General features: G+C 41.3%; 1 protein-coding gene across 5 annotated transcripts; it reads left to right on the plus strand.

Annotated features, from left to right (window-relative positions):
- The first annotated feature begins 18452 nt into the window (after positions 1-18452).
- Positions 18453-237434, plus strand: LOC127574089 (neurocalcin-delta). Of its 5 annotated transcripts, none has more exons than XM_052022754.1 (7): positions 18473-18526; positions 21581-21615; positions 90789-90846; positions 148503-148578; positions 204908-205306; positions 220429-220534; positions 223953-237434. In XM_052022754.1, the coding sequence occupies exons 5-7, from the start codon at positions 204929-204931 to the stop codon at positions 224048-224050; spliced, it is 582 nt and encodes a 193-aa protein (XP_051878714.1). In that variant the 5' UTR covers positions 18473-18526; positions 21581-21615; positions 90789-90846; positions 148503-148578; positions 204908-204928; the 3' UTR covers positions 224051-237434. The 5 variants fall into 5 exon arrangements, with proteins under 5 accessions (XP_051878713.1, XP_051878714.1, XP_051878715.1 ...); XM_052022755.1 differs by having other exon boundaries at positions 18514-18526; positions 90789-90836; XM_052022753.1 differs by lacking the exon at positions 21581-21615 and having other exon boundaries at positions 18453-18526; positions 90789-90836.
- Positions 237435-238939: the final 1505 nt, after the last annotated feature.

The following is a 238939-nucleotide window of genomic DNA, read 5'->3' on the forward strand; positions in this document are numbered from 1 at the left end:
GAGGTTGTTGAGAGTGTGGGAAGAATAAAAGTTTTCTTTTCTCCAACTAGTATATAACAAACTCTTATTTTGGTTTACCAAGGGGACTGCCCTGCTAATCGGTGATAGGGTGGTCCTTCAAATAGGGGATTATTTTAGGCAGCTAACTAAAAGACAGGCCCAATGGAATTTCTCATTGTGCCCCAGACCTGCACGGGTTGGGCAGGGTTAGAACTGGTTTCACAAGTCAAACAGGGGCACAGGGCATTTTAGTTTCTACCCTAGAGCTGTGCATCAGAGTTTGCAGGTGACATGAAGTTATGGAGCACCATAGCTTCTGTGGATGGAGTAGGAAGTCACAATGTGAGGAAACTAAGGCAGACATGGGGACTGTGAGCTCATCCTGTCTGGATCCAAAGAAACAGAATTATTTTTCCTGCTGTGTTTGGGAGCTGTGGAAGAACTCATAAATCAGAACCATGTGGGGTTAACTTAATATTATAGTTACTAGATAGCCTTTGAGAATATTTATCCTTTTTTTAACTTAATGGCTCTGTGTATTGCGTTATCCTTCATTGTCCTTGAGAAGGTAGGGGTGAGCTGCCTTCTTGAACCATCATGGTCCTTATACTGAAGGTACCCCAGTGTTTATCTATGTATTCATTGTCTGGGATTTGGTTATTGCTGGCAAGATCATTATATACTGCCCATCCCTTGAGAAGATGGTGGTGAATTACTTCACTATGTTTTAGATGATGCACACTGCAGCTGGTGTGCAGTGGTGGTGGAGGGAATTAATGTTTTGGGTGCAAGTCAAGAGAGCTGCTTTCTTTACAAAAATAGTTTATTAAAACTTTATTTATACAGCATGGTAATAGGCCCTTCCGGCCCAATGAGTCCATGCCGCCCATTTAAACCCATGTTAACCTCCCTGTATGTCTTTGGAATGTGGGATGAAACCAGAGCACCCGGAGGAAACCCACACAGACACGGGGAGAACGTACAAACTCCTTTCAGACAGCGACAGGAATTGAACCCCGATCGCTGGTGCTGTAGTAGCATCACGCTAACCGCTACGCTATTGTGCCGCACCTGGGTGGTGTTCAGCTTCTTAAGTGTTGGTAGAGTTGCACTCATTCAGGTAAGTGGAGAGTATTGTCTTGTAGATAATTAAAAAGGTTGTGTTGACAGAAGGTGAGTCACTCACTGGAGGCTACATAGCCTCTCAGGTGAGTTTCTAGTCAATGGTAGCCCCCATGATGATGGGGGACTTGGTGCTGATAACACCAGTGAATGTCAGGATAGATGGTTGGACTCTCTCTTGTTGGAGATGGTCATTGATAAGATAAAATATCTTTATTAGTCACATGTACATTGAAACACACAGTGAAATGCATCTTTGCTTAGTGTTCTGGGGACAGCCCACAAGTGTCGCCACGCTTCCAGCGCCAACATAGCGTGCTCTCAACTTCCTAACCTGTACGTCTTTGGAGTGTGGGAGGAAACTGGAGCACACAGAGGAAACCCACGGAGACACGGGGAGAATGTACAAACTCCTTACAGACAGCGGCTGGAATTGAACCTGGGTTGCTGGCGCTGTAATAGCATTACGCTAACCGCTACACTACCATGACTGGCACTTTTGTGGTGTGATTGTTACTTGCCACTTGTCAGCCCATGCCTGAATCTCATGTAGGTCTTGCAGAAGATACAGAAGCTTGGGAACACGCACCACCAAGCTCAAGGACAGCTTCTATCCCACCATTAGAAGACTCTTGAACAGATAAACTCTTGATCTCTCTATCTACCTCTTCATGACCCTTGCATTTTATTTGTCTACCTGCACTGCATTTTTTCTTTAACTGTAATACTATATTCCACATTCTGTTTTTTTTTCTTTTTGTACTACCATGATATACTTGTGTATGAATGATCTGTCCCAATGGCATGAAAACAAAAGCTTTTCACTATATCTCAGTACATGTGGCAATAATAAACCAATTACCAATTACATGAAAGCATAGGCTGCTTCATTTGCTGAAAACTTGCTACTGAAAATTGTGCTATCATCAGCAAACATCCCCACTTCTGAACTTATGATGGAAGGAAGGTCATTTTTGAAACAGCTGAAAATGATTGGACCTAGAATGTTGCCCAGAGGAACCTCTACAGTGATGTCGAGAAGCTGGCATGATTGACCTCCAACAACTACAACCATCATCTTTTGTGTGAGTATGACTGTTGAAATGTTTTCTCCTTGATGCCCATTAACTTTAGTTTTACCAGGACTCATTGACACCACACTTGGTCAGATGCTGGTGTGACATCACCTCTGAAATCCAGCTCTTTGGGCCAAGGCTGTGGCAAGATCTGGAGCTGAGTCAACCTGATGAAACCCGAACTGGACATCGGTGAACATGTTGTTGGTATCTGCCATGTGATAGCCCTAGCAACAATACCCTCTAACACATCTTCTGATGACTGAGAGTAGTCTGATTGACAGTAATTAGCCAGATTGGCTTTGTCCTGCTTTTTGTGAGCAGTACACTTCTGGGTAATTTTCCACATTGTGCATGTATTATAATTGTACTGGAACAACTTGGTTGACAACATGGCTAGTTCTGGAAGACAGGCCTTTGCTACTACAGCTGAGACGTTGCCTGATGCCCTATCCTGAGCTGTGTACAGCATGCACATCTATTTCTTGTATCACGTTTAGTGAATCAAATTAGGTGAAGACTTGCTTCTGTGATGGTGAGGATCTGAGGAAGAAGCTGAGATGGATTGCTGGGGTTGGAGTTGTAGGATTTCTTTCTTTTCTTTTTCAACCTTTTTATTGAATTTCAAACTAATTCAAGTTAATATACATAGCATTGATAATTACACATATGGTGCAAAGAGATCGGGATAACAATAATAACAGGTAATTTATACTCACAAGGAGTAAAATATGTAATCTGGACCTCCCACTCTCTTGCTAAGTAAACATGATACAGAAAAAAAAAGAAATTGAAATTTGATTATATGAAAGGAAAACCCCAAATCAAAAAAATATATAATAATAATAATCAAAAGCAAACCAAAAACTTCAAAAAAAAACTGGACTGATATCTCTTCAGTTAAAAAAAACATTATTACGTCGTCAGCTCCGCTCCTCTATAGGATTGATTCCCAGTGATAATGAAGGAACAATGATGTATTCCCAGGTCAAGATAGCAAGTTACTTGAAGGAAAACCTCCAAGTGGTGGCTTTACAGTGACTGTGTCCTTAGTGGTAGAGGTTGTAGGTTTGGGAGATGTGGCCAGAATACATCAGGCAGATAGTGCAGTTAGTAGATGGTACACACTGTGCACTAATGGTGCAGGCAATGAATGTTTATGATGGTGAACGGTGTGCCATTCAGGTGGACTGCTTTGCCCTGAGTGCTGCTGAGTTTCTTGAGAGTTGTTGGAGCTGCACTAATCCAAGGAAACAAAAGTGTTCCATTACACTCCTGACTCACGCCTTGTAGCTGGAGGAAAGGCTTTACGGAGTCTCAGGCATTTTCACCAAGTGATTCACTGCGGCAGCGTCCATGGTGGGATGAATTGTGCATCTTGGTGCCTGAATTGATATTTTTCATGTATTGCTTCCTCATACTCTCATTCATTAGGAACAAGAGTCACGCAAAACCAAACTTGTAATCATTACCTTATAAAAGGAATTATCTCTGATAAATATTAACTTAAAGTCTCCATGTTTATGCCTTGGGTCAGAAAAGATAGGGAGACATCTCTGTGATACAAGCCAGCTATGTAACAGTTCTCCCTCATCTAATGATATGCTAAATCCTGTCAAAATTGATGCATGCTTCCATGTTACAGAATAAGAGCTGTTCTGCTAGATTCTGCCATTTGTCGCAGAACTAGGCCAGGCTTCATTTAACTCTGCAGAAAGTATCTGCATGATGAGCCAAACCGATTCATGCATGAGAGGTGGCCTGGAAATTCAAACACTTGGCAAAAGTTTTTTATGTGTTGTGCTGTTGAATGGAATTGCAAACTCTGCCCTTAAGCAGAATCGACACAACAAAGCATGTGTAGCACAGAATAATAAACTGGTTCATGGATTTCTCTGTGTGCTGTGCCTAAGCAATGGGGACCGTGGATCTTACAACAGTAACATCAAGTGACACACAATGCAAATTTGTTTCTGTTGGGGCATGTGACTGCAGGTCCAAGACTGGGATGCAGTGATGGCTTCTAGCGTTTAACAGTGGGAAGATGTCCAACGTCTGCATTACGTCAATGGTCACACCTTCCCTATGCCGTTATTGGGAAGTCCGCCATGGAAGTCAATTTGTCTCTGCACCAACAGCTGCCTCTGAGCTCTCTGGAGGAAAACAAAATGAGGGGAAGCTACAGTGTTCTGTAGCGACCAGGAGAGTTACTGTTGAGGGCTCTCACATGCACATCTTGAATCTTTAGTCTGAAAACACAAGTCAGGCAAATGGCACACTCTCCAGGCAGCCAAACCACCCTCTCCCCCACATTTCCATCCTAAACAAGTTCACCCAACAGATCTTCTCATGCATGCAATATTTCTTTCTTGAGGTATGTGGAATAATGCAAGATTAACACTGGACACATTGGTTGTGTTCTAATAGAACAGTGGAACAGGCTTGAAAACCTGAAAAGGTCTATTCTCTTTCCCATCATCCTGCAAAGGGAAACACATCTGTTGTTGGGGAGACTTAGTTGGGATGGACAATGATCTCCCATGGCTTGCAATTTACAGTGGTTCTACGTGCAGTGAGCTGCTGATCAACAGGCAGGAGATCACCGCTCCCTGATGCACACTTACAGCAGTGGGCTCCTGATCAGCGAGGTCCTGACAACACAGACTCTTCCTGCCGGAACAGGCAGGGCCTGACTCCACAACAGCTGTAACTGGAACTTCAGGTTCACTGGCTGTTTAAGCTGTCAAAGCACTTAAATGTTCCTGACATTGAAAATTACCACAAAACTACTCAAAATTATTCATACTGTTAACAATATAAAATTTTAAAAATAATTATGATAGGCAATAAAATTAAAACACTTAATTCATACAAGATGTTAAAACAATTAAATATTTAAATACATTTGAATTAATTATTAAATTCATTTAAATGAACTCAATTAATTCTGAAATGTAAATTAGTTGCATCTTACACACTCCCGTGCAGCTTTTACCCTCCATAGAATGGAAATGAACCTGTGCTGAACATAACCTGTTCAGTCAGAATGCAGATGGACAACAGAGGCAAGTTCAGGACTACCACGTTCACATGAGTGGCCTCAGAAAGCCATTCAGGTTATCAGTCTGCCCCTCTCCTCACAAGAAGTTGTGAACTGTAAGTATAACAAATACATATGGGGTCACTCTGTTTCAACATTTTGAATAACCAGCATAGACAAACAGTAACAAATGCTGCTCATTCTAATTATAGGAACTTAATGTTGACAGTGTTAATGCAATGACTGTAAAGTTAGGTATACTGACTCAGAGCATTGATCTTGTATTTTTAATTTTATTCTCCATGCTTCTGTGCAAACATTCCGACAGCTGCTGTAGTGATTCATAGTTACTTAAAGTTCAGGGAGATGAACTTCAATGTTAATTTTCAAGCAGTGATCAGTACAGGATTTGAGGGCAATGGTGAATTCAAGGGTAAAGCCATCCCAGTTTTCTCTTGGAACTTTTGTATTGAAATATTCTCCAGGTAAGTTGCATGGAAACAGAATGAAACCTGCAATGAACACATTTAGTTCAAGTAATGGCACATGACTGCGATGACTAAACATGCAGCCATGCCAAGAGGAGGAAAGCAGAAAATATTTGAGCAGACAACAGATCAGTCTAGTGGAAAAGCCTGGTCATACAACGTGCTTCTGCCAGTCTCTGCAACGCAAGTGTCTGGAAAGATCTACGTAGAATGTCCACATACATAGAAATGACCAATTCATCTACAGTATCAGTCTAGTCAAATGGTCACTGGCATGGTGACCCTCCCATCCAATTTCATTTACCAATTAAAGAAGAAAAGCCTAACTTGGGCTTTTCATCTGTAAATGGGGGCCAAGGTATACAGTCTATGTCCAACTATTAAAGCTGAGTTTGAGGTTTCTATACATTCATTGCTAATTGATGCAAGTTCAGTCCAAATTAAGTTTCTTATGATGGTTTACTGAACTCAGCATAAAGTGGAACATGGCAGTTTTGTAACTTCCTGGTGTAAGAACACTGGGTCTCAATATGAATCATCAGGTAAAAAGTGAGACAAGAAATCATGAGTGAAATTGCAGTTCACACATGAAGCAAAGTAATAATAATAATTAATGTAAAGATTTTATGTAGGCTTACCTAGCAGTTTTATTACAAGTACTTGGCGGGTACAGTTATCTGATATAATGCAGCAGATGCTGTAAAAGTAAATCACTATAGCACTAAATGGATAGCTGTTTATCAAACTGTAGATTGCATCAGTATCTGAGACTGCAGTAAACTCATTTTAAGAGTTGACTAGCTAATGACATTGGATACCTGATCTTTTGATAGTGGGAAATAATTCCAGAACTTTCATGACTTTGTTCTTGTGGATGGCATGGTCCAGTTCATTCACCTCCTCTCCTGGCATAGGGAAATAGCGCCTGGTTGCAGAGGTAACAAACCCTTTCAGAACAAAATTACCTGTTTCACTAATCATTTTGTTTAGTATTCACCTTACACTCAAGAGGCGACATTGTAGCTAGCTAGCCTACCTCTCACTTTCCTTGAACTCAGATGGTATTGCAAGTCTGCCTCCTATAAGTATTCTCATTCAATTAACCATAGAACCATAGAACCATACAGCACAATACAGGTCCTTCAGCCCACCATGTTGTGCCACCCTTCAAACCATGCCTAAGACTATCTAACCCCTTCCTCCCACATATCCCTCTATCTTAAATTCCTCCATATGCTTATCTAACAATCTCTTGAACTTGTCCAATGTATCAGCCTCCACCACCACCCCAGGCAGCACATTCCATGCACCAACCACTCTCTGGGTGAAAAACCTCCATCTGACATCTCCCTTGAACTTCCCACCCATTACCTTAAAGCCATGTCCTTTTGTTTTGAGCATTGGTGCCCTGAAAAAGAGGCGCTGGCTGTCTACTCTATCTATTCCTCTCAACATCTTGTATACCTCTATCATGTCTCCCCTCATCCTCCTTCTCTCCAATGAGAATGTTTTAAATTCCTCTGCCTTGAGTATCTTCTGCATTGTGAAGGTTTCCTCCTACACCAGCAAGGTACAAATGGCTACAGGTGAAGAGGTCTTCAACCATAAAGTCTAGAGAAAGAGAGTCTAACAAGAGCTATGCAAAGCCAACCCATTCATAGATCCTGGATGTGAAGGCAGCTCCATTCTATACAATTGGCCGATATGTGTGTACATATTCCTTCCAATCACAAGAGTCCTCAGCAATTATATAACGGATTTGCTTATCCAGACATGCCAAATTCTACCTTTTAATCTTCTAGTTTGTCAATTTTCCTTCTCCAGAACCAGGGAAAGTGTGCCCATTTCATATCCCACCAATGAGCTGCTCCTTAGCTCACTCTTAAAATCAACTATTTTATCTTGTGAAGGAATGTTCTGTTTAAATAAACATCTTCAGGGTTTTAATTGGTTTTGCTTCCCAGCTATTTTGCAGCATTCACTTTAACCAACAACTCTACATTCTGTATATTTTGTCTTGGGAATCTCCAACCTGACGGCATCAACATCGATTTCTCTAACTTCCAGTAACCCCTCCCCTCTGTTTTCCTTCCCTCCCCCCCTTTGTTTTCCCTCATTCCTGTGGCCCCCTCACCCCTTCTCTTCCCCTTCCCTACCCTCATGACCTGCCAATGACCTTCCTCTCCAGTCCTGATGAAGGGTCTCGGCCCGAAACATTGACTGTTCATTTCCCTCCATAGATGCTGCCTGACCTGCTGAGTTTCTCCAGCACTTTGTGTGCGTTGCTCTACATTCTGTCACCTCATGTAATGAAACATTGTGTTGAGGGTACAGTTTAGGCACTGGATACTTTCCCTGTATATTGGGTCTCAGTTCTGTTGACTGGTATTTTTTGCTCACAGGACGTCGACATTGCTTGCAAACCAGCAATTTTTGTGCACACCTAATGCCCAATTAACTGAGTAACTTGCTGGTCCATTTTACAGGGTAGCTATGAAGGAATAATGTTTCTCTAACTGCTTTTCCAGAGTTTCTAGTAGAGATGCACTGATATCCCAAAGTAACCAGGTGTCTTTCCAAAAATGTATCTGCTGCAAGCTAAGATTTCTTTGTTAGTCACATGTACATCGAAACACACAGTGAAATGTATCTTTGCATAGAATGCTCTGGGGGCAGCTTGCAAGTGTACAATATGATATTTTTACTTTTTTAAGCTGTGCTTTTTGGATAATCTTTCTTGTAAAAGTCCATCTCATTTGAAGCAGGAATCAAGGTTTTACTAATCTGGGTTTCCTTCCCCTCAGAGTTACTCAGTCATGTCACAGAATCACAGATTCTATTAAATATCTACCACCAAGTGTGATTGGTCCATAGACTATGCACAATGAAAGTTGTAGTCTTTATGCAAAATGCATAGCTGACATCGTAAAAAATATTGCCCACACAGAGTTTTATAATGTAAAGCGTGAATGATTTTTTATTAGGTTTTGGAGATATTATTTCAGCTATTACTGCTTAGAGCTGAAATACTTAAATCCTGTTTACACCCAGAAAGTTGAGTGTCCATATTCTTACATTGCTACTGGCATGGAACTCAGTTTTTTGCTTGTCTTCTTTGCTGTTTTTATTTTTCTTTCATCTGCATCATTACATTTCTTTCTTTTTCATCATTAATTACTGTTTTATTTCTAAATCTGAAATTTGCTCAGATTGTATGTTTGAGCAAAGTTGCCTTTATTAAAACCGTTCTTTGGCTAACTTGATTTAGTCCATCTGATATCAAGAATGGCTGAGAGCAGTAGATACCGCAAAGGCTGTGGGAGCAGGCAACATCTCAGCTGTAGTGCTGAAGACCGGTGCCTTTGACCTACTTGTTCCAATTACAGCTACAATATTAGCATGTCCTGGCAATGTGGGAAATTGCCCACAAAAAGCAAGGCAAATCCGATCTGGCTAATTGCTGCCCATCATTCTGCTCTCAATCATCAGGAAGATGATGGAAAGAACCGTCGACAGTACTGTCAAGCAGCTATTACTCACCAATAACCCATTCACTGATGCTTGGCTCTACCAGTCTGTTCACTCCAGATCCCATTACAGACTTGGTGCAATCACTGACCAGAGAGCTGAACTCAGGAGATGAGTGGCTACCCTTGACACCAAAGCAGCATTGGACTGACGTTGACATTAAGAACCTCCACTAAAACTGGTCAATTGAAACGAAGGGAAAAGTTCTCCAAAAGCTGAATGATATCTCGCAAAAAGGAAAGTAGTTGTGCTTATTGGTCAACCCAGCCCCAGGGTATCACTGTTGGGTTCCTCAAAGGGTGTCCTATCTCCAACCATCTTCAGTTGCTTCAATACTGACCTTCCTTCCATCATGAAGTAATTTAATTATTTCCCATATTTTCTTAAGACAAAGAAAGAAGCCAATCAGCCCATCCAGTCTGTGCTGGTTCTCAGGGCAGTCCTATTCTCCTCACACTATTTGGTTACAACCCATTCTCTCTCCTACCACTCACTTACACTAGGAGCAAATGTATAGTGCTCAATTAACCTACCACCATGTCTTTGGGATGTGGGAGGAAACGAGCATTCGCGGGAAACCCTTGGGGAGCAGCTATAGACTCCATGCAAACAATACTGGATGTCAGGATCGAACTTGGGTTCCTGGAGTTGTGTGGCAGTAGTATTACCTACCTCAACACTGTGCCACCCTCATCAGAGCACTCGGGGAAACCCATGAGGTCACATGGAGAAAGTGAAAATTCCATACAGACAGTATCAGAGGTCAGGAATGGAGATGTTTGCTGATGATTACACAATGTTTAATTCTATTAACAACTCCTCAGGAAATGAAGTAGTCCATGCCCGCATGTAGCAAGACCTAAATAATATTCAGGAATGAGCTGATAAAGTAACTAATATTGATACCACAAAAGTGCCAGGCAAAAACCATCTCTAACAAGAGAGAATCTAACTATCTATCCTGTAAGTCCAGCAGACTTACTATCACCAAGCTTCTTACAATCGACATGCCGCAGGAATCTCTGTTAATCAGAGAATTAACTGACCAGCTACAAAAACTGTGTGGCTACAAGAGCAGGTGAGAGGCTGAGTATCCTTTGGTGAGGGACTCACCTCCTTACACCCAAAACATTTCCACCATCTGGAAGGCACGATTTAGGAATCAGATGGAATATTCTCCACTTGCCTGGTTGAACGCAGATACAACAATACCCAGGAAATTCAATGCCATCCAGGACAAAGCAACCCACTTGTTTGGCATGCCATCAACCATCCTGGGAACTCACCCTCTACAAGAGTGGTGTCCACTTTGTGTGCCATCTACTAAATGAATTGTAGCAATTTGCAAGGCTTCTTTGACAGCACCTCCCAAACCCAAACCCTCTACTGCCCTAAATTTAAGGGCAACAGGTGCATTGGAACGCCATTATTTGCAGCTTCCCCTAAAAGACATTAACCATCCTGATTTGGAAAAATAACCTCCATTCCTTCATTGTCTCCAGGTCAAATTGCATTGTGGGAGTACCTTCACCACATGGACCAAGTAAGTATCTCTCCAGCCACTTAGGAATGGGGATTAAATCATGACCTTGCCAGTTACATCCAATTTTCACTAAAGAATAACACATTAATTATCCCCATTTTGAACTTTTGCAGCACTTTTTCATAGACATAACTCTCCTGGCCTGGAGTATTCAAGTAACAACTGTTATCATTGTGCAGTACAATGAAGGAAATTTCATTTTCTACAACCCTACAGTCAATGTAGAAAATTAAAATTGCCAAAAATAACTAGAAGTCACTGTGAAATAAATATTGCATTATTGACATTTTTGCATGAAGTTGTGCAGAATTTCTATGTTGCATTAAAATCTTAGACAATAGCTTATTTTTAAGTCACTTGTCTTTGATATTTCCTTGACCCTTCAAGATTTCTTCTTGCTCTGGCACTGTGTGTATCCAAAATATAGACAGATACTAAATATCAAAGCTGACTTTAATGCCATGTTTATCCAATTTGGCTCTTGGAATGACTGCAGCTTGTCACAGATAACACTGTGCTGATCTTCCTCCTGATAATGTTATAAATCCAGACTCTTTAAGACCAATAACGTAAGAAATGCACTTATGATGAGAAACATGTTGGATGGAAGGTCTGGCTCATGGATGGACAGGCCATTAAATATTTAGGTTCCATTGAAGTAAAGTAAATATAATAAACCAGTGAGTTTAACAATTAATTCTCTCCCAATGAAAGTAAAGATTCTGACTGTTTAAGTTGTCTTGGTGAATTATTCAGCGATACTCTGTTTTATGAAGCGAGCTACTGAGGGAGTATATGAACTTAATGACTCAAAGAAAGCTGGTTACAATTTGAAAGAAAAACAATTTGAAAGATTGCATATAAAAGTACTGTGAGGCTTGCTACGCTATCTTTAATTGCGAGCAAATAAAAGATAGCTTGGAGCCAAAGCATTATAACTTTGAGAAATTAAGCTGCTGCAGAATGAGGTTTGTCACCTTTGAGTGGAAGCCAAAAGCCATTGAACCATTACAACTCCAAAGGAAGGAGACTGCCAGTACGTGGGTGGAATTATCCTCTTAAAAAATAGGAATTAGCAAAAAACAAAAGAACTGCCAAAATTGACATTTAAAACCAATCTAACTTTGAAGTTTAAGAATGCCATGGTGAAATATGTAATGCTCGCTATCTCTGTCTACTTATGGGAGCACTTACAGACATGATTGCAAAAGGAATTTCTTAAAAATAAGTCACCATGGAGGGGAATTGGGAAAATGGTGGAATCTAAAACTAGGGTAGATCCAGAGGAAGCTACATCCTTCAGCTGTGGTGTTTGTTCATATACAAATGTGTGCACTAATTCTAAAATATATCTGCATAATCTATTTATGGTAACAAAGACACCCCAGGTCCTTGATTATAATGGCTGCTTTCCAAAGGCAGTGAGAAGTGTAGATGGTCATTTTCTTATCTCCCCTCTCCTGTTTGGCAGAAGATACAAGAACTTGAAAGCACAAACCACCAAGGACAACTTCCATCCTGCTGTTATCAGACTCTTGAACGAACCTTCATATGCTAAAGATGAACTCTTGATCTCCCAATCTACCTCTCTGGGGCCCTTGCACTTTCATCGTTTACCTGCACTGCACTTTCCCTGTGGCTGCAACACTATTCTGCATTCTGTTTTTCTTTTTAGATAGATAGATATTTATTTATTAGTCACATGTACATTGAAATACACAGTGAAATATGTCTTTTTACGTTACTGAGAATGTGTTGGGGGGCAGCCTGCAAGTGTCGCCACTCTTCCGGCACCAACATAGCATGGCCACAGCTCCTAACCAGTACGTCTTTGGAATGTGGGAGGAAATCTGAGCACCCGGAGGAAACCCACGCAGACACGGGGAGAACATACAAACTCCTTACAGACAGTGGCAGGAATTGAACCCGGGTCGCTGGCGCAGTAATAGCATCATGCTAACCGCTACTTACTACCTTGATGTACTTATGTATGGAATGATCTGACTGAATGGAACGCAAACAAAAGCTTTTCACTGTATCTCGGTACATGTGACAATAATAAACGAATACCAGTATTCCTTTTTCCTCCAATCATCATGCCCTCTTGAGAAATTGCCCGACATAATCATGGGCTGCCTTCTTCTTTGGCCGTCCCTTGGGGTGAGGATGACTTGCTTTCACAGCAATCCTGTGGGTTTTGAGGAGGCTGGTGGGGCCAATGTGGGATCCCCAGACTTGCCCACAGGTGGGCTAGGGAGAGATTGTCATGATATTTGGATTGTGTTAAGCCCCTTCCACTGCTTGTGCTTGGCATCAATGTGCCCCTGTAAGGGAAACTCAATGTCCCTACCCAGGATGCTTGTCCACCAGTTTGAGTGGTCATGGGTCAGTTGAATTGGCAAGGATGTTACATGTTTTCAAGGAAGCTTTGAGGATGTCCTTCATGCATTTTCTCCATCCTCCTGGAGCTCTCTTACCATGACAGAACTAAGAGGAGAGAACCTCCTTCAGGAATCTGGTGTCAAGCATACAAATGATATGGCCCACACACGGGAGATGGTTAAATGTGATGAGAGCCTCAATATTGGTCTGGGAGAGGGTGGTAGCATTGGTTTGTCTACTTTGCAAGTGAATTTGGAGGTTTAAATGTATGTAGCACAGAAGGACGCCATTTGGCCTCCAATGGCTACAAGGTTGTTTAACAGAACATCACTTGCTCCCATTCTGACTGTTCCTTCCCCATATCTCTGCAGTTTTTTCTCCTTGAAGCATTCATTCAATTCACTTTTGAAAGCCATAATTGAATCTTTGTCTTTCATATCCCACCCCAAATATTACTCCTCTCCCTCCTCCACTCCCCCTCGCCCCCGCCCCCCAGGTTAGGCAGTATGTTCCAAAATCCAACCATTTGCTGTATTAAAAGAAGTTTCTCTTTATATTGTCTTGCTTCTTTTGCCAATCACTTTAAATCTCTGTCTTTAGGTTATTCACCTGTCAGCCATTGGAAAGAGTTTCTCTTTATTTACCTTATCCCAATTCTTCCTGATTTTAAGTATATCTCTCAAATCTCCTCCCAGCCTTTTCTGGTCTTCCCAAGCTCCACACCTCCAGTCTATCAAATAACTGTAATCTCTCATCTCTGCACCCTTCTGGTAAATCACTGCTAGCCCCTCTCCAAAGTGTTCAAATCCTCCCTGAAGAATAAATATATTAAAGAATAAACCTATCATTATACATAGCTCCACTGGTGTCTGCCACCCCTCCTTACTTCACCCAAGTGACCATTTTCTTGCATGAACCTAGGAAATGGGTACTATTGAACACTAGAAGGCATCACTATTGAACCTGCTACTGTCCTCACACAACATGTACTTGTCAGCAGGAGTGATCAGCAGCAGGAACCCTAGCTTATTTCCCCTTACACCAAAAGGTTAACTCCAGTCGATCGACATTTCCTTCTGCAGGAAAGTCATACAGGTGCATTGGACTATCGATACACTTGATGTTGTTGATGTATTACTGATGCATGTGAATTTAGGCTGAAGACTGATTCTACAAGCCACCCTCTAAACATGATGCTAGCATTATGAAAGTACCACCAATTAGTGAATGAATTCTGTTTTGACGTGATAATTTGGTAATAACATCAGTAATTTGATGTCATGGTACCAGATGAAAATTATAGTTTTAATAGCAGATGCCTGTGAATAATCCAATTAAAGAATGGTCTAATTGAGGATAAAGGATCATGACATCAGTGTAAACCATTTGCCCATTCATCATGTCAGCAGTCCTTTTTAGGACTGTTTTAATATGTTCTAGGATATCATTTCTAATCATGTCTTTTTTAATAAAAATACTTAATGCATTTGTAAAAATTTCTGTTTATGTTCCTGGAATAAAGAATTTGCAAAGTGGCACAGCTAGTAGAGCTGCTGCCTCACAGCTCCAGTGACCCAGGTACAATTCTGACCTTGGGTGCTGACTGTGTGGAGTTTGCACGTCCTCCCTGTGACCATGTGGGTTTCTTCTGGGTGCTCTGATTTCCTCCCACGTTTCAAAGATGTGCAGATTGGTAATCGGCCACTGTAAGTTGCCCCTAGTGTGTGGGTGAGTGGTAGAATCTGGTGAGGAACTCATAGGAATACGGAGAGAATAAAATGAGATTAATGTAGGATTACCTTGCACCATATTGTCTACCTGCACTGCACTTTATCTGCAGCTGCAACACTATGTTCTGCATTCCATCTTCTATTTACTACCTCAATGTAACTATGGATGGCATGATCTGTCTGGAAGGCACGCAGAAAACAAAAGATTTTCATTGTATCTCAGTACATGTGACAATAATAAACCAATACCAGTAGTTGATAGATGGTCAGCATGGACTTGGAGGACCAAAGGGCCTGCTTCCATGCTGTATGACTCTATGAACGGCTTGACTGATAAGGGAACAGGTTGGGGGCTAAAGTCTCAGTGGGGTTTTGAAGAACAAGAGGTGAAACCCATAAGATTATGAGAAGTCTTTTCAAGACAGGTGTTCAGTGGATGTTTTCATGGGACCGTTTAGATCTGGGAGCATGGCTTCTGAAAAGTAAAAGATAAGGAGGTATTTCTTTGAATTCTCCACCCCAGAGCTGGAGGCTGAATCCTTGGTTGCACAGATTTTTGGTCTGTACAGACGTCAAAGGTTAAAGGGACCAGGCAGGAAAGTGGAATTGAGGCCAGAATCAGTGCAGCCAACTTCTTACTGAATGGTGGAGTCATATGACCTCCTCCTGTTCCTATTTCAAATGTTCTAAGCTTGTACCTAAACAACACTACTTGGAAAATATGTTCTATTGTTCCAGTTTGTATGCATTTAATTCTGGTTTTCTACTATCAGGTTAGACGGTAACTTTCACTGTATTGGTTCTGCCTCTTTTCTATGCGATGACATTCTCAGAAGAAATGGTGATAGGTTGATCAATGACTGCATGCACAGAATGCTGAATCTCCCTGTAGTCAGCATTTACCATGGATGTCTGATGGATCAATCAGCTTCCAAGGATCCCCTGTGAAGACTAATGGAACCTGTACAGAAGGACACCAATAAATCATGAGTCAAGGGCATTTCCTATCTGTGTGCCTGTAACTAAACTTGGGCTTTCCTGTAAAATAATAAAAGAACAGAACTTTAAGCAAATTAAAATAGTTTATGTGTGTGCACTTCTGCCACCTCACACATAGATAGTTATAAACCTGGAATAGTTAGGCAATATTTTCCGTCCTTTTCTTTTATCTCATTTTAATCGGATACCTTAAAATGTTCCTCCAGTTTAGTCTTGATCTCTCCTCCAAATTTCATTCAATTACTGGGACTGGAGGGCTTGAGTTATAAGTAGAGACTGGATAGGCTGGGACTATTTTCCCTGGAGTGTAGGATGCTGAAGGCTGACCTTATAGAGGCTTATAAAATCATGAGGGGCATAGATAGGGTGAATGGTCACAGTCTTTCTCCAAGGGTAGGGGAGTCTAAAACTCTGTTTTTCACTAATGTTCACCTGGGGTGGGTCAGAAGGCAGTCACTGACCTAGACCACGTGGTGATGCCATCCACACAGCTGAGGTGGATGAAGTGAATCCCCCACACTGGGGATGATGCAAAGCGAATCTCCTGATACGTTGAGTGTGGGTCTTCAGGCTCCTGTACCTCCTCCCCAATGGTAGTAACGCCAAGAGGGTATTTCCTGGGTGGTGAATGTCCTTAACGATGGATGCCACCTTCTTGAGGCACCGCCTCTTGAAGATATCCTCAGTGGCAGAGAGGGTTGTGCCTGTGATGGAGCTGGCTGAGTCTACAACCCTCTGCGGCCTCTTTCAATCCTGCACATTGGAGCCTCCATACCAGGTGGTGATGCAACCAGTCAGAATGCTCTCCACCGTACATCTGTAGAAATTTGCATGAGTCTTTGGTGACATACCAAATCTCCTCAAACTCCTAATGAAGTAGACCTGCTGGCGTGCCTTCTTTGTGATTGCATCAATGTGTTGGGCCCAAGATAGATCCTCTGAGATGCCGACATCAGTCATCAAGCAGTGTGCCCAATGGCAACTGAACGTCCTTGCTCCTGTGGACTCACTGCCCATTAGGACACCTCCTGCTGTCACACCAGAACCCTGTGCAGGCCCCGTTTGGGGTAGATGTACATGGTAGAGGGTGATTCAAATGTCTTGCCCTTCCACTGTGCCCGGCAAGGTGACCTGTTTAGTTCTATCATTGGGGCAGAACAATGCAATGAGGAAGGAGAGATATTATATTAAACAGTAAATGCGGGAAATATTCAGCAGGTCTAGCAGCATCTATAGCGGAAGAAATAGGGTTTGTATTTCAGGCCATCAGAACTCCATTTATCAGAACACATGATGAAAGGTCATCGACCTGAAACGTTAACTCTGCTTCTCTCTCCACAGATGCTGCCTGACCAGTTGAGTGTTTGCAGCATTCTCTGCTTTTATTTCAGATTTCCAGCACCTGCAGTATTTTGCTTTAGGAGAGGTACACAGTCATTGGAACCAGTATGAAGTTTGCTGCAAAGCTACTCGCCTCACTTCACCCATTAGTTTGCTACAATTTTACCTGCCTCCACCAAGCCAGGGCTCCAAACGGCCTTTATACCTTGTAGGAGATAGGCTGGAACATACCTAGGATAGTTGGTATTTGGTGCATTGAGGCTAACACAGCTGTACTGAGGTTTTCTCAACCATGACCAGGCTTTGCGGGTACAATAACAACATTTAAAAGACATTTGAACAGGTACATAGGATAGGAAACATTTAGAGGGATTCGGGTCAAACACTGGCAAAGGGGACTAGCATAGATGGGCATCTTGGTCGGCATGGATGAGTTGGGCCGAAGGGCCTGGTTCTGTGCTGTATTATTCTATGACTCTCCATTACATAGGCCAAGACTCACTCTGGTGGAGTGAGTAAATATGAGCGAGAGATTTGGGAGAGATCATGGGTGCAATGAGAAAGCTTTCCCTAAAAGCCTCACAAAACACGTTATTCCATATTCAAGCACACTTGTGCAGCTTGGGGGGGGGGGGAGGAGGTGAGGACTCGGGGGAAATTCTCTCCCTGAGGCTCTTATCCTGAATGCCAACTCTCCCCCACTGAAGACACACAAAAGACTACAGATGCTGGAATCTGGAGCAACGAACAATCCGCTGGAGGAACTCAGCGAGTCGAGCAGCATCTGGGGGGGGGGGGGGGGGAAGGAATTGTCGACGTTTGGCATCGTGCGGGGAAACGTCGACAATTTCTAATTCCCCCCCCCCCCCCCCCCCCAGATGCTGCTCGTCCCGCTGAGTTCCTCCAGCAGATTGTCTCCCCCACCACAACTGGCCCTCACCTTAAGCCTTGCCTTGGCACTGGAAGCTGCCTGGGTTTGTAAGCACTCCTGCCACGTTTGTCACTGGGTTACTGAGCCGCTGGGAGCGGTGACATGATATTTAATGTTTTAGACTTATCTGCGCTAAAATATTTTCTCAAACGTCTCCACTCACGCCTCCATTGGCCACACATGCAGCTCCCAGGGTGACGTCAGGCAGTCTTTTCGCTATTTCCATTGAGCTGAATGCACGGTTGGGGAAAGTAGAGATCGGAGGGGCTGGGCTGGGCTGGGGGAGACGGGCTTCGAAGAGGACCGGTTCGCAGACTGCATTCAGCGGGAGGGTCGAGGTGCCTGGGTGAGTTGCTGCATCAGGTTGGAATATTGAATAAGGCGTGGGGATGGATTGCTTCCCCCCACCCCTCTCCGTATTAAGCGCATTGGGCGCAGTAAGTCCAAGCAGTTAAGGACGGGGTGTGCAAACCACATGCAACGTGTGGAGTGATCTCACCGACCCACGGGCAGTCATGGGGAGCACGGGGTTGGGTTTGCACTGGCGCGTTTTATTTCTTTCCTCCTCTATTCTACACTTGCTCCCTCTTGTAGCAACAGAATCAGCCCTCGGGGGTCCAGGGCATCCTTGAAGCGCCGTGGCTGACGGTGCCCGTTAGTTCTCTTGAGTTTGACCATCTGGTCGTTTCAACGGCGGGTGTAAAATAAAAAAGGGGGGATGGGGGAACCACCCGGGAACTCAAATCGTTGCAAGTCAACGTGCGCCGAGTCCTGCCCTTGGACTTGCTGGGGAAGCCCTGGATGTTTGTGCAGCCGCTGCCTCGCATCTTGTTGTGTGGAGGGGTTTGTTTGCAAATTCCAGGGCGGGTTTCTCTGTCTCCCGCCCTCTTGATATTTACCAGGCTGCACACAGCACAGTGGAGGGAATCACAGCGCTGTAGAACAGTCTGGGGAGTCCATCTATTTAACAATTGAACCCAAGCTTTCATGTATCAGTCTAACGTCAGATGTGTTACCGTATGCAAGTCTAAGGAGGGAGATTTCGCCTCATTACTCCAGTCTGTTAATTTATAATTTGGCTGGCAGATTTTTTGCTACACAGTTAAATGCCACTTCTTGTGCAACAGCCGTTCCTAAAATGCCCCGCGCACCTCCACACCCATAGATTACGATATCGTCCTCCTGGAATCAATGGAGAACAAACCCGTTCCTGCGATGTTAGAATGTACCCGTTTTCAGCAAATATTTCATTACCTACCACTGCCCACCGCGCCCAAAGCAATGTGACTTTTCCGAGCCTCTGTGCACCCGGTGTTACCGGGAACAGCTTCAGGTTAGAAATATAAAATGAAAGAGAAGCGCTGGGAATATACAGTATGCAGTAAGTGTTTGGCAGAGGATGTACAGATGGCTGTTCCGGGGGCCGCCAGCATAAACAATTATTTGCAGGAGTGGTAGCTAATTGTGTTTAAAGGTTTGGCGGTATAAAATCTGCTAATGTACAGGCCACACTGCAGTTATGAAGTTCTGATGAAGGCTCCCAATACAATTGTTAACCTGCCTTTTCTCCTTCGGCTGCCGATTGCCTTGTTGCAAGTTTGCCCATTCTGCATTTATCTGGGAACTCACCAGTGCTTGATTCTCTGGCACAGAATTCATTGAGGACTGGTTGCTTTCATAGTGTGAGAAAGCACATGTTGCATATTCCTTACAAATAATAGTAAAGTGATTGCTTATTTCTGACAGTGGGGTACATTGTTAAATTGTGAATGTTGCATAATAAACACAGTTTGTCTTTATGTTGTTGGCCAGAGAGAGAGAATAATAATATTGAATATGTCACTGTCAGTGTTTCCTTCCTGTTTCAGTCTCTTGTACCTGCCTTATTCCCCTGTGCTGATGGTGTAGAAATAGCCTGTGGTCATAATTGAAATGATGTTGTGGAGAATATTAGTGGATACCAATCACTTGCTTTTACATAAGAACACAAGAAAATAAGAGCAGGAATAGGCCATGGCCCCTTGAGCCTGCCGCACCATTCAATGTTATCATGGCTGATCTGCCTCAAGCTTCAGTTCCCCAATTCCTCAATTCCTCAATCTTTCAAACATGTATTAACTTCCTTGTTACCCCAGTGATCTAGCCTCCACAACTCTGCGGTAGGGAATTCCTGAGATTCCCCATCCTCTGCAAGAAGTTCCTACGCACCTCAGTTTTAAATGACTGCCCCTTAACCTTGTTAGAATTTGAAATTCTCTCAGCAGTGGAAATACCATCATGCCCCCTCAGGATCTTGTCTATTTCAGTAAGATCACCCTCATTCTTCTAAACACCAAAGAATGTTGATCAAAGTTTCTTCCCTCCAAACAATGAACTGCCAATGATTCACACAAATTTGAGTTAAAATGGATACAACACACAATGTTTCACAGTTTACCATCTCATCTTATGAGGACTGTAAAGTTGGGTTTGAATACACGCAACCATACTTGTACATGAAATGCAGATTTATTCTGTTTTAATCTGCCCAAGATTACTTGTATTTGCATTAATGGGGCTAAACTGGCCGCTTCTTTCCAGGAGCTGGCAGAGACACAAAGGATGAATGGTCTTATAATTAGATAAGTAGAGGCAGTCAGGTTAATTTGCTGTTCTGTCCAGCCAGTTCAACCTACTTGCTATATTTATAGCATCCCATCAAAAATTCTGGCTCTTGATCACAATTTGGCATGCAGCTGCATTTACTGAACTGATGTTTGAATGGATAGAGCTCACTCTTATGTGGAGTCTCTATAGACTGCTGAAGTACCATTATGATTTGCAGATGAATTAAAGATAACCTGGCAACAACATGTGTTATGTTGCATTTTTCAGTAAATATTAACTTGGGATTATAAATGCCAGGATGATTTAAATAATATAAAATCTGTAAAGTGTTAAAATTAATGACCAGTTCACCTTTTAAAGCTGGGTAGCAGATGGATTAAAATCTGCTGCAAAACAATGGCTGAAATTTAAGGGACATTTCTCCACCAGCAGAAAGTGGGAAGTTATGTCATGCAAAGGTCAGTGCTGGGATCATCATTATTTATGGAGCTCCATTACTAATTATTTCCCTCATGAACAAGTGGAGCGGGAGCTGGCTATTGCACTGGAATTTGTAGGTGATACACATTGGATGCTGTGGTTGGGATGTGGGAAATATTTTGTAAGGCTAAATGAAAATGTAGGAAAACTGATAGTCTCCCATCTATGGAAGGATACACTTGCATTAGGGGATTGCAACAAAAATTGAATTTAGGTTTGCCAGACTGTGCTGATACTCTCTTGGGTTTAGGTGATGTAAGTGAAACATTCATAATTCTTAAGGAGCTTGACAGGTACTTGATGTTTCCTCTAGATTGGTTGTCAAGAATCAAGAGTCACAGTCTCAAGGTAAGGGATCGACCATTTAGGATGGAGATGAGAAGGAATTTCTTCACTCAGAGGGTACTGAATCTTTGGAATTCTGTCCCCAGATGGCTGAATGTATTCAAGATGGGGATTGATAACTATTTAGAAATGAAGGGAAATAAAAGACATGAGATTAATGCAGGAGGTTGGCTCTGAGAGAAAAGATCAGTATAACTTTATTGAATGGCAGAGCAGGCACAAGGTGCTCAATAACATACAGCTACTTCCAATGTTTCTGTGGGGGCTTGCAAAGTATGTGCAGAAAGTATTTACAAAGATGTTACCAGAACTGAGGAATGATTAAGCATGCTGGGGCTCCTGTTGTTGAAGATTCTTCAGCAGGTGGAGAACTACAGTGACCAGCTAATGACTTGACATCTCTTTTCTCATTGCCAAAACAAATGATTTTTGTTTAGACTCTCAACTTTTTTTTTGTCTGACTGCTGTGTGTGTGTGTGTGTGTGTGTGTGTGTGTGTGTGTGTGTGTGTGTGTGTGTGTGTGTGTGTGTGTGTGTGTGTGTGTGTGTGTAACTTGAACATGCACTGCTTTTGAAAACATGCAGCATTCAAATTAACTCCTGTCCCTCCTGTTCTCTCTCCGGAAAATCTGCTTAAATAAGATCCAACATGTGACAGGAGGCCATGAAATCCTGAGACGTTTCTACTGATCTCCTGTTGTAACTGTATCAAGAGATTATCAGAGCTCTTGATACAGTGGTGGAGATGGGAGGGGGAGGGGGAGAAAGGAAAATTCAACAGCCATTTTTGGTGTTATTTTGCATGTTCCACCTGTTGACCTCCACAGAATTTTGAAGCTGGAGACTTGCGATGATTCAGTTTCCTTCAGAATTATGCAGGGAATTGACGCAGCTGTTGCATGAAAATTATTGTTTAAGACAGGTTTCAAATACCCAATGGGCACAAACTGAAATTAGAAACCTAGAAGTGATAACATTTTTGCAAATGAGTTCAAGAGACATTTCTGGTCACAGAAGGAACAGTGCAATTGTAAGTTGTGTAAATGAAATTGTTTCTGGAAAAGAAAGGGCTTTTTGAAGCTAAAGGATGTCCTTCAGAACTCTTGCAGTTATGAGTGGCTGCCCACAGCTCTTTGTCTTCAGTTACATTGGCGTTATTCAGCTTGGTCACGGGAGAGCTGGTTTCTATGGGATTGAGTTATGGTAGTGTGGTAAAATTGAAGAAACTTAAGAAACTTGTTGCTGTTTGGGAGCTGTGTAACCATACCTGGGCTGCAAATGTTGGGAAGACACACTTAGCATCAAAAATTGGTAAATATTCCTTTTCATTGTTTAAAATAACATTTCCCAGCAATTGTCCTATGGAATAAAATAATTATTGAAGTACTAAAATGCTTCCTGTTAAGTTGGACAAGAGCAGAGATTCCAGGTTATAAATGGCATGCTCAGGACAGGTGCCAATATATTTGAACAGAGGCCACCCAACAGTTGGCACAGAACATGGGTTAAAAACACAAGGCCCATTTAATAAATGACCAATTGCTATAATGAGAAGATGGTTCCATGGGCGTGACAGTTATTGGCTGACTGAAAGATCCTCTTCCTCTCTTTTGATGATGAACTTTACAAGCCATTATGCTAAGAATACATTGATCTCCCTATAAGTGTGCCATTCACAATACAAGTGGTCCATTTAAATAAGAGCTATTGCCTACTCCCTCATTACCTTGGAGTCTTCTGAAAATAAGACCATGATATGCCAAGGCTGGCACAATTAAAACCATTAGACAGCAAGTAAAGATAATTGTTAAAACAAAGGGAAGCTCGAACTGACAGATTTTAAACCATGCTGCTTGCCTTTGGGGCACATTTATTGTGTTTGCATCAATATTCCCGTTTGATATTCTCCACCTGTTCTACCTCCAACCCTACCACAGTGGATATGCTAAACCATTTCTTCACGAGCCAATTAAAAATACACAAAGCAAAGCTTTCACTTTCCTGTTTAACAAATCCTAAACATTATGATTGTTCTTTAATTTGCAGTGTTTAAAGCTCATTGGTAATTTGCATTGCTGTCACAGACTGAATACTGTATTCATTCATGATCAGTACTGCAGCATTTAGTAATTGCAGTAGCTATAATTTAATCTCCCAGTTGCCAGTGAAATAACTTGGAACATGTTCCTGGAGCAACCTGTCAGATTTCTTCACTAATTAAAATATCAATAATTCCTAATTGCAGTGCTGCTCTGATTGTTCCTGTTGGTTCACAAGGGAACCTGCTGGGCAACCATAGTAAGCAAGGCTCTGACTTGCTTCCAGGCTGAAAGATTCTGTCACCTTATTTGTGGAAGTCACTTGCTTTTCAGTGTAAGCAGCTTCTATGGGAGCAGAGGCTGAGTCCTTTTCCATTCTGAGATCTCGCAACACAATGTGGTATGCTGATTGAAAGGATGCTGCATTTTCTTTGCTTCTATGCGCTTCCAAGTATTGTTTGGTCAAGGTATGATGAGAGAGCAGTTCATACTTGGAGACATAGAGCACAAAAGCAGAGAAATTATGTTCATCCTTTATAATGCACTGGTTTGGCCACATCTGAAGTATTTCATGCAATTCTGGTCACCGCACCTCAGGTAAAATGTGAAGATCCTCAAGAGAGTATAGAAGAGGTTTACCAAAATTATTCCAGAGTGAGGGATACTCTCTCAATAGAGAAGCCGGGGTCGTTGTCAGATCTTAAGTATATAACTATATTCCTGTTAGCTGCCATCAACATGTCGCCTCTCTCTGGTGCCATCTTGATTTCAATTTTCAATCTTGATTTATGTTTTTCTTGTGAATCTTGTGTCACTGTGTGCTTGTGATGCTGCTGCAAGGACATTTTTCATTGCAATGTGCACACATGTACTTGTGCATATGACAATAAACTCAACTATGACTTTGACTTTATCCCTGGAACAAAGATGGTTGAGAAGAGATTTAATGAAAGTGAATAAGATCATGATTGGTTCAGACAGGGTAAATGGAAGGGAACTACTCCCATCAGCAGATGATCCAGGGATCAAAAGGGAACAGATATAAAATATTGCCAAATATACAAGGGAAATGTGAGGGGAAAAAAACAGACTTATACAGAGAATAATGATTCAGAACTTGCTACCAGTTGAAATGGGAGAGACAGGATCAGTCAGGGCTCTCAAGCATAAGGAAATAATTCACAGGCACTCGGGGGTGGGGGGAAGCAAGGGAATGGGACTGATGATTGCTCTACTGGAAGCCAATGTAGATTCGATGGGCTGAAAGACCTCCTTCTGTGCTGTAATAATTATGAGTATTATTATTGCCCATCACAAAACCTGGCCCTGAGGCCAATTATGTATCAAACTGAACATCAGTTCCACTTTCTTGGAGCTGCTTGCAATCATTGCAGCTGGAGTTAAATTGCTATAGTGTATAGGTAACATAGCAATAATGGACTGAAGTATTATGTTGAGTGGAAAATCATGTTGTAAATGTTAAAACTTTAAATAATTTATTTTTCTGAGTGCAGATTTTTTGAGTTGTTGGGAATGGCTGGTGGATTTTGTACCAAGCTATCTCTGACCCTAATGCACACTCATTTAAAATGTTTGCAGTAATTTCTGCAGGCCGTGGAATCGTTCTTTTGATGAGGGGATGGGGTCAAAGATAAAGGAGCACAAGCATAAAGCCTTCAACCCAGTTTCTTGGCTCTTGGGCTGGGCGAAATAAGATTGAAACATCATTGCATTATATTGTAGTGGGTAGGAAAACCATTTGGCTATTATGCTGCTTCCTGACTGCCTCATTCAATTGCACTTATTCCTTGCTGAGGTGTTGATGACAGAGAAATAGGCTGAATAACACACCTAGCTAAAAGTACCCTCTCACTTCTGTTGAAAAAGCCTGACATTGGTTGGCTGAAGAGCTGAAATTTCAGCCTCAAATCTCAGGTCAAAATAAATTAACTGGAATCTACTTTGGCCAAAAAACTGTGAAATTCTTTGGCAGCCAGCAAATCTCATGCCTGAGGGAAGTGAATAAAATCTTGGACCCAGTGAAGTTATTGGGTTTGACTGCGAGAGAGGTCTGTAGCTCAGTATTTAACCTATTCCTCTTAACCCATGATATTGGTAACATTCTTATAGTGAAGGTTCTCCTGCTTTTATGTAAGTGTGCAATAAAATGCATAGAACAAGTTGTTTTCACATAGATTTGATTTAAATTAATTAGATGTCACACATCGTCTATGTTTTGTTAATGGGGTCAGTGAGTAAGCATGTGCATTCAGGTGTAGAGACTGGGCAATGTCATTTCTAATTTACAGCATAACAAAGGAGCCTCCAGTATTTAAACATCACTTTTAGTCTACACCTCCCATATGTTTGCAAGAATTATCATAGCCATAATGGACTACCCATTTGAATATAAACATTTATTATTAAATGCCCATTGTTCAATTAAAAGCAACAATTTTCCTTGATCCTTGTAGACAGATGATTTTTTTTAGTTTGCATTGATTGACAATGGCACATTATGTTAATTGTTCCCTGCCATAGTAAATCTGAGTTTATCATTTAACACTGATTTGCTAGGATTCCTAAGAATGATTTAGGAATAAAACAAGAATCTTATCCCAGTTCAGCCTTGGCCAGGATCCCAGAGTTTTACACTCCATTCATTGCTTCTCCCAATAGTTCTCCCTCCATGTCCTTTGCTCTACTGTCTTCCCCAGGCATCGGTACCTTCTGGCTCTCTCTCTTCTCCACTGCGAAGAATCTTATCTTTCCTGCTAGTCACTTAGTACCAATCCAGCAATTTTAGATGTTTGGAAGGAAAGAAGCAAATATGTAAGAAACTATTGCCTAGTCATGAGTGTGCAGATACTGTGAAGTAGGGGTAGGGATCAGGAAATGCATTGAGTTATCATTATAGTCTGGAATTGGTTAGTCCACAAGCCTATATGCATAACTACAATTAAACTCCATTAGTCTAGCATGTCCCGGTTTTTGGTAGTGTCTGACTGACAGACTTTCTGGACTCTTGGACGTTATTCCTATTAAGACCCCAACACACTTCAATGCATTTTTTTAAACATTACACAATATTATATGTTTTCCAGTGAACCTGTTAAGTTTTAAGAGAGCATGGAAAATAGGGTGAGCAAGATGTCACTGGAGCGAGGTTACTCGTTGCAAGTTGCTCTCGGTAGATCCACTCGTTACTTCTAGTATGATTGTTCTCTTTTAAATCTTAATTCTGTGTCTCTACACTTCATTCTGTATTCTTTTACCTTTTACTACCTCAATGCATTATGTAATGAATTGATCTGTATGAACGGTATGCAAGGCAAGTTTTTCACTGTACCTCGGCATAAGTGACAATAATAAACCAATTCCAATTCAAGGGGCAGCGGAAAGTGGAACTGGGTTAGTTTCAAGGGAACACAGGAAATAGCCCTGGTGAGTTTTGGAGTGCAGAAAGTGGGACCCCAGTGAGTTTAAAGGAAGCACCAGGAACAGAACCAGGTGTGTTTAAAGAGTGTGTGGGAAATATTACCTAGTGAGTAAGACAATGAACCATTGGGATTTACAAATACAGGCCGTCCCTGGGTTACGAATGCCTGACTTGCAGACATCTGTACATGAATGAGCTCCCATAATATTAAATTCAAAAGTCTGACGTACATTCATACATTTGTTCCTATGAATGGCAGAACTAGTTTCCACTTACTCTGCACTTTTAGTAATTGTTCTTTGTTATCAGTCTTGTGTGTTTGATGCCATCCATTACAATATGGTGGTGGTATGGTTACCATATTGAATGATTTTTGTGTATTTTCCAACTCGTGAACAAAATTGACTTAAGGACGTCTGTAAAAATGGAACCCGTTCATTACATGGGGCCAGCCTGTGATCAGGCAGTGGACTATTAGAGTTTTACTCTACTCAGTTTGGAATGATAGCTTTGGTAAAAATTTACCTTGGGTTTTCTTACTCACATGTTGTTGATACTGGTAAACCCACACTTATTCCATTTTTTCACCAACCACCCCCCTCAAACTTCTCCCTTTGTTGCTCTAAAAAGTTGGTGCCTGGATTACCTTGTTGAAACCATGTAGTGCATGTAGTTGTTTTACTCCAGTCATGTTAAATAAAGAATCTTGGGATATTGACTCAGTGACGTGGTCCATGTCTGCAGGTCTGAGGATCTGTGTGAAGATTACCTATGACTTGAAGAGGAACATCTCTTAAATCTCTTGATACATTTTGAAGTAATTGTTAAGCTGTGTAGTGCACTAACCTACAGTAGTTAGTGCACAAGTGGGTTACTACTGAGTACATTGGAGGTTGCTGCTGAGTTTTGATGATGACCACTTTCCTCTTGCTGTGCCCATCCTTACACACATTGAGTATTCTCTAAACTGAGCCATGTAAATAGTGAAGAGATTCAGAGCCTGAGAGGTGAACCATCCTCTCTTCTGCATTTGTGGCAATGGTTGAGCCTCTGGGCAGTGATGATCTCATCAACGCAGGGATGTTACTGATGCTGCCATTGATAAGATATCTTTATTAGTCACATGTACATCGAAACACACACTGAAATACATCTTTTGCGTAGGGTGTTCTGGGGGCAGCCTGCAAGTGTTGCCAACATAGTATGCCCACAACTTCCTAACCCGTACATCTTTGGAAAGCAGGAGGAAACCGGAACACCCGGAGGAAACCCATGCAGACATGGGGAGAATGTACAAACTCCTTAAAGACAGTAGCCAGAATTGAACCCGGGTCGCTGGTGCTGTAAAGCGTTACGCTAACCGCTACACTACCGTGCCTGCCATACGCTAGAGTGCCTGTTGGTCAGGGGTGGAGGGAATGGTTAGTAGGTGGGATTTCCAGTGCTGTGATATGAATGATGCTTGGACCTAATTGGCCTAGGTCTGGACATTGTCCTGTTCCTGCACTGTGAGTGCTTCACCTTCAGAGGGTTTTAGTGGAATTTTCAAAGCTGAAATAAAAAAAATGATGTACAGAGGGATCTTGGGGTCAAAGTCCATAGCTCCCTGAAAGTGGCTGCACAGGTTGACAGGGTGGTAAAGAAGGCATATGGCATGCTTGCCTTTATTAGTCAAGACTTTGAGTTCAAGAGTCAGGAAGTTATGTTGCAGCTTTGTAAGACTATAGTTAGGCTGCATCTGGAGTGTCGCATTCAGTTCTGGTCGCCCCATTATAGGAAGGATGTGGAGGCTTTGGAGAGGGTGCAGAAGAGGTTTACCAGGATGCTGCCTGGACTAGAGGGCAGGTGCTATAAGGAGAGGTTGAACAAACTGGGGCTGTTTTCTCTGTAATGGCTGAGGGGAGATCTGATAGAAGTTTATAAAATTATGAGAGGCATAGGTTGGGTGGATAGTCTGAGTCTTTTTCCCAGGGTCAAAATGTCAAATACTGGAGGGCATAGGTTTAAGGAGAGAGGGGGAAAGTTCAAAGGAAATGTGCGAGGCAAGTTTTTTTTACATAGACAGTGGTGGGTGCCTGGAATGTGCTGCTGGGGATGGTGGTGGAGGCAGATACGATAGAGCATTTAAGAGGCTCTTAGAAACAGGAATATGCAGAGAATGAAGGGGTATGGACTATGTGCAGGCAGAAGAGATTAGGTGTCATTTGCTTAATTGGTTCCATATCATGGGCCAAAGAGCCTGTTCCTGTGCTGTACTGTTCTATGTTCAAAAGGAATCTCCAAGATCTTGACCTTCTGACAAAAGGAAAGTCAGTGATGGAACAGCTGGAGAAGGTTGGGCTGAAAAAAGCTTCCTTTCAAAAGATTTCCATTAATGTCCCTTGTAGCTAAATCCTTAAAAAGAGATTAGACTCTTAACGAGACACTGAGCATTTGAAAGGTGTGATCTTTGACCCAGACTCATTCACCACAGAGAACTGTGGTTCAGTGTTTTTAATACACATTTTAATACAGAAATAATGAATTGACTACTAACGACTATGTGAATAATTTAACCAGTTTCTTAATGAGTACATCTCACAATATATTTTAACTTATTAAAGCTATGCATTAAACATGCAACTATAACACTAACCATTTGACACCAATTCCATGGCAGAAGTATATTTGCTACCAGTGAACTTGTTGAGAATTGTGTAACCACAGGATTTTGTTGAAATTCAGAGAATAATGAATGTCAATCAGCTTCTTTAGAACAATTTATGGCCATAGTTATGCTGCATTATATTAAAAAAAAGTTCCAATAATCCATTGGTTCAGCATCAGGTTCGCCAGGGCCCTGTTTCTGTGCTCCCTTGAAACTTACTGGGTTCACTAGAAAGTTTATTATACTTGTATGTAGCATCTAAAAAAAGAATTAAAAGTGTGTTGGATTATTAATTGGAATAACCTCCAACAGTCTGGTAAATCTTCCAGTCTGGCACCAGCAAAGTCCTGAGTGTGCTGAATTAATGGAATTTTACTCAATTCTGGAATGTGAAGCTATAGACTGAAGTTCAACTGGCAATTGTTTGGAGGTTTGCACAGAGCTCCAGTAGCTATTACTTGTAATTTTCTGACTGCATGGTTAAAAGTTTTAGATTATTATTATTAATATTGTAATAAAAAGCTTATAAATTACTCAAGGTTCAAAAGAACTGGCACAAGGCCCAATTAGTATTTGGTGACCTCCTCCAGACAGTTTATAACTGTTTTGCTTTAGTGCTCACCAGGGTCTTTTGCATTAATCAGCACTCACAACCACCTTGCATTGATGTGAGTGTGGCAGTATAGCTTTAACCTGGGATCCATAACAGCCTTGGTGATTTACAGTCAAGGATGCTGAAATGTTAGAGGTGGAAGTAGCACTGCAGATAGTTACTTTGATGCACTACCTAATGCACAAGAGGCTTCCTCCTCCACTCACAAATTAAGGAAATTGAGCACAGTCTGCCACATGTCAGACCAGTTAATTGAAACTGCTAGTTACAGGTCTTCATTGAAATCAAGGGTGCTTCTTCATATAAAAGGGCCAGAAGTGAGAAATATTTAAAGTGGGAGGGGCTAAGTTCAAAGAAGATGTGTGGGGAAAGTCTTTTACACGGAGAGTGGTGGGTGCCTGGAATGCGCTGCCACGGGTGGTGGTGGAGGCAAATACAATAAAGACATTTAAGAGGCTCCTAGATAGGTACATGAATATGCAGAGAATGGAAGGATATGGACATCGTGTAGGCAGCAAGGACTAGTTTAGTAAGGCGCTTAATTGCTAGTTTAATTAGTTTGGCACAACATTGTGGGCCGAAGGGCCTGTTCCTGTGCTGTACTGTTCTATGTTCTAAAAATAGGAAATGACAACAGCAGTGGGCAAAGTCTAGCTGGGATGCAGAAAGGATATTTTAAACACCTTGAGGTTGTGATTAAATTTGCATTGGATTTCTGCAAAATATTAAGATTTCCACAAGAGTTGGGTTCCTGTCATAACTGGCACATGAGCCACAGTGCTTGTACTCTCTGATCTTCTGCCAGTGGGGAGCAGAGAGAATTTCTGTGGAAGCAATTAACATTTTGTTTAGCAATTCCACACGTATGATTATCATGCAAGCAACTAGATTGAAAGCTTGGCAATTTAGGTTCACTGAAAGGAAGCTCCATAGAATTACCCTCTAGCTGAAAAAGTAGATTAGCTGCAGTATGTAGGGCTGTATCCAGAATGGCTGAAGTTAGTAAGTAGTTGCACTTCACTAGGGCATTAGTTGCAATTTCAGTCAGATTTTATCTCTTGCCAGCAATTTGCGCTTTTGTCTAAAATGGTTGCCTCAGTGGTGCCCTCCATTTCAGCAGAATTCTGTGTTCTGTACACAGAACATTTTGCCACCTTTTAGAAAAATAAGCTCGTGTAAAACACAACGTTTGTCTTCTGAGTTCCTGATAGGTATTTCTGTCCAGAGAGGGCAGCTGGAGGGATATCCCAGTGGTGGCAATAATGGGAGCAATGGGGAAGTGGGTCTCAGAGGGACAATCAACTAGACTGTCTTGCTTTTCGGGGGGATTGAAGGAGATTGTAATTGACGATCATGATCTCCGTTCTTGAGGTCAGGTGATTTTTTTTTCTCTCACTGTCTGCACCAATGGGAGAAATAGACACTTGATCTTGTAGAACAACTTTCTGAGGCCTGGAGTTTGCACTTTGGGTCTTTTCCTTTTTCAGTGAATCTGGGTGTTCCTTCTACATTACCTAATTTTATCTCTTTTTAAACTTTAAGCTGCATTAGAGTTGAATTATCATGGCATTATATGCAAAATATCCTCCTAATGGACTATTTTGGAAATGTGGTTTAATTTGCAAACTAATACACTATGTGGCACTGTGCAGTCACTGCCTCTTTCTACCTCTCACTGTCTATCCAGATGAAAAAAATGGAAGTGGTGGGGGAGGGGTAGGAACAATTATTTGGCCTCATTTACACTGCAAAAACTCAGATAGGATGCAGTGAAGCACACAATTTAGCTGAGTTCAGTCTTCATTCATTCTTTCTCCTCTTGCAGTCATTACTTTTGCCTTACTTGCTGGAGAAATATTTGATGGGGTCAGTGTTGGTATACCCTGTGCGTGGTTAGTGAAAGTGTGCGCAGACAGCTTGGGCAGCTGGTCAGTGAGATGATCCAGTAGGATTTTCCCATCATTACTAGGCCTGAAAGAAACTCGTACTCTGTTAAACTATACATGGTGGTTTCCATGCTACAGTGGTAATGATACTCATTGCACTTTGGTAATAAATATAAGTGGACACTTGATGCTCCTGTTAATTGCAGCAACTGACAAAAGCTTGTTTATCCATATGGCTGGAACTTCTTGGGCTTTGATTCTTGGTTCAGTTCAGGGATGATTTTTTTTTTCAGTTTTTAATGGTGTTCAGCAAAATAGGGCAATTTTTGTTTCAAATTAATGTCACTTGAGGTGTATTTATTTTTGAACTCTGTAAAATGCACCCAGATCAAAATATTTGAAAATGATTTCAGAGTTCAGGCTTAATCTTAATCATTGTTTCTTTGCTGTGATCCTGAACACCATTGTTTTTTTTTGCCCTGATTCCAACTACATTTCACTCTTCTGACTTTCACCACTACCAGGCCACTGTGGAGCACATCCGTAAACACATGGGATTGGTCAGTAGCCTACATGAGCATTTTGAAAGCCATGTGCAACATTCTTAAAGCAAAAGAACAAAAAAGTGAACTCTGCATTGTTGATACCACTGGAGAGGAATATACACGATTACATTGGTGAGATATACATGATTGCATTGGTGGGATATACACTATTTTCCAATTAGGTCTTATGGGGGCTGTTTTTTTTTCGTTGTTTACTTGGAAACCAAAGATGGAGTTGTAGTATAGTGACCTTGTACCCATGGCAGGTTATGGCCACACATTGCGTCAGCTGCAGAAGAGTGGAAGATTACACTCAATGTTCTGAAAGTTGAGTGGGGAATGTTATTGGCCTTTTCCTAATGGCCTTTGCCACTTGAGTTTGGTTTCTACTCTTTTTGAGAATGTGGGGTACTCTTATTAATTAAGCTGAATTTTCAAACTCTCTTAATTGTCTCATCAATCATTGTTTTCCATCAATGTGTGAATTGTTGCAAAATGTGCTGTGGGCTGTGCAATGGAAAACCTATCTGCATCGAAGGTTGGTTTACTTTTGTAAAGGGAGTGGCTTTGCACCCAGTAACTTTTATTGGCAGTTGTGGGTCAGTAACTTTAACATTTTGCTGTGCTGGGACTCCCTGCAAACATCCAAAAAAAATCCACACTATCTAACCAAAGGAAGGAAGAGTAATCACTGCAGGAAATGTTTACTTTTATCAGTAAACATATAGTGACAGAAATAGCCTTATTGTAAATTTAACAAATTAAAAAAATCTGATGTCCTTGGCAAAGTCCTTAATTGTGTGTGTGTGTGTGTGTGTGTGTGTGTGTGTGTGTGTGTTATATATGGTTTCGCTACACTTCCAACTCCTACCAGCCTGGTGTAACTTTAATCTGACCAGTTTGGTGGGAAATTGTTTGGGTCATGCCAAAGGTTAATAGTGCATCTGATTGACAAAAATGAAGAATAAGTTTGGCTTATGAAAGATAAAAATGCATTAGATCCATTTCGTAGTTTCCCGCAGTCAGATTAGCTTATGGTGTCAGCTGTGCTTTAATTAGTAGTTCTCCTGCTTGAGGTAGATGATATTGAGTTCAGATCCTATTCCAGAGATGTAAGCACAAAAACCAAGCCAGACACTTTAATAAAATACTGATGGGTGCATTTGGAGGTCCCAATTTTCAAATGAGAAATTAATCTGAGGCCCCACTGATGAAAGCTAATTCCTTGGTACTATTTTAACAAGGAACAAGGAGAATTATTCCTGGTTTCTTGCCCAAAATACAAATGTCAGTCATCGTCACTAAAATCAGGTTATCTCTGTTATCACTGTGATGTCTGTGGGAGCTTGCTGTATGCAATTTGGCTGTGGCATTCCCTGCATTACATAAAAGACTATACTTCTGAAGAACTGCGTTGGCTGCAAAACACTTTGTTAGGTCCTGCAATCTACTCTATGGTCTGCTGTCTGACCATTTAGAAATCTGATCATCTGGATCATCAGGTGATGTTTCCTGTGTTCCCTTGAAATTCACCGGAGCCCAGGTTCCTGTGCTCCCTTCAAAAAGTGAATTAAAAGTGTGTGTTGGGGGGGGCAGGGGGTGTAAATGTGAATAACATCCAATAGTTTGGAAGATTGACTTGTCCGGTACCATCAAAGTCCTGATTGTGCCAGGGGCAGGCACAGTAGTGTAGCAGTTAGTTTAACGTTATTACAGCGCCACGACCCGGGTTCAATTCCGGCTGCCGTCTGTAAGGAGCTAATACGTTCGCCCCGTGTCTGCAAGGGTTTCCTCCGGGCACTCTGGTTTCCTCCCACCTTCCAAAGACGTACGGGTTAGGAAGTTGTGGGTGTGCTATGTTGGCGCTGGAAGCATGCTGACATTTGCGGGCTGCCTGCAGAACACTCTATGCAAAAGATGCATTTCACTGTGTTTTGATGTACATGTGACTAATAGATATCTTATCTTACCTTATCAGAATTTTATTATGAATATGCATTTTTCTTTCCTTTCTCTGAATATATAACCACCAGATTGGAGTTGCCAGTGTGTGGGGTGTTTCTGCTGCTATTGCTTTTGGCTTGCACTTTTGCTGTTTGCTAGATGACATAAGATGACATGTGACATTGTCATAATAAACCATACAGATCATTTCATCACATCAGTACATCGAGGTAGTGTTACAGTTACAGAGAAAATGCAGTGCAGGCAGACAATAAGGTGTAAGGCTATGACGAGGTAGATTTTAAGGTCAAGTGTCCATCTTATAATACAAGAGGTCCGTTCAATAGTCATAACAGCGGGATAGAAGCTGTCCTTGTGCCTGGTAGTATGTGCCTGGCTTTTGTATCTTCTGCCTGATGGGAGGGAGGAGAAGAAAGAATGTCTGGGGTGGGAGGGGTCTTTGATTAGGTTGGCTGCTTTACCGAGGCAGCAAGAAGTGTAGACGGAGTCCATGGAGGGAAAGCTGCTTTCCATGATGTGCTGAGCTGTGACCACAACTCTCTGCAGTTTCTTGTGGTCCCGGGCAGAGCAGTCGCCATACCAAGCCGTGATGCATCCGGATAGGATGCTTTCAAGATGCTTCCACCATAAAGATGGTGAAAAGAAATATGTTGGTGGAAAACGCCTTTTAATTAAGTTGATGATCTCTTTGTTATAGGTAAAGCAGATGGAAATTCATCTTTAGTTTTTTTTTGAGATCAGTCCCTAGTAAACCCAACAGAGACTTCCAGAAAATCATCTTCTTATGGTAGAGAATTCCAAACTCTAACCACTCTCTTGGTGAAGGAGTGGTGAGGTGCACTTGGAATTCTCGACTGCCAGGAGAATTCCAAGTGCAAACTGGAGGAACAACATCTCATTTTCCGTCTTGGAACCTTGCAGCCTAATGACATGAATATTGAATTCTCCCACTTTAGATAATCCACCCCCCCCCCCCAACCATGCTTCTTCTCTTCTTCCCTTTCTTAACCCCCTTTTCTCTCGCGCTCTCGCTCTCTCCTTGGACTCATACCCCGGTGGATTTGCTCTCCCCTCCCCCCCCCCCCCCCCCTGCCTATCACCATCTCTTACCTGCATCTACCTATCATCACCCTTTGCCCACCCTGCCTCCCCGCTCTTGTCCACCTATACACTGCTCTGCTTTTCCCTCCTGTATATTGGGCTTCCCCTTTTCCTATCTTCAGTCCTGAAGAAGGGTCCTGACCCAAAACGTTGACCGCCTGCTTTTCTCCACAGATGCTGCCTGGCCTGCTGAGTTCCTCCAGCATCATCATGTTTTTCATCTAGATTCCAGCATCTGCAGTCCTTTGTTTCTCTTGAGGTGACTGATATGGATACATTTAAGGGGAAGCTAGATTAAAGCATGAGGGAGAAGGGAAGCGAGGGATATTTTGATAGGGTTAGATGAAGAAGGGTTTATGTGAAGCACAGAAACACTGGCTATAGCTTGTTTCATGCAATTCCCCAATGCTATTTGCATATTGTTAATTGAACAGAAGCAGGCTCCCAAAGGGGCGCACACATGTTGTGGTAATTGCACAGCAGGGTCTTCTGTGCTGCTGAATTTTATGTGCACAGAATATTATCAGAAGCAGGAGTGTTTGATTTCCCAAAGAGGTAATGGCAACAAGTGGAGCTAAGGGCAGCACTAGTGAGTGGTGAGTTGGGAAGGAATAACAATTTGAAATTTGGTGAGGGGAAGGAGCTGCAAGAACATCAATGGTCAGACAGGATGAAGAGGAAAATATCAGCATGAACTAAGCAGTGGGGGAGGAGAAAATGCCTTTGAACCATGGTAGGTTCATAGACTGTCTAGTGTTATTTGTGACCAAGGAAAAATAATGTTTTAAAGTAGTTAACATTAAGAATGGAGAGTGCCAATATACAGTATCTGCGCAAGAGACATAAGACCATAAGACGTAGGAGCAGAATTAGGCCATTCAGCCCAGTGGATCTGCTCCACCATTCGATCATGGCTGATTTATTTTTCCCTCTGAACCCCATTCTCCTGCCTTCTCCCCATAACCTTTTACGCCCTTAGTAATCAAGAACCTATCGACCTCCCCTTTAAATATACCCAATGACTTGGCCTCCACAGCCGTCTGTGGCAATCAATTCCACAGATTCACCACCCTCTGGCTAAACGAAATTCCTCCTCATCTCTGTTCTAAAGGGACGTCCTTCTATTCTGAGGCTGTGCCCTCTGGTCCTTGACTCTCCCACTACTGGAAACATCTTCTCCACGTCCACTCTATCCAGGCCTTTCAGTGTTCGGTAGGTTTCAATGAGATCCCCCCTCATCCTTCTAAACTTCAGCAAGTACAGTTCCAGAGCCATCAAATGCTCCTCATACGTTAACCCTTTCATGCCTGGGATCATTCTTGTCAACCTCTCCTGGACCCTCTCCAACACCAGCACATCTTTCCTTTGATACAGGGCCCAAAACTGCTCACAATACTTCAAATGTGGTCTGACCAACACCTTATTAAAGCCTCAGCATTACATCCTTGCTTTTATATTTCTAGTCCTCTTGAAGTGGATGCTAACATTGCATTTGCCTTCCTTACTACTGACTCAACCTGCAAATTAACCTTTAGGGAATCCTGCACTAGGGCTCCCAAGTCCCTATGCACCTCCGATTTCTGAATTTGCTCCATGTTTAGAAAATAGTCTACACCTTTATTCCTTCTACCAAAGTGCATGACTGTACACTTCCCTGTGCTGTATTCCACCTGCCACTTCTTTGCCCATTCTCCCAACCTGTTTGAGCCCTCCTGCAGACTCCCTGCTTCCTCAACACTTCCTGCCCCTCCACCTATCTTTGTATCACCAGCAAACTTGGCCACAAAGCCATCAATTCTGTCATCTTGATCATTAAGAAATAACGTGAAAAGTAGCAGACCCAACACTGACCCCTGTGGAACACCACTAGTCACCAGCAGCCAACCAGAAAAGGCCCCCTTTATTCCTACTCTTTGCCTTCTGCAAGTCAGCCAATCTTATATCCATGCTAGTACCTTTCCTGTAATACCATGGGCTCCTATCATGTTTAGCAGCCTCCTGTGCGGCACCTTGTCAAAGGCTTTCTGAAAATCCAAGTAAATAACATCCACTGACTCTTCTTTGTTTATCCTGTCTGTTACTTCCTCAAAGAATTCCAACAGATTTGTCAGGCAAGATCTCCCCTTTAGGAAACCATGCTGACTTCAGCCTATTTTATCATGTGCTTCCAAGTACCCGGAAACTTCATCCTTAATAATGGACTCTAACATCTTACCAACCACTGAAGTCAGGCTAACTGGCCTATAATTTCCTGCCTTTGGCCTCCTTAAAGAGTGGAGTGACATTGGCAACTTTCCAGTTCTCCGGAACCATTCCTGAATCCAGTGATTCTTGAAAGATCACTACTAAAGCCTCCACAATCTCTTCAGCTACCTCTTTCAGAACACTAGGGTGTAGTTCATCTGGTCCATGTGACTTGCCTACCTTCAGACTTTTCAGCTTCCCAAGCACCTTCTCCTTAGTAATAGCAACTACACTCACTTCTGTCCCCTGACTCTCTTGAATTTCTGGCATATTGCTGGCATCTTCCACAGTGAAGACTGATGCAAAATACTTCTTCAGTTCATCCAGCATTCCTTTGTTCCCCATTACTACTACTGCAGCATCATTTTCTAGCGGTTTGATGTCCACTCTTGCCTCTCTTTTATATATCTGAAAAAACTTTTGGTATCCTCGTTTATATTATTGGCTAGCTTACCTTCATATTTCATTTTTTTTCCTCCCCTTATTGCTTTTTTTTAAGTTGTCTTCTGTTAATTTTTAAAAGCTTTCCAATCTTCCCACTAAACTTTGCAATATCGTATGCCCTCTCTTTTGTTTTTATGCTGTCTTTGACTTCCCTTATCAGCCACGGTTGCCTCATCCTCCCTTTAGAATGCTTCTATTTTGGGATGAACTGATCCTGCATCTTCTGAATTACTTACAGAAACTCCTGCCATTGTTGCTCTACCGTCATCCCTGCTACGGTCTCCTTGCAATCAACTTTGGCCAGCTCCTCTCTCATGCCTCTGTAGTTACCTTTAGTCAGCTGTAATACCGATACATCCGATTTTAACTTCTCCCTCTCAAACTGCAGGGTGAATTCTATCATATTATGATCACTGCCTCTTAAGGGTTCCTTTACCTTAAGCTCCCTAATCAAATCTGGTTCATTGCAGAACACCAAATCCAGAATTGCCTTCTCGACCACAAGATGCTCTAAAAAGCCATCCCGCAGGCATTCTGGGATCTAGTAACAACTTAATTTTCCCAATGTTCCTGCATATTGAAATCCCCCATGGCCACTGTAACATTGCCCTTCTTTTCTACCTCATGTTGTAATTTGTACCCCACATCCTGGCTACTATTCAGAGGCCTGTATATAACTCCCATCAGGGTCTTTTTGCCCTTGCAATTTCTTAACTTTTCCCACAAGGATTCTACAGCTTCTGATCCTATGTCACTTCCTGCTAAGGATTTGAACAGGAACAGGCCCTTTAGCTCACTATATCTGTACTGACCATGATGCTAATTTAAACTGCACATCTGCCTGCACATGGTCTATATCCCTCCATTCCCTGCCTGTTCATGTGCCTTCTAAATGTCTCTTAAACTTTGCTATCGTATCTGCTTCCACCACCTCCCCTGGAATTGGTTTGGTTTATTATTATTGTCACATGTACCAAGATGTGGTGAAAAACTTAGTTTTGCAAGCCATGTTTACAGATCATTTCAAAACATAAGTACATTGAGGTAATACAAGGGAAAAGCAATAACAGAAATCAGAATATAGTGCTACATTTACAGTTACAGAGAAAGTGCAGGTAGACAATAAGGTGCAAGGGCCATGACGAGGTAGATTGTGAGGTCAAGAATTCATCTTTAACAAACAAGGGGTCTGTTCAAGAGAGATCAGAGAGATTGAAGCTGTCCTTGAGCCTATTGGTATGGCAGCACCTTCCAGGCCCCTACCATTCTCTTGTGTAGAATGAAAACTTGCCTCGTAAATCTCCTTTAAACTTTCCCCCTCTCACCTTAAACCTGTGCCCTCTAGTATTTGACATTACCACCCTGGAAAAAAGACCCTGACTATCTTCTGACTATTTTACCTGTCTATGCCTCTCATAATTTTATATACTTCTATCTGGTTGCCCCTCATCTTCTGACTCTCCAGAGAAAATATTCCAAGTTTGCAGTTTCTCTCAACAACTGAGGCGAAGTCGCTGAAATTAGTATATCAGGAGTATAGCACTGTGAATCAAGGTCTTGTCCTGAGAGAGAAGTTCTCTGTTAACATACAAAATAGCTTTGACACTAGTTTCAAAATGTGTTTGGGGACAGACCAGGAATGGGAGAGGACTGAGATGTAAAGAAAGTTACATCTGTGTTTGGGCACTGCTCCTAATGAGTGGAGAAAAAAAAGTTAAATCAATGAATGAATTACTTCCTGATAATATCATTGTATTTTCTTCAAAAAAAAGAAACATTATGTAATCAGTCAGATCAGTGGGAATTATGTTTGGCTGATTGTGCATAATTTGGAATTACTCTGAGAATTGGTCCTTAAGGCCTTTATTCGCTGAAACATTGTTGATCTGTCTAGAGATTAGCCTCAAAGACTGGAATTTGGCTTCCGATTGACAGCCTCCCAATCAGCCGATCAAACTCCCAACACCTCTGCTTTAGGGAGGTCAGAAATCTTGCATTAAATTTGAACAAAAACAGAAAATGCTGGAAAAACTCAGCAGGTTAGGGTGCATCATGTTTCTCTTCTCACAGATGCAGCCTGACCTGCTGAGTATTTCCAGCATTTTATGTTTTTGTTTTAGATGTCCAGCATCTGCAGTTTTTTTGATTTGTATTAAACATGTTCAGTGTATTTACTTCTGTCAGTGAAATCCTTTTCAAAATTTTTTCTTTCCTCCTTGGGTATCCCCATGGCATGCAGCTATAGAAAAGAAAATGGAAGATTTTATAAAGACCTTCACTTTCACTGCAGTGCGAGACTGAAACCACAACTTTCTCCCCACATTAAGCTTCACTCTCTCACCTATTCCCTCGAGTTTAACTAGGTCATGGAAATTCTCAAACACAATGGCCCCTTTGACTCCAGGAGAGCTCCTTCCTCCCAATGCAATAAGGAAGGCACACAAATTTTAAGGATGTTTGAAAACAAAGCTTTACTTTTGAATTTGATGTTCAAAACGAAACTCAGCCCAGGTATTTGACCTGTGTCTTTGTGTTTTCTGGTTCCCAGTCTGCTGTGATTCCTGAGTGGAACTAATTGTCTTTTGTGGCCCACATTTATAAAAGATATGACATTGGTCATATTTTGATTTTAAATTACCAGTGTTACACAAATGCTTTGACCAATGTTATAGCTTTTATGTAACATGCTTCAAGACCTGTTTTCAATCATTTGACCCATTGTAGTGCTGGGTCCAAGTCTGTTCTTTTGTAGCCTTAAACTTCAAACCTTTCTCTACCCTTCTTCAGGAATTAAATCCTCTCAAAGCCTAAGCAACTAATTTGATTACCTGTGGTTGAGGATGCTTTGATGCTTCTTTGTAGTTTTTCTAAACTCCTTGCTGTCATCACTTTGGAACACTACTTGAGACTTTGTCTTCGATTCCTATTTCATCTCGTATTCCCAAGCCCATAAAACCAGTGGGAAAGAGGGATACAACTAATGAAAGCTGGAAGGCCTACCAGGTCAGAGATGTATCTCGCTTTCCACACAGGTCAAATATCTGGGCTGAGGTTTGTTTTGAACATCAAATTCAACTTAACTTTGTTTTCAAAAATGCTTAACATTTGTGTGCCATCCATATTGCAGTGGGAAGAGGGAGCTCTCCTGGGGTCGAAGGGGCCATTGTGTTTGAGAATTTCCGTAACCTGGTTAAACATGAGGGAATAGGTGAGAAAGTGAAGCTTAATGTGGGGAGAAAGTTGTGGTTTCAGTCTCGCACTGCAGTGAAAGTGAAGGTCTTTGTAAAAACTTCCATTTTCTTTTCTATTGGCTTTCTTGAATTGGGCTACGAATGCTCTTTCCCCCCCCCCCCTTTCCCCTGCAGTTCTACCAACTCAGCCACCTACTCTCGTATTTGTCATACGACACAGAGGCCATTTGGCCCATTGACTCTATGCCAGCCACTCAGTCTTAGATTCCTGCTTATTTCCCTGTAACCTATTCTGCTTCCCATGCCTATCAATTTTGCCCTGATTCTCCTGCACTAGAGGCATTTAATAACAGCTGATTAGCCTGCCAACCAGCACGTCTTTGGGATGTGGGAGGAAAGCCACGCGGTCACAAGGAGAATTGCAAACTCCACACTGAGAGAGCCAGAGGTCAAGATTGAACCCGGGTTGCTGGAACTGTGAGGCAGCAGCACTACCTGGTGCGCCACTCTCCTTGAGATGACTTCATGCTAGAATAGTGAGTATAAGAATAAAGGCTTGGAAGGAAATGCTGTTTATAGTATTTCACTCTGTCTCAATAGTACAACATTTTGTTTATACCACATTCCTGTTTCATCCACTTTTAAGGTAAAGTATTCTTTAGCTATAAAAGTTATATATGTGCTGCAGGACAACTTTCTGTACTTTGTAAGCCCATTGTTAATTGTTGCCTGGTCTGCTGGTTCTCTGTGGCTCCATGACAATGTCTCCTGAGAGCCGTATGCTGAAGCTTTCAGCCATTGTTAAATTAATTAAATGCACATGCACATATGACAGAAATATTCTGGAGTATGTCCCCTTCAGGAACTTCATCTTGCAAAAGTTATAATCCAGCAGCTTCAGGCAATGCACTTTAATGTTGGAATATTTATTTAACTTGGGCAGTGAGTCCTAAAATAGAGAACGCCCATCTATTTATAGAATTAAAATCCTTTATTTAATAGCCTGAATCCATAAACAGTCACAGCTGTCCCATTTTAAATTGTGTTGTATTGCATAGCTCTAAGCGGCTTAAATAACAAATGACCCCATGTTACGTGCTCTGCCAGCCCCACACTATAATAGGCAGAAAGTGGACGGGAAGGTATGGGTACCTTTCTGTCCACTTTCTGCAAACAACACTTGCGGTGAAATCTGCAAAGAGGAAATGATAAGAAAAAGCTTAATCTGCAAAAGGAGGAACAAGGCTAAATAACTAATAAAAGATGAAGTATGTTTGTCAAGGATCAGGAGCAAGACACTAAAGTGAATTGGTAGTTAGACTATAAGATCAAAGAGAAAGTGTATAAAGTGTATGATTAGAGAGAGAGAAGGGGGGCAAATGCGAGCAGAGGAAGAGACCTGGAGTCAACTGGACACAGCGGGAGAAGAGACTGTTCCACAGTCACCCAGAGGGTGAGCCTCTGAGGTTTCAGAGACCAGGCTGAGACTTCCATTTTTGTTACATGTTGCTTCTTTGTTCTGAATGCAACTAACTTAAGAAATCCTGTTATAGTCATAACTGATAAATCTGTACTCACAGTAGTCTGTTGTACATGACATCTGTGCATGAGGGGTTGGCCCCGTACATGGAGAAGGACTCCACCCCCTCACCGCCCACACCCAGCCATGTGAGATAATTCCTCTCCTCATTAGAGGGCATTTGGGATGTGGGACCTACTAGCCCCAGTTGAGTAGAAGAGGAACAGAGGAACCCAAGTGGTTTTGGAAGGGGAGAGTTGGGAAGTGGGTGCTGATATCTGGATGGGTGCCCCGGTAATCCCCCTATCAGCAGGCAGATGCCAGAATTCACAGTGCCACAGGTCGGACAGACACCATAAAAGGACCTCCATGACTCATGTACCCAAAGTTCCTCACAAGCAAAGTGCCTTTCTGATGACTATACAAGTTCCCTTTGTTATTTTTAACTCCTCCCACCAATTGTGGAATCATGGCCTGTGGCTTTTTAGACCAGTAATCTCAATTAACCACAATGATTTGCACAAATATAAAGTTGCAGTGGCTGATTTTGGTGCCATTTTTAAAAGAAAATATTTGTTTTGGGAATCTGGATATTACTGGCAATAACAACATTGATTGCCCTTCTCTAATTACCCTTGAGGCGGTGGTGATGAGTTGCCCCTTGAACTGTGGCAGTCTTTCTGGTCAAGGTCCTGCCACAATGCTGCTGGGCAGGGTGTGCCATGATTTAGACCCAGTAACAATGAAAGACTGGTGGTATATTTCCAAGTCAAAATGGTTTGCATCTTGAAGGGAAACTGCGGTGGGGGTGTTACCATGCACTTGCTACCCTTGTCCTTCTTTGTAGTGGAGATTTGGAGCTGCTGTCAAAGTAGTTTGGGTGAACAGCCGCTGTGCATGCTGTAGATGGTGCACACTGTGCACCAGCGGTGGACGGAAGGACTAGTTGGGGTGCTGAGTGGGATACCAATGACTGCTTTGTCCTGGAAGGTGTTGAGCTTCTTGAGGGCTGTTGGAGCTGCCCTCATCCAGGCAAGTGGAGAGTATTTCATCACTCTTCTGATTTGTGACTTGTAGATGGTGGAAAGGCTTTGGGATGTTAGGAGGTGAGTCATTTGCCACACAATACCCAGCCTTAGGACTGTTCTTGTACTGTAGCAGGTGGAACTTCTGGTCAACAAAGACCCCCAGGATGACACATGACTCAGTGATCATTGAATGTGCTGGGTAGGTTAGATTCCTTGTTGGATATGTTCCTTCTATGGTGCAAACGTTGCTTGCCATTTACCGGCCTGTGCCTGAATGTTGTCTAGGTTTGGCTACATGGTTGACCCCCGGCCAACGAGGCATGGGTTGCAACATTTGCCAAGGTGTTGTGAATGGAATCAGTGAACATCCTCACATCTGACGTATTGATGGAAAGAATTTCATTGATGATGTAGCTTTAGATAGTTGGGCCTAGGATACTGGCCTGTGGAGTTTCTGCAGTGATGTTCTGGGGTTGGGATCATTGATTTCCAATAACAAGAACCGTCATCCTTTGTGCAAGGTGTGACTTCAACCACTGGAGTGTTTTCCCCCAGATGCCCATTGATTTCAGTTTTCCCAGGGTCCCTTGATGCCACACTTATTCAAGTGCTGCCTTGACTCTCCCTCTGCCACCTCACCTCTGAAATTCATCTCTTTAGTCTACGTTATGTTTGAATCAAGGTTGTGATGAGGTCTGGAGCCTAGTGATGCTGGTGAGACCCAAACTGGGAATCAGTGAGCAGGTTATTGTGATGAGGTGCTGCTTAACAGCACTGTTGATGACGCCATCCATCACTTTACTGCTGATGATTGAGAGTTGATTGATTGGGTAGGAATTAGTCAGATAGGATTTTTCTTGCTTTGTGTGAACTGACCTTGGACCTCAGCCTCCCTCACTGTTACAATGCAAGCCTAAGAAATGCATTTTATCTTTCAAAGAGCATGTTGCAGCTTTGAGTTCAACCATTTCAGGTAGTGGTTCTATCGTTCCTATTTGCACTTCCTCTGAACCTTTTTCTTGTCCTATTACCTCTCCCTTTTGCCTTGTGTCTTCGTCCCCTCTATCATTCAAAGTCAAGTTTATTGTCGTATGCACAGGTGCAATGCAAAACTTACTTGCAGCAGCATCACAAGCACATAGCATCATATAAGTAGCATTCACAAGAAAAACATAATTGGATATATGCCAGTGTTGCAACTGGACTGGAACAGCTTCACAGGAGGTGTGGCTAATTCTGGAGCACAAGTCTTCAGTAGCTGTACTGGAACGGTTGGCTAGAGGCTTAGCTAGTTCTAGGATCTTGTCTGGTCCCATAATCTTTGGTGTGTCTCGTGGTCTCAACCATTTCTTGTTATGGGTAAATCGAATTGGCGGGAGATTGGCTTCTGTGGGGATCTCAAGACAAAGCCAAGATGGATGATCCACTTGGCATTTCTGTTGGAACATGGTTGTGAATACTTCAGCACTCAATGATGCAGCAGCTAAGGGAAGACACCAGGGGTAATGAAGGGGTGGTTTCCTTGCTCATGTGTGGCCTGACTGCATGGTGTCTGGAGTCAAATCTGAGCAGGAGGACATTACCCTGTGTGCCTCTGTGTGGTCTGTCCAGCCAATATGAAGAGGGGATGAGAGGAGAGAATGAAAGGAGGGGTGGTGATAGGGATGCAGGCAGGAGAGATTTGAATCAGGAGTCAGCAGCTTTAACTTTCTGGGCATTAACATATCGGATGACCTGTTCTGGGCCCAGCACATAAATTCAATCATAAAGAAAGTGTGGCAGCATCTTTACTTTCTTAGGAGGTTAAGGAACACTCGAACAAACTTCTACAGATGTACTGTTGAAAGTATCCTGACTGGTCTGGTATGGTGATTCAAACGCACGGGAATGTAAGAAGCTGGAGAGAGTAGTGGGCTCTGCCCAATACATCACGAACACATTCCTCCCCACCATTGGTAGTATCTACAGGAGGCGCTGCCTCAAGAAGGCAACAGCTATCAGCAAAGATCCCCACCATCTGGGCCATGCCATCTTCTCGCAGCTACCATCTGGCAGGTGGTACTGATGAAGGGTCTCCACCCAAAACATCGACTGTTTATTTCCCTCCATAGATGCTGCCTGAGTTCCTCCAGCATTTTGTGTGTATTGGTACAGAAGCCTGAAGTCCCATATTTCCCTTCAACCATTCAGTTCTTGAACCAACCGGCAAAACCCTAATCACTACAGTTTACCAACACTATGACCACTGAATACTTTGCACTAAAACAGACTTTGTTTTTTCTTGTTCTAATTGTATTCTTTCTTGTAAAAAAATGTGTATAATTTATGTTTTTCTTGTGAATGCTTCTTATATGATGCTATGTGCTTGTGATGCTGCTGCAAGTAAGTTTTGCATTGCACCTGTGCATATGACAATAAACTTTGAATGATAGAAGGGATGAAGACACAAGGCAAAAGGGAGAGGTAATAGGACAAGAAAAAGGTTCAGAGGAAGTGCAAATAGGAACGATAGAACCACTACCTGAAATGGTTGAACTCAAAGCTGCAACATGCTCTTTGAAAGATAAAATGCATTTCTTGAGCTTGCATTGTAACAGTGAGGGAGGCTGAGGTCCAAGGTCAGGAGGAATGGACAATTAAAGCGATAGGTAACAGGATCTGCCTTGCAGACTGAACAAGGGTGTTTTGTAAAGCTGTCTCCCATTCTGGATTTCATTTCTCCAATATAGTGGAGGAAACATCAGAAGTACTGAATTCGTAGGAGAAGTTGGAAGAGGAACACATGAGTCATTGCTTTATCCAGAAGGAGTGTTTGGGTCCCTGGATGGTGGGAAGGGAAGAGGTAAAGCACTTGAAAGGATTGTGAGAAGGAGCATGTGTGATGGTGGAGGTGGAAGAGTGAATCAGAGTATTGAGGAGGGAAGAGTTCCTTTGGAGTTCTGAGGGTAGATGCGAGGGAAGGTGTCTGGCAGAGGCATCATTTGAAGGTGGCAGAAATTACTGAGGATGATCTGATGTGCTTGGAAGCTGGTGGAGAGGGAAGTACATAAAATATAGTGGATGCAAGTGCAAGTCAGAGGCTGGGTATCCTAGGACAAGTGCCTCCTCCCCCAGCTTCCCACAGTAGTCCCACCCTGAAAAGGCACATTGGGAATGTGATAGAATCCTTGCATTTGTCTGGATGAATACAACTCCAAACACAGGAAAGTTTGTCACTCATTTTCTCTATAAAAATCAAAGGCAAACCTAGTAATTTCTTTTTTAAAAAAAAACCCTTTTGGGCCTTTTTAGCATGGGTGCTGCAGCTGTTTCTGCTAGAATTTTGAAATGTGAACTTTGCCTCTTTTGGTTTGCTATTCCTAATTGTTCCACTCCTTGAGTGTGGCTGTTCAGGCTGCCTGGGGAACAGAAGCCGCACTGTCAGCCTATGTTGTTTGTTGCTCCTGATAATATGCCACTGCACAGTAAAATCTGCATCAAGTGTTTTGGGTATGATGAACATGATTGGGTGAGAGGGTTGGGTTGGGGGTGGAAGTGGGGGAGGAGAGTGAGAGGTAGAGTTGTTTATGTTTTTTTGGTAAGGAGTCAATGCATAGTTCATTCGGTGATCCAGAGTGGATGTAATTTTCTTAACATGTTGCATGGTTCATTCCCCTGGCTTTTTGGATTAAAAGCCCATTTTGAATGGGTACAATCAATCTCCACATTCAGTGAAGTGGCGGTTTGAGATACCCTTTCCAGTGTTGGATGTTTCCAGTAGTAAAACACTGCAGTTTTTCAGTATTTTGCCCTTTTTATTTGCCCCTTTGAAATTTCTGAGAATAGCCCATTATCGCCTTGTGCCTGTGTGTGGAAACCCTTTCAACAGGAGAGAAAGAGGAGGGCACTTTAAACATGAGCTCTTTTAGTTGTTGCTGGACCTCAAGGGACCACGTGGCATTTAGGAGCAAGCTGCAGATTCGTGTGGGAGATGACAAGTGAAGATAAAGTTCAGAGGGAATTCACTTTTGGATGCTTTCCAGATGCAGTTTTTTGAGTTGAACAGGAATAGGGTAACAGCAGATATGGCAGAGAAATCTGTAGGCTTCTGATCGTCAGTGCTATTACCTACTAACAACCCAAGGTTGCCTCTATGTTATCTGGACTAACAGAGAACTTCATATGTGTGAATGATGACTATTCTGCACTAACACCAACTTCCTTATCCATGCTCCATGTAGAAAACCCATGGTACACAATGAAGAGATTTGCACCTTGGGGATTAGGTTATCATTATATAATCTCATTCCCTTGTGTATGAACAAGTAGATGAAATTACAGTTGAACATACACTTATGTGTTCCTCTGAGCACCCATGTCTCATAGACAGAGCTCATAGAGATGACCATAGCATGTAGCAAATGTAACTTCACCTTCAGCATGGTATTGCTGCTTGTCTTGATTTGCACTACCATTGATGTTTGGCTGGTGAAACTGGCAGTGCTTCACAAGATGTTAGAGAACCGAACTGAGCCATTTGAAATGTCCTGCTGAAGGATATGGCTGTGTGTCATGTGTGTTAAGCACCAGATCAGGGAGTTTGTCAAACACCAAATCATTTAACATATTGGAAGCTACAAGCCATTGTTAGAAGTTGTACAGCAAAGGAAGTTGCATTGGTTTGGATAGAATCATAAGGGCCCCGGGCATCTTTGTCGGCATTATGATGAAGGGCACTATGGAGCGAATGGGGGAAAAAGAGGTAGACTCAACAAGAGTTGAGGATTGTGTCAAGGACTGAATGGCGCTGCAACTGACACAAAGCCGGCCAAGCACTGGGCTGAATGGAGGAGGGTTGTTGAAGCATCAAAGTTACCCCAACCAGTTGCAGCAGCCCCGGGGCTGAATTAACATCTCATTCTTTACAATCTCAACAAGTTCAAGCCCCAGCTTCCCAAGTCATAATTTCATAAAGTACAAGTTTGTTCTTATGGCAGTGGATTCTAATTTTGGTGGATGAATACAAGGATCTGGGCATCTGACACTGGACACAGAGTGTATTAGGGCACTAGCAGCTTTTCCTTTTCCAGTTGTGGGCTACCTACCTTTTCAAAGGATGGGGCAGTGCAGATTTAACACAGCATGATTTACAGTTTGAAATATAGACATATTCTGGACTCACTGATCTTGGAAATGTGGACAGGTCAGGTAGTGCCGTTTGTGATTTTAAAAAGCCACACTTGGAATGATAGCTTACCTCATAGGGTCAATAGAAAGATACAGCATGGAAATGGCCCTTCAGCCCATGGAGTCCATGCTGCCTGACAACCATCCATTTACATTAATCCTACATTAATTCCATTTTTTAAAATTCTCCCCACATTCTCATCAACTATCCTCCCAAACTCTAACACTCACCTACAGACCAGGGGCAATTTACAGCAGCTAATTAATCTACCAACCTGCATGTCCATGAGATGTGTGAACACCTGGAGGAAACCCGTGCAGTTACAGGGAAAACGTGCAAACACCACACAGTCAACAGCCGAGGTCAGGATTGAACCTGAGTCTATGGCTATGTGATGAACCAGGTTTCACTAGCTGCACCACTTTGTTACCCCTTGTGCTCTGGCTGTATTTCCAACCTCTTCTATTTTTGTAAGTCCTGCTATGATAACATCCAATGCTGCAATTTTTTTTTGGCAGTGTGTTCTTTCTCAAAGGCATCCACATATTCCAGCCTCTGAAGGAAATTTTGTCAATGTAAACATGCAATTTATTCTAAATGCCTATGCGTATAAAATTCAGGAAGCGAATCTAACTTTTGTTACGGATTGAATTCTGTTTAATTGCTTCCAGTGAAACTGAAGAATAATCTCTAGAAGTCATTTACCAAACAATGGCAACTATGTGGCTCTTGTACTAGAGCTATTTGGAAATATGGTCTGTTTATTCCATCTGTGGTGCGTGTACCATCAACAAGAAAGCATAAGGCTTTTCATCATTCACTAGTCAAACTCCGCTTTGGAACTCGTGTGCACCTGCAGGGCTTTTCCTCTTGCGTTGTACTTGTGTTGCACTTGTCAAATGCAGTTTTGATTTGCAACACTGGGTGCCGTGGACTGTGCATAGAAACATTTGGAAATAACACCGTTGGTAGAGGGGATTTTCATGGTTGTGGTTAGGCATAATATCCTGAGCAGCTTAAAGCAGGTTATTACAGCACCATGGAGAGTGAACACAATATCAATTGATCTCCATTTTAATTCCAACTGTGCAGCCTTCATTCCTCATGGAGAAATCTCTCTCTGTGTTGGCACAAGAATCTAATTTCCTGCAGCTTGCAGAATAGATTGACAGACCTGTATCCACTGCAGCTTAATAAATGAGATCAGTTTTTATTCCGTTCAAAGGAATTGGCGGCATGGTAGATTCCCTCAGTGGCTGTGAATGAGATGCGCTAGAGATTGCAAATGACCTCTCAGTATTGCTCTGTGCACTCCATCCAAACTTTTCCTGCTTGAGATCTGGTAGATCTTGCACCGCAGCTTGGTCAGAGTGACTGTCCATTCCCCTTGCCTCTTCCAGCTCATGGACCTCAACCTCCAGCAATTGCTTTCCTTTTTAATGGGAATTAAACCTTCTCCCAGTCATTGTCAATATTTTACAACAGAAATAAAATAAGAATCCAGTATATTTTTATATCCCATTTACTGTAAATAGCATATTTAGTTCCTGGTTCCTATTTAACAATAAAGGAGATTGTTTTTATAAGAACCTTTTCTTCCACATTTGTTTTTAAGTTAAAAAAGACCCTCCACAGTGACAGCAGTGAGACGATAGAAAATGGGTGCAAAATTGGACTTTGAGGTGGGCGACAGTGAGTCAGTAGTTCACGGTAGGGAGTTGTTTCCATCTTCAAGAATATGGATCTGTGTTCGCTGTGAGCGACCAGCTGCTCTCTGACTTGTCCTGTCTCAAAAGCTAAAGCCAGGTATTTGACTCTCAGTTTGTCTGTCAGCAGTCATTAACCTGTGTTGAGATTGTAAAGTAGCCTTCTCAGACTTGACATTGCTGGGTTAACATAAAAGCTAAATATAACGAATGAAGCATAATCCTGCACATCCTCACCCACACTGTTGTCTGATCTTTTTAACTTGCTGTAGCATGAAACCTATAAAGAAACCAGGCTCCAGTGACCGGTCGAGAGGCTCTGCCCCCAGAGAGCACTGGTGACTTTTTGACAGATCACCACCATCAAAGGCTTATGAATGACTTCTAAATGTCTCTGATCAGAAACATCTCAAGATGGTTCAGGTGGATTTAAACAAGCATTAAGAAAAGTGAAATGTAGAAAAATAATGAAACACTTCTCAGTCAAGAAATTGGGTTGTGCTGCATATTGCAACCATCCCTGGTGTAAGACTGAGGGGCTGCAGGTGAAGTGCATCTAGTCCCTCAGCTCGGGACGTCTGTGCATTGTCCTGAACACAGTGCTTTCATTGACGGAGCAGGAGACCGCGTGCCTTGGCATTTGACCTCTGGTTTGCCTCCGACTTCTGTGTTGCAAATCTTAAGTTCAGAAGTAAGGAGTTAGCTTATCTCTGGCTAAAAGTGAATAGACTGTATTTGGGGAAATTCAGTTATTTTCAGTTATTTAAAAGTTTTTAAAAAGTGCATCAATTTTTAATGTTCATAATAAATTGCTACTAAATTGGTAATGACACTAATATCTAGCCCAAATCATCCATTGCTCTCCACGTTCTTATTAATCTAGGTTCCCCTTCAAATTCCTAACCCTGATTAATCCTGCCATGTGAAAATTAAAAGAACCTGCACATGCTGGAAATCTGAACTAAAGATAGGAAATGCACAGCAGGTCAGACAGCATCTGTGGAAAGAGAAACAGAGTTAATGTTTCAGGTTGAACACTCTTCATCAGAACTGTGACAGAGAGAAAACATGTTTTGAATTGCAGGAAGGATGAGGAGGGATGGATAGGACATAGGGAATATCTGTGATTGGGTTAGGACAAGGATGCTGTCAGGATAAGCTTGAAGGTTGCTAGGTTAATGAAGGAAATTAAAGAAAGAGACTACAAATAAAGGAACTTGTAAAAGCTGTGCCATGTAGGTTAGAGCATAGGAAATATCCAGCAGTTCAAGCAGTGTTAGTAGAGAGAAAACTGTGTTAATCATACATACGGATAACCTACAGCAGAACTGATACAAACAGAAAGCGAGTTACTTGAAGTTGTTGAGTTAGATATTGAGTCCAGAAGGCTACAACGGCGGACTCTGAGGTGTTGTTACTGAAACTTGCATTGGGCATTGTTAGCAGTGCTGATAGGTCAGAGTGGGACAGGAAAGGATATTTAAAGTGGCAGGCAACTAGAAGCTCACGGCTGCCCTTGCAGACTTGATGGGGCTCTGCAAAATGGTCACCCAATCTGCATTTGGTTTCTCTAGTGTAGATGAGGCCATGCTGTGAGCATAAATTCAGTACACTAGACTGGAAGTGCAAAGTGAATTGCTGCTTTATCTCTTTGGGATCCTGGATGGTGGAAAGGGCAGAGGTAAAAGGACAGGTATTGCATCTCTGGTGGTTGCATGGTAAAGTACTGTAGGAAGGGTTATTGTTGGTAGACATGCAAGGGCAGAGCAGTGAGTTGAGAAGGCAACAGCCCCTTCAGAATGCTGAAAGGGGAGGGGAAAGTATGGAATATTGTTGAAGGTGGTGAAAATTGCTAAGGATTATCTATTGAATGCTGATGCTGGTGGGATGGAAGGTGGGCTGGGGAACTCTGTTCTTGCTCTGTCAGGGAGGTGAGGGAGTGAGAACAGGTGCAGGAAGCAGATGAGATGTGTCAAGGGCTCTGTCAACTATGGTAGGGGGTAAAGCATTGTTAAGGAAGAAGAAAGACATCTGAGAGGCACCTTTTACACATGCTAACCCTGAAGGGTAGTCGGAGCACAACCTGACAAAGATTCTCATACAAAATCATCCAAAATCCCGACTCTCCTCGTATCCACTTTGGCAACTCACACATGCCAGTGGGAAGGGTGTAATGTTACCAAGGCTGGCAGCAGAATTTCTACCTTATTTTCTTTCAGTGCACAGGGATTTGAGATCTTATGTTTTCAAACAAGTTGTATCTGGCTCCTTGTTCAGCAGTCTAAATAGGTTTGTAAATTGGAAACTAATGGTCATCATATAGTAAACCTTTGGAATTCAATTTGTAAATTGAATTGGAAATGTTACGCATCATTTTAACAAAAATGATGTCATCCTGCTACATTAAAGCTGGCTTGCAGCAAGCACCTGCTGCTGGAGTGACTCAATTCCACAGGCACGACTGCCTTGGAATTTGACTTCACCCTTTCTGTGGTGCAGCAAAGCTGTGCTGAGCATCAGGCTGCAAAGAATTAGGAAACTGGCCACTGAGATGTTAGAAACAGTCCTAGTATGTTTTACCCTGGACATGAGCACTGAGGCAGAACTTATCTAGTTCCAAAAGGACTGGGCTTATTTGAATGCAACTTTCAACTGAGAAGGGATATCTGCCCTTAATGACACAACCCTCGGCTGCCTCACAATAGCAGCACAGATGCTATGGCTGCCATAGAGGAGATGGTGGCTTCAGGCTCCTCCCCTGCCACCAGCCACTGCCTGTGCAGCACATAGCAGACAATGAGGAAGTCTCTGCACGTGCTGGGTGTACAGTCTAGGGCACCATGGACTGATCCAGGCATTGGAATCTTATTTTTAAAGGATCGGTGGTATTTTCTGTTGTGATTCTAGTACACATGTGACTCTTGTGGCTTTGGTGCTTGGCTGCTGTGTGTGAACTGGTGTGAGGGCCCAGGGATGGAGAAGGAAGCCATTGTTCCCAGTGCTGAATATAGAAGATATCCGCTGTTCTGCCTCTCCGAGGATGAAGGTGTTGTGTGCATTTCCTGGAAACACGGTATTGACTACCTGGAAATTCTCCAGATGATTTCGAGCCACCTCCACACTGAGGGAATGCAAACCCTTCCTTTTTGAGGTCCAGGTTAATCATGGGAGTCCTCATGGGCAGTCAATGGCTGCCTGCACCTCTGGGACACCAGCAATGCCTAAGATACAGCCTGTTCCTCGCTGGAATCAGAGTGATGATATCATCCCTTCAGTGCTAGGGTGCAGCGATGATCAGCAATTGGAAGACAAGTCAGAGATCAAAGTTCCTATTTAGAAAATCAGTGGCCGAAATGGATGTTGCAGGGCACTGACATCATTAGATGCCTGAGTGACATGAATAACATCCAACGTACTATCATGAATTGTGCACGGAAGTATCCTGATGAGAGAAATTTGACTGTAAATGCCCACAAGCACAATCTAACACTCATAAAATAGGCTCTAATCATCTTATTTGTAGGTTAATTTATTTGCATGTTGTATTTAATGTTGAAATATTTCCCAAGCTGCACTGTATTATAAATCAAACAAAAACTGACATTGTGTTGCAATGGGAGATTTTAGAGCTTTTGGCCTATAGTTTGACCATAAATGTGACTTTCAAGAAATGTCTTGAAGCGAGAGAGAGAGAGAGAGAGAGAGAGCGGCAGTGGTGGTGGGGGGGGACGGGGTGGTTTGGAGATAATTTCTGAGCTTGGGATCTTGGCATCTGAAAGCTCTCAATAATGGAGGAATTAAAATCTGGGATGATTAAGAAACCAGAATTGGGGGTGCATAGATATCCTGAAGAGCTGTATTGCAAGAGGAGGTTATTAGAATTCAAGCGGGCAAAGGAATTGAAGAGAATTTTGAAAACTATGTGATGCTTAACCAGGGTTCTGCGTAGGTCAGCATGCAGAGGGCTGGAGGATGAATGGGACTCTGTGTGAGTTGGGACATAGGCAACAATGTTTTGGATGATCTCAGGCTGGCAAAATGTTGGCTCATCAGGAGTACATTGGAATGGCTAAGGCTGAAGGTAAAAGGCAAGGATGAGGGTTTCAACAGCAGAGGAGTTTGAGGCAGAGGTGCCAGTGTTAGTGTGATAAATGTAGGTGATCTTAGTGAAAGCCCTGATAAGAGGTCTGAGGTTGATCTCAGGTCAAGAATGATAGAATGGTTGCAGATGGTCATCCTTGGACTAGGATGGAATGAGTGACTTGGACCAAAGCCCATGGCTTCAGTCATTCCAACATCTAGTTGGTGGAGATTTCTTTCAACTAGTACACGATATTGGTCCAGCAGGGGCAGTGCCTTCAGGATGACATGCAGCCCGCAGTGGCGAGCATCAGCCACATTGCTCCGTGATGATTGCCTGTCTTTTACTGGGACCTTTGCAGAGTCTGGACGTGTGGTCGCCTCCAGTCAGACCACTCACCAACCAGCAGAAGGAGGCACTCTAGCTGCCAGGATGGCCAAACAAAGGGGGACACTGGGTAGTCGAGGAGTGAGCTGCACGCCACTGAAGCTTGTGGATGAAGCCTGTGGCTGTCCCACCACAATGGATGACGAGAGGGCTCGTGAGTATGGGATTGGTCAGAATTGCTCATTGGACCCAGGGCCCAAAAACTTCCTTGGGAACCGGTCTTGCATAATATCAGCCATCTCTTGGGAATGCCCTCTATGGTGTTCTACCCACTCTGAGGCATTTCCTGTATGGTTTACTCCGGCACACTCCCCACTTCCTCGACCTCATCAGCCGTCTGGACATACCCTGCCCTGGCGGTCCTTTCTACCATCCAGCAGCGAGGACGTCCCCAGTGGAAATCTCTCTAGGTGGGAGTCCTCCCCCTTTACATTGGGGAACTGGAGTGGAGAGCGTTGCACAAAGCAGTGCTGTGCAATAGGTGTTTAAGGTGGACTCCCAGGCTGCCTGCTGTTTCGGCAGTCTGGAGGTATCTGTGTTCTATGCGCTATACAGAGTGTGAGGTTGCAGTCCCTGTTTGAGTATTAGAAGGGACTGCTCCTTAAATTCTGGTTGCACTTCAGCCCCACTCTCCTGATAGGGAGTGGGGGTTAGTTGGTCAGAGAACCTGCTTGTTGGCCTGTTTCTGGACCTGCCCGAGGTGGCCATTCACAGGTGCAGGTAGCGGGCTTTCGAGGGTTTTGCCCAACCCAGTGGCCTGCCCCTCTCTTCTCTGGAGGGAGAACATGTGGTTCTCTGGAGGCCTCCTGGGATTGGTGGGCACCGCAGGGGCTGCAATGCATCCTGGACAATGATGGCCATGTTTTAATTTGATGTACTTTTGTAAGTACTGAGTTGAGAATGATGTAAGTATTGTAAAAATGTCATATATTGAAAAAGGAGTGATACCCAAAGGTCGATAAAGTGCCAGAGAGGCAGTAGGGAGAGATTAAGGTGTAACCTACTGCAATGGTCTGGGTGTAGGGGAATGAGGTGGTGGGGAGGTGTGGTGGAAAACTAATCAGGTGGTGTGGTCTTATTTAGGGAGTGAAGTATCATCCTCAGCTAGGTTTCCAACCAGATGACTCTTCCAGCCCAATTGTCAATAGATTCCAGCATCTGCCGAATCTCTTGTGTCTCCATTTGCTGCTCCACTGTGGTCTCTTCGAGGTATGCCTACCCTGAAGAAGTTTTTCTCCTCTCTTCGGGAGCTCTGTGAGGCCCTCTCTCTCTGCTCCCCCTCTGTGATCTCTGCCACTGTCCAGCTCTTCGACCATGTGCTCTCCCAGACTTGCAGCCTGTGCTCCTCCTTCTGGGTTCTGCCCTCTTCCTTTCCAGTCCTGATGAAGGGTCTCAACCCGAAACGTCGACTGTTTATTTCCCTCCATAGATGCTGCCTGACCTGCTGAGTTTCTCCAGCATTTTGTGTGTGTGTGTGTTGTTGCGGTTGCCTTCAGTAAGTTCATGGTGGTAAGGGTCTTGGTTACAAAGAGGCTTGTGTCAAATGGGCAACAGGAGGGAGATGTCGAGATGGCCAGTGATTCCTATTGCCCAGTGTCAGCATTGGGGGATGGTGGGGATAAGTTGACTGGGTTGGAAGTCAACATGATCAAAGGACAAGGTGGGGAGTATGCATGGAATGCATACTTGAGGCAGTGACACATGCCCAGATATGCCCTGTGGTGAATGCCAAGGGCAGACAGGTGGGGGGAGGCCCTGAGAGCAAGTCTAGCTTGAGATGGCAGCAGGAGAGTGAGAAGCTGGAGAAAGAATGGGGTAGGGGTTTTGGAAGCTGAAGTCCACCAGAGGAAACAAATGAGAGAGGGATAACGATGGAAAAGAGTGGGAGAGTAAAGAGGGAATTAACTGGCTATAGAAGTGCTGGGCCAGGACTGGCGTTCTGGCGAAAATGTACGTCCCAGTGGACCCTGTGTAAACAAATTGGCCTAATTAGGTGGAAGTGTTTAGGATGTGTTATGTCCTGGTAATAGTTGGGCAATGGAAAGGAGAAGGTAGGAGGGAGTCCAGACATTCAGAATAAGTGAGGCGCAGCTGAAAACTTTAACGTGTTTCATTCACAAAACATGCAGCACAAATCCCTGCAGACTGCCAAAGGAAAAGTATGCAACACAGGCACAAGGGTACTTCAGTGGCTATACATTTGCCAGAAATAACATTGGAAGAATGTTTTTAAAAATACTATGCATTAGTTCGTGATACTTGGCTGAAGATTTAGTCTTTAAAAATTACTGAGTCACTTTAAAGAAAACAGAAAGATATGTTATTTTGGACATTTGGATTATTATTTTAAGGCAGTTTAATCACCTATTTCAATAACTGCCACTGCAAAATACAATGAACATCTCCGTGAATGGGCTGCATTTGAGCTTTGTCCATGGAGGGGGGAAATAGATGCTGGTTGGTAGGTTATCCAGATCCTCACTTGGTTTTGGCAAGCATGGATAATGAAATCGTAGGAACTTACTTTGAAATTATGGACGGAAATTAGCAGGCGGGCATTCCTGATTTCCGGTTTTGCCTTTGCTGTGTGCCGAGAACTCTGTAATCTGTCTTCATAACCGATTTCCAGTCAAGTAGTTGCTGTACACTTCCAGCACCATGCTGTTGCAGGCGCTGGCTTGATGCTGCCTGTTGGCTATGAGACAGCCTTAAAGTGAGTTGCTCACTGGTTCCGCTTTGTGCTGGTCGCAGTATATCTGCAACTGTAGCTGAGACCAAAATAACATTTTTATTGAAAAAGTTCACCAGCTGGACTTATTTACATTTTAATGGTCAAAAGCACCCCTTACAATACTATTGATATTGTAGATGACCAGAGGGCACAGTGCTGTCTGTGCATTGAAATAGATAGGGAGAGACTGTATAACTCGAAGTATGCCCGCGTACTGCTGTGCAGGATCAGTATACAGGAAGAAGCTCCTAGATTCCCAAAATAAACAGTCTGGTCACCTTGGAGCCAGTAAGCTGAACTAGAGCTTTCCTGTGGCTGGTTAGGACCCAGCTGTTGCAGTTGGAAACTTCTCAGAAAACTAGACCATAATTGAATATTATTCTTTTAAATCCCAGGCCAGGAACCCCGTTTTACCTGATTTTCTGAATCTGCTGCAGGTCTCTAAACATGGGGAATTGCTTCCTGGATGTTGAGTCCTGGAATCTAACTCTAAGAAGGGCTGATATAAAAATGGCTGGAACCCAGTTTGTTTGTTGAACTTTCAGGTAATAGCATCATTCATCTGAGGTTCAGGAAGTGGGTGGAGCTAAGGCTGGGAGTGATGTCAGATCAGGAACTTGGCACGAACTTGCCATTCATCTAATCTTTATTTGTCTTCTGGAACCAAACTAAACTGATTTGGGATCAAAGTTTCCTCCAGCCTGTGACATAACTACATTATATTGCTTTTAAGTGATGCTAACGGCTCTTACCCAATTAGTTAGGCATATTGCCAATTCCAATTCAATAAAGGTAGGAAAATTACTTCTCTGGTTAATATCTCCTAACAATAGGCCTATTTGATGTATTGGGAACATGTCTCACAGTTGTTGAATTATATCCACCATGCAACCTGTTCTTCAAAGGGCAATCCGGCATCTTCATTATTGTATGGACTTCTGGTATTTTTAGACAGCATTGCTCCAATAAACTTTAACATTCTAGAAGTAGAAATAAATACAAAGAAGAATTGTGTGTATGATGCACATGGTGTACATAGGACCGCTCAAATTGTAGTACTATTAGATTACTTTTGAAGTGTATAAGTTATTTATGTAAACACAGCTAATAATTTGTAGAAAGCTAAGAGTCACCAATAGCAGTTACAATGAATGATTGATTAATCTGTTGAAATGGTGTTGTTTGAGGGAAGACTGTTGGCCAAGGCTCCCAATGGAACTCCCCTCTCTTACATAGAACAGTACAGTACATAGAACAGTACAGACCTTCCAGCCCACGATGTCTGTGCCAAACATGATGCCTGCAAACCGCACCAAGTGCTACACCTGTCCTACACCTCCTCCCTCACCACCATTCAGGTCCCAGACAATCCATCCAAGGGTGTCATTTATTGCATCCGGCACTCCCGGTGCGGCCTCCTGTACATCAGTGAGACCTGACTCAGATTGGGTGACCACCTTGTCAAGCAACTTCGCTCCGTCCGCCGCAACAGCCAGGACTTTGCGGTGGCCACCCACTTCAATTCCACATCCACTCTCACACTGACACGTCTATCCATGGCCTCCCTATTGCCACGTTGAGGCCAGACGCAGGATGGAGGAACAACACCTCAATTTTTGCCTTGGGAGTCTCCAACTTGATGGCTTCAACATTGATTTCTCTAACTTCCGGTAACCCCACCCCTTCTCTCTTCCCCCCCCCCCAACTCATTTGTCTTCCCTTATTCCTGTGGCTCCCTTCCCCTGCCTTGATGACCTGCCCATCTCCTCTCCTCCCCTCCTTCATCCTTTATTCTATGGTCCACTGCCCTCTCCTACTGGATTCCTCTTCTCATCCCTTTGCCTTTTCTACCTATCACCTCTCAGTTTATTACATCTCTCCCCCCCCCCTCCCCCCCCCACCCCCCCCTCCCCCCCCCACCCCCCCCCCCCCCCCCCCCCCCCCCCCCCCCCCCCCCCCCCTCACCTGGACTCTCCTATCACCTGACCTCACCTATTCCCTGCCTGCGTGTGCTCCTCCCCCTCTCCCCACCTTATTCTGGCTTTTGCCCTCTTCCTTTCCAGTCCTGATGAAGGGTCTCTGCCCAAAACGTCGACTGTTTATATCCCTCCATGGATGCTGCCTGACCTGCTGAGTTCCTCCAGCACTTTTTGTGTATTGCTCCAGATTCGAGAATCTGCAAAATTTCTTGTCTCCAAATTAAACTAATCCCCTTTGCCTGTGTATAATCCACATTTCCTGCATTCCCTTCATATTCATGTACCTATCTTAAAGCCTCTTAAACACCACTGTCATATCTGCTTCCACCACCAGCCCTGGCAGTGTATTCCAGGTACCCACCACTCTCTGTATAAAAAAGAGTGCTCTGCACATCTTTTAAATTTTCGCCCTCTCACCTTTAAAACTAAGCCTTCTAGTATTTAACATTTCTACCCTGGGAAAAAGATTCTGTCTACCCCATCTAGGCCTCTCATAATTTTATGAACTACTCCTGAATGAGTTGCTTCATTGATTCTTTTCCAGCCACCTTAATAACGATTAGATTTACATCTATCCTGAAAGACCACACCTCCGACACTGCAGCAATGTGTCAGTCCGCATAACATCCTGAAATTCTGACACGGAACTTGAAGCTGCATTCACCAAATCAGGTCAATAGAAAGCAGGATTAATAGAAAAAGAATGAGGTTAAATTGTAAATAAAGTGAGATCAAATAAGAAGAAAAAAGTCAGGCATTGGCTCTGTCAGATTTTTTCCAAGCACTTTCTTTACAATGATTGATTCCATGGCAATTGTCTTAGTTTCTTCCATGCTTTTCAGGCTTTCATTTGACGTATTTAATTCCTTGCCCAAGAAGTTAGTGATAGTGCCGATGGTGTTCAGTTCCAGGTTTAAGTATATGTGAGAGAGGATTCACCAGCTGCCCCTGATAGCTCACCTGAGACCAGAAGTATCCCAGTTGGAGAACTGGACGTATTTTGGTGAAAACGTTTTATCCTTCTCAAGGCGAGAGATGTTTAGGGAATACAACTTCTCTGAAAGTCAGCATCGAAGACTCTCGGGTCAGCTGCACTCTGGATTAGATGCAGAGTGAAACTGCATCCACTTCTGTCAAGTAAAATTCAGTCAACCGCATCAGCCCACCTCCTGACCTCTGAGCAAAGTCATGATGTGTGCTGATTTATGGCATGTTTGCCGCTGTTTGAGAGATTGTTTGAACCCATTTCACAAAGAATAATTGCAGGCAAGAAGGATTTTTTTTCTTCTTTGATCAGGAGTGAAAGCTGTTGCAGGCCCTGGAGGTCAAAGGACTGCATGTGAAGCCAACGTGCTAACGAATATTTAATTGATCTGCTGATTCTCTTCATGGAACATGTCAACTAAAGTCAATGGACATACTTAGTCTGTACAGAATTGATTACATTGAAGCAAGTAACAACAGTCTTGAAGCAACTTATTTTCTGATTCACTAGTTAATATTTTCTGGATTAATTTTTCTAACAGCACACCTTCATTTTTAAGTTTTTATTTCTCTATCACCACCACAGAGTCATAGCACAGAAACGGGCCCTTTTGGCCCACCTCATCCATGCCGACTGTGATACCTGTCCACGCTAATCCCATTTGCTTGCATTGGGCCCATATCCCTCTACGCCTTTCCCATCTACCAGTCCAAATACCTTCTAAACATTGTTAAAGATTACTTTTAATTACTTCCGCTGTTGCTCCTCCATACCTCATGATCTTCTGCCAAAGGCTGAGCTCCGTGGCCAACTTGAGAAACGCCCATAAGACAGAAGATGGTTGGAGCTCTGACGCAGCAACAGAGTTGAGTAACATACCAAGAAGCTTGGCGTACCATTGGCGACTGGGGGAACTGTGCCTATAGCCATGCAGTCTGGGGAAACCGGCTGAGGCCAGGTGCAGTCATGTGGAGAATTGCAAGAGGTCTCAGGCTGAGATCCATGGGTGAGCCAGGAAGCGGGCAACATCTGGCTTGAACCCTTTGGCCGCTGTTCACAGGTTTGTTGCTTGCTCTGTCGGCTCTTCTCCTACTGATGGACTTTGGGTATCCTTTTATTTATCAAGGTGTTGCCCATCTTAGTTGCTGCATTGCATCCTAGTGCTTGATACAACGTTGCTCCAAATGCTTGTTGATGCACCAATAGTGTGAGTGGATAGAAATCCAGCAGAAGGAAAATAAAATAAAAGATGAATATAATGGATTCTCTGATTACTTTGCAGTGCCCCCGGTAATGCTGAATCAGGCTAGAATCAGTAGGAAACTCAGCTGGAGTTGAACATGGCAGATTGTACAGCCAGATGGATAAGCTGTCATTGTACTTGAATAGCTGCATTGCCTAGGTAAAATTTTGTAGCACTTTTTCCACAGAAAATTAAATGTGTTGCATGTGGAAGGAGTGGTGTGCATGTGTGTATACGTGTACAAATCCATGTAGGAACGAAAGTCCTGAGGCATTTACATTTTTCACAGACTTTGGACATCAGAAAGCTCTTTCCTGCCAATTAAGTACTTTATTTTTTGAAGTGCAGTCACACTTCTAAGAAAACATGTCAAGCTCCCACAAATGGAAATTAAATAAATGCTGAGTCTAATGTTGGTTCAGAGATAAGTATTGGCTTGGACAATGGCAGAACCCTCTTGTTCATCTTTCATGAGTGCAATAGGATCTTTTGCATCTATGTGGGAAGAGACAGGATCTTGGTGTAAAGTCGTGTTTGAAAGACAACACCTCTGACAGAAATCCTTCAGTCTGAATTTTGTGCTCATGTCTCTAGAGTGGAACGTGAACAAACAATGTTTAGACTCCTAAAGCAGGACTGCTTCCAGAGAGCTAAGGTTAACATAATGAGGAAGGAATTCCTTTGTGAGCCAGATGTATGTAATTGCAAACCATGTTCATTGTATGAGAAGTGCATTTATGCTATAAATGTTGCTCTCGTCAGTTTATGGAGATATTTGATTTCCTAGTGTAACAGCATTTCATGAGTAAGGTCAGAACAAAGTGAATATTTTATTCCCACTTTTGCATGTTAGTACTGAAATCCTACTGCAGCCCTGACAGATTACATTAAATATTTGTTCTGAAAGTCAAAGAAACTGCAGTTGCTGGAAATCTGAAATAAAGACAGAAAATGCTGAAAATACTCATCAGGTCAGATCTGTGGGGGGCAAAAAAGCGTTAACGTTGCAGGTTGAAGACCTTTCACCAATTCTGACAAAGGGTCGTTGATCGGAAACGCTAACTCTGTTTCTCGTTGCACTGACGCTGCCTGTCCTGCTGATTATTTCTAACATTTTCTGCTTTAACTTTTGTTCTGAAGACTGGTCGTGTTTTGATGTAGCATCTTGTATGTGCTTCCATTTCTTCTCTGTTAAAGGCATATATAGCTATATTTCAGAGTGCGACAGGTGGTCATGTCTAATAATATTGAGCCCTTTCACAATTTTATCAGATTTCATTAACTACTGTATTTTTTTCTGGATTTGCGCATAGCCTGTCGTACTGAATATGGACCATAATCTAAGATGGCACTTCAGTAGAGTACATGAATTCCATTCAGTTCATTGGATGAGACATTAAGTAAAGATTCTATCTAGTGACATAAAAGGTTTCATCACAATCTTCAAAGAAGAGCAAAAATTTCCTTCAGTGTCTATATCAGTTTGAGGAAAATATAAATTAGCTGTCCATTAATGTCATTTGCTCTTTGTAGGATCATGTTGTATGCAAAAAAAAATAGCTGCTATTTTTATCTGTATTACAACACAGGCTAAACTTAAATTAAATTGCTAGCTAGAAATAGGCACAGCAGGATTAGCTGTTTAAAGGTAAATGCTGGTAACTATCATTCTCACCTGACATTCACAAATTGGAAAAATATTTGTATGGCTAATATTCGGAATTCATCAATATATGCACTCCAGTAAGACCAGAGATTACTCATACTCTTCAGTTTTTTTTAACAATGTAGCGCTGCTGCCAAATGAACACAGTGAATTATAGCAGGCTGATTTAGTAGATTTATGCATTTTAATATTTTTACTTCTAAACCTTTTAGTGGCATACTTTCATTGATGAATCATTTGTTCCTGCACCCTTAAACTTGTACGGTCTTGAAAATTTAAATCAATAAAAATCAAAAGAAATGCCAACAATTCTTTTTATGTTGAAATTATTAAAAAATAGAAATTGAACTCTGATCAGCCTTTCCAACTTCCCTTAATCTCTGAGTTTGCTTCAGTTGCCTATGATTTCTGTTTCACCATTTTAGCATTGCTCCTTACTCTACTGTGTATAAAACATAGCACCCAGTAGCAAAAAACAAACTGCTGGAGGAACTCAGTGGGTCAGGCATCATCTGTGGAGGGAAATGGACCGTCAACGTTTCGGGTTGAGACCTTTCATCTGGACTGAAAGATATAGCCAGTATAAAGAGGTGAGGGGAAGGGATGAAGCAAGAGCTGGCAAGCAATAGGTGGATCCAGCTGAGGAGAGGTGATTGGCAGATGAAGGAGGGAGGAGTGGGAATAGTGACAGAGGCTGAGAGGTGATAGGTGGAGGCAACAAAAGGCTGCAGATGATGGAATCTGCTAGGGAAGGAAGGTGGAGCGTGGAAGGGAGGTGGGGTGGGTAGATGGGACCAGTAGGGGGAGGGGACCCAGTGGGGGGAGCGTGTGGGTGATGGGCAGATAGATTGGGTGGAGAGTGCAAAGAAACAGGATGGGAGTGGGTATAAGAGGAACAGGGTAGATCGAGGGAGAGAGAAAAAAGACAGGGGGGATCAGGTTACCTGAAACTAGAGAATTTAATGTTCATGCTGTTAGTTTGTAGACTAGGCAAGCAGAATATGAGGTGCTGTTCCTCTGGTTTGTGTTTAGCCTCACCCTGGTAGCAGAGGAGGTCGCAGATAGACAGGTCAGTGTGGGAATGGGGAGGGGAATTAAAATGACTAACAACCAGGAGGTCCAGATGGCCATGGTGGACGGAGTGCAGGCACTCAGCAAAGCGGTTGCCTCATCTGCGTTGGGTCTCACCGATGTAGGAGAGGCCACGTCGAGAACATTGAATGCAATGAACAAGGTTGGAGGAGATGCATGTGAATATCTGCCTTGCCTGGAAGGGTGGTGAGGGTGGAGGTGTAGGGACAGTGTTACACCTCCTATGGTTGTGGGGATGGTGCCCAGGGAGGGGAGGGATGAGTGTAACAAGGAGTCATGGAGAGAGTGATTCTTGCAGAAAGCAGGAAAGAGTGGAGGAGAAGATGTGGCTGGTGGTGGGGTCATGTTGTAGCTGGTGGAGGATTTAAAGAATGATGTGCTGGATGCATGGGCTGGTAAGGACCAAGGGAACTCTATCCCTGTTCTGTCTGGGGGGAGATGGGGTAGGAGCAGAAATAGAAGAGATGTGGGTGAAGGCTTCATCAACCACAGTGGGGTAGGAAGCCACGTATTCTGAAAAAGGAGGACCTCTGAGAAACTGAGGAAGGAATGGCATCCTAACAAGAGATGGTGGGAGGAGGTGTAGTCTAGGTGGCTGTGGGAGTTGGTAGGTGTGTAGGAAATGTCGGTGGATAATTTGTCACCTGAGATAGAGACAGAGGAATCGCCATGGACACAGACATCTCCACATCCATGGACCTAGTGGCAGACTGGCAAAAGGGAAGGAGCACTCAAACATTCAGGAGTATTTCCTTATGGGATACTCCATTGTTTTGTGCATGATCCAAAGAAAAATTTGAAACTAAAACGTTTAATAGTTTTACATAAACGTTGCACAATGCCATCATGATTCTGCAGTAAGTGGAGAAAACTCTACCTACAAAGCAAGTTCCAGTTACAATCACTGAGCTGAGTTTTGGGCTCATGTGATAAGTAGTGGTGAATGTTTGAGTCCTGTGGAGGTAAGTGTTTGAATGGAGCAAGTGATGGATTCAGTGTTCAGATTGGAAATGAGCAAAATTTGATAAACCTTGGGGAATGTACATACCTGAGGAACAGTACGTACATAATGATTGTGGAATGAAGGAGAAAAGGCCAGAATTGCAGATAAAAAATAAAATGGCCAGAGCTTGAAGCAAAGGGTAACACGGGCTCAAATTCAAAATGGGGGAGTTGGTGAATGCAAACTTGTAACCAAGTGAACTTATGCTGACTCCAATACTCTGAACAAATGACCAACTGAAGCACAAGATGATGCACCTTTGCTCTGTCTGCTGGAACAGCAGGGATCTCCCGGTGGCCATCCATCTTAATTCTACTTCCCATTCCCACAATGATACGTCTGTCCACAGCCTCCTCTACTGCCAAGTTGAGGCTAAACGCAGATTAGAGGAACAACACCTCATATTCCGTCTTGGTAGTCTCCAACCTGACGGCATCAACATCGATTTCTCTAACTTCTGGTAACCACTCTCCCCTGTTTCTCCCCCCCTCCCACCCCTTTGGTTTTCCCTTATCCATCTGGCCTCTCTACCTTTTCTCTTTCCCCTACCCCACCCTCACAACCTGCCCTTCACCCACACCTTCCTCCCTCTGGTTCCCCACCTCCTTCCCTTTATCTCACGGTCTACTGTCATTTCCTATCAGATTCCAACTTGTTCAGCCCTTTGCCTCTTCCACCTATCACCTCCCAGCTTCTCACATCATTCTGACTCCCCCCACCTGGAATCTCCTATTATCCCCAAGCTCGTACTCCTCCCCCTACCCTTTTATTCTGGCTTCTGCACTCTTTCTTTCCAGTCCTGATGAAGGGTCTTGGCCTGAAACGTCGACTGTTTATTTCCCTCCATGGATGCTGCCTCACCTGCTGAGTTCCTCCAGCATTTTGTGTGTGTTGCTTCAGATTTACAGCATCTGCAGTCTCTCTTGTGTGTCACCAACTGAAGGCCCGTTGGCTTATAACATCAAGAATACTGAAATCATAAAAGCTATTCTGAGGAAAAGTTGAAAAAATTTGCTCCTTGAAAACAAGAATCCAATCAGAAACAACCAGAAAGATCAGGTTTAATAAATTTATTCATATCTTTTCCCCTCAGGATTTCACTGCAAACATCCATAGAGGCATAGTCTGTAATTTCATTCCCTGTGACAGTGTTTCGTACTGTAGGAATGCTTTGACAAGATTCCACACTAAAGACTTATAATGGAACTGAAATAAATATGAATTCCTAAGGCAGCAGAAAAAAGAGTCAAAGAGAATTGTGAAAGATCCATAGTTGCTTGCCCTAAACTCAAAATAAGAAACAGCTGTGCATGGTACACTGCCTCTGAGATTTAGATCAATAGAACTGAATCAAACTACTATAGGTGCTCATTTATCCAGAATGAAGGAGGTACTTCTTTTCTTAGTTGGGCAGGCACACGGCAAGTTCCCTTTGATAATTTGATATTGTGTGCAATTCTGGTCACCCCATTACAGGAAGGATGTGGAGGCTTTGGAAAGGATGCAGAAGAGATTTAAAAGGATGCTGGCTGGCTTAGAGGGTATGAGCTATAACGATAGGTTGGACAAACTTGGGTGGTTTTCTCTGGAGCATTGGAGGCTGAGGGGAGACCTGATGGAAGTTTATAAAATTATGAGAGGCATAGATAGGGTAGACGGTCAGAATCTTTTTCCCAGGGTAGGAATGTCAAACACCAGAGGACGTGCATTTAAGGTGGGGGGGGGGGGGAAGCTTAAAGGAGATGTGCAAGGCAAATCTTTTGCACAAAGAGTGGTAGGTGCCTGGAATGGGCTGCCAGGGGTAGTGGTGGAAGCAGATACGATAGTGGTGTTTAAGAGGCTGTTAGATAGACATGAATATGCAGGGAATGGAGGGATGTGGATCATGTGCAGGCAGAAGAGATTTAGTTTAATTCTGCATCGTGTTCAGTGCAGACATTGTGGGCCAAAGGGCCTGTTCCTGTGCTGTACTGTTCTATGTTCCATAAAGAATTTGCATCCCCCTCACATTGTTCACACATCTGAAATGACCTGCAGCCTCCCTTAATTATCATTTTAGAAGTGTAGTGATAGTTGTAGGCACATTGGGTGACTTGGGCACAGCAGGAACCCCGTTCAGCAATGAAATAAATAGTTAATAAATTCTGCATGATGTTGGTTAAAAGATTGACCATTGCTCTTGGTACCATGGTTTGTATTACTTTTGCAAGACTCTTCAGATAGCTGATACTGGCTGGCCTGCAATCACTAAACTACTCTCCACAGTACAAATGGGTTTTGTGGATCAATGAGTGGGCACTCACTGCCACCATCATTGGTTCCTAACCCTAGCCGATATCTTCTCCACCTCTCTGTCTCCACTAGAAACTCCGCTCTAGCTCATGGAAGAATACTGTTCATATCTTCTATTTGGATCTCAGCCTTCTTGGCAGGATTCTCTGCTCTGTCCTGAACAGCCACGTCCCTTTAGAGCCCAGCAGACAATATATCATGGTGGCACACCAGTTCTCTGCCACTTCAGTGGGTATTTTCCACCCTGACCCGTCTGTCAAAGTCCTGGCCCATTTGGCCTGTCTCTGATGAAATTTTTCTGCCCCTTCATTTTGCACCATCTCTGGGGCATTCCAGGCTTGAGCTTGGCTACCCAACCCCAACCCAGCGGGAGTCGTCTACATGTGTTGGTACCAAGTTGGACTGAGCGTATGTTCTGTTGAAACATCTGGGCTTTGGTTCAGGCTGGGCTGGGGTCATGGTGAGCCGTGCTAACGTGGTTCAGGGCTTCAGCCAGGTCAGGATGAGTTCTTTAGTAGTACTGCATGCTGATCAATAATGTTTTATTCTCAATCAAATCAATAACATATTTGAGATTTGTTATATTTATGGCAATAGGCAGGTATGGCAAAACTTTGGATTGGCATGACCTTGGTCAAGATTTTAGTCTTAAAACTGGAGTGGACGTTTACTCCAGACTGTGTTTATTGACCAATTTTGTCCCTGTCTATTGGGATGAGTAGATCCTGCAACTTATGATGGACAACAGTGGTGTGCCTTGATGCTGAACAGAAGCCCCACATGCCCCTGTTCAGGCAGTGGAATGACAGCTTGTGATGTTTCAGGCCCCAGAAAACTGCTCACAATGAGTGGATCTTGCTGATCAACCTATTGTGTCTTTACAGCTTTAACAGCAGCACAGGGCAGAGGATGATCACAAAGATAAATACAACGGATACTCATCAGTTTCCAGAACAGCACAGTGCTCCAGGAAATATTCCATCGTCCCATTTATTAAAGCAGATCACTGTAATGGATTTGCTCCAATATATAAACACACCTGCTGTAAAATCAAATACTCTTACTGTGTAAATGCAGTGCCAGGGCAGATCACATTGTTTGCGATTTTAATTGGGACAATGCCAAGTGCCTCAAGCACACTATAGGGGTCTGGTAATTTGCTGGGGCCCAGATATCTGAAGCACTAGAATTTCTTCCAGGAAGGATTGATTTAAAGTGGCACTCTACACCCCAGTTTTGTGTCGCCTCCTCACCCTGCCACCCACCAAGTCTGGGTGAGGAGAAGAACTAATATTCAGAAACAATAAAAAAAGAAAATTCTCTCCTTTGATAAAAGCCTCTCCTCTTCCTCTTCTTTACCTGGTTAGACCTGTGTGACTCTCGACCCATAGCAATATGGTTTACCCTTCTCTGCCCTCTGAACTGTGCTGAATAGTTGCACCAAACTGAAGTAAGGAGCACAGCAAGGTGGTTCAACTCCACCCCCAATCCTTCTTGGGTCGATGGAAAATGGATTGTGAACGGCTTGATGGTGGCAACCGTATACTATGACTCAGTTTAACACATTTTTCAAAAAGGCAGTGTTGTATTACCTCAGTGCTACCACACTGGAGTGTCCACTGAGATTTTAATCCTCAGGTAAAAGGTATTGCTGGTATGTACATCATTTTGACCTGTCAGTGTTTACTTCATTTATTTGACCACTTAGCTTTAGGCACAGACTGCTGTTTCACTGTAATTAGGTTAAAGAATCTGAATTTAATCTTGGCTAATGGAACTCTGCCCAGATTGAAAGTCATCTGAAATGTTGTTGCAGTTTTTTGATAGGATATTAGTGTCATCTCTCATTAAATGGATTGCTGCTTCTCCTGCTTTAATACATCAGAACTTGGGACTTTTATTCTTTCAGGAGAAAAGGAAAATAACTATTTTTAAACAGGCAGTGAGTCATACAGGGAAGGTTTCAGGTTGCTATGGAAGAGTGCGCTAGTCTCTCGCTTACCTTTATCTTGTGATAGTGTTAGCTGTGGCTGAGTGGCCAGAATATTTTGTCAGAAGGCTGTGAGTTCAAGTCCTGGGAACTTGAGCAGTGGACACTCCAGTGTCTAGCACTATGGTAATACAATGCTGTCTTTTCATGATGTGTTAAACTGAGGCTCCAGCTGACTTCTGTGGTTCACGTTGACTTCAAAGTCCTGGCTGGTCATGGATTTAGAGATGTGGCATTGAAGCAGGCCTTTCAGCCCACTGAGTTCATACTGACCATCGACAACCCATTTACCTTAATCCTACCTGAACCCATTTTATTCTCTCCACATTCCCATCAATTCTTCCCAGATTACTCCAGTCATCTACACACTAGGAGCAATTTACAGTGGCTAGTTAACCCACCAACCATGCACGGGAGGAAACCAGAGCACCGAGAGGAAGACCCACGCGGTCACAAGGAGAACGTGCAAGATCCACAGAGCCAACACCCAAGATCAGAATTGAACTCTGGTTGCTGGAGCTGTGAGGCAGCAGCTCACTAGCTGCACCACCCATAATGGTATTTGTTCCTCCAGATTATCTGGTCTTTATCACAATGTTGATTGTGGGCATTCCTGAGCATAAAGTTGGTACATGGAACGTGCATGGATGGCTTTCCATCTAAAGCAATTTGAAATGTCCTGTGGTGTTGAAAGGTGTCATTTAAATGTAAGTCTTTTATTGTACTGGTCTGTGATCCCGAGAGCTGGTAGCTTTCTAGTCCTCTAATTGTTTCCTTCACTTTAGCACCCAGTTCCAGCTTCACCTCTCTTCACTGGGTGCAGCCTGCTGATCTGTGCTCTTTCACAAGTAGAGTCAGGGAGCTGATGCCTGGTGGGTGCATGAGAATAGCTGGGAATGACCCTTTCCATGGGGAGAAGTGCTGTTTCCCAATAGCATTCCGGGAGCAAGCTGTGTTGATAACTGTGCACATTACACATGGCTGGGTTTATTTTCCTTTAGTGGCTGCTGTCTGGGAAAAGTATATGGATATACACCTCCAGCCCACCTCACTCCCTGGTTTCTGACATACCAATCAGTCTCTCAGCATTTACCAAAGACCTATAGTTTTTTTTAAATGTTTCAATTAAATCACCACTTGTACTATTTTAAAACACCAGGAAATATAAGCCCCTTCTCCTCTCCATGTAGAACACCCAGGAATCGATCTATTAAATCTTTGCTGTATGCTTTCCAAGGCAAGTATATCCTTCATTTGAGATAAGGAGACCAATATTATACATTCTACTCCAATTGCAATCTAATCAACCCCCTTTGGAATGGATGCAAATCGTAACATGTGCTCCAATTCCTTTACAATAAAGACAAGGTATCAGGGTAGCATTTTCCAAGCTGTCCTTCCTGTTAACTCACTGTGATTTGTGAACAAATTTGTATTCATTCACTTCTGAATCCCAACATGGTTTTTTTTTCCCCACTTGTCCTACAGACATGGATATTTTTGCTCTACTGCTAATTATACTCCTTCGACAACTGTGGCTCTTGCCTCTGAGTTATGTTGTGGGTTTGAGTCCCTCTCCAACTCATTTAAGTACAAAAATCTAGTCTGACATTCCAGTGCAGCATTGAAGGTGTGCTGCTCTGCTGGAGGTTTAGATGAAATGTTAAAATGAGGCCCAATCTGTTCTCTCAGGAGGACATAAATGATTACATTGCATATAGCAAAGAAGAGCAAGAGTGTAAGGCCTGATATGCTGGCTGATACTGATTCCTTAATCAATTTTTCTAGGAAACAGATTATTGAGTCATTAACTGACAACTGTGAACACACTACAGAAACTCTTCATTGAAATGCCTAGGGATGTCCTGAGAGGATGTGTTTTTATAAAGATGTCTTTTTATTTTCTTACTAGTAAATGGAAGTGGAATTGCATCCTGCTCATCATTTTCTGATGGTGTAAAGCATGAGGAGGTTTTATGAAGGAGCTTGTGCTTTTGACCAAATGTAACAGTTTATGAAGCTCATTTAGTTCCTTCAGAAAACCATTGCAGAATTAACTTGCCAGTGGTTAGGGATGTAACCAAGGTCCAACTGCATTTTACCGTGTGTTTCGCCATGGCTTAGAAAGTCTACAGAGAATTTTGGTGCATGATCAAAATGCATACAAAACGAAGTTCCTTGCTTTATTTGGTAGGCAGCTTTCTCTAGACAGTTTCACAGAAAATGTTACTGAAGATTCAGCCGTCAATGATACTGCTTCACGTGCTGGATTGCATGAAGAGTGGCACGGTAGTGTAGCGGTTAGCGTAACACTATTACAGTGCCAGCGACCTGGGTTCAATTCTGGCCACTGTCTGTAAGGAGTTTGTATGTTCTCCCGGTGTCTGTTTGGGTTTCCTCTGGGTGCTCTGGTTTCCTCCCACATTCCAAAGACATACAGGTTAGGAAGTTGTGGGCATGCTGTGTTGGCACCAGAAGAGTGGCAACACTTGCGGGCTGCCCCTAGAATATTCTCAGTAACACAAAAACGCACATTTCACTGTGTGTTTCAATGTACATGTGACTAATAAATAAATATCTAAAAATTGGTGATGAGAACAAACACAGTGAAGCATATTTCTGCAAATTGTGTGTCCTGTTTAAAATAAAGACCTGCATTTATGTACATCCTTCAACAATGCCAGGACATCACAGATATATATATATATATATCTCTCTGAAAAATCAAGGAATTAAGGGTTGTGGGGAACTGGCACAGGAGAGGAATTGAAGTGTCATTGATCAGCCATGATCATATTGAATGGAGGGGTGGGCTTCAGGAGCTGAGTGACTTACTCCTGCTTCTATTTTCTTGTGTTCTGAGAAACTTTTTTAATATAGGATAGAAATAGTCCACCACCACAAACCTTCCCCCCCCCCCCCCCCCAATGCTCGCTTTCCATATCTTTGGGGAAGAACAGCTCTTAATGAAGACTGATATGAGTGATAAAATTCACCACCCCTTCCAGTGCATCAGCACACTGAGAAACAGAGGAAAAGTGTGTTGGAAGACCAAGAGCAACTTCTGCCTGCTTTGGAGAGACAGCCCACCTACAGTAGATACTGCAAAGCATTCGAATAGTTCCACCATTGCTAAATCCTCCAAATCTAATGGCAGGGTTGGCAAACGATGTCAGCGTCCTCGCCCAGGCCAATATCCCCACCGTCAATGCTCTGACCACACTCAACCAGCTCTGGTGGGTGAGCCACATCATCCCCATGCCTAACAACAGACTCTCGAAACAAGCTCTCAACTCCAAGCCCGAGCATGGATAGAGATTTCCCAGCAGGATTGGGAAATCGGTTCACTGACTTCCTCAAAGTCTCCTTGAAGAGCTGTCACAATCTCAATGATTCCATGGGAATCCCTGACTGAGAACCAGTCAGAATGGAGAAGGAGCATCCCAGGCACTTAGAGACAAAGCACAGATGGCGAAAGAGGTGACAACATCCCAAGCATCACAGCCGCCCATCTTAGCAACCATCTGCCTTACCTATGGAAGAGTTTGTGGATCCTATGTGGGACCTTCAGCCATCTCCAAACCTCCAGAATTGAAGTGGAAGCAATCTATGCTTGGCCCTGAGGGACTACTGAAGAGGTAGGAAATGCAGCAACCCATTTGGGGGCATAACAAATTCCCACAGATATAATGATAACAAAACAACATTTTCTTTATGTTAACTGAGGGATAAAGTAGTGCTATGGGCTCTTTGAATTCCATACCAGAGGGCAGAGAAATTGGTTTTAATGTCTTTTCCAAAGACAACATCTCCACTGCTGCAGCATACCCTCAGTACTGCACTGCACTATCAGCCTGGATTTTAGAGTTCTGAAGACCTTTGAGGCCACAATCTTCTGACCCAGAGATGGTACAACCACAGTTGACATGCATCTTGATCCAATTGGTTCTGTTCCTTAATCCCCTTTTGCTTGAACATTGAACTCAGTTTTTATTCCATTGTCTGTAAAGAGAGATGTGCAAGCATTAGAGCTTCCTTGTGTTTCCAGATTGAGATGGGAGTTTCTCCATTGCATTCTGTTTTAGTTGATTTACATACAAAATATTTTTTTAAAACTTCATTTACTTACAAAATACTCTGATGTTAAATATGAATGCTTAATGTTGCATAATTACTTTGCCTACTGTTTGAATAAGTTAGTGCTTTTGTTAAATACAGAGAAAGTAATTTTTATGCAAAGTTACATGGCATGATTGGTTGGTTTATGCAGTGGGGGTAATTTAATCATTCAGTGTGGTGACAGGGAACATTGTGATTGGAACAAATTTGGAAATGGACCGTCCAGAATAATCTGGATGTAGAGTTGTAAAATCAAACTTGTCTTACAAATTTTGTAGCTTAGAAATAAATGTTGCAACTAATAAAGATTAAACATAATATAGGCATAAACTCAGTGTAATAAACTAGCATCTACATATGGTAAACTTGCTTTACTTCTACCCATAGGAGAAAAGAAAGAATGAATAAATTTGTACTTTAATGGTTTTAATGATCTTAGCATGTTTTTGGCGGTTGGCAGTTTTGTCTTCTGTCAGAAATGTGTGCTTGATGATATTACTACTGGTGAGTATTTTCCAATAAAAGCAGTAAATAATTGTCAACCGTGATCTAAGAATTTATTGCACTGGTGGTGAAAATAGAAAGTGCTCAAAGAATCCAGCAGGTTGCATGGCAACTGTGGAGAGACAAACATTTAGTATTGTAGCCCTTTTGCTGAGGGCTCTTTTTGCCCCTTCTCCCCCTTCCGGTGGCTAGTCCTCAATCTCCCAGTCATCCTGGATTCTCACGGGAATAGCTAGTAATGCACCAGGATCAGAGAGCAACTGGTATGAGCAATCAGCACTTGATATACCCTATCAGTAGGATTTTGCAACTTTCTATAGAGAGGCACAACAGATGTAGAGTGTTAACTTCAGTTTAAAGAAGTTAATCATCAAACTAAATTGTGAATGATCCTTTGAATAGTACTGGTGAGGAGTGTCTTCTCTGCACAGCTTTGTGAGATCGAGGCCGGGATTAGGTGGAGGAAAGTAGCATTGCAGGTAGACAGGGTGGTGAAGAAGACGTTTGGCACACTGGCCTTCATCAGTCAGGGCACTGAGTACAGAAATTGGGATGTTATGTTGCAGTTGTACAAGACGTCGGTGAGGTTGCATTTGCAATATTGTGTTCAGTTTTAGTCACCCTGCTGTAGGAAAGATGCCATTAATCTGGAAAGAGTGCAGAGGAGATTTGTGAGGATGTTGTTGAGACTTGAGAGATTGAGTTATAGAGAGGCTGAGCAGGTTGGGACTTCATTCATTGGAGCATAGGAGAATGAGGGGTGATCTTGTAGAGGTGTCTAAAATCACGAGGGGCATAGATACAGTCAATGTGCACAGCCTTTTTCCCAGGGTTGGGGAATCAAGAACTAGAGGGCATAGGTTTAAGGTGAGAAGAGAGAGGTTTAATAGGAACCTGAGGGGCAACTTTTTCACCCAGAGGGTGGTCAGTCTATGGAATGAGCTCCCAGAGGAAGTGGTTAAGGCAGGTAGATTAACAACATTTAAAAGGTATTTGGACAGATACACAGATAGGAAAGGCTTAGAGGGATATTGGCCAAACGTGGGTAAATAGGACTAGCTTAGATGGGAATCTTGGTCGGCATGGACCAGTTGGGCCGAAGGGCTTGTTTCTGTACTCTATGACTCACTGAGCTTCAAAATGGTGTCAGTAGCATAACATCAGCATCACCAACTGATTGATCATAATCTGTCCATTCTTCCAAACAGACAATATGTATTTATTGTGCACTGATGCAGCTACCAGTATGGCCTTCGATTTGATTCACCCCACAAAATTGTGTGCACGTTGCAGATTCTATTTTGGAGCTGTGGGAAGAATGTTTAGTGCCGTAAAAAAACATTGGCTCTGCAGTAACCAATTTTCCCACCATTATCCAGTCATTTTGGTTTTCTTTCTCTCTGCAATTGGCTGCTGGATTTCCTATTGCAATGCTGAGAAAGTATTTCATTGATTATAATGTGCTTCTGGATATCCTGAGGTGGTGAAAGTCACTATACCAATGCAGATTAGTTCTTGAGCTCCAAAGTAGCCATTTAGTTAAAAGTTAATAACTGGGAATGAAGTGAATCCATTTATATATTTTATCCATGCAATGTCAATGATTAGTCTGAGGAACAGGCATTAATGTGTTTAAATGCGAAGGCTGTTTTTTTTTTACAAGTTACTCTAGCCAGTTGGTGGTACTCATTCCCTGATTTATAATGCAGCTGGATGTCTGGCACCTGCAGTTGGTAATTTATAATATTGAGAAATGATTTTATTTGTTGGTCCTTCTTTACAATAAAACCATTTCACTGTCTTTATTGGAGAGCAGTGCTGACCCTCATCTAACCTGACCTAATTAATAAACAGTAGACCAGTGATCCCAATGTAGAGCCAAGATGCTGCTTTACAACAGACCCATTTGGGCAACTCTTTGATTTAACGTGATTTAATATGTGCTCCATTTCACTGAGCACCTTTGAGCATTATTTTGATATCTGCACCCATCCTCAGCTGCATTCTTTCTCCAGTTAGCCCATATTATGACATCATGAAGTGTCTCAATGGCTTTGAAGTGCTTTGGATATCCTGAGGTTGTGAATATAAATCAGAGTTTTTTTTACTTTCTTTCATTTTCCCTCCATCTCAGCTGAATGGTGAAATGGGGACTGATGTACAAGAGATTCCCAGCTAGAGTTTAGTAGATTGAGAGGGAGTCTCACTGAAACTTATAAAATCCTGATGGGGCTTGATGCAAGAAAACTTTTGCTGATGGTGGGAAAATTCACAACCAGGGGTCACAGCCTAAAGATACAAGGTAGGCTATTTAGGACTAAAAATGAAGAGAAATTTCTTAACCCAAAGTGTGGTAAACCTGTGAAGTTTTCTACCACAGAAGGCAGTTGAAGCCAAATCATTGATGATATTCTAGATATACTGCTAACTGTCAAAGTCATACGGCAGAGCACTCAGACAAGTACCAAATCTTTTTTATTTGAGAAGGGCCCTGCCCATCAGACCCTTTGTGCATAGCTGGAGTCCCGCTCCCACTGCATGCTGTCCTCGGTGGCTGTGTGGCAGATGAGATGGTCGTCCACCTCCTCGTGGACTGTGCGTTTGCCAAAAAGGTTTGGAAAGGGATGCGCAGATCTTCATCGAGGTTCATCCTGAGCAGATGCATAATGCTGGACTCCGTGATTTGTGGCTGTTCCCAGGGTTACATACTGAGACAAACATCGACCGCCGCTGGAAGATGGTCAACTCAGTGAAAGACTCACTGTGGTGTATCTGAAACTTGTTGGTCGTCCAGTGTAAGGAGATGTCCCCAATGGAATACTACAGACAGGTGTATCCCAAGGTGCAGGAGTACGTGCTGATGGACACACAGGGAGCTAGGTGCAGCCAGTACAAAAGCTCTGTGGGTAAAGGCTGTAGTTATTGGATCCTCCTGCCACTGGAAGCTGAAGATTGTGCTCTATACAATAACCCCTCAAACATATTTCTGTTGGAATATTTGGGATTTAAGAATTGACATATTGCAAATACTGTAAGCAAATTTAATGATATGCTTGGTGCAATGAATTAAGAAAATATAATATTCTGTATTGTGTATCTATATATTTTATGAATCAAGTATATTTTTGGGAAAAAATGTGAGGGCTGGTTGGCAGACGACCTTTGCTTTATGGACGTTCAGTGTAAAGCCCATTTATTGGTGTGCTACAGTGATCAAGTTAATAGTGACTTAGAGCCTGGCCTCCAAATGTGCGCAGGTGTTGTCTGTACATTGTGTCTCAGTGAAGTTTAGGGGATGTTGGTTCTAGAGTGGTGGTGATGTAAGTTGAATAGTTCATGAAAATAAAGAAAAAAACTGCAGATGTGGCAAATCTGAAAAGTAGAAGGAAAAGCAAAACCATTTCCTGGGTTTAATGGTTCTGGTAGATTGGTTCCACTCCATCAGGAAGCTTGCTGGAATCACTGCAATGAGAAAGATTAAGAGAAATGTTGGGATGATGCCACAAGCTTGCTTGTTGCCTGTCTGGACTAAGATTGGGCCTGTTTGTAGACCCTTTGGTTAAGATCACAGCCTGCAAGCCATCATGAAACAAACATAACAACTTTTTTGGTGCAGGTAGATGAGAGATCAGGGACCTTCACACTTTTTATGGTGCAAACTTCCTACATCTGAGAAATGGCAAAAAAATATTCTATATATTGTTACACAGTTAGATGGATAGATTTAACTACAGGTTGAAACTCTCTAGTTCAGCATTCTGTGGTCCAGAACTCCTGTGGTTTGGCATGTTTTGAATGCATAGTACAGATCTTTACTAATTAACTAATTCTAACTCCGATCTAAAATTAACAAAAATCTGTACTCAATTAATCTACCAGAGCAACTTCTGCGATATCAGCCAACAGCATTTCTGACTTCAGGTTGTGGACAATTCTCAGAACCCTTGCGTGACCTGGAGAGTGTCTTAACTTAAAAAGAACAGTTCTTCTGTTCAGAGGAGATTGATTGGGGCAATCTCAGTTGTCTGGATTTGCTATGGTCGGCACCAATCAGGTCCCAAGGGTGCCAGACTATAAAGAGTTTCAACCTGTACTGAAAAGTCCAAAATATTTTCTTTTTGACTCCTGCTTCATTCTCCATGGGAAGGTTATTTTAAGTCCACCAAATATTGCACTTATTACTGTTATATCTTTGTCATGTTATCCATTGTAGCCTTAGCCAAGATTGCCATTAAAAAAAAGTTGTATTAAGTAGCTGTCAAAACAAAAATGCTATATATTCAGCTCAGTACTATTTGCGATTAATCACACTTCCATCTATCTACCTGTAGGAAGTGTAATCTTCTAATCAGTTTCCCATCTCAACCTCATTCAGTAGAGAATAACATGGAAGGTGATCGCTTGATTAATCTGTATACGAGTTTTTAAGCATTCGCACAAGCTTCTCCTATGAGGTGGTTTGCATTTATATAGTGCTGAACACATTCCCTGCAGGACATCCCAAAGCACTTAACAGCAAATGGAATACTTCTGGAATATAGTAGTTCTTGATGAGATAATTTGAGCACAGCAAGATCCCACAAAATCAATATGATAATAAGATACTGTAATATTAAATAAGAAGTACTGTATGTATTGGCCACGGCATTGAGGGACAAATCACCTGTTAATCTTTGAAATAGGGCAAATGGAGCTTTTATGCTCACCTGAACATAGACTGGACCCGGGTTTAATGCATCATTCAAACAGTAATGTGGCACTTCTGTCAGTGTCAGCCTAAATATTTCTGCTCATTCTTGTTCTGAGTCTTGAATCCACCCGTTATTTGTTGTTAGACAGGAATGTAACTAACTGAGGGGCAGCTGACACCTTACTTGTGCCTGGAGATTGAATATCTTTAAAGAAAGTGGATCTATAACTTGAGCAGGCAACTTCATAAAATGGAAATATATGGGATAACGGAGCAGGAGCAGCTCCAGCTGCAGTTTCCTCACATCTAATTAAGGACATTGGAGAGGAATAATTTGACTCGCTCTGTTTACAAAGCTATGATTCATAGATAGTTCAGATAATGTGTGTGTTCCATCTGGAGTGGACTTGGGTAGCTTCACAGGAGCCCATGTAAAATGATCCGACCAGACTGCGACTCCCACAATGCACAGTGAAAGTAGGGAGATTCATCACATTCAAAACAGGACAGATCTCTTGTCTTGTGTTTATTGTTACTGTCGCCACTGTATCCTGGTGCTATGTTTAATATTTCTAGTTACAGAGCTTATAATTTTGAAAAGCCAAATTCTGTACTTTAATGGTGGCTAAATTTGCCATTTGGCCTTTCTATCATGTCTGAACTTGAAAGTAATATATTTGAAAGGAAGTCTTCTTCTCACAGCATTGGGCTAATAACAAGTTCAAAAGAACTATAATTTTGAAAACCTTCATAGTATTTAGAGTAAAGGTTTGTTCATGATTGTTTCCACAAAAGATGGGTACATGTGCCATAGTTTTGTATGAAAGTATTTTGGTGCTTCCAACAGCACCAAAGTGGACTTGATGCTATTGCGGCATCGGTAAGAGTTGGAGAGCTCACTCTGCACAGGCTGAGGTAAGAAGCATGCTCATTTGAGTCCAGTGTTGGAGAGTGCCAGATATCCCAGGACCCCTGCTCATTAGCCCATGTCTTCCACCTTCCCCGTCAGTGAGTACTAATGCCTTCAGGGAGTGAAGTAAATTGACGCAAGCACTAAGAATTTCCCTGCACCTTGTGGCAGGCATACCTCATAGAATCATAGGATTGTACAGCTCAGAAATGGGGCCCTTGTGGTCCACCTTGTCCATGCTGACCATGATGCCCATCTACACCTGCAAAGGCCTGCATCCCTCTAAGCCTTTCCTATCTAAGTGCCTGTCCAAGTGCCTTTTTATGACCTCTCACATCCACAGACATTTGCATTTAATTGACCCTGAGATCCTTAGGATTGCAGACTCAGGCTAACAATAACATCCATTTATGTAGCATCCAGGGAAGTCTGAAGAATTTCCAGACATCCCTGTGTGAGCAACATCTCACGGTGCAGGACCTCACAAACTTGTAAACACTGAAAATAATATCTGAAGCTCTGAATTTGTCTCCCTCCTTAAAAGGTGCTGATCTCTGCATTCCCTCATCTAAGGTTCTATCATATGCTGAAAATGTTAGAGCCAAGAGATAATAGGCAAGAAATTCCACTTGGCTCGCTGTGCTGTATATATGCAAGAATGTTGGCTCTTGATTGTGTGTGCCTCCGCACGTTCGATTCCATTGAACTCAATGCATTTTCCATTTTAAACATCTTTTTCAGACAAAGACCTAGAATCTTCTGCATAAAGTATAACCAAGTTCATGGCACATCAACGTCAGTGGAAAGAAAGACATGCAACTCTGCAAGTTGTAAACTGCTGTGAACTGCAGAGGGACTTAATTCTCATAAACATTGCAGTTTAACTTCACTTCCCAGTCAAAGTCAAGGAATTTCACAATTTGCATTACAACTGGTAATTAAATTCAGTGCTGAAATTTAAAGGCTTACAGGGATATGGGCCAAACAGGACTAGGCAAATGGGACTAGTTCAATTAGACAACTTGGTCGGCATGGATGAGTTGGTCTGAAGGGCCTGTTTCCGTGCTGTACAGCTCTGTGACTCTGACTGTTATTTCATGGGGTGAGGACCCTGTAATATGGTTGTTTATGGTTCTGAAAACCTCTGGGGACCACAGATCACCACAAAAACATGTGATGAAACTGTGCCATCTCATTCTTCCAGGTAGTCAATTGTTCCCAGAGATTTTTTTCTTGCCTTCTCCTCTCTCTCTCTCTCTCTCTCTCTCTCTCTCTCTCTCTCTCTCTCTCTCTCTCTCTCTCTCTCTCTCTCTCTCTCTCTCTCTCTCTCTTAATCCATATTTTCTCTCCCTCTCTATCTATTTCATCTTTGATTCGTCCTATTTCTTTTCCTATTATTCACTCTGTTGCCCTCTCAGCTTCTCGGGCTAAGGGGGCAGATCATCGATCCCTTCATTCAACCAGGTCACAGTCATGCTTTTGACCATGTTCTCCTGTTAGCATCTCGCTGTTGGAGTAAAATTAATTGGACTAAAGCATGAGAATAAATCCAACTCACACTATGAAGTGTCTGCTCGAAGAAATTCAGGCCCATTGTTTCCCAAGAGGTGCTAGTTCACAGCTGGAAGTGCAAAGTGTGGATGGCTATGCTACAAGTTCACAATAGCATACATTTCAAAACTTGCCTTCCACTTTGAAGGTGGTTGCCTTGTAGCAAGCAGTTACAAGCAGATCATTGGTTAACAGTAAAGTTCTTCAAAGATATGTTAGAATCATAGAGTCATAGAGCTATGCAGCTTGGAAACAGGCCCTTTGGCTCAACTTGTCCGTGCCAACCAAGTCCTCCATCTGAGCTAGTCCCATTTGCTTGCATTTGGGCCATGTCCCTCCAAACCTAACCTATCCATGTGACTATCCAAATGCCTTTTAAATGTTGTAATTGTACCTACCTCTACTACTTGCTCTGGCAGCTTGTTCCATATACCCACCATCATCTGTGTGAAAAAGTTGCCCCTCAGGTCCCTTTCTAAATCTTTTCCCTCTGTGCCCTCTAGTTTTGGATTCTCCTACCCTGGGGAAAAGAATTTGGCTACTCACCTTGTGTTGATAAGATGAACTTTTGCAAATAATCCTTTTGATTTCTCTGGATGTTTTTTTAATTGTTCATGGGATGTGAACTCTACTGGCATTTATTGTCCATCCCTAATTAAGGAGGCAGTTGAGGGTCAACCACATCAGCATGTTTGAAGTAACATATCAACCAAACCAAATAAGGATCTCTAATTCCTCCACTGAAGAACATTAGTGAATCGGATGGTTTTTTTTAACAACAATGTGATAGTTTCACGGTTACCATCACTGAAAATAAGTTTTTATTTTAGTTCAGATTTATTTTACTTGGTTGAGTTTAAATTCCCCAGTTGCCATGATGGGATTTGGATATTTGCCCCTAAAATAATGATACAGAATGCCATTACACTATCATCTCAAGGCCAACACTGGTATTAAAAGCCCATTGTTTGTTGGCCTAAGGAATTAAGATCTCAGTAATGAAGTGAGGCAGATTCTGTGAGGGGCTTGCTGGGCAAGTTCAGGAGGAAGTCCCATGCAGGTGTGGGATTGGATTCACATATAAACTGGACCAAGTAAGCCTGCCGGATCTTCACAAAGAGAGTAGTAAAACCAGGTATGACTCTTATAACAAATCCAGAGTTTCATGGAAGTGTTGTAACAAATACTTCCCTTTTTATTTGTTGTGTTTTAGAATAGATTCCAAATTCTCTTGCCCATGCAGTGGGATTAATACAAAAGCAAAAACAGTTGGAAACCTGGAATAAAACAAGGAAATGCTGGAAATTTTCAGTAGGTCAGGCAGCATTAGTGTAGAGAGCAAAAGTTAATATTTTAGACCAATTATCTTTCATCAGGACTAGAGGAAAGCCAGTTTAAAGATGGGGGATGGGGGGTGGAAGGTAGTATTGAAACTCTTGTTCTCTGGACAATTCACAAGCATTTGAATTGCTGGTACTCCCTCAATTTTTTTTCTCTACGTTAAGCAGTTGTGATTATTACTTGATTTCATATAATATATTCCACAATTACATGAAAAAGATTGGAATGGTTCAAAATTCATTAACTACTGTCATAGTTGCAGAATTAGTAGATGATTAACAGACTGCTAGTTAAACTAATCTGTGTTGTAGTACCTGTTAGCACTTGCAACATAATAGTGAATACACCTAATTTTGGTGTAATGTGGGGGGAAAAAAAACACTCTGTAGTGTAGTACTTCATTTGTTTGGGTAGTTTTGCGTCTGCTCTTTATGAGACAAGTTGAATGAACTGGTGAGCAAAGGGCCTTTATAACTCACAGATTACAGACCCAGGGGAGGTTGTGTGCACCTAAGTTCACTGACAGGAACCTGGAGCCTTTATTGAAGATCACCCACTGGAGAGAGGCCCTGTGTGCCCAAAGGGGCATGGAGGCTGTTCAAGGCAGTAGAGGTTACTCAGGAGAACGGTGCTAGACGTGAAATTCCCATGTTTGCATTGTTTTTGAGCACCCGCATTTTGGGGAAGTTTGTAATACAGGAAGGTGCTTGCTCTGCCAAAGGAAAAGTAGGTGAGGTCTTCCCTCAGTAATGTCCCTAATAGAGCAGTGAGCAGTAACCTCGGGATGTGACTTAGATCAATGGGAGCAAGCTGGAATGATCCTGAGGCGAGGAAGCTGAGAGTGGCTTGACCTTGCTTTCACCTGCAACCACATTCTGTATTCAAAACTTACTTCCAATGGGGATTTATCAATACCTAACACTGGATTTGCTGGATGATGTGGGAAGGGAATGCAGGCATCAGAAGGACTAATGGCAGCCACATAGAGGTGGCATAGAAGGGTTCATCATTCAATATCTTAGAGGCTAGGGCACGAACTCTGGTATTGAAATGGGCATTTAATCAAATTAGTGTCAGGGTGGGTAGTTGTCAGGCAAACAGGTTGATGGGGAATGATATCAATCATTACACGCCAAGATGATTGATTGTATCAAGTGCTTTCAAGGTATTCCGTGTACAGTACCACATGAACAGCTTGTATTAATTCTTCTTTCCAAAAACTTTTTCACGGCAATGAAAAATTGCCCATACTTTCCAGGGTTAAGGGAGAAAGTCAAAAAGTGTGATGATCCCCTCTCACACACACTCTCCCGAGACCAACCAGAAATTTATGGTCACTGAATCAGGCGAATCGTGTTCTTATTTTGTGGGGTTCCAGGATGATCACTGGTACACATGGACTCCATTTCACAATTCCTTCCATTTAAATTTAGGACCATAGTTTGATGGTGATTGAATATATTCCATTTTTATTTTTTGGACTAACAAGTCATTTTGCAGGACTCTCACCAGAATTTTGGAGATTCCAGCCTAGAAATTCATTGACACAGCACTGTGCAGCTGAAAACACATTCAACCCAGAGTAAATAAAAAATAGTGCCTCTTCATGTCCAGTGGGAAATTTGACCCTTAATTTTATGGCAGGATAGAACTAAAATCTGGGTCTGGCATGAAATCCATCCCAGCGCAATAATATCAGCAATAGTACAATGCACAATTTCTGGTGATTTTTCACTCTCGCTGTTCTGAACAACAATTTAATCATGGACAAATAGTTTTCACCAGCAATGTTTTCCTGAAACAATAACTTTTAAAAGGCCAAGATTTCAACCTGCATTCTTTGCAGGACTTTTTCAGACATTCTGTAGCCACTGATTACTCTACAAACTATTCACATCTATTCACTAAACCTTGTTTTCATCTTCAACCATGTTCTGTGTTCAAAGCTTACTTCCAGTGGGGGTTTATCTACAGCTAACACTCCACTTGTAAGATGATATGGAAATGAAATGTGGGTATCATGATACAATAGGGACCAAGTAGAAGGAGGTATTAGAAGGGCTTTTTCATCGATGAACTTGTCCACCAAGGGTTTGCATGGATCCATATTAATAGCTAGATGTCACTGTGGAACAAAGGCCAGTCAGGCAATCCTTCAACAAGAAGTTCCTCATTGTGACCATCTGCAGCTTCAGATACAGCCTCATGGTCTGCACTGCTCTTGCAGTCTAGGCCAAGGTTAGTCACTCTCAGCTTCTTAGTCTCATGTTGCTCCTAAACTAAGTCACATCTCACAGTTTGCTGCTCCCTGCTACATTAGCAAGTTCACTGATGCTCCGTAGTTAAGTAGAGAAGCCTTCATCTATTTTTCTATCAGCCCATAGGGACAGGTAGAATGGGCACTGGAATCTTCCCACAGTGCAGGCTTTCCCAAAGTGCAGGAGCTCAAAGATTCTGCAAACATTGGAGTGCCTGGCTACTGGCATAGACAGCCTCGTGCCTCAGGGCACACAGAACCCTGCCTTTACTTGGTCAAAAATAAAGCAGGGTTGGAATAGGAGCTAATTGCATGAAGTACCACCATTTGTGGCTCCCATTGGAACATTAATAGAGGGGGAGGGAGCCAGGTCAGATGCTGTTTTAGGACTTCTCTACCCTGACATCAATATCAATGACATATCTGGAGGAATCAGAGGTCCATTGTCAGCTAAGAAGTCTGGAAAGCAAGGGAGTGGGACAATATGTGGGCAGATGCCAAAGGTTGTGTACAGATGGCAGTCCATTCCAAGAGCCAGCAGGCAGCTTTGCATAGGTTCTCACCAATGAGGGAGCAGTAATGGGTGAATTCGGAGACTCACCAGCCTACTTTTAACTAAAAGTCAAGAGATTTAGGAGGAGGGGACTCAGGGGAAATTGCAATGGTGCCAAACAGAAGAATGAATAAAGACCAAACCTGTTCTTTCTGGGATTTCAAAAGTAATTCAGCCAGTTGGCCCAACCAGTCTGTACCAGTGTTTATGCTCCACTTGAACCTTCTCTCACCCTTCCTCATTCATCCCTATCAGCTTATTCCTTTATTCCTCTCTCCCTCATAATGCTTCTCACCCCTCCCCTGAAATGGACCTTGGTTACTTCTCATCTCCCTACATGATTTCTCGCTGACGACCTTATATTGAAGATCCTTTAGTTTGGCTTTTCTCTGCATTACTTGTGTCCTTGCCATTAAAACTATTCATAACTTTAAAATAGCTGGTTGAGTAATACCTCTGTCTTCTCTCTTCAAGAGAAAAGACCCAGTCTATTCATCCCTTCCTGATGTGTGCAACCCTGGCATTTCTGGAATCATCCTGGTGTCCTTCATTTAAACCCCTCCAGTGCATCTATACCCCGAAGTGTGATATGATGACCAGACGGCATATATTACCCCAAAATGTGACCTAAAGAAAGATTCAAGTTGAGCATAGCTTCCAAACTTTTAATTTTATCCCTCCAAAAATAAACCCTTATAATGATTTGATTTTTGAAGATCTCATTAACCTGCATTATTAGTTTTAGTAACCTGTGTATTTGTACTCCCAGATATCATTATTCCTTAACCCCATTAAGATTCTGTTTTATCAAGTAAGGCCGAATCTTCTTGCATCTCTTACCGAAATGTAATCATTCACACTTCTTTATTTTAAACTTCATTACTCAATGATAACCCCTTTTTGCAAGTTTTCTTGGGAAACAAAGGATTTCTGTCATTACAAGCACATTTTCCATAGGTGATATTGATGAGGAGATTATTAATTTTTAAGCAAGGACTTCCAAGAAAGATAATGAAGTCCAAATCATCCATCAGTAGAGTTGAATGAATCTCTTCTATTCGTTTAATAGCAACCCTCTCCAGAAAAGAATGTATAGAGCATTAGTCTATGACATACCAATTACCATGAAGACTTTGCTTGAATGAAGCAGATCATCTGCAACCTTTCTTTAAAAAGATGACCGTTAAGTCTGACATCCTTTTTAAAAATATTTGAAGTGAAGGATATGGATGTTCTGGAGAAAGAAGCTTGGAAGAAATCTGATTACTTGAATTTGAACACTGTGTTAATGACCTCTGCTGTATTTGCCCTGTCTGCAGTGATACTGCTCTGTCCTTGACAGCTTAAAGTGGAATGATTTATTCTGAATGAATGTGACTGTTACAAACTGGGATTTTGTGCAAGTAATTAAGAACACATTTAATTCATGACTTGTATGCGTAGTGAGTAAGCAGCAATTAAGGAGCAGACAAGTTAGCGTTTCAGTTAAAACCTCTCTGATAATGTGCTATTGTTTTCTCTTTATAAATGGTGATTGACATTGACATTTCCAACATTTTCTATTTTTAAGAGATGGGCTTGAAAATGAATCAAGTCAGTAAGTAGTATGTATGCCCTATCCATTGCCACTGTCCTCCCTGACATGAGTGCATGTACAGGACTATGAAGGGTTAAGAGTACATGCCTGCACAGAAACTTCCAATTACTTTATGGATAAGTAGCAGTGTTCCATTTGAGTGCAGTCTTTGGAATTAGCAACAGCTGCACCACGGCAGCAGAGAAATAACAGATGACAGAATACGGGGGATGAAGGATAATTCTTTCCAATGAATTCATTGGAACAGAACCCACTATTTAGCTTTTAAGAAAACAGCAGCATCTGCATTGCATTAGCCTCTAGGAACTCAGCAAGAGGGCATGACCCTTTGATGCATCAAGCCTACTGGCGTTTCGTCAAGGAGGGTAACTCTATCTGTTTAATCCCAAATTCTCACCCACACTTCATATTCTCTTAATACCCTTACTTCTTAACAAAGCCTGTACCTTTTTTAAGTGCTTCGGTTGACTCTGCATCCTTGGCCTACTGCTGCAGTGCATTCCACGTTCTCAAAACTATTGGTATGAAGGAATAGTTTCTGGATTTGTTTTTCATTGCAGCTGTTTGAATTTTCTGTCCCTCTCAGTTCTTCTACCAGAGAGAGGTGTCATTCCCCATCCAACCTGACAGTTATTTTTATTATTTATTGGTGTTGGTTTACTATTGTCACATGTACCGAGATACAGTGAAGAGCTTTTGTTCTGCAATGCCGTTCAGACAGTTCATGCCATACGCAAGTACATCGAGGTAATAAAAAGAAAACAGATTGCAGAATATAGTGTTGCAGTTACAGAGAAGGTGCATTGAGGTAGACAAATTAGGGCCACGACAAGGTAGATTGGGAATTCAAGAGTTTATCTTTTGGCATATGGGAGGTCTGTTCAAGAGTCTGATAATGGTGGGATTGAAGCTGTCCTTGAGTCTAGTGGTTTGTTCTCTCAGGCTTTTGTATCTTCTGCCCGATGGGAGAGGGGAGAACAGAGAATGACTAGGGTGGGAGTGGACGTTGGTTATGTTGGCTGCTTTCCTGATGCAGCGGGAACCTTAAAGCGGATTCTCCTCTTTCTTGCAACTGGGGAACAGTGTCCCTAGGTCCCAGACTCTATATTTCACTGCTCCATTCCTTTTGTTACCCATATGAGGACCCCATGCTGGTGGGAAGCTAGGACATTGATTGATACTATGAACAGTCCTGGAACAAACCCATTGTTTCAGAGATTCTCCAGACTTTTAAGGAGTAGGCTAATGTTTTAGCTTAGTCCTCAGGAGGACCTGAAGCCTGTTGTTCTCCAGCACATAATGGACACTGTGTTGCACTTTATCGATATGATTTTATGAGTGGACTGTAGTACAGCTGCAATATTTCTGTCCACTAACTTGCAAGATTGAATAAGATCATTCAGAGGTGAACTCCCTGACGCTAGTGGAGGCTGGATTTGGTGGCCTGTAATTTTAAAATTTCTCTCTGTACTGCACCCCTTACATTGGCCAGAAAACAGCTCATCAAATCTTTGAACTAAAATCTTTACAGCACCAAGTTTGTCTCCACATTCAGCAATTTTGTAGTCCAGCCTGCACCTTTCTATCATTGTAAGGTACTGTATCCCACTGCTGGCCTTGTCACATCATCAGAAGATCCAATATAGAGTCATAGACTGATACTGCACGGAAGTGGCCCCTTCAGCCCAACAAGTTCATGTCGACTATTAACCACCCATTTATAGTAATCTCATTTATATCCTCCGCACATTCTCTTCATCAGCCCCAGATTCTACACACTAGGGGCAATTTACACACTACACACTACACACTAGGGGCAATTTACACAACCTACCAACCTGCATGTCATTGGGACGCGGGAGGAAACTTATGTGGTCAGAGGGAGAACGTGCAAACTCTATACAGACACGACTAAACCTGGGTCTCTTGCTGTAGCTGTAATGGGAGTGGATCGGGATTGTAAAGCTGTGTGTTTCCTGGCATAGCACTCCTCTGGTTCTGGTCTCTTGATTATCCCCCAATTCAATCACTTCATCATCACTGACTGTAAGGTGAGCTGTCAAGATGCTTAGTGGAATTTCACCCTGCTAGCCCTCTCTGTCTCGCTACCACTTTTTCCTCTTAAGAAATTCTGTAAAACATTCCTCTTTGGCTAATCTTTTGGATGCCTAGTTTGAATTTTAACACCCCCATAAAGCAGCTGGGATGTTTTTCTACTTGGGAGGTGCAGTCAAAATTCAAGTTGTTGTGGGTATTCTTGAGACGTTACCGAATGTATTGGTAAATCCTACAATTGCTGCTTTGCTGAAGATGGCAAATGTAATCCGTATGAATTATAATAATGGACTTGCATACTTGTACAGCTGCACAATACTGATACAATTGTCAAAGAAACCTACTAATTTTAAGCACACCACCTTAAAGACTAAGGAGTACACAAACTTGTACACAATTGGCATCATTGTTTGAATTTACCTTTCCAATGGAAAGCATTATCTGCAGGAAGAGCATAACGGAACATCAGATCCATGTGGTGCTCTGTCTCTCAACTATTAAATATAGAAACTCATGCAACAAGCTCAGCCAAATTTCAGACATATTGTGGACGGTCAGAGGTGTTGTTTCATTTGTATACTTGCCAGACTCAGAATGTTGTTGTTTTTGCCTCTTAGAGTGAAGAGAAACCCCAGGCTCCAGCTCTGAAGAAGAAATAAGTAAAGGTAAGTCCAGGTAGGAAAAACTAAAATTAAATAATAATTCATTGGTGAGTGTCTGAAAGGCTGTGTCTGTGCTTCTTGAACATAAGGGTAATAGTCTACAACCATATTTCTCCTGCAGTTTCATGTGACAGGAGTGAATGTTGGGAATTTGGTTGTGTCAATGTACATTTGGAGGTTCCATCTTTCTTATGAAACCTTAAACTGTGATCCAGTCTGCCCTCTCTGGGTGATGTAGGGGACCATTCTATTTGAAGAAAAGCGAGGAAGTTTGCACAGTGTTCAGGTCAAAATATTTCTCTTGAATATGTCATCAACATCCGTTCACTTGGCAAATGACTAATGTTCATGCCAAAGCAGCGTATTTGTAAACCTGCATATTCTGATGAGGGTCCTCTCCCAAGACACAGATTTGCCTGTTCCCTCTACCAACCTGGCCAGTGTTTTCTTGGATTTTCTATTTTAGTTTCAAATTTCAAGGATTTGTAGTTTTTGCAAACTTTCCTCTCAATCATAAAACATATAGTACATAAAAGGCAACAAAGATGCAATTTTTTTTTCATTTCTTCCATGGTACAATACAGCGTCGAACTTACTTTGGCTCCCTGTTAGTGACCTGAGGTAAACTCACCAGTAGAATTATTGTTCTGTTTCCTTTGATGCTGATACCATTCATAGAGAACCCTTTTGATGATTGTTAGGCACTCTTTGCCAGATTCAAAGGACATTGTCTTTCAATTGAGATATGTTGGAAAGCCATGTTATAAAGCAAATATGCTCTTTGTTTAAATGATTTTGATATTTAAAACCATTTAATTTTCAATAGGAACTTGTTAAGGTTTTTCTGAAATACACTGTTGTACCTCAATGATTCTCATCCACTTAGTTTACCTGTATTCCACACTGAATGTATATGGAATCAGTTGGCTATTTCTGATGTGAATCTAGGCTATTAAACCTTTGAGTGTGATTACTAGTATTTAGAAATTCAAATTGATAATTTAATACAGATGAAAATACATTAGAGCCATGGGGTACATGATGTTTTTGTATCATTGATGCAATTAGATCTCTTGTTGATCTCAGGATACCGTGGGGCAGAAATTGGTCTTTGGTTACTTACACTAAGTCTGCCTATGAAATCATATGGCCCAGGAGGCTATTCGGTCCATGGTGGCCATGCGGACTGAAAAACAGCCATTGAGACTAACCCACTTTCCAGTACCTGGTACATAGGTTACGACACATTAAGATGCACCAAAGTGCTCAGCCACAGACTTCAAAGGAACTGAATCTGAAAATAGGGTACAAAGAATGAATGCCACTGTATTGTGCCTTTACCACAAATGACTAACAGCAAAAGTCTATCTCCATGTATTTTACAAACCTGAGCCTTAAAATTACAGATGGCCACATTAAAGTACAAATAATTGAACAGTTTAGGTCAAATTATTCTGTCTGATATTATACCAGATTCTTTATTTTTCCTGGCCAACCTTTTTCACCTGAGTGACACCTCTTCAATGATGCTTTTTGGGATCCAGTTGTATGGAAAATGGCAGATCAACTTCCTAAGTAAGCTGCTAATTATAAATGCAGTTCTTCCTTTGAAGTATTTAAATGGTGAGATGCCTTCTTTAAAGTATTCGAAATAGAAAATCATTGACTTACGGAGCTTTATTAGTGTCAGCTACGTGTTCCTTAATCATTGCTACCACATGGAGTGAGCTTTACAAGATAATGAGGGCTGATTTTACATGTATGCCCCCCTGTTACTGGGCTGGATTTTGCTGTAAAAGTAAAATTTTTTGCCTTTTGGAAAAGCTGTGATGTTTGGTTGTTGACATGGGTGCCAACTCTGGTTAAGCTGTGGAACTTTAACAACAAATCTCAGTGATGTCTGATGATACTGAGCATCCATTGCGCACCTTCCTTCCTGGATCTAAGGCCCATCCCCACCCTGGCTGATGTCTCTTTCCCATGCAACACCCATCCTTTTACCTCTTCCCTTTCCACCATGTAGGGACCCAAACAGTTCTAGCTGAAACATCAATTCACTTGCAATCTAGTGTACTGCATTTGATATTCACAATGGTGTCTCCTCTGCACTGGAAAAAACAAAACGCAGATATGTGGTCACTTTGCAAAGCACCTGGGTTCAGTCTGCAGGAGGGTCTCTGAGCTTCCTGTTGTCTGCCACTTTAATTCTGCATCCCAGTCCCATCTGACCTTTCTGTCTTGCACTATAACAACAAAGCCCAATGCAACTTGACGAACAGCACATTGTCTGGGCACATTGCAACCTTTCAGACTCAATATCGATTTCTCCAACTTTGGGTAAGTCAGTCACCTTTTCTGTCTGTAACAAAGCTGCCTGTTTCTGCCTGTCATCAATCTGTGATTTTTGGATCAGTTTTCCCCTCTCTATCAGTATATCCTGGCCTCCTGAGAACGTCCCACTGCCTTGCTAATATCAGCACATAACACAGACGAAGAAACATAATGTGCTTCTAACCTCCACATTAACCCAGTTGGTCTCACTCTATCAGAGACATTCTCTTTGTTCTACCCATCCCTTTCCCACCTTCTCTGCTACTGAAAACTAACTTGTTTTTTTTTCTTTCCCAGTTCTTACAAAGAGTCTTTGACCCAAAACACTGTTTCTCTTCCTGCAGATGATGTCTGACCCACTGAGTATTTCCAACATTTTCTGTTTTTATGCTGGACATACTCAGCTGGGTCATTGGTTGCAGTGTGTATCATGTACAAATTGTACTGTAGTTACTCACCCAGGCTACTTCAACAGCACCTCCTAAACCTGTGATTTCAACCGTCAAGAAGGATGAGGGCAGAAGGTGCACAGGAGCACCATCTCCTGCATGTTTGCCTCCATGCATATGGTAGTTTATTGCGATCCTTCATCATTGCTGAGTCTAAATCCTGGAACTCCCTTCCTAACAACACTGTGGAGGTACCTTCACCAGAAGGACTGCAGCAATTCAAGAAGGCAGCTCAGCACCACATTCTCAAGAGCGATTAGTGATGGGCGATAAATGCCAGCCTTGTCAATGATGCCCAAATCTCAAAAATGAATAAAAAAAAATTCTGACTGAGCTGAACCTGATCTAGGAATGGTTGAAGTTGATATTGATAACAAAGTTGATATTGATAACAAAGTTGGAAAATTGTTCTTTCTCCAGGATCAACATAAAAGTCTTTCTCTTAAAATTAGAACTTAAAAGACTGACAAATATGAAAACAAATATTTGCCTAAATAAGAAAAGCACATCAGCTATTGTGCAATGTGCAGTAAACTAAAGAATCACATGGAGTTCACGAGCAAGTTCTATCTGCCCCACACAATTATGGATCTTGAGCAATATTTCTATTCCCTTGTTGCTGTGCCTAACTTTTTTCTAACTGACAAAGTGAAAAACATTTGTTTTATAATCAGCTTCTCTCTGTCTCGTTTCCACATAATGTTCTTGCATCAGCAGCTGTCACTGATCCACAAACAAGGACGTGTTTAATGAAAATAAAAGTATGTGGAATAAACTGCCCTTTCCTTGTGAGACCCTTTGATTGTTGCCCTGATGGTGTAGTTTGAGCTCAAGTTACACTGCACCAGCAATTTTCTTCAACCTTGGTTGAATGACAGCAGAGAGGTAATGCATTTCCAACTGCATTACTGAAAAAAAATCATGCAATAAACACTAAATGTCCATAAAATATGTAAAGCATCAATAGTACCGAAAATGTGAGTTTGAGGTAAATGATCTGATTCAGGATGAGGATGTTATAAAATGCAGATAGAATGTTCTCCATTTACACAAAATAATTGTTGTGCAGCTTAGTAACTATCTGCTGGGATTGCTATGGTTGGTGCGGTATATTAAAGAATCTGCTTTTCTGGTGTAGTTGGGGTAAAGGTGAAAATCCATTGACTCAAAGTTTAATAAAGGAGAAGCAAAAGTTGACTGTATTGTTTGGACACATCAAAACAGAGAAGAAAAAAATCATGCCCTGATATTGCTCCATGTGCTGCAGAAAATTGTTCAAGTTTTTTTTTGATACCTTGACCGGTTTACCATAGAACAATGATAATATTACGGAGATCATAATCCAAAGACATGAATCCAAAGACAAGAAGGGATTAGTTTAGTTAGGCCTTTAATTACTAGTTTAATTAGTTCGGTATAACACCGTGGGCCAAAGGGCCTGTTCCTGTGCTGTACTGTTCTCTGTTCTATGATGAATATTGACCCTTTGATCACCATCACTAAAAGCAAATTATCTGGAGAATATTGCCTGTTGTTTCTGGGACCTTTATGTATGCATTACAACAACAACTGTATATTGTTGGGTCCACTACTTTTCACGTTGTAGTTAATGATCCGGATGACTGAATTGATGGCTTTGGGGCCAAGTTTGAGGATGATGCAAAGATAGGTGGAGGGGCAGATAGTGTTGAGGAAGCAGGGAGTCTGCAGAAGGACTTGGACAGGTTGGGAGAATGGGTAAAGAAGTGGCAGATGGAATACAGTGTAGGGAAGTGTACGGTCATGCACTTTGATGGAAGGAATAAAGGCATAGACTATTTTCTAAATGGGGAGTGAATTCAGAAATCAGAGGTGCGAAAGGACTTGGGAGTCCTACTACAGGATTCCCTAAAGGTTAACTTGCAGGTTGAATCAGTTGTAAGGAAAGTAAATGTAATGTTAGCATTATCTCGAGAGGACTAGAATATAGAAGCAAGGATGTAATGCTGAGATTTTATAAAGCAGTTGTCAGACTACATTTGGAGTATTGTGAGCAGTTTTGGGCCCCATATCTAAGGAAGGATGTGCTGGCATTGGAGAGGGTCCAGAGGAAGTTTACAAGAATGATCCTGGGAATGAAAGGGTTAACATATGAGGAGCATTTCATGGCTCTGGGCCTGTACTTGCTGAAGTTTAGTATGAGGGGGGGATCTCATTGAAATCAACCGAATATTGAAAGGCCTGGATAGAGTGGATGTGGAGAGGATGTTTCCAGTGGTGGGAGAGTCTAGGACCAGAGGGCACAGCCTCAGAATAGAAGGACATCCCTTTAGAACAGAGATGAGGAGGAATTTCTTTAGCCAGAGGGTGGTGAATTGGTGGAATTCATTGTCACAGACAGCTGTGGATGCCAAATCATTGGGTATATTTAAAGTGGATGTTGATAGGTTCTTGATTAGTAAAGGTGTGAAAGGTTATGGGGAGAAGGCAGGAAGATGGTGTTGAGAGGGAAAAATAAATCAGCCATGATTGGTGCAGCAGACTCGATGGGCTGAATGGTCTAATTCTGTTCCTATGCCTTATGCTCTTAGGGTCTTATCTCAAGAAGTACTTCATCTGCAGTAGGGGGATTTGGCAAATCCTGAGTTTCTGAAACATGCTGTATAATTGGAATTGGTTTATTATTGTCACATGAACTGAGGTACAGTGTAAAACTTGTCTTGGAAACTGTTCATACAGATCAATTCATTATGCAGTGCATCGAGGTACTACAAGGTAAAACAATAACAAAATGCAGAATAAAGTGTAACAGCTACAGAGAAAGTGCAGTGCAGTAGACAATAAGGTGCAATGTCATAATGAGGTAGATTGTGAGGTCAAGATTCCATCTTATCGTACTAGGGAACCGTTCAATAGTCTTATAACAGCAGGATAGAAGCTATTCTTGAGCTTGGTGGTACATACTTTCAGGCTTTTGTATCTTCTGCCCAATGGGAGAGGAAAGAAGAGAGAATATCTGGGGTGGGTGGGATCTTTGATTATGTTGGCTGCTTTACCGAGGCAGTGAGAAGTGTAGACGGAGTCCATGGAGGGGAGGCTGGTTTCTGTGATGTGTTGATTGCAAGCCATTTTATGTGGAAAGAAACTAAACACAGATTTTTGACACTTTCCATCTGTTGTGATATAAAGACTGTGTTGAAGAGCAGAGTGCCCTTTCTCTGTGTATTTTGTGGAGTGGTCTGGAGCAACTCACATGATGAGAGTTTACATGAGTTGCCTACTGACAGAGCTGTGCACTCTGAAAAGATAGATAGATAGATATCTTCATTAGTCACATGTATATCGAAACTCACAGCATCTTTTGTGTTGAGTATTCAGGGGGCAGCCCGCAAGTGTCGCCATGCTTCTGGTGCCAACGTAGTATGCCCACAACTTCCTAACCCGTACGTCTTTGGAATGTGGAAGGAAGCTGGAGCACCCGGAGGAAACCCACACAGACATGGGGAGAACATACAAACTCCTTACAGATAGTGGCCGGAATTGAACCCAAGTCACTGGCGCTGTAAAGCGTTACGCTGACCACTACACTACTGAGAACATCCTGAGTTGGTGCCCTGTCGTGTAATTAATTCTCGGAAACCCATGAGTCAGTCTTCAGTGCTCCTGGATAATTATGGAAATGAGCATTGGAACATCTACTACTATCTGCCAAATAGGATGGCGATTAGGAAGGTTTAAGCATTTCAAGATAGTCTCCCGTGCTTCACAACTGACGCCTGATGCATACAATATTTCCCTAGGTCATGCTTTGTATCACAAGTCAGCGTCAAGATATCCACTCATTTCTGCCAATATTTCCTCACATGACTGGGTACAATTGGAGGAAACTACAGACAATTGAGGTATAGGGAAGGAAATCAGTGGATTTGAAAACAGCAATGAGTATGTTAAAACTGAGGTGTGTTTCGGTGGAAACTGATGTAGATCAGCAAATGTGGGTGAGAGGTGATCAGGACTTGGTGTAAATTAGGGCATGGACAACAGAGATTTGGGATGAAGTGACAAAGGTGGGTGAAAACTGGGGTGGTTGTCTAGAAGCACAATGGAATAGCCAAGCCTAGAATAACAGAGATGAGTGTCTTAGCAGAAGATGGGATAAGACCAGGGCAGAGTTGGATGAGTTGGCAATGGGTAAGTAGATGCATCACCAAAGCTCTGCTTCAGCCTCAGAGTTGCAAGAGAGAGGGGTAGAGTTGTGGCAGGTACCAAAAATAGTGGCCTTGGTTCTTCCTCATGTTTAATTGGAGGATATTTCTCCTTTTACATTGCTGGGCAAGCAGTGTGACAGTGGAGTGCTGCTGAGACAGAGCTGGAAGTTGTCACCATATATGTGGCAAGTGGCACTATATTCTCAAGAGGTGTTGCAAAGCGTCAGCTAGTGGTGAGAATTAGGAGTGGGCTAAAAATTAAAAGCAGTGAAGACATGAAATTTGCTGGAAAATCTGGCAGGATGGCCAGCCAAGGCATTGCCAATCTGACCAAAAGACGCCCACAGAAGCTAATTGTCCCTTGTTATAAACAAACTCTTGGTTATATACCATTTATGTCTCTGCAGCAGCACTGGGACTAGTCAGTGACAGGTTGCCTCAGAGAGAGCTGGTGCATTGGTTCACCAGGAGTTGACGGTGACTCAGTAACCGTTGACTGACTGAACGTGGGTTCACCCGGGCCTGTGGATGTTTGCAATTCTTTCTGCAAACTACTTAAAGAGAGCGATCCCTTTGTGTTTCTGACTGTTTGCAGACAGTCTCCTGTGGAGAGGAAGTGAAAATGAGACAAAACTGTTTGTGAGAGTTTCTGAGAAATGTTACCATATTGACATGACTCCACCTCCTCCTTGTAATGGTGCTTTCAGCACCTGAAACTTTAACTATTTTTAGGCCAGAAGTAGATAGATTCTCAATAAGGGACTGAAAAGTTACCACTGATAGATGGGAATGTGGAACTAAAGCCACAATTAGATCAGCCATGATTTCATTAAATGGTAGAGTAGGCTTTGGGACCAAGGGTGGCGTTTTGAGGGATGGAAGCTCATCTTTAGTGCTACTTCTTGGCATTGCCCTCATAGCTGTACCTTGTTCCAAACAGAGCTGACCTCAGTATTAGGCAGCACTTGACTATCACAGTAAGTGGATATGCAAGCACAATCTGGTTTTTCTTGAAGCAGATGTCCCAGTTTTGCATGAGGCTCATTGATGAACTGGACCCTCAGAATCCTGTGTTGGCTGCCAGGTAGATTGCCAGGTCTGTCAATCATTTGGGGATGGTTCCTTCCATTCAGTACTGTCAAAAATGTGGCCTATTTATTGTGCTGGTATTTTTGAGACAGCATCTCTATTGTTAGATAGACATTCACGTATCTTACTGATGCTCAAAGACAGCTTCTATTTCAGTGTTATAAGACTGTTGAATGGTCCCTTTGTACGATAAGATGGACTCTTGATCTCACACTCTACCTCATCATGGCCTTGCACCTTATTGTCTGTCTGCACTGCACTTTAACTGTAACACTTTATTCTGCATTCTGTTATTGCTTTCCTCTTGTACTCAATGTATTAATATGATGAAATGATCTGTGTGGATAGCATGCAAAACAAAGTTTTTCACTGTACCTTGGTACGTGACAATAATAAATCAATAATAAACAATGATGTCCCTGCTGTTACAACTTCCTTTGGGTATAGGTTTAAGGTGAGAGGGGAGAGATTTAATAGGAACCCGAGGGGCAACTTTTTTTTACCCAGAGGGTGGTCAGTATATGGAATGAGCTGCCAGAGGAAGTGGTTGAGGTAAGTATATTAACAACATTTAAAGGGTACTTGGACAGGTACATGGATAGGAAAGGTTTAGAGGGATATGGCTAAATGCAGGCAAATGGGACTAACTTAGATGGTAATCTTGGTCAGCATGGACCAGTTGGGCCAAGGGGCCCATTTCTGTGCTGTATGACTCTAAATGTGGTGGAGTCTAAACAATGTATTCGCATTGGAATCATGCAGAAATCATCATGAATTGATTTCTTGGCCATATTGTCACTTCCTGAACCTGCCAAAAACAAATGGGTAATACTTAACAACACACAAAACACTGGAGGAACTCAGCAGTCCAGATTAAGGTTCTCGACCCGAAATGTTGACTGTCCATTTCCCTCCATGGATGTTGCCTGATCTGCTGAGTTCCTCCAGTGTTTTGTGTGTTGCTCCAGATTCCAGCATCTGCAGTCTCTTGTGTTTCCATTGTGGCGACTCACTGTCCGAGCAGGCGAACTGGCTTGACGGTCAGGGTGCGCGTTGTCGGAGTGGCGAGGCCCAAGATGGCGCTGGGCCTTTGTCTTCCCCGAGCGACGGGGGAGAACCCGCGCGTGTGAAAAGACTTCAATGACGTAGCGCGTATGTCATTTCCTCTCTCAGAAGGCGGGAACCGTTTCACTTAAAAGGCCCGCGCACGGTGGGAAATAAATCAGTCTCATTCTACAACTCTCAGACTCGTGTCTTTATTTTCGCATCGCGGTAGCAGCTGCTACACCATAGTACTTACTCTTGAGTTTCCAGTTGTACCTCAGAGGATAAAGCATTGTGGCCAGGTATCATTTAATTCTGTTTCCTCCAGGTTTATCCCTTGATGCCATATTTTCATTGACTTGGCTTTTGATACTCAAATTGTTCAGTTTTAGTGGTTTACATAACTAACCTTTTTCTGCATGGAGGAGCCCTGCACTGGATAAAGGGGAGACCTGTTTGTATTCATAATAAACTAAACTGTGCCATCTGGAGTATGACAGATGCATGGCACACAGTGACCACAAAATTCTGCAACTGTAGCCCATATTTTAGACCACAAAAGTGCTGAGTTAGTTCCAATTTGACATTTGCTGTGCCCTTGACTATTTTGCTGTTGCAAGTCATGTTTGATATTATTTTGGGGAGAACATTAACATGTATGCAGTTGACTCATGCTGTCAATGAATAACACATCCAATTGTGAGACCAGTGAATTTGAGGCAAAGTTCCTGTTCACATGCGTTCCCACACCTTCCCTTTGTTGCTGATCATCACAGCACCTGCTGCTGGCCACTGTAAAAATAGGTCAGCACAAAATAAACACGGCAACTGCAATTTGTAAATGAAATCATATCATAGCAACATCAACTAAGCCACCGCTGTGCACACCCTTAGTGCCTGTCTTCCTTGTGCCACTGACTCTTCTAGTCTTCCTGCCCAGTGTTGTCTCAATGGCCCTAGAAGGCCCAGGTATAGACTAGAGCATTTCTGCTTGGATGGTGCCACTCCTAACAGTGCTTTGGGTTAAGCCAGTTTTCAACTGTACAGTGCCATTTTTATCAGAGTCACACAACAGTACTTCCACAGGTTCTACTCTGTGCTGTCATTCTTTGCATGTTCCCTGGTTATCCCCTGTTGTCCGAAACCTGCCATCATCTACCAATGTCCTTGAAGAGGAACAGATTAACTCAATATGATGCTGGCTAATTGGATGCCCAATTTAGGTGCTGCGCTGAAGAACAGCATTTAGTGCTGAATGTATGCAGCCTTCAGGTAAGTGAGTGGCAGTCCAAAGTTGGCACACAACCTGCAGGAAGCAATGGTTGCAGATTAATCTTGCATTGCAATCCCTGTGTCCATTTTAGCGGTTTTAGAATATATTCCCCAATGGTTTAATATTATGGGCATCCCATGAGTGCTTAGAACCAGTCCCTGCATTAATGGAGATTTTAGAAATAATACACAGATGTTTAGTTTGTTTTCTATTATGTTGCTTTACTGCTGTTTTATTGGGTGTGCATCCTCCCAGATCTGGATCCTCTGAGACACTGGGGCTAAAATTGGTCTTCATGGAAGTGCAAAATAGCTATTAGCAAATTGGCAGCCTATTTTACACCTTATCTCAGTTTTTTATTATCGTTTACTTCATTGGATATAAAAGTCAGACTTTGTGTAAAACTCCCACTAATTGGTACTTTAATGATGTTTTTGAAATATGCCTGTATAATTTATGTTCAGAATTACAAGCACTTAAAACTAAAATTTATACTGCTATAAATCATATCCTTCTGGTCTTCAGAAACTTGTAGACTCTCCATTGACTGTAGTATTTTTATTTGACAGTCTGTATGAATGGAGTGGCTGAGATTTGTTGGAGGAGGAAGTTGCTGTGCGATCAAATGATTGTTGATGCATGAATAAAGGGTGTAAATAAAGGGAGGGATAAGTGAGCATAATAAACCCCCTTTGTGATCAAAAGCAACTTTAAGGGAAGAAGTAATTCTCATTGATTGCAAGGAAAGATTGTGGCTAGTTTCACCTTTGTGGAACAGGTCACTCCAAACATGGCAGGGTCTCAGCCTGTGGCAAATCCAATGAAAGTTTAAACCTCAACAGGGGAGGAAGTCTCCTGCCACAGAAAACTTTGGTACAATAAAGTTCTTTGCAAAAACCTAAATGAAATTATCTAGCTTATTTGAGTTACCACATTAAAGGTCGCATCAACTGCTTTAAACATGGTTAATCTTATTGTGGCATGGTTAATGGGAACCAAAGTGTTCTCCAAGAACTTTAACATTTCGCTTTAGGAATAATTATTGGGGCAGATCTTCCTCTGTCCTGAGATCATTGGCCACCTGCCTCTGGGCCACAGCATTGTCTACCATAACTCCAGGTACAATCTTCTGCTGGGATCCTCGCTCAAATTCCTTTAAAATTAAGGCAAAGACATCAGGCAATAATTGTCTCACATTTACAGTACTCTTTTCATCACCCTGTCAGGTTGTGATATGGAAAAATATTGCCTTCTAATAATATGCCTATAATAGGCAATGATACAGTGCTGATGTGTATATCCTGCATATGCTGCAAGCATTCCAAAGTTTTTAATTTAGTTGCATTGTTTCCAAAATATGTAATTTGAAGAACCCCTCTCTGTCATGCCTGAAACTTCTAGACCCTGAATATTGAGCTGCCAGTCCTGATCTTCCCTTAATCACATTTCTGTGATTGCAACGATATCATAATCCCATGCACTGATCCACCCTTTCATCTCTTGCAGCTTACTTATGAGGCTCCTTGCATTAAAGTAAATGCATTTAAGCCTACCGGCCCTCTCATGCTTCCCTTCTTGTCTGTGCTCTTCTCACTGAACTTGCCTGTTCTATTACCTGAAGCACGGGTTACACCTGAGCTGGAGGAGAACTGATATCCTTGCAGGGAGTTTGCTAGTGCTACTCAGGTGGGTTTAAACTTCTGGGGTGGGGGGGGGGGGGTGGGTGGAGTGGGACCCAGAATGACTGCAGCAGGTGGGGAGGTTGGTGCAAGGTACAGAGGGATGCAGGACTATTGTGGTCAACTTGGATTAGCACAGATAGACATCATGGTTGATGTGGATGGGTTGGGCAGAAGGGCCTGTTCCTGTGCTGTACAGTTCTTTGACTCTAAGCTCATTTTAAATGAAGCAGAAAATTAAGTGATGTGAATTATATATATTTAAGACAAAGCTATTTCCTTAATACATTTCTCCCTTTATTTATGGATTTATGGAAAGATCCTTTAACATTTTCCTCAAATTCTCTGTTTTTCAGCAATGAACATTAATGGTGTGTGTGTGATTCTGTTCTCCTTGATTGGTGGTCTTGTGTAAGGTAGAGTGAATTCCTTCAGAGAGAGAATAACAACACTGAGCTACTAACACAGCAAACCCTCTCAAGCCAGCAAGGGAGAATGTGGCTGCTAAGTAGGTCTCTTGATTAAATTCCACCAGTAAACATTTTTCCAGCAAATTGAAATCTGTGAACAGAAGGGTTGTACAGTGATTTTCAAATTCCCGTCTCACATAATAAGCATATAGTATTTATTGTAACACTTCAGTACATGCATCTGCTTAAAAGTGTAGTGCTGCAAGGGGTTGAGGAGGGTTGGTCAGGGGAACGGAAGTGGGGAGGGGGTAAGAGAAAAAGGAATTAACGGATATGATTCCCAGTCTTCTACATTGTATTGTGAAGACCTAGTTGTTCCAGACGTCTTCAATGATGGTCATTTTGAGGACAATTTCCTCTGCATACTCCGAAAGGTGTGTTTCCACATGGAATGACCTCATCTGAATCACATCAGAAATCAAAGGATCATTCAGGCCAGGACTTGCCTGCCAACTTTGGGGATTTACAAAATGTGAAAGTGTTACCATGTTTCACTCTTTTTTTTAAAAAAGTTAATTTTTCAATTGCCTAATATTGAGAAATGTAATATCATGAAAGATCTTTAATCAACAAATAAATTGTTGCACTAGTCCAGTTGCGGTTCCATTTTCTACTTGTTGATAATAGGAGACCACTATATAGAGCTTACTTGTAAAACAGATCCAGTTACAAAAAGTTGCTATGCCCATCTTAGCTCATTCTATGTTTCTCCTTTCACCTTGCTCCTGTCCCAAAATATCCCTCTTTTCAACTCATTTCCAGGTTCTTAATCCCACTATTTTACCCTCTGTCAATTTCCCTTGGCAGTTGATAGCACGAAAGTGGGGTAGGCCTTGAGTCTACAGTGCATGGGAGGCTCTAAGGAGGCGCCACACTGGCCATGAGTGTGAAGGAGTTGGAATGACTATGCAATTTGTTTTATAATATCTCTTGGTCAAGCTCTAACTAGGGTTCTCCAGCTTCACGTTGCCTGCTTGGAATGGGCTTTGGAAACATAGCTGACTTAAGACTTGGGACACCACTGCTCCCTGCTTTTCCTACTTCCTCTGCCACTGACAGAGACAGGCTAATATAGGTTTTTACCAGCCACCAGCCCCTGATGATGATCCTGACCACCAAAACATTATTCAATGATGCTTTATTCAGGAAATTCAAATCATTTTTCACAATAGCAAAATTTGGAAAAGAGCTTCCTTACATTAATCCTAAATTCTTCTTTTCCCAATTTCACCATGTCTCCTACTGTTCTTTGTCATGGTTTAATTAATGAAGGATTCAGGATCTATCTTTTCTCCTTAGTTCACTATTCTCTGTATCTTTGGAAGATCATCCCTCAGTAGGCCCCTCAGCCTTTGAACTGGATTACATCATTAAGGCATGATCTACATGTGACCAACAATGGATTAGAAACATCAACTGGAATTCAGTTGATGCAACAAAGTAATCTCACACTCTGCCTTGTTTGTCACTAATATGCTTTGTTTACACATGACGACAGTAATGTGATAACCACATTTCCTACAACCTTTGTTTGGTAAGTTTTATCCCACTCATGGAGCACAAGCTCCCACCCCCTGGTTTTAATTTGAGTTACCCTACCTACCAGAGCTCATGACCTCCTTACTGAAAGTTCAATTACCCTCAAGGTAGTTCACACAATGCTTCCAAGAAAATAATTTTTGGCAGCTAAACAAATGTGGAAGTTCTAATAGGCATTCTGCTGATTAAGGTTGATCCTTGCCATTTCATTTCAGAGGTGTGTGTGTGCCAGTAACAATACACTTGATCTGGGTGTTTTTTTATATCATTGCATTTTCAAATGTTGGGATGGATTTACTTTGAACATTCTCCATTTCTAGGAACATGACTGCAATTAGCCAGATGAAACTATTGAACCCTCCTGGTCTTTAACTTTTCAGTTTTTCTAAATTCTGGTTAAAGAAGAATGGCAAGATGGCCACAAACCTAAGAAAAGTCATGAAAATGGTTGTGTGCTTCCTGTTCCATTTCACTTTCCTTTTGTAATGTGAAACTGCAAAGTAGAGTTGCAGATTTTAAAATCTCACTGTTAAAAGAGAGAGAAAGCCAGGAAAGAAGGGCTGACAGCCAGCTGTCAGCTATCGACTATGTGGTGAACAGTTAGCCAGTAACCACAAAATAAGAATGACAATTTTTAGTACTTGATACCTTGCTTTGGCCCTGTGGACCTTACTTATTTTCAGCACTTTTGTACCGTCGGGGACTCCCTCCTCTTTGGTCCCTCAGCACTAAAACCGAGCAAGGGTGAGATCGGAGAGCTGTTGATAGCCATGATGAGGAAAATTATTTTGAAAAGAGTGACAAAATTGAACAGGGCAACCAAGTATTTCTTAGCCTTGCATTAAATAATGGAATCAATTCACTGGAATAAACAAACATTATAATCTTTGTTTACTGCTGTGCTCCTGTTCCAAGCCTAAAGAAAACGGGCAGTCTGAAGTTGATGTCACTGCGGAGAGGTGCTTTCTTCATTGCTGTGCACAGCCAAATTCAGACTGTTTTCAGTCATCTTTTTTAGGGTGGGAAACTGCTTAAGTATGCAAATCAGGGGATTTAGGAATTGGTGTCAGTTGTGTAACACTGGTTGAATATCTCAGCCACAATGGAGTACTGGCTGCAAAAGTTCTGTGCAATTAGGGGCTCTTAAAGCAAACACATGCGCACTCAGACAATGAGCAAAGAACTTTCAGTCTTTAATTTCCCAAATCCACAAACCAAATCTCTAGACTCAAAACAGAAAATACTCAGCCAACTAGGTGGCATCTGTAGAGAGAGAAAACAGAGCTAATGTTTCAGATCAATAACCTTTCTGGTCTCCAGCCAAGCCACACTCCCCACAGATTTGTCAGCGAGCTCAATGATGAACTGACTGATTCCCTCCACCCCATCTCACCAATCACTACCAATTCCCTCTCCTCTGCAATGCTCCCAATAACTAGCAAATCAGATTGGGCTCCCACAGCTTTCTGCTGCAATTAAATAAGTTTCAGTCTGAAAATGGTTTGGTTGGGGCAGCATCCGCACCATAAGATCCTCTTGCTCATTCGGGAGGGAAGGGGTGAGGGGTGCGAGTGGGAGTTAAAGTGAGCATATACCTGTTCAGTTAAGGTTGAAATGACCTCCAGCAGTAGTCAGGAAATAAATTTTATGTTTGACCAGCTTATTGATTATTTTGATAGTTCTGCTTTGATTATCTGTGTTCAGGAGGAGCTCATTGCTGTGAGTGAATATATAGAGGTTATAATTGTTAAATATATTAACTGCCGTCTGCTGCTTGCAGCCTGTTAGAGTTCATTAATGTTCTCAGCTCTTTTCAAGCTGTTGAAAGAAATTCATTCTCAGTTGTACGCATGTGTTAAACATACAATATAGGACTTGTTGTGCATTGTGCTCCTCTTCTGAAGTTCAATTCCATTTGTATCTGTAAGCTTTGATGCTTTATCCCAGTGGACCTCAGACAGGGTTTGTGGAGGAGTATAATTTATTTCCTTTTTATCTTTCATAAAGCAAAAAGCTGAATATTTCTAGCGTTTCTGTTTTATGTTATGATTCATTTGTTTACTCCATTTTAAGGCCTTGTAAGTTTGGCCCATACCCAGTTATTCCATGTACATTTTCCCTCCACACTCAACATTTTGCCTTGTTTCATTAGCCATGTATCTGTGACCATAAAGAGCATCACACTACCCACTCTAAACACCACCCTTCCCAACTTCAAGTCAGTTGACTTAAGCTCTTCCTTTATTTAAGTGATGTTGGGAGGGACATGTTAAAGTTAAAATTTGTTAAGCACATGAAAACAACCTCCATTTTATAGCCACTTTCAGAGTAGCAAAAGGGTCCCAAGGTACTTCACGAGCATTTAAAGATGAGAATTGAGGCCAAGGACATAATAGGGCAGATCCCCAAGAACATGGTCAAATGTTTTAAATGACATCTTAAAGGGAAGAAGAGGTGAAGAAGCAGAGGTTTAATGAGAACACACTATGCAAAGCCATTATTAAAAGGTATCTGGCTTCTTGGATTGGATAATGTTGGATCAACATTGGATAATGTTGAAACATTTTAACCCAATATTTTATGATATATAACTGCCCTACATAACAAAGAATGACTGAACTGTTTGTAAGTTAATATTGAAACTTTGATTGTCATAATCATTCCTCAAAATCAGGAAAACAAGAAACTGCAGATGCTGGAAATCTGAAATAAAAATGCTAGAAATAAACAACTGGTCAGGCATTGGCCTGAAATATTAACTCTGTTTCTCTCTCCATTTTCTTGTTTTTGCTTCAAAACATTATAGTGACCATGTCAACTTCCACTCATTAGAAGTGACCACAATCTAAAATGTGAGGTATTTTGGTACTTCTCACTCAATTTCCTCATGTTACATTGCCATTTCGTAATTTAAATGAAGAGTTAATACACTGAAGCCATCCACAAATTCCTAACCATGGACAGAAAACTGAAAATTCAGACTTGATATTCTGTTAGAAAAACTGGATGAAAGAACTGATGGCATTGTGGCCAGGTTTGCAGACAGACCAAAATAGGTGGAGAGACAGGTAATGTCGCAGAGGCAGGGAATCTGCAGAAGAATTTGGACAGGTTGGAAGAAGTGGGAGATGGAATACAGTGTAGGGAAGTGTATGGTCATGCACTTTAGTAGAAGGAGCAAAGGTGTAGACTATTTTCTAAACTGGGAGTGAATTCAGAAATCAGAGATGCAAAGGGACTTGGGAGTCCTAGTGCAGGATTCCCTAACGGTTAACTTGTAGGTTGAGTCAGTGGTAAAGAAGGCAAATACAATGTTAGCATTGATTTCAAGAGGACTAGAACATAAAAGCAAGGGTGTACTGCTGAGGCTTTATAAGGCGTTGGTCAGACCACATTTGGAATATTGTGAGCAATTTTGGGCCCCGTATCCAGGGAAAGATGTGCTGGCACTGGAGAGGGTCCAGAAGAGGTTCACAAGAATGATCCCAGGAATGAAAAGCTTGACGTATGAGGAGCGTTTGATGTCTCTGGGCCTGTAATCAATGGAGTTCAGAAGGATGAGGAGGAATCTCATTGACACCTACTGAATACTGAAAGACCTGGATAGAGTGGATATGGAGAGGATGTTTCCATTAGTAGGAGAGTCTAGGATCCGAGGGCACAGCCTCAGAATAAAGGGACATCCCTTTGAAACTGAGATGAGGAGGAGTTTCTTCAGCCAGAGGGTGGTGAATCTGTGGAATTTGTTGCCGGAGAGGGCTGTGGAGGCCAGGTCATTGGGTGTATCTAAGGCAGAGGTTGGTAGGTTCTTGGTTGGTAAGGGGGTTAAGGGCTACAGGGAGAAGGCGGGAGAATGGAGTTAAAAAAAATCAGCCATGAATGAATGGCAGAGCAGACTCAATGGGCCGAAAGGGTTAATTTTGCTCCTATATCTTACGGTGTTATGGTCTAAATACTAAGTGTGATTCCTACAATTGTTTAACATTGTCCAAATGTTAAACATTGCCGATGGAGTCAGGAAATTTCTTTTTTCAGTGAGCGCCAGCCTGGGCAAATAGATTCTCACTTGGATAAATGAGTCTATCTGCAGATCTCTGGACTTCAGAAGGGGCTGAGAATGGGTCACATAGCATTGTGTGAAATGGATACTCAAGTGGGCCGTAAATCTGATTACGCCCATCTCACATTCCTACTTAAATTCAAAGTAATACCCATTGAACCCTTTTTCATAACCTTGGGGAAGATATGGCAGAAGAATGCAAGTAACCAGCCTGGGCAGTTGCACTTGTCCACTTCCACAGTGTGCCTACACTGTACACTGAAATCTGCTTCACCAGAAGTGTAGGGCTGTGTTGTAGATTTAGTTCTGCAGTACAATTAAGCTATCTGTCTCAGTGGGCTTCCTGAATATTTTTTTCAAGAAGCACCAATCCCTGCTGTGCAAAAGATGCAGATGTGCTGATCTGTATCGTTAGTCCATGGACACGTCTGCTGAGACCAGGCACGGAGGCCTGGTAATTACAATAGTGGATGTGACTGACTTTAAATTGTATCCAATAAAACTGGTAATTTCTTATGACAAAAGCCACTGGATTGTTGTAATAATTCCAGTCCTACACAACATGGTTGGCTCTTGATACCCTTAGGGAACTGTGGTTAATCGATAAATGTCATCTCGCCAGTGTGACGCATCTCCCAAAAATACTTAAATTATTTTAAGGAAGCTCTCAAGATAATTAGGTAACTGAGGAGCATGGATGAGAAACAGAAGATAAGATAAGATTTCTTTATTAGTCACATATACTTCAAAACAGTGAAATGCACCTCTGCGTAGAGTGTTCTGGGGGCAGCCCGCAGGTGTTGCCATGCTTCCAGCGCCAACATAGCATGCCCATAACTTCCGAACCTGTACGTCTTTGGAATGTGGGAGGAAACCAGAGCACCCGGAGGAAACCCACGCAATCACGAGGAGAACGTACAAACTCCTTACAGGCAGTGGCTGGAATTGAAACTGGGTTGCTGGCGCTGTAATAGCATTATGCTAACCGCTACGCTACCGTGTACAGGTTTCATCTGTGAGGATTGAAGAGGAACTTTGTCTTAAAACAAAAATTGTTGAAGTCCTCATTTAAATCCCTTCTCAGAACATATGATGGATATTTAATTTAATATGGATGCATACAGGATCCCCACACAAATTGAAATAAAATTAAGATGCCACAATCTTATAGATAATCATATTGGAAAAGCTTCACTTTTTATTCAAGATTTAATATTCAAAACTTCATTTTTTAACTTCCCTTTTGTGCTAATGCATGGTCTCGACCTGAGATGTCGACCATCCCTTTGCCTTCATAGACACTGCCTGACCCTCTGAGTTCCTCCGGCAGTTTGTCTTTTGCTTTACTTTTTATTACAGTGTGCTTGTAGGCAAGGATGAGCAAAAGACAGAAAAATGTGTGGCTGCCAAATACCCAGTATATTTCAAGGCTAAGAATGGGTCAGCCAGTTTCCACTCTGTAAGGGTGTTATAATAATGAGGCCATTCATTGGCCCTACTGCTGCCTGTCATTGTGGGCACAATACCAGACGTTGAAACAGGACAAGCTGCCTGTTTCTTCAGACATCACCGCAGGCTTAGAAATGATACTTGGTGCCAAAAGCAGACCTCAGTTTTGGGTGTGGAAATCTTGGAATTGCCAAGTGGATTGAGAAACACCACTTCTCCAAGCTAATGAAGAGCAGCGCCAAGAATTTACAGCTGCTGCTGGACTTGCTAAGTGCTTCCAGCATTGCTTTTCTTCATTTCTGCTTCTGATCTCCAGCATTTGGAGTCTTTACCCCCACTTGAACTGCTAGAGAATAGAAATGGAAAGGCCATTGTCTCATTGCTCCTACCATTTCAAGTAAATGAAATTGAGGATTAAGGAAATGACAATGGTAGAGGATCTCGAATCTGAATTCTTTGGGATTAAGTATGGATATTATTACATCAAAAATAGTCATCTTTAGCAGTGATGTCTTTCTTTACCAGATGTAATTTTTAAATGTTATTTGTATGTATTAATACACTTACAGTATAAATATATACTGGTTAAAAAAATCATTTATTGTATCTACCCAAGTACATGAGATCCAGTTGTACCTGTATGTTCATGATCCCGAAACTCACTGTCTTTTCCGGTGTGGATCCTGCATGTGTTGTATGTTTTTGGCCTATGGGAAACTGGACTGGAGATCTACTGTTCAGGCAGCTCTTTGTTGAGAAGTACTTTCAATGCAATTACACAAAGTCCAGAGGTCTTTCCACAGCTTTTCCTTTCAATGAGTGTGTATTCATGATATCAGGATAGTCTGTAGCTGAAACATTTGAAAAATTTGCAAAGCTGTTTATCAGAATACTTTTTTGTGCCTTGGTTACCCATTGATTGTTGAGCCTTCTGTTTTGTCTGTATCATGTGTTAAAGGTTTCATGAGTGCAGTCACAAGTCGGAATCTGGGTCACAAAGCGTGGTGAAATGTGCAAGGTGTTGATGTCACCTGCTGATTTTTGTTTTCCAATGGAAGTCAAGCTCTGGTTTAGGAAAGAACTGTGAGTGCTAAAATAGAAAATGCTGGAAAAAAAACGGCAGGTTATCAGTTCTGAAGTTGCTGAGATGTAGATGAGCAACTTTGCTCTGTCCGTCGCAACAGCCAGGACCTCCAGGTGGCCACCCACTTCAATTCCACATCCCACTCCCATAATGACATGTCTATCCATGGCCTCCGCTGCTGCCATGCTGAGGCCAGACACAGGTTGGAGGAACCTGCTGATGGCCTCAACGTCGATTTCTCTAACTTCCAGTAACTCCACCCCTTATTTTTCTTTTTCTTCCCTCCCCACTCCTTTGTCTTCCCTTATTCCTATGGCTCCCTTCCCCCACCTTGATGATCTGCCCATCTCCTCTCTTCCTCTCCCCCATCCTTTATTCCATAGTCCACTGCCCTCTCCTACCGGATTCATTCCTTCTTCTTCAGCCCATTGCCTCTTCTACCTATCACCTCTCAGCTTATTACATCTCCTGCCTGCATGTGCTCCTCCCCCTCCCCCCACCACCTTATTCTGCCCTCTTCCTTTCCAGTCCTGATGAAGGGTCTTGGCCCAAAACATCATCAACTGTTTATTTCCCTCCATGGATACTGGCTGACCTGCTGGGTTCCTCCAGCATTTTTTGTGTATAGAACCATAGAACAATACAGCACAATACAGGCCCTTCAGCCCACCATGTGGTGCTGACTTTCAAACCACTCCTAAGACTATCTAACCCTTTCCTCCCACATATCTCTCTATCTTAAATTCCTCCATATGCTTATCTAACAATCTCTTGAACTTGACCAACGTATCAGCCTCCACTACCACCCCAGGCAGCGCATTCCATGCACCAACCACTCTCTGGGTGAAAAACCTCCCTCTGATGTCTCTCTTGAACTTTCCACCCATTACCTTAAAGCCATGCCCTCTTGTATTGAGCATTGGTGCCCTGGGAAAGAGGCGCTGGCTGTCCACTCTATTTTGTATTGCTGAGGTGTATCCTGGGGAAGACCTTAGATTATGCTAGAGTTCTAGTATCGTCTGATTACAATAATATCTTGGATACAGGGGCTTCAGAGCAAGGACCTTTAATATCATGTGGTACTTCTGTAGTATATATATGTTATGATTTTATGATGTTCTTTGACCACATGTGTTACTCAAATATTATACCTAAATATACCACAGTGCTGATGTACCGTTGAGGCAAAATGGATTTGGAGTGCTCAGTGTAACTTAGGACCTGATTAAATAGATTACTCACTTTGTAACAGTTTTGCTTGCCATTGTGTGCAGTACAAATCTAGTCTGGAGGCAAATTCCATGGGAATTGCATGCCAGAAATGGGCCTCTTGGCCAAAATGATCCATGTTGTCTGGTTTGTGGTCTACAGGAGTTCACATGGAATAATTAAATGGCTGCACTTTTCCTCACCTGGGCAGTGATAAAAATTCCATTTTTTAGAACTCATCTGTGCTATAGTTAAATTCAACTCCCGTTGCAAATCACAGATTCTGGCCCAAGTAAATTGACTTAAAAACTTATATGTGGGCCAAAACGATTCAGATTAAAATCTTGGTACATTACCTGCAAATGCAGCATTAAAATATCTAAGGTACAGTTAAAACACTTTGAACAACACTGTTTTAGTGCTGCTACTAACTTTAAGGCACAAATGTTTCCAGATGTTCCCAACCCAGTGCCCAATGTAGTACTTCTAGCAAACGCCAGGAAGCCTAATTTCTATAAGAGTTTTCTGAGGCACAGTGCATCTCCATTCACCATGAGTTAGTACAAATGGAATTGAAAATCAAAAGTACTGCAGATGCTGGAAATCTGAAATAAAAACAGAAAAAGCTGTAAACAATAGCAGGTCAGACTGCATCTGTGGAAAGGCAAATAGAGTTAACATTTCAGATTGAAGACCCTTCATCAAAACTTTTCCAGCTAACTTTTTTTTCCCCACAGATGTTGCCTGAGCTGCTGAGTGTTTCCAGCATTTTCTGTTTTATTTACTTCCAGAAGGAATTCCCTGTGATAACCCATCAGAGCAGATCACTGCCTCCCTAACTCTGCCCTCATCTCCACACCCTGGCAACTGCAGAACCTGTCAATATTCAGCCATTGATTTCAGCAGATACTTTTCTCTGGCAGGTTACAGACCATGCAATGAGATTGAAAATAAGAAATCCAAGTAAGAAAAAGTCACACAGCCATGTGACCCTGCTCCACCATCATGGCTGATTCTGTGTCTCAGATCCAATCTGCCATCCAGTCATCATAAAGTCTGATTCTCTTGGTGTCCATAAGTCCATCAATCTCAGCTGTGAATATACTCAACAGCCCATAAGGTTGACAATTCCTGAAATTTACAGCTCTCTGTAGAGAGACATTGCTTCACCTCTCAGCCCAAAATGGCTGATTCCAATTCTGATACCAGGCATCAAGTTCTAGACTCTCTAGTTGGAGGTGACAGCTTCTCTGCATTTACCTTGTCAGTGCCTCCAATCTTCTTGCAATGAAGACTTAAACACTCTTCTTCATTTACCAATATAGTTTCTCACAAGTTTAAAAAAAAACCTGGTTTCTATTCTACTCTATTCTGGTTTCTTATTATACTCCATCTGCCACCTTCTTGCCCACTTGCAGCCTCTTTGAGTCTTTCTAACTTAGTTTTGTATCATCAGTAAATTTGTCTACATTGAACTCTGACTTCTCATCCAATTTGTGATGAGCTAAAGACCCAGTACTGACCACCGTGGCACCTGTCAGGTAACAGTCTGCCAGTGTGAACCTGACTCACTTATTCCTCTGTTTTTCTGTCCTTCACTGAATTCATATTCCATGCTGATATGTTACAACTAATCTTGCTGTGATTTACAAGCCCTCTCCATACATACGAATGAACGTTTGGGACACTGGTGGGATGGATGGGAATGGATTTGCGAGGCTGCAGAGATCTTCTGCTGGGAGGGAATTGGGCATTGTCTTCTCTCTCCACCCTCCCTCCTCCCCCACCTGCCCCATGGGAAAAACAGAGGAATAGGTGGGTCAGTTTCACACTGGCAGACTGTTACCTGACGGGTGCCACGGTGTCAGTACTGGGTCCTTAGCTCATCACAAATTGGATGAGAAGTCAGAGATCAATGTAGGCAAACTTGCTGATGGAAAGACTCAAAAAGGCTGCAAGTGGGCAAGAAGGTGGTGGATGAAGTTTCATAACTTTGGTAAGCCGAATATTAAAAAAAACAGATTTATTTTAATTGTGAGAAACTAGTAAATGTTGGAATATGGAGAGATCTTGGTCTACTGGTTGTTGAGATTATAGAAAGTTAACATATTGGTAAATGAAGAAAAGAGTGTGCATGTCTTCATTGCAAGTTGCAGCTCAAAAGTAAGGAAGTCGTGCAGAGAATTTGCAGGTTTTGGTGAGACCTGTGTGCAGGTTTGGTCTCCATACTTCTGGAAGCCTGTACATCCCTTGGAGTCAGTGGGACACAGATTATTAGATTGATTCCTTGGATGAGGGGTAGGCACGGTAGTGTAGCGGTTAGCGTAACGCTATTACAGCGCCAGCGACCCGGTTTCAATTCCGGCACAGTCTGTAAGGAGTTTGTACATTCTCCCTGTGTCTGCGTGGGTTTCCTCCGGGTGCTCCGGCTTCCTCACACATTCCAAAGACGTATGGGTTAGGAAGTTGTGGGCATGCTATGTTGGCGTCGGAAGTGTGGTGACACCTGCGGGCTGCCCCCAGAACACTCTACGCAAACAGTGCATTTCACTGTGTGTTTCGATGTACATGTGACTAATTAAGAAATCTTATTTTACTACGAAAAGAGACTAAGTAAGATTGGCCCATAGAAGAATGAGAGGTGATCTGTTTCAGGAAGACAAGACTCCCGGAGGCATTGACAGGGTAAATGCCAAGAAACTCTCCTCTCCAACTAGAGAGTCTAGAACTTGAGTCCCAATATCAGAATCAGCCAATTTGGGCTGAGAGGTGAAGCAATGTCTCTATACAGAAGGCTATAAATTTCAGAGAAAGTCAACCTCATGGGCTGTTGAATATATTCACACCTGAGGTTGATAGATTTTTGGACACAGAGAGAATTAGACCTCATGAGGACTGGGTGGCAGATTGGATCTGAGACACATTATCAGCTGTGATGGTGGAGCGGGTTCATGTGGCTGTGTGGCCTTCTCTGACATGGATTTCTTATTTTTAATCTCACTGTATGATCTATAATTTGCCAGAGAAAATTATCTACGTGAAATCAGTGGGCTGAACAGGCAAAAACAGGCTCTACAGCCACCTGGGTATGGGATTGAAGGGTGGAGTTAGAGGGCAGTGATCTGCTCTGATGGTTTATCACTCAGAGGATGGAATCTAACAGTATCCTCTGAAAATCCATAAAGTTCTGATAACATTCAGTAAAAATCTATTGTGGTCTTTTGTACTAGCAGAACTGGTTTCACATAACTTCAGTTCTGTAATTTACAGTAGATGTTAAATTACTGGGAATTGAAGTAGTTAAGAGTTTGAACAACATTGGATGAAATTTGATGTAAAATCCAGAGCGTTGGCCCGTAAGCCACTGATTATTGAGATCCTATGGTCTGATAAATGAACAGCAAACTTACAAATACTTTCCTTCTCCCTCAGTTTTTCTCTGGGCAAATGAGGTCTGAAAGACAGATCATTTGCTTATTTTGGAAGCAATGTTTGTGGACACTGACAGTTTGTGAATTTCCTGTCGCATTTCCTAAATTATAATAGTGACTAGATTTCAAAGTACTTCACCAAATGTAATGTTCTGCAACACCCTGAAGGGGATGCAAAGGGTACTATAGAAATGCAAGTCATTCTTTATAATCATGCAAATATGGTGCTATGTCAGTAAAATGTACTTTTGTTTGACAACAAGAGAGAGTTCAGTGGAAGAACATGAACCATAAGGATCAGAAGTTGGGAAGAAATAAGCAACCTAAAATAATCAGTGAATAAGTAGTGTTAATACTGCAAAATATTTTATTCTGTTCTCTGGCAGCTAATAGCACATTTTCCTTTCTAACAATTCCAATCTAGACATATTTTTAAATAACAATTGATTTAAAACCATTCTGTTGCCTGTGAATAATTTTACGATATTTGTCATGCTGGCTAGAATGAATTCCCCTGCCTTCTGTACTGATGTCAGAACTGAGGCAGATGACCCAGGAACCTTTCATCTGTGGGCATCACCAAATCCAAATTGTACTCAGTCTTCCACAGTTTAAATTTTGGTGTCGTCCGTTGGACAGGAGCTACAGAAGAATTGGCAGCTTGAACTTAATACATGTCTTTTAGCAGTAGTGTTTATATTGATCCTAAAGGGCAAGCTCACATTAGTAAGAAATTGGCAAGGTTTTCATATTGTATTAATGAGTGCTTTATGCCATAACATTCACATCATAAAACTTGTGTTCATATTTCAAAGGATTATTGACATAAAATACATTTTTATCTGTTCCCTGTGACCTTGAAAAACCATGCTGAGCTCTTACATGGTCTTTCCATTGATTTCTATTTTGGTTTGCTATAGGTATCAAGGGATATGTGAATAAGGAGGGTAGCTGAGGTATGGATCAGCCATGATTTAATTAAATGGCAGCGTAGTCCTGAAGGGGTCTAAATGGTCTACTAAGAAAGCAAAGAATCTGTTTTGTAATGATGTTGGTTGACAGATAACTATTGGTCAGGCCATGGCTTTGAAATAGTGCAGTGGGATCTATTATTGAGAAGGCAGACAGATCCTTGATTTAAATTCAATAATGATCTGAAAAATAATGCCCCTTTAAATAAAGACATCTGTTGCCTGAGGTACTGTGGTTACTTCATAATTACCCTTGGTGCTTTTGGGATTGAGCGAAGAAACAACAAAGATTCCTGCTCCTGCTCACTGGAACATGTATAAATGACGGGCATTCGTGCTCAGCTATGATGTGCCTCAAAACTGACGTTTACTGTTTACATTCAACTTATCTATTGTGCGCTTCTGGAACCATACAAAGCTGGAATTAACAGGGACAAATTTGGAAGGATAGCACTCAATGTTTGTCCCAACAACAATATTTAAAGGGATTATCACCAGTTGACAGGTTGGTTGCTGTTTGATTTTTTTAATGGTCTTTGCTATACTTGTTCAAGGATTTCATGCTTTCTGGGTTTCATTAATATCTACAACAAGCAGTACAAAAAAGTACCGAAAGATGCATTTCCTTTCTTCAAGGCATGTGAATATATCGGCAGGCACTCCCCTCAGAGATGAGCAGAAATGATTGAAAGTCATTCAACCTGCTGGCAGAGGGTGGGAGAGTGCAGGAAGGAGAGCAGGGCTCTTAGTATTAGGCAGTGTCATCAGACTATGTTGTTCCAGTAGTTCTTCTATATGAAGCTCAGCAAGAAACAGTGTGTGAGGTATTTACACTTCAGTAAGCATGGTCTGAATGAAATTTGCTGCTTGATGCAGGCACAGTGGCCAGGGCCGTATTGTCAGTGGCAGTGATTCTGATGAACATTTCTGTCTCAGGCTTCCTTCAGACAAGAGATACTTGCAACATTGCATTAGAGAAGTCGCTACAAGGAGGACTGACAATATTTCGATCTCCCTTGTGACAGAACAGCAGAGAGAGCATGCAGAATTGCAACGGTTGCAAGCTCTCCTTGACTCAGTGTGACATTGATCGCAGCACATTGTAGTAAGGGCACGGGTTGGGAATTTTGGCAGATACTGTGATTGCTTGGGATTCCATGTGAATAATGCAAGGCAGTGTCCTTTCTGCAGTCATCATGTTGTTGTGTGGCAGTCCTCAGTTCTGCTTGTGTTTGAGAAACCACTGCAAATCAAAGGGTGGCTACTGGGTAATCAGGGCTATCTGCTGAAGATTTGGCTGACAAATTTGGTGTAGAAGCCACAAAGAATTGGGTCACTTGCATGAACATGATATGTGAGAGAGTAGATCATAGCATCTTAGAATAATGCATGGAACACTATGGAGAAACTGTAGGGTACTAGGCAGAGTAGCTTCCAGATACGTGGCAGTGTGCTGTATGTTGTATAACCTTGCCATTCTGGGGACACTCCCTCACCAGTAGCTATGTAGCTGCTATGAGGAGCAGGAGAAGGAAAACTTTGTACACCACAGAGGCATTCCTAATTCTCCAGAGCAATGCCTCAAAAATTCTGATAACCCATTAGAGGACAGTTTTCAGAACTGCTGTGACTCCCTGCCAAACCCCTTTGAAGACAGGGATCGACAGTCAAGATGGCAACAGTCTGAGTTTATATGACAGGTCACAGAGAAATACAGCACAGAAATGGGCCCTTCAGTCAACTGAGTCCACGCCAACCATCAACCACCCATTTACTCTAAACCAACATTCATCCTTTTTTTTCATTCTCCCCACATTCTCATCAATAACTCCAGATTCTACCACTCATTGTTAATTTACAGTCGCCAATTAACCTACCAACCCGCATGTCTTTGTTGATGTGGGAGGAATTCAGAGCACCTGGAGGAAACCTACATGGTCAGAAGAAGAATGTGCAAAGGCAACAGAGACAGCACCCGAGGTCAGGATTGAACTCCAGCCTCTGGTGCAGTGAGGCAGTGGGTCTACTGGCTGTGTCTTAGTGTCACCCACTGTAGAACCACTGCAGATTCCACTGCAGAACCAAGAGATAGGTAACTACTGCTTGTATGCAGTGGAGGAGGAAAAGTCGTCATCAGACCCATGGTCAATATGTTTGTTTCTACAAATGTTGCCATTATTTCCATGTTGGAAATGTTAGGACCCAAGTCCTTTGCCAAGTTGTTTCTGAATTCCATCGTGATTGCATATTTCTCTTGGGCCTCTCACGGTGCACAATTCATCAGGCTTATTGTAGTCTGGAAAGCAAGAGGCGCACACTTAGAGGAGCAGCTCCGTGGAGAAGAAAGTTGCTATGGCAGTATGATTTACAACATATATGCTTATAAATCAAGAGAATGTGGGTTGATGGAACAGTGGAAGCAGGTTTATGTACAAGAATATCTTGATCCACCATTGGCCATGCCCTTAGCTATGGCTGTTCCAATGATGGTGAGTGCCATCTTCTCCATGGAGTTAAAGAGCTACTCCTGCTCCACTAGCTGCTTCTGCTTGCAAAAGAGAGGAAAGAGTTTGGGTGAATGGTAAAGAGATGATAGAATGTGATAAGACTATTGAACGGTTCCCTTATATGATGTGATGGACTCTTGATCTCACAATCTACCTTGTTTGACCTTGCACCTTATTGTCTACCTGCAATACACTTCCTTGTAGCTGCGACACTTTACTCTGTATTCTGTTATTGTTTTTACCCTTTACTACCTCAATGCACTGTGTAATGAATTGATCTGTACGAATGGTACACTAGACAAGTTTTTTCACTGTACCTCGATACAAGTGACAATAATATACCAATACCAATGATTTAAAGTGTGGCAATGAGGGGCTAAGTGTGTGAGGGTGAAGTGAAGCTTATGAATGTTAGATATGAGACCTGATTGATGGAAATTAGTGGTTGGTAGGCAATGAAGATGTGGTTCATTGAGAAGGTACTGAAGCTAGCAGTTCCTTTGGTGGTCAATTAACAATGGCTCACTGACTTTTTCTGTGCACGTGAAGTCATTTAACATTTAACGTCACTGCATGCAGGCCCTCAGGATTTGACACTGACCATTGGGCGCCTTGCCTATTCGGTTCCCATTGTCTTCTTGGCGCATCCCTTCTGCTGCCATATGAGTGGAGTACATCTACATCTTATATTTACCCATCTTAGCAGGAGTTGCAGAATGCATGCCAGGACTGTGGCTGCCAGAATACATCCCCATAGAGAGTTATGGGCTAACTTTAAGTGACATTGTTGTGGCGGCATTCACTCAACACTGGAGTTTGAGCTTAATGCAAGCAGCTATCATGTACATTTAATAGGAGGAACCAAGTTAGTGTATTGAAAGGGAAAAGGTTAACACATTCCCAATGGACTTTTTGAAAGTGATTGAATTTTGGAAAGAAATCTGAGAAGTGAAAAGAAGCAAGTCAAGGCAATGCACAGGACATCGTTGATCCAAGAACAATGATGCTACACCTCTGTGGAGCCCGTCTTCTTTCTCCGTAAGTGTGCCATTTCAAATAAAGCTGCTTTGAATTCTTCCAGGTTCTTTGCAGCAATTCCCCTTTACAACAAAGGCTGAGAGGCTGGGTGGAACATAGGAGAGATAGTAGAGCAAAGTTCTCCAATTACATTTTGTTTAATCTTTGAACTCATGCAGAGCAGTCCTTACTAACGGTGTTAAGGCAACTGTATATGTTTAGCACTTACTTACTGCCGGTATTTCAACTCCCACAAACACCAAACCTGGCCAGAAAGAATCTGAGCCTGAGCATTATGACTGATATAGAATAAGACTTCACATTCCATTTAATATTTTTCTAAGCTGAATTTCTTCTTCTAAGTGCTTTTGCTTGTAAGCCAAATTCTTTGTATCTGTCACTGTAAAACACTTCTGTGCCAGACTCGTAAATCAACTTTCAGTCTTTTGGCCTAGCTTATCTTTCCAAGTACTTGGAGCAGTGCTTGGTTTTCACAAAGGCTCCCGTTCCTTTACAAAGCAGTAGCTTAACCTCAAGTGTCAGGTTTGTGGCACCTTTGACTGATCCAGAGAGTTCAATCAAATAGGACAAATCTAGATATCAAAGTCAAGGAGATATCAAAGTCAAAGTTGGGTTTAATGTCATATGAACATATATGCATAGGTGCAATGAAAATCTTACATGCAGCACACAGCATCAGATACACAACAATCACAAGAAAAATATAATTTAACATCATAAATTATACAAAATTATATATAAAAGAACACAATTAGAACAAAAAAAAGTCCGTTGTAGTGTAGTGTTGCTATACTGAGGTAGTGATTAGAGTTGCGCAGGTTGGTTCAAGAACCGAGTGGTTGAAGAGAAGTAGTTGTTCTTGAACCTGGTGGTGTGGGACTTCAGGCTTCTGTACCTCCTGCTTGATGGTAGCTGCGAAAAGATGGCATGGCCCAGTTGGTGGGGATCTTTGATGATAGATGTTGCCTTCTTGAGGCAGCGCCTCTTGCAGATACTACCGATGGTGGGGAGGGATGTGCCCGTGATGTATTGGGCAGAGTCCACTACTCTCTGCAGCTTCTTACGTTCCTGTGCATTCGGATTGCTGTACCAGGCCATGATGCAACCACTCAGGGCACTTTAAACAGTGCATCTATAGAAGTTTGTTAGCGTGTTTGGTGACATGTCAAACCTTCTTAACTTTCTTGTTGCTGATGTGCCTTCCTTGTGATTGTGTTTAATGTGCAGGGCCCAGGACAGGTCATCTGATATGTTAACACCCAGGAATTTAAAGCTGCTGACCCTCTCCACCATCGATCCCTCAATGTACACTGGCACATGTTCATCCTCCTTTCCCTTCCTGAGGTCAGCAATTAATTCTTCAGTTTTACTGACATTGAGCGAGAGGTTGTTATTGCGGCACCACTCAACCAGGTGTCCTATCTCGCTCCTGTATGCTGGCTCATCACCACCTGTGATTTGTTTCAAGTAGATTACCAACTACCTCTTGGTGTAGAGTCATGGTACAGGGTGTTGCTCCTCTCAGTCTAGAGATATTGGCAATAGTCTGGTAGTAGATAGATCTGCAGGATGCAGACAGTGGAAACCTCAGGATGAAGATAGTGGTATTCACACTGGTGACAGTGGGACCCTAGGGATGGACGTAGCAGGGTTCTTTGCTGTCATCTTACTGGTTGAACCATATTTGCCTGGTTTCACTATATCCAGAGAATTACTAGCAATGAATCTGATTACCAATACCATATAATTACCTTTTAATATCTCCCAGAAATTTATTGTCAGCCCCCTCCTAGTTCTCTGGTGTGGTCAGTACTTATTACTCATTTCTAACAGAACTCAAGAAGATGGTAGTAAGCACCTTATTGAACTGCTGCATTTCTTCCAGTGAAAATACACCCACAGAGCTGTTAGGTAGAGGGGTTCCTGGATTTGGATCCAGTGACAATAAAGAATCAGTGAACTGGCCCAATAATTACAAATTTCAAAGCAGTTGTTTACAGATTTTTTAGCTCAAGTTTTGTGTTTTTTTAACTGTACATCTGTTTTAAAAATAATCTATTTTTGAATGAAAATAATTTTAGAAACATTCAGTCAATAAGTTCCTGAGCATTTGAGTATTGGTATTTGGCAATGCCCATCCTTTGTCCCGACCGCAGCCTCCAGTTGCTTAGGCAAGGAGCCAGCCAAAGCCTATAGCAGTTGCCTTCTGTCATCCTCATTCCCTTTCAAGACTGTATAGTTCTGTCTTTTACCAAACTGTTCTATTGTGGCCATAAACAGATTCATTATTTATCTGCAAATGCTGAAATATAGCCATAGGCAGCCTGTCAACAATGAAATTTCGGCATTTTTGGTAAATAAATACAATTTGTTTAGCATTCCACCAGGAGCTATTTATTATTAGCAGCTAACTTGCATCATAAAAGTGAAAACATGAGGTCAGCACTCAAGTTCATATATAAATACTTGTTCAGAAACTCATTGTACACCAGAATGTGCATTTTTTTTTAATATTGTGAGGATATGTAGTAACTAAACAATGTCTTACAGATAGCATTACCTTTTTATTTCATAAAATGTAAGGATTCAATGTTCCCTAATGTGAGGCTGCTCTTGCTGATCTGGGTGTGAGAGGTTAAGAATACAGGTGATCTCCTCATTATGGCAGTCCAGGTAACAGACATTCATCCTTATGGAATTCACAAATCACTCCCAGAAAATCTGGGATACGGAATAAAAATATGCTCTTATAACATTTATGTGAAAAAAAGTAAATAAATAGACACAAAATTTGTTTTATTTTTCAACTCTCATTTCTTGACACACATGCAGATGATGTGGCTTTGTGTTATGGAACATTGTGATACTGACCACTTTCTAGAAATGCAATCCCAGTAACATAAGGGTTGACTGTAGTGCAACAGAAGTATTTTGTAGTCCACATGTAGAGAGTAATAAATTCCTGGAAAAAATTCCAGTAGAATCCCACCACCAGAGTAATGAATGTAGAATGGAGACTTGCTTGAATGCTGCCTTCAATACCAGCCTCCTGCAGATTGGCTGGAAAGACTGATGTGTAGTTGGGGGAAAGTTTTCCTCTGTTGATCTGTGCATTCCCTTGAGGAATGGAATGGTCTTCTCTTTCTGTTTTAATAACCAGAAAATCAAACAGGCTGTTCCAGGCACTGTCCACTGCTTCCTCACAGCATTCTTTGTAAGTAATAAGCTGATTTGTTGTGTCACTGTCAAACTGGAATGTATTGTATCTTCTCAACAGCTTTGTCACAGATAGAACCTGGTGTTCCTGGGAAATGTCTTGGAGAGGTTGCTGGCCAGTATCGAACTGCAGTGAAGTTTTCAAGGATTAGAGGTTTGATGTACTGGCCACCCCTGAGTTTACAGGATGACTGACACTGACAGCTGGAAGATTTGCCCTGAGGAGAAATCATTCGTTAGGGTGGTGGAAAAAACTTGTTGAAAGTTGCACCCCTCTGGTTGTTCATAGTTTCCCTTCAATCTCTGCTATAATGAGCATCCTGGACAGAATGATCCCTTTGGAATGCTGAAAGAAAAGGGGACGGGAAGGTGGATCTGGTGATGGCATTGCATTAAGATTACAGAGAATGATCTGTTGAATCTGGAGGCTGGTGGGGTGGAATGTAAGGACGCGGGGATCTCCATCCTCATTCTAGATAGGAGGAGTAGAAGTGAGTACAGATGTGCAGGAAATGGAACAGATGCTGTTGAGAGCCCAGTCAGCTACAGTTGAGGAAAAAGGAAGAAATCTCAGAAGGTGGCATTGTCAGAACAGATGTGGCAGAGAAGGAGAAACTGGGGCAGCCTAGTGGCGCAGTGCATAGAGCTGCTGCCTCACAACTCCAGTGAGCTGAGTTCAAACTGACCTCTGGTGCTGGCTGTGTAGAGATCCATGTTCTCCCTGTGATGAGTTTCCTCTGGTTTCTTCCCACATCCTAAAGATGTGCAGGTGGGTAGGTTAATTGGTTACTGTGAATTGCCCCCTACAAAGAGGAGAGAATAAAATGGGATTATGGGGAGAATAAAATGGGATTAATAAAGGATTAGCACAACATGGGTGCCTGATGGTTATTACAAACTCAGTGGGCTGCAGGGCCCGTTTCCACACCTTATGACTATAACTCTTTGAGAATGGTGTCCTTACAGGAAGCAGGGTGGGAGGAAGTGTAGCAAAATCAGCTGTGAGAGTCTGTGAATTTGTAGTATATATTGGTCATTAACCTATCCCTAGAAATGCAGATCGGGAAGTTGAGAAAGGACAGGGAAGACTCGAAGATGGACCAAATGTAAGTGTGAGCAGGATGGAAATTGTCAACAAAGGTGGTGAAACCTTCTAATTCACTGTGAGAGCAGGAAATGGCACTGATACATTCATCAATGTACCGGAAAGGGAGTGAGGGAGGCAGCCCAAATAGGAGTGGAACGAGGAATGTCCTGCGCAACTTACAAATAAGAAGTATAGCTTGGACCAACATCCTTTATTGGGACAAAGCAAGTGGAGGATGATGGTGCAGGAATGCTGTTTGGGCCTCTCTTCAAGAAAAAAAATGAAGTGATCGTGTTCATCCTGGTATGGGATAGAGCTGTAGAGGGAGTGGACACTCAAGATGAAAATGAATCATTTAGAGATGGGGAACTGGCAATGAAAATAAAAAAAACTGCAGATGATGAAATTCTGAAATAAGAGAAAATGCTGGAAACACTCAGCAGGTCAGAAAGTATCTATGGAAAGAGAAACAGAGTTAATATTTCAGGTTGAAGACTCCTTTTCAGAACTATCAAATATTTTCTATTTTTATTCCAAGGAACTAGAATTGCTAAAGTGATGGAGGGTGTCCAAAATTTGGCAGATGTAGACAGGGAGAGGTTGGATGAGGAGAAAACGAATAGCGTCAAGGAAGAAGGGACTTCTTGGGGTCAAGAGACCAGGTTGTAACAATGGGTCTACTAGGACAGTCCTGTGTGTGGACCTTAGAGATGAGGTATATAGCTGGGGACTCTGAGATTGAATGCCGTGGAGGGAAGATCACCATAGAGAATCTTCGAAAGAAGTATTACATTCTACTAACCAGCAACCTTAATGACACTGTAATCATACCTTTTTCATTGAACAAAAATTAAGCTCAAGGCCCATTAACTTAAGGACCATCTAATTCTGCTACTCAAGCCCTCCACTGCTTCACTGGCCAGTAAGTGAGGTACAACATCATGGCAGGTTTGATTTCTCACTTTGAGTTAAATGTAGTAACATCTTGTGGATATGCACTGTTGTTCTCACATCCTGATGGGCCAGTTGTTTTCAACTCGTTTATTAAGATCCCACTTTGTAGAACTATTCATATCAATTTTCCCCTCTATTCGTTGTGCCAAATATGCCTCTTTCTCCCGCACTCTTCTCCCCCACCAGCTCAAAACACAGTGGAATGGCTATACCCTTCCTTTGCTCTCAGTTAATAGTGGCACAATTTCTTCATCCTCTTCCCTCCTCCCATTCTTCTTCATTCTCCCTCTTCTTTCACTCTACTTTTCTCTCTGCCCTCTCAATTTTTATCCCCTCTTCTCTTTCCCTCCTCCTCATCCTCTCTCCCTCTCTCTCCCACTTCCCTCTTCCTTTAACCACTACCCTTCCTCCCCTTCCCTTACAGTAGGACAGTCTGCTGCAGGGAATCCAGCATTGCTGCATGTTCTGACATGGACACTCCCACGGTCTACACCAGAGGTTGATCCCAAGTTCAGCAGCTGCAGCACATCGGCATTTAGGAGCAGCTGTGAGGAATAAATCAAGGAGCAGAGGGCAATGGCCTGTGTCTCCATGTCAGATGGCTTAATAACAATGCTGTCATGATCTTCCAGTGGCCCTGGCTAGCCTATTAAATCCAGAAGTGCATATTAAATAGTATTACATATATGTTTTGTAAAGGTAGGCTTGCATTGTTACATTGATTAATATAACAGTACACTCAAATACTGCCATTTAGAATTGCCTTTTAAAGAGGTTACCTTCATGCAAATATCTTATGGAGCTTTGTGTCTTTATACAGTGATTGGAGGGCTGTATGAAGTTCAGGTGAGAATTTTTTTTAACTTGTTTTATTTCTAACTTAGTTCTGATGAAAGGTCAAAGACCTGAAAGAGTAACTGTTTTTCTCTGCACAGTTGCAGGCTGACCTGATTGTGAATTTTCTGGTTTTGTTCCAAATTTCCAGCATCTGCGGTATTTTGCTCTTGGATCCTTCTCTTAATGAAGTCTGCATGCTGGGTTTTGCAGCTGAGGTCTGTTCTCGACTTCTGGGTGTACCCTATACCATGTATTATTCAACTCCAACTGACTGTTTAAATCCAGCATGCAGCTATTCTATTGCCTTCTATGTGCAGGGAGAATGACATCGAGAATGGGATGCAAACCACCAGTGGGTTATCTGTTATCGTAATTGGGGATGCCAGTGGAAACGGGTGACATCCAAAAACCAGAGTCCATAGGCTTAAGGTGAGGAGTAGGAGTGTTAGGGGAGATCTGAGGAAAGAATTTTTACCCAGAAGGTGTGGTAGTCTGGAACACACTGCCTGAGAAGGTGTTATTGCAGGTACTCTTACAACATTTAAGTATCTTGGTGAGAGCTTGAATTGCCAAGTCATAGAAGGCTACAGACCACATATGATAAATGGGACTAGGTAGATGGGTACTTGGTCAACATGGACAGGTGGGCCTGTCCTCTAGGAGAATATGCATTTGAATCAAACAATCATTGAAACTTACAGCGTAAGAAGAAGTAATTTGTTCCATAATGTCCGTACCATCACAAAATTAAGCTCTTCAGACTAATTCCATATCTCATCTCTAGCCTTGTAGATGACAGCATACTTAGGTACTTATTAACTGTAATGAGGATTTCTGCTTCCAATTCCCCCTTCACGGTATGATTTCCTGACCTCGTCACCCACTGAATGAAAAGTGTTTTCTTAATTCCTCTCTCATCCTTGTGGGAGAAAATGTGGCTGAAAAGCACTCCTGAAGCAGAGCTAAAGAGACATTTGGTTTGCTGTGATGCTTGATTTAAAACATTATCCATTGTAATGCTGTCTTTGGCAAGATATATATTGCCCAACCTTTGTTGCAAATGAAAAGACTTTGACATAATTTCCATGAGGTCAAAGAAAGCCTTGAAATCACAGCTTTAGTCACAAGAGGACAGATCTGGAGGAAGAAACACCTAAACTAAAAATGCATGCAGTATTACTAGTTTAACCTTTAACCATGGATGCATTAAGCTAAAATTACCCCTCTGCTTTTTTACCTTTTGTAGTTTCCACTCCATTTGCTCTACTGCTCTTCTATCTCCTTTGTTGTTTCTCTTTTCATTTTATGTTGCAACTCTTAGCTCTCTCACCTTTTCCTCCCCCCTTTGCTTTTTTCTTTGTTGTGCAATACTGAAGCTATGCTTTCTTGCTCTTTCCTAAAGAATGTAAATGCCGTTAAAGTGAGTGGTTCCCAGCAACGTGCTCATTGATTGCCCTAATATGACTGAGCTTGAACTAAATGTTACTTCCTATGCAGTAGGAAGAGGATTAGCAGCCTCTTCCAAAGAACTAAAATAGATGTCCCAAGGGACACAGGCCATAGCACACCAATCTCCAGCGTTGTACTGTGACTGTCACACATAGCGTTAAACATGTGGAGCACAGAGCTCATGGAAATTGCTCAAGAGATCACTGATATAGAGCACAAATCAAGTAGCAGACAGCAACAGCCTGTGTCACCTTGTGAGATGGCTTAATAACAGCACTGTCAAGATTTTCCAGTGGCCTTGGCTATCCTATTAAATCCAGAAGAACATTGTTAAATAGCTTTAAATGTGTGTTCTATAAAGGCAGTCTTGAAGTGTTACATTGATTAGTTATTTTGATATGGGATAGAAAGGGAAAGTAGATTTCCGGAATATGACTAATCACTGCAGATGTCATTAATTATCATGGGTGTATTTGTACACCAAGGTGTTATTAAATACCTTCCTATTTCCTCTCAAACGGTTTCATTGTTCTGCTAGTTACACGGGATATCTTGAAAGATTAGTGAGGAAGTTCCCAGTGGTTGAATATTTCAGGCTTAAAAATTAAAGATCCAAGTAAGATAAATTTGAAAGTAACAGAAATGGATTTATAAATGATTAAAAAGCCAAAAGATACTACTTTTCTTTAGTACATGAATATTAAGGTAGCATGTTGTAAGATAATGCAGCTATTACTGCCTTATCTATTAACTTTATTAATTAACTATTACTGCCCCTAGCACATTCTCAGTAATGCAAAAAAAATGCATTTCACTGTGTGTTTTGATGTATATGTGACTAATTAATAAATATCTAATATGCTGTATTAATATTCATGTACTAAAGAAAATGTCCTTGCTGCAAGGTTACGATTAATTGGGATTTTGCTTTCTCTCTGAAAGTGATGAGAAACTCCTCTAGGCTGCTTCCATTCACTAGTTTTTCCTGATGTTCTCACCACCCCATTCATAAGCTGCTGGAATTTTCATTTTCGGTGTTTGTCACATTCCATAGTGCTACCCTAGTGAAGAGACATCAGCATCCGACTGAGGCTTGTGTACAAGTTAAAATTCTGTTTCTTGGGTCAGATGTATGCTAGTGCTGGAGGAAGCTTCACAGGTCACAGGTGGTACTGCTACCGATGGAGAATTATCAAAAGACCACCTTGGGGCTAGCTCTTAGCTCCTCTGGTGGAGGGAGAAAACCATCCTTCTCATGACAATTCTTTTTCTGGAGATCAACCAGCCATTTTGTTATTCTGTAAGTGGGCATATAGCAAGCTTTAGTCATAGATAAAAAAAATACAAGATGCTTCATATCTGAAATGAAAATCAGAAATGCTGTGAATAATCATCAAGACAGACAGCATTTATGGAGAGAAAATTTCATCAGCTGAAGAGGTTCAATTCTGGAAAATGAATTTCAACATATTTAACTGTTCATTAGCTTTAATGCTAATTATCTTCACAGATACTGCCTGGCCTAATGAGCATTTGCAGTAGTTGTTTATCTTCGGCTTCATGACAATTGTTGGATTTAGATCTCCACTTAAAACTCTGATAATTTATTATCATTCCTAAACATTTGTTTCTGATTTCCCTACCCGACTTGATCTCTCCTTCTGTTTTATTTTCAATTCCTCCCCTCAGGGCAACAGTTCAATCTGGGCTAACAAACAATCTGCTGTAGGAACCCAGCGGGTCAAGCAGTATCTGTGGGGGAAAGGAATTGTTGATGTTTCGGGTGGAAACACTGCAACAGGATCTTTCTCCTTTTCTGTTACTTGTTTTAACCTAAACTGGTATCCTATCCTTTCCTCCCACAAATGTCGTTTGACCCACTGAGTTCCTCCAGCAGATTGTTTGTTGCCTCAGATTCCAGCATCTGCAGTCTCTTGTGTGTCAATTCAATCCGGCTGTTGTCCTTGGGGAATTTATCCAGTTGCCACTTCTACTGAAGTCTTTCCATATGTTGCTTCATGTTAAGACTTTGTTGTAGAGTCATACACCACAGAAACAGGCCCTTTGGCCCATCATGTTCATGCTGACCTTCTTTGGACAGATTCTATCATTACTAATTCTGAATTTTGTGAATATGTTCCCTTCACCCTGCTACTTGTCACCTCTAATTGCTCCTGCTCTGAGTGACTTGCTGGAACATTTCAAAGGGCACTTTAGTAGTCAATCACATTGGTGGGTCTGCAGAATAGTAAGGATAGCAATTTCCCTTCCCTGAAGAATATGCGAACCAAATGGATTTTTACAAGAATACAGTAGTTTTGTAATGCCTTAGTAACCTAAACATTATGCTACTTTTATGAAGAGCAGAGATGATACAATATAAAAGAGAATGGCATTAGGACAAATAAAACAAAAGACAGAAGCAAAGGGCACATAAATAATGCCAGCACCAACAGCTGCTGTCTGCAAAATGGGAGCAATGTTATGATCCGAAATATTTGAACTCCGTGTTCAGACCAACAATATAATCTAAGTGCCCAAATGAAAAATTAAGCTCCATTAGAACAGGGTAGGATGCCAAGGATAGAGATATTAGTGTAGGTTAAAACAGAAAATGCCAGAAATACTCATCAGGTCAGGCAGCACCACCTGTGGTAATAAAGCTCAAAAGAAGTTAACTTTTTCAATGAGGCACTTTTCAGAATTTTAGGCATAATACTGAATTCACCAGTTTTAAATCATTACAGTGTTCCCACTTTTCACACAGTGGATGTTACAGTTATTATTGCACCTCCTTTAGGTCTGGAAATCAAAAAAATTGCAGATGCTGGAAATCTGAAACATAAACAGAAAACACTGGAAATATTCAACAAGTCAGGGAGCATCTGTTTCTCTTTCCATAGATGCTGTTTTTTCAGAATATTCTGTTTTTACTTTAAGCCTGGCTTTTGTTTCTTTGTTACATAGGCTTTCTGACCTGCTGAGAATTTCCAGTACTTTCTGTTTTGTCATGGATTTCCAACATCCACAGTACTTGGCTCCTGGAAATCAGTGAGGGTCTGAAGGGTAGAGAAAGAGCTGCTAGTAGCTCAGAGCCATGTTTGTAGATTGAATAAAGTTTTTTTTCTCTCTGCAAATTGAGCATCAAAACTTCATGTGGTCTCAACAGCTCAGAGAGGAGACTGCCTCAAAAGTAGTGAATACAGTTGGAGATAAAAGAGACTGCAGATGCTGGAAATCTGGAGCAACACACAAAAGAGCTGGAAGAACTCGGCGGGTCAGGCAGCATCTATGGCGGGAAATAGACAGTCAACATTTCGGGTCAGGATCTTTGATTAGGGGTCCCAACCCAAAACATCGACTGTCCATTTCCCTCTATAGATGCTGCCTGACCTGCTGACTTCCTCAAGCTCCTCTGTGTGTTGCTCCAGTGAATGCATAGACTGAGTTTAGAAAAACAAGAATGTAAATAATTGAGGTCCTGGGCAATGGAAAAGGAAGAATTAAAAGAAAAGATATTACATCCCCTGTTGGACAGTAGGCTGTTGTAGCAAGTTATTATTGGGGCCAGGCTGTTGGAAAAAAGGTGCTGCAGATGGAACAGCTCCTGTCAAGCTGAAATGGGAGCGGAGGGCAAAATATGTCATTATCACATTGTAGGTGGCAAAAATAATGGAGGATAATTTGTTTAGTTGAGTGGGACTACAGATGTTGGTGGGATGGTGGATGACAACATTGGGAAGCTCTTTATGGTTCTGGGTGGGGATTGGAAAGAGGGGTGATCATTTTTGAAAAATGAGGCAGATACAGTTGAGAATCCTACCAATTATGGAGTAGAAAGTCCTTGAAGGAGGAAAAAGGAAGCACCGGTGGCAACATCAAAATAGGTGAATTGGAAATGGGGAGACTAGAAAAATTGAAGTTGAGTCCTTGCAGGAACTGGTATGGGAAATAGTCAAGAGAGTGGTTGGAGATGGTGTGTTTATAAATGATATTGGTTGACATCTATCCCAAGAAGTAAACATAAGAGGATAAACAATAGAAGCAGTGTGGTTGCTCTTATCCTCAGAGATAGCCTACCAAGCCTCTCAGTTCAAGGACAGTTAATATACAAACATAAATATTAAGAGCAAGAGTGATTTGAGCCTGATCCGCCATCTATTGGCAGATCAACGACCCCACGTTGAATCTTGTTTCTCAGTGATATCACTTCCAGTTCATCTGAACTCCAATGAATATCGGCCATTGTATCTTAGTCACAGTCCACAAGCAACCCCTTCAATTCTCTCATCTAATAAAACCATGCTGCACTGATTTCAAGGTCATTATAGCCTTCTAGATATACAGAGACACAGGAAGGGATGGAGATGGCCATATGAAGGAAAGGGAAGGGTGGAACTGGAAGTAGGTTGATGAACGTTTCCATTCTGTTCAAGAGCAGGGAACAGCACTACTGATGTCTTCATGCACCTGAAAGGGAGCAAGGAGGGGACCTGAATGGGACTGAAACAAAATTGTTCTACAGTCCACGAAAAAGGTTACAGCATGAATCCATACAGGTTCCATTATGGTTTATATGAATAAGTGTAGCCAGTCAGTGGAGGGTGGTGATAGATGGCATCCTTTCATTGAAGAAGGACAGGACCCTCAGTTTGATCTTTTGAGGAGCTAAGGGTTGACCTTGCACCTTATTGTCTACCTGCACTGCACTTTCTCTGTAGCTGTGACACTTTACTCTGTACTGTTATTGTTTTTTACCTGTACTACCTCAATGCACTCTGTACGAACTCAATGTAACTGCACTGTGTAATGAATTGACCTGTACGATCAGTATGCAAGACAAGTTTTTCACTGTACCTCGGTACAAGTGACAATAATAAACCAATACCAATACCAACAAAGGTTAGAAACAAGTGGTATATAATGGTGGAAGATTCGTAGATGTGGGTGGCAAGATATTGAATAAGGGAATAAAAATAATGTTGCAAGAGAAAGAAATCTGAACTTGTGAAATAAGATAATCAACTTGAAACACTAATTGCATTTTTCTCTCCACAGATGTAACATGATTGGTTAAGAATTTATGATGTTTTCATTTTTAATTATATTCTGCCTTTCACAACCTTACGTTAACCCAAAGTGCTTTGTAGCCATTGAGGTATTAAAGAAGTATAGTCACTTTAGAAATACAAGGAATGTGCAGTAATGTCATAAATGTACTAGCCAATATGTATAGAAGTGAAAAAAATGTCCCCATCATATCATCTCATGAATATTAGCCAAATCTACCCTGCCCTTCATCAGAATTGAGGCAACTGATTGGTGCTCCATATCTTGACATCATAACCTCATGTTTTGCCTTACCAGGATGAAAAGCAGAGGGGAGCAAAAATATATCATTGTTTGCCAGTGCTAAACACATAGGAGAGCATTGGCCACCACTTATACTCACCTCAGCATATCTGGTTTCATTGAAGGCAGCAGATCCAATGCATTGACACACATTTGACATTTGTGATTAAAGACTAATTTCTGCCCCAGTCTACCCTCACATATAATTCAAATATTGGTCAAACTCAAGGACAGAAATAAGCAAATTCATACTTTTAAATGTTAATTCAATATGGAGCTTGCAGCCATGTTATATTAGCAATGTGTGTTGCTGTGTTTCTAATTATGTTATTGGTGTAATTGTGCTGTTTCAGAACCTCAGAATTGGGATGTTGCTGGGGAAACTCCAATAAATAAAAATATTATTGCATCAGGAGATTATTTTATGTTTCTTTTGCATGTTTGTTAATGTTTTCAAAAGAATAGAAGTAGCCATATGGCAACAATTTGACACATTAAATATGCACAAGCAATCTGCTTTTCATATTTTAATGCATTCAGGTTTTATGTGAATGTCGCTGTGAATTTATTATAGATTTCTGTTGTCTACTCTTTAGTTTTGACATTATATTAGGAATATGTTTTTGGTTAATGTTATGTTGAGTGCAGATTGGTTTATTCAATTTTCTCAGTTAACCCTATGCATTCCTTAGGCCTATTAGGAGAAGCATTTTTGAGTAGGAAAATAGAACTGAGGTAAAACAAGATTCACTGACAATTCCAATGATATTTCTGCTTTAATTGTTCTGCTGCCCTGCCTCACAATACCCCCGACTTTCAATCCTGGTATCCACCACGAATATTATGGTTCTTCATCACCAGCTCCTTTGAAGGTATTTCCGCACACTAAGAGTGACTGTGCCTCAGAAGTATTGATTGTAAAGTGCTTTGGGAAGTACCAAGATTTCAAAGAAGCAATATAATGCATGCTGTTTCCTTAACCACTCACATGGCTTCATTTGGTTTTGCAAAAATTTTGTTTCTTAGTATTCAAAGAAAGCAGCAGGTTAAAAACACAAGTAGGAAACAATTCCTTATTCAATTTACTGAATGGAAACAGAATACTATTGCTCAGGAGGGAATGGCATTAGGGAGATAAATTGAAACGTGACTTGTATCCTGTTCAGAAAAACCTACAAAGGATTCGTACCAAATCAGAAAGCTAGGTTGTTGGATACAGAAAGTCACCATTCGTTACAAATAATTTATTTTTCATGACTTCAGCAGCAAAATGAAAGACCAAAAAATTGCTATTTGGATGTTAACTATGGATTACTATAAAAGAGATTTGCATTTATACGTGGTCTTTCCAACTTCCCATGAAGTGCCTCAGAGGTATAGTCACTGGTGCAACGTAGGGAACATAACAGCAAGTTTTCTTAAACAGCTGATATTGACCAGATAAATTTTAAGATGTTGATGGTGGAGATAAAAATTGGCCAGGACACCATCTTTGAAATAACGCCTTGGTATCTATTATTATCCTTTTGATGGGTATTGAGACCCTTGGGTTAACATCACATTCAAAATATGCCACCTCTGGCAGTGCAGTACAGTATCTCCACAGAAGTGTTGGCATGGATTTCTGTGTAAAAGACAAAAGCCCATAGCCACAGCAATGATAGTGCTCCAAATGAATCACTGCTGAGCAAGATCATCTTTGCTGACTTGTTAGACTTCTGGTACTGCTCTTTTCAGCTGCATGTATAACTCTGCAGTTTAGTACAAGGGAAATCGGCTGTCTGATGAAGTGAATGGATTGATATACTCCATGGTTCTAGAGAATAGCCCAGAGTTTACTACCACACGATTCCTCTAAATACAGTCTGCCAGAGAGCATTTAGCTTTAATGCTCAACTTTGAAGATCATCATCAATAAAATAACATAGATTCCAGGTGCCTGGTCGAGGGAAAAGGGCATCTTGCTCCAACGTGTCTTTTAAATGCTCATCAACTCCCCTTTGATTCTTTTTGCCACTTATCTACAGAAGTGGGTAATTTACCGCAACTTACCAGCATGTCTTTGGGATGTTGGAAGAAACCTGATCACCTGGTGGAAAACCAGGGAGAAATTGCAAATTCCACACAGACAGCACCCAAGGTCAGGACTGAACCTAGATCTGTGAGGAAGCTGTACAAGTTGCTTCACCAAGATGTAGCCCGCATTATTCTAGCTGAGCACCTACATTGTTCTACAACTACTCAAACTCTTAGGGTTTTGGTGAATAATAAGGTGACAACCTTTCCAATTCTATACTGCATATTGAAGGTATGCAATTTTGTTATGCGAGTATATCTGACATGCAAAGAACAAATTGTCAGGTTGTGTGAAGGTTTTGCATAGTGAAGGAGTAACAAACTTCAGCATGCTTGGGATATTCATAAGATACCTTTGTAGATTCCTCTGTGTTCTATCTTTTACACCATCTGGTAGCATGCACAGCATCACCATCTGTCAGCAAGAATAATAAAAGGAAGGGTGTGCATTTATCCATGGCCTAAGGAAAGACTTTACAGGCTTTGAACTGAAGTTATAAATGTACAGCCTGTCAGTTTGTGCATAGCTATGTCCCACACAATGAAGCATTTTTATCTGTTAAGATATAAATACATAATATGCTTGTCTAGCAAGTGCACAAGTTTGCCCGTGGCAGTCTTGAGTGTGCCAATAGCCATTAGCTGAAGAAGGAAACATTGACAAACTCTCCATCATCTGTTTGCATTCATATTGGACACAGAAAATTTGTACTAAATCAAAGCATCAGAGTTGTTTTTTGGAAAGCAGGTATTAGCCTGCACGTTACAGTGCAGATGGTCACTGGCCAATTATACTGTGATGGGTTAGAACCACTTTCTCCTCCTGCTAGGTCTGGGCTGGATGCCCATATCCTCACTTACGTACATCAGACACCTTCCGTACTTTTGGAAAGTCAGTCCGGTGGTCTGGTGGAATTGAGCAGCCCCTATTAATGCTGCTCTGGCTAATTATTGGGGAAGGATGTGGAATTGCTGCCCTATCTAGTCAAAGCATTAATCGGCACTGCTAAATCTATAGGCAGAAAATTGTCATGTGTTTTGCAAGTGTGCAAAGAGATGGATGCATTATTTTACAACCTTATGGCTGTCAACTGTAGTCCATATTTTCACAAGTCTTCCTCAACCACATGACACAACACTCTCTCCCTATTAAACTACTGGCAGCATTATTCTTCAGTCATGCCTGGTAGCTAGAGAATGTAGATGATTACCATAGCAACAGGTCTGGACAGTGTGCCTTTGGCATCTGCAGTCTTTCTTTGCTTCTGTTCATCCTTGCTTGTGAAATAGAATGAAGGGAAAACTGCTGAGTAGCCTGACCATTTCAGAATATATACCCTAGTTTTAAGTTCTGCTACCTATGGATAAATTTCACTTGTGCGGGGTACTCAGAGTGGCATTTCATCAGTTTTCACAACAATTGAAGCACTACAGTGTGGCAGCTCAGAGTGGCCTGACCCAAGCGCTGATGATTTTCTACTGTGGAAGTGGGAGTAATGATGAAAAATGATGCATCCTGGCGCTTCTGATCAACAGTGTCAAATTACTGCTGATTGTCATGGTGAAGCGAAACCATATTTCATGGCAGAGAAAGCAAGAAAAATAGACAGGGGACAAGTTTCATTTTCATGGAAATCAGTGCAGTGAGAGTGTCAGTGGTGATGCTTTAAGGTCACAGGCAGTGAAGTGAGCTGACAAAAAATAACAATAAGAAATGTGACAGAATGGTTGATGTTCTCCCTCATTGGGCTCCACTTTTTTTTTACATAAAGTAACTCTTTACTCCTGTCAGCTCCATTGAAGCCAGTTTTTCTAAGTTCCAGTTGCTTTGGGAACTTTATGTTGTGTGTGTGTGTGTGTGTGTGTGTGTGTGTGTGTGTGTGTGTGTGTGTGTGTGTGTGTGTGTGTGTGTGTGTGTGTGTGTGTGTGTGTGTGTGTGTGTGTGTGTGTTGAAGAAAGACCTCATCACAGGGAGAAAATCACTTTATTTAATTAGATTTTGGATTCAAGTCTATAAAAGGGCTGTGTTAATATATGTAGATCTTGTATGTAGCAACATAATTGGCTTGCCTTTGGAGAATGGTTTTAGGATTTACTTCTATTATTATGGGAGCAGCTATTAGAGGTACACTATTGTTAGTAATTTCAGCTTTCCAGACAGAGATCAATTTTAACCCAAAACCTTCAATTTGACAGAATTCATTGGAAGATCTGTTTATGCTAAAATAGTGCCTCATTTTGCAATATCACTTGCTCTTTTAACTTCGATCTAGCAAGTGAGGAACTAGTTCAGATACAGTGTCAACACATTCGTTCAATTTGAGGGATTCCTATTGATAAAGACAATAAATAGAAATTTGAATGATTTTAACATACAATACAAAGACATTGCTTGGGCTAATATAGGCTACAGACCAGTATATAAACATTTGTGGTAGGTCTGTGGATCTCAAATGGGGTAGCAGTTAGATTAGCGCAATTGTTCATCTTGGAGTTAAAGAGGAGTGAAAATCAACCAGATTTCACGGAATAAATCACTATTCAACGTCAATCTGAGTTAGCTGTAACATTTTTGCCCAAGTTAGATGGCCATGGGTTAAATTCCCAACATAAGACTTGAGGCCAAACCATAATGCGATATTAGAGGGAGATCTGCATTATCTTTTGGATGTTAGAACAAAGACATTTTTGCTGTCACTTGAATATATGTAAATTTTTCTCACTCCATTTATCTGTCTTCTTTTTTTTCCTCATTCTTTTCCGTTCATCAACGGCAGGGAGAAAGACCGTTGACTGGTGGCTAACCCTCTGGTGGCAGGTCCAGTCAGCCTCCTATTGCTCTCCTGTTCACAGCTGTTTCCTGGCATAAATCTTTGTCAGACAAATTTCCCTTCAGATTTGGGAATACTGTACATATTTGGTATTTGTTTAAGGGTTGGACGTGAGGGGGTGGGAAAGGTGCTGCATAAATGCAAGTCTAATGGCATTTTCCATCCTCAATCCTTTGCATCTCCTTTCCTCTCTCTTTTGCTTTAAAGATATCCAACCTCTTATCTTTTGGCTCACTGGAAACCATTTATGATGATTGTGATTTATTTGTTTGGGCTGCAAATTTCCACATTAGGAATGGAAGAAACAAAGTTCTTGTTTAATTTGGAGTTTAAAAATAAGCACAAAGTTTGTGTGGCTGCTCACAAACATACACTCTGTGTTTCAATTACTGGACACAGTCTTATTTTCTGTTTATATTTCAATAGTAGTTGGAAGACATCAAATAAACTAACCGAGCTGCTCTGGGTGTAAGACAATATACATTAACAGCATGTGTTAGAAATGGGTAAATAAAATAAGAAGTTGCAGTGAAGCTGTAATGAAGTTCCTGCAAGAAGAGCCAACCTGTTAAAAAAAAGTTGCATCACCATGGCCACCTGACAATACCATACAAAAATTGACAGTGGTAAAATCAAGGCTTGTAGTATTTAGTAACATTGAAATGGAGAAGAACATTAAGCTCTTCAATGCTACTGTGCCATTCTGAGAAGTGTTTGGCTTCTGGATGTGAAGCTTACTGGATAGATTTTATGCAGAGCATGGTAATTCGATAAGGAAGTTTAACATATTAGTGATTTTCATTGTTCTTGTGTGTTTAATTCATTACTACATAGAATTACATAGAACACGCAGCACTGGAACAAACATATGACCCAACCCATCTGTGCTATGATCATAACCCACAAAATCTTTACCCTTTATCTCCACCTCATCTCCAGATTTTTAGGATATTTTCTCACATGCTCTTACTCCATTTCCCTTAGAAAGCATCTAGGACAATTGATTCAACCATTTTCTGCTAAACAGAGTTTCACATTCCAATTTCTCTCTCAATAGGGACATTTTCTATTTAATTTATTGCTGTGTTGACCCTATTACCTCTATAGGCTGCCAACTAATGAGTAAAACAAAGATTCTAAACCAAGGTTTAGTACAACTTAATCTTTATTAGCACTCAAGTTACTCAAGCATGTGTGCATATGATTGACTTCTAACAACTTCACATTTGACTTACTGCTCCAACTTATAACTTCTCATATTAAATCACAAGACTCACGGCTTGAACGTATTACCTTTTTGAGATGAGCTAACCAGGCTCACACCTTCCAGTTCTTTAATTGTAAGGGTGACTGTTCATACTTTGTAGTTCATCATGCAGTCCCTTCGCAGGATGGCAGTTCCCAAAACATCCCTGTTTGCTTACCCTATTCTCCGAATGGTTCACTGTGGGACGGTGTACAATGGGATAGTTCATAGGGCTGTATCAGCATAACTCTTATTTCCTCACATTAACCAGATGTTGATCATTAACCAGACCTTCCATCGTTGTCCCTCATTATTCTGAACCCCCCCTCCCCCGCTAGCAAAACGTCCTTCTAAAGCCTGCCAGGATACTTGACATATTGTCTTTGGCTACAACCATCTATATTTTCTTTTCGTCCGATTTTTTGTTTTGATTCTCTCAGCAGTGAAGACATACCTTCCATATCTTAAAAGAAATCTGCTAAGTTCCCCAGAATATTTTCTAAAAGAAAAACCCCAACCTAATCAATTGTTCTAGGTAGATATAAGCTATCAGATGTTGTACCACCTATGTATACTTTTTTGGAGCTTCAATGTTTTTTTTAGCATTGAAATCAGGATCTAGAAATTCCAGATTTCCAAACAAAAACTATGCAGTGCCATTGAATAATATGGCACACATTTCTAGATATCTTAGTGCCTGTCAGGAAATTTGACTTCAGAGTTTTTGGCAGTTATCATAGCACATTTTCCTCCTAGTCATAAGCATCTGCAAATGGCGACATCACTAGTGCAGCTGCCAAACTTGCAAGATTTTCAACCTCACTAGTCTGAAAATTGACAGTTGTCACTTACTCAGAGAACAACCTGGTTTTACTAACCACATTCCCTTGAGACTGCCCTATTTACAGGGCCAGCACTCAATCTGCATTCTTTGACCTCACTGAAATCTGATCTTCTGCAACCTTAAATATACCCTCACACATGCACCTGGACTGCTTTGCCCATGAAGGTCAAGTCATGTCATTCTAAACTTTCTAGCCTCAGAATAATTTAGGCTGTTGCTAGTGATCTTTGTCACATCTCACAGTTTACTGCTCACACTACATTACTACCTAAAACTTCATAGTCAAGGAACAGAATGAATTTCTTAAGTGAATTTCTCTTGAGTCCAGAAGAGCAAGCAGAGTAAGAATGAAGATTTGCCTGCATTGCAGGATTCATCATAGTGAAGGCATTTAAAGAGACCTCCATCCTGCTAGAAGTACCTGGATGTAGATACTGTTCTTCACCATCCCGTCAGGGCCCCTATGAACCCTCCCTCCCATCCTACCACCATCACCAAATAGAACTCTGTCACTCCCTTTCCATCACTGCAACATCTATTCATTAAGTAGCAACGCTCTCCCATATCTGGAAGAGTGCTGCTTTTATTGTGGAATGTCTCTTTGACAGCTGTTTGCATAGGTCACACCTGTGAGACTAAATGCTGGCAGTTAAGCAAAATTGCAACTAATAAATAGAATGTGGTAGGAAGAAACTGATAGTATGTGGCAATACACAGGAAAATCCAACAACTCCATTCTGTGAACTTCACAATTAGACATCTCAGTCTTTATGCGGCGTTTACAAACAGTGCTATGGTGGCCCTTGATGCTGTGATTATTGCACCAATAAAAAGGTAGTAAAGCAGTTTCTAGGCTCAGGACTGTGTAACCTCTAGTACAGTGTGACTGGGGTCATAGAGTCATACAGCACAGAAACCGACCCTATGGCCCACCAAGCAATGCTGACCCTTTTGCCAATCTACACTAATCCCATTTGCCACATTAAGATTGTATCCTTCTCTACCTTGCCTATTTAACTGTTTGTCTAAATGCCTCTTAAACTTAGTAATTGTATCTCATTCCACCACCTCCTCTATAAGTGCATTCCAAATAGCGACCACAGTGAAAAAAAACAGGCACGGTAGTGTAGCGGTTAGCGTAACGCTTTACGGTACCAGCAACCCGGGTTCAATTCCGGCCACTGTCTGTAAGGAGTTTGTATGTTCTCCCTGTGGCTGCGTGGGTTTCCTCTGGGTGCTCCGGTTTTCTCCCACATTCCAAAGACGTATGGGTTAGGAAGTTATGGGTATGCTATGTGGGTGCTGGAAACATGGCGACACTTGCGGGCTGCCCTCAGAACAGTCTACGCAAAAAATTCATTTCACTTTGTGTTTCGATGTACATGTGACTAATAAAGAAATCTTATCTTTAAATCTCCTACCTCTCACCTTAAAACTATTCCCTTTTGTTTTGATACTCTTACCTGGGTAGGTTTTGACTTTCTACCGTATCTATTCCTCTCATAATCGTACTTACTTATATCAGGTCACCCCTCAGCCTCCTTCACTCCATAGAAAACAAGCCCCAAAGTAAGCCAACAATAGAAATTTTGTTGTGACTTAAGCAATGGCTTGAGGAATCTATATTGTAATTTTCTGCAAAATCTGCTTTGGAGCAATTTTGAATGCTGAGGAAACTTTCCAGCAAATGCTATCTCAATATCAGCGCACACCATAGATTATAACTATTGGCAGGCAATTTTTATGAGCACAGCATCATCCGACATATGTACAAGGCAATTATTAGATCAAATAAAAGTTTGAGGAACCTTTCAAGAGCAAACTGAATCAACTAAATAGCATAATTTCTAAGGCACATTTAAAAACAGTTAACCAAACTCTCAAAACAAAATGCTTAGTAAAACTTAAAACAGTTGCACTAACTTTCAAAAAGCTTGTTATATTGATGAGACCTTTACCTTGAGAGTCTATTCCCATGGCCTTCTCACATTATAATGTGCAAACAGTTAATAATTCTAATACATGAGAGAGAGCTTTTAAAAGCCACACTATGATGTGACTGCATATAGTTTGAATTGATTGCTCCATTTTGTAGTGGTTTCTGATTATTGGTGAGTCACTTTTACCGTTTGTCCCGTTAACAGAATTGCCTTTTGATTAGTGGACAATTCAATCTTTGAAATATAGGAAATTGGAAGAGGAGAATACCATTTACCACTCGTGCCTGCTCTACCGTTCAAGGGATTGTGGATGATCAGTGATCTAACTCCATACATCTGTTTCATTCTTTTAAGTTAACTATCTTTAGTACTCATATTTAAAAACACCAGTTGACCCGAAATCAGTTTCTGAAAAAAAAACAATTTTTAATTGCCTTTTTATGTATAGCAGGGATATGGGCAGTGTTGTGGTTAACTTATTGGACTAGCAACTGAAATTCTGGCCTCTAGCTCCTGGGACATGACTTCAAGTCCCACCAAAGCAACTGGGCATTTAAATTTAAATAATTAAGTATACCCAGAATTTTAAAAAAAGCTCTTCTCAGTAACTATGTGATTGTTGTGAAAAAAAAACTTTATTCACTGATGTATTTCAGGGAAGGGAAATCTGTCTTCCTTATATAATCTGGCTTTAGGATATCACTTAAGTATTCAACTATCTCCCTGGTTACTTCCTCCCACTGATGCTTCCTCTCAGATTTTGAGAGTCTCTTGGGGTCCCCACACAATCAGGACCTTTCCCAAGGAGTTCGCTTATTCAACAAAGGTGGCAATGTCAGCATTGATCAAATAAGTGCCCACTCCTAGGTCTATGCTCCCCATGCTACAAAATGGATTCTGGATGTGGTTTGATTCAGAGCTCACTTCTCCTTTAAGAGGTATAAATGCGATGTGAATTAACAGGTTATTTTCAGCTGGCATACAGGATGCTGGAAATTACTCATGCTTAATGTTTGCTAATGGGAAACACATCATTATTGCCTCCTCCTAAGTGCTGAAATTCATGCATGGTTTATGCATGGAAAGAAGCACTAACAGCATTAGCCTAGATATCTTGAAAACTTTAATAAAAATCACTCCTTAACCACCTAAATTTCAGGGAATAAAAGAATTTGTGTAATCTGTTGTTTAAAACCTTAGGATCCAGGTATTCTGATAAAATTTTTTAAAAACTGCAGATGCTGTTAAACTGAACTAAAGTCAAAGTCGAGTTTATTGTCATATGAGCTAATACATGTATGCGTAGGTGCAATGAAAAACTTACTTGCAACAGCAACACAGGCACATAGCATCATATAAGCAGCATTCACAAGAAAAATAAACGTAAAATATACATAATTTTTACAAGAAACAACACAATTAGAAAAAAAATCCATTTTAGTGCAAAGTGATCAAAGTGATCATAGTGTTGCTATATTGTAGTGATTAGGGTTGTGCCGGTTAGTTCAAGAACTGAATGGTTGAAGGAAAGTAGCTGTTCTTGAACCTGGTGGTGTGGGACTTCAGGCTTCTGCACCTCCTGCCCAATGGTAACTGCGAGAAGATGGCATGGCCCAGATGGTGGGGGTTCTTTGATGATAGATGTTACCTTCTTTAGGCAGCGCCTCCTGTAGATTCTACTGATGGTGAGGAGAGATGTGCCCGTGATGTACTGGGCTGAGTCCACTGCTTTCTGCAGCTTCTTACATTCCTGTGCATTTGAATTGCTGTACCAGACCATGGTGCAACCAGTCAGGATACTTTCAACAGTACATCTGTAGAAGTTTGTTAGACTGTTTGGTGACAAGCTGAATCTCCTAAGAAAGTGTGGAAAGATAAACAGTTAACCTTCCAGGCCCAAGGTGAAGGATCAATGGGTCAGTTCTGACAAAGGGTCCCAGACCTGAAGTGATAACTGAAGCAAAACACTATGATGCTGGAGGAACTCAGTAGGCCAGGCTGCACCAGCTGAGTTCCTCCAGCATCACAGTGTTTTTCATCTAGATTCCAGCATCTGCAGTCCTTTTCCTCCTGAAATAATTGCTTTTCTTCCCACTGATGGTGCCTGACCTACTGCTGTTTATAGCATTTTCTGTTTTTATTTTATATCTGATAAATGTTGCACTCCATTTCCACTGCCCCCCCCAAAATGTCAATATATCATTTCTAAACTGCAGTGTCCCAAAATGCTCACAGTACTATTTCGCACAGCCTGGCAGATATCTAAACCCTTTGCTAGGCACGAAGGTTAGCATTTCATTTGGATTATTCGTTATTGTCCAATCTCATCCATGGAATTTCAAGGACTCATTGCCTAGAAATTGGACCCATTTGTGCATGATTTTATAAAACAAAATGCAATTTCCAATCTTCAGATTGCACTAGTGATCATTTTCAGAACAATTAGCAAAATTAGCAATGGGGGGGTGCGGGGGGGGGGGGGGGTGGTGGTGGTGGGAAGAAGAATCAGCCTGGCCGATTCTGGACACATTGCAGAACTCTGGTTTACTTCATTATGATTCTGATCCAATCAATATATTTGAGAAATTTGTTTATTAAACAATGAGTAACAAGGAGAAAACAATTTGCCTTATTAAAGTACACAACTCTCACAGCCCTACTGCTAGTGGAGACCCCTCACAACAACAAACATAAGAGCCATCATTAGTCCTTACTAGCACTCATGACCACAGTTCAAAAAGGAAGTCCACTCAATTTATCCAAGAAACAAACTGTTCATAAACAAGTGTTCTCACATTCCTTCTGCTGTTTTGGACTATTAGCAACAATAAATGTAAGCCCATCTTTTTTTTCCCCTCTGTGACAGTAGGCACTACTTACAAAGGTAACATCCTCCCCATTGGTGGGGAATCTCCTTTTATATACATGCTTAAACAACTTACTGACACATGACATCCTTCCTGTCACATGACTAATCACTATAGCAAACAATGTTTACTTAAGCTGGTCAACACATTAACCATTACCATGCTAGTGTTTTTTAGCAATGTTAATTGCACATATCACAAAGTGCCAATAAGTAGAATGTATAATATCACTTTTCTAACTGATTACAAAGTTCTTGTCATCTTCTGCATCCCACTACAGATATAAAAACAGAAAATGCTGAACGACCTGAAACATTAACTCTGTTTCCCTTTCCACAGTTGCTGCCTGACCTGCTGAATGTTTCCAACATTTTCTGTTTTTATTTTGGATTTCCAGTACATGCATTTTTTAATAAAAATTCACTTCTGGGCATGATTCACTCTTGTGCATCTGACATTTGCTCAGCATCAGATGTATATTTAATTGACACCATCTGGTGTGCCAGTAGCCATTTTATGTTTATTTACAGAAATTATATGTTAAAGTTGTGACTTACAACCGCTGATTATGTACCTCAATGCAAGATGCTGTAATCACTGGTTCCTTGATGAGCTTAGAGCTTTCAATGGCTTGGGACCACTCATGGCACACGGGCCCACTGGGCCAGACTATCACACAAGGATCCACAAACACACAGGTCAGTGAAGTGCCTCTCCTCCCCTCCCCCACTTTTACCCTATGGTTTCCTGCATGTTCTTGGCAACTTTTTATGGTGCAGTATTGTGGATGCCAAGAAGAACATTCATTAAGAGCTAACTTAAAGATTTGAAAACAGGCCTAACAATTTTTTTAACAGGGCTTTTCTCCCACTTCATGATTTTTCTGCAATTCACCCATTTTAATGAATCAAAAATGGGGAACTCCAATTTCTAGACACATATGGGATCTAACCATGGACCCTACATTGCTCCTTTCTTTTCACCATTTAGAAAATGTTTTACCTTCTTGAGGTTTAAAATTGATGACCACTTGCTCAATCTATGATTATCATACAATATAATCAAGGAACAGCAGGAGCATGTTATCCACCTCAACTGAATCTCCCACAGCTTCCTCTACTTATTATCTTAAACCTGTGCACTAACCGTTGCTGTCAAGATCTGAAAATAAGATGTTTCCCAATTTTCAGCCCCATAGTTAGTTGTAATTGGTCCTGAGGACTTCCTGCTCAGAACCCCGCCAGATAATGCAGGGAGTTGTCTATCACTTTCCTACAGTATAAATCTAATTTCCCATTTATATTGGAACTTGACAACAACAAAAATGCCCTTTTACATGTAAATGACTAATGACTGATGTAGTGATTTTTTTTTGAATGGAGCAATGAACATTCAATATTTTTCTTTGCTTTGAAAAAGGTGTTCAGTGGATGGTGGGTCACTTTCATACTACCTTCATTATGACTTCTATGTATACAACATTTATTTGTTCATGGAATGTGATTGTCACTGGCAATGTGACCATTTGTCGCCTGTGCTGATTGTGTTGAACTGAGTGGCTCGCTAGGACAATTTTGAGGGCAAAGACTGAGCAAGGATGGCAGATACCTGCACTTATTTTAGACCCCTAATTGCCCTTGAACTGAGGAGGTAGTTAAGAGTCAACCACATTGCTGGTCTGGAGTCACAAATAAGCCTGATTGTTAAGGCTAGCAGATTTCCTTCCCTGAAGGGCATTTGTAAACCAGATTACTTTTTAAAATCTGTGGCTTTATAGTGATCATTAATGACACAAGTTTACATTCCAGGTCAGTCAGCCTTGCTGCAGTTTGAACTCAAGTCTCCATATCAATAATCCAGGGCTTTGGACACTAATTCAGTAATATAACTCTGGTGCTATTGCACTATGATTTTTAATGAAATTGACTGTGGAGAGCTGCGGCAATGGGCTATTAACTAGCGGTTCCTGGATAGCCACTCAGTAATAAAGATAAAATATGCTTTATGCTTTTTTTCATCACTACCCTGAAATCACATATGGTTCCATCGAGAAATGCTGATATTCACAAGATGTGTAGAGATAAAGCAGTGTTGCTACGATCTAATGTTTCCATGGCCACTGTTAGCTATTTCTTCAAAGAATTACTGTCAAAGTCTCCTAGAAGCTTGAAAAAATGTCATAAAATAAAGTTTTATGTTTTCAATGGTTCTCACAAATCAAGACAATGATAAGATAATGGGCCAGAATTTGCTGTCAAAACAACAGCAAAGCTAATGGTATTCTTTGTTATTTATGGATAAACGATACATTAACTTCAAGTGAGAAGTGATTAAATGTCTGGAGTTGTGCCTCCCTGCTATTTGCTTCACAAAAATGCTATCTTGCTCTTAGCCCATTCCTTTCAAGAGCACACTGGATTTGCCGATTAATTTTGCACAATATTGGTAACAGAAAGTTGTGTTATTAAAAATGTAAGTAACCTTTTAATAACATGATAAGACTAACATTCTATCTCTTTATCTCAGCCCCTGAAAACTAACCAACAGAAGTTACAGGCCTTTGTTTTTTACTTTCTATTCAATCCGCCCTTTTTTTTTTTCTGTATGTTGATTGACTTTGAGACAGAACTTTTCAGCAGTTGTACCCCAATCTACTGGCATTTAACATCACAACTTCCCCATGTGACAGAAATTTCTGAGCAACCGTGCAATCATGAAGCATTGGATTTGCAGGCCAAACTCCACTGGCAGATTCCCAGCTGTGCTCCAGCATTGGATTCCATATGACTAAGAAAATACCCCCATGGACTGACATAATTACTTGGTTTCCAGTGCCTAATGTTCATCACTGTGAGTTATCAAATTGCATTTGAAGCAATAATGGACTCAAGGGGCAGAGTGTCAAGTCTAATTTAATGTAGACGGCATTGGATGCCCTGTTATGGCAAAATCTGATCCATGATTGTTTGAACCCCAGGCATCTCGCACATTAAACATTCAATTTTATAGCCCTGTGATGTTTCCAAGGCAATATATATATCTTCTGTGATTTTGTGTATGTGTTTGTGTCCAGTGTCACTCAGTGTAATTTATGTAATTATCTATGTGGTTCTGGTAATTGTATTAATCATTTACTAATGTACATTTTTTTTTTGGACAGGTTATCAGTGCACTGCAGCTGGAAGTTGAGCCGCTCGGTAACTGCCAAAGACGCGCTGTGCATTTCTGTTGAACTGGTGAGTTTGATATTCGTTTTATAAGTTGTATATAGTTAATAAAATATGGCTTTGAGGGTTTTAAGTATATTTAATGCTATGTATCAGTATCAAAACGCCAACAAAAGCAACATGCTCACTTTCAAGTGCCAAAAAAAAATGTGATATTATTTTCTTGCCTGTTTCTTTACTTCACTTTTAAATTTAAAATTTTGAACGGATTGATTTCTACAGTGCATGTCTAATGTTTATGGAACCTTCCTTATCATTTCCCGGTTTTCATCCAGATTACATTCAATGGAGCATTTATTGACATCGAGACTGATCTGCAAGCACTGTCACCTAGCAACATTTAACATATGCCAGCGTATAATGCTTTTCTTAATTTCACATGACAGGATTATGGAATGATTTTTCAGAAAATAATGGGATTCATAATACCTCCTTCTCTCCATTTTTTCCCCCTATCTCTCCTGAGGCAACCGATACTGGGATGCAATTCAACTACCATCAGCTATCCTCCTGAGTACTTGAGCAAAGCGTTTACGCATGACTGGAAGTAACAGAATGTTCATAACTGCTGCCAGTTTTGGTGTGGGGTTTAGGGGGAAATGATGCTGTGACTGATGCTGATCCTGTAGTGTCATTTTAGATGGAATCATTGGATGCCAGTCTAATGGGATGGAGCTCTGGGGGATTCTTCCCTTCTCTAGACAGGGATGTTGAGGCCAAATGTAAGGGTCTCAGTTACTGTTCCAGTTATGATCAGCAAACTCACTATGTTAATAAGAACCGTCAGGTAACGGGAACAAGTAAAGCCAGACAAATGATTGCTATTAAAGGTTTGCAGTTACTGATAAAGTTACCAGTTTTGACATATTTATATACAAATTTTATGAAAGGAAATCATTTTGAGGATATAACTAGCAGGAAAGGTAAGGGGGAGGGAGTGGATGTGGTACTTCCCGAGTTTCAAAAGGCCTTTGATAAGATGATGAACGTTACATAAGGTAACACTCAAAGGGGTGGGGCAGCTTGGATAGAAGACTAGATGGACAAAGCAAATTATGAATAAATGGATCATTTTTAGGTATGTTACTAGTGGGATGCCATGGGATGCACAAGAATACTTAATTTATATTCATGATTTAGATGAGAAGACAGAAAGATTGCATTATTTCTAAGTTTGCTGATAGATCAAAGTCAGGTGACAACTGAGCCATGAGGAGATGCAAAGAGATGTAGACAGGCTATGCCAGTGGCAAGAAAGTGGCAGTTGCAGTATAGTGTAGAAAAATATGAAGGCATTACTTTGGTAGAAACAATGGAAAAACAGAATACTTATTAATGGTGAAAGTCTAGTAAATATTGGTGTGCCTAGGGTGTGATAGTTTATGAGACAGAAAGCAAATTTGAAGTCATTAGTGATTAGTAAAGTAAATAGTACATTTACCTTTATTGCAAGAGGGTTGGAATACAGGAATAAAGAAGTGCTGATATTGTACAGGATTTTGGTGAGACCTCATTTGGAGTACTCAGAAGAGTTTTGGTTTCCATGTTTATACTTTGCCTGTCCCTCCAATTCCTTATTCTGTTGTCTGTTCATGAAGTGCTTCCAAACCACACTAACCCATTGTTAGGTGTTGAATGATGCTGGCCATAGAAAAAAAGGAATATTGGGAATGGGCTGGTGAAGAACATAAAAGTAGAAAGACATGGGAATGCACTCAGGAATAGAAGCCCAAGGAGATGGGGCCCAGGAAAGAGGTGTATATGTAAACAAGTGTTCAACAAATGTAAAGATGTTGTATTTGAGAAGAATGGCTACATGATGGCTCCCGACAGCTGCTTAAGAAATGCTCCTTAGAATTATAGATGTGGTTGTGACTTTAGAAAAAACATATTGTGCAAACCCAATTGTTGATTTTTTTTACCATTTTAAATAATTTGACATAATATTTTCATGTACTTTGTAGTTACTTTGCTGTGAAATGCGAAGAATAATAAATGGCCATATCTAATATGAGTGATAAACTGAATTGTTAGTCATATCATTTGAGCTCAATGGGTAGAGGAGTCAGGGTGATAGTCCTGCAGACTAGCCATCTCACCCACCTGACTTAAGTGGTCAGAACTGAAGGAAAGACTTAGTGGTCAGTGTGAGCTATGGATGCAGTTAAAAATAACTGTGATTGTACATTATGTTGATTTACAAGCAAATACAATATGTTTATGAGTAACAAGGAACAGCTGTTAAAGATGTTTTATCTTTTCTGTGAAAGTAACCAGTGTTAGCTGGCAGAAGGAAATTCAGGTCCATGCAGCTAATAGCTCCCCAGGGAAGTTTCTTCCGTGACTTCAACTACTTACATTTCTTTATATTTTACATATTTCTAGCTGGGCAAAAGAAGTGGTTGATTGTAAAGGAACTAGTTTTTTTTCAGTACTTTACTCCTTGTAATAGACATTGTTATTGTTCTTCATGGTATTTGAAACTTACCCATCCGTTATCTTTGGAATATTTGCAGTGCCCTCCCCAGTAAGACTGATGCATAGTATAGGCTTAACTTTCCTGCCATTTCCTTGTTTCCTGTTATTAATTCCCCACTTTCATTCTCTGTCTCACTGTAGCTATCCTCTTTTTATATATTAGTAGAAGCTCTTGTTCTTTCTTTTGATATTACTTGCCAGTTTTGTCTCGTAATCAATTTTCTCTCCGATTTGCTTCTTAGTCCTTCACTGTTGGTTTCTGAAAAATTCCAGTCTTCTGGTCTACCACTAACTTTTGCTGCTTTATATACTCTAGTTTTTGATCAAATATTTTCCTTGATCTCCTTTGTTAAGTATGCATGGCTTCTCTTTCTCAGTGAATCCCTCTTTCTAATTGGGATACATTTCTGCTGAACATTATAAAATAGCTGATAAACAGCCTCATCTAATGACCTTTCTTTTTAGCCTGTTTTTCCAGTCCACTCTCCCCAACTCTACCTCTATATCTTGTAATTGACCTTTTTTAACATGAGGACACTGGTTTTGGATCCAGGGTGTTTGCTCAGACTGTATTCTACGATGCTGTGATCACTGCTCCCTAAGGGATCCTCAGTTACAAGATTTCTTATTAATCCTACCTCATTACATATGACCAAATTTAAAATAGCCTTTTCCTGGGTAGGTTCTTTAACCTACTGCTCTAGGAAACAATCTTTGACACACTTCCTAAGTTCCTCTTTTGCAACACCCTTGCTTGTTTGATTAGTCCAAGGAATGTGCAGAATCACCCATGGTAATTGCATGCCTTTGATATTTTGCCATTTATGTATGTGGCAACATTTTGGGGACTTATAGACCACTCCCACCCATGTCTTTTTCTCTGTTATGCATTATGTCCATCCAAAGCAGTTCCGCAACATAATCCATTGTGTCTATATCACTACTCACTGCTGTGCTGATACCTTCCTTGATAAATGACCCTACCCCACTTTCTTTTTCTTTCTGCTTATTCTTCTGGAATATCAAATAACCAGGAATATTGAGTTCCAAGTCCTATCACCATGCAACCATGTCTCTGTAATAGGTATTAGATCAAACTCATTTATTACTATTTGTCCTGTCAACCAGTCTGTCTAACAAATGCTGCGCGTGTTCAAATAAACAGCCTTAAGCTTTGACTTTTACAATTTTTTACTCACTCTTTTGCTTACATTTTCTGCCTTTTCATATCAGGACTTTGATTTTCATCCTCCCCTTCACTATCCTGTGTCACTGCTCTCATTTCTTTTTGATTTATAAAACTTCTTGTCACTAAGACCGTCCTTCCACCAATTAGTTTTGCCAGGATACTGGTCCAAGGACGGTTCAAATGAAGCCTGTCAAAACATAACAGCTCCCTCTTCCCCCAATACTGGTGCCAGTGCCCCATAAATCAGAACTCATTTCTCTCATGCCAACCTTTAAGCCATGCATTTATTTCTCTAATCTTATTGACTGTCTGCCAATTTGGATGTGACTCAGATAATGAACAGGAGATTATCACCCTTGTGTTCTGCTTTTTAATTTTGCCCCAAACTGCTGATAATCCCTTATCAGAATCTCATTCCTAGTCCAAGCTATGTCTTTAGTGCCTACATGGACCATGACGACTGGATTATCCTCTCCTCCTACTCTCTCATGTCTGCAGTTTGTGTGTGTCATAAGGTGGTGTCAAATTGCTGAAATGTGCTACAGCACGAAAGAAATTCACAGTTCAATTTCTAAATATTCTGCAGCTTAACACCACACAGATATTATATCAGGGGCTAAGGTTTTAAAATTGTTGCCTTCAGTGCATATTCTTCCACTCCAGGAGGTGCTGACTCATTCTGGGGAACATTACATTTCAATTTGCAACTCCTCAGCAAATTAAGCAGCCCATGCCTGCATACAGCAAGACTTTGACAACATTCAGATGTAGGCTGATAAGTGAAAATATTCATACCAGCAAAGTGCCAGGCAATGACCATCTTCAACAAAAGACAATCTAACCACCTACCCTTTACATTCAATGCCATTACCATTGTTGAGTCCCCTACTATCAATATCCTGGGAGTCACCACTGACTCGAAACTCAGTGGGAGCAGCCACATAAATACTGCGGCTACAAGAGCAAGTTAGATGCTGAATGTCCTGTGGTGAATGACTCACCTCCTGACTGCCCAAGGCTTTTTCACTATGTACAAAGCACGCATAATGAAACAATCTCCACTTGCTGGATAAATGCAGCTTTAACAACTCTCAAGAAGTCCAACACCAAAGACAATGCAGTTCACTTAACTGCCACGCCATCTACTACCCTAAACATTTGTTCCTTCCACCACAGGTGCATAGTAGCTTTAGTGTGTACCATCTACAAAATGAACTTGTGTTACTCACCCAGGCTACACCACAGCACATCCCAAAGCCATGATCTCTACTACCAAGAAGGATAAGGGCAGCAGGTGCAAGGGAGCACCACCACCTGCAGGATCCCCTCCAAGTCACATACCATCCTGACTTGGAAATATATTGCCTATCCTTCAACATCACTGGGTCTAAATCCTGGAATTCCCTATCTAATGAGATGTGGGGGTACCTTCAATAGAAGGTATGCAATGATTCAAGAAGGCAGCTCACCACTACCTTCTCAATAACTGTAATGCATGGGCAATAAATAACACCCATATCCCAAAAGTGAATATTAAAAAAAAATCTGTATTGCAACCCTCACTTGCTACTGTTCTTCTTTGCAGCCTTCAGCAACCTCAGCAGGCAGAAGTGCACCAGATTGCAGCGTTGCAACTATGCTTGATCATGTCTTCAACTGAGGTTTGCAATAACAGCCACGTTGTCTACCGATGATCACAAAATAAATAAGGATAACGAAAGCCATTCAGCTCATCTTATTTCATCCCTCAAGAAAGATTATGCAACAATAGTTGTCTTAAATAATTATAGGGTTTTCACTTCTGTCACTTTATCTGGGATCCTTTTCATATATTGATCACTCTGTGTGAATCAGAATTTCCTGGTATCTGTCCCAAATTTGTCTTTACTAGTTTGAAACTGAATCCTCATTTCCTACTCTCACATTAAATTAACAATCTACTGTGCTTTGTTTACAGAATTTTATGACTCTTCTTGGATGAAGAAAGTCGGGTTGACATTGTCTACCTGGATTTTTAGAAAGCCTTCAGTTGGGTACCTCATGCCAAGTTACTTTATAAGATAGAAACTTGTGGCATCAGTTGGGATTTAATATACAGTACCAGATAAGGCATTGTTCCATCCCTGTAGCCAAAAGTTTTAATAAATGGACATGGTTCAGCCTGGAACCACATCACTTGTGAACTTCTTTGTCTCCCTTCCCTCCCTGGATTCGATGCTGTCAATGTTAATGACCTGGACAATGATGTTGGGAGTACAGTTAATAAGTTTGCAATTGTAGAATTAAGGCAGTGGTTAAGAAAGTAAATAAATTCAATTAAGTACAAAAATATTTAAAGTCTAAGGGAGTGGTTCACAATGATAGATGTAGTTTAATCTAGATATATGCAACATCATGCTTATTGATAGTGCCAAGACAGAACACACAATTCCAGAGGATATTGCAGAACAAGTAGAGCGAAAGATTTTGGTGTTCACATGACCAATATAGAAAATTCAGGAATGATTAACAGATGTTTGTTTTGTATTAATAGAATCATTCAGTATATTTAGGAGAACTGCATTCTGTTATGAAACAATAGCTGATCAAATTGATTCAAACCTAACTTTGATCTTCTAAAACACCACCCATTGCTATATTGTTCCAGTTAAATAGGCTGGGGAGCAAATGAGGAGACAAATTTAGAATATGGATGGTAGAAATAGACTAATTGTTAAGCAGTTGTTCTCTTGGAGAGTTATGAGTCATTGTAGTACATTTTGTCTGATATGATGTATGGTGAGGTTCAGAGAGAGGCTAGGAGAAAATGATTTTGAATGGTCCATTGAACATTTTGAATATGGGGCACACTAGACTTCTCTGATGCTTATGCTATCTAACTTGGTGCAGTTCCATTTTCTGGTTTCAGCCACCTGATTGTGGTAAGATCATCAGCAGCAATGATCAATCTATGTTGTCAGATTGTTTGGATATGCTTCACTGGCAAGGCCAGCATTTATTGTCTGTATCTAATTTATTAAAAAGGTGGTGGTAAGTTTATTTCTTGCACTGTTACAGTCCTTGTGGTAAAAGCATTTCCAGAGTGTTGTAGTTCCAGAATTTGACCTGGCAATGATGAAGAAACAGTGATATATTTCCAAGTCAAGGATGATATATGATTAGTAAACAAAGGCACAGGTGGAAGCTCACCCATGTGCCTTCTGCACTACTGTACCTTCATCACTGTGTGAATTAGAAATGAACCTGTACATTGGAATTAACCAGTAACTCAGATCCACACATAAAGGGATTGAGTTTATACCCCAGTACCACACAGACTGGGATCGAACCTGTGGCCCAGTACAGAATGGAATTGAACCTGTGACTAAAGATAGATTGGAATTGAACCTGTGCCTCAGGATGGACTGGGATTGAACATGTGACCCTATACAAACTAGGATTGAACCAGTGGCTCAGCATGACACTGACTGGGATTGAACCTGTGGCCCAGTACAGACTGGGATTGAACCTGTAGAGCAGTATAGACTGGGATGGAATCTGTGGCTCAGTATGATGCAAACTGGGATTGAACTAGAGGCTCAATGCAGACTGAGAATGAACCTGTTTCTCAGTATAATAAAATTATTAAAACAACTTCTGATGAAAGGCCTTCGACCTGAAACGTTAGGTCTATTTCTCTTCCCACAGATGCAGCGTGACTTGCTAAGTATTTCCAGCATTATTTTTATTTTAGATTTCCGGCACCTGCAGTTTTTTTAAAATTTTCACATTCTGTTTCTCAGTACAGACTTGATTGAACTTGTGGCCCAGCGGAAATTGGATTTCAACCTGTGGCTCAGTATCACACAGTTTGGGATTGAACCCATGTCTTAATATCATGCATTCTGTGTTTGAACATGTAGATTAGTACAGACTGAGAGTCAGCTTGTGGCCCAGTATAGACTGGGAATAAACATTTGGACTGATACAGAGTGGGATCAGTGCCTGTGGCCCAGTAAAGCGTACTGCTGCCTCACAGCTCCAGGGACATGGATTTTATTCTGACCTTTTACCATGTGGGTTTGCACTGGGCATTTGACTTCCTCCCACCTCTCAAAAATGATCTGGTAGATCAATTGGCTACGGTAAATTACCCCTTAATGTAGGTAAGTGGCAAAAAGGATCGAAGTTGTTGAGCACTGAGAGTGAATAAGTTGAAGGGCTATAGGGAAAATGAGGAGGAGGAATGGGAATGATGGAAGTACTTTGCCTGGAGCTGGTATGGGATGAATGGCTTCTTTCTGTGTCATAGTAAATACAGATCGGGATGAAAAAGTGGCTCAGCGTCACAAAGACTGGGATTAAACTCTGCTTCAGTACAGACTGGGTTTTAACATATGCCTCAGTATCAGACACACTGCGAATGAACCTGTGAATTAGTACAGCCTTTGACTGAACCTGTAGTAAGTGCGAGTTTGTGTTGAGCCAATGGCTTAGTAGAGATTGGGAATGGACATCTGGCTGGCTCAGTATCAGGCAGATAAAACATAATGATGCTGGAGGAACTCAGCAGGCCAGGCAGCATCTGGTGGAGAAAGCAGGCAGGTCCAAAATGTTTGACTGCCTGCTTTTCTCCATGGATGCTGCTTGGCCTACTGAGTTCCTCCAGCATCATCGTGTTTTTCATCTAGATTCCAGCATCTGCAGTCCTTTGTCTCTCCAGTATCAGGCAGGCTGCGTTTAACCTGTGATGTAGTACAGCCTGGGATTGAACCTGTGGTGCAGTGCAGACTGAGTTAAACCCATGGCTCAGTATCACACAGACCTGTGACTCAGTACAAACTCCAGAGACAGTGGGGCCCTGCGGAATAGGAATTTGTGGTTTAGGCCACATGGGAATCACAGTGTTACATACCAACAGGATGGAGTCTAAGCCAAGGGGATCAAACAGGGTGTGTAGTTAGTTCCAGTCCGGTGCTGGGATGAACAGAATTTCCTGGGAGTGCCCTATGATAGCGACTCCCAGGATAATGTGATACAAGTTTCCCCATGGTGTTCCAAAAGGTATATTACATGGGGAATGTTGGCTTGATGTATGGCCTTGATAGAGAAATTGCATTGGGATCACAAAGAATGATGTAATTCCCTGTGCAGCATTCCTTCAGGAACATTGCAAGGGAATTTGGAGCATTGCAAGGGGATCTGAAACAACTGTTAATGAGCATTCCCAGAATGACTATTATTGAGCAGTCCTAGAACAACTGTATCTGAGGGTGACAAGTGCCAGAAGGTGCCTGGTTGTGTATCTGGAAAGATATGTAACAACCCAGAACGTTTGTTATGTAAAACATAAAGTATAATACCATCCTTCAACATTAACAGCCCTTTTCCTGACGTGGAAAGTGAAGAATGTTTTGTTTACTTTGAGAAATGACTCCATTACATACTCCTTTAACCCTATCAATCAATATTAATTTGTGGAGATAACAGAAGATCCTTAGTTGTAGTCTGCATCTCTGTACAATACCGTGATCTATATAAATCTTAGCTAGACAAGAGCGTATCAATCACATTCTAATTAGATACTTGCAAAAGATAATACATATCCTTTGAGCTCTGTACACTGTAATTAAAAGAGCATGTTTCAATTTCTTACAAATGTCACCAATTGACACCAACAGACACCTTGATTCTATCATATTTGAACTAGGTCAACTAATAAATGTGGAGTTGAATATCTAGCTAGAAATAGAAAATAGAATAGTACAGCAGAGGAAAAGGCCCTTCGGCCCATGATGTCTGCACCGAACAATGCCAAATTAAACTAAATCTCTTTACCTGTACGTGATTCATATCCCTCCATCCCCTGCACATTTACGTGTCCATCTGACAGCTTCTTAAATGCCACTATCCTATCTGTTTCCACCACTCTCCATGGCAGCCCATTCCAGGCTTCTACCACTTGCTGTGTAAAACACACTGCACCGGACATCTCCTTTAAACTTTCCCCCTCTCACCTTAAATGCATGTCCCCTAGTATTTGACATTTCTACCCTGGGTAAAAGATTCTACTAAAGATGAAATACCTCTGGTTATAAATTTGGCGATAATGGGGTGTGGTTGGTGGAGAGGTAGTAGTGGAGCAATGGCATTACGGTGGATTAGTGACAGGATGGGTTTGCTGATGGGATGGGGATGGGAGTGCAAAGGGCTGGATGGCAAGGGTGAGGGGATAACTTGAAGAGGTGGTGGAGTGGAGGGGATGGAGAGGTGATGGTAGGGGATGAAGGGGAAGGAGGAGAGCGGTGGTGGGAAGACAGTGAAGAGTTGGGGTGGGTGGAATGCAGCGGGATTGGATTCATGTGGGGCGAGGGTGGAATGGGTTTGGAGGTAAGGAATGATGATGAAGAGGTGGGGCTGAGGATCAATGGGTATTGATGCTCTTTGAGAGGCTCCCTGCTTGGGCTCTGTAAACTGCCCAACTAAGTGCTTACTGTTCTGCCGAATAGCTCTAAGCTTCTTCACCCAGTGCATCATCGGACCTGCTGTCAGGGCCCAGAGGAAGTCTCGAGAAATGTCGCTGGCCTGCTGTGCGGCGCTCAGGAGCGACCAGTGTCCAGTCACAGAGAACTGGAGCGAGCAGGCTGGAGTTGTCCCTTGGGCTGACTGGGCCCTAGGACAACGGGATGACCCTGTCGAAATCAGTGCGCCGGTTGCCGGGGCAACACTGGAGCTCGCTGTCCACGTGATCGCCATTTGACGTAAGGCGAGAACGGCAGCCGAGTGTGTGCGGCCCAAGCTCCGGGAGTAACTTTGTTGTTCGACGAGGTGCTCCGTTACCGCCAGTGACTATGGGCTGTTAAGATAACTCCTGATCGTCCTCGGATAAGCCAGTGAGGTAACTAAGTTTACTGCGGTCTGGTTTGGGATTGGAGTTGAGCCTTCCTTTGTATTTTAACCCCTAATTATGGAATCACTTGTTTTAACTAATTGCTTTTTGTGGTGAGAGTGGAGCAGTTTGTATTTCTGCCGAGCGTGAACTAAGTTTCTTTCATACTTTGTGAAATCGGTCATGACAGTTGGGTGAACGGAGACTGATGTTGTCTTGAGCTGCTGTGTGAATGGTGGACGAAGTCCGTAACAGCGGAGGTGACCACATATAAATGGATGCTATTCAATTCGCAAAGATATACATTTGTGTGTTTGTGCCTTTTAAAAAGTTACCTGCAATACTCAGTGTGGCTATTCGACAGCTTGAAATTAAGTTCAGTGCAACATCACAGGATGATGTTACTCTGTGCAGTAAATAGTGTTATATTTGCCTTCTGAAAAAGACACAGCCCATTAAATCCTTATTGCACACAACCATCGTTTGCAATAAGGAAGAACAGTCCTTAATAATAGACCTGCATTGCACTCTTACTTTTTTACAATGTATATATGTTTTTAGTTTTTTGTTTGAAGATCTTTAACTGAATATTGTTATCAAGAAAAGGAATATCACTAAAACTCCTTGGTCTTCATGTGCAAGAATGATTGATTCATGTGTTGTAATTTAAAATGTTCTACTTTAGCACTAATAGTATACATATACGTGCAAGGGTGCAAACAGCGAAAGATATAGCTGTGCTTTAATTAGTTTTTTCTGTGACTTCTGCACAATAGCCTAACTATGAGTAAAGCATACTGCAGTGTTTGCAAGAGTATGGATGGATTGAGAGAGAAAGACGTAATGAGTGTGGGAAGATAAAATAATCCCTTTTATAACACAGTTCCTATCAAAGAGAGCCAGTGAGAGGTTTGAATTGGTGCTTAAGCATAGTCCCTTTTTAATATTTAATCAAAGGGTTTTGCTAAGACATTGATTCATGTCCAACATAGCTGAGTGCTTGTTTGATGAGACTACATCAGATAAAAGCCACACTTTGGTTGCTGATGCATGGAGATTTCTCTTTAGAGGCTCGTAATGGTTTCTTCTTGAAAAGCATCTGAAACACTGAGTGCTTTATGGAACGATTTCATTGATCATTGTAGTTTGGTAAATAATTTAAAAGTCTGGAACTGATATTCAGGAGGAGGGAAGAGCATCAGTGATCCCATAAGATCAGTGTGTATTGATTCCAGGGTTTATTGGAAGTAGCATGTTGGCTACTAACCTATTACCAAGATGCTTTTTTTTTGTTTTACAAATTCTGCCATTAGTGGGAGATCTTTTGAAAAGGGCAAAAAGTGAGCATCATTGATATCAGCAAAGAGGTGATTGGTCTCTGGGGCAATGGACCAATCCTACAGTAGGATGAACTCTGGCCAGAAGATATCAAACATCAAAGTGATGATTGCTTCTGTCTGCTCTTAAACCATGCACAAGTAAGAAAGTGTTTTGTTAAACTTGATTTTTCTGTGTGAATATCTAAATATACTGTTAATTGACACCTCTCCAATCCAAATTTTAAAATGTTCAGACTAATGGGATGACATTTGTAAAAATACTGCTTGAAATTGCTTAAAGTAGTCTCCATTCACCTGTAATTCTATAGCCCAAATTAAGAAGAGCAAATTTACATTTATATGGCTCTGGATTATATATCACCAAAGGGCTTTTTTTGCACAGTTAATTACTTTGAAGTCATTTTTGCTGCAGACTATCCATAAAATAGCATAAAAATGAAGCTCTTATTCAGCGAAACATAGCCCTCCGTGAAGTTAAGAATGGAGTATCAGTATTGTTCCAGGATGGAAGAGAATCACGTTTTGAGGCAGAGTGGAGAATTTTACTGTACACTGAACCACATGATTCTGTGACTTGCTGGTCTTAGATGCAAAAAAGTATGCAGTATGGTTCATGGCACAGGAATGGCATTCCACACCTCAATGAGTGGTCACATAACCATCAGTGGTCTCCTAATCATATTTGTGCATAAACTATCTATTGTTTATACCCCATTTGAATCCCTTTCCATTCCATCTAACATATCTTGTCCTTTCATTATTTTTTTGTTCTTTTAAGATCAAGTCACACAGGATCCATGGTAATTTGGTAAGTTGGATACAAAATTGGCTTGGTCATAGAAGTTGGAGGGTAGTGGTAGGGGGTGTTTCTCTGACTGAAGGTCCATGACCAGTGGTGTTCCGCAAGGATCAGTGCTGGGACCTTTGTTGTTTGTGATGTATCTAAATGATCTGGATGAAAATGTAGATGATCTGATTAGTAAGTTTTCAGATGATGTACCTTTGCAGCCAGTGGCATGGGGAACATTACACTGGTAGAGAGAAGAATTAATTCAATTAAATACCAGCAAATTCTGGAAGCAAACATCACACCGTCTGTTTAAAAAAAAAGCTGAAGATGAAAAGGGGATGGCTTCTACAACAGGATAACGATCCTAAATACACCTCAAAATCCACAGTGGACTACCTCAAGAGGCACAAGCTGAAGGTTTTGCCATGGCCCTCACAGTCCCCCGACCTATACATCATCGAAAATCTGTGGATAGACCTCAAAAGAGCAGTGCATGCAAGACGGCCCAAGAATCTCTCAGAACTAGAAGCCTTTTGCAGGGAAGAATGGGCAAAAATCCCCCAAACAAGAATTCAAAGACTCTTAGCTGGCTTCAGAAAGCACTTACAAGCTGTGATACTTGCCAAAGGGGGTGTTACTAAGTACTGACCATGCAAGGTGCCCAAACTTTTGCTTCGGGCCCTTTTCCTTTTTTGTTATTTTGAAACTGTAAAAGATGGAAATAAGAAAGTAATCTTGCTTAAAATATTAAAGAAATATGTCATCTTTAACTTCATGCCTTTTGAAAATCAGGTCATCTTTTACTCGCTTAGTTATTCACAGTAATAAAAATTTTGACCAGGGGTGCCCAAACTTTTGGATGCCACTGTATAAGGAGAAATTGGACAAACTTGGATTGTTTTTGCTGGTGAGAAGAGGAAAGTTTCAGGGAGCTTTGCGAGGCAAGTGTTTTTTTTACACAGAGTAGTAGGTGCCTGGAATACGCTGCCAGGGAAGGTGGTCGAAGCAGATACAATAGCAATGTTTATGAGGCATTTAGACAGACTCATAAACAAGCAGGAAATAGAGGGATGCAGACTATGTGCAGGCAGATGGGATTGGTTTAGATTAGCATCAATGCCGGTGCAGGCATGGTGGGCTGAAGAACTTGTTCCTGTGCTGTATCGTTCTTTGTTCTATTCTATACACACTGTCTAACCCCATTATAACTCTTCAAAACTTTCAGTTTTCTCCAAGTCTCTCCCAGTGGGTTGAATCTTTCCTTATAACTATAATCTATCATTCTGGTGTCATCCATGTAAATAGCATTTACATTTTCTTCGTGGGCTTTTCTTTATAGGCAAACTGGAGCAGTCTGTTACATAATCAAATTTGTAAAAGTTTAATTTAACTTTTGAATTTGGTGCACTAAAAATAAATCCCCATGCTTTACTATATTTTAAGTTGTTTTGCTGCTAGGCGATGATGCTTTTAATGATCAGTTTGGATACATTCCTACTTTACTTTTCTATCCAATTTCTGTTTCTTTTTAATTTGTCTAAGCCATAAGCCATTATAGATATATGCCACTTAACCATTCAGTTTGGAAACTTTCTTGTATATTTTGGTGCCTTCTTCCTCTGGGCTACTAGCTAAACCCTCGCAGTTTGATATTATCTGCAAACTTTGATACTGAGTTACATATCCCTGGATCTAAATCATTGATGTAAATTATGAACAATAGTCTAAATAATGATTCTAAATGGAAGTTTCTACCTTGATATAATGAAGTACTATCCTTGACTCACTGCTTATTTTCAGCCAACTTTTCAATAAGTTTGTAAAAAATAAATAAATCTAGTTACTTATTCAAGTAAAACACATGCTCCGGCATTTATCATAAGTCTATTCTGTGGTCCTTTATGAAAGACCTTTTCAAGATCCAAGTCTGAAGCATGCTGTGCATTACCCTTATCTACATTTTCTGTACCTGTCAAAGAATTTATTTGGATTAGTAAAGCATGACTAGCCTTTTGGGATCCAAACCAATCATTTTAAATATTTTATGTCTCTCCTATCTCAGCTATAGATTCTAATGACTTTCATATCACTGAAGTTAGGTGATTGGTCTCCAGTTATCAGGTTTTGAATATCTGCTTTTTTTGTATATCCTCTGGCACTGCCCATTCTTCTTTGAAATTTTTGTCAAGGCACTAATTTTATTTGCAATGTCCTATCTAGGTCCATTGAGTACATGCCATCCGGATCAGGTGGTTTAGACTGTTTCTTTGTCAACATTTTCCCCCTCTTTATGCCACCTATAATAACTCTAAACAAGTTTGATCTCTATTGAATTGCCTTATCTTGTGAACTTTTTTTTTGTTTTTCAAGATTTTCTCTCAGTTTGCTGCCTTTAGTTCTACCTTTTATCCAAATAGATTTCTCTTATCCCATCTATTTTTTTTGGTCTTGCCTTATATGTAGCACTCTCAATCCTAATCTTGATGCTTTCTGTGCTGAAGTATCGGGATCCAACAATATTTTGTTTCTTGTTACTTTTTTTTTGCTCTTGGTGCAAAAGGACTCCTATAAATGTTACCAAAATTTCATTCCCTTTTCTACTATTGTTGCTGCTGTCACTTGGCACTATATTTGGGAGTAGCTGAAATTCCCATGTTTGTTATTCTACCTGCTGCTTGGCAGTTAGATTTCTCTCTGTAAATCTTCTTTGAAAATGTTGCGGACTTCCAATGGTTACTGGTCTGTAATGTACTTCCTCGGGATGATAGATTCTTTAATTCATTTCAACTTGATCCTTGTAGATTCAGTATTTTGCATGATTTTATTCCCGCTGATCTCCTTTTATATTTAATTAGTGTAACCACCTGATATTCCCAACTACTCCCTTCTCCTTCCCAAATGTCGTCATCCAGCAATACTTGCCAGTTCTTTCTTTCAAACATGCTTCTGTAGCCTACATGTGAATCCTCACTACAAACAATAGTCTCCAGTTTATCCATTTAGCATCGGGAACTTTGCTGTACCCAAAATTTAATCTTTATTTATTATTCCCTTTTCTTTCTTTTTAGTTATGTTACTTTTTATGATCAATGAATTGTTATGATCTCTCTAGCCATTTGTGTTGTCCTCATTCCTTCCTTTGGCTTGTCCTTAACTAAAACCAAGAAAAGAAAACCTGTTTACCTTCTGTAATTCTCTTGTCCCTGGTGGAAAATGGAATGAAATTTTAGTAACATTTATAGCAATCCTCTTTACACCAAGAGAAAAAAAATCAACAAGAAACAAAGTATTGTTTTTCCTGATATTTCAGTACAGTAAGCATCAAGATTAGGATTGGGAGTACTATATATAAGACGAGACCAAAAGAGTAGATGGGAAAAGAGAAATCTACAAGGATAAAAAGCTGGTGTACATTTAAGATGTTAATAGTTATTACTTAATTTCCCATTATACACTAGATGATTTGTTTAAATGTTACTAAAGTTCCAAGTAATTTTAGTGCACAACTTAAAACACTAAATAAATGTAAGTCTTGATAGCCTGAACTTCTGATTCCTCTCCTCAGTAGAGATTTGGTGTAAACTAATGGGCAAATCAGTGCATAAGAATAACTACCTAGAGTCAAAAGCCAATATAACACTGGGCCAGTATAATATTTAGCCATTTGAAAAGTTAATTATCCCCTTTTCTTTTGGGTTGCTTTTGTGCAGGGATGACTAAATATTATTTAGCTTTAGTGTTTTTAAGTTTATTCTCTGGAATACTTGGCCAGCTGGACGCTTGGGCACAATTATATACGAAGTATATTTGATGTTTTGAAATAAAAGTTTGTGACCAGAGACTTAAGCCAAATATTTTTTTCTTGGAAGCTCCATTTCTTAAGGTTTTTTTTAGCCTGTCAGTTGTACTTCCCAAAATGGGATGTGTTAATAGATTATCATTTTAACAAACTGTTTCCAGCAGGAAGGGATTCCTTAGGGAAAATCTTGGAGAATCACCTGAATTTATTTTTTACATGCATTAATCACCAGCTTATGGTTGTAATTTTTCAGGATATACTTACTGTGAACTTTGGAACATTGAGTCATCCTAATAGTCTGCCCTGTTATAGAGTGTTTAAAAACAATGAAATAAAATAAAATGTAAACCCTTGTGTGGAGCTTCTTTTTGTGTGATTAATATGAATGGGGAAAGATTACCGCATTTTATTCTGTCACTCAGATGGATTGCATTGATTGGAGGGAGAATGCTTAACCAAATATTTCATTCTAAATTTCCTTTAATACTATTTCTTAAAACTGTACAGAGGTATTTCCACAGACGTCCTCTTTATTTAAGATGGAAATCCAGTGGAACACACTTCTCATTCTGGGTCCATGTTATCAGTATGAGCCAGAAAGGGTTTAAAATGCTAAACATGTTATAAAGCCTCAAAGGCTGAATAGCTCTATTGTGAGAAATTGAGATGATTAATGAATCAGATATCTGTTGAGGAAGCAAATTAAGACACCAATTATACATGCAATGCATGGTACATTAGAAAGCCTTCCTAATGGAATGTAACCTGAATGGGAGAAGTTGCAGAGGGTACATTGAACAAAGCAATATGCTGGAGAGGGAGGAGGAGGAGGAGAAGAACTTTCATCAGAGTGTCATTTCTGCCCATGTAGTTCAGGGAAGAGCTTGCTTACCCAAACATCAGCATGGAACAATGTGTGAGATGACTGTGCTTCAGTGAGGATAACCACTCAGAAATTTGTCATCTGCAGTTGCAGTATCTGAGCAGGGCAAGGATTGGATTGTCCCAATTATGGCCAGCAACATTAAGAGTCTAGCCAAGGCAGAATTATATATTCTTCTCCGTTTAGCTCTTCCTATTTGTGTTCTATCTTGTCCATTAAAAGAGACAGAATGATGCTGGTGTGTTTCAATGCAAACTCTGGGTGATGTTGTGATTGAATAGCTCGCAGAGAGTGCAAGCTGTGAGCTATGGTTGTGTGTTACGGATTAGGTTATTATTAGTGAATGTCCCTTTAAGACATAGCACAGAGTGTGTGTATATGGCGTGATTACGCCAACAGGAGATAAGGACGTGATGACGTTTTGGAGCAGTCAGTCAGAGAAGAGAGGGAGAGAGACACCTGCCTGCTGGTCTCTGTATCGATGGATGAAAAACAATGACTGTCTGTCACTACAACCCACGTATGGAATTTTGGAATAATCCAGTGGAGTCCACTTTGTTGTTAACCTGTAGAAGGAAACAGGTATTTGTGTGGACGGCCACGTCTCTGATGCCTTTTGGGGTGGCAGATACTTTGGAACAAAGGAATGGAGATCATCAGTGATTGAGGTGTCGTATGAGTTCCATCATGGAACATTTGGATTTTGTAATTACTCTCTATCTTCTCTCTGCATTTCCTCTTCAGTCAACAGTGGTTTTGCAGAAGACTTTGCTCACGTTTCACCTTATGGCTTGCTGAACTGAACTTTGAGAACTATTCCTGGACTTGGAGTTTGGGAATTTGCCACACACACACTTCGAGTTTAGTTTTTGGGGTTAATGTTTAAGATCTAAAATTTTTACTTCTAACATTCTAACATTTTTACTTTTTTTCATATTATCATAAGTAGTTATTAATAAAATAGTTTTTAACACTTATCCGTGACTTGATGTGTTTCTTTTGTTGCTGGTACGTAACAGTGTGACATTTACAGCAGTCTATGCAAATGAGAGTATGGTGCCTGACATGGTTGTTGAGCTGTGTGTAAGGCTATTATGGGTACTCCTTAAAGGTTGCATTCTTTAGGAACATTTCATTAAGCAACAATTGGTAAATCAAAGGTTTTTCCCATTAGTTTCAATTTTTAAAAAATCTACTTGCATTTCAGTGCTTAAGAAATTTCGTTACTAAACCTAAACAGCTTAGAAACACAATAAATAGAAAGAAAGAAATAATATCATTCTATTAACAATTAAATCTGAAATTAAGATAATTAAAAATAAACATCAGCTACTCTCTTCAGTGCTCACCAAGTGAAACATACAAGATCCTGGAGGGTTTTGCAGGTGGATGTGAAGACAAATTTTCCTTTGGTGTAAGCTCAGGAAATAACCTGGAATTATTTTCTCTGGGGGTTGAATCTTTGAAGGTCTTTTCTTGTGTAAACAGAATTCTCTTTGAGACAGGTTTTTGATAACCAAGGGATAAGGATTACTTCATATAGGAGAGAAGGTGGAGATGAGGTTCCAGTGAGATCAGTCATGATCTTATTGAATGGCCGAGCAGGTTTGAGAGGTTGAATGGCTTGTGGTCTGGCTCCAAATTTGTATGTTCATTTGCCAGTTTTGCACCTCAGGGTGGAGGTGAGGCACAGAGTTGTCACTGGTGTTCAGATGGTGGTAGTGGTAAATCTGAGCTTGATGGAGTGTGCAGTGTTGATGGTGAGGGTTCTTTCTGTGACTATTTCTGTGAGGTTGATGAGCAAATCTTAAAGGAGAAGTTGATGAAAATCTGGACAGTTTTTTCATCTGATATAGCTCCTTATCACAAAGCGTGGCATTTTTTTTTACCATGCAGCCATAGCTAGTGCTGCGATTGTCATCTTTGAAGGAGGCTATTACTTTTTTGATGTGGAAGAACTCTTCAAAGCTTTTTTGTAGTGAGCTGTTTTGGTGGCAGTGGTGCTAAGCCAGTGGCTTCCTTTTCTTCTTGTGATCTGTTTTTACAGAACCTCATTTGTGAGCCCTTTGACATGAGATTCCAGTAACTTCCTTGTCATCCTGGTATCCTCCGTGCAACATTCATTGTTGCATGGGTAATGTTATCACAAGTCCCTCTGCACAACAGCATGTAATCTATTGCTATCTTGATATTGCACCTCTTCTAATTTTTTTGAATGGCGAATTTATCATTGCCGCTCAACTCTGAAGTGCCATGCCTCATCATGTGCTACAGTTTGTAATCAACTTTGGAACCTGCTCTCTCGCATGTTATGTCAATATTGTCAAAATGCTATGGATATTATTTTCAGTTTACAGTGGAGATTTGTGAATACACTGACAAAGAGACATTCTCCCAAAGGTTAATGTTGATTTCTGGCTTTACTGACCAGGTGGTAAAGACCAAAGTCAACCCCACAGTCTTTCAATGTGGGCATTTGAGCTGTCTACCATGCACAAAACTTATTTTGGATTTGTTTTTACAAGTTGTTTTTCTATTTCAACCATCAACGTACTTTTGAAGAGGCAATAAGCTTTATTTTGCTTTTTGACATGTTATTGTGTTACCTGTTACAGTATCTGACTCATCTTTACTGAACTCGGCAATTACATAAGAACATAAGAAATAGGAGTAGGCCATCTGACCTGTTGAGCCTGCTCCGCCATTCAATAAAATCATGGCTGATCTGTCCATGAACTCAGATCCACCTACCTGCCTTTTCACCATAACCCTTAATTTCCCTACGATGCAAAAATCTATCTATCTGTGTTTTAAATATATTTAATGAGGTAGCCTCTACTGCTTCCCTGAGCAGAGAATTCCACAGATTCACTACTCCCTAGGAAAAGAAGTTTCTCCTCATCTCTGTCCTAAATCTGTTCCCCCGAATCTTGAGGCTATGTCCCCTAGTTCTAATCTCACCTACCATTGGAAATAGCCTTCCTGCCTCTATCTTATCTATCCCTTTCCTAATTTTATATGTTTCTATAAGTTCCCCTCTCATTCTTCTGAATTCTGGCAAGTGCAGTCCCAGGCGACTCAATCTCTCCTCTGTACAGTTGCAAAATAACCTCCCTGCTCTTAAATTTAATCCCTTCAACAATGAAGGCCAACATTCTATTTGCCTTCTTGATAACCTGTTGCACCTGCAAACCAACCTTTTGCAATTCATGCATAAGCCCTCCCAAGTCCCTCTGCACAACAACGTGCTGTAATCTTTCACCATTTAAATAATAATATGATCTTCTATTTTTCCTTCCAAAATGGATGACCTCACAGTTACCAACATTGTACTCCATCTGCCGGGCCCTTGCCCACTAACTTAACCTATCTATATCTCTCTGAAGACTCTCTGCATCCTCTGCACAATTTGCTTTTCCACTCAATTTAGTGTCATCAGCAAACTTAGATATGCTACACTAGGTCCCCTCTTCCAAATCGTTAATGTATATCGTGAACAGTTGCAGGCCCAACACGACTCCTGTGGCACCCCGCTCACCACTGATTACCAACCAGAGAAACACCCATTTATCCCAACTCTCTGCCTTGTATTGGTTAACCAATCCTCTATGCATGCTATTACATTACCCCAACTCCATGCATCCTTATCTTATGGATAAGTCTGTTATGCAGCACCTTATCAAACGCCTTCTGGAAATCCAAGTATACAACATCCACCTGTTCCCCTCTATCCACTGCACTCATTATATCCTCAAAGAACTCCAGTAAGTTTGTCAAACAGGATATGCCCTTCCTGAATCCATGTTGTGTCTGCCTGATGGAACCACTTCTATCCAGATGTTTCGCTATTTCTTCCTTAATGATAGCTTCGAGCATTTTCCTGACTACAGATGTTAAGCTAACTGACCTGTAGTTACCTGCCTTTAGCAGTGGTGTGACATTCGCTGTCTTCCAGTCTGCCGGGACCTGCCCAGAGTTCAGAGAATTTTGGTAAATTTATCACAAATGTATCTTGCATAACTTCCACTATTTCTTTCAGTAGTCTGGGATCCATTCCATCAGAACCAGGGGTCTTGTCTACCTTTAGGCCCACTAGTTTGCGCATCACTACCTCTTTAGTGATAGCTATTGTATAGAGGTCCTCACCTCCCATCGCATCCATAACATCAGTTCTGTTCGAGGCCCACTGTTTCAGCAGATTCAAATAAATAGCTAACCCATGCATATAGGAAAGATTCCTTAAGCTAGTTTTAAAGTGCCTTGTGATGCTTCTTTACCTTCAAGATGTGGGTTGTGGATAAAGTTGTTTTGCGTGGAGTTTGCTGATTTTTGGCTAGGGAGGCAGAGGAATGTTACAGTGGGCAGTGGTATGGCAGGTTAGAGAATCATTTAGAAATATTCATTAGAATTACTCATGGCTGCTTAAGAGTGAGTTACTGAAGGGTGCATTTATTGGTGCTACACCCCAGCAAAGTGCCAAAGCCATCACAGATGAAAAGGATAGGACAAAATTGTCAAAAATGAAAAAGATGCTCAGTTGTCCAACATGGTTACCTGATTTGCTCTTCCACTTTATGATATTCTATTCTTTTCGTCTTGACTCAAAATTCAGGATTAACAAATCAAATATATTCCTTTGCTGTGTGCTCAAACAAGTTCTGCAGAAGTCAGGTCAATTTAAATGTGTTATTCAGTCCATCTCACTGCATATCATAACACAGCAACTATTCTGTTAGCATCTAGTGCTCCTGTCCATTTCCTTAAAAAAAAGTATTTAAACTCTTTGAGGAGAAAGACATTTTGAGAGCTGAGTAGATAAACATTTATATTACAAATTTGCTACTTGTCACCTTGAAAAGTTCTTCCATCCTGAGCTGATTGTTCCAGCCGGTTATTGTAGCACTTCGTTGCTTTATAAGTCAGTCATCTGGTAAGTTTCAAAGATTTTTATAATGACTGCTCCAAAAAATGTGGATCCTTTTTGATAGGCTGCAAATGACTACAGTTTAGAAATGAGATTGTAATGCAAATTTACATCTTGTACTTTATTTAAAGATACGTGAATTGTCAGTGAGGAGTAAGGAAAGAGAACTTGAACTTGTACAGTACCTTTCACCTCCTTACTGATGTTTTGTAGCAGAAATGAAGTGTCTGCTTGTTGTGTTGTTGAGAAATGTGGCATAGGAATGTCCCACAGACAGCACTGAGTTAAATGCAAAGACAACAGCCTAGAAATCAGATTGTAACAAATTTGGATGATGTGGGCACTACGAATGATGCACACACCATTTGGGTGTTTATAGCAGGACCACAGGTCCACCGGCCTTGTGTTGCGGTCCGCATTCGAGTCTGGTCAAGGGGCAAGTGTGAAATCAGCTTGGGACTGAGGACATATTTGGGTGGTAACCAATATAGTCAGCAGGCAGCTTGAGCTCTCAGCTCCTGGTTCCACATTTGGGACATGTTTTTGTTCCCGACCTTCATTGGCCTCAACAGAGCAGTTTGGGTTGCAATGCATATAAGGGAGCAATTGCACTAGGTTTGCAGCATGGATGATTCGTGTTGGGAAAGAGGATTTGAATTGATGTTTGGCTTTTATGTGCAGATGATATTTCTAATATCTGTGTCATGTAGGTGCTCTGAATGCACATAGGGCAGTGTAAGCAATGTGGCAACATCTGGCCGCTTGAAAGATAAATTGAGTCTGTGAGAAGATGCTGTCAGCATCAGACAGTGCAAGTTGGTTGGATGGTGGGACTGCAGCTTGTCAGGAGTGATCAGATCAATTAGAATTTGAGACTGGAACCTGTCAGAACCAATCACAGGTTATTTTGTCTCATTGTTCATTGCATAAAGACTTGAGACACGAGAATTTAAAATGAGCTGATGCTCTGAGAGTCAATTTTGTTGATTTTAAGGTAGAGTATTTTTCCAATAAAAATTACTCAGTGAATAAAATGCATCTTTTAAAAATATTTTGCTATCTTAACAAGATCTTTCTTTGTAAAAGGTCAAAACAATAGAGCATGCTAAAACTGACACAGTGCAGCATTGCACAGGATATGTTCAGCTCCTGACCAAAGCTTTCTTCCAGATAGCTTTCAGTTAACGTTACAAGATCAGGAGCACATCTCCTTGTGTGAATATATTGTGATTATTTGAACATATTTTATCAGTGCAGGTGGAATTATCAGAGAATGTATATAAAAGAAATGACACCGATTACTAAATCTTAAGTTTTACAACAGGATTACATTGCAAATTACATTGATGTGATTTGCATTAGGTCCCCACCTTTGTTCCATAATTTAGTAAGTTGCCCTTGGTTTCTTTATACCCATGTGTTGGAGGTCGTTTTTATTTTAGCTATGTAGCAGTGGGGGATGAGCCCACAACACTCGCAATGAAGAAGTCAAGATGCACATAGATATGCAAATTGTGACCTCGGTTATCAAAAAGATGAGGTTTTTATAATCAGAATTGCCCAAAAGGCACTTGCCTCAGGCTTGCATTCCTATTCTTGCAAACCAAGTTTTTGTGCACTTTAATTTTAATATTGTTAACTACTTTAGGTATGGTGTTTTTTTATTATCAGATAAATGAGAATAAGTCTTCAGAAAAGGAGTGAAGATAGAAGTCACTGTTAGTAATAATGGGTAAAGGATGTGGTCTAGAAATTGCTTTACTTTACTTTAATGCCGTGTTTTAAAAAGTGTTTTGAAAGTTCTTGCAGCTGCCAGCCAGCATTTAGCAAAATGCTGTAATTGGGATGGTTTTGTGCAGTTTGGAGCAGTTGAGTAAGGTAGGCATTCCAAAAGGATGAACAAAAAGTAATTGACTTGTGCTGCAGGAGTTCCAATCTGGTGCTCCAGTGAGAAGACCAGGCTGTCTCCAGAGTGCCCAATGATGGTCATGTAGCCGTACGTGGCGCGTGGCAGAAAAGAAAACGCAGAAACGCGGAGGCTGGACTGGAGCACACTTTACTGACTCAAACAAAGCACGCGCGCTCGCTAAAGTAACCGAGAGCCTCTCCGGCGGACGTGACGTGCGGTCCCCACCGGAAGGCCCGTCCCATGGTTAGTCTGCGTCGCGCTCCCGTGCATGCGCCTGCAGCCGCCGATGGCGGTTTGAGTCCTGCGGGTCCAGGCCGCTACACCACCCCCCACCCCCAGAATCGCCGATCGGGGGCGTGGGATCCCCAGTCTGTGTGTCCCTCTGGGGTGGCCTGCCCCACCGGCGCGGTGAGGGCACCTTCACGGGCTGTCCGATGTCCAAATGCGCCGGCTTGAGGCGGTCCACTGTGAAGATCTCCTCGCGGCCCCCTACCTCCACAACACACGTAGATCCGTTGTGCCAGATCACCTTGAAGGGTCCTTCGTACAGCCTCTGCAGAGGGGACTTGTGCATGCCCCTGCGAATGAAAACCTACTCACAGTCCCTGAGATCCCTAGGAACAAAAGACGGTGTAGTGCCATGTCTGGAGGTTGGAACCGGTGCCAGGCTCCCCACCTTGTCTTGCAGCTTCGTCAGCACTTACGCCGGCGTCCCTGCTGGACCTTGGGCCTCCGGCACGAACTCGCCCGGGACCGTCAGGGAGGTGCTGTAAACCAACTCCGCTGAGGAGGTGCCCAGGTCCTCCTTGGGGGGCTGTGCAGATGCCCAGTAGAACCCAGGGAAGTTCATCTGCCCAGTTGGGCCCTCTGAGGCATGCCATCAGGGCTGACTTGAGGTGCCTGCGGAAATTCTCGACCAAACCGTTGGCCTGTGGGTGGTACACTGTGGTGTGGTGTAAACAGGTGCCCAGGAGCTGTGCAACCCTGACGTGAACTGTGCCCCTCTGTCGGAGGTGATGTCCGCTGGAAGTCCGAACCTGGCGATCCAGTTTGCGATGAACGTCCTGGTGCAGGACTCTGTGGATGTGTCTGCTAGCAGCACGGCCTTCGGCTATCTGGTGAACCTGTCGACCATGGTGAAGATATACCTGGTGCCCTGGGAGACGGGCAGGGGGCCGACGATGTCCATGTGGATGTGCTGAAACCTGCCGAGCGTCGGTTGGAACTGTTGAAGGGGAGCCTTCACGTGCCACTGAACTTTGGCGGTCTGGCAGTGTACACAGGTCCTGGCCCAGTGTCCGACCTGCTTGCGCAGACCATGCCAGACGAATTTGTCTGAGACCAATTTGATGGACGCCCGGATGGACAGGTGGGCCAGGCCGTGTAGCATGTCGAACTCCATGCTGTTGGTACCATGGGCCGAGGTCTGCCAGTCGACATGTCACACAGGAGCCGAACCGCTGTAGGGCCAATGGGGATGTCCTCCAGCCGGAGTCCCGAAATGGCGATGCGATAGGCCAGGATCTCGGTGTCCGCTTGTTGTGCCTGCGCCAGCGCCGTGTAGTTGACCCCTGGGGCTGAGGTGGTCACTAAGTGGATGTGGGGACGAGACAGCGTGTCGGCGACCTCATTGTTCTTCCCCGCGATGTGGCGGATGTCGGTGGTAAACTCCGAGATAAACGAGAGGTGCCTCTGCTGCTGAGCCAACCGTGGGTCTGATACCTATGCGAGGGCAAAGGTGAGGGGTTTGTGGTCCGTATACGCGGTGAAATCCCTTCCTTCGAGGAAATACCGGAAGTGCCGGATGGCTAGATAGAGCGCTAGCAACTCCCTGTCAAAGGCGCTGTACTTCATCTCCGGCGGTCGCAGGTGTCGGCTGAAAAAGGCGAGCGGTTGCCACTGGTCCTCAACAAGCTGCTCCAGGACTCCGCTGACCGCCGTGTCTGAAGTGTCAACTGTGAGTGCCGTGGGTACATTGACTCTCAGGTGTACTAGGAGGGCCACCTTTGCCAACGCCTCTTTGGTCTGCTCGAAGGCTTCCGTGGACTCCACGTCCCATTCCACCTCCTTGGCCTTGCCGGCCATCAGACCAAACAGGGGTCTCATGATGCGTGCCGCCGCCGGCACGAACTGGTGGTAGAAATTCCCCATCCCCATGAACTCTTGCAGGCCCTTGACCGTGCTGGGCTTGGGAAACTGGTGGATGGCCTGAACCTTGTCCGGCAGAGGGGTGGCTCCATGCTGGTTGACCCTGTGGCCCAAGGTCGATTTCCGGCAGCCCGAACTGGCACTTTGCCGGGTTGATTGCCAGTCCGTGGTCACTCAGGCGCTGGCAGAGCTGGCGCAAATGTGCCACGTGCTCCTTGCGTGACTTGCTGGCCACCAGGATGTCATCTAGGTAGACGAAGATGAAATCCAGACCTCGCCCAACCGAGTCAATTAGCCTCTGGAAAGTCTGAGCGGTGTTCTTGAGGCCGAAGGGCATCCTTAGGAATTCAAACAGCCCGAAAGGGGTGAGGAGGGTTGTCTTGGGCATGTCGTCGGGGTGCATGGGGATCTGATGATACCCTCTGACCAGGTCGATTTTTGAAAAGGTGGTCGCCCTGTGGAGGTTGGCCGTGAAGTCCTGGATGTGGGGCACTGGGTATCTGTCGGTGGTTGTGGCGTCGTTAAGTCTCCTGTAGTCCCTGCAGGGCCTCCTGCGGACTTGGGCACCACGTGCAGCGGCGATGCCTAAGGACTGTCCGAGCGTCGGATGATCCCCATCTCCTCCATTTTCCGGAACTCCTCCTTGGCGAGGTGGAGCTTGTTGGGTGGCAGCCTACAGGCCCAGGCGTGCAGTGGTGGTCCTTGCATGGGAATGTGGTGCTGTACGCTGTGCTTGGGGCCAGTGGTGGAGAACTGTGGGATGGTGATGGAGGGGAAATCTGCCAGTACCCTGGCAAACTCATCACCCGAGAGCGTGACGGAGTCCGGGTGAAGGGCCGGGAACTGGGCTTCCCCAAGCTGGAAGGTTTGGAAAGTCTCGGCGTGGACCAAACACCGGCCTTTCAGGTCGACCAGAAGACGGTTGGCCCGTAGGAAATCCACCCCAGTAATGGCCGCAACACTGCTACTACCGTGAAGGTCCAGGTAAAACAGCTGGGGCCGAAACGCAGCAGGATGGTACGCGAGCCGTACGTCCGGATGGTGGTGCCATTCGCGGCGGTGAGGTCGGGGCCTGGGGCCGCAGTACGGGTGTCCATGTTTGAAGGGGGAAGGACGCTGATCTCAGCCCTGGTGTCCACCAGGAAACGTCACCCGGAGTGTCGGTCCCAGAGGAACAGGAGGCTGTTGCGATGGCCAGCCGTCGAAGCCACTAGCGACGGCTGGCCCTGGTGTTTCCCGGGAAGGCATGCGGTGGATGGCAGCGGCGCACATTTGACCCCCACCTCTGATGGTAAAAACACAATTGGTCCGAACCCTCGTCTTTGTCCCCCGTGGGTCTCGGCAGTTTCGGTTGTGGGGTCTTGGCCTTAGGCTGCGCAGTCGTGGTTAGGCAGATGGAAGCTGCTCCCTGCTGCTTACTCTGCCACAAAATGTCCGCCCTGGCCGCGAGGCTGCGCAGGTCGCTGAAATCTTCACCTGCGAGGAGGAGGCAAATGTCCTCTGGCAGTTGCTCGAGGAACAGCTGCTCGAAAAGGAGGCAGGGTTTATGACCATCCATGAGCGCCAGCATGTCGTCCATCAGCTTGGATGGCTTGCGGTCGCCCAGGCCGTCCATGCACAGGAGCTGCGTGGCTCGTCCACGGTGGGAGAGTCTGAAAGTGTGGAGGAGGAGTGCCTTGATTTTAATGTACCTGTCCTCCGTAGGTGGATGGTGCAGGAAGTCGATGATCCGTGCTGCCATGTCCTGGTCGAGCGTGCTGACCACGTAGTAGTACCGCGTGGTGTCGGCTGTAATGCCTCTGATGCTGAACTGGGCCTCAGCCTGCTCGAACCAAACATGGGGCTGAGCGGCCCAGAAAGTCAGGAGCTTGAGCAAGACTGCGTTGTGCAAGTCGTTGGGATTCATGTCGCGGGTTCCAGATGCCGTCTGGGAGCATCGGGGTCACCAAATGTAGCCGTACGCGGCGCGTGGCAGAAAAGAAAACGCAGAAACGCGGAGGCTGGACTGGAGCACACTTTACTGACTCAAAGCGCGCGCACTCGCTAAAGTAACCGAGAGCCTCTCCGGCGGACGTGATGTGCGGTCCCTGCCAGAAGGCCCATCCTGCGGTTAGTCTGCGTCGCGCTCCCGCGCATGCGCCCGCGGCCACTGATGGCGGTTCGAGTCCTGCAGGTCCGGGCCGCTACAGTCACATCTTAAGATAATGTGGTTTAAGTTACCCAATAATGATTCAAAAGGATTATTACATTGAGAATTGTACCATTCCCCGCACCCAAAATTTGGAATTTTCATTGGGACATAAAGGTGATTCTCCCCTGGAAGTGGTTGTTTTTCATTTTACTCCAGGAAAAGATTTTTCAATTGCACAATGCTTGGGAGGAAAATAAACAGCATTTTGATTTGAATTTCAAAGCACATCTGCACTGACCTTGCTTGGTTTCAGGAGCTCAGAAGAAAGCTTTTGTGCAGGGGTGCAAGATATCAGAATTCTTTCTTCTTTTCCTTCAGTTGGGTCTAGAACCTTTCCATTTGGGGTCCATGTTGTTACTTGTGGTACAACCAGGCACACGTGAACAGCATGTAACTTGCAAAGATGATTTTCCCAGTGGTTGGAGACTGGTAATTCTCAAGGGTATGGGTAATATTTAATTTGTTCCTCATCTCTCTTCTCAAGCACCACGATCCCACTTCCCACTCTCCTACCCAACCCAGCCACTCTTAATCCTCCCTGCTTTAAAACTAGACAATTGTTTTCAAGCTTGGCTAAGGTCTGGAGCAGCAGGCCTGCTGATTTTCAAACCCAAATCATTTAGAATGCATAGTTAATAATCAATATTTAAGAAAGGGCAAGCTTATGATGGGTATGATTCCATCTCAGAGCTCAGCTTAACAATTTTGTTTCAATGGTACCAACTTGTCCTTTAAAACTATAAAATGTTTTTCAAAAGTATGTAACCCTCAGTCAGTTCGATCCATTTGCCCATTTAACTGCAGTGAAGGGACCAAAGACTGATTTTTGTTTTGAAAGTTCTAAGCAGATTAGAGTATGTGTGTGTTATGAAGTGTAATGATTTAATTGGAACTGGATTTCTGTTGGAAGGACAGAACCCTTTAAAGGTTGCAACTTGCTTTGAATTTTCATATATAAAATACTTTACCCCTCCCAGGAGAAATTGTATACCTTCCAAAAGGTAAAATTGCATTAGAGTGTTCAAACTCTAAGTTTTGTGGCTCAGAAATTAGTTCCAAGGCATTGTTTGGAAAATAGGCTTTGTCTTTAGCATTCATATTTTCTTTTTGATATGTCTACATTTTCTCTCTATCCCTTTACCTGTGATTTACATGCTGGCAATAGATTTAAGGCCTGTAATCCATCTTTAAAAAGGAAAAGCTACTTAAGAATTCTGGATGTAGAAACAAATGAGCAATAATAATAACTTGCACTTACACAGCACCTTTTTAAAGATGCAGGATATCCCCAGACCTGACGTAGAACTACAACAAAGAATGTGGGGTGACGAAAAGCCACCTGGGGAAAGAAAATCAGGAAAATGGAACATTTGTTAATACTGTTCAGAAGTAGAAAAATTTCAGTCCCAGAAAGCCATTTTATGAAGGCAACAAGACAGTAATGATCATCCTCCCTACATCTCATCTGGCTAGCCCTGTCAGAATTTTATAAATTTCAATTAGGTCCCCTCTGTTTTTCTAAACTCTGGTGAATACAAACCAAAGAAAATTTGTCACCCTAATCTCTCCTCATGTGATTGATCCCGGGATGGCTGGGTCTATTTTCCTGCACTCTATGTAAGTATACCCTTTTCTTGGGTAAAGAGAGTGAAACTGCATCCAATATCTAAATATATAGTTGTGCCAAGATATCCTTGCTCCTGTACCCTCTTCCTCTTGCTACAAAGGCCAACTAAGTGTTTTCTTAATTGCTTGCTGCACACTCGGTTTTCTAGTTCGGAATCATTTTGGAATCCTGATGCTGATTCCTGATACGTTCACAGTTTGCTGTACACTGCTACATTAGGGAGATCACTGGAGATGCAGTGCTTTAAGAGTTAGCTGCAGATATTGCAACTGCTAGGTTAAATTCTGGCTGATCTGAGAACTAGCAGTAATTCAACAGTGAATGCGACACTGAAACAGTTACATGGTGTTTGTGTTGTAGTTAAATTGCAAGAATAATAATGTAGGAGCCTGGATTAACAATCCAGAGATGCGAGTTCAAATCAAAGAATTGCATGTGTGGGAAATCTAAAACAGAAACAGAAAATGCTGAAAATATTTAGCAGGTAGGGCTGCATCTGTGGGAAGAGAAACAGAGTCAACGTATCAACTTGGAGACCCCTTGACAGAACTGAGCAGAATTGAGAGTTCAAACCTCATCATGGCAGCTGTGGAATTTAACTTTGGTTATTAGTCCGGAAATTTAGACTGGTTTGGGTAATCATGGCTACAAGATTACTGGATTATTGTAAAAACACATCCAGTTGACTAATGTCCTTTCAGGAAGGAAATCTGGCATCTCTACCTGGTCTGTCCTATATTTGACTGCCAACCCACAGTAAGGTTGATTCTTAAATGCTCTCTGATATGTTGTATTCAGTTGTATCAAACTGCTCCATTAGGACAGGGGAAAAATGAAACAAGGCAGATCACTGACATCAACCTCTGCACTGAATTCAGATACATCAAAGTCACTCCCACCCAATCACACTCACAGAGTTCTCCTCGCAAACATCTTGCTGTCTTTTCCACCAAGAAGAACAAGCACAGAGTGAACACAGGAACATCACTACTTGCAAGAGCTCTTCCAAGTTGCGCACAATTCCTAACTTGGAAATACATCGCCGTACCTTCTTTGTCTGGATCTAAATCCTGGAACTCCCTCCCGAATAGCATTGTGAGAATACCTTCATCAGAAGGGTTGCAGCAGTTCACAGAGTTGGCTCTCCATTACCTTCCCAATGGTGAGGAATGGGTAATAAATATTTATCTTTTCAGTGATACCCAGATCCTAAAAAATGAATAATTAAAAAAAAATGCAAATATGAGTTTTTGCAGAGTGTTACACTGGGAAACCTGACACTGATGTTTTGTGAACTTTGCAATTGAAGATCTGAATCTTTGTAACTTTTATGTACGCATTAGGGGAATCCATTGTGCTATTTTAATGCTATTATGCAATTTCTAGTCTGATTACTTTTGAAATGCAGTCATTGTGCCAGATTCCACAAACAAATCAATTAATGAACAGAATCTTTTTTTCATTATTAATTCAGAGAGAATTGAAAAATTGTGCTTTTTTTTAAGATAATCCTTGGAATGTGTACTTTCAGCTCAACAGACAAGTTAGGCTTCGGTTAGATTCAAAAGATTATCCCATAATGTAAAATTTGCTCAATTGTATCCTGAAGTGATGGGTAACATGCTCAAGTACTGATCTGTGGTATCACACCATGATCTAACTTGGCAGGAATGAAACCATTTGAACCATATTCAATATATTGTAGTTCCCTATTCTGGTGACTATTATTGTAGTCTCCCTATTCCCTTAAGATGCTGAATTTTTTCCTTGTGTATTTTATTGTATTAAGCAAGACGTATGGAAACGGTGAGTTAATTTTCAGTTTGTGACGGTGCTTTTAAAAAAAACCTGTTTCTTTTCCCCAATACTTGCCTGTTTTACCTTTTCATTGTTTGTAGTCACAAAATGTAATCTCAGACTATTTTATTACTTTGATTCTTTGTGAATTTTGACAAGGTGATTACTTTGTTGTGACTGTCTTTCCTTTGAATGTAATAGTGTAGGTTCAAATAAAGTTAAAAAGCCTTATTATCAGTATAGTCTTGCACAATCCAGAAGTTTTTTGATACTATTTAGTTTATCATAGTTGATTTGACCTTCCTCATTGGCACACTGAAATTTATGTTCTACACATTGATTGGGAACCATGTTTAGAAGTTTTGCCCTCTTCCTCCATAAGCTTTTTTTTTGTGTAGTCATTTTGGCAAGGCTTTTGACAGGTCCAGCATAACAAATTGGATCCAAAATTGCCTTAGTGGCAGGAAGCAAAGAAATGAAAAGCAATCTGAAGCATTCAGTTACCTTTTCACCTTCATTAGCCATCTCTCTTGTTTACACCATAGCCTCCTGATCCCTTGTTTTCCATGTGCTTTCTCCTTTTCCAATGAACCATCCTTTCCCATCATTTGCTCAGCACTTACACTCCCATCATCCCTTTGAACAACTTTTCAGCTCCTTTCCTGCTTTCCTTCACTGTCCTCTCAGTTTTACTCTTTATCACACTTCTCCCTTGAGTCTCTTTCCATCAGATAATTTTGGTAATGATTGCAGTCATTCATTGGTAATTCATTAGGAGATTGTTAAGCCAACCAAGCCAGTTAGTATTTAGTGTGCACAACAGAAAATGTGTTTTTACCATAGTTACTCATAAATAGGGCACAACATCATCAGGACAGAGTTCAATCTGGGCGTGGATTCCAGTCGACTCAAGATGCGTTGCTTGTTAAATGCAGGCACTCTCACATAATTGTCTGTATGACGTTATCAGACTAATATCAAGTGAACCTCCCTGCTGAAATCGGAACTGTTGACGAGATACAGCTGGTGGAATTTGTGTTTGTGTAGTTCAGTTGATTGACGAAAGGTAAAAATGTTGCAAGTTCTCTCTTTCATTTACCTGCCTTGATCCTTAGAAATTCTTTTCATTATCTGATCCTTCCAAGCTTCTACAAAGTCTGTCATATTTGGCTGTTTTATAATATTTCCGATGCATGGTGAAGAGAGGCTGGTAGTGATTGTGCATGGGAAACCCTGGAGTTTCTGCATCACTTTTATCCATGACTTTTAAATCGAACCACATCATTGACAAATTACTTCTGGGTTTCATGGTCAACCAGGGTATATGGATGTAATGTTAGTGCGATGACTCTGTTTAGCCTCAATAATTTAGGTCTAGCTCAGATACTCGCATGTTGGGATTAAAAAACAGTCAGTTGCTTGCATTATGTTAGTTATAAGAAATAGGAGCTTTGGTTATCTGCTCTAATACCTTCTGTTTGGCTCATCTGTAATTTCTTTGTTTCACAATGCTCCATTGATGCATTCTGGAGTTGGCTGGATCATAACTAGAATGGAGAAAATGAAGGTGAACTAACACTGCCCTGATGTCATGACTGCTTGAAGGATGTCATGATGGAGACTTCAAGGGTCTGCAGAGCCACTTATTTTCCCAGCTGACTGGAAGAAACCTGTCAGTAAGAGCCAGAATGTAGCCACAGAAATTGGCAACAGAGAAATAATCCCATGTTCCTGAATTAATTGCCAAAAGTAGTTTAATTGTGATATGCATGTTACTCCATCACCCTTAATTTGCTTTCTTAATCCTACTCCCACACATCCCACTACATATTAACTCATTGTGTATAATTCATTTCTATTTATGTATTTGCCTGCATTTTATCAATCCAGCCACCAATGAAATTTGACCTCTTATTTGTCATGTCTACCCCTCATTACCAACAAATATTCTTCATTGTACACATGACATTACTGTGACCTGTGGATCTCATGTAACTCTTCTTCAAGAAGAATGCACAGAACAGAGGGGAGAAACAGAACCATGAGTGGCTCCCCACAGAGATCACGTCTTGCATGAGCAGAGGAAGAGATCTTAAATGCATGATCTGTAATGGTTTTCTGAATGCAAGGCCATCAGTGACTGAAGGATGGAGGTCTAGTGTCAGAATTTGAAATTATCCAGCCACATTGTATGCAGCACCAGGGCTTGAAGTCAGCACCAGGTAAAAAATGATTTAAAATGTGTAATGACAGTCTTGAACAGTCTTGCCTGGAGGCTTCTAATTTGTTTCACTTTCACATGGCCATCATCTATCATGTGGGTTGTGCAGCCTCTTCCCTGGAGGACGTCACTCACTCTGAGGGGGCACTACCACAGGACTTGTATTGATCACGAGCCAGCTCAGATACTTGCATTTTGAATGAGGTAAATCAGGCAATTGCTTGTATGATAACTATTAGAACATAGGAGCTTTGGTCATCTGCTTTAATGCCTTCGTAGTTAGCTTGATTGTAGCTTATTTGTTACGTAGTGCTTTTTATGACTCCAGCCAGTGGAGAGTTTTCCCCTTGATACCCATTGACTTCAACTTCACTAATTCTTTTTGATGCTACTTTCAAAGAATTGCTACCTTGATGGTAAAGGCAATCAGTCTCTCCTCGTCTCCTGGAATTCAGCTGTTTAGCCCATGTTTGGAGTTGACTGGTCCTAGCAGACCCAAACAGAATATTGGTAAACAGGTTATTGATGAATAAATGCCATTTGATGATACTGTCAGCAAGATCTTCATCATTCCTTTCTCTGCTGATTGAGCACAGGATTATATTTATCCTGTTCTTTGTTCACGGGGTATGTACTTGGGCATTCTTCCATGAGGTAGATGCATGGAAGAAGGCCCAAAGTTCCCACATCATTAGCATGAGGGGAACTCTGTGAGAATGTAGATTTGGCTATATCCAGTGTTCTCATTCCTGTATCAGTTTGAGTCTATCAAGTTGTGTTTTGTGGGGGTGGGGTTAGGGTTAGGCAGTTGACCACCTCCATCTACCCTTCATTCTATCATTTTGCAGTGCTTTCCATCAACTGCACAAATTAGAAACACATCTCATGATTTTCCAATGAGTCGTTTTGGTGGCTGGATGATCATGGACAGTGTGCCAGAATTTCTGATTTGAGCTATCTGAGATGAAGAAGAAGCTTCCCATCAACAATATGAACTAGTACCTCTGTTGCAAAGAATTAATTAATTTAAAGTTGGAGAGGAGCAGGAAGGTGGAGGTTCATGGTAAAAATTTCCCAAAATTCTGTGAAATTGTGCTAGAGGACAAGATAGTTGCAAATGCTTCAGCCTTGTCTTTTGCTAAAATTATGATCGATGTTTCTTTCTGAATTGAGTGTGCTTGAAATGAAGTATACAAAAGGCTAGCAATGATCTGTCATACATTTTTACCACACATTTCCTGGGATCTGTGTCCTGTCTTCACCAGCTATAAAAGAGAGACTGGTAAACAATCATTTGATACACAATGATGTAGATACAACATACAGCAGAAGGGAAGAATAAATATGCATATATAAAATACATTTCAAAACCTGATGAAATCTTGAGTATTTCACAATTGAATACTTTTGTGATGCAGTCAGGAAATGCAGCTACCAGTTTTTGCATTCTAGATACTACAGAGAGCAATGAAATAATTTACAAGATAATCCATGACCGATGAGGTCTTGGTTCAATCTTTCATGAAGGATGTCACATTTGGCAGTGCAGCACTGCCTTAACATTGCTCTGAATTACCAGTATTGATTACTTACTCAAAACTGTGTGCCAGGATTGTGGCAATGCTGTGGATATCCTACTTTGATGTAGTAATGATAGAGCAATATGATGTGAAAGAAGAGGAGAACTTGCATTAAGAGTGGTAGAATCATACAACATGGAAACAGGCCCTTCAACCCACCAAGTCCATGCCAAACATCAACCACTCATTTACACTAATCTTGAGTTTATATAGCTTATTTCATTATCTTGGGCTGCCCCAGAAATTATTTCTTCTTTGCTTTGAAAAAAGCAACCACTTTGCCCTCTAACACATAAAATTCTGGAAAATTATACCATGAGCTTCCATCTTTCTGTTCCTCTCCATCTTTAAATAATGCATTAATCCTTTGCAGCAGAAGTAATTTTGAGTTCATATTAGTGAAGGTAACTCCTCCCATATCCTCAGGCAACCCACACATGAAATTCTGGCACATGCTGTCCACATAAATGTACATATGAATTAGGAGCAGAAGTAGGCTATTCGGCCCTTCAACCTAACTCTCGCCGCCCCCCCCCCCCCATCATTAATAAGCTCATGACTGATTTGATTATAAACTCAACTCCTCATTCCTGTCCACCTATGGCAACCTTTCATCCCCTTGTTTATCAAGTGTATATAGCTTCCTCTGCCTTAAAATATTGAAAGACTCTGCTTCCACCACCCATTTAAGAAAGTGAGTTCCAAAGACTCGCTGCCCTCAGAGAGAAAAAAATTGTTGCTTTGTCTCTCTTAAATTATCCAACCAACAACATGAGTCATTGGGAAAACATATGATGGATTTTTAACCTGTGCATTTGATGCAAGATCCCATGAAACTGCAGAGTCAAGTGTAGGTGGAGGTAGTCAAGTATTCCTTGGTTAATATGCAGCTATGATTGAAAATACAATCCTCATTAACCAAAAGGGTTTTTTATGCTTCCATTGGATTATAAAATTAGGTAGTATCTAGAATTTCATGTGGGGAAAATTTATTTATTTATTCCTAGTTTTTTTATCCTAAAAATAATTACGTTTTCTCAATGCATGTGTTTAATTTTTATGAAAAATGTGAACAAGCCAACTGGGAGAGAAATAGTCTGCATCACTTAAGAGAATGGAGGAGAATTAAGAGCTCTGTTGGCAATAGTATCAGATAACATGTGTTTACTGATTACTCTGAGAACTGAATTTGATAACCACCAGGCAGATGTATGTTCAAATGATGCATTACCTCTCAAATCAGTCAACAGCAGAAATACTCTTTAATAGAACTTCCAACCAAGCGGAACAATCTAGCAAGAAACTGAGGCTGTAAAAAGGCCATTAATGTTAATGCAGTGGAGCAATTAGGAGAATAGCTTTCTTTTTGAATGCTGTTTAGTGTCTGTTTCCATAGCAAGTATTCACAACAAAATCATACCAGGGTCAATAGAACCATAGGAGCAGCTGAGCGATTTTCTTGTTGAGTTTTATAACTGGTTCTGTTTTATTGCCACCAGAATCATTTGCCCAAAACGTCAAAGGACATAAGGTGGGCATGAGTAAATAATTCCATGCTATTTCTGTTCACTGTTGTCATGAAGAAAGAAGAAATATTAGTACTTGGAGATTCGATATTTACCGACTCCGATGCTGGAACATGCATTTGAATTATTATGCACTTTCAGTGCTACCTTTTCAGATTAATGTCTCTCTCATGGGGATTATTGTTGACCATGATTGCTTGCTTTCCATTGTACTGTTCTCACTCTGAAGGTAATGGGTCAGTTGTCAATGTTTCTTTCCACCTACATTAGAAAAACTCTATATCTAATAGGACTATTTATCATATAAAATCAAGAGTGTGCAAGGCAGTCTTGCTAGTGCTATTAAGTAATATCACCATTCACCGGTGGTTCACATATTTTTATGTGGAGGGCTAAATTTTAAAGTCAAATCATTTCTGAGAACCACCTATTAGACTGCACTTGGGAATTTTGTGTGCAGTTGTGGTTGCCCTGCTATAGGAAGGATGTGATTAAGCTAGAGAGGATGCAGAAAAGATTCACAAAGGTGTTGCCTAGACTGGAGGGCTTGAGTTACAAGGAAAGATTGGATAGACTGGGACTGTTTTCCCTGGAGCAAAGGAGACTTGAGGGGTGACCTCATAGAAGTTTATGAGGGGAATAAATAGGGTTGCTGATCAGTCTTTCTCCAGGGTAGGGGAGTCTAAAACTAGAAGGCATAGGTTTATGGTGAGAGGGGAAAAGCTTCAAGGTAATCTGGGGACTGCATTTTTCACACACAGGGTGGTAGGTATGTGGAATGAGCTGCCAGAGAAGGTGGTAGAGGCAGGTACATTTACAAAAATTAAAATAAAAGCATTTGGACAGGTACATGAATAGGCAAAGTTTAGAGGGATTTGGACCAAATGCGGGAAAATGGGATAAGCTTAGATAGGCATCTTGGTTGGCATGGACGAGTTGGGCCAAAGGCCCTGTTTCTGTGACGTATAACTCATTGAATCTATGAAAATACTTTCACAATTCTGCTGATTATTTTTATCTATTGATGTGAAGAGATATGTCAGATTAATACCAAACAACAAAGCAACAATGTTGTAATGCCTTAATGTCTTTAAACAAAATTTCTGATTGAAGCCTTTTTAAAAGCTGTTGCCAGGCCTGGACGTGCCATGGTAGTCTGTTTTTGATTCTACCAGCATCACATCGTAGAAATTAATGTATCCACTGTTTTACAATTCAAACACTCCTTTGCAAAGTATACTTGTGAAGAGAGCATTGGTTACTTTATTTTTGTTAAACTTTGTTAGTTTTCTCTCCTTATCAAAATGTAGCCATTTTATTCTTCACTACATAATCATCTGAGAGTAGGATTAATTTGGTTTTATGGAAATCTGTTCTATATGTTTGTAATTATAAATTGGAAAAAATATTCTTGCTACAGAACATAGTTGAATTTGCAGAATTTTTGTTTACCTGATGTTGTACATGTAATCTTCCTACAAGCTACAAGGGTGAAAGGGGAAAGGTTTAGGGGGAACATTAGGGGGAGCTTCTTCACTCAGAGAGTGGTGGGAGTGTGGCACGGGCTGCCATCTGATGTAGTAAATGCAGGCTCACACTTAAGCTTTAAGAATAAATTGGATAGATATATGGACGGGAGAGGTCTGGAGGGTTATGGACTGGGTGCAGGGAAGTGGGACTAGCGGAATAACGTTTCGGCACAGACTAGAAGGGTCGAATGGCCTGTTTTCTGTGCTGTATTGTTCTATGGTTCTATGGTTTTGGACTTGTCAGTGTAACATGTAGCTTATTAGAAGAGTTAGGTCAACAAAGGTGCATTGAACTACTTCTGGAGTTTACCTAAATAAAACCAAGTGGCTTGCCTCAATACAGCAATAATAAACTTCCCACCAGTAAACGAGCCAAGCTATCTACTTGGTTCTTGCAATTGTGTAGGAGGCCCCAGGACGTGCCAGAAAGAAATGTATTGTGGACTGGTTGTGGGCCACAAGCTGAATATTGTGCATTCCTGTTGTATACAGAACACTAACTAAATAATGGAACTCCCTACACATGACCATCAGCTGAAAAATATATAAATATGAAACCCAGGAAGCACTGCAGTAATGGAGTACTAGATAAGTGAATCCTTGAATCTATAAGTGGTAAAAGTATGGATAAGTATTTCAGCAGCAGATAAACTGAGGTTGACAACAACTTGGTGCAAACATAATAGCTGGAATTTACAGTTTTAATGACGGCAAAACACTAAGCGTTCTCAGCCTTTGCACAACTGATGTTTCCTTCGAAATATACACGTGCAGTGAATTCTGTCACTGATTTCCAGCTCTTCATAGGATGTGCTGTCTCTGGCATAATCTTTAGAAATCAGTAAATTGAGGAGAATTTCAAGTATTCACCGACCAAGGTCATGGTGAAATATCCTGGAAAAATACATTCTCACTGTGTGAGATTTTTTTTAATGGCATGCTAATACATAATTATTGCTCAGTAGCAGCTTTGATCCCAAACATCCCATATTCTTCCACTTGTGTATTACCATTCCTTCATAAATATTTCAAACTATTTTATTAAAATACTTTTAGTTTCCATCTTAATGGTCTCTATGTTTCAATCTTTATTTTTGCTTTCCGAGACATTGTTTTCTTTCCTTCCTAGTTTGCTGCTTTTGAGAATTCTGTGAATTCTTAAAAGGAATTCACTGTTCAGCTGACTTCATGGCATCTTGTCCACTGGGTTCCTGGGATCCTCTTGAACTGATGTTTGACTGCCAGTAAACAGACGCTTGCATGGATATTGACAGCTTTCTTAAAGGTCAGAAGCAAATGCTATATTTTCACCGTTAACCACAAAATCCTGGGTTGTATGACAGTGAAATTTTTGCTCGGCACCAAATGGCATTCCAACTTTGCCAGTGGTCTGGTTTAACTAGTGACATTGGTTAGTGAGGAAAATTTGGATGAGTGTCAATCATTTTGAAGTTTGTTGCTTTGATGAGACTGTGCACTTGGAGTGCTGAGTTCAATTTTGATCCCTTGTGCTCTGGAAAGGTTATAATTGTCTCAAAGTTGCAACAAAGGTTCACTAATTTGATTTCTAGAATAAGAGTATTGTCTTATGAGGAGAGATTTGGGTAGAATGGGTTTATATTGTTTGAAGTTCAGGCACTGAGTGGTGACTTCCTTGAAACATAAAATTCTTTGAAATCTTCACAGGGTGGATACTGAGAGATTTTTGCCTGTGACTGGAGAGTCAAGAGCTAAGGGTTTTGGTGTCATTATGAGGGAACATATATTTAAAATGGAGATTAGATGGTTCTTCATTTGGAGGATTGTGAATAATTTTGGATTTGCTACTTGGGTCAGTAGTTGCTCCTGTTGAATATACACAAGATTGAGAATGATATATTCTTGGGTTCCAAGGGAGTCATTGAAATTAAACAACTCGGAAGGAGGCCATTTGGCCCATCATATCTACTTACATTGAGAAAGTGTTGCCGACCTTAATCCCAGCTTCAGCACTAGGTCAGGAGATCCCATGGGCCTTGTCATTTCAAGTACAGATTTTTAATTTTTTTTTAGTACCCATGTTCACGATGTTTTCCAGATCTCTACCACCTTCTGGTTGGGAGGGGGGAGGTGGGGAGGGGTGCAGGTTTGATTCTTCATTTCTATTTGAATCCTTTCACCAATTACTTTAAATCTAAGTTCCCTTTTTATCCACTGCATCCAGCTAAAAAGAATAGGTCCTTGCTATTTGCTCTTTCTAGCACCCCTATCGTTTTATTCACCACAATTGTCTTTACTCTGTTTCATCTGTTCCAAGGAAAACCAATCCCAGACTATCAAGTCTTTCCCATTAGCTAAAATTTTCCCATCCTGTCAACAACATCATAAATTCCCTCTGCATAGCCTCCACTGCAATCACATCTTTCTTGTAATGTAGTGATCAAAACCATAAGGTCCTCCCCAGGTTACGGCAGGGTTCTGTTCCTGTGAACTGTTCATAATCTGAACAGTTTGCAAGTCAGAAATGTGAGTTCCGACACAGCAGAATATGCCTGCAGCAGCTGGCAAATCCTTACCACCGGTCTTCCAACTGCTCATTCATATATATGGGCTGTACACAAGTCGGGCATTCATAAACTGGGAAGGACCTGTACACAGTACCGAGCTGAGGTCTAACTAATTGTGTTTACTGTTCTAGCACAACCCCCCTGCTATTGTATTCTTTACCTTGGCTAGCAAAGGAAACCATCCTGTGTGTCATTTTAATCATCTTATTTGACTATCCTGCTACCTTCAGGATCTGTGGACATGCACTCCAAGCCAGTTAGATTGGCTTTAGTTCCTCTTCCTTGCACCTCCTGTATCCTGCCATTTATTGTGCATTCATTTGCCTTGTTGCACCTTTGCATATACATAACCTGCACTGCACTGGATTAAATTCCACTCTCCCTATTTCTGCCTAATTAACCGGGGTCATCTATATCTTGTTGTCTACAGCTTTCATCCTCTGCCAATTTTTGTATTGTTCGCAAACTTGTTTTCTCAATCACCCTACATTTAAGTTTAAATCATTAATATATGCTACAAAAAGTAAGGAACAGTGTAGAATCACACAGGTTCCAGTTGCAAAAATAGCCATAAGCCATTACTCCTTGTTTCTTGCTACAGAGCAAACTTTGGATCCAGGTTGCTTCTTTAGTTTGGATCCTGCATGCTTTTACCTTTTTAATTAGCCTACCAAGTGGGACTTTGTCAGAATCCCTGTTAATGCATTTAGGCTACACGAAAGACACTGTGTTATTAAGCCCCACCCCTGCCTTGTTAAATCCCTAAAATGTTCATTCAAGTTCAGTAAACATGACCTTTTCTTTAAAAAAAAATCCATGCTATCTAAATATGATTGGTCTGTCTATGCTTTTCTAACTGAAGGTTTAAACTGGCCCCCATAACAGATTCCAGTAATTAGCCCACCACTAAAGTTAAATTAATTGGCCTGCAATTATTTAATTTAGTTCATGCTCCCTTCTTCAAACATTTGTGCAGCGTTAGCAGTCCTCAAATTCCACTGACATTACTCCTGTAGCCAGGGAGGATAGAAAAATAGTCAAATCCTCCATAATTTTCTCACTTGCCTATTTCAGCAATCTGGGATATATTTCATACAAGCAAGCCTAGCACCCTTTTAGTGAAGACAGCCACAAAGTATTCATTAAATACCTTAGCCACGTCCCCTGTCTCCAGACAAAGGTCACCTTTTAGTTTTCAACTAAGTCCTGCTTTTTCCATAGTTATTTTCTTGTTCTTTACATACTTATAAAACAAAACTTATTTGAAGCTGCTTTAGTGTTATTTGCTAGTTTTAATACTTTCCTAATTTCCTTTTTAACTTTCCTGCAAAATGTTCTATACTCTTATAGGTTTTCTGTAGTATGAAGGAAGCTCTTGATGTCAGACATAAGCTTTTTTTGTTATTTTGTCTCATCATGACCTCAGTGCTCCTTATCATCCTGGAAGATGTAGATTTGGCAGTGCCATCCTTGTTTTTTGTGGGGACATGTTTACACTGAACTCCTTGTATCCTCTTCCACTACCCCACATGCTCTACAGTGAGCGTCTGAAGTTCGAGAAGCTTTAGTTCAGAGTTGATGAGCGGGAGTCAGTTTAGAGACAGATACATCAAGGAGGGAGAAAGTAACCTGGATATTTGTTCTGGGAGGCAGTCACATCCCTAAGTATTGTAGAGTGGTCAGTCAAGCCTGTGAGGAAGCTGTGACGACAATGAGGCAGGTTTGAGAATCCAGAAGGTACTGCTGCAGGAGCCGCAACCCTTGCACTTGTCCAGCTGACAATCAAAAGCCTGCAGATGCTGGAAATCTGAAATTAAAGCAGAAAATACTGCATTCGCTCAGCAGGTCTTCCAGGATCTGTGGAAAGAGAAACAGAGTTAATGTTACTGGTGGAGGTATAAGATTCTGTACAACCAGTGTGAATGAGAACAAGAGACTTGCAGGGTGGATATGATATGGGCGCCATTCAAGTTGGAGGAGGGGGTGTAGAAAGGAATGCACACTGGCACAGGGACTCCCTGGGTTACAAATGACGTGACTTAGGGAAATCTCAATTTCTGCCAATTCTCTCATACATTCTTAAAGCATTTTTCAAGTTAATAATAATGTATTCATTAATGACTGGATATCCTATATATTCCATTAGTTTAATTATGGGTAGTGTTAGGATGATTATTCAATGAAATGAAAGAATTATAGCAAGTGTACGTGGAGTGATAAGATGTGGGTTACCGTAGAAAACACGTTTCTGACGTGGAGAAATCGGCTTACAGTCAGTTCTCATTCCTTGCAATAATCCAGGTTGCCTGTATTTGCTTAGCCCTCTGGATGCATTTCAAGGAACAAGAACTCCAGTTGAATTGGCAACAAAAAGGGTTATTGTAGCATTAAATATGTACGTAAGAACTGCAATGCTGTGCTGGGGCCCTGGCATAAAACCACTGCTATTCCAGCTGCGGTGGTGCTGCCATGCCAGGAATCTGATTGAGGGCAGAGCCCTCCAATGGTGGTCTTGCAACAATGTAATGATTAAAGTAATTGTGTTACCACCGGGCATGGCATTGAGTGAGTCACCAAGGAATTGTACAATGGCTGATTGTAGGGCTGGTGTTAAGGGGGCTGGGGCGAGCGATGTAGCCACTCATTGCTCAGGGCTGCAACCTGGCTGGCAACAGAGAGTGCGGGCCATTGCTGGGGACAGGCAGCATCTGCTTCATGTGTTGACAGACCACCTGGATCCAAAGATCTTTCTTGTCATCTCCTGGTCTGTGAGACCGAAGCTGCTCTCTCCTCTTTCCTTGGCAGCAAAACTGTCCCCAGCCCAGAGACCAGTTCAATGGCCAGCAGCCGTCACTGAGTTTCTATAGATCTGTAAAAAGGAAAAGATTATCTAAAGTTAATGCAGGTCCCCTACAGACTGAAACAGGAGAAATTGTATTGGAAAATATGGAAATGGCAGAGAAATTAAACAAAGATTTTGTGTCCATCTTCATGAAAGAGGACACAAAGCCTCCTAGAATTAAGGAAAGGCTAAAGGTCTCGTGTGACTGAGGAACTCAAAAAAAAAAGTTAGTAAAAATTTGGTATTGGAGAAATTAATGGAACTGAAAGGCAATTTAAATCTACAGGTCCTGATGACTTTCATCCTAAGGTTTGTTCCACAAACCTGGATGGGAAATTGGATAAAAGTTTGGGAACTGTGTCCTGCTAACTGTTGTGATTGGCATTTAAAGCCTAAATATTTCAGTGTGAAAGGCTGGTTTAAAATGGAACAGCTTATAAATATTATAACTATCAGCAAGGAACAAATGGTGCTGGATATGTAACACAATGGGAGATTAGACAGCCAGGTACTATGTTCAGCTGGTCTTATTGCTTAAGGTCACTGCACCTGGATACTGCATTGAATCCTTCCAACTTTCTAAGTGGCATACTTGCGTATTGAGCCAAGAGCATATTTATACATGTTTCAAAAATATGTTTTAAAGTAGTACAATGTAAAATGTGTTGCCATGCTGAGTAAATCTTAAGTAGCCAACTGTTTAATATGATGTGTGGCTTTAGGATCAATTAGAAATCATTGATTCTCTTAACAATCATACGGCAGGTTCTGACAACATTTCATATGTACTGTTAAGACAAGTAACCTTTCTGAAAAAAATGTGCTGTACAATGTAATACTCAGTGCATTAGCATGAAAAGTGGGTGCATTACATTTTAAAAGGGATTAACAGATTTGAAGTAAATGAGTTAACACCTCTGGTAATATCAGTCAGAGAAGAAATGTGTTACTAATTTCCTTACCAAGAGGTGTAAGCCCAAATAAAGGGTCTTGTAACAATCAGTAGTCAATGAGCTATATAAGTGTAGCTTGGATTTGTTGTGATTTTACATTGCTGAACTGTTTCCCCAGGAATAAGTGAAGAACATTGATTCCAACACTGAATCAACTACTAATTCATTGTTTTACTTTGACTTGAATCTTTGGGTAGTTGACCATTCCTGATGTCAGGCCAGTCACATTAAAAAATGAGAGCTCAGCGCATCCAAGCCCCTAACAAACTGTGACCTGCAGTGCCCATTTTTATTAAATCTCCCCATGTTCCTTTGCTGCTGGCATTTCAGCATCCTTGTCTGCTGCCAAAGAGATCAGAAGCAGCATACTTGTCATATTGCTACCAGCAATTGTTCATCTGTTAGTTTATACCAAGAGCATTGGCTCCTGTTTATCAATTGCCACCTTCACTTATGGTATGTGATAGCTCACAATTGCTATTTCCTTCATATTTGTTTTCATTACATGGTAACAAACTACACATGCTGGCTAGTAATTACAATTTCATAATTTATTGACAGCACAATTTGATATTTGACCTCAGTGAGAGTACAGTTGAGTACCAGTTCTCCACGTAAGAATCTTTTCTTCTATCCTGTAGCTTACAATCTGTGGTTAACTTGTCACAAGAAGTAACAACCATGTAACATTTTTTTAAAATGGAAAATAACAGAGTAACCAACTTCCTAAGATAGAATATTTATTTGGAAAGTCCTTAAAGGTGAATTTCTTAAATTTGCATCTGTTCCATGATGGATTTCAAAATCAGGCCCACTGTTTACCATGGTTTATTTGAAGGGCTTCGGCACAGATCTCCAGGAATTTACAATAACGTTGCTGTTTCTTTTTTGCGCTGTACCACTGAGTCAACTCAGTTTTTTACCCGACAACAGTCTATCTCACACTAGTTGTTGTTCCTCGATGAACATGATGTTTCTCAGCTTTATGGTTTTGCTCTGTAGTTTCTAATCAGAAATCCACTTTCTTCTAAATTGAAGTCTTTTCTCTGTTGTTTCTGGTTATCGAATAACCTTAACTCATTGCAGTATTTTACAGAAACAGTGAGTGTGTTTCAGTTCTAGTTCATAGCATCTGTTTACTCCTCCTCTGAAGTTTTTCACCCTACATTGGGCTGGCTTCACATCTATCCTTTCCAATACTCCTTTGGATTCTGCTTTGTTCATACCATCATTGGCATGCAAGGTCTTTCTGTCTCTGTTGCTTCACTTTCGCCTCAGCTGAACCCCTGGCACTTGCTCATGGTCGATTTTTCCATGCATGAATCGGATACTCTACTTCTCCAACAACTCCTGGAATTATTCATTCACCACATCTCTCTGAAAGCAGACATTAATGCTATGATGCTACAAGTTTGACTACCTTTTATCTTCAAGTCAATTAATCTCACCAAGGGACAAGTTAAATTTTCGAATTAATCTTTGTTTTTCCCTATTTCTCTGATCGCAATTAAGATGTATGTATTTCTCCCTAAGCTTTGCCACGTTTGTGCTGTATGTATCCACATGCTTTTTGGCTACACATGACCTTGATGGAATCTTGGCTTCCAAGTGATGACTCCTTTTCATTATTGAGGCTTTTCCACCCTGTTATATACTGATAACAATGGCTTTGTTAGGGGGAAGTGATGCAACTCTGGAAGGGGGATTGGAGAGCAGCAGTGATACCTTTTAAAAGGTCGTTGGGACAGTAAGGAAGTTAACTTGCAATATTTGCACCATCCAGGCAGTGCCTTTATCACCACATCTTGGTGTGTCCCCGCACTCTCTTGGCATTTTCACCCATTTAGAGTACCATTTATTGTTTATTCAACCAGAAGTCCTGGCTATCACCCTGTTTACCTTGCTGAGTCTGTTTTAGAATATTTGATTCTACACTAAATAACTTTTATCTGAATATTCTCCTGTTTAAATGGCTTGGAATATTTCCCAAGTTAAAGACATTATATAAACATAAGCTATTCATTTCTTTGTAATCATCATGATGCCTTCTCACCGTGTCAGTCTATGCCATTCATGTGGTCATGTCAACAGTGGGCCGCCGCCTTAGGCAGTCCCTTGTAAAGATGACTTGCTTCAACTCCAGTTTTCTGAGTTTTGAGACAGCTGATGAGGTCAATGTGGGACCTACAAACTCTGCCACAGGTGGGGTAGGAGGTGCAGGTGGGTAGTTTGGGAGGTGGCGTGCTTCTTTTGCCATTCATGGTGAACCTCTGTATACTCCTAATAAATGGACTGTAGGCTCTCTGCCCTTCCAAGTGCTCCATCTCCAATTAAGCAGTCATGATCCAGGAATTACCATTAAACTTTGCAGGCACTACACTCTTTCAAGGAGGCTTTGAGAACATCTTTGATTCAATTTCTCTGTCCAGCTGCTAACTTCCATGCTTTGATGGAGTTCAGAGTAGAATGCCTGTTTTGGGAGTCTGGTGTTATGTATGCAAACTATGTGGGCTTCCCCTTGGAGTTGAGTTGGTGTGATTACCTTGATGCTGGCTATGTTGGTTTGGAAGAGGGCCTTGACGTTGCTTGCTTTTATCCTGTTAATGGATTTTGTGGAGGTAGTATTGATGATATGTCTTCAGTGCTGTGAGGTGCCTGCTATAAGTAGTCCATGTCTCAAAAGCATATAGGAAGGCAGGGATCATTGCTACCCTGTAAGGCATGAGCTTTGTGTCAAGTTTGATGTCTTCGATCTTCAAACGTTCCTTTGAGGCCAAAGACTCTGCTGGTGCACTAAGGAAATGGTGAATTCCATTATCAAAGTCTACCTTTTTGAGAGGTGGCTTCTAAATTATGAGAAATGGACCATGGAGACTGAGAAAGAGTGAGTGAAAATAAATTAACATTTTCTCAAAAACTATGGCAAGGTGAGTTGGGGACTACTGAAAATAATTGTAGCAGGCCAACTCACATGGATTTGTTCACTACCCAAGGCAGATGCACTTGCAATATATGAGAGGTTAAATGTAACCTGTGCTGCTTCCTTGGCTGATTATTGCTATACTACATTGGTGGTAAGAATGGGAATGTGGGGAAGGTCACGTCATTTGCCTGAGGGGCAACAATTTTGTGGGCTCCTTATTAGCAATGTGTCTCTATTTGTGTGGACAATGCCTGCTGCCTCTGCTCAGCTGCAAGACAAGACTGTGGATACTGAGCAGGGACATTCCTCCTGCTACACCTCAGGATCTACCTTTTAGACATTTGGGCTCCAGATGTCTTTGCTTCTTTTACTATGGTACCAGCTGCAGTTTGCAGGATTGTTCACATGATGATGTATTTAAATCTGTTCATTTGCTCACAGATTAATGCAGGCTATGGAATCTCATCTTGAGGAGGCCAGTGGCATTTCCTGCTGCAATCCTTGTCATTTGATGGCTCTCATTGTATCTGCAATCTCTTGGTGTAGTTGGAGAGCACAGCCTAGTCCGTCAATGTATAAGTTTGGTCTGAATTGCCATCTGGACTTCTCTCAGCTGTGAGCTTATCACAAAATGTAGAAAGTAGTCCTTGTCCACCAGGATCCATCCTTCAGGACAGTGGTAGTTACTGCTGACTCCATAATGAGGGAATCATATCCTTCTTGACAACATGGTATTAACTATCAAGAAATTCTTTTGATAATCCACAACAACCTAGACATTGAGGAAGCCTTTCCTGTTCATGAAAAGGTCTGGATTGTTAAGGGGATCTTTTCTGAGCACATTAGTGAAGTGGGAAGCAAGCAACGCTGGGCACATTAATGTAGCTTAATAGGAAGCAAGGAATCTCATTGTCAGAGATGATCCCTCTCACTGAAATCAAGATATATGAAATAGTTTCTTTATAAGTGCAATGCCTTAGTAACTCCTGATGCTTTGGTGAGCAGCAAATTGGAAGATATGGCAAATATCTGCTTGAAATGATCCTTTTGCATTGAAATGTGGCCTTGGCCTTTATGGAGACAGCAGTTCAAGCATGTAAGTGTGGCTAAAGTTCTTTCCGTAGAGTGCTGCATATTCAATGATGACTGCCTTGGTAAACCTGACTCTGTGTTGGAGTAGTCTCATTGTTGATGGACCTTCGACGCCAAAGTTCCCACCCAACCTGTGAACGACGCAGTCACACCAATGGTTGTTGCCAGTGGGCACTATTGAGGCATTCATTGAATGAGTGCCTCAGCAGATAAATACTGGATGTATGCTGTTAGTTTAAGCACATTCAAAGTCAGCTCTAAAGATAAAACAGAATGCTGGAAGAACTCAACAGGTCAAGAAGCATCTGTGGAGGCAAAAGGTGCAAGTCGATGTTTTGTGTTGAGACTCTGTATTAGGACCAAAAGGGAAGACGAAAGATTTCCCATGTATAGCAGTATGGGAGAGCGATGCAGCCAGAGGCTGGTAGGTGATAGCTGGGGAGGAGATTATGGGCAGATGGAATAAGTGGGAGAAGGGGCAGCACGGTAGCGTAGCGGTTAGTGCAATGCTATTACAGCGCCAGCGATCAGGGTTCGATTCCCGCAGCTGTCCGTAAGGAGTTTGTATGTTCTCCCGTGTCTGCGTGGGTTTCCTCCGGTGCTCTGGTTTCCTCCCACATTGCAAGGACGTACGGATAGGTTAATTTTGGTTTAAAATGGGCGGCGCGGACTTGTTGGGCCGGAAGGGCCTGTTACCACGCTGTAAATAAAATTTAAAATTTAATTTTAATTTAAGGGAACGGGGTGGGCGCGGAAGGGATTGGGAAGGTGAACAAAGGAAAAGGAAATTTAGGAAATTTGGGAGAACACCAGGGCTATGGGTTACCTGAAACTGGAAAATTCAATGTTTTTGCTGTTGGGTTGTAAGCTACTTAAGTGGAATATGAGATGTTGTTCTTCCAATTTGCTTTTGGCCTCTCTGTAGCAATGGAGAAGGCCAAGGTCAGTGTGGGAGTGGGAAGGGGAGATAAAGTGATCTGCAGCTGGAAGCTCAAGATGGCTATTGCAGACAGAACACAAGTGCTCCGCAAAATGGTTGCCTAGTCAATGCTTGGTTTCTCCATTGTAGAGGAGGCTACATTTGTGAGCACCAAGTGCAGTAGACCAGGTTGGAAGAGGTGCAAGTGAACCTCTGTCTCAGTTGGAAGGGTTGTTTAGCTCCCTGGACAGTGGTTAGGGAGGAAGTGAAGGGACAGGTGTTACACCTACGATTGCCAGGGAATGAGGAGGGATGGGTGGGTGGGGAGGGTGGGCAGACCAGGGAGTCAAGAAAAGAGTGGTCCCTGCAGAAAATGGGGAGAGGGGGAGATGTGACTGTTGGTAGGATCCATTGGAATTGGTGGAAATGGCGAAGGATGATATGCTGGATGTGGAGGCTGGCGGGATGAAAGGTGAGGACCAAGGGAACTCTTTCTCTGTTCTGTCTGGGGAAGGGTTGGGAGGGCGGGGGAGGTGAGAGCAGATGTGCTGGAAATGGAGGTAATGTGTGTGAGAACTCCTTCAACTGTGGTAGAGGGAAAGTCGTGTTTCCAGAAGAAGCGCATTTCAGAAGCCCTGGAACAGAATGCTTCATCGTAAGAACAGATAGAGCAGAGACAGAGAAATTGAGAGAAAAGGATGGCAGGGTAGGAGGAGGTATGGTCAGCGTAGCTGTGGGAGTCGGTGGGTTTACAGAAGATGTCAATAGCAAGTCTTTCTTCTGAGATAGTGACAGAGAGATCCAGAAAAGGAAGAAAAATGTCAGAGGTAGTCCAGGTGAATTTTTGGGCAGGGTGGAAGTGGTGGAAAAGGTGGTGAAATTGACAAGTTCCACACGAGTGCAGGAAGCAGCACTGAAGTGGTCGTCGATAAAGCAGATGAGGAGGGGGGGGATGTGCCAGAATAGGCTTAGAACAAGGACTGTTCCATGCAGCCAACAAAGAGAGGCGTAGTTAGCGGCCATGCAAGTGCCCATAGCTACCTCATCGATCTGCAGACAAAGGGAGGAATCGTAAGAGAAGTTGTTGAGGGAAAGGACAAGTTCTGCCAAGCAGATAAGTGTTTTAGTGGATCTAGTTGGGTATCTATTCAAGAAAAAAATGGAAATCCCTAAGACCTTGTTGATAGGCGATGGAGGTATGTAGAGGCTGGACATCCAAGGTAAAGGTGAGGCAGTTGGGGCCGGGGAACGGAAAGTTATCAAATTGTTGGAGGGCATGAGAGGTGTCCTAGATATACAAGGGGAAATATGATGGAGTCCAGGTTTGAAGTAATGAGTTTGGTAGGGCAAGAGCAGGCAGAAACAATGGGCCTCGCAGGGTAGTCCTATTTATGGATCTTGGGTAAAAGATAGAGATGGGCAGTATGAGGTCAGGGTATCGTCAGGTTGGAGGCTGACCAGAGGAAGTCTCTTGATGTGATGAGATGTAACAGTCTAGGAGAAGGTACCCTGCTGTTCATTAGTGGGGTCGTGGTCCAGAGGAAGTAATGACGAAGTGTCAGAAAGCTGGCGTGGCCTCTGGCCTCTGCAAGGTAGAGGTCAGTACACCAGTCTGCAATGGCAACCCTCCCCACCACCCTTGTCTACGGGTTTGATGATGAGGTTAGGATTGGTCTGAAGTGAGTGGAGTGCTGCACGTTTGGGGGAGGTGGGTGGGGGGTAAGGATGGAGTGGGTGAGGGAATTGGAGAAGTCAAGGTGGTCAATGTTGTCAAAAGATCTAGAGAGGGTAAAGGGCCAGAAGGTGGAGTAGAAGTGGAAGGGAAGTGCTGGAGATGGGAGAAAGGGTCATCATTTGGGGGTGGGGTGAGGATTCCTTGCTGAAGAAATATGCGAGAAGGTGGTCGAAGTAGTGCTCGATGTCGTGTTGGGTTCAGAACTCAGAGGTGCTGGCATAAGGGTACAAATGTGAGGCTTCTGCTGAGGACTGACTGCTCAGTGTCAGAGAGGGGGAGGTTGGGATGGGTGGTGAAGACATGACGGGTTGAAGCTGGGGTGAGGTGTAGCATCAGAGGAGAGAGCAGGCTCGGATTATTGGAGTGGGAGGGAAGAGAGGTGGTGAGACGAAACCTGGAAGAATTCGATGGGTCAAGCAGCCTCCACAGATCCTGCCTGACCCACTGAATTCTTCCAGCATTCTGTTTTCTTTTGTTCTAGATTCCAGCATCTGCAGTCTCCTTTGTCTTCATCTCTGAACATGCCTAGTCATCAAATGTCAACAGAGTGTCCTTTAAAAAAGCAACAGATCAGCATGATTGACTGCTGATTGCAACAAGACTGTTCCATGATGGTTGTAGATTGCAGCTTTGAGTTTCAATTTATATCAGCAAGGGCAGAAATGGGTGCTGTGTAAGTGTTGACATCATTTCTGGAAAAGATCATGTATGCTGTTGTGAATTGAGACAGGAAGTGCCCAGTCCAGTTTTATGACGAGCATGATTTCACCTTGCTGATCCCATCTACAATGCATAAAATTATTTTCGTGCTTAAATTAAAAGTAATGTAAAGTAATAGAGATAAATCTCCAGGGCAGGCATGGTCTTCATCCCTACAACCCACAATCATCATAGAACAGTACTAAAAGAAATCTGGTGAGGAGACTCATGATATGTTACTTATGTTCCAAAACTCTGAATTTAAGAAGTCAGAAATAACTCCATTATTGAAGGATGAATGAAGAAAGAAACGAGGAAATGATAGGTCTGTTAGTAGAAGATCAGCTGAGGGGAAGTTACTAATTTGTTCCAATTCCTGAATTTTGTATTTGTGCTGGTGAGGAAGTTTTTGGAAAAACACAAACTGATGAAGAGAGCCAGCATGGATCTGAGTGGCAAATGTTGCAAAGGGATATTGACAGATGAAATGATTGACTGGGGGAACATTGTGGCAGATGAAGTTCAATGCAGAAAAGTATGCAAGGAGACACAAGACGGCAGATGTTGGAATCTCAAGCAAAAAATCAACTGCTGGAAGAACTCAGTGAGTCAGGCAGCATCTGTGGAGGCAAAGGGATGATTGATGTCTTGGGTCAAGACCCTTCATCAGGAATGAGAATGTAGGGGGAAGATAGCCAGTATATAGAAGTGAGAAGGAGGGGTGAGACAGAGGTTGGTAGGTGATAGGTGGAAACAAATGGGGGGGAGGGGGAGCTGGGGAAATCTTCCCCCTGCACTCTGTCCGAATGCTGTTTATTTTGTTTCCTTTTGCAGAAAAGTATGTATATTAGCTTTGAACCTAGAATTTTCAATGGCCAGAGAGGTTTACTGGTCTCAGTGCAGAAGTAATTAGAAGTTTGTGGACTACCGCAGAAAATAACTAAAAAGGCTGACGGCAGGGACATTGCCTGAAAGGACTTGCAGAACAGGCATATTATTTAAATAAGTACAAACAGCTGTGTGATAACTGCCTGAAATGTTGGTACAGTTAATGTTGGTTTTACCATGCCTTTCTAATCTATTGCTCCTGATAATGGAAAGCAGTTAACATGTCTTGGAGTGAGTGCAAGGGTCATAAAGCATTTACCAATTCTGCAGGGAAGTCACTGAAACACTAGACTAACTCAATCTTGATGGTGAAGCTCACTTCATGAAGATAGTCTTCCTTTTATGGTATACCCTCTTGAAGATGATGTACTAACTGCCTTGTTCTTTAAACTGGCCATCCCCTGCCCAACCTGTCTTGCTCAGTGCAGCAATATTGATGTCAAAGTGTTTTAAGTTCCCAAGCTGTCTCCTAAGAGGGCAAATTTAGAAAGTTAGAGAAAGGACAAAGTGATGGGGCACAATAGCAAAAAGGGTAATGATAACCAGAAATAAAAGCAGGAAATGCCTGACATGGTCAACAAGTCGGGCAGCTTCTGTGAAAAGAGAGAGGTCCAGATGAAGGGTCTCAACCCAAATCATCAACTGTCTATTTCCCTTCATAGATGCTGCCTGACCTGCTGAGTAAATGTAAGGTCAAACAGTTTGCTGGATTTAAAAAAAAACTAAAAGGCAGTGTATTTAAAAAGTGTGCATTTGAAAGGTGTTGGCACGTCCTTGTATCCAAATATCTGATGCAGGATCAGCAAGCAGTTAGAAAGATAAATAGTGGTACGTTGGCTTTTATTGCAAGAGCATTTGAGTACAAGAGTGAAGAAGCCTTCACGTAGGTTCCCAGTGAGACCACTATAGGTCTGGTCTCCCCACATGGGGAAGGATGTACTCACAATAAAGGGAGTGCAGCAAAGATTCATCAGATTGATTCCTGTGCTGTTGAGATAGGGGTGGGTGGGATGTTGAAGTGGGATTAGTCAGCTGGACATTGCCGCACTATATGTCCTTTGTGGAAAAGCTCTTTGACCACAAGTCCATCAAGCAGTGGTCAGCACAGAACATCCTGCAGACACTGCAGGAGAAGGACTTGATGGATACCGTGGGGTGGTTCCTTGAGCAGACTGTCCAGACCATCTGGCAGAATGCCTCATCGCCAGAACTCACTAACAAGCACCAAGACCTCACTTGGCTGGTGGTGAGAGGTGCCCTCCCAGTCAGATCCTTCCTGCATGGTCGAAACATCAGTCCAAGTGCGCGCTGACCCCGGAAGGACTGAGCTGGGGATGAGACGGTAGCCCACCTCTTTGCGGGCTGTGGGTTTGTGAGGAGGGTGTAGCAAAGTCCAGGCTGCAGGAGTACATGCTGAGGGATGCACTGAAGCTGGGTGCAGCCAACGCAAGGGCTCGGCAGGGAAGGACTACAGTTTAGGGTTCTTCTGCCACTGGAGAGGGAGGGGTGAGGTCAGGCGAGAAAGACCATTAAATATAGTAAATAAGGAATTGGTGTAGCCCCCCCAGGGAGCCACATGAGTGACATCGGTGCTGTGTTTTTTTATATAAAAAGGTAACACTAATGATGGATCCGTACACGAATGTAAAGGTTTGCACTGTTTTATTGTTGTATATAGTTTGTTTTTTTATGATGAATAAAGTTTATTTTGGAATTGAAAAAAATGGTGCACAGTATTCCTGAAGCCTTTCTGTATCTTTCTCAAAACTCAGCACAATGGCACATTCTCCCTGTGATCACATGGGTTTCCTCTGGATGCTCCGGTTTCCTCTGGATGCTCCAGTTTCCTCTCACATTATGAGGATGTGCAGTTTGGTAGGTTAATTGGCCACTGTAAATTACTCCTAGAGTGGGTGAGTGGTAGAATCTGGGGGGACTTAATGTGTGGAGAGTAAATTAGATTAGTTTAGGATTAGTATAAGTGGGTGCTTGACAGTCAGCATGAACACGGTGGGCCAAAGGGCAGGTTTCTGTGCTGTATGACTCCATGACATCTATGACATTTGTTTGCCTGATTGTAGGAGATTGAAGCAGGATGATCAAAGTGATGGGAATTGTATAATGCATTGTAACAGGTTAATGGCAAGTGCTATATTCCAAGAACTTGTATTGTAATAGTTATTTCTTGATTTACAAAGGGGAAGTTTAAGTAAAACATTTATTAATCGAAAAAAAACTTGACAAAATATATTATGGCTATTTTTGGACAGTATTCTTATATGCATCAAGAGTGGTGCACTATTAGTTATAGTGAGAAATAGCTTTACAAATCAAAGAAGTATAACTCAAAGGGTCAATATTATTGTAGGGAAAATTCATAAATCAGAATATGTGTAGATTGAGGAATTAGTGGCAGCGATGATTGGTAATAATTGATTCTGGAGCATTGGTCGGACATCAAGATTCTTGATCATATTTATTAGAAAGCATATCCTGATAAACAAAAGTAAGAATTTTAACTTTTCTAACTTGTGTTGCCATAAACTGCTTTTGAATACACTATCATTTGTATTTAATTTCACTGTGACCTTTTTCTGACAACCGTCCTGTACGACACACAGAATGAAAAAGACAATTTATTTCTCATTAATTTGGGATCTGTTTAATATCCAGCAAACCCTCCTTTCTGAGGTGATTATGATGGTTCTTGGTGCTAATGCATAGGAAGCTCTCAAATATGGATTCTAACCAAGATTTTGGGTTTATTCTTCAGTTACTGACCTGTATATGTGCTGAGTTTTCTGTTTCTAAGTCTTACATATTTTTGATGTGTTAAATCTTTTGAAATGATGCTGTTGTTGCTATCGAATATCACTTGGCATGTTGGATTGGATTCACTTTAACTTGGTTCAAATCAATGTTCTTTTGCAATTGTTCTGCAGCTTAAGGCCTTTAAATTCAAGATGGGGAAGCAGAATAGCAAACTACGGCCTGAGGTGATGCAGGATTTGCTGGACAGCACAGACTTCACGGAGCATGAGATTCAGGAGTGGTATAAGGGTTTCCTCAGGGATTGCCCTAGTGGGAACTTATCAATGGAAGAATTCAAGAAAATTTATGGGAACTTCTTTCCCTATGGGGATGCTTCCAAATTTGCTGAGCATGTTTTTCGCACTTTTGATGCCAATGGAGATGGAACAATAGACTTCCGGGAGTTTATCATTGCACTAAGTGTCACATCAAGAGGCAAACTGGAGCAGAAGCTAAAGTGGGCGTTCAGTATGTATGATCTAGATGGAAATGGATATATCAGCAAGTCAGAAATGCTGGAGATTGTTCAGGTACCCTCAATTATTGCAATTTATTATATGTTGTAACACAACCTTAAAATGTTTTGATAATCTGGACCTACTTGACTTTTTGTTCTTATTTTCTCATGGTGAGTTGTGTTTAGAACTTGTGAATCTACAGCAACAATGCTACTGTGTGCTGAATTATTTGAAGGGTGCATGCCTCTTGCCAAGTTGTATTGTGTATCAGGTTTTGCTAAGAATCTATTTCACTGATACTTAACAAAACTTGACGCACAATATAACCAGATAGTTCATTTACCCTTGAGAGGATAAGTCTTTGCATAGACATCACAAAGCACAAATATGTTTTCAGTCTTCATTTGGGATTTGTCACTTATTTCCCTGAACAGTTTTCAATAAAATAATTATTGTGATATTTTTATCAGAAATGCCATGGTAACATGAAGTTAAATAGTAGTGACTGGAGGAGAGCATTATTATAAAAGGCAGTAATTTCTAAAATGAAACATCTCAGGACTTCAAGGAGAACTGTAAGGAGATGTTTCTGTGACCCATTAGTGACTCCATTAGGCTCACGACAGGCAGAAGTCAGAGGATTTCACCTTGAAGCCCACAATAGTAAGTGGTGATGAGGAGGGGGGAAGGAGGCGTATTGAATTTGGCTTTTTTTTCTATTCCTTTAATTACCATGTTCCATGTATACTTAATAATATTATTTGGCACTTTTTGTAATTATCCCCAAATTAAATAATTTACCCAAACATTCTAGTGAGGTAAATGAGTCTGGAGGAAGTTTGGTGGAGAGTAGTGGAAATTCCAGAAAACAGTGTAGCAGATTTTATGGGGTTTCAAAGTTAAAGTTGATGAGGGAGAGAACACCCCCTCAAAATTCACACCACCCTGTTGAGGATAAGATATTGTTAATGTTAATGAATAAACACTTATTCATTGGAGCTCACAGTCAGGAGGCTCAGATGGGTAAGGAAATAAATAGAGGCTTGAATAGACCATTTGGCCTCTTTTGTCTGCTCTATCATTCAATTAAATCTTTTACCTTAGTACCACTTTCTTTTATTTAGTTTTAGTTTTTTTTATTCTATTCCCCCTAGTAGGGCAAAGAAGAATCAATACTACATACTTTGTGCTTTCATCTGTGCAGTTCTGTTCTTGGTGATGGAATTTAAATAGGATAAATAATTAATTTTTCCTTCCCATTTGCTTTTTTGTGTTCTGGCTTTCCTAAATCTCCCCCAGTCCAAGCCATTCGTGTTAACTGCCTGTCCTGGCATTCCAAATTGGTCATTCAACTCAAGAGCCTTTTTGATATCCTTGTCTCCAAAGCCAAGCTGTGAACAAAAGGTCATTTAAGTTCGTGTCCTTATAAAACACTTGGGAATCCTTTATTTTGTTGGTGCCAAGTTTTAGCTTAATATTTAATCAATAGAAAAAATCCTATTCTGATTTTAATGAACAATACAGAGTTGTGCGAATAATCTATCTTCCTCACTTAATTTGTGGCTTTCAATCAACCAAGCTTATCTCATTAGATTAAATGGGATTTTACTTCTAATGGCCAAGCCTCCACGAAGGGTATTTCAGATGGTCTCAGATAAAGTGTCTGAAGATAGTTGACACCATCATTCGACTTCTTATTTTACCCAGGGGCAATAACAGCAATGCAGAGATTTCACTAGCATATTGTTCTGAAGTGGTTTGAATATTTGAAAAGAACCTATGTTCTTACCAGCTGCCCAAAGGAATCCTATTCGGAGCAAAGACTATGAGCAAAATGTGAAAATATAGGATTAAGGAAGGCTTGATCTTCAGTCCTGAAGCTTCTGCTCTGTTTTCTGATGCATTATATCAAAAAGCATTTATCATTGGTTATTATAATTGTCTCTGCCACTGATTTTACATTTCCTTGGTGGTGAATAAATGCTGCAGAACCAACAGCAGATTTAGTCTCCCTTTATTGGTTATTACAAAATAGAGATTCAGATAAAGGAGCTGATAAACAACTTTGCCCTGAAGAAGCCATTGCTTGGGACACAGCTGCCTCCTTGCTCTTTCTCCTCTATAGCATGACATCTGTGGTGATAGTTTTGATCTCCCCAGTTGTCAGAGTTCATTTTATCACTGTGGACAATTCTTTGAACCCATTTTCACAAACTTCCTTGCCTCCATGCAAGCTGATATTATAAATGGATTTGTTAACTTGGCAATTTTATCTTTTCAAAACTGCTATCATCAGCTCATTCTTAACCTCTGTGACCTGGCAAGAAAAAAGCCACCCCTATTCATTATCACAATTTCCATTTCCTTTCTCAGGTCTGAAGTTACCAATCAAATTATTGAGGACCTGGAACTTACGATCTGCACAACGGCTCTGTACAGTTATGAGCACATTGACAGACAGATAGCAGAGTCCAAGGCTGATGGTCTGGTTCCCTGTGCTTGGATTAATTAAATGTTAGTTCACTTGCTGCCCTTTGTCCGGCGATGAAGCCAACCAAACAGAGAATTTTCCAGTGCCACTATCGTGAGGAAAGATGATAGATGGAATAGTATGCGACTCCACAAATAGACATGGGACAGAATATTGGTTGTCAGGGCAACAGGCCTTATGGAAGTAGTTGTCCCTGGGGAGATTATGCAGAATATTCTGCTAGTCTTCTAAACTGGTACTGTTGATGTCTTGGTAACCAGTAGATATTGTGCCCTTTGTTCTGTCACTAAAGCCCTGATTGCACCAGCCAAAGCCTAGAAGTAATAACTTGGCTCATGAATTGTGTTCTGAGAGACAAGTACTTGATTTTATTCTCTAAGCTGTTGTGCAGTTAGTATTTCCTCCCAGATACAGACTTAAGGGAGAGCTTTAGGTTCTAGTTCCTGCCTTACCATCAGCTTCACATTGCCAGAATAATATTTTCAAACAAGTTTGATGCCAGAGTATGCTTTTCTTCATAGGTGATGATCTCAGGTATCCTTCTAACTCTTTTCCAGCAACCAACAGCTGTCTTCTCTATCATTTTCCATTATGTTGTTACCATATGCTTTAAATGTGACAATCTCTGAGAAGGCTGTCTCTGACGTGTTCCTAAAGATCTTCACTTTTCAGCTCCAGCTGTTTCCCACTATTTGTATATTACTTCCGTGGTTCATGCCCTCATTTTTTTTCCACATCAAGATAGGAAATACATGCAAAATTATGGAATCAGTTGTAGTAATTGGCACAAATCACTGAAGTAATAGAAAAAAAACACCAGCAATGAGGTAGCAGTGAAAAACATGAATACTGAGAGTAATGTAACAAAGAAAACTCAGAATTAGAGGAGGGAATATAGAGAGAAAGAAGGATAATGTGTGGTTGAATTATAAAAGGAAGTTTCCTGTGGGATTTCCAGTGCTCTTGAGATGCCCCATTTTACTAGGTTCAACAATGTGAATACAGGAACCAGAATTTTGGTAAACTCACATAGTATGATATGTGGTATTCCACAAATAACACCGGCAAGACCTTGTCATCCTTGACTGTGCAGGACAGAAACCTAACTCGGCCCACTGAGAGTACACCTTGTCTCCACATCTGCAAGCAGACAATTCAAGCTTTTTGGGCACTATCTCAGTGAGAAATAAATGCTGGCATTGGCTACGTAGAGACAATTTGCAAACCCTGAATTACTGAGAAACGAGATCATGGGAAATCTGCTGTTCTGAAGATTAGACTGAAAATGAACAAAAGTTTATGAAATAGTTTTTAGGCTGGGCAGAATCTAAGTAATTAGTTTCATTCTTGTATTTCTCTGCTTAGCCAGTCTTAGAAGAAATAAATGACTGATCAGCACACTGGGCCGTTTGGAAAATAAGCAGCCATGAGCAGAGCTTGTTATTAGAATAGAAAAAGTGGGTAACAAATCTAGCTCCAAATAAAAAGACTTGTTTTTAGGACATTTTTACTAAAATCCAAGGTACCTTAGTTGTCATAGATTTTTTTGGGTCGTTACCTGTTCTTTTGTTCTTACTACTCGCCAAAAATGAGTATTAGTATAATACATCCCTGACACAGTCATATTCACAGAATCATACATTGCATTGAACATACATTGAATCATACAGTGCACGGACTCCTCCATCACAGCCCCTTGTCCCACCAGCAAAATATCGTTCCGGTGGATTTTAGCATTTTCACTCCTCAGCATTGACTTCAGACCCCATGCAGTCTCATTACCACCCATTATCCTTCCTCAATTGATGAATTGGTGCTCCTTCATGTTGAACAACATTTGGATGAAGCACTGAAAGTAGCAAGGGCACAGAATATACCAAGGGTGGGTGACTTCAGTGTCCATCACCAAGATTGGTTTAGTAGCACCACCACAGATTGAATTGACTGGCTTCCAAAGGACACAGCTGCCAGGTGGGATCTGTGGCACCTAGTGAGTGAACGAAGACAAGGGAGAACTTACTTGACATTGTCCTTGCCAGCCTGTCTGTGGCAGATGCATGATAGCAATGGGGTAGAAGCAACCAACACAAAGTCTAAAACTTTAGTTAGGCCATTATCTGGAATATTGCATTCAGTTCTGGTCACCCCATTATAGGAAGAATGTCGAGGCTTTGGAGAGGATGCAGAAGAGGTTTACAAAGATGATGCCTGGATTAGAGGGCATGTGCTATGAGGATAGGTTGGACAAACCTGGGTTGTTCTCTCTGGAGCCGTGAAGGCTGAGGGGTGATCTGATAGAAATTTATAAGATTGAGAGGCATGCATAGAGTAGTCAGCCAGTATCTTTTCCCCAGGTTTGAAATGTCTAATACCAGAGGGCATACATTTAAGGTGATGGAGGTAAGTTAAAAGATGTGCGGGACAAGTTTTTTTTACACAGAGAGTGGTGGGTGCCTGGAATGCACTGCCTGGGGTGGTGGTGGAGGCAATTATGATAGGGGCATTCAAGAAACTCATAGAAAGGCACATGAATGTGAGGGAAATAGTAGGATATGGACATTGTATTGGCAGAAGTGATTAGATTTCACTGTGTTTTGATGTACATGTGACTAATAAATAAATAAATATCTGTCTTAAATAACTAGTTTAGTTGGGCATTTTATTACTAGTGTAATTGGTTCAGCACAACATTGTGGACCGAAGGGCCTGTTCCTGTGCTGTACTGTTCTATGCTCGAAGTCTTTCTGGAGACACCAAATCCCAACTTCACACTGAGGACATCCTCTATTGTATTATGTAACATCATAAGTATGTTAGGTGGAATAGCCTCAGGATAGTTCTGGCAACTCAACTGAGTATCCTTGAGGTACTAAGGACCATCAATGGTAGCAAAAATATACACCTCATTCTGTAATTTACAAACATCGTGGCCTGGCATATTCCTTACTCTATCATTACTGTTGAGCCAGGGAGTGACACAATTTCAATGAGGAGTGCACAAGAGCTTTGCTGTTAATGGCACCAGGTATACCTAAAAATGCTAAAATGCCAGCATACTGAAGCTGGAAATGAAAGTGAAAAAAATTACAGATGCTGGAAATCTGAAATAAAAACAAAATGCTGGAAAATGCTTTTTTTTTCAGGCAGCATTTGTGGAAAGGGAAATGGTTAGTGCTTCAGGTCTGTGATCCTTCATCTGATGAATGTTTCAGCATTTTCTATTTTTATCATCAATGAAGCTGCAATACAGGACTACTTGTGTGATAAATAACAAAAGCAACATGTAAAACACAGAGCTAAGCAACTTTACAAAGTAACAGATCAGAACAAACCAATGCCATCTACTACATCTAGTCATGAATGGAGGTGGACAGTTCCACAGCTAGTTGGAGGAGGAGGCGGCTCAAAGAATATCCCTATCCTAATGTGAGTGCTAAAGAAAAAGCTGAAGTATTCATAAGCATGTTCAGCCAGAAGTGGCAAATATGTGATCCATCTTAGCTTCCTCCTGAGATCCCCACCATCACAAAATGCAATCTTCAGCCAATTCAATTTGCCCCCTGTGATATCAAGAAACAACTAATAATAATGGATACAGCTAAGGTTATGGGACTAGACAACAACCCAGCAGTAGTACTGAAGACCAACACTCTGGAATGCTGCACCACTAGCTAAACTGTGCAATTCTGGTACTTACCTGACAATGTGGAAAATTATCCAGGTTTATCCCATTCACAAAGAGCAGGACAAATCCAATCAGGCTAATTACCATCCAATCAGCTTGCATGCAATCATTGACAATGTAATTCAAATTGAATTCTAGAGGTGAGGTAAAAGGGACTACCCCTGACATCAGGACTGCATTTGACTGGATGTAGCATTAATGTGACCTGGTAAAGCAGAATCAATGCACATCAAAGGGAATACGGTCGAGTGGTTGGAGGCATATTTCACACAAAGCAAGATGGTTGTGGTTGGCCAAGGTCAATCATCGCATCTCCAAGACATCACTGCAGGAATTCCTCAGTATGATGTCCTGACCAGCCATCTTCAGTCACCTCAGTACTGACATTCCTTCCAACATGAGATCAGATTAACAATTGTTCACTTCCGTTTGTAGCAATTCTGCAAAATAAGCAACCCATGACTGTATACAGCAAGACCTTGACAGTATTCAATGCACGGGCTGATAAGTGGCAAATAACATGTGCCACAAAAGTACCGGGCAATGGCCATCTTCAACAAGAGAATTTAACTACCCACCTTTGACATTCAATGGCATTACCATTGTCTAGTCACACACCATTAAGATCCTGGGAGTCACTATTGACAAGAAACTCAAGTGTACTAGCCACATAAATATTATGGGCACAGGAATAAGTTAGAGGCTGGCAAGTGAGTAACTCATCTCCTAACAGCCCAAAGCTTTTCTACCATTTACAAGAGTGCAATGGAATACACTGTACTTGCCAGTTTCCTATGCTCTCTTTAAACTTATAAGAATCACTGGAAAATGTATTTTACTGCTGTGTAATATCTACAAAATAGTGAATTAAAATATATTGGTGTATTGAAATAACACACAATAGTTCAGAAAATCTGCCAGGTCAGCACCACTGCTGTCCCAATCATACTGGATTAACTGAGTTTCACTGTATTCTGTGTGGTCGAATCAAGATTTGATACAGATTTAGAGTAAATTTCCTACTTTTCAGTTCTGTTGTTCTGGAAAAAAGTCATGCTTGGTTTATGGCCTTGCTTATCTATAATTGGTGTATTTATACTACAAAACCCCCTTTTTCCTTCACCTAAACTCTCGTTTTCCAAGTTTTTATTCATTTTTTGGGATCTGGGCTTTGGTGGCAAAGCTGGCATTTATTGCCATCCTTAATTGTCCCTGAGATGTGTGGTGAACAGGGATCTTAATTTCTTCTAGTGAAGGTATTCTGTTGAGTAGAGAGTTCCAGGATTTTGGCCTGGTGACACTGAAGGAAAAGCAATGTGTTTCCAAGTCAGGATGGGTTGCACTTGGAGGGGAACATGCAAATTGTGGTGTTCCCATGTCATTAAGCCCTTATCCTTTATAAGGGACATCCTTTTAAAACTGAGATGGGGGCGGGGTGGATTTCTTCAGCCAGAGGATGGGGAATCTGTGGCCACAGAGGGCGGTGGAGGCCAAGTCATTGGGTGTATTTAAGGCAGAGATTGATAGGTTCTTGATTGGTAAGGGGGTAAAGGGTTACGGAGAGAAGGCAGGAGAAATGGGGATTAAAAAACCAGCCAGGATTGAATGGTGGAGCAGACCTGATGGGCCAAATGGTCTAATTCTGCTCCTATATTTTATTGTCTTTCATTGGTGGAAGTCAGAGGTTTGAAGGGTGTTATGGGAGTCGCTTTAGTGAGTATCTTCACTGCATTTTTTGGATGGTATACACTGTAGGCACTATGGTGCAAGGAATGAACGTTTAGAGCGGAGGATGGAGTGCTAATGGTGGATAAGCTTTGGGGTGTCAGGAGGTGAGTCACTTACCACAGGAAACCCTGCCTCTAACCTGCTCTTGTAACCACAGTGCTTGTGCGGCTGTATAGTTCAGTTTCTGGTCAGTGGTGATCCTCAGAATATTGATGGGATGGGTGGGGACTTGGTGACAGTAATAAGTAACCTCTATTTCTTCCTATCAAAACATAGTACCTCACATTTATTTGTGTTGCACTTTGTTTGTTAATAATTTATTCCATTTTCTGAGTTGATTAATGTCCTCCTATAATTTGTTACATTTGTCCTCAATATTGATCATCCTCCCAATTTGATATCATCAGCAGATCTGGAAATTCAGAAGAGGTCATGTCACTGGCAATTCCTCTGAGTGCCTGTACACTGCTTCAGTACTCGCAAGTTCAGTGGATGGCTTTGGCTCAACCACAGCAGAACAGTGATTATCACAGTTTTGCAGCTGAATCTTTTGACCCTAATAAGAAACAAACAAGCAATTTTCCATTTGAAAGGACTGTGCCTGCTGTGGAGGCTAGGTTTCAATTATGCTTAACAGGGCTTGGTGAAAGTGTCATTGCCAGCTCTTAAATCAACCACAGGTGCCTGCAACAGCAGTTAATTGGATTTTCCCTCCCACCCTCTCACCTCTCCTTGTCCCACAGATTAACCAACTGTTTTAGTGGTTTATTAGGAACTTCTGCAATCATGAAGGAGAAGCTTTTGATAGTTGCTTAATAATAGTGGAAATTTCTGAGCGACATTCTACTCCCTGTACCAATGGTGGGTGTAGATCACACTTTTTATTGATGTGATTTACAATTCATTTATTCTCAATGCTCCAGTCTGTGTCTAAACAGTAGTTATCCTGCAAACAGCAACCAGAGAGGCAGTAAGAGATGGTCAGTGTACATCTATCTCTCCTGATAACATTTAGGAATATTGCTTAATACAGCAGAGCGCTATTTATTTCTGATGAAGCAGAATATTTTACAAACCTCGTACCACCTGCAGTACAAAAAAAAGTGCTTTCTAAGACAAAAGGATTTTATTTCAGACTTTTATCTAAGTAACAGCAGCTGTGAGCAAATAAGTTTATTTATGTCCTTCTGTAATTTATTGCATACCTCTTCTAAATTGATTATCCTCCCAATTTGGTACCATCAGCAAACTTAGGCAACCTGAAGAGCTTGGGTTACTGGTATGTTATTTCAGGATCCCGATGCTGCGTCAGTGTTCACAAGTTCAGTAAATGGTTAAGAACCAACTGCAGCAGAATCATTTGATCTAAATAAGAAATAAACTTCTGTGTGCAATCGATGTTAGTCGACCTGAGCATTTCCTGGCATCAGGCATACCCGTAATGACAATGCTAGTTAAGAATCAGCACCTAATGACATTGCTAATCACACATTTTCACCAACACCAAAATAAATTGGATCTCAATAATTTTGTTGAAGGGTATCAGTAGAACAACGTGCACATTGAGCTACTATGTTCATTTTCTTAATATTTAAGGGGGTGCTCTCTTGATATTGGGAGACTTGAAAACCTGACTCTCCAGCTTCAGAACAGACTTCCAAACACCTTCCAATGTCCACAGAGTGTACTTAAACTAGCAGTGAACATTTTCTTGCCAAGATGCTCATTCTGTGGATGCCTCAGTAGTGACATTGCTTATAGAACTCCTTACTGGAAATCTTGTTTGCCATAATAACAGATAGGTCAGGGACACTGGTGCAGGAGGCAAAGATATACCCATCGGTAAAGAAGCTATTTCTAGTAAGTCCACAGTGACACCACATTCTACTAGATGTCTCTGATGAACAATGCATTTGCGTGCTCAGGATTTCCAGGGTTGTTATAATTAGAATATGTGACATAACCGGCACGGTAGCATAGCGGTTAGCGCAATGCTATTACAGCGCCAGCGATTGGGGTTCGATTCCCGTTGCTGTCTGTAAGGAGTTTGTACGTTCTCCCATGTCTGCGTGGGTTTTCTCTGGGTGCTCTGGTTTCCTCCCACATTCCAAAAAAAAACGTACAGGTAGGTTAATATGGGTTTAAAATGGGTGGCGCGGACTCGTTGGGCCGGAAGGGCCTGTTACCACGCTGTAAATAAAATTTTAAAAATTCCGTGGAAGACCTTCAGTCACACTTCCATGCAGAGGTTGCACATTGGTTCTCAGTTTCCTCACAAAAGGATTTAGCTGAGTGGCCCTGGCATGTCTCTGCCTTGTCTTTCAATTTGTTGCACATCACTGCATTAGGGAGATCACCAAGATACTATATTCACAAAGAAATGATTTTGTCTAATTTGATTAAGTGAAGAACAAGTGGCATCTTAGCATTAGAACTTGCTAGATTTGCTGGCTTCCCACAAGTTTACAAACATCGTCCCTCAACAACTACACTCCAGTTCTTAAGGACTCCCAAGAAGAATGCACACCTTGTCATCAACAGGAAAGGATTCTATTCCCTCACTGGAAGCTTGTTGTGGATCATAACAGCTTCTCATTGTGAATGCCACGTTTCCAGGAAGGGCATGTAACTCTTCTGTCCTGAGGGAATCTGCACACCAGACGTTTTCAGCAGCCAGTGCAGCATGGGAGATAAAGGATATCCTCTACATTTGTGGCTGCTTGCAGTAGTCCTACCAAAGCAGCTAATTGCAGAAGCAATGAAAGCCATGAAACTACCAGGACTGTACTGGGAAATGACATTGCCCTCTTCAGTCTGTGCTGTATAGATGTCATGCAGATGTAGAGGTGACTTTGTTCTGTGATGGAGGCTATATAATCTTTCAAACTAAAGACAGTAGATAATACAAGAGGAAGAGCAGCAAGGGGACCTTAGAGTCTGAGGGCCTCGAGGCTTAGATTGGAGAGCAGCAGGAGGAAGAAGACAGTTACCAGGGAAATATCTCTGCTCAGCATCTGCAGCCTCTTCTCGTAGCTAGGCAGCAGAGGGAAGCATCATCATGTGGGCTATAAGGGACTCACTGATAGGCACTTAGGACCTGCAAAATTGTAGTCATCTATGCAAGTCAAGTGACCCTATTGCACACTTTATTGCAACCTTTTAGCTATCAGTTTAGTTGCCAGACCATCCCCAATACCTGGAAATCTTTGACAGAGTGTGAATTGTACATATTACTCCATGTGGTACTTGATCAGTCTATATAAACTAAGAATCACTTCTGAGATGTCAGCATTATTCCTCCAGCTAAATTACTGTAATCCTATTTTCTGTTGTTACTGCTGCCACACATTGGGGTTGATTTCAGAAATCTCTTCATTACTACTCCCAAGTCTCTTTGACTCCTCTAAAATGCTGTTTGGCCATGCTCCCACTGTTTATTGTTTCTTCCTCAACTTCTCCTTTAACCACATAAGATGACATTTGCCTTTCATCAGTCCAACCATCCAGATTAGTTTCCTGTTTGATCAAACTATTTCTGATGGTTTGCATTCTCCAAATGTAGGATCATAGATTTTGAGGACTTTGTTTTAAAGCCATTATAAATGGCAATAACAAAAGCTATGATCTGTGAGTTATCCTTCCATTTGCCTTTTCCAATCCAGTTCCATGTACGATCATCCTTTGATGCCTCTGCTTAACTATGTTGTAATTTATTTCAGAAGGAACATCTGCTGTCATTGTGGCCCAGTCCTCTCTAACAATGCCGTATCAAGTACCTCACTAAAATCCAAACTGAGAAGAAACTATGACCTGGATTTTTTTGAGCAGGGCTCACTGTCCACGTTCCCCATTCCTTTAGACTCATTCTCTGGATTCAGAGTAGCAAACTTTCTGACCTAGGTGATCTTTGAACCATTTGACAAGGCCCTGAGCAGCAGCAGATCCTCTGATAGTGTTATGGGATAACATGGGGAATCCAGAACATGTCCCATCCACAAAATCTCACTGAAAACCTATGGTGTTATCACTCCCATCTTCCCATACCCTTACTAAGCTTGGCTTCCCCACAACCCTTTAATCTTTAGAAGTGAATGGACTCTCAGATCAACCCCAGTGTAAATACTGGGAAATCCCAGTAGGCACCTACTCTTCTGTTGTACTTGATGCATCAAAGGGCAGAAAGCAGCAAGATCATTGCTGGCAGAGTTCTGCTAATGGATTTAGGACTTCTGCATGTGCATCCTGAAACTTTACTGGGACAGGCATTGAGAAATACCAGCAGTTCAATGCCACACCTGTGGAACTTGCTATTAAAATCCTGGCCACAGAGTTTTCAGTGGTTTTGTTATCTTGCCTGAGAATGATGAGATTTGACAGATATGATCTCTGACACTTAAACTTGTAGCAACTCCTGTCTATAGCTTTGTATTCCTTTGGTTGGTTCTTCATTCTTTCCAATGGGTTATGTTCCCAATTGTGGATGTCAGGTTGGTTGTCCCTTTTATATGTGAGGGTTAGTCAATGTTATCAGAACTGCCTAATATACCAGTAGAATGCATACACTTTTAGCAGCTATCTCGATAAGCATGCACACTGGTCTTGGCCTGCGACTTTCTTGACCTTATCCTCATCAATTGTATCTTTCTGTGATGCCAAGATGCTGTTGATAAGAATGATAACTGTACAGAGGCAAAGTCCTGCCTTTGCACTGTGGACTCCTGCATAATGCCATTTGGTAATAATACTATTATAGGGAACTAAATAGTTTCACAAAAAGATCTAAGTTCATCTTGGACATCCTTGAAGTAGAGTAGGCTATCAGCTTTAGAAGAATTACATTCCACCATAAATTTCAACCTTGTATCCTTCACTCTGCCATTACTGTAAAGTCAGCTGACTCATCCTGGTTCATTGAGGAATGTAGAAGCACATGCTCATAATTCCCTATCCAGCCGCATTGTAGATGTACCTTAACCTTGGAGACTGCAGCTGTTCAAGAAGGCAGCCTACTACTATCTTCACAAAGACAGTTAGTCCAGTCTTATCGGGTGGCATGGCAGATCCTGTGAATGATTTAAAAAAACTTCTGTAGTTGTCAGCGAATGCAGGGGAGAGACTGGGACACACCAAGTGGAGCTGAGGTTTTACTTGGTAGAGATTGTTAGGAAATGTTACACTGGTGTGTCCAAGAGAGAGAAGTATGTTTCTTGGTACAGCACCTTAAATAACATGGTCATTGCCAGGCCAGGTGTCTTCCTACCCAGTCCTCCTCCTTCCACACCCCCCAGGCATGATCTGGAAACTATAAAGAAGAAAGGAGGTAAATAACAAGCTGCAGAAGACGTTTGACACTGAAAAAGTTAAACTGAGGACCGTAATACCTCTGATACGCATTGCAACCTTTCTCATCAACTATGCAAAGTTATCAAGTGAAGATGATATAATCTGGACCATGTACTGCATCCACTTTGATCCCCAGAGTAATCTCTTCAAATTGTTTATAGGCAGCAGCTTTCATATGAACATTTCTATTTTAAGCTCTTCCTTTGAAAACATTGTGTATTGAAAGAAAAGCCATTAGGCCCATGGGGCCCACTCATTCCATTAAACTATTTGTATTTAACGATTAACAGCAAAAATGGATATTGGGTACATTTAATAATCTAAACATTGAAATTATCTGTAGTGTTGATGAATTAATTGTAGCCTTTGATGTAAGGAGGTTGGAGGTGGACAGTAAACAAGTATAATCAGCAAGTGTCAGCTTCACATTTCCACTGGGTTACAGATAACACAACATATGAGTGAGTATCATGTATTTTAGCTAAGGAATTAAAACATTCCTTAATAAACCTCTATTTTTAAAGGGAAATCTGAAATTGAACCAAATTTCAGGTTTATCATTTGAACCTGGATATAAATCTTTAAATAGAGATAACTGATTCTTTCGAATGCCATGAAGAAATCTAAATGGCTGCCTGCCATCTCCCCATTAAAGCTTTTTCTTCTCCTTGCTTATGCGAACATCAAGGCCTGTAGAGGGCAAGGAGCTACGACAGAGCAGAGGGATTTTCAGCCTGCTTGCACTATTCCCAGACTGGAACATAACTAGAAAAGTCAAAAGCATTAAAGTATATCAATATTCTATGGTACAAATCTTATGCTAAGAGATTGCACTGCAAAAATTAGCAATTGGCTTATTCTACATGAGAAAGACTTGGAAGTAGGATATCACTTTCCAGAGTTTCTGACTGCATCACCATTAGAGGATCTTAGTGCAAATTATATTTAAATTGACATTTTTAACATGGTTCTTAAGGCATCAACTTTATAGATTAAGAGAGTGGTAACTGTAATTCAGGATTTGGCTGAGGTACCTGAACCAGAATATTGTCAACAATGCAAGTTAGCGTGGAGATTTTGGTGAATGTTAACAACAATTGATGTGTGCTCAGCATGGAGATATTTGCCTTTAATAGACCTGAGGTGGGGGGGCGGGGGGAACGCGGTGAGTTGGCAGGCTGAAAGGCAAATTGCTGAATGGAGGAAGAATGAATGGCCTTGCTCTTTTACTTTCTGTGACTAGGTGGAGAATGTAGAAGGGATAAGAGACCTGGGTAGTCAATCAGTCTGCCGGTTCTAGGAGAAAGCATGGCCCAGTAAGGAAAACTTGTGCTCTCAGCAATCACAAACAAAAGGCCAACAGGAAAATGTAATCCTGGAATTGAGATACCATGTAGTACATTTTATTTAGTTTTCTTGGTGTTAAGGAGGGTTTTGTTATTTTCTGAATTCAAGATTATATTTAATTATTTCTGCTACTCTACCCGTTGACTTGTTGTCCATAAAATAAAGCAACTTGGTGATTCACAAGTGACATTCTGGCATTAAAGTGTTTCAATCCACTCATAAAAGATTGGAGATAGTATAAGTACATACACATGTAGAATTCATTGTGAGCATAGGCTCTTGACTGTGTACCATTATAGTAGTTGTAGATTTTGTTATTATATAATAGTATTTGGAAATTGTGGTACATTCCAGAATTTAACATACTTTGATGACTTGTGAAGTGCATCTAAGTAAAGCATATCCAAGGCAACCATAAAATTGTAGCAGAGAATTGATTGTTGTTTTATTAGCCTTGGAAAGAAATGAAAAGTATTTAATCCAGTTTTTGGTGCCTTAAAACCTAAATTCACAAAATCAATTCTAGACTATCAACTTGCAATAACCTATCAGAACCTATTTGGATACAGAACCACTTGACGCACCTTTCCTTTTATATAGGCAATTTATAAAATGGTTTCTTCTGTGATGAGGATGCCAGAGGATGAGTCTACACCTGAAAAAAGGACAGAAAAAATCTTCAGACAGATGGACACCAACCGTGATGGTGAGTCCATGAATTTCTCTGAGCTCCATGCAGCTCCAGCCTTTCTACCTTCATGTAATGACCAATCATTATGATATTCACTCATACTAAATCAGAGATGTATATGTTCCAACTTTTAGAATACATTAATAACTTGTTGCCAGAGATTATAACTAATGGAATGTAGTACGACCATATTCACCATTTGAACAGAAGCATTGCTGGTTGAAAAGTATATCCCATTGTCTATGGTCTTGTTTTCCATATGGTGGATATAGAATATACTATCTTTTAATAATCTTCTTTTATAAAAAGCTTCTTGAGAGAGTAGTTATATTGAAGAAAAGTGAAACGTATGTTGAACAGGAGTTATGTTGTATGATTCTTGCCAACGTGTCCAGTTCAAGAGCAGTAAGTAAAAACAACTGGAGCTGAACAAATGTTTAATACAGCTTCAGCATAAGTTCTGAACTCTTATTAGTCCTAATGGTATCCTGTCCTATGGTTTTCAACCTTTCATTTTGTCCTCTCAATTAAAAAATAAGTTGTAAAACTCCAAGCACTCTGGTATGATTCCCAGTCCAGCCAGGTTGTTCTGCATGATTTCCCCCTCCTTAGAGCAACATATGTCAAAAACTTCCATGCACCTTTAAAGGTCTTCAGCATTCATTAGTGGCTCTTTGCATTGATTCAGATTGTTAATGTGACCCGCTCTGCAAAACAATTGTCTGCCGCTTATTTTAAACAATCAACACTGATCTAAAATCTCTTTGATTCAGTGATTTAAAATAGTGTATTTGCCTGTAAATTTATATAATTTAACTTTTCTCAGTAACACAAGTCTGGGATGATTCAGAATCTATTAATAAACTATTAGTTGACCTAAAGCTTGGATTAAGTAGCACAAATATTTAGTGCTCTTCTAAAAACATGGCCTGGCTTACACAGTGACATCCAATGTCCAATGAACACTTTGACATCACTTACCCAGAATTCTTTTGAGCCTACAAGACAAGATGCTGGAGGTTAAGGCTTTCATAGTCTCTCAGGTTGGTCTTCATTTTAGACGTTTTCTTAGTGTTTGTTTAAACTCTTTATTTTCCACTCCCGTTCCCCCAAACTCTGGCTACCTAATGCTGTCTCCCACCCCTTCTCTGAACTGATTGCTAATGGCCTGTGACTAACCCTATCCCTTGCCTGAGTGACTCCCTACTTTCACCTCATCCTCTTCACTCCCTCATCCATTCTTTATCCTCCCTTGACATTTTTTAGCCCCTGCTTCCATATTCCTCGTGATCCAATTGTTTTCCTCCACAATGCGCAGAATTGCTCAGGGTCTGTTCTATCGTGCATGAGACCTTGGGGTCTTCTGAGTGATAACATTTTGCTAATGGGAATTTGCATGCAAAGCTGGCAGGGACATTGCTCACTGTCACACTGAAGGAGCAGCGTTTAATGTGTCTTTTAAGGCATCATCCTGTGTTCACCCCATTATTTTTCAAAGGGCTAATAATATAGTTAGCACTTCAAAATCTTCAAATCATGGAACACTCCTTGCCTGTAAACTTCAGCATCAGATCTCTCATTTTGGAGTAGGGAAAAACAGCACCAACCCATATGTAAGTTATCTTTAAAACTGATTTACCCTGCATCTTTGATGGTACATTAATATGTTATAACAGCACCCCATTGTTTAAATATCTTCATCAACTCATTGAGCTTGGAATGATAGAATATATCTCACTACATACAGTGGCATTCAAAAGTTTGGGCACCCCAGTCAAAATTTCTGTTACTGTGAATAGCTAAGCGAGTAAAAGATGACCTGATTTCCAAAAGGCATAAAGTTAAAGATGACACATTTCTTTAATATTTTAACAGTTTCAAAATAGCAAAAAAGGGAAAGGGCCCGAAGCAAAAGTTTGGGCACACTGCATGGTCAATACTTAGTAACACCCCCTTTGGCAAATATCACAGCTTGTAAACGCTTTCTGTAGCCAGCTAAGAGTCTTTCAATTCTTGTTTGGGGGATTTTGGCCCATTCTTCCTTGCAAAAGGCTTCTAGTTCTGTGAGATTCTTGGGCTGTCTTGCATGCACTGCTCTTTTGAGGTCTATCCACAGATTTTCAATGACGTTTAGGTCGGGGGACTGTGAGGGCCATGGCAAAACCTTCAGCTTGTGCCTCTTGAGGTAGTCCATTGTGGATTTTGAGGTGTGTTTAGGATTGTTATCCTGTTGTAGAAGCCATCGTCTTTTAATCTTCAGCTTTTTTTTTTGCAGACGGTGTGACGTTTGCTTCCAGAATTTGCTGGTATTTAATTGAATTCATTCTTCTCTCTACCAGTGAAATATTCCCAGTGCCACTGGCTGCAACACAAGCCCAAAGCATGATCGATCCACTTCTATGCTTAACAGTTGGAGAGGTGTTCTTTTCATGAAATCCTGCACCCTTTTTTCTCCAAACTTTCCTGCGTCCTCACCACAAAATTCAGTGTCAGAAGTTTGCAAAGGAACATTTAAACAAGCCTGACGCATTTTGGAAACAGGTCCTGTGGACTGATGAAGTTAAAATAGAACTTTTTGGCCACAATGAGAAAAGGTATGTTTGGAGAAAAAAGGGTGCAGGATTTCATGAAAAGAACACCTCTCCAACTGTTAAGCACGGGGGTGGATCGATCATGCTTTGGGCTTGTGTTGCAGCCAGTGGCACGGGGAACATTTCACTGGTAGAGGGAAGAATGAATTCAATTAAATACCAGCAAATTCTGGAAGCAAACATCACACCGTCTGCAAAAAAACTGAAGATGAAAAGACGATGGCTTCTACAACAGGATAACAGTCCTAAACACACCTCAAAATCCACAATGGACTACCTCAAGAGGCACAAGCTGAAGGTTTGCCATGGCCCTCACAGTCCCCCGACCTAAACGTCATCGAAAATCTGTGGATAGACCTCAAAAGAGCAGTGCATGCAAGACGGCCCAAGAATCTCACAGAACTAGAAGCCTTTTGCAAGGAAGAATGGGTGGAAATCCCCCAAACGAGAATTGAAAGACTCTTAGCTGGCTACAGGAAGCGTTTACAAGCTGTGGTACTTGCCAAAGGGGGTGTTGCTAAGTACTGACCATGCAGGGTGCCCAAACTTTTGCTTCAGGCCCTTCTCCCTTTTTGTTATTTTGAAACTGTAAAAGATAGAAATAAAAAAAAGTAATCTTGCTTAAAATATTAAAGAAATGTGTCACCTTTAACTTTATGCCTTTTGGAAATCAGGTCATCTTTTACTCACTTAGCTATTCACAGCAACAGAAATTTTGACCAGGGGTGCCCAAACTTTTGCATGCCACTGTATACCAGCCTATTCATCTGTTTTCTCCACTCTTCTAGTCCATTTGATCAAATTTAAAATGCTTATGTTTAGATTTTTTTGTTTTATTGTAGGAAAGCTATCCCTTGAAGAGTTCATCCGAGGTGCCAAAAGTGATCCTTCCATCGTCCGCCTCCTTCAGTGTGATCCTAGCACTGCTGGTCAATATTAGTTCCAAAGTGAAGAAAATGACAGTTGGTGTGGCTGTGTTTCTGCTTTCTGCCATTATGTCATTGGTGGCTCAGTCACTTCTTCATGGCTGCATCTGACATCGTTCAGCCTGTTTGTTTTTTTAATTCTCAATTTGTAACTGGCTGTTTAACTAAATGCTGTCTGAAAATATATTACACAGCCTTTTTCGGCAGTGTGAATGCATTGTTACCATAATTATATTTACCTTGATCAAAAATCTTAAAGTTGTTCTTTTTTAATTTGAACTAGAAAAAGGCTTTGATTTTATTTCTATTCATGATGGTCTTGCACCTCTTGTATGCAGAGTTTAAAGAGAACAGATACTTATGTCTGTGTGAGACATATCCGAGTCAATCAGTCAGTGGTCACTCTTTTTACTGCGTTCAGAAAGAAGGAAAAGTTACCAAAAAACAAGCAGAAGTCAGTCAAGTGGATGTTTGCAGCCTTTGAATGATGAGTGATGCTAATATTCTCTATATATTGGTGTTAGTTGAACCCAATGTGTTTAGAATTGAGAGTATATCTTTCATAAGTATGAGATTCAATTCCTGTAGAGTTGATGATGGGAGTACACATGAATTAGAGTTGGAGCTGTCTTCTGCAAAACAAGTTGGGAAGTCATAGTCTGAAGAATATTTGAATTTAGAGGATATAAAGGAAAACAAGCAGAACTATTTTTCACCTTATTTTAAAGCACTCTTGCATGAGGCTGTTGGAGATTCACTGCCAATGTTTTCATGTAACACTTTGCTATAACGCTCACTCCCTTTGGAACAAAACCTTAAACTTTGGCAGAGGCATGAAATGGGCAGGAGGCCACACGTTATACATCTTGCTGTCTTTTTTTTCCATTGACTGCTGCAAATGAAAGTTTTGGCCTGGGAGTTGAAAACAACTGTAGCCTTCAGATAAAAAGAGCAAGAGATAATTGGCCAGGGCACTTAGGTGCAATTCATTTTAAAAATGTACATTCTGTACTTTTATTATATATTTTGGTATTACCTTGTTATTTATAGTTTAAATAATTAACAAAAACAAGTCAATTTTGGAAGTAGAGTTAGGTGGAGCATAAGAGTCTTTCTGCAGTACTTACTGAAGAGCTAAGCGAATCAAAACAGAGTGAGGCACCGCAACATTGCCATTTGTGGGATGTGTAATTATAATGAGACAAGCATACGTATCTAGGGTCCATTTTAATTATAGACGTAAGAATTGATAATGGAAACATGAGCATATTGATTTTTTAAATATACTTTCTGGAGCACTTAGTCCTGCAGGCCTTATTATAACACAGGTGATTGGCTCCTTTAAATTGTAGTATAATAATCATTGAGTGTATCTTCATTCTATACAAATCTTTATTATTGTTTCTTTTGAATCTTGTCTGCCAGATGAAATTAAGCGGTTAACAATGTGTATATATGTTTTATTGTAGAACGGCCTGTCTCTGTGCTACTCACTATTTCTCAAGAACCATCATCTGCAGCTTATGGAAGTCAGTTTGTGGCACAAAAGGAAGGATATTTATCCTGTTGCGTCGAGCCTATCTGCCATATCTCACTCCCCGCCTTGTATTCCTAATTCTCTCAAACACAGAAGGAGACCATTTGATCTGTGCCAACTCTAATCAGTCCCATTCCCTTACTTATTTCCCTGTAACTTGTTCTCTCTCACATGCCCATCAACTCCCTTTTGATTTGCCTACCACATATTACACTTGGGGCAATGTATGGTTACCGATTAACCCAACTTGCAATGTGAGAGGAAACCAGAACACCTGGGGGAGCCCACGTCGTCATGGGGAGGGCATACAAACTTCACAAACAGCACTCAAGGTCAGGATTAAGCCCAGATCCCTAGAGATATGAGGCAGCAAGGCAAACTATTGCACCACCATGCCAGCTCTTGGGTCCTGGCCTTTTGGATTAAGGCACTTCAAGTATTGTTTAAAATGAGGGGTTCTGCCTCTACCGTCCTATGGGTGAAAATCATTCACCTCACTCACCTCTAATCTTTCTACAAATTACATTTTTGTCCCTAGTTACTGACATCTCTGCTAAGAGAAGTAAGACCTACCTCTCCACTCTAAAGGGACCCTCATTGGAAGCAAATTATTTTTTGGATTGACAAAATGGGAATTGAGATATGCATTGGTGAAATGGGGGAACAATTTGAAAACGTTAATAGGTTAATGTGGAGAACAGCTCTACCTAATACCTAAAGTAGAAAATTTATTATTTTTTCTGCCCATCATCTCCCGCATCAGATAGCATTCAAACATTAATGCTCAAGTTTTAAGTACGTTAGATCAGATGGTAACGTGGATTTGCAAGATGTGTTTATTTTGATGATGAAAATGTCATGCCCACTGCACCAGTCTGAAAGGGATTGCCAACTCCACCTGTCACTGGATTTGTGTCTAATTGCTACTCAAACTACCCATTGATTTGTATTAGGCCTGCATGGTTAAGTTTTGAGTCGTAAGCATTGAATTGCTTCTTCGAATGTTGAAGACGAGTGCTGTTTGTTCATTTGTAACATTAAAGGAGAAACATTAGTCATTAACTTGCCAACAAATGAATCCCTTTGGCAAATACTTTAAACTGCACGTTGTTCGATATGTTGCTTTTGCTTTCTTGGGAGATTGATGTCAGCATGGTTGTGTGGCTACGCTGCATTTCCACAATATTGACATTTTTGTTGTTCTGCACCATTTTATTTAAAGTGGTGATGGAGCACCCTTTTAAAGGATGAGTCTCTTATGTGACTGTTCCATTTATGCATTAGCTGAGATAATCTGATGCCATAAAAATGTAGAGCTTCAATCAGTGTCTATTTCTCTATGATGTATAAATGAGATTATATTGGTGAATCTCTTCAAACATTTCATTGAAGTTAACTTTCATACATTGAACATGCATGAATCTTCCTGTAAAACAGGAATGAAGATTTTTACTGTTGTACAAGGAAAAGCAAAGACATTATGTGAAATTCATTTTTGAAAGAACTGAATCTCAAGGAAGGTAGTTATGTTAGGTTAGCCACTTTTAAACCTGCAAGACAAATTTTTCCATTGAAATTGAACATTACATTGTGCAACTTTAATATTTGAAAGTTTAAACTAATATGCTATGATGTTGTTAAAAATATTTTTTCCACACTAAGGAATTTAGAGTGCCATTGCTCCCTTGCACAGTAGCATTAGTTTGCCAATACAAACTTGTTCTTAATTTCACTGTGAATGATGGAATAAGTAGCTTTTCAGAAGGACAGCTTTAGCATTTTGGGGGGAAAAAATAGCATTTGATGATGCAAAGTAGTTTGAAGCTACTCATATAAGTCTGTCGATGGTAATCCATGTAATTGTAAGGGTATGAAGTAATTTCATTTTATCTAATTCTTTTAGACATATAATTAAAGGGAAAGATCATCTGCGCTTTTGCATTGTGGAATCCTAAGATTTTTCTGCCATAGAGATGTTAAAAACAAGTAGCACGTCATTTGTTTTTGAAACATGACACTCATCTAATATATTTCTGTTGTTGTGTCACACGTCCGTCAACAAGAGCAGAAAGCCTTCTGAACAACTATAAGGAGGTAACACTGACACTTTTAAAACAGTTTTTTGTAAGGCTGATTTCAAACCATTCTTTCTTTCTTCTTATTTTTCAAGAAATGTTTTGCAACCATTCAGGAGCATGGAAACAGGAGTAGGCCATTCAGCCCCTCAAGCTAATACCCTTGCCTAATTAAAGAGAATGATCAAGTTTTGAAACTTTCAGTTTACTAAGTTTCAGCAACTTTTTGTGGCAATGTTCCACATTTCCCCTATTCTTTATGTGAAGTAGCATTCCTCCTTAAAAAAAACTCAATTATAATTCACTTCTGTCTTCGACACTCTTGTACCTGCACACCTTAACCCCCCCAAACAGGAGAAATAATTTTCCTCCAACTATCTTATCAAATCATTTAATAACTTTAAGTATCTCAGATCATTCTGAACTTTCTGTATTCAGGAGAACATAAAACAGCCCAATCTGTCTTTATGTTAACCCAAGTATCATTACAATTAGTCGATGCTGGACCCCTTGGGGCAAAACTTTCCTTGCTAAGTTGTGCTGCCCAGACTTGAATGCAGTACTCCAGGTGACATCCCATTAGATCTTTATATAACCTGATAGCAGTTTCATCTCATTGTATACTAGCCACCTGAAGATAGATACCAATACTTGGCTTTTGAGATAATTTTGTACCGGTGTGCCAGTTCTTGTGATTTCCATACTGCTCTTTCAAACTTTTTAGATCAACAATACTTATGAAATGGAGATAAGCTATCTATAGATCTCAGAGCCTCTTTTTATAGCTCCTACCATTTCCTTCGATTCCTTTGCTATTCTTTATGCTGCTGCCAGTCCTTGGGATTCCTGCTATTCTTTGCACATACTCAATTTTCTTTTGGACCAAGGTTACTTAATTAACCATTTATGGTGATTATCCTTTAAGTGAATAACTACAATTGTTTGCCTGTAGCTTTACCCATTAGTAAGTCTGCCTGGTATATCATGGTCAGTTTCTGTGATACCCCTCCAAAATCCAACATGCCCAAAGTTAAGCTGTGACTTGCCCATCTGCCATTCAAAAATGATATTAACTTGGGACATGCTTTGTGCATTTAACTATGTGATCTCTTAATTTTGGATTATTAACCCATTCAAGCTCATTACTTATCACTAAATCTAAAATTTTTGGCTTTCTTAAAGCGAAAAACACAGATGCTGGAAATTCAAAATAAAAGCAGAAAATGCTAGAGGTACTCAGCAGGTTGGGCAGTATCTGTGGGGAAAGAAATGGAATTAACTGGAACTATTTTGATGAAACTTACCAACCTGAAGGATTAGTTCTGTTTCAGTCTCCACAGATGCTCCCTGATTTGCTGAACATTTCCAGTATTTTGTGTGTTTATGTCTAGTTCTCATTTAAGAAGATATTGTACTCAAAAGCTGTTTTGCACACAGTTGTAAAATTCAGTTACATCTTGTGCTTGGGCTACTAGCTAGTCAGTTGTCCAGTTACATTCCAAAAGCCACGGGGAGCTTGTACTGAAAGGTGTACGTGGACAAAAGAGATATAATCTTCTGGTGTTGGGTAGACTTGTCTACTCCCTCCACTAGATGGGAGCTGTTACTTGGCTTTTGTTCCTTGTTACAATTTTTCCTTACTTCATCATGGTACTTGATCCATACTAGAAGTGAAACTTTTACTTTCAAACTACCCTCTTGATTAACCCATAGTCGTAAACAAAAAGGCAAACAAATTAGATAATATTTCCATTGCACAACCTGCAAGAGAGCAGAGAATTTGATTGCTAAATGCATTAATTACAGAATACTACCTTAAGTACAGTACAAACTTTAAAGAGTTAAGTTTAGTTATAATGTGGACATTAATATGTTGTCCACAGTAAAGTATTCTCCTGCCCCCATGAATTGCAATCCGTCTAAGATGCTGGTCTGTATTTGTCTCATCTGCTTGTGGTCCATGGATTCTGGAGTTCTAAGATGTCCAATGTTGATCTCAAATTAAAGCTGGAAACGAGTTTTGCAAATGATTGGTATTTGTCAATATGTTATAAATTGCTCATTATTTTTAAGCCATTTAGCTCTGGCTCTTTTGATCTCACCAAAGCACTTGACAATCAGACCTTTGATTAATGATGAATTCAGTGATGTGTGTTGGAGTACTGTGTCTAATTCTGGTTGCCTCATTATAGGAAGGATGTGGAAGCATGGGAAAGGGTGCAGAGGAGATTTACCAGGATGCTGCCTGGATTAGAGAGTATGGATTATGAGGAGAGACTAAAGGAGCTAGGGCTTCATTCATTGGAGAGAAGGAGGATGAAGGGAGACATGATAGAGGTATACAAAATATTAAGAGGAATAGATAGAGTGGACAGCCAGCGCCTCTTTCCCAAGGCACCAATGCATAATACAAGAGGACGTGGCTTTAAGGTAATGGGTGGGAAGTTCAAGGGAGATATCAGAGGGAGGTTTTTCACCCAGAGAGTGGTTGGTGCATGGAATGCGCTGCCTGGGGTGGTGGTGGAGGCTGATACGTTGGTCAAATTCAAGAGATTGTTAGATAAGCATATGGAAGAATTTAAAATAGAGGGATATGTGGGAGGAAGGGGTTAGATAGTCTTAGGCGTGGTTTAAAGGTCGGCACAACATGGTGGGCCGAAGGGCCTGTATTGTGCTGTATTGTTCTATGGTTCTATGGTTTGCTTTTCTCACACTTCCGAACTATTATTCCCTACTATTAATTAGCCCCTTCTCCATGTTATATTTGGTAACTGTATAAAATCCAGCAGCTTTATTAATTTCAAATCCTGTCTTCAAACAGATCCACTCCAATGTTTAATTCTTCAGCATGTCATTAAATGAGTTGCACAACAGAGCATGTCATCAGCAATGTGCACCTAATTGCCTTATCACTAGAATAAAAAGAACTGATCCCTCACTATTCAATGTGTAAAGCAGGGTATTCAAAATATTAAGCAGCATAGGTGAAATTGGATCACCCTGCTTTATCCTGTGCTTTATGAGGACCAGCTTTGTCGATTCAGCCAGACGTTCTAATCACCTTTACAGTCTTCAAATAGGTATACTTAACGTGATCAAATGTTTGTTGATCTCTTAGCAGCTCAGTGCTTTATTAGTTAACAGGCCCTACTACATCAAAGGCCTTAGACAAGTCAACAAAAATATTGGCTAAATTCATTTTTGTTACATCCATCATATTATTTTAAAAGGCAAATCTCTCGTTACAAGAGGTAGCAGCTATTAAACCCTTTCTGCTATCTTCAGAAGAACAGGGGAGATTGGATTATCCTGCTTATCTCTACTTTCATTTGGATTGGATCAGCCTTAACCCCATCTCCCTCAATCACAGTAGATGCATCTGTGTAGAAGTGTTCAATGAGGTCGTTCACACCCTTTTCAGTGCCTTAGAGCAGTTTTTGTCCAATTAAATTGTATGCTTTAGCCAAGTCTGTGAAGAAAATGCCAAGTCCTTTGTGCAGTAATTCCTCACAACATAATTTTTAAACATCAAAATATATTTAACCTCTTTGGTCTTTGCAAGATGCTGTATTCGTATGAAAGTGATGAACCTCCCAGTTAATTACATTTTTCAATAGTTCCATTCTCGGCCTTAATCAATACTGTTTCGCTCTCTTTAAACATTTAGTGACTGTCACTGAGGAAAACCATAGTGTGAAGAGTCCTGTAAGCAGGATTTCATCATCTGTCGTGTCCAGCAGATCTTTGTCATTCCATCTGGCTCTGCTGAACTTCCCTTCTTTATCCTTTTGAGAGCCAGGTCAACTTCCTTCTTTTGAACAGGTTTCATCAGTTTGTTCTAATCTGTTCTTCCCTTTTATCCAGCGGCTTTGGTTATGTTGGCTTTACTGTTGACCACGTTCAGCTTCACAGTAAAGCATTGGCTGGTTTTTCACCTTACATGGCCGACATTTTGTTGTGGCTGGTGCTCCATGTTTTAGTGTGCCAGATACTAATGACAGGGTCAGAGACTGAAGTAAGTTGGGCATGGCTTTTGTATTAACCCATATTGTATTGCACAATTGTAAGTGATCCTATTTCAGTTCTAGGCACTAGAATTTGCATTTTAAATTTAGGCAAGCATTGACTGTCATCTCCTATTTTAGCAAAATGAGTTCCATTAGAAATAAAATCAGAAAATGTAACAAGCCCTTAATGGTATTTCCATTTATGGAATTCATTCTAACCAAGATGTCACAAGAGTGAGATGTTACTAGAACCTCAGGAAAAAAATGCAATTTTTTTAAACTTTCTATGTAGGTTTTAATTTACACTTCCTTTTAACACAAATATAAAACTTATTACATCATTTGTTTCCTGAGAGCCCAACTATTGGTTCTTTACAGGTTCCAAGATATTTCTCAGGATTGCCTGAGAAATAAAATCTAGCTTCTACTTGCTGATTGCTCAATTGATGACGTTATTATGAAGCGGTTTTATTCTACAATATCATTTTAGTCATACAGCTGCATTAATGTTCATTTGTTACCCAGTCTTTTTGCAAATGATTCCAAAATTGACTAGTTTTTGAGTCTTGCTGTATAGGAATCGCTTTGCTGATATCATTATTCATAGTTGCAGCCAAAGACAAACATTGGGAATGGAATCTCTTCCTGCTTTCTGGTACCCATCCTCTTGGTCTTCCAGAGTTTACCTTCATTGTTTTTGATCACAACTCTCTGATCATACTACCTAGCCCTGGTCTCTATATTCAGAATCATATGTGATGACAAGCCTGCTGGTTCATCAGCTTGTGTAGGCTCATCATCATTATTTCTGTGTTGTGGATTTCTTTTGATGCTCCTTCGGGGTGTGTTTGATCAATTATGGACGGATCTTCCTGATTCTGATGTGGTTTGAGTCATTTTCACTTTCAGATTGTGCATCACCTGTGTTTCTCTCTCTACCATCTTTTGGAGCATTTGTTACTTATGTAATCTGTCTGAGTTCAATTTCAGACCCTTGTTTATTGTCTTGTTAACGTTGCAACATCCTTTAGATTTTTTTTCTTCTCCATTCCTCTTGCTGATTTGGTTGGAGAAGAACTCTTTCATTAGTCTGGCAAGCTTGGTGCCAGAGTAAGTACACTTAAAGAGCTGCTCCCGGCCTACTGCTGAGTCCGGTTCTGCCTCAGGGGCGTTTTAATTCAGCCCATAATCCAATCAGAAATATTTGACACTTGTGCACCATCCCAAGTGTCTTTGGGGTGCCTTTCCCTGCCAAAGTTGTGATATATGCATATCACCCTCATTTCAATTTCTTCACTGAGTTATTTGGCCAATGAGAAAATTGTCACTGATGCAAATTGTAGCTTGTGGAAATAAGATGTGCAATTTTGTATCTATCCAGACCGATTCCTTCTCAGGAGAAATTTTCTAATGCACTCGTGGTAGACAAGCCTATTGAATGGGTCCATTCAAAAAGTTTTTATGTAGTTCATCAGTGTGATTTGTGCTGCTACGCTGGCAGACTAAGGAGGACCGCAGGCATTTGCTATAAAACATTCAAGTGATTAGCTCTTGAAACCAACTGTAAAATTAATCTACAACAATTATTTAAAGTTAAAAGTAGGGGACCTGAGAAAGAAGTTTGCAGTTGATACAAAAATTGGCTTTGTGGTTAATGGTGAGGTGGAAAGCTTTAAACTGCAGGAAACATTAATCCAGAAAAATGTGTGGTAATGCATTTGGGAAGGTGCAACAAGGCATGGAAATGCATAATCATGTCCACAGATCCTTAAAGTTGGCAAACCAGGTTGACAAGGAGTTAAAAAGGCACGTGGGATGTTTTCCTTTATTAGCTGGAGTGTAGAACATAAAAGCAGGTAAGTTTTGCTAGCACTGTATTCAATGCTAGCTAGATGACAGCTTTTGAGAGGTGTGCAGAACAGGTTTATGAGGATGTTGCCCATGTTTGGCCATGTAGAAAGACTAGATAGGTTGGGATTGTTTTTCTTGTATCAGAGGACATTGAAGAGATACTTAATTGAGGTGTATAAATGCAGTAAATAGTAGGGACTCTTTCACTTGAAGAGTCAAAAACTAAAGGCCATAAATTTAAAATAATTGACAGAAGTATTAGAGGAGTGAGGAGGAAAAGTTGTTTTCACTCAGACGGGGGTCTGAAAGGGTGGTAGAGGCAGAAATCCACATCACATTTAAAAAGTTCTTGGATGTGCACTTGGTGGGTTACAGACCAAAGGCTGAAAGGTGGGATTAGGCTGGGTAGCTATTTTCCAGCTAGCCCATACAAGTCCTAGATCTTGTATGACTCTAAAAGCTTATAATGTTTTATATGTATGACATCTGAAAAACAAATTAGATTTCTACCTATAAAAAAGGAAGCCCTTGTGGAATGATGGGGAATGTTCAAAAACGATTGATTCTTCCAGATGACAATACTTCACTGACTTTCCAATATTGGCCGCTCCCAATGACCCTGAATTATCCTCATATCTAAAGGAGATATTGACGACTGCATCCCTATTTTTATGATGAACAATAGTGTTGGGTATCCATAGATACCTGGCAGTATCTAAAAAATCTCAGCACTTTAAAAACGAGACAACCAGCTCGGGATGCCTTCTTGCATAACATCTCTAATATCCAATTATGATGTTTAATTTGTGCTTGCTCCACAGAGTGGCATCTGCCCCTCATGTCCCAGTGATTCTTTCATTGACCAGCATCTTCGACATATTCTATTCCTGCTCAGCCTAGCGAGAGCAATGTTATTCTTTACAGGATATGTATTTGATCTTAATGGCACTAATTGGAGAGCTTTTGCAGAACACCACGATACATACAGTGAGCTGGAAAATTGCTTTGTGTTATGTGTTTCTCGTCCTTGCTGCATTTGTCAAGATTAGTTGGTGCAGCAATTGAAACACATATTTATCCACAGAATTCATGACTTCTGGTCCTTATCTGGTGCTCTGGTCAACATCATTTCATGAAATGAACAGGCTTAGTTGAAAAGCTTGCCAATGCTGTATTCTCCTTCTGCCACATGTTCAGCTCCATGATGGGAAAGTCAAACGTAAAATTAAAACAAAAAAGATAATTCTCATGGTCTCATGAGAATGAGAGATTGCTGCTGCTGCTGCTATTACATTGCTGAGACTGCATGCCAATCCAGTTCTTAATTATTTTGTACTAGTACTCCATTCTTGCACAGAATTACATGGCACAGAAAGTGGTATTTAATCTCTGTCCAAGTCTCCTCTTGTCAATCTTCACTTAATCCTATCAACGTGTTTCTTCATTCCTCTTGTTCTTTTGCTTTTTACTGTAAGTTCGTTCTTACTGTTCACCTCAACTGATCTCTTTAATGGCAAGTTCTGAATTTTTACCATCCTTGAATAAGTTTCTGTTGAATTCCCTGTGGGATATAATAATGAAAAAATGTATTTATGGTCCCTGCTTGTGATCTATTGAGAAGTAGACAGATGACCTGTCCCAGCCTGCTGCTCTGTGATTGTGTCTCTTCAGTGGTGGGCCCAGGCTTTTATTGACTGCGGTGCTCTTATGCTTTTACAAATTCAAAGAGCAATGGAAAATGCCATTTTCTGAAGAAATCTTAAACTATTCTCCACTTGTTATTTATCCAAACACTTATCTCTGTTACATAATACAATCAACCCTTTTAAGAAACTCTGGGTTTGAAGTTGAGGTTGGGGATTAGTTTTTGCAGGAATAAGAGTCGGTGTGCCCTTACTCCCCCAACTGATGACATTTTTGATATTTTAAATAATTTTAAACATCAGCAAGAAAAATATGCAAAATAAAAGTGTTCAGGTCAAAAATGTGCTTGAAGCATTTTGTTTTTATTTCAAACATCCATTTATTTTCAGCATCCACTGCTTTCACTGATCTACCTCATTTCAGCAACAACTAATTGCCAATCTTTTTTTAGCCTTTACCCACAATAGCTAAATAGATTATTTAAAGCTAGATTCATTATCACCTTGGCAGTATTTCAAATTAAGATATTGAGTTCAGTTTTGATCAAGTCAAAATTTACCTAGAAATCTCACCGATGTTGGGGGAATCTGATAGGATTGGTGTATTTTACCTTGTATGAAGGGGTTAAGCTCTTCTCTGAACTACCCTAAATTGGTGACAAACCTAGCGATAATTCTGTGTGTGTGTGTGTGTGTGTGTGTGTGTGTGTGTGTATGTATATGCATAGGTAAATGGTAAAATACTTGCTTTGAAAAAATGTTAATAAATTTACGGTGTGGATGATTTTAGTAACTAAGGAGCAACTCCTGTTCAGATGTCCAATAATGTTCAACTAGTTTTACTTCTAAATCTTTCTGCATTCATTCATGTCTGTATGGCAGGTTGTTTCAGTTCCTGAATCATTTATATTCACTGAACTATTTTATTTCCTTCCCTATCACTCCACTTGCCATTCATTGTTCCTTACAGTAAATTGAAGTAAAGGGTGCCCTTTCTCTCCACCATATTTTCCCTTTGTCAAGTGGTCATTACTGGGACTTTGCCACAGATTACATCCATGGTCCCAATTACAGCAAAACCTTAGAAAACAAATTGCAACTAGTGTCATTACTTTTAATGTTGCTTTTTTTTCATTACCTTTATACTGAGTAGACTTACTGAATGGTTGTCCTTTTAAACGGAGCATCATGATGACATTATAAAAACAATTCTAATTGTTTTTAAACCACTTGCAGTGATGGACTTTGTTCCAGTGTACTATCTATCTTTAAGGGGTGGTTGAGAACAAATTCCACTAATTCGCAAGAAAGACTGTTGGTTCTTAAAATGAGCCTCAAGACTATGTTCTATTCTTATGAACATAGAAGTAAATACAAAATCAGTAATCAAACTTAATGGTCGTGTTAATAACAATTCTTCCACTTGAGAAATAGATTTATGCCAATCAATCAAACCAAAAGCAATCCTGAATGATCACAAACACTATTAAACAACTTTGCGGAAACCCGGTCTTGCTTCAAAATCTGGTTTCTCAGTAGGCTCAATTAAACTAGATTGTTGATTTGATTTTGAATTGCAACTACACATTTCAATGGCTCAATCCATTCAGGAGCTGAAATTTTCACGTTGATATTAATCCAATTTACACTGTGTACAGAGGTAATGTGATGCTAAACATTTCAACAGTGTTATTCACCCGCATTTGAAGGAAGAAATGTACTGACTGGAGCACACAGAGCCCTTTAGAGTCAAATAATTAAGGTTTTAGGAGAAATGTCTGTGTATTCAAAATTGGAACTGTCTAATTTTAGTTTAACAGGCCACAAAAGATTACTTTTGCTATGACTAGCATGTTTAGTATCTGAGCCTTCTCTTGCTTTTGTTAATTTTTTTGCTTCTACAAATGACATATATGGATTCCAATTCATTGGTGCATGGTTGGTTGCCATTCTATGTATGTTGCATGCTTATGCCACTTAAATCTGATTGTTCCCTTGTGGATGTTGTAAGGAGGGCAGCTACAAAAGTGTGTGATAACTAAGTTCATAATTTTCAGCAGATAGGTACTAGTATGCTTTTAATACTTCATGGGGTCGAGTATGTTTAAGCTGTGATTATTGATTTTTTTTAAATGCTTACTTTTTAATTGTAGTTTTTTGTGTATTTTGCAGTTAAACTTTCTATTTTTTTTGATGTTGTCCAAGGTGTTGAAAGAAAAACCTCTTTACAAAAATAAGCATTTGTAAAAGAAAAAAAATTGTTCTATTTGATTAAAATGTTGGAAAAAAAAGACATCTTGTGGCACATGGTGTGATTCTTTGTTAAATTGAGGGATGTAGATAAAGCAAGTGCAAGGTGCTAGATCAGTCACTGAAATAAATGAAGAACCAATACTTCACTGGTTGTACCTAGTTTATCCCAGATTCATCCATCTCACAAATCCCCAGTATTGTTAAAAGTGAAGAGGATAGTAATATATTTAAAGGAGGTAGAAATGGCTGATGGACTGGGCATAGAAGTGACCGATGAAGTTGCATTTCTCAGCATTAAAACTATTATGTTGGTAGGAATGCAGAGGCAGCAGTACAATAGGTAGTACTGCTGCCTCCACCGCAGCAGCCCAGTTGGATCCTGACTTCCAGGGTTTGCACATTCTCCTTGTGACTATGTTGGTTTCCCTTGGCTGCTCCAGTTCCAAAGTCTTGCTGATTGGTAAGTTAATTGGCCACTAAGTTATTCCTGGAGGTGGTGGGTAGTAGGGCAATCAGGGGCAGGTGAGAAAGATGGGTTACAGTAAGTGGGGAATATGGGATTGATGTGATAGGAAATGGCCAATCAGAATAGCAAGTCGATGTTGCAAAAAAAATGAGAAAAATATGGATGGAATATATTTGCATAGTTTATTGAAGATGATATGGTAGTTTAAGAAAATGCTTTCTACAAAAAAAGCATACAGTATTCCATGTTAGAGCAAACACTTCTGACTCTAATAAAGTAAAACTAGGGTGATCATTGAGAATAAGCTGGTCAATGAGTGAATGGGAGCAGTTAGAGGGTGAGAACAGAGAAAAGAATGTGGGTGTTGTAAAATGCAGAGAGTCAGGCTGGGCATGTCCTCTGCTCCCAGCGAGAGGAAAATAAACAGCATTCAAAATGGATAATAGGTTGGTATCTGAAAAAGAATTTGCACAGCTATGAGGAGAGGGCAAGGAAGTAGGTCTATGAAGATTGCTCTGATGCTAATCTGATACTGTGCTGAATGGCCTCCTGTCATATAACTATTCTATGATTCTGAATAGTAGATAACCCATAGAGTCAGAAAGCAAAGAACAGGAATAGAAAGAATGTAATAAGAGCTACAAGAAGGGAAAGTCAAGTTAGATACTGTGGTAAGCAACACTTTTGGATCTGCAACTGAACATACAACTTTTTTTTTGCAGTATTTCAAGTTAAAGCAGAGATAAAATGCAGAGTTTACCTTTCAGCAATTCCTCCTTTCAGTTTTGGTCTTCTGCTTGCCCTTCGTTCCGTCTTCCATTTGCAAGAGGAACACTGGCCATCCCCTGCCTCCCAAAGTTTCCCTGCCCCTTCTTTACAGCCATTCCAATTCTTGTTTAAATTTGTAAACTTTGAGGAAGAGTAATAATTTTCTGTAACTTTCCAAAATTTGTCTTCTTTCAACAAAAGCAGAATTCTTCCTCCAGACTGTCGCAACTTGATCTCAATTAGTTTGAAGGAGAAATTACAGCAAAAATATCCCATGACAGAAACATAGAACGTAGAACAGTG

The sequence above is a fragment of the Pristis pectinata genome, chromosome 9 (genome assembly GCF_009764475.1).
Source record: "Pristis pectinata isolate sPriPec2 chromosome 9, sPriPec2.1.pri, whole genome shotgun sequence".
NCBI classification, from domain to species: Eukaryota; Metazoa; Chordata; class Chondrichthyes; order Rhinopristiformes; family Pristidae; genus Pristis; species Pristis pectinata.

Bases quoted from the DNA above. Each gene is read 5' to 3' on its own strand.
- LOC127574089 (XM_052022753.1), top strand. From the start codon at position 204,929: ATGGGGAAGCAGAATAGCAAACTACGGCCTGAGGTGATGCAGGATTTG. The intron at 205,307-220,428 runs GTACCCTCAATT...CCTTTTATATAG, and splicing joins AAATGCTGGAGATTGTTCAG to GCAATTTATAAAATGGTTTC. The intron at 220,535-223,952 runs GTGAGTCCATGA...GTTTTATTGTAG, and splicing joins GATGGACACCAACCGTGATG to GAAAGCTATCCCTTGAAGAG.